Consider the following 288358-nt stretch of genomic DNA (forward strand, 5'->3'; position numbering starts at 1 on the left):
TTGCTCTTTTCAAGTAAACAATGAGAGGTCAGGAAGAACTTTTCTCCCAAAATATGAAAGCACAAAGAAAAAGATAAGTTCTAAAGAAGTCTGGACTTGACTATTTTTATCTTTGATTATCATTACTAAAGATATCCTTTTAGGGAAAATACAGAGTTTATTTTGCTCATTTCACTGGGCTTCAGGAAGGAGGTTTAGTAAACATACATTCTCTTCTTTCCCAGAAACCCCAATACTTTACTTTAAAGCTAATTCTAGGGTGAGTTCCTTTGATCTCACTACTATCACTTAAAGAATTATAGTGTGGTTTTGCAATTCTGGCTAAAACGCAGGGCCTTACAAAAAAAAAAAAAGCCTTAGGTTTTATGTTAAATAATTTGAATTCAGTGATAGGAAATTTTTCTACATGTTAAAAGGACACAACAACAGCAACAACCACCACCAACCAAAATCCTTAAGATCTTTACAATAGGAAGAAAATGACCAAAATGCTGTTCAAATTACGGGGTTGGTTCCATATTTTGAAAGTTGCCGTCTCAGTTGATCCCTTAATGAGATGTCTGAGCACACAGGGGGAAGGTTGGTAAAGACCAAGGGTTTCTTGTCCATCCCTTCTTGGTTAACCAAACAGCAGATTCAGAAGACAAATGTAGGGCCCTTGTGTTCAAGCGCTGAGCAAAGAGCTCGTCATCATCCCAAGGCTGTGCTGAAAACTTCCTCAAGGTCTGCCTGTCTTTTGGGGAGTGGTAAAACATAGATTCACCTTATCTTTGTTTCCTAATCACTATCTGTAACATTTTTGACTTCTTTCTCTCTGGCTTCCACTTTCAAATAGAGAATTGCCTCTACTTGTCTGAATATCATTGTATTGGCAACTTATAATCCTCTAATTACTAATACTGAAGGATGCATTTTTGTAAATAAAGATGGGATAATTAGGACTTTTATTATATATGTACATTCCGTTTTTGTTTACACGAACTTTTATTTATTTTTTTAGCTTTATTGAGATATAATTGACATACAACATTGCATAAGTTTAAGGTGTACATTGTGATAATTTGATTCTCATATAATTGCAAAATGATTTCTTCAATAAAGTTAGTTAACACTTCCATCCCCTCACATAATTACCAGTCTTTCTTTTTGTGTGTCGTCATAACACTGAAGATATACTCATTTAGTAACTTTCAAGCATATAGACATTACTGTTAACTGTAGTCACCATTCTCCACATTAGGTCCCCAAAACTCATCTTATAGCTGGAAGCTGGTACGCTTTGACCATCTCTTCATTGCCCCCACCCCTTAGACCCTGGAAACCAGCATTCTACTTCTATTTCTAAGTCTGGCTTTTTTTAGATTCCACATATAAGTTGGAATATAGAGTGTTTGTCTTTCTTTGTCTGATTTATTTTACTTAGCACAATTCTCTCAAGGTCCATCCATGGTGTCCAAAAGGCAGAATTTCCTTCTTTTTGTCATGGCTAAATAATATTTGTGTGTGTATGTGTGTGTGTGTGTGTGTGTGTGTGTGTGAGAGAGAGAGAGAGAGAGAGAGAGAGAGAGAGAGAGATTTTGTTTTTCAATTCATCTGTTGTATGCTTAGGTTGTTTCCATGTCTCAGCGACTGCGAGCAATGCTACAATGAACATGGGATGGCAGGTATCTCGGATACCTCTTCAAGATAGTGATTTCATTTCCTTTGGGTAGGTACCCAGAGGCGAAGTAGCTGGATCATATAGTAGTTCCATTTTCAATTTTTTGAGGAATTTTCATAAACTTTCAATAGTGGCTATACCAACTTACATTCCCAGCAACAGTGTACAAATGTTCACTTTTCTCCACGTCCTCACCAACAATTGTTATCTCCTGTCTTGTTGATAATAGCCATTTTAACAGGCGTTAAAGGGGTAACCCATCGTGGTTTTGGTCTGCATTTCCTCGATGATGGGGAATGTAGAGCACCTTTTCATGTACTGTTGACCACAATTAATCCATTTCAGGTTAAATTTAGTGAGTAGTGTAAAATAGAGGTCCGATTTCATTCTTTTGCATGTGAATACCCAGTTTTCCCAACACCATTAATTGAATAAGCTGTCCTTTCCCAGTGACCATTCTTGGCTTCCTTTTCAAATATTAGTTGACTATATATGTTTGGATTTGTTTCTGGGTTCTGGATTCTGTCCCATTGGTCTAAGATTCTGTTTTTATTCTAGTACTATACTCTTTTGTTTATTATAGCTTTGCACTAAAGTTTATAATTAGGAAGTTGATGCCTTCACCTTTGTTATTTCTCAAGATTGCTTTGTCTATTCAGGGTCTTTGTGGTTCCATATAAACTCTAGGATTGTATGCTTTATTTCTGTGAAAAATGCCATTTGACAGAGATTGTGTTGAATCTGTAGATCTCTGGGTAATATGGACATTTTTAATGGTATTTTTCCAATCCACAAACATGTTTTTTAAAAAAAATTATTAGTGTCTTCTTCAATTTCTTTCTTCAGTGTCTTAGAGTTTTCATTGTATATGTCTTTTACCTCGGTTAAATTTATTCGTAAGTATTTTACTTTGTTGGTGCTATTATAAAAAGGATTTTTTAAAAATCTCATTTTAATATAATTGTTAGTGTACGGAAATGCAACTGATTTTCGTATGTTGACTTTGTATCCTGCGACTTTGCTAAATTCTGCTTTAGTTCTAAGTTTTTTTGTGAAATCTTTAGAATTTTCTCTACATAAGCTCATATCATCTGCAAACCAAGATAATTTTCATTATATTTAATGTATGTTTTCATCTACCTTCTGGAGTCATCCTTCCTCTTAAGAAAGGTGTTACAGAAGCATGAGAAATAAACATGCAATCCAGATGTTGACTATCTTTGAACTCATAAGGGCTGACACTTTTATGAAACATGAGCAACCACAGTGAAAAATTCTTCCATTAGAAGAATTCCCATTGACCTGTCTCTTCTTGCAGCTCTTTTCAGCCACCAGCTTCCTTCTTTCCTACCATCTTTGGACCACGCATCATTCAGCCCAGTTCACTCTGCTCCTTCCTTCTTTAGGGTACAGAATAGCCCTTCCGTCCCCCTCTCCACCCCGGTTCAAGTTAGCTCCTCTCCACTGTACTTCGTCCACTTGCTTCAAGAAACTTCAGCCCGAATCACACTTCTACTATACCAAAGCATTAACTAACAAAGCCAGTCTCTCCCTGTAGAGCAGTGGTTATTAAACTGAGTGTGATTTGCCACCCCACCCCCGCCCCCCGTCAGCAGGGGACAGGTCTGGGGACATTTTTGTTTGTCACATCTATAGGAGTGCTACTAGCATCTAGTGGGTGGAGGTCAGGGCTGCTGCTAACCATCCTACAGTGCACAAGACAACCCTCTATAACAAAGAATTGTCTGGCTCAAATTGACAATCGTTTCTCAGCTTCTGTTAAGAAACTCAGCTTAAAAAAATTCTTGTACTAGCTCTAGTAATCAGTGATATTTCCTATTCTGGTACTATCAATGTTTTCTTACTGATGTTCATTAAGAGTTATAAGTTCTCCACCCGCGCCCCCCACCCCCCCGCCCCGCTGCCGCCCAGTCCATAAACAATTGCTGAGCACCAGGCTTGTGTCAGGCACTGAACCAGGCACACATGCCTGGTGCTCATGGTTCCAGGAGGAGGAAGACAGAAATCCCTCATGAAAGGGGCTGTGACTGCATAAAAGAGAGACACCTAACCTAGCCCAGGACAATATGTGAAGATTTTTTTTCTTTGGAGGACTCTGTGAAGAGGCTTTATTGAGCCTGGAAGAATATATATGTGAAAGCCAGGTAAAGAGAGGAAGGGAAGCACATTTCTTACAAAAGGGAGAAGCATGGGTCAAGATACATGGTTAGGGAAGGGCACTGCGGGCAGCCATCAGAGGGTCCTTAAAGGCGGGGGTGGGGGCGTCCTTGAAGGAGGAGTTAACTGGGGGGATGGGTTGGTGGCATGATTAGATTTACATTTGAGAAAGGTCATGTGATTTCTGAAATCTAGCTGAGAGCTAATGAGAGCTCAAACTAAGGTAGTGAAAATAGGGATGGAAAAGAAGGGCCAATTGGAAAAATATTTAGGAAATAAAAATGGACAGAGCTAGGACCAGGGTGCACATGGGAATGAGAGATGAGGAAGTCCAGCGTGACTCCTGGGCTTCAGGGGTGGTACCATTCACCAAGTCGGGAAGGCAGGAAGAGGTTGAAGTTTGTAGGACAGGACTGAAAGTCAAATTTGGACATATCTTTGTGTCATACAAATTTTTTCATTTATAAAATTAATACGCATGTCTCTTGCAAAAAGCAAACAAACAAAAAAAAAAACCCAACTTGTTGCTCTGGTTGGTGTGGCTTAGTGGATTGAGTGACAGCCTTTGAATGAAAGGGTCGCCGGTTTGATTCCCAGTCAGAGCACATGCCTGTGTTGCAGGCCAGGTCTCCAGTAGGGGGTGCATGAGAGGCAACCACCCATTGATGTTTCTCTCCTCTATCTCCCTTCCCCTTTATCTAAAAATAAATAAAGTCTTAAAAAAAAACTTTGTTAAAGAAAGGGAAGTACAAAATCTCCTTTAAGAAATAGCCAGTACTAAAAATTTATGTGACTTTTTTTCCCCAATTTGTTCTGTGTGAAAAAATTACGCATTTTAAAAATACAATCAGAAATTAGGGTGCTTTATACATTGCTTTTTTTCATTTTGCAATATATTTGAAACATGTCCCTGTGTCATCGAATATTGTTCTACACTTTTAACGGCTACACATTATTTTTTGCTTTATGGAAAAACCACAGTTTACTCGCCCATCCCTATTGTTGGAGGTTTAGATTGCTTTGGGAGTCTTACTTTTAACACATCATGCTGATGCCATCACAGGCGAGTCCTCCAGAAAAAGACAGATGGTGTATGAAGTATTAGATATATATTCAGGATCACCCCCAGTGAATCGGAGAGGGAGGAAGCAGGAAGAGGCAAGGGGAAAGATGAGCTGTGATACAGGCCTGCAGCCTTTCACAGAAGTCATGTCTACGGAAGGGGCCCATCACAGCTGTCCGTATTGAGTGGAGAGGACGGGGCTCTTATAACCGCATGCCACTCGGTCACCAGAGGAGGGCAGCTCTGGGGCTCTGCTGCTGTGGGGCTGACCTCAGCCGCTGAGGCCGACCTCCAAGGTGCTGACAGATGGAGCTGCCTGCTGACCACAGTTCTCCTCTAAAGTGAGGTATGACTCATTGAGTTTTGCTTTAAATCCGAACCCTAGAAATGATGAATCTCTCTCTCTTCCCCCTTCACACCTCCCTCAGAGGCCTAGCCTTTTCCTGATAATCAGCAGCCCTCCAGGCAGCAGGAGACTGGCTGCACCTGAATAGTGGTCACACAGTCTGGACCTTTGCCAGGCTGAAGATAACATCTTGACCTAAGTTATGTTTCAGTTCCTCAGGTGGAATGACCCCCGCCCCTTACTGTTTTCTACAACAGAGGGACACCAGAAGACCTCAGAGGTGTCCTCCAGACTTGAAGAAATGATTCCTTACCCTTGCTTTACCTCACTCCAATCAGCTCCCAGCCAGCTAGAACCCCTAACCCACGGTGCGTTGTGATTTCTCCCTATAAAACCTGTGATCTACGCTCCATACAGGGGTTCGGCCTTTTGAGCATTAGTTTCCCTTTCTTGGGGATAGCGCCCTTCATAATAAAATAGCAGCCAACATTTCTCGACTGCAATTCTTGGTGTTCAGCATTTGGTTCTGCTAGCACGGATGGACAAATACTCTGTTTTGAAACAGTTGATATTAGCTAATCATTTTCAGTTTTAGTTAACCGTGAAAATGGTAATATGTTTGTGTAGAGATTGTCCTTTTAAAAATGTCATGTAGCTCTGCCAGGTGGCTCATTCAGTTGGGAGCGTCGCCCTGTGCACCACAGGGCTGTGGATTGGATCCTCTGTCACGGCACATACCTAGGTTGCGGGTTCAGGTTCCATCACCGGTAGGGCACCTACTGGAGGTGACAGCAACTGATGGATTTCTCTCTCTCTAATATCAATGAAAAAAAATCCTCAGATGATGATTTTTTAAAAAATGAGATGTATATTGTCATATTTAGGAAATATCACACTATCTTTAAAACTTTAGCAGAAAAGGTGATGAATAAGATAAAATGTAAACAATTATTAAATATTTGATGCTTTTTTTTTTATCATAAAGAGTACACAATCAACTAAGAAAATAAAAGAAAAAGGATTGTTTCCCTTAAAGGAGTAAGAATCCATTCTCATATTCCTCCGAAGTTGCTGCCATTAACATGTGGGCCGGATAGGGTTTCGGTAGCACTGAGTGAGGTCCCAAGGGAGTCAAGACAGGGGAGCAGGTTCTTTTCGGTCTGATTTGTGTGTGAAAAGAACCCAAGGTAGCCAGCCCCGTAACTCACTCCGTCCAGCACTGTGAAGCTACTTAGGGACGCTCCGGATACGGTCCCCTCCGCTGGTGAGTGTACGCAAACCGTAGCGGGGGCCCCGTTGGACGGTCAGGGCGAGGACGGTCCAGTGGCCTCACCTGGGAGGAGTGGGCGAGGGGCGGGAGAAAAGCAAGGTTCTCCTCCCCTCGAACCCTTTGCAGACGGGCATGTACCTTCATCTCACCCACCTGGAAGCAGGGAGGAGCAGGGCTGGCCCAGGCTGGGGGAAGTGGGCGGCCTGTGCCCAGGCCACTACCCTCACCTGCCGCCAGGAGGGCCCGGGCGGCTGCAGGGGGCGGAGAGCTTGGGCTGGGGACCGCCGCACACCTGGCGGTGGGGCCCGTAGGCGGCGGCAGCAGCGGCGGCAGCAGCAGCAGCGGGCTCGGCACGGGGAGAGCAGCAGCTGCGCACCGAGGGTCGGGCCGCAGGTGAGGGCGGCGAGCCGGGCTGCGCCGCGTGGCCCCGCAGAAGTTTCTTGGCCGGGAAAGGGGCAATTGTGTGCAGCTATTCCTGGTATGTCAGGCGGGCCCTGAGGCCTCGAGCCGCGGGGGGCGCCCCTTCCAGCGGCCGCGGGAGGTGGAAGGCGGCCTGGCGGGCGGAGGATGCGGACGCTGGGAAGCGTCCCCTCGGGGCGGAGCTGCGGTCCGCCTGGGCAGCGCGCGAGCGGGAGCGTGGCCCGGGACCCGGCCTCGGGCGGACCGTGGCATCCCCCGGCCCAGACAGTCTGACCACAAAGGCGGCGGCGGCCCGGGAGCCCGGGGGAGTCGCAGGGGGGCGGACGGAAGCGGTGACTGGGCGGCCCGGGGTGGGCTGGGGCGGGGCCATTCCGGGGAGGGCGGTGGCAGCAGCACAGCGACTTTTGAAGTCCGAACAGCAGTCGGTGCCGCGCACCGCTACCGATTCCCCGCTCCGCTGCCAGTGTCTTCGCGGAACTGGGGTCTTTTCAAGAGTTTAGAGACAGCCACGTCTTCAAGTTCTTGTGGGTTCGAAACCTTACTGAGCTGCAGAGAGCAACAAAGGGCGGGAGAACCTGGGCGACCCACAGCCCGAGCAGAGGCCGGGGCGGCGGCCGAGGCGCGCGTGGGACCCCCTGCCACTCCCCGCGCCCGACGCGTCTCTCTCCCCGACTCTTCCCCTAGTCCTGGAAGCGATGCAGGAGATCGAGGCCGACTGCGCCGTAGCGTTCGCCGAAGCCCAACGATGGGTGGAGGTGAGTGCCTTTCCTCTCCATTTTGCACGGCTTTGAGGGAGTCGCGAGGTGAGGGCGACCCCGCCACTCTGCGCCTTAGCCTCGTCCCGGGACCTTTGCGGGCGCGTGGCGGCCGGCTAGTTTGCGCGTGCACGTGGGTATACTTTGCAACCTCTGCTTCTTCTCTCTTTTAACGTCCCGCTAAGCTTTGCGCTGCCCTACCCGCGACGGCCTCGTCGGCATCCCCAGAGCTCCTCTGCCAGGGCAGAGTCGAGCGCTGGCCCTCCGGGTTCGAGGATCGCGCATCCCTGTGGACGAGCCCGCGAAGGCACCGGGACGTCCCGACGTCTCTCTGCGGGGCAGGGCCGGGCCAGGGTCCTCGGGTGGGTTTCTTTGGGTGGCTGGAAGTGGAGATGCCCAACACATACCTGCACGGGCAGTGTATATTAAGTGTGTGTTGGGTGGGAGGGCAGGATGGGGGGTGGGTGGTTACAAACCTATGGCTCTCCCGCAGAGATGTGTCCTCCGAAGAAGCCTCCGGAGCCCGGGGTGGAAGTCAGGGCTTGTACTTCTCCGGAGTAGGCATTGATGAGATCAGATATCCTGGGGTCACTCACTGAAAGGGTGTTACTTTCCCAGCTATGCCTCAGAGACAAGCTCCCCTTAAAAAAAAAAAAGAAAGAAAGAAAAGAAAAGAAAGGAGATGGTCTTTTAAAGCCTTCTTCATCAACATCTTAGGGTTAACATCTGTTGAAAGTTAACAGCAGGACCTCTAGCCGTTACTCTACTGGATGAAAAAGATGACTTTTATTTTATTTCATTTTTTAAATTTTTTATTGTATTTTTTCGATTACCATTAAGCCCCCATATACCCCCCCCACCCCCACTTTTTAAATGCCGCGGAAGACGTCTTCCCAGGCTATGTGAATCGGGAACACTTGCTTGTTGGAGAAGTGTTGCCTGCCCCGGCCTTGCAGTCACTGAGGGGTTATCGATGCCAGGTGTTGGCTTAGTCGTATTTAGTTCAAATTTAATAATGCATATTCCATTAATTCACATTTAAATATGGCTTAAAGTATTTAAAAATTAAATTTAGGTTTAAAGGTTGTTCTGTGGAAAAACATGTTTCAAGAATCCCAAAGCAAACTCTTTAAAATGATTCATTTATCCTTAAAGAACGATATGTGTATAGGTTGAAAAAATAAATAAACTTTCAACGTTACAGTTTCTACTCTCAATAAGGGAAGGTGAAATGTGAGTAGCATTGCCCACAAGGCAGTAGGGGGCGTCTAAAAAGTTCACTTTTGGTGTCTCTTTTGGACTGAGACTTTGAGCTAGTCTGAAGGTGACTTAGAAAGGTGTGAGGGAAGGGCATGGGAGACTGGGAGAATAAACGCTGTATTTTGAATTGAAATGAGAGTGGAAAAATTCCAGCAATGTAGTTAAGAGAAATAACTTCCCTCATTCATAAACTTTGAAAAGCCAGGGCTTCCAAAGGTAATTTTCCATTCGTTGTGTTTGTTCTGCATCATTTTAGGAAAGAAATTAAAATGTCCTTTTGTGTTTGAGTGTTGGGGATGGAAGGGGGGAGAAGCACAGAAATATGGGGACTTTTTTGATCATATGTGGCTCCTGTGTGGAGTGTGTACCTGCATGTCCTGTGTTTGCTTCAGAAAAATCTGTGCATATGGATGATTTCACACCCTTTTCTTTTTTAGTATGCACACTTTTAAAACCTGAAAATTCCTTGTTTACTGTAGCTTGCTCATAATTGTGTAGGATTTCTGTGAGAAGTTTGTATCTAATAAAGTTGGGGAAGTGTTTTGTGATAAAAGCTATAATAGTGCATGGTAAACATGCTCCTCTTCCCACTCCCATCCCACTCCATCTAAAAGTGTTTTATAGTAATTAGCGTGTTTTGTTTATCATTAGCAGAGAGCTAAATCTTTCTAAAGGTTTTGATATATGATTTTAATATAATTAATGAAACTATAATTAAGTGATTTTTTTTTTTTTAGTGCCCCACGGAGCAAGGCAGTATGTTCCTTGCAGACATGTGACTAAATGGACTTATATATGTACATACACTTCAGTATACTCTGGGGACTCTAACAGCAGTGTGTTCCCTCTTAGGTTGGTTTATTTATTTCCATTTAGTGTCCATACTTACTTGTCTCCTTAGCTTTGCCTTTACAACCAAAGCACATACTTTAAAGCATTGTTTTTGCCAAAAGAGGCAGGAGGAATGACTCTCTGGTTGCCACAGTCTCTTTAACTCTGAGAACCCCTAATCTGACTATAAAATATTGGTTTCAAAGTGTGTTTTATTAAGTATTTTGGAAAGTAAGGAAGACTATAGTGTAAATCTTTCTCCTGCCTGTTAATATTCTTGCTCCATTTTTCCTTTCTGATATACTTTCCTTTATATAAAGTAAAGCATGTGGGCCATTCATGCATGTGTGTGTGTGCAGGTACATATATACATGCATTATAATAGTGTATCATATAACATGTATATTATGTATAATGTAATCTGCTATCTTTATTCTCATCTGCAGCATTGAATAGCCCGAGGTCAAGAAACTCCAGTCACCTTGTAAAACTTTGAGTGATGACCAGAGTCCATGTCATTATGTCCTTGCCATTGCCACTCTCCATCTGTGACTTTGAATAGCTAATGTATTATTGCCACAATCAAAGTTAAAGTTTTGTTTATTTTATTGTGGAAGGGGGAGGAGAAAGGGTGAGATGAGGGCTAGTGGTTGTTATTCTGCCAATTACTATCATTTTATGACTCTTTATTTATTTCAAATTATACTTAGATTCTTTGGAGTATAACTATACTTAACTTCTGGTTAGTTTAATTTTCCAATTTAAACAAATGCAGGAATGCCACTCTTTAAGGTAATTCAACATAATGATCTTGGATATTATCTGGTTAGAAATGCTGTTTGGAATATTAATAATGTAGCAGAGCTGGTTTATGATTAAACACTGGTTTAAAACCAAATAATATAATGGTTTGAAGGCAAAGGCAGAGGGGAAGCTTGATTCTAAATCATGGAGTGGGTGATAAAGTGGTAGAAAATGCAGCCTGGACCCTCTAATTTTAGTCATTTTCTGCAGCACCTTTGAATTTTCTATAACTAATAGTTTCCTCGGTCTCTCTGTTTTGGGACATTAAAATGTCTTGGAGTAATCAGTCAAAATACCAGTGAGATTGGAAACTGGGTATGTGGCTCACTGTGTTGGTTGGTCAGCAATTTCCAGTCTGTGAGTTAACATACCTCTCTAGGTTGAGGTTTAAGTACAGTAATAATATTCATGACTGGAGCAGAAGAGGCTAACTTAATTCACCACCTCCCAGCTCACCTGCTCTTCCTCTTATCTCTGAGTTTGATGCTTTAGTATCACTGTCACCTTGTAGAAGGGCCGAAGAGATGCCAACAGAGCTCATTGCCATGCCTGGCACCAGAATATGAGTCCTTCCCTAGTTGCTTCCAGCTGCTCTGTTTCTCCACCTGCCCCCAGTTTTGTCCTTTCAAGGTGTGCTGGTCACCACCTATGCTTACCTTTGATGCTGAACTGTTAAAGAACTGTGTACTTAGCGGGTACCCCGTTGTTCTAGGCAAAATCCTTCCAAGTGGTTTCTCTCTTTCTCCAAACTGCATCCCTTCTACTAGTGATCTAGTCTGAAAGGGTTTGCATGGTGCACATGGATCCTCAGTGCATGCCAGTGTTGTGTGTAGATGAAGCTCTCGTGGATTTATACCGTTGCTTTCCAGGTGTATATAGAGCAGCAATTTTCAACTGGTGTGCTGCAAGAATTTTTAAGAATTTTTATTTTTGTCAAATAAAAAAATGACAGCAGGCAACACAATAGCTGTCAGGTGTGAATGAATCAAAATTACACTTATTTTTTTTTCAGAGCTGCAAGAAATACATTTTTTGGTGTGCTGCAGAATTTAATAATTAGTTTATGTGTGCCATTAGATGAGAAAGGTTGGTGTAGAGTAATGGAAACATTCATTTGAAAATGTTACTGAATTCATAGGAGCTTTTTTGGTAATTATATCTAAATTTCAATTAACAGTAAATCTGAAAATTCTAAGATGGTAAAAATTTGTTAAATGTTTTATATGTTAGAAAGCAATTCCTGTACTAGCCGTAGCAGTCAAAATGTTTTTGAAATACAAATCTGATCTTGTTGTTCTTGTTTTCTGGGAACTTGTGAGATTTTAAAGTCTACAGTCCTTACATACTGCTGTGAAGTATAGCATTCACAATCCTTTATAATCTGGTCTCTGCCTATATATCTCTCTATATTTTGGGGTTATTTTCTCCATAACTGTTTGTGTAGTTGCCAAATATCATGGAGCTTTAAGAGCACAGTTTTGTACGTTACATACCCCCTACTAATTTATGTTTTAACTGGAAATTTGTACCTTTTGACCTCCTTCAGCCTACTGAGGGTGACCACAGTTAACAGTGCTGTATGGTGTATTTGAACAGTACTAGGAGAGTAGATTCGAAAAGTTTTCATCATAAGGAAAATAAGTTTTTTTGGTAACTACAGGAGGAGATGATGGGCATTAACGAAACTTATTGTGGTGAATCATTGCACGATATATGTATGTCAACTCATTATGCTGAACACCTCAACCTCACACAGAGCTGTATGTCAATTATATCTCAACAAAACTGAAGAAGAAAAGAGGGAGGAAGCACAGTTTTGGAGTCAAGTCCTTGTTTAAGTCCTGGTTCTGCTATGTAACCGCTGTGGGCCCCAGTTTTCTTCTTTCAACCCCCCATGGTGGTTGTGCCGGTTAAACGAGATGCCGGCGGCAGGCCATTAGCGCGCCCCGGTCATCGCGTTGTTCCCTCATGCGCAGCGTGCCGTTGTCTCCCCTCCATGCTGCTGGGCATCAGCCATTCCTTCTGCCTCGTTCACTTGGTACCCATTACTGCTCTTCGTTCCTCCACACCTGGGCTAAAGTCAACCCTTACGTGAAGCGTTTTCTGAACCACCAAACCTTCCCTGCCACCCATTCCTTCCCCTTCTTCATTGCTCGTGTAAACCTCTCTTTTTGTGCTCTGTGGTGTCCTTCTGTCTATTTTTTTTTTTTCCGTATTAGACTGTGGACTAACTGAAGGCAGGACCAGTACCTTATCTTTTGCTGGAGGTTTTGGCATGGTGCCTGATCAAAAGACTGTAGCTTTAACAACATTTAAAAATACAGCTTTGAAGTCAGTACTTGGCATAATGGGAGTTCGCACAGCACGTGGTGATGGGGTCTAGGGCAGCCTGAGTCGGCCGGGTGCGTCAGGCAGGCGCCCAGAGGCGCCGCGCTGGAAGGGAGGCTGGAGTGGAGGCTGGAGTGGGGCTCACACTTCTGCCCAATGGGCTCTGACGTGGTGCCTTGATAACTAGTTGGGAGACTTGAAGTTGCATTCAGCACAACTTTCAGGAATTTTCAGAGTAGTTTATTTTTGCTTAGGTAATGTTTCTATGCAGTGAAATGCATAGGTTTTAAGTGCACATTTGCAGGAGTTTTGTCAAATGTACATACTCGGGTAACCAGTACCCCAATCGAGACACAAAACACTCTTATTACGCAGGAAGGTTTCCTTCCAGATGGACAATCAGGCTTCACCTCTCATAGGCAACCGCTCTTCTGATTCCTAGCATCATAGACTTCTCAGGGTACTTTTGAACAGCCATAAAATGTTCATTTGTTCCTTTTTTTAATACAACATTTTACTATTTCTTGAACATATCTTTAGTTGGTAACTAAGAAAGGATCCTAGGACAGGAGGGGAGGGAGTTTATAAAATCCTCGTGGAGAGGAACTGATCCAGACAAATAGAAACCAGGGCAGGGATGCCGTTAGAACAGTCTGACTCTGGGAAGTGTAAACAGATCGTCAAGGTATTTCCTGAGGAACAGGGAGGTTTCCAGTACACTGTCAGTCATTCTGGATCCTTCCGTGTATGGGTACATTGAAAACTGAAAATGGACCTCTTTTAAAGTATAGGACAGTACAAAGAACTGGCACTTTTAATAAAACAGAGTGTCCTTGAACCAGTTAGAGAAGTGGACTAGCTGGGCCAAAGGGGATGAACGGTGTTCTGGTTCTTCATACATATTACCAAGTTACCTTCTGAGAGCTTTGTACTACTTTGCAACCATGAACAGGGGTAGAGGGCCCCAGCTTCTCCAGATACTGGATCAAATTGAAAAATTGTCATTTGCATTTTCCCTCCAGATAAATAGATGAAAGATTCATAATGTCCTACTGTTTGTCAGATCGCTAATGATACTAAGCATTTATTAACAGATGACTTATTTGGGTTTCCCCCATTGAGGAAGGATGAAGCTTATACAGTGAATATCCTGTCCCCTCTAAATGTGGTCTCAAAAGGATCAGGAGGACCCTGGCCTGCTTAGGGGAGTCTCCAAGGTCATGGATATGTAGGGGCCTTAAGGAGTGCCCCCTGGGTTGTCTTGTTTTTTGTTATGGCTTGTTTGGAGATAAACCTTTGGAATTCTCAACAAAATGATGAGCTAGAGAATGGATCAGTTGGCCATTTTGAGGAAGCAGAGCACCTTGATGTTTCTTCATCTATTTGTAAAGCCTAGACATTCTTTTTAAAAACTTTAATCATTTATTTACTGCTATCCTATTACACTTGTCCCAATTTTCCCCTGTTGCCCGCCGGCACCCACCCCGCCCCCCACTCCCACAGTCAGTCCCCACACGTCAATGGGGCATTCCTTCGTACATGTTCCTTAACCAGTCCCTTCCCCTTCTTTCCACCATTATCCCCTTCTGCCCTTCCCTCTGTTCGCTGTCATGTCTGTTCCATGTTTCTGCACCTGCTTCTCCTAGGCTGAGAGGAATAGTGCCCTGAGGGTGTGGCAGGTTGCGTGCTGACTTACTCAGTTCGTTTGGCTCCTGTTCCTCTGTGCAGAGCTCTAGCGCTGTCCCTCTCGCTGCCGAGAGAGCTTTTGACTCGTGAGGAACTGCAGTTGGGACTAGCTGGTTCCTTTTACTTCCCCCTTCCTTTTTCATCTTCATTGTTTAAATATTTTATTGTTTATGCTATTACAGTTGTCCCAACTTTTCCCCCGTGCCTCCCTCCACCCAGCTCCACTGCCAGCTCCCTCAGGCAGTCCCCACACATTGTCCATGTCCATGGGTCCTTCATACGTGCTCCTTGCTAATCCCTTCACCTTATTCCACCAGTTCCCACGGCACACTCCTCCCCTCTGACAGCTGCCATTCTGTTCCATGTTGCTCTACCTCTGGTTCTATTTTGCTTGTTTGTTTGTTTTGTTTCCCTTTTTAAACTCCTTCTCACTGTAACAGCATTTGAGTTCTAGAAAAGCAGGTGTTATGAGAGTGTTAAGAAATGCAAAGCAACGTCAACAACTTTGCCTGATTTTTCTAGTTTAGAGAAAGTAGACTTTGTGGGGTGAACTGTTTTACCCATTACCACCTGCGATTGAGCCGCCTGTGCCGTTCCAGTGTCCTGCAGTCCCTGACAGAGTTCTCAGTGCCCGTGGAAGGAATCAGTGTTTTGTGTCCAGTCAAAAAGGTTGGCTTATTTACTGGGTTGGCCAAAAAGTCTCTTACATTTTTTCCATGTGATGGCTTTAGTAGTGTTTAGTTGCCTTGAACTTCATTTGAAATAATTCTGTTAAATTGTATTGTGATAGCAGTCATCAGTGTGCATTGAAAAAGAAACTTACCAAAATTGGTGAATTTTTGTGCAGCCATGTTAATATTGAAAATGGAAGAAAATACACATTTTTGGCGTATTATACTTTATTATTTCAAGAAAGGTAAAAACACAACGAATGCAAAAAAAAAAAAAGGATTTGTGTGGTGTATGGGGAAGGAGCTGTGACTGATTGAACATGTTGAAAGTGGTTTCCGAAGTTTCCTGATACTATTGACATTTTGGCCAAATAATTCTTTGCTGTGGGGCTGTCTTATGCCTTGGAAGATGTTTAGCAGCACCCCTGGCCGCTACCTTCTAGAAGCCCCAATAGCAGGAGAGAGCCGGCATACTCAAAATACCCAAATCAATAAGGTTATTGGTGAAAATGAAAAAATGTGCCTTTTATTGTATGGAAGAAACTAAATGGACTTTTTGGCAAACCTAATGATTGATGTTTGCATATTTCCCTAAGACTGTTAACTGTCACACCTATATTTGAGCCCGAGGAAATGAAAAATTATGCATACCTGTGCTTATGCTTTAGTTTCTGAAGATAATTATTGGGTGTGTTTCTTTAAAAATGCTTTTGCTATACTCAGAGCTCATAATGATAACGACTGTCACATATGCACAACTTTGAGAACAGACTTAATGCACTCAGTCTGCCACTTGGCTCTAAGGAGACGGACATTAGCAAATTCTATAAATGAATCCCAACTTAGTCCCTAAAGAGCCTTTCCAGATTGTAAAATCCTCCCTGATGTGTTGCTTGATAACTGCTAATTTCTGTATATAGGATGCTCAATTGGTGCTTGAGTAAGTTTAGATGAAGTTCTATAGCACCAGACATTATATCTTGTCTTCAAGTACAGTGGGAATTTTCGTAAGGAGAGAGGTTAGAGAAATTTTGTGTGGGCCCAGTGGGCAGAACTAGTAATCACTGGTTGGTTATAGTGAGGCTTTCTATTTGGAAAACCTTCTATAAATAAAGAGCTATCCTATACCAGCTGACTCGAATAGTGAGATACCTACCAGGAAAGGTTTTACAAAAGAAGGTAACTGACAATTGAAGCAACTAGCATTTTTTCTCTCTGCCATGTGCCAGACATGTGGCAAGCGCATTATACACACATACTCTTGCAACGAAGGAATATGAGAGGTAAAATAATTTGTTCAAGGAAGCACTGGAACTAGTAAGTGGTAATTGGGGATTTGAACCCAGACAGTTTGACTCCATAGCCTTACCTCTTAATCAGTGTCCTCTCCTGCCTGGCTGAGTGGCACTGGTCAGTAAATCGTGGTAGAGGATTTATAAGTCAAGAAAAGAATAGACGATTAGTCCTCATTCCATCCAAAGCTGTAAGATTAGCTCTTTTCCATTTTTGACTAGTCCTGCACACTGCAACAGGTTTCCTCTCGTGATGCTAGTGCCCGGAGGGCACATGATGATCAATTATTATATAAGCTACAGAACTGCCGATACTCTTAAGCAATTGCAAACTTCAGATTTATGGGTTATGTGTATCTAAATGAATGGATGAGTGCTCAATAAACCATTTAAAGCATTATAAAAGGGAAGTATTTTTATATGGTGACACTGAGTTATATTTTGAGCTGGAGTAGGAGATAAATTTAATTTAACCAGTTTCTCCTATATTGATACAATTTATAAAACTATCAGTTTCTTTCCTTTTTTAAGATTTTATTTATTTATTTAGAGGGAGGGGAAGGGAAGGAAAAAGAGAGGGATAGAAACATCCATTGGTTGAGTCTCACACATCCCCAACCAGGGACCAGGTCCAAGACCCAGGTATGTGCTCTGACCGGGAATCGAACTGGTGACCCTTCCCTTGTAGTACCCAACCATCTGACACCCAACCATCTGAGCCATGCTGGCAGGGCTCAGTTTCTTTTCTTATATGGCCTAGTAGTCCATGGCTTAGCAAAAATTCTACAGACTATTATTGTACAGTGTTCTCAAAATATATGTCAAGCTTTTGATGAGGATACTTTCTTGTTAGAATTTCAGACATGTATGTACTGAGGCAAAGAGCATAATCAAATATTTTGCCTTCTTGATTAGATTGAAATTTGACCTACGTGTCTGAGCTGGGAAGAAAATATCTGAACTATTTTCTTACACTACCATTTTCTAATATCCAAAGGAAGTGCAGTCATTGTGAACCTCATGATAAACTTTGATTCTAGAATTCTTTCTCATTAGGCTTTTTAAAAAAATTAATTTTTTAGTGTTGCTCGATTACAGTTATCCCAATTTTCCCGTTGCTCTCCCCCAGCACCCCTCCCCCGCTCCCGCAGTCAGTCCCCACCCTGTTGTCCATGTCCATGGGTCCTTTATACAAGTTTCTTGACTAGACCCTTCCCCTTCTCTCCCTCGTTCTCTCTCCTCCCCCTGCCCTCTGGTCACTGTCAGATTGTTCCTTATTTCCACGTCTCTGGTTCTATTTTTCTTGTTTGTCTTTCATTCTACCTGAGGAAGAAAAAAAACATAAGCAAATATTTTGCCTTTACTTCTTAAGTGGCACATGATTAATTTGGAACTTTTGTCCAGGGAAGATATTGTCAGTCCATCAGCAGCCGCAGATGCAGTTGGTCCCACTTTCCTTCTTGAAATATTTCCTTCAGTTGCCCTCTGGATTTTTCTTCCATTTTACTTGATGTTTCTGATTTTACTTTGCTGAATCCTTCTAATTATTGTGATCAGTAAATATTAGAGTATGCCTGGGCTCATCTTCCCGTGTCTTCTCTTCTCTATCCACAAGCTCCATTTAGCAGGTATTATCAGATCCATAGCTTTATGCGCCTTCTGTTTGCTGATGACTTCCATATTTGTATTCCTGGCCTCTAGACTCATAAATTTTCTACTAAATCAGTCATTTTCATCCCTTTAGTTTATGAGTGCCATGAGGTGGCATGAGGTGCCATAAGATGAAAATCCCATGGTGCACACAAACTGATTACTAAAATTCTCTGGCACACAAAAAAATGTATTCGTTGCTGATCTGACAAAAAATAGGTATAATTTTGATTCATTCACACCAGATGGCTATTATTATGTTGGCTGTTGTCATTTTTATATTTGACAATCTAAGGGAAAAGAGGTCAGTGCCCCTGACTAAATAGTCAGGTGTTGCATGTTTTAAAAATTCTCGCAGCACACTGGCTGAAAATTGCTGCACTAGAGATTTCCAATCATAGGTTAAATAGGCACGTCACACTTTGTGTAAAATTACTCTTAGTTCCTTCCCCTCCCTGCTGTCTACCTGCTCATACCCCCAGTGTTTCCCATCTTAGTACATGGCACCACCGTTCAGCCTCTTGCTCAGGTCCCCAACTTTGAAGTCATTATTGTCTTTTTTCTGTCATATGCCCCATCCAGTCTGTCAAGAAATCCAGTAGGCTCTATCTTCAAATATGTCCAGAGTCTGACCACTTCTTGTGATATCCACTATGGCTTCCCTGCTTCCGAAGTAACAGCCAGATTCCTCTTTGGAAATGCAAACCAGAGATTATGCATCCAGCTTTTTTCTCCCCCGACCCCCACAATGGCTGCCAGTTACATTGAGAATAAAATCTGAATGGTTAAACCAGGAGCCATCCCCTGCTTCTGTGTATCATCTCTGCCCGCACTCTTCACCTTGCTTACCTTGCGCAGGTCATACTGACTTCCTGCTGGTCCTCAAATGTACGAAGAAGATTTTTAGTTTAGAGCCTTCTTGCTGAATACATTTTTTTCTCACTTATGCAGACCTCAGCTTAAATGATACCTCCTCCTCTTCTGCCCCCTCCCTGTAAAATAACCACCCTTGTCATTCTATACTCTTATATTTCATAGCACTTGTCATTACTTGGCTTTTGTATTTTATACACACACACACACACACATGCACATACACATACACACACACACACACACATATATTCATTTTTTAAAAATTTGGTTGTTATTCACGCTAGAAAATACGTGCTTATGAGCAAGGACTTAATTAGCTTTCAAGCCTTCCATAGCGCCAGCTGTTTAGTAACACTCGATTTATGTTCGTTGGATAAACAAATGAGTGAACGAACAAATGTCTTTTAATTCTTTATACTTGAAATCTTTTTATCCATGTGACATGGCTGTCTTTCTGGCTGTGCTTCATGCACCCAGAGAAGTTGGTTTTGTTATATTAGGGTTTTTCTTCTCCCTCAAATTCAGTTCTAGATTATGTTTAAAGCACATTTTTAAAAAAAGCAAGCTTAAACCATGAGAAATGGACTTTGTTCATCTCATTATAAAGATGCCCAAGGGTAAACAAGTATCATAAGATAATAAACATCCCAGAAAATTTGAAGGTGAGTCTCCTTAGCTGAATATTCTGCACTGGGGACATACACTGGGAATTAGTCTTATAGCTCTCTGATTGTGAGCTCTGGCTTGAGCAGGGATGATGCCTAGCTGCTAATCAGAGACAGAGAAGCAAGAAATGACTTTACCCTGATTAGAAATAAAAGGAAATGATTGGAAATGTGAGAACAGGAACGTGCCTTCCCTCTGCCCCAACTCAAACATCACGGACCTACCTCAGACTTCCAAGCGCTGCTGCTTAGACCTCTTTTCCAGGAATCACGCTGAAATGGCTCAAAAAACTGAGGAGTGGAGGCTGTCGAAGAGCTTTGTTCACAATTGAGGGAAAAAGGGAAGATGAAACTCCTTCTCTGTTCTGATGAAAACTAACATTCTCTTAATTTGTTTTTTGAAAAGCTATTCTTCCTAGCTGTCATATGAATGGAGTGATACTGTTCTTTTCATAAATATGTATGTTTTTTACAGGTGAGAAAAGAGTGGCCCAGAAAAGCTGTGGCTTTCCCAGCCCCACACAGCCGGCACTGACAGGACTGGCATTTGAAGTTAGATTTTTCTAACGGAAAAACTCAAGCTCACCACCCCATTTACCTTCCTCTGTTTCGCGCCCTCCTTTATGGTTGTACCTGCTGTTTTGGCACACAGACCCCGTTGTGCGATTAGCTCTTCTGTGTGTTGCTTCTGCGTCTCTCCATTTTTCTTATTTCAAGATTGGGGATAAGTTATTACAAAGCATGGGAGAGTGCTTAGACTTTATATAAAATGCAGCGTAAATTCACACGAAGGTAAGAGTAACTTCCTGCTATCGGGTGTTGATGAGCTTAGAGGCAGTGTGTGTGGTGACGAAGGGACTCGTGAGGACACTTGGTGTGGTGGTCCTTTCTGTGGCTTGTCCGGACAGGGAGCCGAGAGTCACAGGGCAGCGTGCAGTAAAAATGGAAACATTGCACAGCAAATCTGCAGGCAGTTTGAGGATGGGAAAAGCCTTTGGAAGTTACTAGAGAAGATCCTTTTTGAGCTGGGCGAGAAAGACGATAGGTGGGAAGTAATGTGGAGGGCATTTCATTGCGTAGAGGTGGTTCTAGCATGAGCGAGCATCCTTGGATTATCCTGTTGACAGGACGATGAAGCTAGAGGTCTACTTAGCGTGGAAGGTGCTTATTTGAAGGTAATGAGAATTACAGGACCAAATTGTAGACAAAGACCTTTTGATTTTTTTCCCCCTGTATTTGCCATATCAGGTGACGTTGGAACCCATGGGACAACATGGGTCAGCGAAGGGAAAAGACCATAGCAGAGAGAGAGAGGAACAAAGACTTAACCTTGGGAATGTCTTCTGTTAAGAGGACGGGAAGAGGAAAGGGAGGTCATGTCAAAGAGCTAGGCAGGAAACCAGGAATGGGTTAGAGATCCCGGAGGGACCCTTTGTTTTGTGAAAGGTGGGAAGGGGATTATCAACAGTGTCCAGGACTGGAAGAAGTGATCAAGGGGAAAGAAATGGGAACAAGGCCATTGAATTTGGAGAGAGAGCACTCTCTCATTTGTTCGAAATTCATCTTTGGAGTGTCAGTATGAGAGCCAAACCAAGCTTAAGAAAATTCTTCTGGAAAGTCTTAGTGTAGGGCAGATGCACCAGGAGAGAACAGGTAAGAGAAGTTAGCAAGAAATCAATATTCTCTTCAGCTGAGTTAACAAAGTCGTTCCCTACCTCCAGCCTGCATTATTAGATGTATTAGAAGTACAAGCCCTGGAGATGTAAGGGAAATATACTTTAGGACAGGGGTCTGGAAAAAAAAAATCATTGTGGTCTGCTATATAAAGTAGTAAAGTTGAAGCACTCAACTATGTTTTCGAAATCTGTGAGCTTGATGTGCTAAAGATTGTCTGGAAGTTACCTTAATCTTCTGAATTTACTTCCTCTCTTTTAAACAGGGAAAATGTGACTTCTGTCACCAGGGTTTTTAGCTGATAATAATTTGGTGAAGATACTTTGTTTTTAATGTTTAGAATATGTGTGTCTTAGTTTGAGTTACTGACTCTGTGAAGCTTAAAGTCATATTAATCTGGAAACAGATGCTAATAAAAAAGGATATAAAACATTATTTCTAACTTTGAAATATAGATACACATAGTCGCCGTGACGGTGCACATTTTCGGCACGTTGTATGTTTATTTCTTTCTGTGTTCTAGAGTAGTGTCCGGGCAAGAATGGCAGCGTTTGGGCTGACACTGCATAGGCACCGCTTGTACATGGCAGATCCCAGAGTAATATGTGTGACCGTGGGCAAGGCATGAAGCTTCCCCAGGCCTGAATTTCTACCACTGAACAATGAGGAGTGCAAGGTGGTTATAAGGAGCAGATAAAATGTGGAGTATATGTAGGTACTCTACAAATGGTTCTATTATTATTATTATTGTTCTTCTTCTTCTTCTTCTTCTCAACTCTTCACATAGTCAGAAAATGGATTATTAAGTGACGAGTTTCTTGCTTTTCCTAGAATGGCTAATCTTTAAGGTCATGTGTATATATGTGTGTGTGAATCCCTCCATGCACTTAGGTAATTCACTTTTTATCCTAATTTCTGATTTGTGAATGTGGGTTTTTGAAAGTCTTGCCATATTGTTCTTAAACTGTAATAAAAATCTCTTAATCTATGACAAATTAAGGTTGTTGTGAGCAAATACCTTAAAAGTAATGGTATTTCTGTCCTCTTCTCTCTAGGGATCCTCATGTTCATTTTAGCACTTGTTTGCTATTGATTCTTTTCTGTCAACGGACTGAAAAATCTGTTAGCGACTTGCCTGATGCTTTTAAATTGAAGGAACAGAATTCCATATTTATTGGAATTTGTAGAAGACACTGTCATATGTTCTTGTACTCACTGCTCCCTTCTGTTTAGCTCCTATCTACTTGAAGTTTCACACTAGAAAGTAGGGCATGAAGAGCAATATGTTACATTTCTTCTGTTTGTTAAATAGATAAATAGTTTTCTCAATTATTTTTTGTTTTTTATGCATTTTTAAAAAATCCTTTAAGTTACTTTTCACGTTTGGTGTGACTGTGAGCCATCCTTTCAATTCAGCTCTCCTGCCGTATTCCATTTGGAAGAGACAGTTGTAAGATCTCTCCGAGAACATTTTATGATGTCTTACTAAAAATTAGCCTAATGAGCTATTTTAGAAAAGAAAAGCTTTTATGGTTTCATGAAGAAAAGAAATGCATTTTTGGATAATTTGTTCAAAGGATAGTTTATACAACTGGCTGTTTTTAAGCCAATTTGCAAACATTTTTAGACTTGGAAAATGCTTGTAAGTCCTTAAAGGTATAACTTGCCAAATAGCTGATACTTTTGAAATTTGGCTTCAGTTCTGGTAAAAGAATGTGGTTGACAGCCACACTGTAATTTACAGTGATCCTTTTTTTGTGTAAGAAAATGAATCTACTTTGCTTAATAAATTCCAGATGAGTTTCTGGCTCCTTGATTATTACCATGTCATTTAAAATTCAGGTTTTATTATTCAATTTAGTTACAGAAACCCTCTTTGTACTTGTAATGACCAATGTGACATTAAAATTCTTTACAAAACTGAAACACTTAGAGGAGAATTGCATTTTGGGTGGGTCATTTCGGGGCACAAACTTATGATGTGGCCAGTGCCTCTCGGCATTTGGCATAATGTGGGACTCAAAAGTGGCGGTCATCTCCAGACTAGCTTGTGGCTAGTCCAGGCTGGAAGGAGATCAGTTTGAGGTTCTGCTAGTGCCATTGAGGAGAACTTTCTTGGAAGCCCACTTATGTATTTCTACTTACATTAGTCACCCTTATCTGCAAGAGAATCTAGAAAGTATTTTTAGCTGGACACATTAGTGCTTCCAACAATATTGGAGTTCTGTTACCAAAGAGGAAGAGGTTGACAATGTTGACAATGAAGTCTCTGCCACACTTATTTTATAATTGGTCCTTTCTCATAGCATTTTGCTTTGTGATGATTGCAATCTAATCTCTTAGCTCTCTGAGGATATTATATTATTATTGTTTTTTTCCCTTGCTCCTAGCATTCTCTTCATTTCTTCCTAGTTCCTTCCTTCCTTCCTTCCTTCCTTCCTTCCTTCCTTCCTTCCTTCCTTCCTTCCTTCCTTCCTTCCTTCCTTCCTTCTCTCTCTCTCTCCCTCTCCCCTCCCTCCCTGCCTCCCAGCTTTGGTCTCTTTGAAGTTGAAAGTTACTTTTAAACCTCTGATGATCCTTCCTTCCTTCCTTTTCTTTCTTTCTTTCTTTCTTTTTCTTTCTTTCTTTCTTTCTTTCTTTCTTTCTTTCTTTCTTTCTTTCTTTCTTTCTTTCTTTCTTTCTTTCTTTTCTTTTCTTTTCTTTTCTTTCTGTCTTTCTTTTCTTTTCTTTCTTTTCTTTCTTTCTTTCTTTCTCTCTCTCTCTCTCTCTCTCTCTCTCTCTCTCTCTCTCTCCCCCTCCCCTCCCTCCCTCCCTCCCTCCCAGTTTTGGTCTCTTTGAAGTTGAAAGTTTCTTTTAAACCTCTGATGATCCTTGTCCAACTGTTTTCTAGATTTTCTACCAGCCTCTATACATCCAGCCATCTTCCTCACTACCCCTCTCCTACCCAAAGGATCTGTTTGCTCTAGACCCTCTGAGTTTATTCTGGGGGAACCTATCTGCTTTGCTTCTAAAGTATCCCTTTGCATGTTCTGAGGTTGAAATTTTCTTCCTTTTCCCAAAATTTTGTTTTATTTTTCTTGTCTCTTTTCTGACCATCTTTGTCCTTGTGGGTTAAAGCCTTAAACTTCTGTGCTGTCATTTTTGTGGGGTTTTTGGGAGGCAATGAAGCGAGTTGCATAGCCAGTTCATTGCGTTTAACCAGAAGTCCAGTAGGTGTGTATATATTTTAGATGTGCATCACAGCACAAAAGAGTAGGGAAAACGGGGATTGAATGAGGGGTACAGTTATTGGTGCGGTGTAATGTCACACCCGACCCCAGTGTACTCCCCAGCTTCCCCTAGATCTGATTATACCCGTTTCCTGTGTCAGAGGAGGCTCCCTCTGAGGACCGCAGCATCTTGGCTATTGAGCCAATTGGCCTCCAGTTGGATTTGGCCTTCAGGATGTGTCCGATGGGGATAAGAAAGAATAACAGGAGCATCAGTGGCTTCTTCCCCATTCCCTCCCACTGCCTCTCAGAATCTTCACAACTAAAACTCCCACCTGCCTGTCCTCCTCAAGGGCCCGGATTTGTTTTTCTGGTTTTCAGCAAGAGTGTTCCCTTCTCTAACCTGCTACTCCTGAAGACGTGCTCACACTCTTGCTACCTTCTGTGCCTTGACCTCCCTTGTTGGTTCCCTTCCCTCTTCCTACACATTTGTAAGAGATTTCCTTCTTTAAAGCCTCTTCATTGAAATCATGTGAATTGTGGTTGGTTTCCTGCTAGAATCCTGATTTATATTCCACATTTTTTATTTGATGAAAGGACAGAGGATAGTGTCGTAGTGGTGATAATGAGAAAGCCAGTGACAACAGTGTGGTCATTGAGCGGGGGGAGGATGGGTGAGCGGGGAGAGGGTATAGGGGTAAGTGGGGATGGAAGGAGGCTTGACTTGGGGTGATGAACACACAACACAGTATACAGTTGATGTGTTGCACCTGAAACCTGTGAAATTTTCAGCATATTATGCATTATTATTTAAAGAAAGGTGGAAATGCAACTGAAATGCAAAAAAAAGATTTGTGCAGTATATGAAGAAGGTACTGTGACTGATCAAATGTGTCAAAAGTGGTTTATGAGGTTTCGTATTAGAGATTTCTTACTGGATGATGATGTTCCATGGTTGGGTAGACCAACTGAAGTTGATAGCAACCAAATCAAGACAATAATAAAAAATGATCAATGTTGTACCATGCAGCAAATAGCCGACATATTCAAAATATCCAAATCAAGCGCTGAAAATCATTTGCATCAGCTTGGTTATATTAATTGCTTTGATGTTTGGGTTCCACATAAGTTAAATGAAAAAAACCTTCTTGACTATATTTCTGCATGTGATTCTCTACTTAAACGTAATGAAAACATTAATTTTTAAAACAAATTGTGATGGCTTATGAAAAGTGGATACTTTATAACAATATGGAATGGAAGAGATCATGGGGCAAATGAAATGAACCACCACCAACCATTGCAAAGGTCGGTCTTCAACCAAAGAAGGTGGTGTTTTGTATTTGGTGGGATTGGAAGGGAGTCCTCTGTTATGAGCTGCTTCTGGAAAGCCAAACGATTAATTCCAACAAGTTCTGCTCCCAATTAGATCGACTGAAAGCAGCACTCAGTGAAAAGCATTCAGAATTAGTCAATGGAAAATGCGTCATCTTCCATGAGGATAATGCAAGACTGCATGGTGTTTCTTTGATGACCAGGCAAAAACTGTTACAGCTCAGCTGGGAAGTTCTCATTCATCCGCTGTATGCACCTGGTACTGCACCTTCGAGTTTCCATTTATTTCAGTCGCTACGAAATTCACTTAATGGAAAAATTTCAGTTTCCTGGAAGATTGCAAAAGGTACTTGGAACAGTTCTTTGCTCAAAAAGATAAAAAGTTTTGTGAAGATGGAATTATGAAAGATGGCAGAAAGTAGTAAAACAAAATGGTGAATACGCTGTTCAATGAAGTTATTGGTGAAAATGAAAAATGTGTCTTTTATTTTTACTTCAAACCGAACAAACTTTTTGGCCTGGCTCATCCTTGGACATGACTCAAAAGAGGGAGGGAAAAGAAAAATCTTGAAGTCTAATCTTCACAGGGCTATCCTAATGGACGCTGCCTGAGTGTCAGTCCTGAACTCAGCTGTTTCGTAGCCAACAGAATTGATGTAACGTTTCCAAGAGCCACACGTTTTACATCCAAATGAAACTTGCTGGCTAGGATTTCTCTCCACTGGCTCTAACTGTGGATGTTCTATAGTTGACTAACCAGAGGCTTAACATGGCATCTCAGAAACCATAACTATGGCAACCCCTTAGTATACAAAATGTGCCTGCATTTATTCCAAAGTCATAAATGAAAAGAAAATGTTACAGTCCAGGCTTGAAATGTAAAAACATCGTTATGCATTACAAAATGCTGAAGTTAAAGAAAAACTTTTCAACATATTTCAATGGTGAATAGCCACTCTAAAAAATTACAGGCTAGATGGTTACAAACATAATAACAATTAATAGTGCATCTCTAGAAAGCTTGAAACATTTTTATACATACATGGAGGTGGTAACATATTAAGTGCAGCCTTTTTTCCTCACCCAACTTCAAGTGCAAGTGCAGACCTTCCGTGGATCCCCGAGCAGATCTGGATCCCTAAGGGCGCAAACACCACCGCCAGTTTCCATGGCCTCCAGGAGGAGAGCAGGTAGGGGTGTGTCCCTGCACGCAGGGTAGAAGAGCGTTGACCCCCAGGAGCAGAGACGTTTCCTACTGATGTCTCAAAGACAGAACAAGGATCTACCTGCAGATCCCTGCCCACCACATGGACAGAAAGAGAGAGGGAGAGAAACATCGGTGTGAGAAGAAACATCTGTTGCCTCTGACATACGCCCCAACTGGGGATTGAACCTGCAATCTTTCTGTTTTGGACAGCGCTCCAACCAACTGCGCTACACTGTCCAGGACAAAAATAAGGACTCTTGAGGTCAAAATCCTGCAAGGAATGTTCTCAGTCCAGGCCTAAGTTGGGCTGCAGGGGAAGAGAGGGAAGGATAAGTGTATTCTGTGTTGGTTAGTTCATTTGCTTTTATCCATGCAATGGTATATACTTGGGAATGAGATTGCTGGACCATAGGGTATGCCAACAAGTTTATTGGTTTTCTCTACTGTATTGAACAATGTATTTTTTCAAATAGAGAAACATATTCTAACTAAGAAATGCATGTACAGTCTATTCCACGATGTACACACATTTATTTTAACCATTAACTACTTGCCAGATTGTCTCCCAGGAGGCTCCCACAGAAGCTAGCACTGGATGAGAGTTGTTTTAAACTTGATTTTGGGGGAAAGGGGCATGGAGGGAAGAGAGAGAGAGACAAAGAGAGAGAGAGAGAGAGAGAGAGAGAGAAACAGATAAATCAATTTGTTGTTCTACTTATTTATGCATTTATTGGTTGTTTTTTGTATGTGCCCTGACCAGAGATCAAACCCACAACATTGGCATATTGGAAGGACACTCTGACCAACTGAGATACCCAGCCAGGGCAAAGAATTTCTCCTGTCCTTACTGTTAAGGGTTATATTGTGCCCCACAGAAAAGATATGTTGAAATTTTAACCCCAACCTAAGAATGTGACCTTAGTTGGAAACAGAATCCGTATAGTAATAATCAAGTTAAAATGAGGTCATTAGGTTGAACTTTAATCCAATATGATTGGTGTCCTTAGAAGAATGGAAAATTTGGACAAACAAGAACAGACACACACACACAGGGAAGATTGCTGTGTCAAGACGGGGGACTGGAGTGATGTATCTACAAGCCAAAGATGCCAACAATTGCCAGCAAACCACCAGAAACTAAGAAGAGTCAAGGGTCTTTTCTCTACAGGTTTCAGAGGGAGCACGGTCCTGCCCACACCTTGATTTCAGAGCTTTCAAGTTCAGATTGTGACACAATAATTGTGTTGTTCTAAGCCACTCAATTTATGGTACTTGTTACAGCAGCCCTAGCAAGCTAGACACTCACCGTCATTGACATTAGCCAATTTGGTAATTTTTGCCATTCTCCTGGGTGCAAAGTGTTGCTTCATGTGTAAGTGTGTGCGCACGTGCATTCTTATATTTGTTTTGGTGACACCAGCAATCAGTTTAATGATCTGCCAATAAAACACCTGAGGTATAGGTCTCCAAGCCCCTCCAGCCTTTGAAGGAAATGAGGACTCAGATTTTCAGGATCCAGATTCCTGCTGAGTGGAAGACAGGAAGAATACCAACCCACACTGTAAATCCGATTCTCTTTCTGGGTGATGCAGCCACCCTCTAAGACTGTCTGTGTTGTTAGAATATGCGTTACTCAGATTAAAGGTAAGGTGGAGTATCTCTTCATGTACTTGTTTGCGTTTCATATATCTGCTCGAAGACCTTCACCTGCCTATTGTTTGTATTCTTTGGTATCCTTTCTTGAACAGAAATTCTTTGCTTTGGTGTCACATCCAACCATTCTTGTACTATGGTTAAGAATTTTGTGGTTCCTTGGTCATAGAGATATTCTTCTATATAGCCTTCTGATACCTCTATAATTTTATATTCACATTTGGGTAATTACTGAATTTGGATTTTATGTTTGTATGTGGTGTGAGGTAGTAGGCAGCCTTTCCTAGCACTGTTTCTTCCCATTTTCCTAGCATCACGTGCTGAATAATCTGCTCTTGGCTATTCCCTTGACTATCAAGGCCCAGATATACACAAGTCTGTTTTAGAGTTTTCTGTTATTTGTTTGTCTGTTGCTACATCAGTATCACTATTTTTTACTGACTCTGAGTGATGTCAAATATTAGGTGGTATGAATCTCTTCTTACTGCAGTGTTTTAAAATTGATTTATCTATTTGAAAACTTGTATTTTTCCATGTGAACTTCAGAATTACTTTAGAGAGTTCTTAAAATAATCCAGGTAGTATTTGATTGAAATTGCTTGACTTTCTAGATCAATTTGGGGAGAACTAACACTTCTACAATGTTTTATCCCATCTGTGAACCTGATTTTTTTTTTTATTTCCAAGTCTTCTTTAATATTCTTTTATGTTTTTAAAGTTATGGATAAAGTTCTTAATCAGGTTAAATTTAAGAACTTCATAGTTTTCCTGTTTCTCCGAATGGTACCTTATTCAATTTTATCTTCTAATTTATTACAGTAGAAAAATGCTATTGAGAAGTTTATCTTGAATTTGGGAACTCAGCTCTCTCATTATTTCTAAGGGTTGATTGATTTTTCTCTGTAAATAATCAAATCATCTCTAAACAATGGCAACTTCATCTCTTTCCTTTGGTCTCATATTTTTCTTACTACATTGATCAGGATCCACAGCATTATGCGTCATCTTTGACTTGTTTCTATCTTCACAGGAATGCACCAAAGCCTTCTCTTTCTATTATTCTACTTTATGTCATAGTTTTGGGTATATATCATTTAAAAATCAATTTATGGGCACTTTCAACTATTCCTGGCTTTGAGAAAATTTATCATTATCAGATGTTGAATTTCATTAGATAAATTTTTGGCATCTTTTTACAGTCATGTGAGAGTTTTTTGTTTTTTTTAAAAAATCCATTCATGTGGTGAAATTTACTGACAGATATCCTGATAATTAAGCTAACCTTGCTTCCTTGGAATAAACCCTGATTACATTTTTAGAAATGTATTTTTAGAGACGGGGGAAGGAAGGGAGAATGAGAGGGAGAGAAACATTGCACGCGCCCTGACTGCGGACTGCACCTGCAAACCCAGGCATGCGCCCTGACTGTGAATAGAACCAGTAACCTTTTGGTTTGTGGGGTGGTGCCCAACTATCTGAGCCCCACAGGTCAGGGTTCTCACTTATATTCTTAAGTGAATTAGCTGCATGTTTTTCTTTTGGGGCATTATTTAGATATTTGGGGTCAAGATTTTATTAACCTCATAAAAATGAATTGTGTTGCTTCCTCTTTTATTCTGTTGTGTGTGGAAACTTTTAAGGATGGGCATACTTCAGGGAAGGACTGGTTAAAGATCTATTTTTTGCCCTTCTTGGGTAGTTCAGTTGGTTAGAGCATTGTCCCGATATGCTAAGGCTGCGAGTTCAATCCCTGGTGAGGGCACAAACAAGAATCTACCAATGAATGCATAAATAAGTGGGACAACAAATCAATGTGTCTCTCTCTCTCTCACTCTCTCACTTGCTCTCCTTTCTCTTTCTCTCTAAAATCAATAAATTATAAAGATTAAAAAATAAAACAAAAACAAAAATCCATTTCTTCTTTCATTTCTTTTGGCATTTCATATGATTCTAGAAACTACCTAATCCTTTTTATATTCTCAAATTGTAGTTAATAGTTTATATCATATTCTTGTAGAAAAAGCTTTCTGCATTTTTACAGAAGAAATGCTTTATTGAGCACTTACTATACTACAAACAATATAGTTGGTGGGGACACATCAACAAACAAGTAGGTAAAAGTCCCCAGACTTACATTTTTGTGAAGGAATAAACCCTCCCCCTCAAATTGCCATTATATTAGATCTTTGTTTTTGCCACATTTCAGTTGGTATTTTGCTCATTGTAATTTATTCTTTTAAAAAAATTTTTAGTCCCACTACACTATCCAGTGGTATGTGTATCTTATTGATCACTTCAAAGAAGCGATTTTGGTTTTCTTTCCTCCTTTTTTGGTACTCATGCAGGGAATGGGATTTCCATTTCATTGTTAATGTCAATATTATATCTTGTTTCTTGGCTTCTACTCTCACTTTTTCCGGCTTCTTAAATGGCTGGCTGATGGGGTGTGTTGCCTTTAGTTACTGCACGAGGAGACTCATTGCGCCTTGCCCCTCCTCTCTCCTCCCCGGTCTTGTCTTTACTCCTTCTGCTTTCTCCAAGGTCCTCTGCTCACTGGCGGGAGGGACTCCTTGTTCTTAGGTGGCTGTAGAGTAGGCACATGCTGTGCCATGAGTAGGAGGCACCTTGCTCCTGTCTCTCCATCAATTTGTCTCTACCTTTAGAAACCCATTCTCTGGAGTTTTTTAAATTTTATTTCTGAGTTCTCCTCCCGAGTAGAAGAAGAGATGCCTTATCCCTTGTCAGGAGTTTCAGGTGGGCAGTAGGGCTGGACGGTAGCAGGTACTTTGTCAGTGGCATTTAGAAAGTTAGTCAGGGACGGTGGAGTCCCCATGAGTGATGTTAATTAATGCAAGGCCATAGACATTTTTGCAAACTTATATTTTCACATTTAGTCTTCCCTTTTTAAAAAAAACTTTATTTTTATTGTTTACACTGTTTCAGATGTCCCCGTTTTTCCCCGCCGTTGCCCACCTCCACCCCACCCTCATTCCCCTTCCCTCTGGCCATCACCACACTGTTGTCTGTGTCTACGGGTTATGCGTATGTGTTCTTTGACTACTCCCACATTTAGTCTTCTCGCTGTTCCCATTAAATCCCTTATTCTAAGAAGTTTCGATTATCTTCTCCAGCAATAATTTTTCTTCTGTGTTTTATTCTACTACTTTATTTCTACCCGTGGTGCATATATAGCCATCTTTTTTAAAATACTGATTTTTGCTTAGCTTTGTCTCCTGACTGATCCTCGTTTTTTCATCTTCGTGTTTCCTGTAGAACTGTGTATGTATAGTAGATGCCAAAAAAGGTTGACAGTTTTAGACAGAAATGGTAGCTTGCTGACATTGGACAGCCAAGAATAAAGTTCACATGTATGAAAGTGCTTTGTAAACTGCTAAATCTAATCATGAGCAAGTTACTGAGCTTCTCTGCGCTGCGGTTTTCTAGTTGCAAAATGGTAGTAAAACCTGCCTCATGGGGTTTGGAGGATAAAATGAGGCAAGGGAGAAGCTGCGGACACCAGGAGTAAGGAAAAGCGCCCGGCTCCTCAAGGGTAAGTAAGACGCTGTCGAGGGCACAAAGGAAACAGCGTGGCCGGTAACCAGACACCCCTTCCAACCACAGCCACCTGTTCCTCCTTCCTCCTCCTTCCTGGCTGGCGTGACACAGGAGGCGCGAGAAATGTCCTTGTGGCGGTGTTGCCACGTCCAAAGTGTGTCTACAGCGGAGGCAGGCATCCCTTTTCTCCTTGTAGACTTTATTTTTATTTTATCGAAGTATAATTTGCCTCCCCTAAAAGTCTTGTTCTTTTTTCAAGATTCTTATCACCTCCCCCCGCGCCTCCCCCCACCCACCCCCCAACATTGTCATAATTATGTAGAGTTACTCTTACAGTTGAACAGTCTTTATTTAAATGGGTGTGCCTTTTATTGCTTAAAATCGTCAAGGTTTTGTTCTTACTTACCTGCCATTTTAAATTTTCTTCTTTTGTTTTTCACGTTTCTTTTTTACTTGCTGTTTTAATATTAAGTGAACAGTGACACAGTTAAACTGAATGGCCACTCATGCCTGACTGTGTCTCACCCTTGATCATGTGTTAAACTAAATCTCTTAATGTTCCAAAGGTGCTTCTGTGTGGCACTCGTGGAATTTTTAGAAACTGTTCATTTCACAGAACTATAATTTTCAGCTGTCTTTTTGTTTTCTTACTTACCTTTACATTCTTGAAGTATTAGACCATTTTCATAGTTGCCCTGTGAGGGCCATGAAGAGATAATTAACCCTTTAAAGAGGACTGTGTGAGCAAAGATGTTGATTTAAGTGTCCCTGGTTCACACCTCTCATAGTGATGCTAGCGCTTTTGGGCTTTTAAGTGCTCTCTTGTGTGTTCTCTAACCAGTAGGAATATCTAATCCTACTGGAAGGTTCTCCTCTAGGAGTAGTGATAAAGTTCCCATTTCACAGATGAGGAAAGTGAAGCCCATTTAAGGGACTTTTCTATACAGCTTTCAAATGGCGGAGCTAAGGGCCTCTGATTTGAACCTAATATCCCTTTTAGATTCAGTTTTTTAATATTCTATTTTAACTCAATGAGTATGTTTTGATTTTCTGGTTTGTGCCCAGGGGAAAGAAGAATTATCCTGTGAGGAAAGCATGGGGCCTTGCGGAATTAACCACGCCCTGGCCCTGTTCTCAGAAGGGAGCCTCTTAGTAATTCCCTTTAATTACCTCCCCACCCATTTTGCCCTTTTAGAAGTTTTCTGACTTTGATGCTCATAGTTTAAAGGAGCACAATAAATAGTGGCTTTAAAATGACCGATGCATCTAATTTTTCATGTACTTTTGATGGTGATGGTAACTGAGATGAATTGTTATGTGGGTGACAAGAATACTGTAGATTACAAGTGAGCTTTTGAAATGTTCCTCATGACTGTGTATAACATACTTGATCATAGCAAATGTAATAAATTTGTTTTAATTGTTAAATATGGAAGAATTTAATTGCTTAGATATTGAAGACTTTTCTGAGATATCTATATTAAGTTCAGATAGAAAAATATGTAGTCATACATGTTTTTCAAAGTTCAAGCATAAATTCCTGTTTATATGACATACTTCTTTAGTTTGATATAATTTTCAGGATAGTTTTGATTGAAATTTTAGAGTTTTAATGTTTTAAAATATCAGTTTAAGAAATCAGAATGTAAAATAGTATACATAGTAACACTCAAGTTACTAAAATAAGGTGCAGAAACTTTTATTTACCTCCTTTTGGTAATGGTTTGGTGGGGCTAGTCCTGCCAGTCTTAGCATGGTTGGGGTCAAATGTTAATTGTAAGATAAAATGGCTGTAGACTTACCTTTAATTGTCTTTAAGCTAATCATTTATAAATTGTTATGCTGAGGGACACAGTATAAAGATATTGCATACTGGTGAAAGGTAAAAACAACAATAAAACTAAGTGCAACAACAACAAAATTCTTCTGAATTTTGAATTTCTGAAAAAAGTGACAAAATTTATTGTACTGTGAATTTAATTATTGATTACTGTGTGTGTGTGTGTGTGTGTGTGTGAGATGTGTTTTAAACAATCAAAGTAGGACTTCCGAACGTTAAATGAAAACCTTTAGCCCTGGCTGGTGTGGCTCAATGGATTGAGAGCTGGCCTGCAAGCCAAAGGGTCACAGGTTCGGTTCCCAGTCAGGGCACATGCCTGAGTTGTGGGCCAGGTCCCCAGTAGGGAGCATGTGAGAGGCACCTACACATTGATGTTTCTCGTCCTCTCTTTCTCCTTCCTTCTCCCTCTCTCTAAAAATAAATAAATCTTTTTTATTTTTTTTAAGGAAACTCTTAATGTTTCAAAATCTTGTGAGGCATCAGGACTAATGGTAATACTGGCATATTTTAATTTTAGGGGTATTTCTTGTCTTTTTATTGAATGTTTAAGACACTAAACACTTCTGTATCACTTCTCATATAATTTGAAATCTTTACGTAGATAGGATTTTTTATATATTAGAAATCAAGTAACATAATGACTAGGGAACAATTAATATTTTTGTTCCCATGTATTTGCATCTGAAACTTACTATTTGACAAATAAAAAATTGACTTTCTTTTTACTAACTCTTCATAATACATTGGAATCCAATAACAAGGATGATTTTAATTTAGGTAACTTCTGGTCCTTGAAAAGGTCTTTCTCAATATCTTTGTAAGGCAACAATATATATGTGTGTTTCTGCTTATAATTTTTGGGAAAAATTTGTTTTGTGGTTGAGGTTAATAGCTGAAAAGTATAGTTTTCAATTAGAAAAATAATTTATGTGCCTCATTTTTGTTTGGTTATTATTGTCAACCTAAAAAAGAGGTAGACTGAGGCAAATGCAAATGATCAGAAATTGGATTTACTTGGTAATAGCACAGGGTTTGCAATGTGGGAGATGCACGCTCTACAAGCTATAGGAGAGCCTGCTGAGGGTTTGGGTTGGGCTGTATTTATGGTCAACAAGTGCAAAGAGGGAAAGTCCAGCTCCAGTCCAAACTTTCATCTCATTGGCTTGAGGATGGGCTAGGATTGTTGGCTGATGTTCTTTGGCCAGGAGGCAGGTCAAGGTCTTTTGTAAATCAGACATTTCTGGGAAATCAGTCTCTGGGGTCTCAAGTTCTTTTTTTCTGACAGTGTATGCATGAGATTCTCCATTTCATATCCTCTGGTCCCATTTTACATCAAAATCCTTTCATACTATGAAAATGTAAAAGTAATTTATGACTTTTAATTCTTGTTGAATTAAACACGCTTCGAAAATGTCTCTATTGTTTAGGGTAGACTTCTTTCTGGACTTTTTTTAAAGCTAGTTTCTTTCTAGAAGTTCCCTTAATTCTCTCCCCTGTGCCAAGATTCTCTTTCTAGTGCTATGTTCTATGATATTCCCTCTTTGCGCTCCAATTTTTAAAAATTTCTATGTTCTGTAAATGGAATTTTGGGACACAGAAAGGTGAATGTAAAGAAGTCTGTTGATGAATTTTTAAATGTTATTTTTTAATCTAAAAAGTTGCCTTGATTTTAACTTTACTGTTGAAGTTGGCTAAGAGAATATAGGGAAAAAAAGAAGTTTTCTAGTCCTTTAATTCCACCTTCATATATTTGAACACTTAGACATGTGTTACATGGGTTATGTATTTATTGACCTCATAATTACTATCTTCTTCACATTCTGCATTCATAGTACAAAATCAGTGTAAGATAATGTATTTCCGTAGCCAACTTGGCAAGCCTTATTTCTATGATCATCCCTGAGGAGCCCTATGGCTAGTGAAAATGTACTTTTCATTGCTTAATTAGACTATGATATGATGGTCATTTATTTAATGATATATTAAATAAAATATTTTAGTGTTGCTGGTTTTTGAGGAAATAAAATGGCTTCTCAAGTTTTACTGAAAGCTTTAGAGTAGTTTTAAATTTGTTTTTATGATCTTATCCTTGGATGGAATACATGATGAGATTTTTTTAGTACTTTTTTTAGAAATTTAAAGCTTTCAGAAAAGTTTCAAATTTTTTGATTGAGGTAAATTTTAGAACCAATTAGTGTTCAGAAACAAATCTATTCAGATAATTTCTTTTAAAAAACTTCATTTATTTTTAGAGAGAGCAGAAGGGAAGGAGACAGAGAGCAAGAGAAACATTGATGTGCTAGACAAACATTAATCAGTTGCCTCTTGCATGTCCCCAGTTGGGGTCCTAGCCTGCAACCTAAGCATGTGACCCAACTGGGAATCGAACCAGCAACCTTTTGGTTCATGGGATGGCGCTTAACCCACTGAGCCCCACCAGTCAGGGACGATAGATTTTCTTTCTGTGGTACAGCTATTTTTATATATTTTGGATATTTGGAAGTAGTCATTTATATGTCTTATAAACTTTAAATGGGAAAAGATCAGATTTACTTTTGGATTCTTATTTTGTAAATTAATGAATTTTAGTCTGAGTGGATCAATGAACTTGACATGAGTTCTAATTTAGAGGCAATTTGTATCTATATACTTGGCCCACATTTTTTATTATTATTTTATGAACCTATTCAGTGTTGGGGTCTAGAAACCAGAAATAGATGCAGCACAGGGCCAAAGTAGGTTTACAGTTGTGAGTACACAAAACAGAATTTATTCTTATATTATCATTGATAAATTATTGTATTATTTTCCATATGAACAATTGTAATTCTACTTTTCTGCCACTCTGTATACTGGGGATTTCTCTAGGTGTTGGTAGTTATTCAGTGAAGTGTATTTTTTCTAATTAAGATCCTATTTTTGGGGCTATGAAAATTGTTAGGATATATTTAGAAGAAAAATTATAAAAGATTAGGAGTTTTTTTCTATAATGCTTGATATAAGAATATTCTAGTGTGTTAAAATGTAAATTGTATCAAAGAAAACATAAAACTTAAGTTAAAAGGTTAAAAACTTAATAACTTTGTTTTTGCCATAACTGATGCTTACACATTACACTGAAACACATTTAAAAAATTGACAGTAAACTGGCTTATATTTGGAAGTTGGATATTATTATGACTCTTTTGTAGTTGTAATATTTCTTTTGGAAAATGAGATATCCCCAATGCCTTAATTTTTTTGGTGGCAGGGTCTAGAAAATTTTAAAAAGTGGAACTCTTTCTAAAGCATTTTCAATTTTGCTGGGAATCGAACTGGTGACCCTCTGATTTACGGGCCAGCACTCTTGTCCACTGAGCCACACCAGTCAGAACCTTGCTGTTCATTCTAGAATGAGGCCTTTCATATTCTTGACAACCTAGATTGCCCTAAGGTTGTTGATGGTGCCCTGGTCCTGGCTGTGTTTTGAAGGCTCTCCCAGACTTCGGCAAAAAATGCAAAAGCCGTGGAGGAGTCCTTTCATCCTCCCCCTTCAGGTTCACCTGCTAACTAGTCCTAGGCTGCTAAGGAAGAAGCCTCAAGGTGGCATGTTGTATTTACCGTGCCTGGGGACGGTGCCCCTGCGCAGCTGTCCTCGTTGACAAACAAGCGTGTGATATTTGTCACTTCTTTGCTGTGCTGATCTTTCCCATTTTCTTCCCTGTTTATTTTTCATTATTTATTGTGTAACTTTTATGTGAAAAAACATAGCCAGTTAGGATGCTTTTTCACTTCCTTGTGAGAATCAGTCCATCTTAGTTCCACATGTATCATCTCAGAATTTTTTCCTGGTCACTCCATATTTCGAGAGCTGTTTCTTCATCAGAAATTATCCCTGGCACTGCTGGTCCCCAGATTCTTTTTCTGCACTGTATTTGAACTCTCCTCAGAGGTCTGAAAGGCTCATCCTTAGTTAGCTGACATTCTGTTATTAAGAAGAACCTCCTTATAATTTTAATGTTGGTAAATATGGTAGATAGCATGGTTGTAGCCTGACTGGGAAGGTTGTTAATTCTTTCTTATGATTTATTAAGAAGTAATAACTTTTTTAGTGTATTTTTTTCTCCATTACTATTTATCCCCCTTATACCGCACATCCTGCAACAATCACCACACTGCTGTGCGCCTTTGTGAGTCCTTTTTCCTTTTTGCTAGATCCCTCCACCCCCTCACCCCACCTCCTCCCTCACATCCCCCCATAGCTGTCATATTGCTCTCTATGAGTCTGTCTCTGTTTTGCTTGTTACTTCAGTTTATTTGATTCCACATGAGTGAAATCATATGGTATTTGTCTTTCTCCAACTGGCTTATTTCACTCAGCATAATGTCCTCTAGGTCTATCCATGCTGTTGCAAATGGTAAAATTTTCTTTTTTACTGTCGAGTTGTATTCCATTGTGTAAATGTTCCATAGTTGTTTTATCCACTCATCTGCTGATGGACACTTGGGCTGCTTCCATATCTTGGTGATTGTAAATAATGCTGCAGTGAACATAGGGGTGCTTATATTAGCATTTTTGGGTTTCTTTGGATATATTCCCAGAAGTGGGATCGCTGAGTTAAAAGGCAGATCCATTATTAATTTTTGGGGGTATCTCCATACTGCTTTCCACAGTGGCTGCACCAGTCTGCATTCCCACCAACAGGGAAAAAGGGTTCTCCTTTCTCTACATCCTCATCAAACTTGTTTGTTGATTTATGGACGACAGCCATTCTGACAGGTGTGAGGTGATACCACATTATGGTTTTAATTTGCATTTCTCTGGTGATTAATGATGTTGAGCATCTTTTCATGCACCTATTAGCCATCTATGTGTCCTCTTTGGAGGAGTATCTGTTCAGGTTCTTTGCCCATGTTTAAATGGGATTGTTTGTTTTTTTTGGTGTTGAGTTTTTACAAGTTCTTTATAAATTTTGGATGTTAACCATTTATCAGATATATCTGCAAATATGCTCTCCCATTCCATGGGTTGCCTTTTTATTTTGTTGATGTTTTCCTTTGTTGTGCAAAAACTTCTTAGTTTGATGTAGTCCGATTTGTTTATTTGTTTATTCCCTTTGTTTCCCTTGTCCAAGGAGACATATCAGATAGAATATTGCTATGAGCAGTGTCTGAGATTTTACTGCCTATGTTGTTGTTAACTTCTGTATTTAGAGTTTGGGGAATAGTTGACTTTATTTCTTCGTTAGATCAATATCCATTAAGGACCGTGGTGTGTGCTGGCTGCATGAATGAAATTCTGGGCCTTATTCCGTGTATACAGACATGAGCAGTCCATGTGATATTTCTTGGTTTAGTTGTCTGATAAATGCCAAAATGCAGATAGGCCGCGGTGGTTACGGGAGAGGAGAGACGGAACATCAGAATCAGACCACTGGGTGACAATAGGAATGCTTTTGAAGAGGCAATGCTCAGTCCAAATCTTGGGAATGAGCAGGTATTGCTGGGAATTGTGGAAAGGAAAGGCTTTTCTTCTAACAGGAAACAGGTTGTGCACACCTGAGGGAGGGAGAATGCATTCTCCGGGAACAGCCTGAACTTGAGCTGAGAGGACAGCCGGGCACCAACGTGAGTCATCTCAGCCGGCAGTTCTGGCGTGGGTTCTGAGGCCTGGCGGTCCCTTTTGTGGGGAGGTCTACAAGTTCGAAACAATACTAAGAATTTTTGTGCCTTTTCACCGTAATTATCTCAAGAGTATGCTGAGAATTTTCCAGAGGCTAGGTGTGATGACATCACTGCTCTCATGTTTAATGGCATACGGACTTGTGGAATCTTGTGTCGGAAAATGCCTCACTTTAAATTTCTAAAACAGTCAGCATTGATAAATAAGCCTACATACAAGAGAGCTCTTCGTGGCCTTCCATAATTTCTAAGAGCTTACAGGAGTGCTGAGACCCCGGAGTTCAATAATGCTGTCCTAGAGAGTTTCCATTTTATTTTGAGTCCGGTAGGGGGTCATGAGGGCCTTTTGCAAGAGGGTGATGTGATCAATGTTTTAAGAGAACCTGGACCGCGATGTAAAACATGCAGTGCTTAGGGGTCATCCTGGGGCAGAGAGACTGAACGGCTGTTGCTGTAACTCAGGAGAGATGTGAGGGCCCAGCCTACGTTTTGTTGGGATAGATGTGGTGGTGCCTAAGTAGAGAGATCCTAAGGATCTAGAATCAGCAGTCCTGGAAGTTTTGTGTGAGGAAGAAGTCTGGCTCGCTCCCAGGTTTTTCCTGTGGTGTCATAAACTGAGTGAGCAGCTTTCTTTGGCTGCACTTTAAAGGTATGTTGCACTGTTTTCCAGCTTCCTTTGTTTGTAATGAAAAAGAACTTGTAATTCAAATCAGTGCACTCCTGAGTGCAACGTGTCATTTGTCTCTGGTTGCTTTCAAGATTTCTGATTTGACTTTGTTTTTAGCACTTTCACAGTGATGTGCTGAGGTATCATTTCTTTGTATTTATTTGCTTATCTCCTTGATTTTTGTTTGGAATTTGTTTATCTTCTTGAATTACTAAATGTGTTCCTCAGTTTTTGAGAAAATTTTGGTCATTGTTTTTATGAAATATTTTTTCCTGACCCATTCTCTAGGTCCCCTTTTTCTCCTGGCAACATCAATTAAAATTGTTACCCCATTATGTTAGACATTTGAATGTTGTCCCATGGGTCCTAAAGATTCATTTTTTTTTTCAATTTTTCATCTCCCTGTTCTTCAGATTGAATCATTTGCATTGCTCTATCTTCAGTATATCTTCAGTATCTTAAAAGAGCTCACGGACTCTTTCCTCTGTCAGCTTCATCCTGTTGTTAATCTCATCCAGTGAAATTTTTATTCAAGATACTTTATTTTTCAGTTCTTGAATTTTTGTTTGGTACTTTGGCTGTCATTGTTATTCAGCGTATAGTTTACATTTCTCTGCTGAGGTTCCCTTTCAGTATTATCATGAGCATTTTTCCTTCCTGTACCTAAGTATTAGAGTGATAACTGCTTTACAATACTTGACTGCTAATTAGAACACCTGGAGTACCTTGGCGTCTTGATGATTTTTTCCCTTGGGAATGAACCCCTGTTTCCTGCTCCTTTTATATGAATTAGTTTGGATCATATCCTGGACCTTATAAATGACATGGTGTGGTAACTCTCAATTTTATTACATTTTGCAAAAAAAAAAAAAAGTATTTTTGTTTGTTTGGTTAAACTCATCTAGTATAGTTCCTTCTTCCACATGTGAACTCACCTCCGGTAACTGTTTGCTTTCACTTGCTCTCCAGTGCTTCCCGAAAAAAGATTTTTAAAAATATCTGTAAGTCCCAAATTTATAGTTTATATCTGTTGGAGAATTTATCTGATAGGAAGTACTTGGCCATTCTAGAAATGAAATCATGGTATTTTGTTGGCATTACTGTAATTAAGTGGGGGTGGGGAAGTGAGGGAGGGTGACAAATTTCGTTTTGGTCATGAGTATGTTGGTAGCCAAAGTACCTTATGTTGTACTCTGCATGTAGTCAGGACTTCATGTGGCTCCCTGGCAAAGGTTTCAGGGCACAGGATAGGTCCGTGGTCTGGTGGAAGTGGGGGTCCCAGTGCCAAGGGTATGGAGTTATCCACCCAGTGGTGGTAGTTATGGATGTATGGCTCTTAGAGGTGTGGTTTGGGCTAGAGATGCAGATTTAGGAATTCTAGGCATGCTGATAACGACTGACATGTTTGAACAAGGGCGTTGACCTGAATTTATAACCCGAGGGAGCAGCCATGTTTAAGAGGTAGGCCTAGGAAGAGGAAAAGAAGATTCGAAATATAAGTGGAGTAATTTGTAAGGGAAAGTTGTTACGGAAACCAAGCCAGTGGTCAGCAGTTGTTTTTGTTTTTTTGTTTTTTGTTTTTTCTTTCTTAATTGCAGTTCGCATTCAACATTATTTCAAAGTAGTTTCCGGTGTAGAGGACAGTGGTTAGACATTTATATAACAGTGATCAGCACTGGGGTATATTGATCTATTTGATGCAGAATTAAATTTCAGGGAGTTTTTGAACCTTCTACTGTGTGTGTGATATTTTTCTGGGATGAGGGTTCATAGCATTCATCAGATTTCCAAAAAAGGTTTGTATTCTACAAATAGTTAAAACTTGAAATAAACAGTATCAGATGGAAGTTAAAAAAAATGACTGAGAAGTCATCTGCAACTTTGGAGCTCACTGGTGTCTTAGAGCGTTTCCGAGTGAAGGTGGAAGACAAATTGGAGTTCGCCGACAAGTAAATTGGAGATGCAGAGGCAAAGAGGAGGAGGATAGGATTCCCTTTCAGGAAGTCTGGATGATAAGGGGAGAGATTGCCTGATAGAGAGGAATAAGATTAAGGAAAGCATCGCACTGCCCCGCCTGGCCTCATCTGTCGCAGGCCACTTGCCATACTATCTCCTTTGTGCTTCTGTACTGAGTTTTTCAGTCCATGAAAGCTGCCCTGTTGTTAAGACTCCTGGGACTGCTTGTGCGGGCTGGCATGCACGCATGCATTCAGAGCTTTTGATCCTAAAGTGGTTATGAGCTCCATGACAACGGGACTTATTTTTTTCTTTATTTTGGGTGTTCTTTCCCTCTACCACCTTATGTTGTACTCTGCATGCAGTAAGGACTTCATGTGGCTCCCTGGCAAAGATTTCAGGATATAGGATAGGTCCGCGGTCTGGTGGAAACAGGGGTCCGAGTGCCAAGGGTGTAGAGGACATCTCTGGTGCCAGGTTTCCCTTACGGCTGTGCCTGGGCATTCTCAGGCCCCGGGGGCATTGCCTGTTGTGTGCCCTCTAGGCTTGGCTTCCTAAGGTTTACCCCTTATAGGCCCCTAGAACAGCAAGAGGCCTAAGAATGTCCAGGAGAAGCAGGAAAGTTTAGAATGTATAATTGCCCTCCCTCTTTTGGTTCTCTCTTCTTAATAGGAGAGAAGTGTGATTCTATGGGAAGACACTTGGCTGAAATAGTATGGGAATTGGAAAGGTAGACGGAAGTAGGGAAAATGGAGATTCTGTAGCTTTCTGGGCTCATCCTGCTGTCCTTACATGAAAGGACAGTTGCAAAATAGCTATTGTGGCTTATTCCTGCTTTTATTTTCTGCCACTGAGAAGTAGAATACTTTCCTGCTTCCCAGCATGCCCTTCTCAACCAACCCAGCTAGTATGTTTTTTATTTTTATTTTTTTGAGTTATTTATTTATTTTCAGAGGGATAGGAAGAAAGAGAGGGAGAGAAACATCAGTGTGTGGATGCCTCATACGTGCCCCCTGGTGGGGACCTGGCCTGCAACCCAGGCATATGTCCTGACAGAGAATTGAAGTGGCTACCTTTGGTTTGCAGACCGGTGCTTGATCCACTGAGCCACACCAGCCAGGGCAAGCCAGCTACTTTAACACGAACTCATGTTCCCTTTAGTCTCAATGAAGCTGTCACGTGTCGCTGTGCTTCTAATACCAGATAATGGTGAAGATACTTCATCAAATACTAAATGGGAGCCAATTCTCCATCGACATTCAATTCTCATAATAGAAATTTGTTTAAAAATGTATCTATAGGTGGCTTAATATGTGTTAAAGACATTTTGGGCTCTACGCTGCTCAGCCTCTTTGCCAAGGAGTAAAATACATCAAATTGGCCGTGGAGCTGCAGTTCCGCAGCCAGCCTGCCGCCTCGCTCTCCTCTGTGAAGGCTCTGCATCCCCTTGACTTGGCGCTGCTGGCTGGGAAAGTGCCGGCTGACTGGGCATAGTCAGTGAAACAAGTCTCCAAATGGCTCCTGAGAAATCGGAGTGCCTTGGGTGGTCTGCATATTTCATTCATTGCTTAATTTTTAAAAGTGCAAATGGAAACTTAGTATACATACTATTTTATTCCTTGGTTTTGGTATTTAACTGCATAGCTGAACTGCCCTTATATATTGGCACATAAAAGGCTTTAAAAAAGTTTTTCTACATTTGCAAAATCTAATATTTGTAATTACTGTATTTCACTGAATGGTTGGACTAGAATTTACCTAACCTGACCTCTTTTGATAGACGTGTAAGTTTGTTCTGATATTTGTAGTTATAAGCAATGCTTCAGGGAATAACAGAGGACATAGGTGATTTTGCATGTGTGCAGTTAATAATTGTAGGATGATTTCCAGCTGCTGAACTGTAGGTTTTCCTCTCTAGAGGGCTATGTTCCCGCCAGCCACCTAGGAGAAGGTCTGTTACCTCTATTCTTATTCTTGGTCAATCAGAAAGATGAAGATGATATCAAGTAGTTTTGATTTTTGTATCTTGTTCTTGGCCAATTAGAAAGATGGAGATGATATCTAGCAGTTTTGATTTTGTATCTATCTGATAAGTGAGATTGCTCATCTTTTAATGTTTAAGAGCAATTGTATCTTTTCTGTTGTCTCTTCATCTCCCTACCCTCACTGCCTTGTGGGAGCTTTTTATTAATTAAGGAAGTTGGTTTAGTTTAGCAGATGAGTTGCAAATTTTTGTCGGTGTGTGTGGGTTTGTGTTTTGACTGTGTTTTGTTTTTCTACAAAGAAACTTTTTATTTGTAGGGAGTTGAGTTTGTTATTCTTTTATGGTTTCTGGGATGTGTATACAGAGGCCTTTCTCATTCCTAGAAGATAAATATTCTCCCAGTTTCTTTAGGTTATTTTGTAGATTCACCTTCACCTTGTGTGCTTTAAAATCATGGATCTACCTGGAATTAATTTCATTTAAGGTATGAACTATGGATCTAATTTTATTTCTTCTCAGATAGCTATCCAGGTGAATTCACCTTTAATTTTTTTTACATGATCTATCTACCTATGGTAGACAAGTTGTTCACCTGATACTCATTTTTCTCTCTTCACCAGCTGAACCCTGACATGTGAGAGTGTTAGTAAACATTTGTCTTCTTAGACACCCTGTGCTGAGGTGGTCATGAGTCACCGAGGACTAGGGTACAGAGCTTCCGGGGAAGCAATTCCTTGGTAGCAAAGAGGGGCAGGCTAATGGCATAACCCTTTGGTCCTGCCCTTTCTCTTTTTTCCTACTTGAAGGAGGATATATTGTGCAGATGTTCTGCTTTTGTGGGCCATCATGGAAATTACTGTGGATCACACTCTGAGAAACATTGCTATGGATGCTGTGAAATTCACACATGTAATTGTGAAAAATACAATGAAAGCACAAGCACCTGTGGGAAGAGTTCCACTGTCTGGCAGCAGAGGTCAGAGTGCGTCCGCATATGTGTATGTTGGCAAAGTCAAAGCAGAGTGAAATACAATGGAAGGATGCGACTGAATGGAAGGACTCAGTTCTCAGCTTTCATTCCCAATGTGTTGGCCTTCCTCAAATTGGACTCTAGAGTTGGGATGTATACAGAACCACACCGACATATGAGGGCATCTTAAATGTTTTTTCTTTTTTTTTTCCTTTCACAGGGTTTTAGCCTTGTTTTTGAAAGGCAGAGTAAACCTGCCCAAAGGAAATGATCCATTTGGTTTCAGCGTGTGGACTGTATTCTGATTAAGTAATGGAATAAGTAGCAGCCATCTTTTGTAAAAAATGGAAATTTAGTTGTAAGGAAAATACAAGTAATAATTTATTTATTGAAATTACTGAATTAAATCTGCCAGGAACAGCAGATAGTTTGTAGCGATTATATAGTTTCAGTCAATTTCAACTCCCTGTTCTTATTATTTTATCTTCAGGTTAAATTATAACAGAAGAATATTCAGATGTATTTGTACCCTGTATTTTCTTTTCATTATAAACCAAATTTAAGCTGGGTTCCTTGATTGTAAAACAAATATTTTTATAAAACAATATGCAAATAAACTTGTTTAGGAAATTGGACTTCATCTTTTTCCTTCCCCCATCCTAATCTTAACAATTTATTTTAGCTCCATAAATAAACATGCTCTTTGGGCAGACATTCTCTCCTCTATTGTGTTAGTAAAAGTCTGAACCAACAAGACAAATCCTAAGACATCTTTGGTGCCGGAGGCAAACTCTGAGGCAGTGGGTGAGCTTTCTGAGAGCTAGCTCTGTATCTACATGTTACCCAGCCATTCGTTGCTGGGATGCTGTTGCCTGAATAGACAAGAAGAGTGAGTTGTTAACTTAGTGGAAGAAGGTGGTCAATGAGACATGATGCTTGTAACACATAAAATTGAAGGTCATTTTTTCACGTTCATTAATTTCTCCCCCTTCTAAAATACACACAGGTGGATGATAATTACACAGTATTGCTTAGAAGTAAAGTAATAATTAAAATATGTGGGAAAATTTACAAAGTTTTCCCTAAAACTCTTTGTGAAAGATTGCAAGTACAAAATACAGTGACTAATAAATACGTATGTACTGTTAGATGCAGTCACTTTCCTGTTGAAAGTATCCTTAGCATTCTGGCTGCCTGGAGTATGGGAAATGATTAGTGAATAGTGGTAGAATGGATGAATAAAATTATGCCATCAAGTGTTGCGTATTAGTTTTTAAATATGTGACTTTCTCCAGACTGAACATCTGACTGCCTTGTTGTTCCTTATACTCCCTATGATTGCTCATGGAATTATAGTTAACCAAAAAAAATTTTTTTTAGGGCTTGCCTTGTGTCTAATTTATATACAAAGAAATGAGCCATTCCTAGCTGGCTTCTGTACATTACTAGGAAGATCTACCTTCCCCAGCGTCTCTAACTGCAGGGGGAAAAGTACCTGGAAGCAATGTAGCAGGTAATGTAACACCTGGGCGGGGGAGCAAGAATTTGCTAGGCCTTGATTCTCTTTTGAATTCTGTGAATGTCCCTCTCTTCGTATCAATCCACACCTGAAGATTAGGTTTGTTCTGCTGTGGTTAAAACATTCCTTATTTAATGCATTCCACAGCAGCTACCGAGTGAATGTGAAACTCAAGCCCTGATTCACTAGCTAACAAAGATGAGAAGGCATTGCATTATTAAAGCTTTTAGCTGCTAAGAGGGGTGCTAGGTAAATATGTTGAGGACAACCTTCCCCATTGTTTCTAAAACAAAAACGACTATTCAGGGGTGGTATTTTTTGGTAATTGGTGACACTTCTTTGATGATTGTACACAAAGCTTTCTTAAAAGGCTTTTTTTACCTATTAAATGTTTAAAACTGTAACTTGGACTTAAAACTCTAAGTTGAAGTTTTTGCTGTAGAAGCTATGAGGGTTTTTTTTTGTTGTTTTTTTTTGCATCAGATCTTGGTAGTACAACTTTTATTTTTGTGCCTGAGGCAAGAACAATTTACTTTTTTAAAAATCATGTTTATTCTATTACAGTTGTCTCAGTTTTTCCCCCTTTGCCCCCCTCCACCCATCCCACCCCGCCCCCCTCTCCCACAGTCAATTCCCACTCTGTTGTCTGTGTCCATGGGTCATTCAAACATGTTCTTTGTCTAGTCCCTTCCCCTTCTTTCCACCATTGTCTTCCTTCCCCATCCCTTCTGGTTACTTTCAGTCTATTCCATGTTTCCATGCCTGTGATTTATTTTGTTCATTAGTTTATAATGTTAAATAGATTCCACTTATGGATGAGATCATATGGTATTTGTCTTTCACCAACTGGCTTATTTCACTTGGCATAATATTCTCCAGTTCCTTCCATGTTGTCACAAGGGTAGGAGCTCCTTCTTTCTTTCTCTCCCTTCCCCTTCCTTCCTTCCTTCCTTCCTTCCTTCCTTCCTTCCTTCCTTCCATGCAGACTGATTTTCAGTGTAGTATTTCTTTAAAAATAAATGTATTACTCTGGGTTATAATGGTGTGGATGAATATTAGAAAATGGAGAAGTATTTTTCTGTTTGAAATTTTGCCTTAAACAAGGTGGTTTAGATGTTCTGTGATTAACCTTTATTGTTTTAATCTGTGCTCATCTATGAGTTTAATTTCTTTAAAGATTTTACTTATTTTTAGACAGAGGGGGAGGGAAGGAGAAAGAGAGGGAGTGAAACATCAGTGTGTGGTTGCCTCTCACGTGCCCTCCACTGGGGACCTGGCCCACAACCCAGGCATGTGCCCTAAGTGGGAATCAAACCTGCGACCCTTTGGTTCGCAGGCCAATACTCAATCCACTGAGCCACACCAGCCAGGGTTAATTTATTTCTTGTCTTTCCAGTTCAGTAAAACTGTTCAGGACACTAAATAGATGATTACTGGAAATCTGTAGCTCTGCTGTCATACAGCAGCTGGTATCTGACCATGTTTATTGTGGCCACTCCCTCTGGTGATAAAGCCCTGGTTCCCTCTGTTCATAGCTGCTTTCTGTCTTTGTAACATAGTGGGTTCTGCCCAGGGCAGTTAGGTTCCTGAGTCTTGGAAAGGAGCAAGACTTACCCAGATGAAGAAATGATGGAAGGATATTCTTGTCAGCTTTTACCATGATAATGCTGTGAAACACCCTCAAAGTGTAGTCTTTGGACCACCTGCATTAAAATAATCTAGAATGCTTGATAAAACTGCAGGTCCCCAGCTCCCACCCTGGACCCAGTGACTCATGAATGGAGGCGGAAGGGAAATCTGAAGTATTAGCTCGTGGTCCTGGTGATTCCTAATTCTCAGTACAGTTTAAGAATCACTATTTTAAACCTTTTTAAATATATAGTCATATAATGGCAACATGCCTAACTGTTTTGCATTGTTGTCTCTTATCTTTTTTATTGGAATCATATTATTTGTAATCTTTATAGAGTCTAGCTTATTTTACTTAGCATAATGCATTTGAGACCCATCTATGTTGTTTATATCAGTACTTTGTTCCTTTTTATGGCATGGTGTTCCTAGAATGGATGCACCAGGGTTTAGTGATACCCATCTGAAGGACATTTGAATTGTTTCTAGTTTTTGGCAATTTGAAGCCACTATGAACATTCATGACAGTTTTTTTAGTTCACGTGAATAAATGCTGAGGAGTGGAATTGATGGGTCTCATGGTCCGAATATGTTTAAATTTATCAGAAATTCACAAACTGTTTTCCATGTTGGCCGCATCATTTTTTCCTCAATTTCCATCAATTTGCATTCCTACCAGCAATGTAGGAGAGTTCTGGTTCTTTTCCACCCTTGGCCACAGTGTGATTTTGATTTCTTAAACTTTTAGCCATTCTAAACTGTAGTTGTGGTGTATTTGTAGGTATGCTAGTTTTAATTTTCATTTTCCTAATGACTGACTGTTTTACTTGAGTAAAACATCCTCTGCTGGACACCACGCAATATCCCTTTCCTCCCAAGGAATTTGTGCGTTTCAGAACAAAGGACACACGGGTACCAATGGCTGTGAAATCAAGTTTATTATTCACATAGTAAATAGCAATATGATTCATCAAGGAGCAAGTCTTAAGTTTTGTCTGGAGTGAAAGGAAGGGGACAGTGGGTTGGGATTTTTATTGTAGTTTAGGGATGGAGCCTGGATGGGCCTGTTTGTCAGCCACGCATGTGTGGTTTACAATTTCCATTGGTGCCAAGACCACCTGGTGCAGGTGGACTTTCTCTCCAGGCTGCCCAGATGTGGGGCAAAAAGGAGAGGGGAGGGCTGGGAACTCGAGTGCTGTCAGAGGGCTAACACCAAAGCTGGGGCCTTTCTCTCTAATCCATTAATAACGCTGAGCATCTTTTCGTGCGCTTGCTTGCCATCTGTCTATCTTTGTTGATGAAGTGTTTGTTCAGATTATTTGCCCATCTTTTAATTTGGGTTGCTTGTTTTCTAGAGTTCTCTATGCCAGATACAAGTCCTTCATCAGTTATTTTTTGAAAAAAATCATAAAAGAAAGTTTTTGCAAAGCTCTCCCTGTGGTTTGATTTTTTTTCATTCACTCAGCAGTGTTTCCCAAAGAGCAGAAGTTGTGTCCCAGCGTTGATGATTGCCGTTCTTTCATGCAATTGTACACTTCTCTTTTTCTGGACAGGTTCTGGTTTAGTTCTACCATTCGTCCCCAGTCCTTCTAAACCCAGGGGCACTCTGTTAGACACACCCACTGGAAGTATAGAGCAGTGGAAAATAATATTTCCCATCTATCCAAACCATGTCACTTTGAAATTTCTTAGGGTGTTGAATTTTTCTTTCCTTTTTTTTTTTACAATGGGAGGTAGAAAGTCTAATGGAAAGAACGTAAGATTTGGCCAACCTTCTTATGAAAATTTGGTTCAATGAAATTAAAAATAGAGGCTTAGACAGTTGTAGCAAAGCTGGAGAATGCCGGAGCCTGAGCTGGACTGCAGGTGTGCCGGACCCAAAGCTTGTGCTGGTTACTATATTCTGTCCTTTCTTTGTCTCTTTCAGAGAGCCTTAGTTTTCTCATCTTATATAGAGTGATTTACAGTTTACAAAGAGCTTCAGATATCAGCTATTAGGTAATCTTCAAGGTTTGATTTCCTATGATGTTGTAACTTATTGGATGAACTCTGGGAAATCCCACTTACTTCCAGCTATGTGTAAATTATTGTGTAAAAGTAGTGATATTAGACATTTTAAGCGTGCTTTCCATTCCTTTATCATACAGGTAATTTCCTCAGAATTTGTTAGATAAGAAGAAAAGGTTTTGCCTCTGGTGTCCTTTGGTTTAGATTCCATGGAATTTGCTATATTGCGCTTTGCATAGACTTAGTAAATGTACTGAAAAAGGCAGAAATGAGCGTGAGTGGGCAGCCTCTGTGAAGACTGCTGGCCACTGGGAATGAAGCCCCAAATTTTAGTTCCTCCCACCCCCTAGCTACAGTTGACTCATGTTTGTGTGAAGTGGAAAGAGACTAAAGCCTTATCCCACACTAGTGTCTTCTGAAAGAATACCGAGGGAAGAGACCAATTAAAAGACAGAAACTTGGGCGTGCACTTTAATCTTCTCATCTGCCTGTCCTGGGGTGGTGAGGGGTGGAGGGGGGTGCCCTCTGGGCCGGCCCAGGAGGCAGAGGAGCCTGGGGAATATTGACTTGGGTTTGTCCCATGGGAACTAATTCAGTACTGAGCTGTGCATGGCTCGGGCCAAATGGCTCCCAAAGAACACGCGGAAATAAAGCCGCACTTCCAGGCTCCCCTTTGAATGCCTGGCTGTCAGAGGCCCTGGATGGTGGTTGACAGATCCCAACGTGGATGAATGAGAGAAGTCAGAGGAAGCTTTTAATAGTTTGAATATAGAGGAAGTAGCTGTGGGCTGGGTCAAATGACAACAAACATAATGCGGTTTAGTAGAGACTTTGATACCCTTTATTCAAGGGAAAGCAAGCCATGGATTCATGGATTGGGGGCATATTGTATCAAACAAGCAGTTGTGCGCGTTCCTGAGGGATCTGGGGCAAGAGGGAGAGCGTCAGAGAGGCAGCATGCAAATGCTTCATTGAGCAGGAGCCCGCATTTCTTAGGAGGCCAGTGGGTCCTGTTCTCAGGGCGAGGTGAACAGGCTCAGGCCGAGTTGGGGGATTGTGACCGGTGTACGACGCAGTGTCTCCTTGACCCTGAGGTGTTGGCCTGTAGGTGCGGCTGACTTAGGTTTAGAGCCAGCTCCTGGGCTGGCCTCCATTTTGTGGTTCCCAGTACACAAATTCATCATCTATCATTATGTATATGAAATACGTGGTGATAAAGAGAGAGAAATGGCTACTCTGTTATCAATTTACTGGGAATCGAGGCCCCATCAAATCAAGATTTCCCCCTTACCTTATTTTTGCTCCCTGTAAAGGGATATGCCAAAATTGGCTTCGTGTGTGCGGAGGTGGGGGGCAGGAGGCGGGGTTTAGGTAGGACAGAAGAGTCTTTGCAAAATGTGTGGAAATAATGTCTGAAAAGGAATCCTTGCAGTGAAAGACGTGGAGGAACGTTTAGGAGAAAGCAGGTGCATGTGCAGTTAGTCACCTGCGGGGAAGGAGGGACACATGGCAGGTTGTGCCTGTGCGAGGACATTATTCCCCTCCTGGGTTCATTTTTAGTGACTCTTTCCAGGTTGTGCTTCTGTAAGGTGACTACCAGTTACATGGGAGGGCTACCACCTGACCATGTTAGCATCCATTTGCGCAGAAATATGTGCTTGTCATGTCAGACCAGAGAGTATCCAAGTGACTGGAATAAAGCATGGGTCAGTTTTAGAGGAAAAGGACTTGGGAAAGTTGTAGAACACAAAGTACAACTTGGGTACAGATATACCTCATTTTATTGCACTTCACATTTCACAGATATTGTGCTTTTTTACAAACTAAAGGTAAAGCCTTCCACCAACAAAATGATTGCAACTCACTGAAGGCTCAGATGGCAGTTAGCATTTTTTAGCAATAAAATATTTTTAAATTAAAGTACATTACTTTTTTAGACATAATGCTTTTGCAAACTTAATAGATTACAGCACAGTGTAAACATAATTTTTATATGCTTTGGGAAACAAAAGAATGGGTGGCTTGCTTTATCACAGTATTTGCTTTATTGCAGTGGTCTGGAACTGAACCCACAGAACTCACAGCTATGCCGGTCATTTGGGAGAAAATGGGGCATTGCACTTCCAAACCACCAGAGGGCAGTATTCAACAAATAGTTATTGAGCTCTGTATTTTAGAGTACCAATGAGAACTGTGGGAACGGAGAGCAACCCCAGGAGGGAAGACAACTTTCTTTTAATTTTATACTTCACTCTCCCTCCAGTCCCCCTCCCCCACTTTCCTGAACCTGGGTACCTCCAATAAATATCATTTTTTCTCTCAAACTTTTTCTTCCTCCCCCCACCCGAAGAGTTATTTCATGGCATTCAGTACATATTTCTATGTAGCACTTACTATATTTTCTTTAGGTATGCTTATATTTCTTGTACAACTAACAGACATCTTCATTTCATTTATTTCACTAGAAAAACACTCCTTAGAAAAAGATGGAAAAGATCTGATCATTAGCTCCCAAATTTTATGCTTATTTTTTTCTACTTCTGTCAATTACCTGATGCATTTAACACCAATAGGAATATCTTTTCAGTAAATTGAGCACTTGGAGCTCACACATCTATTGAAGAATACCAGCCAAGTTACAAACACCTCATATTGTTTTGGTTTCTTATCTATTTTTTGCTTCAAATCCCATATAAGTTTATTCTTTTCTCAAACAACCTGTGGATTTTTAGCACCCTTTTTGGCTTTTACAAAGTTGAATGTGGTTAAGAGCTTTGACAAGTGTCACACCAAGCTCTCTGGTAGGTGACTGGTTGCCACATAACTCAGCATTCTCTGTATTCCAGTGGTCCTGGTCTGTGCTCTTTGAAGGCCTAATTTATTGATTTTTTTTCTTTTTTTTTTTTAACCTATCTCTGATTCAAATATTGAATATATTCCTTCCGCTGGGTTTTATCTGAAGATTATTTCCTACGAGATGCCCCTTCATTCTTCAATTTATCTTTTCTGGAGAATTTCTCTTCCCTTCTCTCCCCTCCACCCCCAGTCTTGAAGTTGGGGTTTTATGTTTGGAATGCTTCTTATGTAATTCTTGCAATTTATTCCACATATTTAAGAAATTCCAGAAGGACATGCTTCATATGTATTTATATTTGCCTTTAAGTTTTTGGTTCATCTGTAGAGAAATCTGAGATGTGTTTTTCTAATTATCTGATCTTTCTTTTCCTGTGAGTTCAGGCTTCATCTTCAGAGTTCAAGGCAACATCACTTAGGCCAGGAGGAAACAGCTCACTCCATATTTTTTCTTAAAATTCAAGTCTTCATGAGGGTAGCTCTAGAAACGTACACTTTCTCCTGCCTGGCTGCACACCCAGAAGTCTGTAGGCTCTGGGAGTAGAGCTTCACTCCGAGTCCAGTGTGGCAAAAATTCCCTTCTGAGTACAGCACTGTATGCTTAGAAACCAGGTAGGATTTCTAATCTGTTGACATTTCCATGAACTGTGGGCGTTTTCCAGAATACAGAGATTGTAAGCACGGTCCATTTTCCCAGGAGAGAGTGTCCTCACCCCTCTCAGTTTGGTTGGTGTGGGACAGAGAAAGCCTTTTTCACCAAAAAACTGGGAAGGTGCTGGGCTGTCCCTCCTGAGGAAAGCATAGGCCGGCCTGGGTCTTCTCGGACCGAATTCCCCTGTGCTGGCTCTCCCGATAGGCTCTCCGGAACCGTCACCAAGAGCCCAAGCCCATATTTACTTTCTGTTTTGCCCTGTATTTTTGAGTTCCTCCAGGCCATGATGTGTTTTGTGTCCATTCATATCTATCCCACCATTTGGCATTAATGTATTTGAATGAATAGATGAAAGAGCTTGATAATTGGTCAGTGTCAACAGCTGGCAAACTTTGTAAGGGGCAAGATAATAAATATTTGAGGCTTTATGGGCTGTGAGATCTCTGTTAGGACTACTCAACTCTCTCTGCCCATTGTTGTGAGAAATCTCATTGCAATTGATTAGAGTCTGTGTTTCAGTGAAACTTAATTTATAAAAACAGATGTTAGGCCTAGGTTTGTTCCATAGACTCTAGTCTGCCCATGCCTGGTTTAAGATGTGGTTTTCCCATAAATTAGGTTTGTAAGTTATTTTGTCTTCCATATTGCTTTAAAATAGCACTAAGAGCATGCATAAAATTCATGTGTTTTATGTAGAATGGACGGATGAATACTCATTTCCAAAGGCTGAACAATAGTTTTAACTACTTTTTTCTGATAATGGTTCAAGGAAGTTTTCAGGGAATATGTAAGAATATTTATGTTTTATGTGTAAATATTTATTTTAAATTATAGTTAAAACTGGAGATTTGATTTCAGTAAATGAAGTTTTGATAAGTCCATTTGGAATGTGCTCTTCAGGCAAAACTGGCAGGTTTTTCTAACCAAACTGTGGCCAAGAAGAGTGTTTTTAAAAAGCTTAAAAAAATTTTGTTCTGCTTCAGGTAATGTGAATATAGCCAAAATATCTCACTGTTTATAGACCAATGACCTAATATTTGAAATATTATTCATCCCTTCAATCTCCTGGGTGTGTATAGAGTAGAGGATGTTTGTTCAGTTTAGTTTCAAAATGAAGAAAAGTGTTTATAGTAAGAAAAAAGTGCAGGATTTGGATGGTCTTCTCCTGACTTAATGTCACAAGTTACTTTCTGTTACTTACTAAATGTAACACAGAAAGTTTAATATCATTTCAAGGTCATGCTTGCAACCAGCAACCTCACACACCCTTCCCGTCAGCCCCCGCTACTACCCAAGACGGAGAAGTTCTGGTCCTGGGGCTCAGCCCTGGCTTTCTGGCCCAGGGCCCACGCTCCCTTCCAAAGCTTTCCACTCTGCCCTCTGGCACGATTCTATGGTGAACCCCCTGACCTTTACCCATTTCTTAAACCTTCTCTTTACCTCTTGGCTGTTAGAAAAACCCAGACCTCTTTTTCTTTTGAAGTTTTCCCAGTGGAGTTGCTGTCTTTCTCATACCCTACATAGCTCAGGGCTGGAAGGAGTATCCACTTCCAGACACTTAACCTGAAATGTTCACGTAAGAACATCTGTGCCTTCTACCACTTGGAGAGACTATCCAAGGTCTTTTCTCCCCTTTGTTCTGCTGACCTCTCGTTTCTCCTCTTTATTCAGTGCAGACACGAGCACCTGCCACCCTGCTTTCTCCCACCCTCGCTCTGACATTGTGCTGGGAGAATACAGGGGAGACCAGGGGGACCCATCAAGTGCTCTCATTCCCAATCCTTGGCTTCCACTTCTCCTCCGGTCGTTTGCTTTGACATCCTACTCCTGGATACAGTTATTTCCTGGGAGGGCTTCACTTTTGCACCATGAAATCCCAACACCTTACTCCGTTGCTTGCCCAACATCTTACTTTGCAGCTTCTACTAACCTGGCTTAGTCAAAACCTCTTTACTTTCTTCCTTCTCACCAGTTTCCTGCCATCGCCTCCTTCCCCTGTATAATGTCATGTGCGCAGTCTATTGCCATGCCATGCCACTTTCTTGACCAACTCGCTCTGTTGCTCTCACACATCTGCCTGGGAACACCCAGACGTTGACAGACTGCTCAGGTGTTCTTGATTGCACTAGCTCCAGGCTGCCCAGACTTGAGTTCTGTGGGATGGGTCGCAAGTCACCAGACCCAGGCCAGTTTCGGTCTTGTTTTAGTCCTCTCAGTGTCTCTTACTTAAGAGGTTATCTACCCAAGACCTGCACGTGTGCTGCTGTTTCATAAATTCTTTTCCAGCGACCCTTGGATCCGGCATGTATCCATACAGCTACTCATGTTCCTCCCAGGTTATCCAGCCAAGTTTTAGCTCTTTCCACCAGTCATCAAATGGCTACATTTTTTCAAACAATGTTTTCCTGGAGGATAATCCCTCTCTCCCAGCAGTAACTCATTTCCTCAAGGCTTTTATAGAAGGCAGGTAACACCAGTGACCTTCAGTCTTATTTTGAGTTTAGGCTTCAAGTGGGTAGCTAACGATGACCTTTAAGCAAATGCAAAGCAATTCAGAAGCGTCTTGCCTTGATTAGACAAACTAGAGTGAATAAAGCACTGTGCACACTCTTGTATGAATTGGTCTGCTTATTTTGAGGATTAAGAGTTTGTTGTTAAAGAACAACTATATGTCAACAAATTGGACAATCTGGACAAAACTGATAAATTCCTAGAAAGGTACAGTCTTCCAAAACTGAGTCAGGAAGAATCAGAAACTCTGAATAGACAGATTATGGCTAATGAAATTGAAGCAGTGCTCACAAAACTCCCAATAAACCTGGACCAGATGGCTTGACAGGCGAACTTTACCAAACATTCAGAGAAAAACAAACACCCACCCTTCTCAAATTATTCCAAAAAACTCAAGAGAAGGAAACACTCTCAAGCTCATTTCACAAGGCCAGCATTATCTTTATTCCAAAACCAGATAAAGACACTATGGATGGACCTGGAGAACATTATGCTAAGCGAAATAAGCCAGTCAGAGAGACAAACACCATGTGATTCCACTCATATGTGGAATCTAATGAACAAAGTGAACTAACAGACAAAATAGAGACAGACTCATAGAGAGCAGGATGACAGCTAAGGGAGGGGGAGGTTAGGGAGTGGGGGGATTGAGCAAGCAGGAAAAAGGGCTCGTAAATATTGACAACAGTGTGGTGATTGTGAGGGGGAGGGGGTAAATGGTAATGGAAAAATGCAATAAAAAAATTAAAAGACATTACAAAGAATGAAACTGATAGGCCAACATCCCTGATGAACATAGGTGCTAAAGTCCTCAACAAAATATTAGCAAACTGGATTTAGCAATACATTAAAAAATCATACATCATGATAAAGTGGGATTTATTCTGGGGATGCAAGTTGGTACAGTATCTTCAAATCCATAAACATGATATATTACAAAAAAATGAAGTAAAAAAACCACATGATTATATCAATAGATGCAGAAAAATCATTTAACAAAATCCAGTACCCACTTATGTTAAAAACTCTCAGCAAAGTGAGAATAGAGAGAACATACTTTGACATAATAAGGCCATATGTGACAGACCCACAGCCAACATCATACTCAATGAGCAAAAACTAAAAGTGCTTTCCTTAAGATCAGGAACAACACAGGGATGTTTGCTTTTATCACTCTTATTCAACATGGTACTGGAAGTCCTAGCCACAGCAATCAAACAAGAAGGAAAAATGAAAGATATCCAAATTGGAAAGAAAGAAGTAAAACTGTCATTATTTGCAGATGACATGATATTGTATATAGAGAAACCTAAAGATTCCACCAAAAAGCTACTAGAACTGATAAATGAATTCAGTAAAGGAGCAGGATACAAAATAAATATCCAGAAATCAGTTGCATTTTTATATACCAATAAAGAACTATCACAAATAAAAACTAGAAAAAATCCAATTTACAAATGCACCAAAAAAATACTTTGGAATAAATTTAACCAAGGATGTAAAAGATCTGTACTCAGAAAATTTTAAGTCACTGAAGAAAGAAATTGAAGAAGATACAAATAAATAGAAGTATATACCATGTTCATGGATAGGAAGAATTAACATCATTAAAATGTCTATATTACCTGAAGCAATCTATAGATTCAGTGCAATTCCTATCAAGATACCAATGGTGTATTTCATAGAACTAGAACAAATATTCTAAAAATTTATATGAAACCACAAAAGACCCCAAGTAATAACAGCAGTCTTGAGAAAGAAGAACAAAGTTAGAGGAATAATGCTACCTGGTATCAAACTATACTACAAGATTATAGCAATCAAAACGTAATGGTATTGGCATAAAAAGAGACATGTGGATAATGGGACAGAATAGAGATCCCAGAAATAAATCCATGCCTTTATGGTCAATTAATATTTGACAAAGGAGGCGAGAACATACAGTGGTATAAAAACAGTCTATTCAATAAATGGTGTTGGAAAAATTGGACTGATACATGCAAACATATGAAACTTGACCACCTTCTTGCAGCATACACAAGAATCAAGTAAAAATGGATTAAAGACTTAAATGTTAGAATTGGAACCATAAAAATCCTAGAGAAAAACACAGGCAGTAAATCTTGGGCATTTCTCTTAGCAATACTATTTCTGACATATTGCCTTGGGCAAGGGAAACTAAAGAAAAAATAAGCAAATGGGAATACATCAAACCAAAATGTTCTTGCATAGCAAAAAAAATAATCAACAAAACGAAAGACAAACTACACAATGGGAGACAATATTCACCAGTGATACACCCAATAAGGGCCTAACATCCAAAGTTTATAAAGAACTTACACAACTCAACACCAAGAAAACAAACGATCCCATTAAAAATGGACAAAGGACCTGAATAGACATTTCTCTAAAGAGGATATATGGATGACCAATAGATGTATGAAAAGATGCTCAACGTCACTAATCATCAGAGAATGTAAATTAAAACCACAATGAGATATCACCTCACACCTGTCAGAATAGCTATCAATAAATCAACAAACAGCAAGTCCTGGCGAGGGTGTGGAGAAAAGGGAACACTTGTGCACTGTTGGTAGGAAGGCAGATTGGTGCAGCCACTGTGGAAAGCAGTATGGAGATACCTCAAAAAATTAAAAATGGATCTGCCTTATTACCCAATGTTTTCACTTCTAGGAATATATCCAAATAAACCCAAAACACCAGTCTAAAAAAATACATGCACTCCTATGTTTATAGTAGTGCTATTTACAATCACCAAGATTTGGAAGCAGCCCAAGTACCCATCAATAGATGAGTGGATACAAGAGTGATAGTACATTCACACAATGAAATACTACTCAGCTATAAAAAAGAAGGACATCTTATGATTTGTGATAGTGAGGGTAGGTGGGCCTGGAGAGTATTATGCTAATGAAATATGGTAATAGAAAGACAAGTACCATATGATTTCACTTATATGTGGACTCTAATGAACAAAATAATAAACAAAATAGAAACAGACTCATAGATACAGAGAACAGACTCACTGGTGTCAGAGGGGAGGGAGGCTGGGGGTCTGGGTGAAAAGGTGAAGGGGATTAAGCACAATAATGAAAACCAAAAACCAAAAACCAAACTTGTAGACACAGATACCAGTGTGGTGATTGCCAGAAGGAAAGGGAGGATAGAAGAGGGTAAAAGGGGGACAGATAAATGATGAGGCAAGGAGACTTGACTTGCGGGGGGAGGGTGGTGAACACACAATACAATATACAGGTGACGTATTACAGAACTGTACACCTGAAACCTATGTACTTCTATTCACCAATGTTACCCTAATAAATTCAATAAAAAATTAGAAATACTAAGAACTTAATCTCAGTTAAGAAAAAAAAAAGCTTCATTGTTCTAGAAGCTGCATGATTTCTTATGTTGAGATGCTGGGATGTGCATGTACGATTCTCCCTAATCCAGGACTGTAGCTATCATTTTGGGTCAAGTGTGTGGATGGCTGTATTACCAGGTCACTTGTGGTAATTCGTTTAGTACAGCGGCTGGAACATCAGCTTAGGGTTCAGAAAAATAACATTAGCACTCAGGACATGAACTAATCATCATTCTCATCAGTGAAAGCCCTTATTAAACAAACACATTCTGAAAAATGTCCAAATATAGATGAGTAAATAAAGAAGTCAATTTTAAGTCTTTTTGTGGAGCAGTGACATTTGTCCTGGTATTAGCTGTTTCTGGAATCCGGGCTTTCATTGTGTGGCCATTAAGGAATTCATCAAAATTTCATATCGCCCGTGTGGGGCCCATTGTCCGAGGCGGCCACCTGGCCCTGCCTCAGGCCGAGTGTGATTATTTCCTGTGGCGCTCCCCCATCCTCCTCCCTGCCTCTGCAGGGTTTATCCTTTTCTGTCTTCTGACTCTATTCTCTATTCCAGGTTGTGTGATAACCGACATTATTCGCTGTGAGGGGAGGGACATATTCATCAGCGCTGGCTTTCGGGTTTTCCTTTTCCCTGAAGACATTAGTTAAGTCTCTCGTGGGTGGCCAGAGGCTCCCAGAGGCTCCCAGAGTGTCTTCCCATAGCCTAATGTCTACCATTGAGCTGATCTGGGACCCCCGTTTCTGAATCGCAGCTGCAGAGGCAGGGAGGCTGGCCGGCTTTCTCTGCTCAGCCTCCTTTCCACGACTGTCGTCTTGTGGACACCGGGCAGCTTCCTAGTCTGATTCCATCACCTCACACCTACTTTTTATGTGTATTTTGCAGGAGGTCAAAATCTTTCTTCTGAGCTGTGTGCTTTGAGTCTCTGAATCTAAATGAAAACTTTCTCTGAATACCTCAAGCCAGCCTCTCTTTTCTTTTGATCCCTTTGCCTTTAGTTGGACTGAAATAGTTTTTTTTTTTCTCTTACTCACAAATACTGGTTGTTGTGCATGGTACACAGTGGGGGTGGGCGGGGGAAGATGGGTAAACCCTTGGTGGAGGTTCCTGACCAACCTAGGCCAGAAGAGAAGGTGAGCATGATGGTGTAACTGCTGAATTAGTGGCTCAGATAGTCGGTGTCAGAGAACACGGCGGGGGCGGGGGGCAGGGGAAGAGGAATTTTGTGGGGGCAGTGGTATTTGGGGAACACAGTGGAGACACACAGTTTGAGTTAAGATAGAAGGTGTTGGAGGATGGATTTCTTGTGTTTAGGTAGGATCAAGGATTTGCGTGTGAAAATCCAGGGCGGGAAGGCCCGAAGGTCGGTAGGAAGCCCTTACTCTGCAGGCCAAATGGGCCTTGGCAAGATTTGGAGCAGTTTTGTTTTTTTTTTAAAGAAATGATAGGCAGGCATTGAAATGCAGATCAGGAGGAAATTAAGGCAGAGCAATTAATAGGAGATTACTGAAGCGTAACATCTGCTGCAAGAGAGGTCTAGAACTGGGGTGGAGAGAATTATGTGGGATTTAGAGGGACAAGGAAGGTTCACCCCGACGCGTTGAGTGTGGACAGCAGGGAGAATGCTAGTATCATGATTTCAATGGAGAAGTGAGGTGTGGCGGTTCAGCCTTGGGTGAGAGGGTGAGGCGGTTTTACGGGCTGGCTTTGTGGCGATGGGAGGGTGCGCAGGCGGAACTGGCCAGCTGGGCGCTGAAAGGTGAGACTTGAGGCTGGAGGGACACTTCAGGGGAAGGACTAGAGGTGTGAATTTAGAACTACCTGCCTGGAGTTTGTACTTAAATGGACAAAGTTAAGGTAGAGAAGGAGCATGGGGTCAGTGAGCTGAGGGAGAGTTTGAGGAAGGGAGTGGTTGGCAGGTCAAGCTTCACAGTTTCGGGGAGGGTGAAGTAATCACCTTTCTCCCGCCGCCCACATAGTCTGTCCCACCCAACTGCTCTTTCCCGGGATGATTCTTGGTTTTGCCTAAACATTCAGGCCAAGATTTCTAGCGTGTTGTGATTGGCCATCTGCCCATATCATCTCCCCCTGAACTGCAGCTCTCGGGTTGGAGGGCAGAATCCATGTGTAACCTCAACTCTGAGCCTCATAGAGCCCAGGCTCAGGAGCAGCCTGGTGCTCGCCCTGCTGCATGAGAGAAGTCGTCCGAAATGTGGAGGCGAATCTTATGAAGCTCACCCGGTGGAGGGGAGTTACATATGTCTGGCCTCTGACCATTTCCTATATCAGGAGTTGACTTTCTCCAAAAATGCAGATTATTCCATTTTGGAACATTTGTTGTATTATGGTAAAAAGCTATGCATATGGTGAGTCCCAAATCTACGATTAAAGAGACTGAGTACTTTACTCTGAAAATTTTTGCACAGAAAGCCTCAGCATCTATTCATGTGGTCTAGTTAGGAAAACGAGTTTTGTAGGAACACATCAGAAGCTCTTGCAGCATTAATAAGGTGGCAGACTGATGGTATTCCTTTTTAACATTCAGCTTTATTGGGGTAGAGTTCACAGATAAAATTGTAAGATATTTCCGTTTTTTCCTTCTCACCAAATGTAGCATGATTTTGTGTTTTTAAGCTGTTCTGCTCTACTCTTTGATGTACCTGGTTCTAGCCATTAAAAGCAGAGGGCGGCCGCCCCAGGCTGTAGCTCCTACCTCTGCAATAGCAAGAACATGACAGCAGGTGGGAGCAGCATAGGAACTGATTTCTGCTTGGTTCCTAGACCTCCAAGAAAGAACCATAGCATTTGGTGCTGTGAGGAGATGGGTAATTATTTAGTTCAAATTCTTTTTTTTTTTTTAAGATTTTATTTGTTTAGAGAGAGAAGGGAAGGGAGAAAGAGAGGGAGAAAAACATCAATGTGTGGTTGCCTCTCATGCACCCCTCACTGGGGACCTGGCCTGCAACCCAGGCATGTACCCTGACTGGGAATCGAACCGGTGACCCTTTGGTTCGCAGGCCAGCACTCAGTCCACTGAGCCACACCAGCCAAGGCCAAATTCTTTGTTGTTGTTGTTTTTTTTTAAAGAAATCAAGACTCATAAGAACACCATTCTTAGCAAGACTCAATGAAGGCACTTGTGGAAAATGTGGGCGTCCAGGTGCCAGCCTAGGCTTTTGAATCAGCGTTGCTTAGAGACAGGCCTGGGACTTCTATTGTTTACAAGCACTGCAGGTGATTCTTCCTCACACTAAATTCTGAGTCTACAGACTATAGTCCTTCCTCAGGGCAGGAGCTGTGCTAGGCCTTGAGGGTACAAGGAACAAACTCCCATAGTTTCAAGCTGAGGCCAGCCAGGTGGGTGTGAAGGGTCTGTCACTAGGTGGAGAGGCTGTCCCCTCCAGAGCAGTCATTTACTCAAGGGCGGCCAGCTGTGGCTCTGAGGTAATGCACACCCAGTGTGGCCAGAGCGTATCTTTTTTAAAGAGAAGCTAGCAATCCAGATCTTTGTTTTATATTAAATATTTCCCAACTTCAACATGCCGTGTTGACCAAACAAAACACACGCCTATGGGATGAAGTCAGCCTGTGGACCATGATATCTCCTTTAGGAACTTAGGCCAGTAGGGCAGTCAGGAGCGAGAGTACACATTTGCCATCCAGTGATGTGAACATCGTGGGTAGACCCGAGTAGAGGGCGCAGTTGGGGGCAGAGGGAGCCATCCGTGCTGCATGAGTGAGGTCAGGCAGGCTTTCTGAAGGTGACTTCGCAAGGTGATCACAGTTTATCCGGGGAACATAAACGCATTCATTCAGTGGGCAGGGGCCTCCCTCTGTTATTCTGAGAAGATGCCTATCTATGTTTTTATGTCTTAGAATGTCAGAAGAGTGTTAAAAAAATTACTCTCTGTTCTTCAACTTTTTTTTAATACCTCTACATCCTACTATACTGTTTTATTTTATTTATTTATTTTTAGAGAGAGGGAAAGGGAGGGAGAAAGAGAGGAAGAGAAACATCAATGTGTGGTTGCCTCTTGCACGCCCCCCTCACCGCCACCCCCCCCCCCCCCCCCCCCCCCCCCCCCCCCCCCCCAGGGACCCTGCCTGCAACCCAGGCATGTGCCCTGACTGGGAATTGAACCAATAACCCTTGGGTGCATAGGCTGGCACTTATTCCACTGAGCCACACCAGCTGGGGCTGTTCTTCAACTTTTATTTGAAACAAACAATTCCAGTAAAGAGAAGTAGAATTATTACTCAGTCAAGGATGTTTTAAACTGATAATTAGATGCATTGTGGAGCTATCAGCATATCTACTTTTGAAATAAATGAACTGGAGGCTTTGTTGAAATCTATTAAGGCACTAGAAAGAATCGAGGAGAAACTTTCTTACTATAAGTTGTTTTAGCAGAACTGATTCTTAACCATTTTGTTGTTGGGACTGTAATTAATTTAGAGCAGGAGTTAATGTGGGGGAGCTATAAGCCATATCCAAAGGCCCACTTGGTTACGCCGTAAGAGTTTTCTACTGTTAAAACATAGAAGGAAAGTGAATTTTGAAAAAAAAAAAGCCATAAATGCACTTCAGAAAACTTCGTGTTGATTATTTAGATATGATGCAAAGATGACACATTTAAAACAAAAACAGATGCAAATATATAAAATGAAGTATTATAATTTAATATTAAAACATTTCTGTGTGTGATGTAGAGGGGCTGGAAATTTCACTTTCCAAATTTAGATCTATCCCTATAAAATGATATATAATTTTTTAAGGGAGGTACATTGAATATGGAAATTAATTACTTATATTGAATTTCTTTTGTGTAGGTGGTATGAGATGCTATTTGCAGGCCTTTTGCAGCTATCTTTTTAAAAGTCATTTTTATTGAATTTGAATAAAATGCAAATTTCTAAGTTTGCAATCCACTGAGTTATTTTAGAATGTTTATTGAGATATAATTTACATACCACACTATTCACTCTTTTACCGTGTGCAGTTCATTGGTTCTTAGTGTATTCACAGAGTTGTGTAACCATCACCGCTGTCTAATTTCAAAACATTTTTATCACCTCGAAAGAATCTCTATACCCATTAGCGGTCACTCCCCATTCTTGCCTCTCTTTAACTCCTGCAAACTACAAATCTACTTTCTCTTTCTATGGACTTGTCTGTTCTGGACATTTCACATAAATAGAATTACATTGTACAATATATGGTCTTTTATGTCTGGCTTCTTTCACTTAGCCTCAAGCTTTCAAGTTTCATCTATGTTGTAACATGTATCATTACTTCATTTTATGGCTGAATGATGTTCCAATGTATGATTGTACCATATCCTAGTTATTCATCAGTGAACGAACATTTGAGTTATTTTTATTTTTTTGGCCTGTATGAGTACTGCTGCTAGGAACATGCATGTACAATTCTTTGGATGGGCATATGTTTTTATTTCTTTTGGGTATATACCTAGGATTAGAATTGTAACTCTCTTCACTACCTAGATTCATTGTTGAATGGAAGGAAGGTAGATGGGTGCGTACCAGAAGTACTACATTGTTAGTTTGCAGTAGGAATCTATCAAGAATCATTTAGGGATCCGCTTTGTTACAGGTCACCTCAACTCCATTCCTTAATACCAAACTTACACTGGAAAGTGAAACACATCTGACGTACCGGGGGTGTAACTATCAATTTGAAGTTCATATAAAATAAATAGTGACTCTCACCTGTAATACAGGCATACTGTTTCCCAAAATGAATGTTTCCCACAGTGATGACTCTCATAATAATTCACAGAGAGATAAGCAGGTAATTGTTGAGACTTGCTAATGTGTGTGAGACAATTCTGCAAAAAACAATGACGTCTCTTGACTCTTGAGAACCCATGATTATGTTAAGCATTTGAAGTATACTTAAAATAGCCTGATAATGGGTGTTCACATCTACCTGTGCCTTGTGTGCTAGTTATTAAAAAACTTCTTCATCTAGAAAAAAACAATAATTTATGACTAGACTAGGCCCTCTGTTAGACTCTTTTCCCTTGGAATATTTTCCCTGTTGTCTGCAACAGCATAAACTGGACTATGAACCTGTATTTATAGGCAAAATGTGCTTTATATTTCACCCTCTAAAAGCAGTTTTTGTGATTGTTATTCAAACAAAGTACAGCTTAAGACTTGAGCATATTTTTGTGGACGATGTTTTCAGTGAACTTAATTGGCTGCTAATAGGGTTCAGGTTTGGATTCGGTATCCAAATGAAACCTGGCACCTACATTGTAACCTTGTAGCAAATCTTCCTTTCTTCCTTTGTTTTTAGTTCTTTCCTGTTGTTTTTCATTTCTGGCTTATTAATAACTGTGGTTTAGCAAACATCATTTGAGGCTGTGAACTAAAAGTTGGTAATGGCATAGGAACGTGACCACTTCTCTTGGACCAGAAGTTAAAAATCTGGTTCCCTCCCCGCGGCCCCCGCCCCCTGCCTCAAATCTTAGGGCCGCTGGCATTTGAGCGAATGATGATTGAGTGAGAATATTGAATGTTTATGAAAACAGTTGGCGTTTAATTCTCCAGATGCACAGCTGGGAGCTGCGCTTTTTGCTGTTTCTGTTTTTCCTTCCTGACTGTAAAGACTTGTGGGCCTTTTCCGAGAGGAGGTGAAGTGGGAGATGTAATTTGCACGAGGCACTGAGATGACGGGCTCGAGGGGACAGCGGTGCAGGGAAAGCGTGTCGAGTTCTGACCACTCCGAGGCCTTTTGGACTCCGTTTAGAATTCGGCGATCTGTGCAATTCTGATTACCACTGTCTTGGAAGGCTGTGAGTTGGCCTCGGTTTGGGTATCAAGTGGTATTAGTATTGGCAAAGACAGCCCTGGCGTACCCCGGGACATTATGCAGTGCCATGCCGGATTTTAAGAGAGGCCAGGGACTTGAGAAAAACGGTGCCGCTTAAAGCGATGTTATTTACTAAATATACAGTATCAGTTAACAAAGAACATGCTGTTATGCGGAGGGGTAACCACATTTTTGAGAGATGCTTGGGCTAAAAATGCCGTTTTGACCACACATTTCATAACAAGGTTAGACTTTTAAAGAGGAATTTCCAAGGATTGCTACATCTTTTTATATTGCTAGTACCAAACACCATGCCAGGTATGTGCATAACAGTTCTTTTTTTATTACGTTATTTTGGAATGAATGACTAAATGACTACTTTCTTAGTATCTTCTGTAAAATTAAGATAGATTATTTAAAAGAAAAGTGAAGTTTTAATATATTCTTTAGTCTGGAAAATTTTTCATGTAGCACATCAATAGTAGTGACAGACAACTTCTCTTTCAAGGTTTCTACCAGACTATTTATTTCCTTTTGAAAAGGTGTGTAACTAGAGGGACATGTTTCCATGGCCTTTTGTGTGTGGTTGTTGTTGAGCTATGGACAAAACTAGGACGAGTCCCTCCTGTGCAGTAGAAGGCTACTTTAATAAAGCGCACTCAGGAACGGAGGCAGGTTCTTTCCCCGGAACACAACAGCTGAAATTTAACCATCCGTTTTGTCTTTTTTTCTTTCCCACTTGGTTAAATATTTGTAGTGCAATATTCATAGGAAGACTAATTAGCTTCATCAAAAGCGGTCAGTGGGTGTGCACCATCTTTCAGCCAGTTAGAAGTTGGGTAGGACGTCCTGCCCTCGAGAATATGCAGTGTAGCCGGGGAACGCGAGGAGTGCAGGGAGCTGGTCGCTAATGTCACTGTCAAGTTCACTTGGCGCTTTCACAGACACTTCCATTTGATTGTCAGTGCTTGTTCTGTGGGGAGCTGCTTACTGACTCAGGTCTGAGCTCAAACTGCTCTATTGCAACGCAGTCTCCCCATGGGTAAGTGGGTAAGAGCTCCTACCACACAGGGTTGCTGTGGGGGTGAAAGGAAACGGAGCACAAGCGATGAGTGTTGGTTGTCATAATCTGGGTCTCTTTATCGCTGAAGAAGCTGAGGCCTGCAGGAGTTAGGAGACTTTGTCTGTTACACAAGGAAGGGGTCCGAAGCTTGCTTTTTAGCCTCTCTGACTCCAAGTTCCTTTTTTATTTTTAATTTTGAGCCCATTCTCATGGGAAGAACTGGCTTCTCGAACATCATGAATAGCTTTGTCAGTTATTTTACTCTAGGAGAGGAAAGAGCTGGAAGGTAGACACTTGTTCTATTTAAATTATGTTTACTTTTTATCTAGTGTTTTTGACTCTGTGCCATAGTGCATGCATTTGTGTACGTTTTGGCATGTGTGACCAGGGAGATCTGTCAGAGATATTGCCTCCTAAATAGGGATATAGATGTCTCATGGAATTCCTTGTGAAAATTGGTCCTGTTCTGTGAGTCATAGGGACCATAGAATGGTTGCTCCAAAAGTGAGGTTTCATGGAATAAAGGAGAAAGGGGTGTTTTAGTTCATTGACAGTTTCAGAGACTGACTGAAAGGCAAGGCATGTCCTTCATGTGTACTGGCCTGGGGCTTCTCACTGTAGAAACAATGCCTCTTTCATTCAAAGGTAGCACTCAGTTATCTCCTTGGATGGAAAATTAAGGCAGATCCATCATTTGTGAATTGTTTCATGACAAGGTGCCTGTGTTCCATAGTGGCTTCTGACGGTAAATGTTCTTTGTTTTTTGTTTGTTTGTTTTGCATTACTTACATCAAAGTGATTGGCAGGATAATGATGGTATGTGTGTATCTTAAATATCATGGTCTAGTAGCCGATCAATCAATTAATAGAGATGTTAATTTGGAATGAACTGTGACCAGAGCAAGCTCACAGTCTAGGTTTTGTCAGCAAACATCTCTTTTAAAACAAGCTCAGATGGGCACTGGAGTTTTGCACTGTGATTCACACAAAAATATGGTACAGAGTACTTTTAGGATGCTAGATGTCTTTAAAATGACTGCTTAACAGGGATTCAAAAATTTAAACAAGACAAGAGCGTGCTGACTTGCATTAGTGGGCATTTTGCTGATAACTCGTCTGGTATGAAGTGGTCTTTGAGATGTTCCCAGAATGTTTGGGATTTAAATCATTATGTGGTCAGAACTGGAACTGAGAGAGGCAGCTTTAGAGAAACTTGGGGCTTATACTGGTGGGAAATCTTGTGGAGCGAGAGGATTAAAATAAAACCATAAACAGAAGAGTAAAGGGCGTGAAGATAATTCCCATTTGTTTGTTAAATTAATACACCTCATAGGAAAAGAAATGGCTCTTTTGAAACTTGTGGACTTGGCATTTATTGCCTATATGTTTAGCTGACAGATATTTTCTTCCACAAAATATGCCCTTTGAAAGCTTCATATCAAGGGCTTCTCTGGAGGCCGCAGGTGGAAGGACAGGTTTGGCAGCCGTGTTTGTGTAGAGTGTGTTTCCAGCACGCGGCCCCACCCTTAATACGCTTGGGAGAGTAATTATAACTTCACAGGAAGAGTCCTTGGCCCTGTGGCTTCTTAGCTTTCTTTCCAACAGGATGACCCAGCAGCCCCCAAGAACACATGGCTAGAAGCAGCACTAGCCTCGGCTACAGTGTGTCTTTTTTTTCCTTTTTTTTAAAAGAGGGATCACATATTTTCATGTATCATTTGTGTACTGTGAAGTAGGTAGGGCACATATTCCTTTCCCTTTAAAAATTAGGGGAAGGAGCAGCAGCTCACCGGAAGTGTAGAGTGGGATGGGTCCAGTGTTGAATTGCAGGTCTTCTCATCTGATGTACATCTCGGGTTATTGCAGGTGGTATTGATATTTAACTGTATTAAAAAATAGGGAAAGGGACAAGGAAGAGGAAAAAGTTCAAGTGTTTATAGAAGGCAAGGTGTGGCTCTTGACTACATAATGATTACTCCTGTTTGTTTTGAATTTTCATAACTCAGGTGGGAAACATGTGACCTCGAGTTCCTGTGACTCACAGCCTCATTGCGTAAAAGGTGTCACACCTCAAATAACTCTCTTATGAGTAAGGTTTAGAATGATTGAAAAATGCAGTGAGTAGTTGTTAGATTACAACGACTAGACGAACACTTGTTCTTTCAAAATTCTGGAAGTTCATTCAGCACATTGAATTCTTTAAAATAAGGATAGGTTCATATCTGAAAGCATGATTTAATTTTTTTGGAACAAACTGTCTTCACTATATTTTGAGGTCCTTTATAGATTGTTATAATTTTTACAGTTTCCAGGATATAGAAGATAGTCTAGTGGAGTTTTTTATAATTGGGGAACTCAATTTCTTTTTTTAAGTAAAGGATGTTACACTGAGCAACACGGACTTTGCAAAGATAAAACTTTTTATCTTTCTTCTACAGACAGAGAGTAACGGCTAGTTCTCTAGCTAACCTTTGTGAATGCTCCTCCTGAGTCTGGCGAGTGCTGGCTATTTCATACGCATTATCTCGCTTAATTCTCAGAGTAACCCTGGGAGATAGGTACTTGGTGTCGCCATTGCACAGATGGGAGAAGGAAGTGGTTAAGCATCTTGTTCAGAGTTACAGGCAGGACATTGCACAGTGAGGATTCACAGGCTGCAGACCCCGCACCTGGCCTCGCCCCGCAATGGTCCATCCCACATGGCGTGTTTCTTAAGGAACGTGGTCCAGGTAGCCACTATAGATTGAAAAGTCCTGCTGTAAATTTATGCTTTCTTTTTTGGTTTAAAACTTATGGAAAACTATTTTTGTCTCTGTTCCTTAGGAGGGGTCTTAGATGAGTTTACATTTATATGGCTCTCTAAATTGCTAATTAGAAATTTTATTTACAATTAGATGTTTTGACTTCCTGAGGTTGAGGTCGCTAGTGTATATGGTATGAACATTTTTTAATGTTCATGATAATGTCCAGAGAAACCCTTAAAACATTTTAGGAGAATTTTTCATTTTATTGAAGTTTAGAGCACCATATCCTGTCTCTCCCTCTCTTTCACGTGTGCATGCACTAAAACTCAGATCTCTCTATGCAGGAAAATGGAAAAACGTAATGGAACATTTTTATTTACTAAGTTACCATTTTATACCCTTAACAGTGAAGGATTATTTTTGAAGGCATATAGCATGGAAAAATACACTAATTTAGGTTTAAACCTCCCCCGCCCCCCGCCACCTAAATACAGATTGGAGACAGTTTGTTTGCTTGTTTGTTTGTTTATTTTAGTTTTGAGACAGTTGATGCTGCTGAGACAATCTTACTGAGTGCTTGTAAAATACTTGAGGTTTTGCCTGGCTTTTGCATGTGGGTGGTTCTGTAACTTCCTAGAAAGTTAAACTTTCTGAGCCTCAATCTTCTTACTGGTGACAGGAGAATAATAAAGATTATTAAATTTAAGGATTGTGTGGATTTTTACAGATAATGAGAAAAATTACCTAACATAAGAATGGTGGCTCCCTACTCTTTTATCCTTTAGCTGTGGGAGATAACAGGAAATTGACCTAAATCTGGGGGATCCTAATCTCTTTTGAATGTTATTTAAAAAAAAAATTAATTTGTATATCTATGACACAAGAAACACCTGTGGTTGTTACAGAAAATAACAGTAAAAATATGGCTGGTATGGCTCAGTGGATTGAGCGCTAACCTATGAACCAAGAGGTCGCCGGTTTGATTCCCAGTGCAGGGCACATGCTTGGGTTGCAAGCCAGGCCCCCCATGGGGGATGCATGAGATGCAACCACACATTGATGTTTTTCTCCCTCTCTTTCTGCCTCCCTTTCTCTCTCTAATAATAAATAAAATGTTTTTTAAAAATCTTTAAAAAAGAAAATTAACTCTAATTCTATCACTTAGAAATAGTTACTAATATATTTCATATTTATATAATGCATACTTGTAGAGTTATAGTAATTGAGATCATACTCATGTATTATTTCATAAATTGCTTTATAATTAATATATTAAGAGTTCTTTATAAGTAAACCTTTCATGACAGTTTAATTTCATGTAGGTTTCTGGTTATATCATAACATAATCAACTTTTTTTAAAAAAGATTTTATTTTTAGAGAGAAGGGAAGGGAGAAAGAGGAGAGAAACATCAATGTGTGGTTGCCTCTCGTGCGCCCCCAACCTGGCCTGCAACCCAAGCATGTGCCCTGCACTGGGAATCAAACCGGCGACCTCTTGGCCGGCACTCAATCCACTGAGCCATGCCAGCCAGGGCTATAACATAATCAGCTTCTTATTGTTGGGCATTCAGAGTGTTTGTAATTGTTGCTATTATACATAATGCTGTGAAGCAATATTTCTACTTATATCTTTGTGTTCTCGTCTTGTTTTCTTAGTATAAATTCCTAGATCTGTACATAGTGGGTCTGAAAGGATGCATATTTAATCCTTCAGATACATATCACAAATTGCCTTCTAAAATTGTGGTATCATTTTGTATAACCTTCGGTATGACACAGAGCATGCCAGATCCCCATGTTCTCAAAATATAGGCTATATTTAAAAATCTTTGCTTACTTTTTACAGTCTTCTTTATAAACACAGTATAAATAGGGCCTGGTGTTATATCATAATTATTTAGATTTGGGCAGTTATATAGGTACAAGAATAGATTAATATTTTTATATCTGAAGGAGGGTAGCCTGAAATCTACTGTGACTTTGCCTTTTTATAGTTTTTCGTGATTGGGGGGGAATGAAACTTTCTGGATAGGTGGGTTTTCTGAATAGCTCTGTATATCCATTATTTCGATTTTATTAATATTTTAATATAGCTCAGCTTTGTCCTTTGAGGGTTAATTATTAGAGTGTGTTGTCAGAATGTTCACCTGAAGGTCAGTGAATGTAATGCAGTCAGGCATATACTGCTGTTCGCTACCTTTGGGTATTTGGTTGCACAGCATCTTGGCCATTATAAGTAGGTGTTATTTTCTCTGCTTCAGATGAGTAGATGAGTTTAGAGAGGTTATTTAATTTGCCTAAGATCACACAGCTGTTAGGTACAGCTGTTAGGTAATGAATGTGGAAGTTCAATATAGTTTTGCCTGAGTTGAACCCTTTGTTTTCATTTTGTCACTGGCCATGCTCTGCCCTCTTGTTGGCCGGTCCAGGGCTGTTGACTGTTACTCTTTGCTGCTCTCCACCTGTTTGCAGGGCATAGCCCTTTTTTCTTCTAAACCACTGCTTCTAATCTACATTGATTTGGAAATGTGATTTCTGGATTGTTTCACAGGAGGACAATTAAGGGTTGGTGGCTCTGAGCAGCTTTCCTGGTGACTAGAGAAAATGGACTTCGATATGAGCTTTGATGTCCCTGGGACTTTTTATGTTTTTTGGCTTTGGATAGGAGTTCCCAGATAAATGAGATATTACTGTGTTTTCTCTGGTTGGGATCAGTACTCATCTTGAGTTTGCATTGGATCTGTTTGGGGAAAATGGAAGAGTTTGTGCTGCACAGGTTACCCGGGATGATCCGTGGGCCACTCAAGGTCATCTCCCCCAACCCCCCAAAAAGAAGGTGCCATTCTGTTTGGTTTTATTCTGCTTTTAAACTTTGTGTTTTACTTCTTGAGGGAAGAACGGCTTTCTTTTTCTTTCTTTCTCTTCTTTTCTTTTTTTTTTTTTTTAATATTTCTACCCAGTATCTTGGTTAAGTGCCTGTAACAGAGACACTCCGCGAAGGCCGAATTCATGCAGCAGTGTTGCCGTTCTGCAGACTGCCGCTGTGCGCCGGAGAGGGTCTTCCATTACACTTGTTCCTGCCTTTCTGTGTTGCCTCCTGGCCTTGGCTCCTGTCCATATTTATAGAGCCAGCTTATGAGAAACTAACTTTAATTCTAAAATTAACCATTGTTTTGTCAGTTAACAGATAGCAGGTCTAGCTGTAGTTATGTTGGACATTGTGGGAAAGATGCAGAGACATCCTCTCCTGTAGGGATTCCAGGCAGATGGTAGCACTAGTGTGATGAGTAAGGGCGGGGCGGGGGCAGGGGAGAGGCCCTGTGGCTCACCCAGGATTTAAGGTGAATGATTTCCCACATCAGGCTTCCAAGATTGTATTTTCTTGAGAAGTGACAGGTGGACCAAGGACTCCTGCCCCCACCCTTAGCTGGGGACCCAGTCCCAAGGGTTGTTCTTGGAGCTGTTTTTCCCCCAGTGTTTTCTCTGCTAGTATTTCCCCTGCAGAACCCCCTTTCCTCCCCTCTACTGTACCCTCAAGAGACAGAATCTCATAGAGATTTTTCCAGTTCATAGGTAATAGCCTTAAGTAGGGAATTGTCTGCTTAAAATGTTTACCATTTACCCTCTCTGCCTTTTTTCTGTTTGTGTCAGGATTTAAGTCTTCTCCCTATGATGTTCTGTAAATAGCTCTTTACAGAAATCAGGACCATTTCATGAATACATTTAAGGAGAGTCATGCCCCCTGCTATTTAGCTTTGTAAAGAAACTGAAGGAATTTAAGGATGGAATTAAAATTAATTCTGTGCATATACAGTTGGTATTTTAAGTTTAGGTCTTAATCTGTTTTTATTTACTCTTAGCATAGATCGCTAAGGAGGAGACGGCAGAGGAGAGTAATGGGGGAAAAATGGGGACAACTATAATTGATCAACAATTTAAAAAAAGAGAAAATATGTTTGAAATTTACCTTCTTTTATTATCCACAAAATGGTTACATTATAGAAAATGCTCATTGTGTTTTTTTCTGTTTATGTTTTTTCATACTACAATGGTTAACCTCTTTGTAACATAGGACTAACTGTGTGTAATTTTTAATATGGAACAAGTTTTGATATATGTGCATTCTTTAATTATAACATTAGATGCATATTAATCTGATACTGAATTTTACCTGTGTATTATCCCTGTTTAAAAAAATTAATATCCAAATTTGTCTTTCAGGCAGTAACCGAGAAGAATTTTGAAACAAAGGATTTTCGAGCCTCTCTAGAGAATGGTGTTCTGTTGTGTGAGTAAGTATTTAAAGCAATTGAAAAATATTTTAAAAGCAAAAGGGGAGTGTGTGTGCGTGTGTGTGTGTGTGTGTGTGTGTGTGTGTGTGTGTGAGATGAAGTATTTCTGCTCCCTTCTCCATGGCTACCATGGTCACAGATAAGTTTTCTGGGTAATAAGTGAGATTTGATCCCTGCAAATTGACACCCCATAGTACGAGACAGTAGGAAGAAGTTATCAGTCTCTGTATCTAAAGATAGCATTGGTGAAATTATATATTATTTTAAATTAGTAAACAAGAAAGATTCTGTTATTGCTTGATGGGCCAGTAGGGGCGAGTGGTTGAGGAGAAAACCTTATTACATTGCACCAGCTATCACTTACTTTGATTATTCCAATGTGTGGAATTGCCAGGATTAGAAGTTCATAGAGAACTTTTTCCCTTCATCAGTAAATCGTGGTGATCGCAGGACAAATGTAGGCAGTAACAAAATTTTCTTTTAAGCTGTAAGTGAAGCCATTACATTATCAGTTTGAGTCATGGGCCATTCATTAAATTAACATAGTATTAAGAATCACATCCCAGGCTTTGGTTATCTTTAAATAGTCTTGTGCCATGACTGATGGTATGAGGCCTACATTGTATGTTTAGTGTAATGGTTTGCTTCTCAATGGATGTGTAGAGCAGTTAGCCAGGTATATGCCCTTTTGGAGTGAGGGGCAGGCCGGCCTGTGGGATGTAAGGAGGAAGGTGTGAGGGTACAGGTTGCAGAAGTAGAGGATAAATTATAAGAATGTGCTTGAGTGTGCACTCACATTTTTTAAAGCGCTTAAGTATTCCAGTCTAGATACTTACTACATAGGTATTGTATTTGTGGAATCTGACCACAAGTAAGCACTGGGAATGCATGTGCTTATACTTAGATGATTTTGATTATCCTCCTCAGGGAAGGCTGTTTGCGCAAAGATAGAGTCAAAAGGTCTAGGTTTGATACCTTGCTCCATTACTTTTGGGTATTTGAGCAAGTGATTTAACATCTGAGCCTTAATTTCTTACCTGTAAAGTGGAGGTCAGGGTATCTGGTCTGCCTACTTCACAGGGTTGCAAAGTTCCATGAGACATGTGGAACTTTATGGGTTTATATAAATTATCAACGTTTGTAGAAATATAGGTTGTTGCTAGGAAGAGGACCGTGTAGATAATAATCTCTATCTTATCAGCTCTGTTGATAGGTGTTTGTTTAACCTTCTTTGTTTTAGAGAAATATTATTAAGTCGAGCCATATTAAGTTGTCCATTGACTCAACCCTTTATGACCTACAGAAATGTCAATTTCATGTGGTTCCACTTAATGTGTTGTAGGACAGGCGTATGAAGAGGAGCGACAAGTAAATTTAAGGGATGTGTCTTACCCTCTGCTGATGTCACCTTCAGAATTCTTGTTGCCAAATAGTGTTTAAACTAATTTTAGTAGTGATTTGAAAACTATATGATTTAAATGTGTTCTGTTGTGTTCAGAAGATGGAGGGACAGAAATGACTATTAGAGAGATGCATGTGATCTGAAAACTACCTTTGCTATGAGTATGGACTGGTGATTTTCACCATTTTCACTCATGGCACACCAAAAAAATATATTATACTTTTTGCTTATCTGACCCAAAAAATAGGTATAATTTTGATTCATTCATAACAGATGTCTATTTTTGTGTTGGCTGTTGTCTTTTTCTTTTTAAATTTGACAATCTAAGGGAAAAGAGGTCAGTGCCCCTGACTGAATAGGGTATTGATCTCATGTTTTAAAAATTCCTACAGCACACTTGTGCATGTCCTTGGCATACCAGTGTGCTGCGGCATGCTAGCCAAAGATCGCTGGTATAGACTAGTCCGTGCTTTATAGTCAAGTAACTTTGATGTCAATTGTAAGTCACACAGGTCAGAATAGGAATTAGATGGGTTTATGTAGGAAGTGTGCCTATGAGGCATGGCATTGTTTTCAGACATAAGAGTACATTTAACCCAATTAGGTGATCTATTCAAAGAAGTCACTTTGTGGTTGTATACTTCCAGTGATGAACTATTACTTGAAACATTTTTAGGGACTCTCCCCTTTAGGAATGTTGCTTCTATAACCAGGGCATTATACACACCTGAGAGTGACACTTAGTTTTTGATTTCAAATACAATTTATGCACCAGCCTGGGGGCTGAGTGACTTGAGGTGATTTCTGAAAACTATTTCCAGCCCATTACCAGTAAGAATATTCAGAGTTGATGAAAAACTGTTTTAACCACAAGCAGCACTGTTAGAATAACTATATAAGTTCTACCTTAATGGTCACAGCAAACATTCAGATGAATGTTTAGAGATACAATGATTTTTTTAAAAACCACTTTAATTCACAACTTCCAAAAGCTCATTTTTAGATTGTTTCCTAATTCAAAGAACACCAGTTTGGGATATGGTGCATTCCTGAATGAGTCTAATCAATCTGTTGGGTACCCAGTATTCTTTAAATCAATCTTTCCCAAAAGTAGTGTAAGTAAACATTAGGCTGGGGTAATCAGCAATTGTAGTTTCTTTGGGACAGCAAAGTATGGCATGATGTTTGTGTTAAAATAATCCTTCTCTTCATTGTGACTCACATTTATAGCCATTGGTTAATGAAGGCATATTAATATAAAAGGTATAATGTTGGGAAAAACGTCCAGGCAACTATGGTCCATATAACTCTGTAACTGAAGAAAGCTTACATGGCTGGTCTATTAGCAGGCATCCCTGTTGGATTATACACACCTGAGTTACAATGCCTACAAGAAAAGCAAAATCAGTTGTTTAGAAGCCTGGTATTAAAGTCTAGACTTTTAAATTAATGGTAGATAATGTCAGCTGTATGTCTTTGAGATTATTTTACCTCTAAGAGATCTCAAGTTTTAGCTGAAATATGATTAGATATTTTTAAAATATGAATTCATTCTCTTATAGCCCAAGGCTGACTTCTGTTGGGTTTACTGCCAGAAAAGTTACCAAATCTTGTGCACTATAGGGTTTGCTTGGTGCCTATTAAAAAATCATTAGGCATCTTAGTCCATTATCACCATTGGCAGGTTTTATTATTATTGTATTCAGTAATTTCAGCAGTCTTTTATCCTTTAATTTACCCTTTGTGAACTGGTATTCTGAAATATCAAAGTGAAGTGTTGGCACAAGGGAACTTACAGCTTACACGCAACTGGCCGTGTGCTGACATTCCCGATTGCCTACGCTGAGCATGCATGAGCCCTGCGCTGAGCTTTCAGACGAGACACGCTCTGAATAATGAGGGTATTATGTACATTTATTGCCTTTTAATCTGATTGACTATTGAAATTAGTATCTTCCATTGACATTTCAGTATCGTTTTGTTTGATTGACTGTGGGATATAATGAGTTGAGGGCTAATGAATACCCACCTGCTTAAAGTCTGCTGTAGTAATTCTTTTACTGTATACCTTAGACATGCAAGCTCTCTTGGCTTTACTAAACAGTGCGATGGGAACAAAATCTAATTTGGCAGTTTTTCTAATTAGTAAAAGAATTGAGAGTCTGGAAGTTGACTTTAGCTGCTCATTATAATTTCCCAAGAATTTTATTAATAGCATTCATTAGCATGTCTCCTAACTTCATTGCTTGTTAGTTTTCATGCGTTCTGCCTTACTATGTATTTTTAAAATTTGCAATTTGTCCCTGTGTAAATATCCACAGTCCCCTTTTGTTCTAAGTGGTTCTAGCAGAATTATATCTCTTCGCTAAATATATTTAGTGGCATATTCAGCTAGTGAGATGAGTTAGTAATTTCACAGGTACTTATGATAGCAATCTTGAAAATATTCAGATGAAAACATTCTCTATTTTCCTTGTGAAGTAAGAAGGTTTATTTCAAGGCAATCTTATTGGGTGTGCCTCTGGTTACTCAGTCTGCATGTCCCGTCCTGGGAGTAATGCCATATCTTTGCTCTTTCCCAAGTCAGCGGTGCATCAAAGCTTTATGCCTTTCAAACTCATGTTCACATTAATGAGAAAACTCTTCTCCCACTGTCACCAGGCCTCCTTTTCCATGGCTGGCAGCTTGGAAAGAGTGGAGCAAGGCCTTCCCCTGTTGGTCTGAGAAATCCTGTTTCTACTCATACCTGCCATGTTATGACTTCGCTATCTGCCTAAAAGTGCCATAATATTTTGTTGAAGATACATTCAGTAGAAGAAGAAAAATGTTAAAACATACTCTTACGAATTGGCTATGGGACACTCAGGTGATTGTTGTTAGACATCAGATAAGATAGAGAACTTTGTCACTTCTGTTTATGCCAGGAGCAGTCTGTCCTTGGTTAGGGTTGGAGTGACCGGGGCGTTGGTGGGCCAGCCGGCCTCTAAGCAGTCTCCCTGGGAAGCCCAGAGGCCGTTGTGTGATGGTGAAGGCTTTTTCTTCGAGCTTTTTCTGGTTTTGAATTGCCTGAGGGCAGCTGCTTCCATACAGCTCTCCAGCATAATATTCACCCTGCTCCATAAGCCAGCCATTGAAATTTAAGTAATAAAAACTATTTTTTCTTCTCTTAAAGTAATATAAACTTACCTCAGCAGTAGACAAAGATACAAGTGTTCAAGTTCATATAGATAGTTGTAAAAATTTAAACTGCCTTATTTTGTCCATGGCCTTATTTTATGGTGATGGTCTGCATGCTTTCTTTTTCAGCTTTGTGGTCAATTTTTCCCTCTATAATTTTATGTCTATATATAGCAAGAACATCATTCAAAAAAGACTAGTATTCCAACCTGAAAATGAGCTTGGAAAACGTTAATTTAAAAATTCACTTCTGTTAAGGTAGTCACATTATACAGACTCACTGTAAATTTTGTAGAAGTCTTTTAAGTTGTGGCCTTAAACTTGAAGGTAGAAAGGTTATGTATGTTTTAGGAACCCGGCATGTCCCATCTACAGGGCTTTCTCACCCTAACTGTAAATTACTAAGAGGAAAACTTGCAAGGTTTTAGTGATGGGGGTCTCTGAGAAATAGATAAGAATGATGGTGTACTAAAAATCAAAGATAGTAACGTATGTGCTAAGTTTATGTGATATAAACAATTTATATTAAAGTTGATCCACAGGAGGTTATTGAAGTAGGTTTCTGATGCAATGAAGGCTTTCATGTGGACACGTGGAGAACCATGTGTTGGCCATGAAATGATGAAAGCATGAGGATTCTGGTCAGTGCAATGAGATGTGAATAAAATAAGGAGAATGAGTATTGTAAAAAGCACAGAAGTATAATGCATCACATAAAGTAAAAGCACAGTAATCGCCTTATATGAGAGACTTAGTCTCTAGAATTTTTATATGCGAATAGTCATCAATCGGAAAATTAGCTGGAATAAAGCCATAGCGACAAAGTTTAGAGCATTGTTCACTCTAGAGAAACATGTGGGACTTGTTTTTTTAGAAAAAGATGTTGTTTATTTTTAGAGAGAGGGGAAGGAGGGAGAACGAGAGGGAGCGAAACATTGATGCGAGAGAGAAACATCGATTGGTTTCCTCTCATACGCTCCCTGTCTGGGGACCCAACCCACAACCCAGCATGTGCCTTGACTGGGAATGGAACAGGCAACCTTTTGCTTTGCAGGACAACACCCAAGTAACTGAGTCACACTGGTCAGGGAGAAACTTTTATTTTTATGTGTAGAAAATAAAATGGTAAGGTATAAGATTTAAGAAATAGAATAATAAACTACATTTCTGTATAAGGTAATAGATATCAAAATTAATTTATAGGTTTAATCTAATTCCCATGTAAAATCTAGTCAGATTTTCTTAGAAAAAGAATTAACATTTATATAGAATAAGAGACAAGTGAGAATAAGAAACATTTTAAAAATAACAATTTTTGTGGAATGAGTCTAATCTAATATTAGAATACATGATAAAACATGACAAAGCACAATATTTAATAATCATAGGTTGCTTTATAAATGTACAAATGAATATGATAGCGAGGTCCAGAAATACATTTTTACACAAAAGAATTTGTGATAAAAGATATGAGAAAATGGAGGAGAGATGAAACATTCTGTTCTTTGTATTAGGATAAATAAATAGGTAACAATTAATTTAAAAACTCATATATCAGAATACAATATAGATTAAAATAGTAAGCTGGAAAAATATAATTGAAGAGTTCACAAATCTTTGGAGGCAGTTTAAAATTCTAAGTTTTGAAGAAATAGGAAAAATAGATTTTAATATATATAAATAGATATTCTGGAAAATATTCTGAAGAACCATTTTAAGCAGAAATGACCTAAAACTCATCCAGAGTTCAAATAAATTGGTAAGATATACATTTGACAGCTTCAAAAAACAAGTGAGCAAAGAATATGACCAAATAATTCACAAATAAAGAAATGCTACTGGAAATAAATGATAAATTCTTCACCTTTGTTAGTAAAAAATAATTATGCTAAAACCAGTTTATTTTATTTTAATTTTTCAACTGCAGTTTACATTCAATGCCATTTCACCCCAGTTTCAGATGTACAGCAGCAAAGTGGCCGGAAAACTGTGCGCTCCAGCCTCGCGGCCGCCCCCGCACCCACCTGGCCCCGTGCCATGTTGTCTTGACCTTATTCACTGTATTCTCCATGTTGCAACCTGCATCTCTGGGGCTATTCTGCAAATACCAATTTAGACTACTTAATCCCTTCACATTTTTTTACCCAGCCCCCTGACCCCTCTCCCCTCTGGCAGCTGTCAGTCTATTCTCTGCAGATACTGTTGTAAAATTGAAACTAGTAAATAATTTAAAATCTGTTATAAACCACCTTCAGTCACCATATATTTGACTTTGGGTGGTGGGCACACAGTACACTATGAGGTTCTAGTATCATGGAAGTGTACACTTAAGATCTATATGATCCTATTAGCTAGTGCCACCCAAAACATTTAATTAAAAAAAAAAATCTGTTACAAAATGTTGGCTATATCAAGACAAAATAATCTGTAATATTTGCAAATTGACCAACAGAATATAAGGTGGTACAGCTATAAAAAGCAAATTTGGCAATACCTAGTAAGTAATTAATGCTATCTTATTTATTAATACAAACATATATTTATCTCCTTATTATAAAAATTATAAGACTTGCCAGTAATCTTTCTTTTGGGAATCTAAGACAAGACTACAAAATGGGGAAAAAGATATGCACAAAGCACTTTCATAGAGGAAAATATTAAGAACAACCCAAGTATCTAAAACGTGATATATAGAATCGGTGAACATTTTACATCCCCTTGAGTGGGGGCTGCGAAAGCGGCAGCACCGCGGCCGACCCTGCCGTCGGCAGTGACAGGTAGCTGGGAACAGCGTCGACGTGCCGTGTGCGGTTGTTGAGAGCGTGAAGAGTCGCCGCTGCCTCCTGCCAGGAGGCAGGCAGAGCAATGCTGGCTGTGGTGCCAGAGCAAGTAGATTCACGTTGCCAAATTCCTTTCCAAACATGTATTAAGGGCTTAACACTGATGATTTTATCACTAGAAATATAGCCAATAATATTGCGGTAAGTTTGTACGATGAGAGATGATTACTAGAATTACTGGGATGATCATATTTAAGGTATAAAAATGTCGAATCACTAAATGGTACACTTGAAACTAATCTAACTACTATAATATTGTATGTCAATGATACTTAAGTAAAAAAATAAAGAAAGAAACTGTAAGGCGCATGGATAAAGACATACAAACATGCACTGAAGCCTTTTGACAGTGGCAAAAATTGGAAGGAACCTAAGTCCAACTATAAAAGAATGACACGGTCACTCTCATTTACATGGAAGGATGGAGAGGAATTTGGGATGTTACTTAATAGTAAAAAGTGGAACCAGTCGGGAACCCTGAGCCCCTCTGCTGGACACCCTTTGTTATTGGTAGGGTATTGGGAAATTTCCAGCTACTCAGCAAGATCCTTTAGCGCTCTAACTATTGAGGTTGCTTGGAGTAAGAAAGCTGCTGTCAGGCCCCTTAAGCTTTGCTAGACTCACTGCAGGATGGATGCTTCAGGCAGAACAGTGAGGCTAAATAAGGAAGTCCTATCATGATAGAACGACTATAAATTTTATTGGTACTGACTTGTAGCTGTTCCATATATTTTCACATTTTAGAATGCGTTGTTAACTATTTATTTGTGTGGTAGGTAACTCAGCAGTACTCAGAATTACTACGACAGGAGTCACACAAATTAAACTTAGATTAATTTTAATACTCATCTTTAAAATTATCATAAATATTTATACTGAATGCTTTTCACTTTGAAATTTAAAATTAACCTTCTTACTACTTTATCCAAGAAAATGTGATCACTAACTACTCAATGTTATTTAAAGACTATTAGAGCTTATGAATTTAGATGGAAGTAATTAATATCTTAGTAAGGAATTTATTTAAGATAATCAGTTCCCACCCTCAACACTAGCTGCCATCTGTTCTCCATCTATGTGCTTGTCCCCCTTTTCCTTGTTAGTTCAGTTTGTTCATTAGATTCCACATATGAGTGAAATCATATGGTATTTTTCTTTCTCTGACTGGTTTATTTCTTTCAGTGTAATGTTCTCTTGGTCTGTCCTTACTGTTGCAAATGTTAAAATTTTCATCTTTTTTACTGCTGAGTAGTATTTTATTGTGTTAATGTCCCATAGTTGTTTTTTCTACTCACCTACTAATGGACACTTGGGCTGCTTACAAATCTTGGCGACTGTAAATAATGCTGCAATGAATGTAGGGGTGCATATGTTCTTTCAAATTAGTGTTTTGGGTTCCTTTGGATATAGTCCCCGAAGTGGGATCGCTGAGTTAAAAGGCAGATCCATTATTAATTTTTTGGGGTATCTCCATACTGCTTTCCACAGTGGCTGCTCCAATCTGCATTCCCACCAACAGTGAACAGGGATTCCCCTTTGTCCACATCCTGGCCAGCACTTGTTTGTTGATTTATTGATGGTGGTCTTACAGCCAAGTGTAAGGTGGTATCTCATTGGGGTTTTAATTTGCATCTCTCTGGTGATTAGTGATGTTGAGCATCTTTTCATATGTCTATTGGCATCTGTATGTCCTCTTAGAAGAAGTGTCTATTCTCGTCCTTTGCTCATTTTTAAATTTGGTTGTTTGGGTTTTTTTGGTGTCGAATTTTTTAAATTCTTTATAAATTTTGGGTATTAACCCCTTATCAGACGTATAAGTGAATATGTTCTCCCATTCTGTGGGTTGTGTTTTTATTTTGTTGATGATTTTCTTTGCTGTGCAAAAACTTTTTAGTTTGATGTAGTCCCACTTGTTCCTTTTTTTTCCTTTTGTTTCCCTTACCTGTGGATATACATGAGCTAAAATATTGCTATGACAATGTCCAAGATTTTGCTGCCTATGTTTTCTTCTATGACTTTTATGATTTCAGGTCTAAAATTTAAGTCTTTTATCCATTTTGCATTTCCTCTTGTGTGTGGTGTAAGAAGGTGGTCTAGTTTCATTTTTCTGTATGTACCTGTCCAATTTTCCCAACACCATTTATTGAATAAACTATCTTTTGCCCATTGTATGTGTTTGCTTCCTCTGTTGAATATTAATTGACTATAAAGGTGTGGGTTTATTTCTGGTCTCTCTATTCTGTTTCATTGATCTATGTGTCTGTTTTTATGTCAATACTATGCTTTTTTGATTATTATGGCCCCATAGATTAGTTTTATATTAAGTAGAGTAATTCCTCCAGCTTTGTTCTTCTTTCTCAGGATCTCTGTTGCTATGTGGAGCCTTTTGTGGTTCCATATAAATTTTTGAAATACTTGTTCTAGTTCTATGAAGTACACCATTGGTATCTTGATAGGAATTGTGTTGAATCTATAGATTGCTTTGGGTAGTATGGACATTTTAATTATGTTAATTCTTCCTATCCATGAATATAGTATGTGCTTCTACTTATTTGTATCTTCTTCAATTTCTTTCTTCAGTGTCTTATAATTTTCTGACAGGCGTTTTACATTCTTCATTAGGTTTATTCCTAGCTATTTTATTCACTTGTAGCAATTGTGAATGGGATTGTTTTCTTTAGAGTGTTTTAATGTACATTCTGTTTCATCCACAGATGTTACTGTACTCAGTCAGTAAAATTCATGCTATAGATAGATGTATGTTATTTCTATGGAAAGTATAATAAAGTAAAAAACAGCTTATGTGTTAAAAATGATAACCAGTCCAATTAATATATCTAATAGAGAGTTTACTCTCTTGATCAACATTTGATGATTAGGAGAGAACATTGAAGTTTGACTACCTGCCAACAGAAAAATAAGAGGTGTCCTTGTTGGCAGAAGCAAAAAAAAAAAAAAAAAAAAAAAAGAAAGAAAGAAAGAAAAAAAAATCCAAACATATCTAGTATTTCAGTGAAACTAAACATAAAGTCTGTCTAAATCTATTTCTTTAAAGAATGTGGAGGTTTTGAATTATTAACAGAAAAATTTCTGTGTTAAAAATGAGACAGTAGATATTAACCAGTATTTTTAAAACACATGATGAATGCCAGGTACCTTGCTAAGGGCAAGGAGATGCTGTTTGGATTGAAAGGATATGCTTGTGTGTGTGCTGAGCAGCTTCACTGTCTACTCTGCGACCGATCATAGCACAGTGCTCTGCCTTTTGTAAGAATTCAAATGTTTGTTGCGTAAAGTTTGCTTCTAGAAGAAAGCTAGACAAATGAGTAAATGTCAAAACACAGATAAAACATATATTGTTGCTCTTTAATCTGTAAGGAAATGTGTAATATCATTATTATATTTTTAAAAAATTTTGAGTTACTAATAGGAAATGTTTGCCTACTGTAGGATATATATTTGCGGTTGACAGGAAGAAATTAGAGATGTATGTGTGAATGACTAACCAAATAATTTGTAGCTTAGAAAGTTCACTCTCAGTGGATTGATGTGCTTGTTGATGTCATTTTCTCTGGTGCATTTGGAATATCTTTGGAAACAGGAAGTCAAAAGATGTCCCTACATTTTGTACCTCTGCTGAAGAGCTTCCTACTAAAGGGGAAAATAAGGTTTGACATTTGGAACTAGTTTCTGGAAAATAACAGACGAAACATCAAATTCTAATTAAAACCTTCTGTAACCAAGCCGGACATCTTATTGAGTCTCATGGACAATTTTCTGAGTCTCACTTCTGAGTTTTAGTCATGTCACGTTCACCGGTGACAAGGTTTTGGAACACAGCCAACTTTCTAGCTCTGTTGCTGTGCAACTCCACTCCCCTTGGAAGGAGTGTTTGGGGGAGAAGAGGAAAAGGAAGAAGACAGCCCTGGAGAGATGAGCCAAAGGAGCGGGGGTGCAGGCAGCGCTGTGAGAGCACCTGCTAGGGGGGATACCAAATGACTGGGTGTTTTCTGTTCTAGTTTTAAACTTACCAAAAAAAGCTAACTCCTGAGGGCCATCACAGCATAGCACCAAGTTTATGCCATGGCCTGAGAGAAGCTGTGTAGAGTGTGGTGGAACAGCTATATAACGCTACATGGAGTTAGAGGGACGGGCCATGGGGAGGTGGCAGATGAGATGGTCCCTTGACTGCCTTTAGTTCCGTGTGCACACAAGCAACGAGAAGGTTATCATGTTATCTCAGTTTTGACTACAGCCAGTCACCTGAAATCAATGTTGCCTTTAGGAACATGTATAATTGAAGGCTCAATATGCAAAGTAGTTTTATTTGCAAAAGAGAGTAGTACTTCTCTCACATGACACTTGTATATTATTTACATAACACTTTGTGCCTATTCCTTTAGATGTACTTAAATGTCACAGAAATTGAAATTTTATGAAACCTTTTTTCCTCCCTATTAAGATTATTCTAAAAGTTCTTTCTTTAATTGTACATGAAAATAATTATTCATGACTCATAATTTGATGGAATGTTCAGTATTTGCCAAAACTGTATGTGCATTTTCTCCATATTCTAGTCTTAGAACTGATGCCATTTGAACAGCTGACAAATTGAAACAGCATTTTTCTCAAGTGATTCGACTTTTTAGAGGGTAGTTTATGTGTTATATCCAGAGTGTTGGGTTGTCCCTGTGGTTATTTCCATGTTTGTACATGTCCTAGGAGGCTCAGGAGTGGAGAAGGACTCCAGTCTGCCATGTATATGTTGCTTCTAAGTCACGGTTCTGGAACCTTCTGATGAAGAAGAAGTCAACTAAGTATTGGGAGACAACATTTATCTGGCGGTTTCCTTTACCTCTATCCCTTACTTCCTTTGGCTAACTTAATTAAGAGTAGGCTGTGTTATTATCCATCCCAGAAACTATATTAAAGAATGCTCTCGATATTACTAACACTGTAATGACAAAAATAATAAGTGAAGTAAACAGGTAAATTGAATGATCTGGACAAAGCCCGCAGGGACTCAAATGGGTGGAGAAGGAATGTATGACACTCTTTCTCTAACAAGGACAACTAATGTGGAACTTTTCCCAACATTTTGTAAGTTGCCGCAGCTCATTGGTCTTTAATATTTACCTGTATTTTGCTGTATATAATGCACACTTTTTTTGCCCAAATTTTTTAGGGAAGAATAAGAATGCTCATCATACATGGGTATAATGATTACATACCACATGTATAATAATACAATCCCAAGTGTAATGCACACAAAAATGTGGGTACGCATTATACACGGGAACACATTAAACGCAACAATATGTGGTAATATCAATTAAAGGTTCTATTTAAGATCCAAGTTACTATAGGAAAGTGACTGCCAACCTAGTGGTCAAAAGCCACAAATCTGTTTCTTGATTGATGCTGTGCCAGATTACGTTCCTGTTACGTAATGTTTCAGTTACAAGATTTATGCATTGCAGGAATGCTGCTTTTAACAGAATTTTAGAAATGCCTCGTACATTTCATAGGGAACAGCTAGAATTAATTCGAAACCCTCATTTCTTTATAAACCTGCTCACTTCTTTTCTAGCTACTTAGCTAGTCATTAAAGAAAAATGAACCATTTGTGAAGGGAGAAATCCTTCCCACATGGCTTTTTGTGCACAAATAAGACATTGGGAATTAAGGAGTTAACAGTTCCAGTTCCAGGAAATGCTTCAAGTCAAGGAGACAAGGAGACGGTTTTGTTAAATTGTCTAAAGATCGTTGTGTAAAGAAACTATGAAAACAGAAAAACACCTCTTGTTCACCCGACTAAGTCTTCATAAGCCACTGTTTTGTCATTTTGAATCCTGCTAAACGGCATTCTGAAGGTTATTAAATTGAGACTTTTGTCTTTTTTATTTTTAACACACTCAATTGTGTATATAAATCTCTGGAATGTTGAAGGAGTGACATTCCACAAGTGTTAGAATTTTTTTTTTCTGTCGCCCACTGTGAAGAGGAGACCGGTAAATTAAGAATGTTTGATTTTTTTCTCCTTTATCTGCTTTCCTAGTGAAGTTCTGTTAGAATTTTTAAAAAATGTACTTTTTTTGGTGGATGAATTATTGAATAAGAAAGTAAAAATTGAGACAACTATAACAGAATAAATATGATTTTAAAAAAAGAAAGTCACTGTTTCAAGTTATTGTTTTCTGGCAATGATTAATGATTAATTCACCAAGCTAGCATCAATAAAAACACATTATTATAGTATTAAATTTCTCTGTGCCCTGGCATGGAATTAGTAATCAACAACAACAACAAAAAAATAGAATTCACAATAATCTAGATTTAGAACCAAAAAGTGTACTCCAAGTTGTAGTTGTTAAAGCTATGTAGCTATGTTCTTTTTTTGTGTTCTGGAGTCTGGAGACATATATCTCTATAGATTGTCATAGCAACATAAATTTGTTCAATATTAGATTCTGAGGTAACCGTTAGCCTATTTTGGGGAGTTCTGGTACATTTAATTTAATTTTTCATTCCGTTGTTTGCTGTGGTGACAAAGCAATCAGTCATGGACTTGAGTGTGTTACCGATGAGAACTAGTTGGCTGTTAGGATGAGGTCCACTGCACCCTTTCAATATGGCAAAATGGCATATACAGAGTTTTGAAACTACCTTTTAAAAAGGATCAGTTTACACTCAGACATTAAAATGTCTACATAAATACACATATAGCCATATATGCATGTTGTACTTTGAACCCTGAGAAAAGCCTATGAACATTATTGATTACTAGAGCTATATTAGTCATTTTTGTTTCTTATTCATGTAAAAGGGTAAATATGAATAAATAGTACTATCAATCTTCAAATAAATAAAATAAAACAATGATGTATTTGAGAAAAAAATCAGTAAAAATGATTACTAGAAAAAAAGATTCTTAGGGCCAAATGAACTAGAGTATAATAAAGAGATTCTTAAGCAGGCTATAGGCAACAATCAAACATTACCTTTCTTTAATAAATGGGGAAGTAGCTATTTTTAAAGACATGGCTTCGGGTATAGAAGTGTGTCTCTATGGTCTAAGAGGACTGTTTGCCACTGTTTACAGTGCTGTTCTTACTCTGTTTCTTGAGTTGTTTTCTTGGTTGCTTGCTTTCTCCTGGGCTCATGGCTCTGAATAACATTGGGGATGGACCGGAGATGTAGGATTTTTGAGAATGTTAAAAAGAACACTAAGTTGACATTGACATTCTTGTAATTACATATCTTATTTCTTTTTTTACTTTCAGTTTGATTAATAAGCTTAAACCTGGTGTCATTAAGAAGATCAATAGGCTGTCCACACCAATAGCAGGTTTGGTAAGTAAATTATTTTCAATACTAGACCTCTTCACTTTTGAAATATAAACAGACAGGCATAGACAGGTTCTCTTATCTGGAATTATTTTATAAATTAGGTTTGAGGGTTTTTGCTCAAGAAAAGCATGTTTCGTGCTGTCCTTACACCTCCAGTGCCTCTCTCTGTTTCCCTTCTGCTGGTGGTTTTTATTTTATCTATTTTTTGTTTGTTTTGATTTTTGTGCCCTCAAACTTCGTATATCCCATTTCTTGGCTTATTTCTTCCACATATTGCATTTGTTCAGGATCATGGTCCTTTGAAGCTCCTCTTGCATATGTTGTTTGCTAGTTGACCACAGTCTAGGGAGATGGTCCGATGTTTATCAGTTGTTATGTTTCTGGTGCTTCCTGCTTAGGGAGTACCCTCACTCAGTGCGCAGACCTTAGAGTGTATTTGCAAAAACACTTAAGCCCTGATAACTCTTTTACTTTAGGTAATAGTATTCCTACCAACATCCTATGTGATGTTAGACATGTCACTGTCTTTTTGTCTCAGTAACATTATCCATTAAATGACAATGTGTGGATGGTTCTGTAGAGTTTTAGCTTTAAATTTGGTATTTTGCATATGAAAAATGCCCCACATTGTCATTATATAAATATTCTGGTGAGTCAAGATACGGAAGAGCCCCGGCTGGTGTGGCTCAGTTGGTTTGAGCATTGTCCTGTAAACCAAAAGTTCTCTGGTTTGATTCCTGGTCAGGGCAAATGCCTGGGTTGTGAATTTGGTCCTTGAATGGGGCGCATGTAAGAGGCAACTGATCAATTTTTCTCTCCCTCTCTCTCTCTCTCCCTTTCTCTCTCTCTGAACTCAATGAGCCTGTCCTCAGATGAGGATAAATAACAATAATAATAGTAATGTAAATTCAGTGACACAGATGAAGTAATAAATGCATTTTAAAAAAACAGAAAAAAAAAAGACACTTGAAGAGACCGATGATGAGGTGAAGCCATGTCTTTGGAAGTAATTTATAATTATAATGCATATGGTAACTCATTTTCAACATGTTAGCAAATACCTAAAACTCAAGGTTGATGATAGAATTCAGTGAAATTTAATTTCAGAAAACACTGGAGTTTTAGAGCTAATAATTAGAATGTAAGAGAAAAAACCATATTCTCTTTGGAATAGTCAAGCTGTGCTTGTAGTACATTAAGGAACCTTCTGTTTGGCCACCATGTGTATGCAGATGTTAAAAGAATGAAGAATTAAACATAGCAATGCCAAAATGTCGGTATGCAGCTTTCATAAAAATCTCATTGGGGGTAGGGGGTGGTAGAGGGTCGGGGGGCTAAGTATGTGGTGATGGAAGACGTGACTTTGGGTGGTGGGCACGCAACGCAGTACACAGGTGATGTATTGTAGGAGTGTACACTTGAAACCTATATGATTTTATTAGCCAGTGTCACCCCAATAAATTGAAATCTAAAAGAAAATCTCAGCAAAATTTTGGCAGAAATGAATTATTTGCAGAGTATCTGTTATTCGAAAATATCTGTCTAGCAATATATGAATATATCGCAATATATAAATATGTATATTAATTCTAGTGATAGAGTGCATTAGAAGATATTAAGGAATAACTGAGAGAAATTTGGGTTTTGAAGTCTTTCTAGGAAGAATATTCCATTTAATAAACTAATAAGCTTTAAGTGAAAGCAACTAATGAAATAACTTCTGTGAAAACTAAAAGTTTGAGTTGTATGGAAAGTACTCTGTCTTTTCAAATGGCTTCAGTTATTCTTAGATATTTTAATGCTTAGATTTTAAATTATCATTTCTTGGATCAGTTACATGCATTTTAAATGAAATTAGCTTTTGATCTCAAACACGCTGCATATTTGGAATATTTGAATTGTGGTAGTTTGTTGTTTGCCACTAGAGGTTTTATTCAATCTTCGGATTCTATAATGAGATGAAATCACAAATGTAATTCCAAATCCAAAGATCTCTGCAAATATTTCTATTTCAAGAATCAGAAATTCTATCCGGTTTGGATTTTATCTCCAGCTAGAAACCCAAATGAAATGCACTTCTGGCATATTAAATAGGGTGGTTTCCCCAATACAGGGCCGTGAGTATTTTCGATGGCATGCAGGGGCATACGTGCGACCACAGCCCAGCTGATTCGCCCTCGTTACCATGCCTCATTTGATTCCTTCCTCTGACGCTTGTGTATTGGGATGGCTACAGCAAAACTCAAAGCCATAATTTCAAGTGTGAATAAGAGCTCCAGCATCTATCTAGTGGACTGTTATGAGGATGGAAATGGATGATATTGTATATAGAGGGTCTGACACAGAGATATTAAACGTATGTTCTTTTGTAGTACATTTATCCTTTTAACAAAAAATGGAATGTCTACTGGGCCAAAAATGTTTCTAGTTTATAGGGGTATATTGGAGGAACAAAGATAACTGCTTACATTCTGGTAGGGAAACAGGGATTAGGCAAGTTAGTTAACAAATGAGCAAGAAAGCATCAGATAATAAATGTGCTGCAGAGAATTACAGTAGACTGTGACTTTGATGCCCATGAGCAGTTATAAGGGACTGTGAGGATTGACCTCTAAGAATGCCTCAAGAAGGAGTATGTCAGAGGCTTAGATTTTGACTTTTATAGAGGAAAGATGAAGAAGCTGAGCCAGCCTCTTCATATTGTAACTGAGCAAACCTGGAGCCTCAGCCTTGTAGAGCCTTGACACATGACCCAACAATTAGTGTTGAAGGAAACAAGTTTTTATTTACAGGACTCCACCCTTGGTCAGGGGCTGAGAACACTCCTGCTTAGAGCCCTCCTCTCCCACAGACCCAGCGCTTCTCTTGCTCCCTAAAAGGCGATAAGCCAAAACTATGCCCAGAAGTTCCCCATATCCTTATCTGTCTTTAAGCTGGCTATGTAAACAGGCCTCTATCCCCCCTGAAGGTGCTCTTATGGGTTTCAGAGTCACCATCCTCTCGCAGTAGCTCTCTCCTTCAGGATCTGGGGCACGTTGTTCTCAGCCTTCATGTAGTGGTTCAGGGAAACATGTGCCAGGTTACACTGGATCACACTAGACTCCAGGGAGGCACATGTCCCAAGAGAGTGGCTTCTCCGTACATCCTCTTCAGAGAAGCGAAGTCTGTAGCTCCTCTCCCAGTCACAGTTAAGCTCCAAGCATCTCCTACGAATCTGTGCTTGGTTAGGCAGGTCCCTGCACAGCTCCATCAGCTCTCCTGCCACCTTCTCCAGGCTGGCTTCCCAGCAGGCCTCCTCCTTCTTCCTCCAGACCTCATGGCACACTCCTCCTTTCCAAACTGCATGGCATCTCCTTACACACCAGACCTCATGGCAGACCAGACCCCTTTCAGACTCTTTCAGCCCGCCCTTATTTTAAATGCTCAGCCTGGAGCTTCCTATGTGACCTCATATCCGGCTTCTCCTATGCTGTGCTACTTTTGCCAGTTTCCCTGTATGTTTCACCTTCTTTCAGCTGCCATCTTTAGTCAGGGCAAGAGTTCCTGTGATGCATGGACACCCGGGATGGGCATCCACCTCCCCTGGCTATGTCACGAGTCACTATATGCTCTTAAAGTCATGTACACCTTTTACCCTGGATGGCAGCCCTCATCCTATTGCTATTAACTTGCCATTGTTGTGCACAGTATCTTAAACACCTTATCATCCACTTCCTCCTTCCCCCCAACCAAAGGTTTGGGAATTTTCTCCTGTTTTCATGTGATTCCCGCTCTGTACCCTATTGCAATATGAGTACTTTTTGTGCTCACAGCACATAATATAATGACGGATACTTACAGGAGACTACAGATTTTTAAATGAATGAATAAATAAGATTTCTATTGTGAAAAAACGATAGGTTCTAAAAGTAGGTCTTTGATGGGATAATGTTACAGATTGAATTGTGCCCCTTGGACTCCCCCAACCATGATATGATATATTGAAGTTCTAAACTCCCACTGCTTTAGAATGTGACCTTATTTGGGAATAAGCTTGTTGCAGATGATCTAACTAGTTACAACGAGGTCCTTCTGGAATAGGTGGGTGCCTGATCTAACATGACTGGTGCACTTATAAGAAGATGGCCATGTGAAAACAGACACACAGAGCAACTGAGGAGTAATGTATCTGTAGGCCAAGGGACATCAAAGATTGCCACCAAAACACCAGAAACAAGGAAGACTTCCTCTTCAGTTTTCGTAGGGAGCCTGGCTTTGTGGACCCCTTGATTTTGGACTTGCTCCAGAATTGTGAGACAATAAATCTATTGTTTTACGCTACCAACTTTGTGGTACTTTAGCATGGCAGCTCTAGAAAACTAATACAGACAGATGAATGTTTCAGTTACCACATGCTTTTTAAAAACTTTTTATTTTGAAAAAAGGGGAGAGTCATAGAAAGTTGCAAAAAACAAAAACAGGATGGTAGAGGGAGGTTCTCTGCTCTGTGCCTCTCACCCGTTTCCCCCAGATGGTAACATCTCACATAACTGGAACACTATTAAAACCAAGAAATCGATACTGATACATCCAGAGACAGTCATCAAAATTCAACAATTTTACATGCAGTTAATGTCTTTGTAGTGACAAAAAGTGGAAAAGATTTTAAGGTAAGTGAGATGTAGAATGTTTTATTTTAAGGATTTTTTTTTCCAGAGATTTCATCCGTTAATCCCGTGCTCAGCATAAGCATGGCAGCTGCATTCCATACAGTTACTTTTTCCTGTTGGAAACGGTGGCTCCTAGTTGAGGTTCTCAAGAGCAGAGTCTGAATAGACCAGGTTACCGCATGGCCAGCCTGTGCGTGATTCCTGGCGGAGAAGATCGTCTTGGCCAAATGCTCTGTGGTCGGGAGTGTTGGTTCCCTTTGGGTCACTCAATTCATGTGTGTAGATTCAAGTGGGTTCTGTGAATGAGGTTCATGTGGAGTAGATACATCTCATTAAGTTAAATACAGGAAGAATTACACAATTTCTGTGTAATAGTTTGTTAACCTGAGTGACTATAGCACTCCAAGACCTCTCTTCCATTCCTCCTTTCTGTCTTTCCTTCAGCTACAACCTTTCTGTTTTGTATCAGTTTCCATGTATATTTAGCTTGGAAGTCAGGGCAGTGTGAAAGGCATGAGCAATGACAATGCAGAAAGAAATGTCTAGATAATTTAGAAGTATATTGAAAGCTTTGCTTGGAGCATTCATGATTATTTTTTTTTTAATTTGGGAAGGCAGTAATTACGTTCCCAAAGGGATGTGCCATTTCTTACTTGACTGAGTTTTATATTATAAAGAAATTGTTTTCCCTTATCTTTTCTTTACAAAGCCATGTTAGGGGAAAAAAAAAAAATCTAACACAAGAGTTTGAGTCTTCCCCAAAATTAGCTGGTGTTGATTATGGGTCTGTTTAAATCATTAAAACTCAAAACCAAAACTTTATTTGGAAATAAAAGGATTCAACCTCAATACAAAACCCTGAGAAGCAGGCAAGATAATTCTTTTTAATTTAAAAATTAAAAAACTTTTTTTCAATACACTTTACATTTAATATTATTTTGTTCAAGCAAGATATTCCAGTGGTGAAAACTGTTGAACCAAAATAATCTTTTCCATCCGATGTATTAGTGTGCGTGAAATACAATATGTGCAAAAAATATCACATAAGTTATTAACCCTAAGACTTAGTCACTTTGGACCCATAATGATTTTTTTGTATTTAGCTAAAGCAGGGTCTCTCAACCTTGGCCCTAATGACTATTGACATTTTGGACTGGATAATTCTTTGTGGCGGGTGTCTGCCTTGTGCATTATAGAGGGTTTAGCAGCATCCCAGGCCTTACTCACTAGATGCCAACAGCATCATGCCCCCACTTCTGACAGCTAAAAATATCTCCTAATGTTGCCAATGACCCCTATGGGGTAAAATCATCTCTGATTGAGAACCACTGAGCTAGAGAATCAAGAAAGTAAACACTACTCCTTTACATGGGCTACTTTGCCAAATGACTATAGATTTGATTGATCTGCTCACACTTGCCACTTCACCTGCAGTTCCCTTTGAAAAGCAAAGGTATTTCAGAAAATTCGTTTTGAACCATTCACTGGTGTGAATGTGTGTGCCTATCAGGGAGCTTGTTAGAAAAATTCTCAGTATATCCACACTTGCATCAAAAACACGGGCTGAATCTGAACATCTCTGCCCTGAAAGGTCACTCTTCCAGATTACTTTGAAGAGTGGAATGTGGAAGGTTTGGCTGTAGAGGCAGGGCAGGTAGCCTCCTCACTCAGGAATGCTGGAGAACAGAGGAAATGCAGATGCCAGCCAGCCTCAGCAGCTGCCGGAGTCCGCTCCCCTTGCTTCCATAATGGCTACTTCAAGAAAGAAGGCACGCTCATGGGTCTCTTCTAGCTACCATTTCTCACAAGGTTATTATTAAGGTTCTTGTACCTGTGTAAAATTATTTCTGAGTCATCTTCACACTCCTTTACACTTGGGTGTGAGCAAAGTAGTGCAAGCTATTCTGGGTCAAAGTCACTGTGGAAACATCTAGAGTTTCCTTTCCCACAGTAATAGAAAATTCACCTGATGGATCAGCTATATAATTGAAATATTCTTACCCAGGTTTTCATCACATGCTTTTCTAGAAACTGTCTTCAGGAAGTGACTATACTTATCCCATTCTTTTCCCCAGAAGTGGAGGAGTCAAGGTGGTGGAAAGAGGAGAGGTTCACGGAACACTGAGTTTGTGTTGTGTTTCTATAAATAAAACCAAATAAACACAAACAAACAAAGGACAGAGTGTTTTCAGGAAGAAAGCCCGCTTTTTTTCTCTCTCTCTTTAAAATCCAAGTTGAAATAATATAAGAAGTACAAATATAATTACTACTGTCATTGAAGGGTAGCACTTTTCTGGTTAGGAGGCTGTATATTTTGTATGGTTGAAGGGAAAATACACACAGAGTAATAGAATGGGATATAAAGTTGGAGAAGCAGTCAATAAATGCCTTGCTTGCAATGGTGGTGACTGAGGGTTGTTCTGTGCTGGGTCAAACCCAGTGTATGTCTCAGAGGACTTGTCTGTCTCGTTGATAATAAGTGAGATCATATATTTTGTGAATATATGTGGATGTTGATGTATATAGAAAACACCGATAACAAGCAACAGCATGTGAAGATGATATTATAGAGCAAGTTTAAAATAGTCTCTCTGGTAGATAATAAGTGAGATACTTTTGTGAATATATTTGGATGTTGATGTATACAAAACACCGCTAACAAGTGATGGCATGTCAAGATGGCATTGTAGAGCTAGTTTAAAATAACTGTGGTAAGATCAATAGTGGGGTTTTTTTTTCTTCTTTCTGTTCTTCAATTTGATTGCTGATTTTATAGATTTGCTTGAGGAGATCTTCCACCTGGCAAATTTGGGAGAGGCTTTCCCCAAGCAAATTCTTTTTTGATCTCCTCACCCTTGCCTGTTGGATTGCTTAGCCAGTAAGAGCAGCATTCGTACAGCGCTGCTCTGGCTCTCCCTGATCCCAGTCTCTGAGTGGGAGGGGAATGGCCTCGAGGGCCCCCGCGCCTAACGCTGTTCCGCCTCAGCTCTGATTCCCTTTTCATGGCTTAGATCTCCTCACAATTGATCAAAAATGGAAGGTAGATGTTTCTATACATCACCATGCTCTTTAATGTTTGTTCATTTCTCACTCTTCACTGTATTTGCACGATTTCATATGTTGGATCAGACCTTGGTATTTTATTAAAATATAGTTTTCATTTCTTCTACTTACTAATGAAGACAATGACAGTTAAATGATATCAATAGACTTGGTCTCATGAGTACAACTACACTAAAGAAATGTTTTTCTTTCAAAGGAAAGGCGAACCATTGTGACACGTTGTGTAATTATGCCTCAAACGCTAAAATTTAAACTACTCTTATATTACTAGTTTGTCAGTCTCATTTTTTTAATAAAGAAAACAAAAATAACAAAAACATGGAGTACTTTTGTTTTTTAAGGTGTAGAGGAGTACTCTATTATTGCCATTTATTAAGATATTGTTTATACTTGTGTAAGAGATTATAACATAAATGTTAGGCATTTACTAAAAATAAGGCCACTTTACACATTACAAATGACATTTTTTCATGGTTGTATTTTAAAATAATTTTTTTCAAACGTACATATATTTTACTGGAATTTCTGTGGATCGCCATCACTGTCTTGAAGTAGTTTGGGGTTATCCAATAATCAAGCCTGAGGACAATGGAGATTGTGCATTGGCTGTCTTCAAAGGAACAAATATTAGATGTTAACTATCCAAATGCACAACACCTCCATGTGAATGACATATAAATAAGTCAATAATGGTTAAGTTATTTATAACATACTTTTAGAAGATTTCTTCAAGAGTCTCCTTGTCTCTCCACTTCTCTCCAACTACCAATTAAGGGCAAGTATCACCAAGAGTGTAAACTTAAGCACTTAATGTCAACTTTGAAGTTGTTTCCAATAGCCTCATAATCATGCGGCACTGCAAATCAGGAAACTCCTGTTTTGTTTCTGGCCATGATCTCTTAGTCATGGCATGAACGAAAGTTTAGGAGCACTTCCCGGGAGTTCCAAAACTTGCTTGTTTTCCAATCTAAGATGAACATTTATATGCCAACTTTCAGCCTTGAGAGCAATCTCCTTTTAAAAAACATTAATGAATTAGAATTCTTACAGCAACACTATAATTAATTTGTAGAATTTTTAAAAATGATTCAGTGTAGGATTGTATCATACATGACAGTTTTATTCAGATACAGAAACATTTGGAACATCTCTCTTTAGGCACCTTTTGTTATATAAGAATTGGAAAGGGAAAAGCAAATGAAGTAATAAGAAATAGAAACCAGTGTGAGGCTGGTATGAGGGCCTTGGTTATTTGATGGGTTTTAGGCTCATGATTATCCCTCCCTTCCTAAAAGTGTTTACTGAACATCTACTATGTGCTAGATACTGTTCTAGAAATTTGGGACATACCCACAAATAAGGCAGAGAAAGTTCCTTTCCAATGGACCATAGTCAATAGGCTAATAATAACCTGTCAGGTGACAGTAATTACAGTGAACAATATATAATAACTTCTCAGTTACCAGTAATTACACTAAAAAAAATAAAGTCAATGGGAAGAGATTGATGGAGTGCACGTATGAAAAGGTGCTCAGGGACATCTTATTTCTGGAGCTGACCTTTTATCAGGGGCGTGAATGAAGTGAGGGAGTGGGAATACATGGGGACGGGGGAGAGTTGTCAGGTGAGAAGGAAAAGAGAAGGGATCAAGGCAGGACCAAGCTGAACCAGGAGGGAGGACTGTGAGTCCGGAGCTGAGTGAGGTGGGGAAGTAGGCCCCAGGGTTTTACAAGGCTTCATGGACTTGAAGCCCTTGTACATGTACTCATGTACATGAGTAGATTGCATTTACTTCTAAGTGTGATTAGAAGCCATTGGGGGCTTTTAAAAGCAATTAAATTTGTTGTTAGTGATCATTGGTTACCTGTGGTAAAGGATATACATATCTGTGAATATACTAAAAACCACTGATCATATACACTAAAATGGGTGAATTGTGTGGTATGTGAATTATATCTAAAAAAGAAATCACCGGTTGGTGTGTGAAGACTAAACTAAAGGAAATCAAGAAGAGAAGCAGGAAAGCCAGTTAAAGAACAGTTTCAGGAGCTGTGATGATTAATTTCATGTGTCATGCTGACTGGGCCATGGGGTGTCCAGATATTTTGTCAAACATCATCTACCAGTTCAAATGTTAATCTCCATTTGAATAAAGATTTTTCTCCTCAATGCAGGTGGGCCTTAACTAACTAGTTGAAGGCCAGGCCAGGCCAAAAAGGCCGGCCCTCCTATGAGAAAGAGGAAACTACTGGAAGAGCTGGAACACTAATCTTTTTGTCCCTTCAGACCTGAATGGAAACATCAGCTCTTCTTGCGTTTTGAGCCTATGGGCTTTTGAACTGAAACTTACACCATCCCATTGACTCTCTGGGTTCTCAGGCCTCTGGCCGTGGACGGGAGCTACGGCAGCAGCCCTCCTGGGGGTCCAGCTTGTAGATGGGCAGACTGCGGGGCTTCTCAGGCTCCGTAATCACAGAGGCTTGGGAACAGTGGTTTACATTTACAGGGAGGGAATTTTGGGACTTTCTTGACATAGAAAGGATGAAAAGTGAGTCAGCCTCATAAAGTAGGGAGTCCCTGGGGCTGGGAAGGCTTAAGCCAGATCTGATGATCCAGATGCGTCAACCTGTAAAAGTGAGTCTCTGAAGGCGGGTGGGAGCAGCTGTGCCGAAGGAAGATGAATTCTCAGCTCTGGGTTACCACGCAGTTTTTCTTCATCAAACCTGCTTTTTTGCTTCATAAAATATGCCTTTTAGTGTCATTATGACATGTTTCTTTAAGCAATTATTTATTTATTTTACTTTGGAAAATAAAATATGAATAATTTGAGAACAGAGTTTTTTCCCCTTTAATTCCCATTTTGTCTCTGCTCCCCACCCCCCATCACCCACCTCTGGAGTCACCAATCTGTTCTCAGTCAGAACTTCTTAAACATCAGTTTCAGCATTTTTTAAAAGGAGCAGGTACGTTTTAGTATTCACTTTTGGTCTAAAGTTTAATTTGAATAATATGCTAGACTGTACTTTGTTTCATGCTGCAGTTTGACAAAGGCACTTACTGTGTCTGTGTAGTTAATTGTCACCCCGGTTGATTAAGGGGTAACTAGCACTTTACCAGCGCACTCAGCCCTCGTGCCTCTGACCTTCTGCTGCCCTGTCTTGCCAACTCTCAGTTCTGTCTCTCTCGGCCTGGGTTTTACTCCTGTTCTGCCAAGCACTGCTGGAGAAAAATCAAATCACCAGCTTCTGGCATAATTATCATGTACAATATAATCTCCTGGGCCCTCAGTGTCGCTCAGGAATTCCTTTCAAGCATTCTTAGTTGGTCCCTATTCTGTTTTCACAGGTGACAAAAGCTTACTGCTCTCCTTGTCTTTAGTTCCTCTGCTACTAGCCAGCAAATGACTGAGCCTTTTTCTTTGTAGACAAATAAGGACCCAAGGGAAACTCTAAAAAATAAACAACCCCCCAGAAAAATACTACCTGCTTATTTTTCTCACAAATAACTATTGAAGTAGGATCTCTGAGTGTTTACCTACATAACACAGCCATAAAATATAGGTGTTAATTCACACCTTACATTTATTAGCTAAGCCATAAAACAGAGGATGAACTCTCCAAAATAATAAAAAAAAGTGTCTAATCTGCTTTCTTACTTGAACCTACATAATTAAAATGCAAATTTGAGTATATTGTAATTACTATGCTGCTTGGGAGTTAAGATAATTTTGAATGATCACAACTAGTGCATCAGAAGTCAAGTACGTTTGATGGTGGCCTAATGGTGAGCTCCGAAATTCCTGGGTGACTTGTGTTCGCACTAACGAGGAATACTGCTCCAAGTCATATTGGGAAATACTTTCTTACGCTGTTTGTTGCCAGAAAACTTATGTCTACATAGATTCAAATCACCTAGAGGATCTCTTAGAATTTGGGTTCTGATTCCGCAGGTCTGGGGGGGAAGCTGGGGAGTCTGCATTTTCAAAAATTTGACCTTTTCCCCATTTTCATTCTTCTGCTTATTTCCTGTTCAAAAAAGAGCTTATTGCACAACCTCATGTATTTTCAAAACTCAAAATAACATTATTTGCATCCTAAGAATCTATAGTTGTTATAGCAGGACCTGCCTTTTTAGCTCATGTCAGCTCTTACCCTAAAAATAAAAATACTTTCCCCATCAATTGTTTCTCATATATGCACCAATGTCAAGACATCATAGGCTGTGCACAATAATTTAACACAGATGTAACAGTTTTCCTTCCTGCATTCCCCATGCCCTGCTCCCAGTTGATCAGTCACGATGTGGTTTGCATGGATTTTTGTTCATTGTTTAAACCATTTACACAAAAGGGAATAAAAGTGTATTCTTTAAAATTCTACACATAAACACAATGCTGAGAAAGCCACTGCCATCTCTGACAGAGAAGCAGGGAACTCTGTTTCACAAATCACAGCACAATTAAAGGTAAAATAAAAATCTGAAAAAAAATCCCTTTCACTGTACACTTGCAAATAAAGCAAGAGAGATAAGCAACAGTTTCTTTTTCTGCTGGCCAGAAAATGTGTTTCTATTTGTTTGGGCTTTGAAGTTCAGTGTACTGCACATCTGTGTGTGTACATGTGTGGTTATACGTGTATAATCTATGCAATGTAGCAGCCCCCAGTCTTTTCAACTAGTTTGTCTAATTGTTAAATTACTTAACCAGTTAGAGTACTAATATAATATATTGAACAACTCTACATAATTACTTCTTTGTAATACTAGGAATGTTTACACATTTATTGGGCTTGTAAAAGACACAAAACTCTGTTAAAAAATTTCTGAAGCTGACTTGAAGCAGGAAAAATGTCTTCTGATTTGGCCAAAAATATGGTGTATTTTTTATATCATTTGAAATTTTAAGGACAAGCCTATAGGGTGCATTTTTTGGTCAACTGTTCCAAACTTCCCACGAAGTTTTTGTTAAGTATCTCCACTTGACCAGCAGAGGGCACTTTACACACCTCTCTCTACACAGTTTAGGGAGAGAATGTGGATGATGCAGAGACAGTGCTCACCCACCATCAGAAAAAGCCCTGCAGATTTATTTTTGAAAGTCACAAAAACATAGAAAATATGGACAATACCACAGAGTTTCATGTAGAAAGTATCAGTATGTGTGAAGTGAAATAGGGAGGGGTACACATTGTCTTGATCTTCCCCTCACTTCTCCCCCTGTCTTTTTCCTTTTCCCAGTCCAAGAATCAGATTGGGTTGAACCTTTTTACTTGCAGTACAGAATCCATTTTCAAGTCATTTGGTTGAGTTTCGTCTTTTCTATTCTGTGTTTACTCTCCTGTTCAAAAGCCAGAACCAAGGCTATCTCATTTAAGAACAGAGATTAAGGTTAAACCATCAGGAGTGCCCTGAGGTAGCACTGCCCTTGTCTGGACGGAGCTGCATTGTTTCCATCCTTCTAGGAAGAACCTGGGAAAAATACTCTGTCCTGCTCGGTTTTGCAAACTCACTAGCCTGAGGCGTGTTGTGAAGGGACATCCACCAGTCCTTCTTTGTTGAAATATAGTTGTTTACATCCATTTTCACCAGAGGTGATTAAGACATTTTTTCCCATGGGGGCTACAACTAGTAACCTTTCTTAAAAAGGCTTCAGTTTTTTCCAAAAGCATTGAAGTCCTAGATATACGCCCCCTTGTCTCTTTCACTTTAATCTGTTCTCTTGGCTCCAGTTTAGTTTCTGAAACATTAGAGACTGTGTGTGCATGTGTTCACACAGTTTTTCAAGTAAATGTCTTTCATCCTTAGAGAAATGTAACACTTGTAAGTACTTTTCATACAGTATTAATAGCCTTTGTTTTCTATTTCTCTCTCTGCTTCTGGTTCACATTTGCTCTCGTTTGTCCTAAGTTGCCAAATAAAGAGGGAATGGGGACTTCTAGCAGCAGTCTTTTGAGATAGAGGTGCACTGAGGGAGTCCTCACCCAAAAAGGATCATAAACTTACTGGGTTACATTAACCTAATTATCCCTAAGCTGCCTGGGTTTTGTGATTGCTTGTGTGTTTTGTTTTGTTTTAGCTGCACCATATGAGCGATTCCCTGTGCCATTTTCTTCTGTCTATAATTTTCTTGATGACCCTGAACTAGAGTTCCCGCCTCAGTTCTATCATGGTTTTCCTCATCTTGCCGAGGTAGGGGCTCAAAGAAGCGGAAGGAGAACACAAGGTAGCTGACGTACATGAGTGAGGACCAGAAGGTGTTCTGAAATTGAGAGTGACACTGGTCATGCTGCGTCCAGTGGAACACCAGGTAGTCAGTGACACAGCATCTGAGTGATCTGGGACAAGGCGATGAACATGGGAAGCTCCCTGAGACTCAGAAACCTGTGCAGGGGCACAGCAGTGGCGTGGTGCTAGCGCTAGACGATCACCTTCTGCTTCCTCAGAGCAATGCATGTTGTGTCTCCTAATTAGGGAGCTTTGCTGAGCACAACTGTGTAAGCCAAGAATTTGCTGACATGTTCTTTGTAAAAACTGGTCAAAAACTTCTTCAGGCTTCTGGTTATCAATATCCATACCATATAAGCACCTGTTCCTAGAACCCCAAATATACCCAGGACTGCGAGGGTCAGAGACCAGAGCACCAATGGCCTCCTCCTCAGTTCAAACTCGGTTCAGTTGCTCATGAGGTGCCGATGACCCAGCTACCAAAGGTAAAGGCAGCATACGGAGCAGAAAGCAGGAAAGAGTTCTTTCAGTTTTCCAACATCTCTTGGATGGCTTCATTCTTGTTGAACTGCTCTTTGGATTCATACTCTTGTAAAGTCAACACTGACATGTTCATTGGGGCTGATCTTAGGCGCTTTTTTGTGTTCTCTGCGTTCTGCCCCCAGCTCTGCGCTCCGGGGCTCTCCTCCTCCCAGCGCCCGCACCCACCGAAGGAGGAAACGGATCCAGAGAGCCTGCCTTTCTGACAGCTCCCATGTGATGCCAGTGATGATGGTGCATGGACCACTCGTGGAACAGCAAGAGGCTAGGGCAGCTGTTCTCTGATTTGACGGTGCATCAGCGTCACCTCCGTGGTGACTGTGCATGCTCTGTCCCCTCCTTCATCTCCGGCAGTGATTCTGAGGTGGCTGACCCGGGACTGTTACACTAAAGCTTGGACTTATTTCAATTTCTGTGCCTCAAACAATGGTTACGTCTTGATGCTGGCATATACTGGCTAACTCTGGCACCTCTGTTGATTTCAGTCGCAGAGCGGGTACGGGCTTTGGTGTCCTCTCATAAACAGAAAAGAAATTGAGGTCTGCAGGTGTCTTTGCCTCAGGATAAATAGATCTGCACCATCATGTGCTCAGATTCAGAGGAACTGGATAATGCACTCTCTTTTTTAATTGGAAAAAAAAAAATCTTTAAGTAGCCATAGAACATAGAACCTTAGTGAGACTCACAGGCCAAAGTGAGCACAGGAAAAACGTCTGATTCATTGATGGGAAGCACTTCCAGGTGATGTTCTGGGAGCTCTGGTTTAAGGAACGGCCTGCGTGGCCTTCAGATCACAGCGCTGAGCACAACTCCGCTGTTTCTGAGAATTAATTAGGATTTGATCTCAAAGAACCCATTTTTGTTTATAATAGCTCTTCACCTGTGCACGCAGGAGACTTTTGCACAGCTGGGTCTGACTGGTTGGAAGTAGACACGAGTTGACAGCTTGTCATATGTTGGAAGTCACCACACTTGAAATTTTGTCATTAAATATACTTCTTTTTAGGTCTTCCTAGTGAAAATAAAAGCGACTTTATTTAGGGTCAGAGCCTAGGGTGGTATGGTATATACTTGAATGAGACTTTAATTTTTGGGGTACCGAAATGATTCAATGTGGAAGAGAATAATGTAAATTAGACCACATAAATAGACACTTTGACTGACATTTACATTTTAAGCATATTAGAGAAGACATCTTTTAGAAAATAATTAATAGAGGTGAAATTTATATAACATAAAGTTAGACATTTTAAGGTGAATGACTCAGCAGCATTTAGAACATTCACAATGTTCAACTGCCAAACATTTCCATTGCTCCCAAGTAAAACTTTTCACCTGTCAAGTAGTTTCTCCCCATTTTATCCCACCCTTCCCCCAACAACTGGCAACCACCCATCTGCATTCTGTCTGTATGGATTTGTCTATTCTGAATATCCCGTATAAATGGAGTATGTGACCTGCGTGTGTTTCATTTCTTTTAGTTAATATAATGTTTTGGAGGTTCATCCGTGCAGCAGCTTGTATCATTACTTCATTCTTTTCAATGGCTAAATATTATGTCATTGTATGGATATATTGCAGCTTGTTTATCTGTTTATATGTTCATGAACATCTTAGCTGTTTCCTTCACCTTTTGACTTTTGTGAATAGTGCTGTCGTTATGCATGCATAGGCATACCTCAGATATGGGTTCAGTTTGAGACCACTGCCATAAAGAGAGTATCACAATAAAATGAGTTGTAGTTTTTTTGCTGCTGGAGGGTCTTGTCTTCAATTTGTAAAAAATGCAACATCTGTGAAATGCAACGAAGCAAAATGCAATAAGACAATGTGATATGCCTGTGCATGTTCTTGCTTGAACATCTCTTTTGGATTCTACAGGGTATATACTTAGGGAGGAGGCTTCTTTTCATGGAGAGGAGTGAGAGTAGGGTGTGGGACGAGGAAGAGAATAGTAGAATAAAAAAAAATGAGAGCCCTCATATTGGCTGATAAGAGCTTGTCAAAACATGATTAATTCAACTCTGGGCCCCTGACATTCCCCAACTACTTTTATTTACCATAAAAGAGCAAGGAAACCCACCTAAATGACATGAGAATATACTCATATTACTGCAGAAGTGCTTTTGGAAGGAATATGGGATGAAAGGCTCTCATAGGGGAAGTGTTACCGAAGACCAGTGTTACTGATGAGTCGTGTTAGAATATTCATGTTGGTCTCATGTTCTCCTCCTCATAACTCTCTTTTCAAGACTTATAATGGAGAGAGAGAGGCGTTAAGATGCCATAGGAATATATCATTTCATTCATGTTTAAAACTGGAAGATGCTGGGAGGAAGTCGAACATGGTCCTCCAATTGGGGCCAGGAAGTTGAGTGAGAACTGCTCTCCCACCTCCTCTCCTTCCAGGAAAGGAGCACCCTGCCCTCAGATGTGGTAGCTTTGGGAGAAGTGATGGGAAACATGAGTGGGAGGCCGTATGAGAGTGGCATTGAGAAGGACAGCTGTTGCACTTTGAGAGATCCTTGCGCTGTAGTAAACGGCTAATCTCCAGTGTCACTTAGCCCCCTGAAGTCTATGTTCACTAAGGATTTTCCATGAGATTGTCAATTCTTCAGGCTGTTTTTATTCTTGCCTTGTTGGAGCTCTTTGTAGCTTCGGACTCTCCCATCTTGAAACTTTTTCTCCCTTTGCTTTTCGTGACACTCTTCATTTCTGCTTTTCCCCTGATTTCTCTGGTTGCTGAATGTTTTTATTTTCTTTCTTGACTCCTCTTTTTTTTAACTGCCTCTTAAATATTGGCATCTGATTGTGAACCCTTCTCTAGCTTTGCTTTTCCTAAGAGGGCTCATCCACATCCTTAATTTCAACTACTACCAATGTGTTTTTTTGATTCCCCAAACCATATTTTAAGATCAGATACTTTTCATGGGCTCTAAACCCAATTTACTATTAGCTAGATATCTTGATGTGGATATCTGAAACTTAACATCTCTAAAACAGTTTATTTTTCTACTCCAAATAATGACCATTCTCTATTCTTTATTGTGTAAGTATTGTAGCCAGCTTTAAAGTTGTCCCAATGATTCTCACCTGGTATTTATTCCCTTTTAACTATAAATTGTACCTGGTAAACTAGGTGACCAGAGAAGTATTCCAGGTGGGAAGTTAAAGTGCTGCCTGGCTTCCTCCTGCTGATTCCAGTAAAGTGGGAGAGAGGGAAAGATAGACTGATAAACGCAAGGGCACAGGAATTGCTGGTTTTGAAAATCATCAGCCTCCTTGGTCAGGTGATGCTAGTGTTGAGACACGGCCTTCTGGCAAAGATCAGGTTCAGAGCGCAGGCAGGAAAACAAGGTCTAAAGATGAAGCCGAGGGCGTGGCTGTAAAATTCTTTTAAGATTTTAGGAAGATCCAAAGTGGTGCCTTGGATATTTTTCTAGTCCAGCAATAGGACTTCTAAGAAGCTTACGGGTGGTGTCCCTTGGTCATCCCTGCAGATCAAGGCAGAGAATTTTGAAGGGATTTGTAGGTGTGGCTTTTTTGATCTAATGGAATAAAGTCCAGTAAGATTCACAGAAGACTTAGAGTAATTTTGAAAGAATTCTATTTGCAGAAATCCTGTAAACTTAGACTGAAAGGCACAGAGGATTATAAAACTAAGACTTTTAGTTCCGCAAATTTTAATGGGGAGGAAGCAGATTGAGAAAGCTAATACAGCTGCAAACAGAGGCCACTTTTCGAAGAAATGGAAAAATGATTTTAAGGTGAACCAAAGGTCCAGAGAGTAAATCAAACAGACCATGAGGAAGTATTTCCTGGCCTGGATTCTTAATGAATGGCCCATTAAGCTATGTTTTGCAGGACTTCAGAATTTCTGTGAACAAGTGACTCCTGTGTGGCATTCATTTCTCAACACTTTAAACCAGAGCATCTCTATCGGTCACCCGACACTGGTCCCACTATTACATGTTGGGTTGGGTGGGGTGGGGGCAGGTAACTTGCTTTTTAGTTCACTGGCATTCAAGTTGAGAGGAACTGTGCTCAAGGGTGGTACTTAAGGAACTATCCCTGAGGCACCTGGACCTGATTTAGATGATGAGATTCCTACTGTGAACTCAAGTATAAAGGAATGAGACTTTTCCTCGCCCCGGGGAGGGTTAGTTTACTTTACGTGTGGGAGGGAGGTGAATCATTGGGGCCAGAAAGTAAACTGTGCTCCCCAGCCCCCAAGATGGTCCCCAACAATTCTTGCCTCCTACTTATGTTCTTGTGTAGCCCTCCCTAGGTTGAATAGGGCTGACCTACGCAACCGGCAGGATAGGAGGAAATGCCGGATTGTGACTTGAAAAGCTAGGTTCCGAGACACGGTAGCTTCCGTCTTGCCTTCTCTTGGATCACTCATTCTGTCAAGCAGCCCTGTGGAGATGTCCATCTTGTAAGGATCGGAGGCTTCCCACCAACGACCAGCCCTGATTTGCTGGCCATCAAGCGAGCCACCTTCGAAGCAGCATCTTGAAGCCTCCAGAAAGCCTTCCTAGATCTGCAGCCCTGCCTGACCTCTCATCTACATCTGTCCAGTTTAGGCCACTCCCAAATTCCTGACCTTCAGGGACTGTGTGAAGTCATAAATGTTTATTGTTTTCAGCTGTTGAGTTTTGGGGTCATTTTCCACGCAGCAGTAGATAATCTGCAGAGGCATGACAGCGGACTAATATAACTTTGGGAATCTTTGGGAATTTTCGTGGCTTCCTCATCTCACCTCAGTTGTTATAGCAAGTACTGTCCCTGCCTCATTCAGTTCTCTCTCCAATTCGCCCTGGACCGTCCCCCCCCCACACCTGTTAATGACGGCCCTCCTAATTGATTCCAGTCGTAGGCATGGAGAGGGGATTTGAGAGAATGTGAAAATCTCCAGCCATCCTGCTTTTTGTGTTTGTATAGTATTTGTTGTTATCATTAGTCATGGAAACACTTAAATCTTAAAGGAGCTATTGCAGATTTTCGGGGATTGTCTTTTTGGGGACTTTATTTTTGAAAAGCCATTTTTGGTCCTCAAAGTGTAGGAATTACAGATGTTTAGAGCAGGCTCTTGACATGAAGTATTTTTTGTAAGCTGGGCTATAAAATATTTGTGGGAAGGGCTGGGCTTGCCTGCCCTTGCAGATACAAGTGTGTGCCCTTGGTAATGGGATACAGGTCCACAGATAATCACAGCTGAGGAAAATGGGGCCAAAAAGGTTAATATTTCCAAGCCATCCTGTTGGTTTCTGGCAGAGCTAACTTGGAGTCCTGGCTACCTGTCCAATGAGATAAGAGTTGTTTCAGGTTTGTCCTTTGTTTTTTTATTCATCTTTACTAGTTCAAGTGAAAATGATTCCATTAAGTGAGGACTAAATGCTTCTCTTTTAATATGTTGAGCTGGGTGTGGTTTCTTCACCAGACATGAAAATTTTATAATTTTGTATCTTCCCTAAGGCAACTCTGAAATTGCATAAAATAAATTGCCAATGGGCTCAAGTCCAGTAGGAATGGTTTAGGTTACAATTCTGATTCCAGTACAACCTGTTCCTGCTGCCTAGACCATGTATGACTTGGTCTATTAAGTTTGTGTTTTAAACGGAGCATCATTAAAATATTTAAAAGGTTCTGCTTTTTAATATAAAGCCTTTATTTAAAATTAGGATTTATTCCTATTAATTGTATTTTTCTTCGTTCTCAATGAAGTTTAGTCACTGTATAATTTAAGTGGTTTCTTTCTAAATACTTTGGATGAGTTTTGAGGAATGTGTGGCTTTATCCTTATCAACCTGTACATATTTGTCAACTGAATGAATTCTGTTACGTGTTTATAAAATACATGAAGAATTATTTTGTCAGTTCAATAGGTTTACTTTTAGTTTAACTTTGTTTGAATGTTTTATGCTTTTTAAACATTCAGAACAAAATAGAATTTGTGGGAAGATTTTTTAATGAAATATTTTATTGTTGTTCTTGTACAGTTGTCCCAGTTTTTCCCCATTTGCTCTCCTTTGCCAGCCCACCCCCTCGCCACCTCCCCCGCTCCCATAGTCAGTCCCTGCCCTGCTGTCCTTGTCCATGGGTCATTCATACATGTTCCCTGACTGGGCTCCTCCCCTTCTTTCCACCCCTAACCCCCTCCCCCTCCCCCTCTGGTCACTGTCAGTCTGTTCCTTGTTTCCATGCCTCTGGTTCTATTTTGCTTGTTTGTTTGTTTTGTTCATTAGGTTCCTCTTACAGGTGGGATCATATGGTATTTCTCTTTCACCATTTGGCTTATTTCCCTTAGCATAATATTCTCCAGTTCCATCCATGCTGTAGCAAAGGATAGGAGTTTTTTCCTTCTGTTGTGCAGTATTCCATTGTGTAAATGTACCACGTTTTCTTGATCCACTCATTTACTGATGGGCACTTAGGCTGTTTCCAGCACTTGGCTATTGTAAATAATGTTGCTATGAATACAGGAGCCATATAATTGTTGTTTCAGGATTCTTAGGGTATAATCCCAGCACTGGAATCACTGGCAAAAGGCAGTTCCATTTTTAGTTTTTTGAGGAAACTCCGTACTGTTTTTCCACAGTGGCTGCACCAGTCAGCCTGCATTCTCACCAACAGTGCAGACTCGCTAGCACTTTGTTGATTTATTAATGATAGCCATTCTGACAGATGTGAGGAGGTATCTCATTGTGGTTTTAATTTGCATCTTTCTGATGGCTAGTGATGCTGAACATCCTTTCATATGTCTATGGACCATCTGTATGTCCTCCTTGGAGAATTGTCTGTTCAGGTCCTTTGCCCATTTTTAAATTGGATTGATTGTTTTCCTGGTGTTGAGTCATATGAGTTCTTTATATATTTTGGAGATCATACCCTTGTCTGAGGTATCATTGCCTATTTATGTTTTCCCATTTGGTTGGTTTCCTTTTCATTTTGATGATGGTTTCTTCAGCCGTGCAAAAGCTTTCTAATTTGATGTAGTCCCATTCATTTATTTTTTCCTTTATTTCCCTTGTCCTAGGAGATATATTAGCAAAAATATTGTTGTATGGGAAATCTGAAATTTTACTGTGTATGTTTTCCTCTAGGACTTTTAAGGTGTCACAGCTTATATTTAAGTCTTTTATCCATCTTGAGTTTATTTCAGTGTACGGTGCTAAGTTGGTAGATCTTCCTCCTGTTTTTTCTTCAGTGTTCTATAGTTTTCTAAATACAGGTCTTTTACCTCTTTCATTAAGTTTATTCCTAGGTACTTCATTTTTTTTGTATGAATCTCTCCAGATCTCCCAACCATTTACTGAAGTGGCTATTTTTACTCCAGTTTATGCTCCTGCCTCCTTTGTCAAATATCAATTGACCATAGAGACGTGGGTTTACTTCTGGGATCTCTATTTTGTTTCATTGATCTATGTGTCTGTTCTTATGCCAGTATGAGACTGTTTTGATTACAGTGGTCTTGTAGTATAGTTTGATGTCAGGTATTTTGATACCTCTTACTTTGTTCTTCTTTGTCAAGAGTGCTGAGGCTATTTGGTGGTGTTTTTGGTTCCATATACATTTTTGGAATATTTGTTCTAGATCTGTGAAATAATGCCATTGGTATTTAAATAGGGATTGCGTTGAAACTATAGATTGCTTTGAGTAGTGTGCACATTTTAATGATGTTTATTCTTCCAATCCATGGACATGGTATATGCTTCTCTTTTTCCTTTCCTTTCCTTTCCTCCCCTCCCCTCCCCCTTTTTCCTTTCCTTTCCTTTCCTTTCTTTTTTTCTTTCTTCAGTGCTCTATAGTTTTCCGAGTACAGGTCTTTTACCTTCTTGGTTAAATTTATTCCTAGGTACACTATTTTTCTTCTTGCTATATAGTAAATGGAATTTTTTTCCCCTAGTTTCTGTTTCTGATATTTGATTGCTGGCATACAAAAATGCCTTGGATTTCTAAATATTGACTTTGTATCTGTGGGAAGACTTCTTATGGATTATTTTTCCTTTTTTGGTTTGTGATTTGCTTCTTATAGGATTTGGGGTACTGGTATACCAAACCATTTACTCTTGTCTGCATGTCTAAGGGCAAGTTATAGAACCACTAACTTGAATCATTTGACAATCACAAATAATAGAGTTTTTAAAAATTATGTGAGCACACCAGCAAAATGATCACTTTTTTAATACCCTTGGAATTTTGCCAAAACATTATTTTCCTTTTTTCCATATAAGGTCAGATAAAATGCCTTTCCTTGAGTTGTTCAACTTTTGACTTGTGCCTTTAACCTTTGACCTCTTATTTAAAATGAATCATGGATTTCAGCTTTCAGCTAGGTACTTTGCACTGCCTTCTACTGATAGTACACTAGAATAACCTCCCACCTCTACAAAGCTTTTATTATTTTTTTGAGCAAATGTTCCTGAGTTTCCTAGCAATCAGTGTTGCTTTTCTCTTGCCACACATTTGCTTGCCCTTTCCCTAAATCCCCTCACTCTTGAAGAATCCAACCCATTAAATTTAGCCCCTTCATCTTTCTCCTGTTATCATTCCCTCCCACTTTGCCATCCCAGCCTGCCTTTTCTCCGTGAAGATGAGCTTCTCAACATGGGAAAAGAGTAGTGGCCCTTCTTCAAGGGGTAGGTTGTCTCCTGGCCCCTGCTTGCCTCGGCCAGCTGTTAGAGATGGAGGCAAGGTTTCACGGAGGCTCTAAGGCTCACCCACAGATGTGGTGTTGCCAGCGGGAGCAAATGGACAAACGTGTGTAGGCAAAGTAGGAGGCTGATCTCTTGCCTGAGAACCCTAACAAAGCTAAGGTTAAGAGCCTGCATGGAATCATCACAAGCTCAACCCTGTAAAGGGCTTTCTGAAGCGGGGTAGAGGTGGAAGCTCAAGCTAATTCTGTTCACCAAATGTGTGTCCCTGAAATGCAGCCGGCTGTAACATAGACTATATTGTAGTCAATGTCTGTGCAGCAGTTTCCGTACATGAAAAGCATTGGTCCTTTTGAATGGATGATTTTGATTTTGAAATTAGAGATGAGGACAACCTAGATTTTTATTTCTTGGAGGCAGTTCCTGAGGCATGTTGCAGGGCGTTGAGAAATGTACCACACCTAAACTATGTGATTTAGCCAATGAGCACTAGGCTCCTCCTGGGTCCTATAGTTTGGTTTCCCTGTCTGTCAAGAGCCGGCTCAGCAACCAAACCCAGATTCCAGGTGTGGTATTCCAGTCTTTCTGTAATTTGTAATCATAGAAACAGAATGTTCCTCCTCTTATTTCCTCCCTGCCAACAGTTTCTGGGTGGGTGAATGTCAGTAGCTGGAGTTATTTTTAAAGAGGAGAGGTGAGGCTTGTCGTGCAAAGCTGGGAAGAGGGCGTTTGTTTGCAGAGCAGAGCTGACATCAAAGTGTAGATTACTGCTCAGTGGCTAGGCACTTGTCCTGTAACAGGTAATGTTTAACGTGCTAGTCACAGAGATTGCAGAAACAGCCTATGGCAGGGCATAAGAGAGCACCACATTTATGCTCTTAAACTCTGAAAGGCTATACATGCCCATGTTTGTTTTTTTTTTTTTAAATACATGTATTCGTCAGTCGTGCTGCCTCATTTTTTGCCGGCTGTTCGGACTTTGAAGCCTGGAAGTTATATCATAAAAATTTTGTAACCTTTGTCTGGGAGAGAGCTCGGCTAAGCAATCACTTTCCACTTCTTTTCACAGGATAATATAAATGTTTTTTTGAAAGCTTGTGAACAGATTGGATTGAAAGAAGCCCAGCTTTTCCATCCTGGGGATCTACAGGATTTATCGAATCGAGTCACTGTCAAGTAAGTTTCACTGGCTTGTTATGTATTTTTTAAACGTGGGGCTTGGAGCTGAGGTGAAAAGAAGTCCTGAGAGTTCACGATGACTGAAACCTCGTTTCTCTCTGCCTTTCTCTGTTCTCATTCCAGAACAGACTACTTAAAAAAATAGCTTAGGAACTGTGACTATGAAGCTGTCTGTAATCAATAGCGTGTCACGGTCTTATTTTAAATCTCTATACCAACCGAAATGGCAGTTGATAGTTTAATGCGTGCCCAACATGTTCGGTTGCTAATGGTGAGGATACTCCTTATACTTACAAAGCTAACTTAAAAGTTATGTCAGAATTTACAGAGTGAAAATAATTATTTAAAGGTAGTTTTAAGATGTTTGGAATTGAGACATAATTGCTAACATAAAAATGAGAGTGGGATGGTGATAAAGCAGAAGCAGAAGTGCCTAGGACCAACAAGGACGCTACTGGCCTTGTTAATTGTGGCTGTTTTAAAAAATGAACTGGTTTTTACTATTTTAATAGTATGGATGAGAAAGTGAAAGTGAGGGGTGGTGGAAATGTGCGCAGGTGATGCTGTTGGGGTTTAGATGGATAAATGGTGTTCAGGGGTAACTGTATGATTTTGGGAAATCTGGTTTTGAGCTCCTGTGAGATTTCTTCCCCTATAAATCTAATTGGCTTTCAGAGAATAAAGTCACGTTATCAGATAAATATGACAGGAAAATGATTTAATTTTGTAGTAATGGCTACCTGTTTGTACCATGGCTCCCAAACCTGATGAACAGTTTTCCAAGAAAGAAAATAGAGGATTTAACTCTAGAGATAATAGGCATGGAAAAAAATTACGATTTCAGTTTCTACGATTTCAAACAAAGATTTAGTTTATACGGTTAATATCCCTGTTGTAGTGGCTTTCATAGTTACTAAAAAATTGATCGTAAAACCTTAAATATAGACAATATTTTTTCCTAAAGAAAACCTTGTATATACGTATCTTTATATTACACGTTGTCTTTTAACAGTATAACCTGGAATCCTAGGTAGGATTAATCTTTTCAGAACCTAGCAATACGTATTTTTTTTAAACGAACAAGCTATTTTGAACCTATATGCTTTTAGCTGTGTTGAATGAACATTCCTAAGCCACAGAGCAATGATATGTGCATGGCAGGGTTGTGTCTGCCTGTGTTTCTGATTAATTGAGACCCTAAGTTTCAGCGTCAGAATGACATGTTTACTTCCGCAGTATGGGTCATGTTTAATTTCCTTGAAAAGTAACTATGGAAAAAGTTATTTTACTTTTCCTAATCGTCATGCTCTCATAAGACCTATCTGATGGGCAAAGAAATTTTTGACTTGGAAAATCTTCTTAAGTTGTCGCTGTCTTTTAAGAATGTCTTTTCCCCTTAAAATCACACTGTTTTGAAACTCGATAGACCATGTTTGAGTAGGCTGCAGACTAGGCAAAACATGTTTGTTGGCTCCTAGTCCCAAGGGTGCTCTGAGCAAAGCTTGCCCTGGAGCCTGTTTCATGGAATGTTGGGTCCAAAGTGTTTAGGAAAAAATCCTATCTGGGCCCAGCTATCAGTGAGATTACTGACGGACTGAAACCAGGAGGTCACATAGCTACTGCTGCAGGAAGTATGCAGAACAACTTGTTTCAGTTGAAACCACAAGGCCATAAAAGTAAGGTGTGCCTAAGTAGTATGAGCAAGGGCTCCTGAGACAACCTGGATTCTGCCTAAGAACATTTCCCCTGACAATTCCATCTTGTCAGACTGATCAGCGCAGCGGTCAAGTGAGACAGGAGGAGGCCGGCAAGTGGCTTCTTAAAAATGTGGGCTGCAGCTCTTATGTTCTGAGATAGCATTCTTATAAAAAGGAAGCAGGTTGTTAGGAAAGCAAATGCTCCTTTACTAAATAGTGTTAGGGCAAGCTGTGAAAGAATTCATAAAGAGAAGACAGTGTAGAGAATAAAGTTTTTATTCACTCTCCAAGAAAGGAGAAGGGCATGGTGTGGGGAGATACACCAGCCTTGTGAGGTGGGAGCTTTGAGCTTTTATTGGATTGTAATTGGAATAAAAAAGAGTAGGCGGGGTTGCTGTTGGGGCAGTGCAACAGGAGGTTGTAGTTGGTTCCAGTGTTATCTCCTTCCTGTGGCTGTAGGGAGCACTAGTTCTGTTTTTGCTTCCAATAATTTCTAGTCCTGGGGACAAACTCAGAAGAGTAAAATGGCAGTCATGTTTAACACGGCCATAGGCCTGCTAGGCAAATGGCACCACAACAGCAAATGGGGCTGACCTTAGCCTTTCACTCCCCACTCTGGTTTTAAAATGGATTTATTCTTAATAACCTGGCCTGGTTCTGGTTTTGGGGAGTAGGGATGAAGATTTCTTCTGTAACTACTTCAGGTGGGCCAGGGGTGTAGAGCTGTCCTCGCCTATGGCTCTGGGTATGGGTCATTAACGAGGAGAGGGTGGAATTGGACAGCTCAGAAAGCAAGAGCTGTGGCTGGAGGCCATTTGGGGAGAGACTCTTTCAGAGTTTGGATGCTCCATTGAATGAAGGATATGAGATATCTGAGGAGACATGGCCTAAAAACAAGAATAAAGAGAAAGGCTTCTATAGGTCCTAAGAAGGGAATTAGGAAAACACAGACCAGATGTTGAACTTAAAATCCCAAAAAGGGAGGGGCAGAGCAGAGGGTGTTCTGTGTGGCTGACTCTGCATCAGGAGTCCTCAGTAATTCCAAGTCAAAGGAGGAAAGAAAACAATGAAATATTAGCTTGGAAGAAAACTAGGAAAACTAGGATTCAATCAGTTTGTGGGTAACAGTTGGACGGTGTGATTTCCATCGAAACACAGTCTCTCTCCCTAAAGTTACCCTCATTTTACCAGAGACTGCATTAAGTCCAGCTTCAATTTGGCCTGATTATTTGCATGAACACAACAAGAATAGTAATTGATTGTATAGGCTCTTTCAAATTTGCTTTGCTGGAATTTCCACAAGTGTTACCGAATAATAGACCCGTCGAGGGGGGCAGATACTATTACTGAAACAATGCTCCCCTTCCCCAGCGTCCCTTGGTTCTAAGTTCATTTGCCCGCCACCCTTCAAAATTGTGGCTCTCAATGGCAGAGTCTGGTGAAAAAGAAAGGAACTATTTATTCAAAAGTTATACAAGTTTTGAATAATGGCTAAATGTCGTCATTAAATCTCAAAATCCTTTAAAACACCCACCAGTTCACACAGTCCTGCCTTCCCCTGCTTTGCCCAGTCAGGCCAGTCTGAAATACTGTCCTTCAGAAGAAAAAGAGCAGAAGTCCGGGGCCCAGCTTGGCAGGCCTCTCGTGGTTCCCAGCACCATCCGCTGCAGTGCCTCGATCTCCAGTTCTTAATCCAAAACCACGTGGCACCTTCCCCTGGCCCACTAGTCAGAGTCCTTTCTCCCCTTTCCTTCCTACATGGCCTTCACATTGTCCCATTGTCTATCTCGAAGGCCCTGTTTCCCCTTCCCAGTTACATCCTGCTTCCTAAACCGAGCGGTCAGAAAGTCTCTAGCATGGCCTCTTCACCTGGGTTTTAAACCCCTGCGCGAATCCTCCCCAGCAACCCCACCTCCGCCTCCTTCAGCAGGCGCTATAACCAGGGGAGCTGCTTCCCAGTTCCCTCCTGGGTTAAAGTTATACAAACCTTCCTAGTTAGTCTTGTTGATATGCAAAATAACCGTATTTGCATATAAAGTATGAAGCCATCCTCCTGTTACTGACATGCAAAATGACTCTCAATGGCCTTGCTCCCTGTCTCCCATCCCCCATGGCAGCCTGCTTGGTTTGGGAGGAGGTGAGAATATTCTGTTTTTCTTGGACACCCCAATTTTCTGGACCCTGTCACAAATCCCCTTTGGGGGGGCCCTGGCTGTGTCCTGTTACACGAGGAACCTTCAGATTGAGCTTTAGTCAGCTCTTCAGGGTACAGAAGCCAAGTCACACAGTTACCATCTGGCTTTGTCTGAAGTACCTATCAGTCTGAGTGGATTTCTCAAGTTTTTGAGGTCCCAAAATGTCTCGAGATTCCTTCCTTGCCATCTTTCAGGAAAACAACCGTTGTTCCTTACCTGGAAAGACTGCCATAAACCACGTGACAAAGCAAGGCGTCGGGCTGTTTCTCCAAGGAGCTCTCATTGGCTTCAAAAGTCAATCTTAATTTCTTAAGGCTTTCTGGTGACATCCTGAGTCCAGGCATGACTCTTTCGATCATGATGTTCCAGACAAAGACTTGGTTAATAAAGCCACATTTGGAAACTGGTGCTGTTATAAAGAGAACAGATTCTTATTGGGTTTATGCAAACACACAAATTGCCATGAAAATAATACTCATTAAGCGTTGCCAAATTCTGGAGGGATTTGGTAGGGAGAAAAATATTGATGTTTCAATATTGCTTATGAGGATATAAGACTTATAAGTTGTTCTAGAAGAAAACAAGTTGCCTTATATCTGGAAAATGACACAATTTAAAATTAGCAATATTTTGAACAAAGTCATAAGAGGAACAATTATCTTCAGTTCATTTAGTCCCATATAACCAATATTGTTTGTCTTGATTATTTGCCAGTATTTCTATGAACTACTTCGATACCTGTAGTTTAGAGTAAGTCAGAGTGTTTTTCATGAACCTATTCAAAGAAACATTTGAATGCATTGGAGTAAAATTGACTGTTTATAAATGACCAAATTTAAATGACATGGTTATAGATTTGGTTAAAATGCAACTGATAAAGAACTTTGCTTCTTTGTAAAGTATAGTATTTCAAAATAACAATTTCTTGATAAGTAATCATTGTTTCAAGATAACTTCTTGATTAAGTAATAATTACTTAATAATAAGTAATAATTACTATAAGTAATAGATGACATAACAATACAAAGCCCATATTTTTAGATTTAACACACAATCTTAATATATGTAGAGACCTAATAGTATGCAAGGTTTTAAAATGCTGTACAGGACGTATTGGAAGTGTGCACTGAGCACTGGAAACAATTAACACATTTCCAATGTATGGGTTACAAATACCTAGGGTGCCACTGCTTGATGTCCCTACAGGGAATCGTCACTCTAGGCCTGGCCAGTGTCACTGACAGCACGCCTGTTACCCCTGAGAGCTTCCTGTTTGAACCTGACTTTAAACCTTTGCAAGTTCCTCCTGAGGGCCGGTTGAAACGTCTATAAAATCTATTTTGATAAAAAATATACATATACTAATAAAATAGTTGTTCTTGTTTGGCAAAGCTTCCCACATAATTTTGAGCATATTAAATTAGTTTAAAAACTTTTATAAGGAGAGCGAATAAATCCTTGAGCTATTCAGGGGCCCATTGGAATAACTCAAAGTCATTTCTCAGTTTTTAAAATTTAACCTTTGTGAAGGCTGTCTAATATACTTAACCAAAAGAGTATAATATAAACCGTAAAGCAACATATATTTGGTAATAACCCTAAAAGACATTAATCAGACTTAAAACCAGTTTTAATATCAAATATTTTGTCCAAACCACAGGATCCTGTTAACTTTATATAAGTACTTAATATCTTTAGGCCAGTAAAATATTACACCCTAGTCATGCCATCCAGAGGAAGAAAACACACCACAGGTAACACATAGACGAACACATATCATTGAAAGACTGCACACACAAAGACCATACACGTAATTTGAATTACTAAATTTGATAGAGAAAGGATAACATTTCTCTTATTTGCTCTTAACAACTTTTAAGAAAACTGGAAAGGGGATGGAAAATCCTGAAAACCAAGCAAAAAGACCTGTTGAGACTCTCAGTCAAAGCTTTAAGGACCATCAACGAGTGGTGGAAATAGTCCAGTTCCAAGGAGTCTAGCAGCAGGGAAGAGGTGGGTGGGGCTGCTTTGGCCCCTGAAAGTTCAGAAACCTGGTAACAGATGATGTATCTGCAGATAGAAGACGAGGAGTTAAGAGTTCCCACCAGCAGAGAAATGCAAAGAGATGGATGTGTCTACTCCTGTGCCTGAGGGTGACCTTACCAATGACCAGGGTACCAAACAGGGGAAGGAATATGTCCCTTAGAACATCAGGGATGATTGGTTCCTGATTCACTGGACCCCAGGTGCCACCTGGGGATGTTCATGTAGGGTGACTCCGTGTCCTTACCTTGTATTCCATCATTGACAAAACGCATTTTTATGAAGGATTTATTCTACAGCTGACAGGTAAGTTTCCACATCGATGAGGGCAAGAGAAAGTGTAATGGAAACAACTCCAGGTTCCACCAGAGTCATCAAAGAATGTCACAGAGGGAAATTAGATGGCGGAATGGGTGCTGGAGCCTGAGCTTTCTTTTTTCACAAAGTTAAAACTTTCACAACCTTCATAAACCTTTCTGCAACTTTCGCAAACTTTCTTATCCCTGTAGAAATAACCTTTTTTAGAATAACTCACTTTCAATCCCTGTCCTTCAAAATTACACCTGCATGCCTTATGCCTGCTATTATTAAAACCACCCAAGTTCTTTCCAAATTCATTTGAGCTTAACTTTTAGAAACCTTAATTTCCCATAATGATTAAGCAACCGGCATTCCCTCGACTGATTTATGAACACATCTCAAGACCGTTAGAAACAGGTTCCTCTACTGGCAAACAAACTCTCACTTTCAAGAAACACACCTCCAATAAAGCTCAAGACATTTATCTGCAATTCTGAATCTACTCCACAGCCTCTTTGTAATAAAAAGCCGAAAGCAGGTCTAGCAATCTATGTTTCGGCATTTCATGTTATTTCAAAAAACCTAGACATTCAATAACTTTTATCAGAAATTACTAATTCAGAAAGAAATAACTGAAATAAATTAAATTGATTTGTTCAGATATAGCTAAGGTTTTCCCCCCTTTTAATAAGATTATTTTCCCAAAATTTTTATTTAAAAGATGACCTAGACAAGAGTTCTTGAAGAGGACCAGGTGTTTGCATTTTAAATGCAGGGAAAGAAAAGCAAGCTTCTCCTAGAAGGACTTTGGTTCCATCAGGTGAAGGGTTAGCATTCCCCCCGAGACAGCATTCTTATAAAAAGGAAGCAAGTTTAAAGGAAAGAAAATGATCATTTACTAAATAGTGTTAGGGTGGGCTGTGAAAGAATTCACAAAGAGAAGAAAGTGGAGAGCGTAAAGTTTTGACTCACCAAGAAAGGAGAGGGGCAGGGTGTGGGGAGACACACCAGCCTTGAGGGGTGGGGGCTTTGAACTTCTGTTGGGTTGTAATTGGATTAAAAAAGGGTGTGGGGGGCGCGGTTTGCTGTTGTGTGGCCTCTTGGCGGTTGAGGTATTGTTACTTGAGGTAGTTTGTTCCAATGTTGCCCATGAGTATTGCCCATGGGGAGAACCAAGAAAAATAATAGGGAAGAGTATCTCAGGGACAACAACTGACGGGGTGGGGGTGTGCGGGGTGGAGAGGGTTTGAGAAGGGCGTCCCCAACTCAAAGGACCTAGAGCTGGAAGATACTATTATAGTGGTTTCTGCCTGTGGCTGTAGGGAGCAGTAGTTCTGTTCTGGCTTCCAGTAATTTCCAGTCCTGGGAACACACTCAGAAGAGTAAAATGGCAGTCACGTTTAACACGGTCATAGGCCTGCTAGGCACATGGCGCCACAACAGCAAATGGGGCCGACTTTATCCTTTCAAATAGTTATGTATTTATTTTTAGTTTTTGTTCATATATAACATGGAGACTCCTGTTGGTCAAATCCTGTCCTGGTCTTATTCGAGACTGAAGGACTTGGTGTTGGTTGGACTGAGGGTTCTTAGCTGGGGACAGTTCTGTCCCCCATGGGATATCTGGCAATGCCTGGAGATACTTTTGGTTGATCTATTGGGGGGGGGGGGCGGGGCGGGGGCGATGCTACTAATCTTTATGTATCAATAATGCTGCTAAATGTGTTACCGGAACCCGTCGGCCCCAGGGGTCTTGCTAGTCCAAGGTTCTTTTTGCATCCCCCCTCCACCCCCACCAATTAAGAACTGTGGCTTTCAATGCCGCAGTTTGGTAAAAAGGAAAGCAACTATTTATTCAAAAGTTGTACAGGTTTAGAGTAATGGCGGAATGTCACTGTTAAATCCCGAAGTCCCTTTAAAACACCCACAAACGCACACACACAGTCCTGCCTCCCCTTGCCAAGCCAGGCCAGTCAGGGGTACCGTATCTCGGGAAAAGAAAACAGAAGTCCATAGCTCGGCTGGATTCCCGGTCTTAATCCAGAACCGCGTGGCACTTCCTCCTGGCAGGCCAGCGGGCGTCCTTCTGCATTCTCTCCAACTGCGTGGCTGAGACAGAGAGCCCCCCATGGCTGCCGCATCCGGCTCTCCCGCTTCCTAAGCCACTTGGTCCAGAGAACCCCTCTCTGCTCCCACAGGACATGGCTAAGCCCCAGCATGGCGGCCCCGCCCAGCGCGGATCTTCCTCCCTGACCCCATTTCCGACTCCTCCCACACTGGGTTACACCGGCCAGTAGTCTGGTTTCTTCTGCCTCTCTCAGCTGCCATCCTTAGTCCGGGCGGGCGAGCGTGGCCCCGTGACTGAGGAGCCGCCTCCAAGCCACTTGGCAGGCTCAGGAAGGCCCTCCGGCTACATCACATCACGGGTTTGAGTCCTGCCCATCTCCCTGACTCCCAGCGCAGGCACAGCCTTGAACGTTAAAACACTGGCCAAGTTGTACTTCAGACATGCAGAGTAGCTCTCAGTGGCCCTGTTCTGCTTCCCTCATCCCCAAAACAATACCTGCGGGGGGTTTCTCCGTTTGGGGGGACCTTCAGCTCAGCACCCCATTACAAATGCGTTTCAATGAACAGAGCAGTCCCCAGAGCAGAATTTCTGATTCCAAATTCAGTAGTGCTAAGGGCGAGAAACCCTGACTTAGAGGTCCTTACTTCTTTATAGTTGGCCAACAAGATAATCATGTGGACAGGAAGGATACTGACTGGCAGACTTTTATATTCTGCTAAAATGTCACTTTTTACTAACATATAATAATTCATATATTTCTGCATTAGTATGTTTGTCCATTTAAAAGGGAAGGCTCACTATAATTTGTGTAGTGGCATTATTTTGCTCATCTGTACATTAAAATCAGCAAATATGTGGGAAAATACTTTATTATTTTAAATGCTCTATTAAAACTCAATGTCAATTTATAGACCTGTTGTTGGGCTTGGTGCTAGTACAGCCTAAGATAAGATACGTGTTTACATGATATACTGAGAGCAAATAGGAAAGGACAGTTTGTACCCTCTATGTTGGCAAGGGGAGGCATTTTTGTTAATGGACAGGAATGTGAAAAACATGAATAGTATATGGAGCCTCGGAGAGTTGTGCGTGGTGAGAATGAAAGGCAGGAGCAATCAATTTAAATCAATTTTTAATAAAGCAATCAATTTAATAGCCTTTGCTATTGAATAATGTCAATAATCCAGACCCTAGCTACAAACCCTTCTGTTCTGGCAATTTGAGATTTACAATTTAACCTGCAAAAATAATTTTTACCAGTCACATAGAACTAGAGTACTCCTTATATTTATGTAATTATACATATTAATATGTTATATAATTTTCTGTAAATATACATATTAATATGGGATCTCATTTTCCAACTGAATTATTTCCTTCAGGATGTAGTTTGAATTTTTCTAAGTATGCTTGAATTATTGCATTTATTTTGGGACTGTGTATATTCAAAAGTCAGTTGGTACTGTTAATTTTGACATTTCTTACTTACATGGGTAAGATCCATCTTTACTACTTTTCTTCCCAAAAGCCTACGTAAATTAGTGACTTAAACTCCATGAATGGTAGATGCAAGTTAAACTTATCCTAGTGGTTTACAGAAATGTTTACCTCCAGAGGCTTATTAAGGCCATGGAATTTATCTTCCGTAGTAATAAAATCTGCATCATTGTTAATAACCCTATTATATATTCACACTAAATTGAGACACCCACACAGAGAAGAGGTGGTGCGACTCCTCCAGAACTGTGTCTGCACAGGTTCTCTAAAAGGACTGTATGAAAGCACACACAGGGGCCACGGCGCCATGCCAAGGCGCCCCGAGAGCTCCTGGAGGGAATGTCATGCTCCTTGTGGTGGCTGCTAATGATCAAAAGACACACAGCTATTGCTCATTGTAGAATGCAACTCAACAGAGTAGCCCTGAAGTCCTGTATTGGAGGAAGGGAGTAGGCAGAAAGGTAGGGATGAACATGAAAGGTTTTGATTTCGTATATCCAGCAAATTAACTCCTAAACTAAGTCCTGGATTTAAACCATTGCTCTAACCACTTATATATTGAAATTTTTAAGCTTAGAATTTGAACAGATGTTCAACATGGTTTTTTCTTTCCATTTAACATTCCAATCCAAATTTTAGCACTTCCTTAGATGCAGTCTGTTCATAATACAATTACAGGATGGCAATCCTTTTGAACACAATATTTTAGTCATGCAAAAAAAATTGTTTTTTCTAGTGTATACTCTTTCATTTTTTAAGGGCATTAATATGTAGGTTTAAAATGTAACTTTAAATGTTGATGTTGACTGAGTTTTTAAAAAAGATCTGTTTATCAAATGGAGGGTTTGGAAATGGAGACTTTTTTTTTTTTTTAACACGTGCTAGTTGCCAAAAGAATAGTGGTTAGAAACAAAATTAATGTTAACATATTTCCCATGTGAAAATCAAGGAGGCTCAAAATAGTATTTTAAGGATTTAACTGTTTGCTAAAGCTTCAGAAAGGGTGCTTGATTCTGTGGCGATACTGTACAGTTATTTCTGAGGAGTCAAGTTCCCAGATGGCATGCTCTTTACAGTCTGCCAAATTGGCCTGAGACATGATTGTGTATTTGTGTATTAACTAAGATTTTTATTCATGTAAGTAAAAATCTACCTACTTTGAATGATGCAATTTCTACCCTTTTCTGACTTAAACCTGGTTTTATGATACATTTTTTTTACGTCTTTCAAAGGAATTTCTCCACATCTTAATCTGTTTAAAAAAATAAAGGAAACGCCCCCCCCCCTTAATAGTATGCAAAGTTGGATCTGTAACTTGAGCACAGTGACTTCCACCTGTCAATCTGTGTTACTATTTTAGAATGTTCTCTTCCTACCAAGTAACTGGAAGAGAATAAAACAGAAAAGAAGTTTGCTGCGCCGCGCACATCTCTCTCCCACCCAGTCGCTCTCTGGTGTTAGGTAGGTGCTGAAAGGGGGAATGTTAACTCTTTTGCGTTGCCAAAAGCTCTGTTTAAGGCTGGCAGTGAATATGTAAAGCCATGTTTTCAAATGCTCTTTAATTGCAAAGTGTGAGCACTAACCAGAATCTGCTTCGCTGCAGAGAAAAGGTGGTGGGAGTGAGGCAGGTCACGTGCTGGGACAAACTGTAGGATGACTCAAGTGTTATCTGGTGTTTGTTTCTCTCCATTTCTAGTTCTTAATTTATTTCTTGGATACACAACTTTCTGGATGCCAACTCTCCTTCCTCAGCTCTCCACTTTCTCCAACCCAAAGAGCCGCAGGGCCCGATTCTGTCCTGGTGGGCCGGGGGCGACGCTGTATTACGGACTTTTCTGGCAGGAGTCTTTACTTTCACAAGGGACCGACCTATATTTGTTATTCCAAAGAGTCTCACTTGTGGCTCATCTGATTAGCGATTGCTATGAGTCAGTGACAGCTGATGATTAGAATTTCTTGTCCTGACCAGATAGTGTTGCTTTTATAACAGCATCCTTCAAAGGGTTAAACCAGAGAGAGATTTTTGTTTTGAAGAGATTCTTCTGTCTTTCAAATTATCTGTAGGCATTCTTGTCTGTCCAGTTATCACTTGCAGGGCTGCCTATGTTGAATTAATCAAACATTTTTTTTTTTCTCTTACCCTGAGGACATGTTTATAGAGGGGAAGGGAGAGAAGCATCGATGTGAGAGAGAGATATTGGTTGGTTGCCTCTCCATATGTGCCCCAACTGGGGACTGAATCCGCAACCTAGGCATGTGCCCCAACAGGGAATCGAACGCGCGACCTTACAGTTTGCGGGACCAACTGAGTCACACTGGCCTGGGTGAATTAACCAAACTTTTAATATTACATGTACTGTAATATCTGTAAGTCTAGTCAGTCATTTTTGAAAGTGACAACTTCATGAGTAACTGGAGGCGTTAAGCATTGTTTTTCTGAGTTTCATGCTCTATTCTGGTCTGATGTAACTGATTACGTGTCTGGGGGTATACGTGTGAGGTGTGTGTGCTCACATCTATTAAGTGGTGGCACTTAATGCAGCAAGGGGAAATTGGTGTTTCGGAGAAGCCATTCACTGTTGCTCATACCACCATCATTGACTCAGCATCTTCTCTGAGGCACGTACTTACACACACATAAATAGACCTTGGTGGGCTTCCCATTTTAATTGAGGAAATGTCCCCAGAAGTGTACAGTTAGAGTACACTGTGTTAACGTAAATGCACAGGTTCTCTGGGAATATAGAGTTGAACAATCATTTTGACTTTTTAGTTAGGGAACACTTCTAATTGAAAGTGACATTGGTTTCATATCTGGACTTTCAAAGCACTTAATGTTTTCATCAACATCTAATTTTTCCCTAGACTTGAAACTATTTGAGGACAAGGACACCTCATCATTCCCTTTATCTCCTGAGTTCCTGATACTTTGTGTTAAATATGTATTTGAAAATTAGATTTTAATCATGAAGATTTCCTGGAAATTCTAAAACATGCTTTGGACGTGGGAACTGACTTTTCTTTGCCCAGTCTTCCTCTGTTTAGTCTCATCTTTCAAAATTGCAAAGCAGATCTGGCAAAGCAGTCACTGAGCCTTTGGTTTCAGTTGCCTTTCATGTATTTCAGAATAATGATATGGCATACTACAATATAATCTAGAATTTATACAATTTAAAAGAATGTATGTTTCCTCTCCATGTGTAGGTAATAAACTAAAACTGGAACTTTGGTCCATGTGCCTCTCATGGTTTACATTTTAATCTTTATGCTGATGTGCAAATGATAAATACTAATAGGTTTTGACATTTGAGGGATGTTTCGTGCATATGTGAAGGTTTTAATGTTTTCATATCATCACCAATCACTTTTGTTTTGTGAAATAAATCTAAATGTATGTTTGGGACTTTTGGGTGGAAAAATATAGTGGTTATATGGGTAGTTGAAGCACCTTGTAGAAACTCATGGGCAAGGAATAGAAAATCTTAAAAGCAAGAATGTGCATCAGAGGTGACTTCTTATGAGGAAACATTAAAATTTAATGAAATTTACCAACAATTTTACAGTATGCCTTGTTCCTTCCAAAGTCAAGATACCTGCCTTGGTACCTTTTACTTTAGCCTAACACTAAACAGCAAAGCCAAAAAAAAAAAAAAAAAGCCACAAATGACCTCTGACTTTGGCATGATAAAAACGATTTGAAGAACATGTATGAGCACACAGAAACTTGAAGATTTCTTAAGCATTAATCCAAACTGTTTCTATACCCCAAGCTGAGTTTCTCAGTCGCTTTCCCCGCAGATGGCACAAGGAGTTCAGTTGACGGGCTCCAGCTGGCGTAAACAGATACGCATCTTGGACGAGAGCAAGGGCTTGGTGACCCTGGACATGGCTTCACAACTCCCATCCCATTCAGTCACTTGGTGGCTGAATGACCTAAGCAGGTTATTTTCCTCCCTGTGATCACTTTGCTTCTCAGTGAGCAAAGATGTAATTACTGCTCTTTTGGAGCTTAGCAAATAATACCTTCTGGGGGATGGCCATACCTCACAAGGATATTGTAATGATCACAGGAAGTCAGGTATGTGAAGCATATAGTATCAGACATACAGTAGTGCTCAGTAAATGATTTGAATTGTCATTGTGATCATCTTCATAATTGGACTTTCCTAACCTTATAAAGATGTATCCCCTGGAGAAAAACATGCAGGAAAAAAGTCTGACCTCTGGCTACTTAAATGCCTATAGGCTCTTTATTTTTATGGGTGTTTAGGCCAATTAAACTTTCCTTCACTTATTTGGGAGCAGATATTAAAACAGATACATTTTTCTGACATTTACATTTAGTCAGCCTTTTGCAGTTTCTCTCTTTTGTTAGCCTAGCAGAGCAGGAAACCAGAGAAGAGACATTTAAGTTCTTTGCTCTTGCCCCTGTGTATGTAGAACCAATACAATTCTTTGCTACCTCAATTTTTTGTGTATTTTCTGAAATAGTCTAAATATTTTAATTTGACTTATATCTGTTTCTTTTAAAAAGTTGTTCTTTTCTATACTTTAAAAAGAAAGAGAAAAAAAAAACCCAAACAAACCAAGATACTTCCGTGAAACCACAGCCAGTCTACAGCACAAACCCACATCTTAAACTTTACTTTTATTTTTGACATATTCTTATTATCCCATTTTTCTCCTTCATCCCTGTGAAAAGTCTGACATTTTGGTCATGAGAAGACTATACACATCCTCTAGATAGACAAGATCAGATGCCCTTCTCCAAAAGGCTTTCGCATGGATAATGAATGATTCTTTTGGGAAGAGGTGTTCATAGTCTTGACTTTTCCGAGCTCCATCCAGTGCACATTGCAGCCACGTCTCCAGACAGAAGACTCGCCGCCCCTTTGGGCATCCGCCATCTGCTTTGTCCATCAAAAGGTTACTATACTAATAACATAAAATAAATCTTTCAAATGATAGTATCAGTATTTGTGGTTTTACCCTGGGCCGTAAAACATCGTAACTGACAGTTAGGCACTGTTCGTGAGGTCAAAGGCTTGCTTGTTATATATTTCCAGTTGTATAAAATGAAAAGAAAAGGTCAAATTAGGCAGTATATTTATATTAACATGATTTGACATGACATTAAAACTTAATTTTTTTACCTTCTAAAAAGTAGAGCCTTTCACATGTTAGATAGACTATTTAAAAGTTTATTCCCTATTTATTAATTTTAAGAATAATTTTCTATTGTATTTTTTCCATTACCATTTTGTGCCCTATATCCTACTTCCCCTGGCAATCACCACACTGTTGTCTATGTCCACGGGTCCTTTTTCCTCTTTGCTCCGTCCCTCCAACCTTAACCTTCTCCCCATAGCTGTCACCCTGTTCTCCAGCTATGAGTCTGTCTCTATTTTGCTTATAAGTTCAGTTTATTCATTAGATTCCACGTATGAGTGAAATCATATGGTATTTGTCTTTGACTGGATTGTTTCACTTAGCATAATATTCTCCAGGTCCGTCCACACTGTCACAAAGGGTAAAATTTTCTTCTTTTTTGTGGCTGAGTAATATTCTATTATCTAAATGTCCCATAGTTGTTTTATCCATTCATCTACTGATGGACACTTGGGCTGCTTCCATATCTTGGCAATTGTAAATAACACTGCAATGAACATAGGGGTGATTATGTTCTTTTGAATTAGTGTTTTAGGTTCCTTCGGATATATTCTCAGAAGTGGGATCACTGGGTCAAAAGGTAATTTTCTGAGGTATCTCCATACTGTTTTCCACAGTGGGTGCACCAGTCTGCATTCCCACCAACAGTGCAAAATGGTTCCCCTTTCTCCACATCCTGGCCAGCACTTGTTGTTTGTTGAGTTATTGATGATAGCCATTCCGGTGGTGTGAGATGATATTTCATTGTTTTAATTTGCATATTCCTCTGAGGAATAGTGACATCGAGCATCTTTTCATATATCTATTGGCCATCTGTATGTCCTCGTTGGACAAGTGTCTATTCAGGTCTTGCCCATGTTTTAATTGGGTTGTTTGCTTTTTTTGGTGTTGAGTTTTGTAAGTTCTTTATAAATTTTGGATATTAACCCCTTATCAGATTTGTCAGTGAATAGTTCTCCATTTTGTGGGTCACCTTTTTATTTTGTTGGTGTTTTCCTTTGCTGTGCAAAACCTTTTAATTGATTGTTTTTAAAAGTTTAGGATACTGGAGTAGCTGTTTTAGGGGTCATTGCCCTGGTATTAGTCCTGGCTTGTTGAGCGCTGTCCCAGATGGAGTTGGCTGGTGATCCCCTTCGTCTCCATTTCTCAGACACACGCGGCTTTCTGAGTACCCTTCTGTACTGAACTGGGAGCCAGGGCGATGTGTCATCACTTTTTTCTTCTGAAACACTTAGTGCCATTGCATTAGACACCACGGACCACATGTGCACAGGAAACCCATGGAGACATGTCCCAAAAGTGTTAGTGAAAAACCATTAATTTCAGGGACACATAAAAAAGTAAACTTGCCACATAAATAACCCACATAAATGTTATTCTTAAATGTAAATGATAGCATCATAAAATTCCATTAGAAGGGAGTAGATTAAAAACATTCTTTGAACACTTCAGGTAAGCAAGTTTTTTATAAGTTAAAATAGGAAAATGTGGGGGATTTAGTCAGCTGGGCAAAGCAGCTGCTTTGAATTAAGTTCTGTTTATGTTAACCGCTATCGGTTTAACAAGGGTTTGCTCTGGGTTTTGAGCAATTTGATGGAGAAACCCCTAAATAAATATCAAATATCACTGTTAATACATGTCACTATCCCATTACATTATAATAACATTGATGGCTGCTAGACTTCTTTTGGAAAGCCTTTTGTTCTGCATTTTTATTTCTTTTCAATTTACTGAAGTATGAAAATAGTCTTCAAAACAATCAGTGCATCTGGGTAAACAGTTTGGCTGACATGTTACTAAAACTTATTTTGGCTTAATAGTGAGAAGGAAAAGCCTTTACTGGGTAGCTGTTATCTCATGCTTTATTTTCGGTATAATAGTTTTTATTCACCTATAAAATATTGTCCAATAGAGCACACATATTAAAAAAAAGAACAAAAATTTGTATAAGGTCTCAAAGAGTTTTGTGTAAGGTACCAATCTGAAGGGTTCTTGGATCCTTTGTTATTTTGGTGATGAATTCATTTCGCCAAAGGCTCTTTGATTCATGTCTTGGAGGAAAAATAGGAATAGTATTAGAATTAAATATGGGTGTCCAGAACATGCTTTTCCCAGATTAATAAGAAATAGAACTCTCTGCCCTTTCTCACATTTTCCATTCTCTTTTTCATTCTCTTTATAAGAAAGGGGCAGAAAAAAATCTTTTTTAATTGTATTTTTCCACTACCATTTATCCTCCTTATTCCCCTCCCCCCTGCAATCACCACCCTGTTGTACGTGTTCATGAGTCCTGTTTCCTTTATGCTTGATCCTTCTACGCCCTAACCTCCCCCCGACCCCCACCATAGTTATCGTTCTGCTCTCTATGAAAAATCTTTTTTTAAAAGACTGATATCTATTGATACAAGCCTTGGACTACCGGGCCACAAATGGGTGCTTCTAGGAGAGATGGAAGGTGCACAATCCTGGCACACTGGGGGTGGGGTGGGCACGTGAGGCTTAGCTTAGGGATATTGCGTCTTCTCATCTGTAGTAGACCTTTTACCTTGTGGCCTATCAAACACATCCACTGGATATTTAATATTCACCAGGTACAGATCCTGAATTCTGGGTGGATAGAAGGGAAACAAGACCTATTCCTTTCCTGCCACCAAAAGTGGAGAAGATAAAAAGCTCTCTTGAGCTTTAATTGTTTGTTTTTATGTCTTAAAGAGCATCGCATTGATTTATAGTTTACAACTCTAAGGAAATGCTGGAGTGATAAATAGAAGCTAGGTGAGGAACTCACTGGTCTAGAGTGCCAGACTGTCTCAGAAGTGTTCCTGTCACTGCTGTTCCGTTAGGTTTAGACCAACTGGATGATAAAAGCTAGTGCACACTGTCAGGTGTTCTACATTTGTTATTTCTAACCTAGTAACAACACGGCCAGGTTATTTCCATTTTGCTGCAGATACTTGAAAAGAGAAGAGTAATTTGCCTTGTATGACCTTGGGCAAATAATGTGGCTAGGATTTTAATTTAGGGGGCATCGTAGCCAACAAAGCTTGGACTCCTTCCACTGTATTGTCAGAGAGATTAAGCAGCCTTAAAAACTGGCTGATACTCTTTCCAGTGCTATGTGACTGAAATTGTCATGAGTTGCTTTTAAACCATGGCCAGCCAAAACAGATTTGTGCATGTGATTGATAGTACCCATTTGATACATGGCAAATATCTTTGCATTATGATTTTAATTTTTTTCCTTGTTTGTGAGCTAAGTAACTTTAAATGGACATACAGTATGCCTTCAAATCTAAGATCAGTGATTATAAGGCCTCCTAATTTTAGGAATGTTAAATGAACACGTGTGCCTCAGAATAGACATGCTATGTGTGTGGTCTTTTAATACTAGTTGGTTGAGAAATAACAGGGTACAGCATTTGAATTTTTTATTGAAATGTACACATATGCCTTAATAGGCTTTATGATGGTCATGCAGATATTTGTGAATGTTCAATTATATTTGCCATGCTAACGGAACATTCCCGTTAAGGGGTGAAAATTGTAAAACCTTGCTAATCTAAACTGCTCAGGATCATACCACCATGCTTCGTACTATATATAGCATTGGCATGGAACCTATCTTTAAGAATAGAACCGGTATAGATACATTTTATGTAGAATAATTTCTTGTTTACCAGTTTTCGATTGTTAAAACCAAATTCAACTATGAGTGTTTCCTCAAAACTTCCTTGGCTGGGAATAAGTACTTATTCAAAAATATAAAATGAGATATAATTTTTGTTACAGTTAGGTCATTGAATATTATTTTTCGTACAAAGTCTTAATGATAATATGAAATCTTGTTTGAAGCCCCAAACTACAAGCAAAAGATAAATTGTGGTTATGTTACATAGTGTGTTAAAGACTTAAAATTACGTCGATAGAGAGCAGGCTGACAGCTTGGGGTAGGGGGAGATTGGAGGTGAAAGGATCAAGGAAAAATGAAAAAGAGAAAGAACTCGTGGACATGGTGGTGATTGCTGGGTGCGGGCAGGGAGGGGGGTGGGTGGAGGTAGAAGAAGATATGGGGGATCAATTGTAACGGGAAAGATACAATAAAAATAATGTAATAAAACAATCAAAATTAATTCAGTACATTGGCCACAGTTCTGCAATCAATGTAACCACTGGAGAGTTTGAAACAGGTGGTAAGCACAGAGCAGCATCAAGTGTAACAATAAATAGCGCAGTGTAATTCCAGTAAGATGAAACGCCTCTCTCATGGCAGAAAAAAAGAGTGGGGATCAGATAGTGACTCAGAAAAGCAAAGTCCAAGGAATGACTCAAGCACAGAAACACTTTAAGAATTCCTTTACCATGACGTACAGTAAATGGAGTTATCACTTCCTCTCTTACTGAGTTGTTAGAAATTATTTCTCGGTAAGGGTTAAACATAGACCATCAGGAACAGCTGCCTTGCATTACTAGGAAGACAAATTTATTAAACTTATGAATGTGTTGTTTTAGAGTATCGAAGACCTATAAAACTAATAGGAGCCCAAGATATGGACATAGCAGACTAATACAAACAAGGACAATTCTTTTTAAATAACCAGTGAGATAGATTAGATGCCGTATAGAAAACATTTAACACTATTAGATATGTAAAGGGAGGGAAAAATACTGCTTTTGAGAGTGGAAGTGGAAAAAAAAATAACATCTGAATGCTTTGCTTAATGTCTTGTGTAATATTATAACCACTTTATAAGATAGGGTGGTTACCTGAGTTTATAGATATGGAAACTGAGAAACTCAGTGGCTTATTCAAGGTCACATGCTTAGCACAAGTAGGACCCTTATTATGACTCTATACCCAGCATTCTTTTCATTATAAAATCCTGCCTCTAAGCGTATCCTAATGAACAGTAACAAGGCTGGATGAAGGAATTCTTTATGTGTTAATGTGTATCTGTCAGATATGTAGGATATAAGAATCCTCTATAGAGGATTTTCTCTTTTTCTTTTCTTCCTTTTTTAAAAAAAGATTTTATTTATTTTTAGAAAGAGGGGAAGGGAGGGAGAAAGAGAGGGAAAGAAACATCAGGGTGTGGTTTCCTCTTGAGCACCCCCTACTAGGGACCTGGCTTGCAACCCAGGCATGTGCCCTGACTGGTAATTGAACCGGTAGCCCTTTGGTTTGCAGGCCAGTGCTCAATCCACTGAGCCACACCAGCCAAGGCTGGATTTTCTAATTTTTAGAATCTATGAGTGAGAAATAACCCAAACTTTGAGAGTCAAGATACTTTAAACAAGTGTTTCTCAAGCATCTATACATGTGAAACTCCTTGGGATCTAGTTCAAATGGAGATTCTAATTCATTAGGTCTGGGCAGGGCTGGGATTCTGTGTCTCTAGCAAGCTTCCTAGGTCATGCAAATGAGGGCCACGCTAGGAGTAATGAGGACTTAGACAGTAAACAATAGGGATCACACCCTGGAGCGAGGGTTTAACAAAGCTATCAGGGATGATGTAAGGCTTCAGTGTGGATCTTAAAGATGAATAGGGTTTGAGTGAGAGGCACGACCTCTGCAAGAAGATTGGCACATCCAAAGGCACAGAGGTGAGAAGTTCTAGTCACACATTTTACAGAGCCTCCTAGATGGAAAGCAATGAGTAAAGTTAAATAAGGCATCCACTCTTGAGGACGAGAGAGAGAGAGAGAGAGAGAGAGAGAGAGAGAGAGAGAGAGAGATGTGTGTGTGTGTGTGTGTGTGTGTGTGTGTGTGTGTGTAGGAGAAGCACAAGGCCTGAGTCTCTAGTTTGGCAGCAGGATGGCAGGTAAATTGGGACCAGCATGAGGGCTGCCTTGAGTATCCTGGCTGGGAGTTTAAACTTATCTCAGAGATAGTGGGATTATTACCAAAAGCTTTTGAGCAAGAAGTGAAAATGTTAAAAGTTGAGGTTTAAAAAGATTGTAGTAATGAGTAGTATATAAAATGCATCAAGTGAGAATTAGTTTGGAGGCTGGAGAGACGTTAGGAAATTGTAGCCATTCCTGGGCATTTAGGTAAGGACGCCAACTGCCGAAAGCAGTGGAAACGTAAATGAGGAGGACAAAGGCCGAAGATGTTTGACTTAGACAAGGTGGGGGTTGATTAGAGTGAAGGAGCACGACGAATCAGCTTTCGAGCTCGGGCAACCACTAGCAGGAACAGGGAAGGCAAATGACACGGGGACAAGATGGAAAGGAGGCTTCGACATGGTGGGCTGGCCGTGACAGTAAAGCATCCCTAGGAGCTGTAAATTTGCGGCTGGGTCCTAGACTGGGGAGTCTTCTGTGAAAAGGTGATAGGGCTCTCTAGGAAAACAAAGCCCAGCTCTGAAAGAGGGAGGGCAGGGAGAGAAGCAGGGGGCTGAAGTCTGCCTGTCTCTCCTCCCCCATGCCCTCAGTTGCCCCTGCAAGTGGGCATCTGTTTCTGAAGGCTCTGTTCCAGTCTGCCAGTGCTGCTGTCTTAATCACTATGGCTTGAAACACTGACTTTTTCCCTTCTTTTAAAGTGAGATAAAATTCCCTCTTTTTGTTGCAGTTCAAATTCTGATTTCTTTAGAGCCTTATGGAAATGTTAGGACTGATTCCCTCTCCTAGGAACTGCTTTGTAGCTTTGGAATATCTGGCAGTGGAAATGTTGCTCCTTCAAGGGAAACACCAAGGACTTGTCCTCTGGACCCAGCCGGGTGTTCAAATCATGTTCGAGAGTCCATGTCACTGTATGTCCTAGCCTTGGGGTCATTAAATCATCAGTACCGCTGCGTGGTATCTACAACCCGCCCTCTCTCTGCTATGCCCAACCCCACTCTTTTACTTTGTTCATTCTCCTACACACGAGTAGGAGCTGTTGCTTGCTTTTCTTTCTTGTCATCTTTTAAGTCTAAATTCTGTGTCTTTTGTAAACAAGCATTCAGACAAGAATACCAATAGCTCTTCCATAGAACAGACAGTTTCAAGTGCATTGCTTCCAAACTGCTGCAACGAAGTGTACTTATCTCTCCATTTCCCACAACCCCTGCAACCCCTGCACAGCACAAACACCGAACACAAAGCCGTGGACTCTGCAAAATGACATATCTGATTCAGCCTGACATGATTTTTATAACCAAAACTTGCTTCCACTTCTATCCATCAGGGTGGGGCAAATGGCAATATTTTAGGGCACGTGTATCGGTCGGGATTTGATTCAATGAATGAATAAATCAATGAGTGGATGAATGAATGAGTTCAACAAATATTCCTTGAGCCCCTCTGTGCCCAGCCCTGTTCTAGGCATTGGGTATTCAGTTCTATCATGAAAAAGACAAAGTCTTAACCATTCTTGGGTTAACAAGTATATTCTAATAGGACAGTATGAAAAAAGGCATAAGATAGTGTGAGATAGTGACACAGTAAAGCAGGGGTAGAGAGAGCCTGCAAGGAAGGTTCTCTGGATATTTTTAAAGCATATATTTGGGTAAAATTCTATTTTCAGTGGATTCTGGAAGGCAGCTGTGCTCACCACTATACCACCAACACTGTTCAGTGGATTCTGAAGGCAATAATAAAACTTGGCTTTTGGGAGTATCATAAAAAAGTTTTGATAAACTATCTTTTGAAAACATTCCACTGATTTGATGCTTGAGTGTCTTCGAAGAGTCAGAGAGGAGGCACATTCCCTTCTGCAGGTTGGGCGCATTCGTGTGTGTACACGGGAGGCTCCCCGTCCTCTGCGCCTGCACCGTGCACCGGGCAGGCTGCTGGCTGGCAGGGCTTGTCTCTCCATTTAGATGTCACTCTCACAAATGAATTCAGGGTTCGGTTTCTTTTTTTATCTTCAGGTTTTGATATGGTTTGAATTCAAAGACGTTTGCTTTGGCTGGATGATTAAATGCTCATGTGTATTTTGACTCTTGATCATCATAAAGACATTAAGTATTTTGTCTGTTACTCTCCTCAGGTCTGGTGTGTATACCTGAACCCTACATTCTCATTCATGACCCCATCATGGCTCCCGCTCACCAACCATCTCAAGTCCAAGTGCACTTCAGGCTTTCCTAGAATTCTGCTGGCTAATCACTAGTTGCTTTTCTCCTTGCATTTTTATACCCCTTCTACACAAGCTTTGTCAGCCAGTGAGGCCTGCTTTTGCCTCCTCTAGATAGCCATTTTTGCAGTCCAGGCTACATCTTGCCTCATCCAGGAAGCCTTCCCGCACTAGGAGAGGAAGCCAGGTGCCTGGTTACTAGTGCCAGGTAGCCAACACTAACCATGTGGTCTTTGGCTAGTTCCCTTATTCTCTGTCCTTCCAATTCTTTGCCTGTAAAATGGAGGACAGCACTAGAACCTATTGTGTAGGAACCATTGTGAGGATTAAATGAGTTATTATAGGGAAAGAGCTTGGATTGCTGACACATAGCAAATGTTCCATATACGAGGTCTGTCTGGAAAAAGTCCAGCCATTGTTAATATAATCAGAATGGTTTGTGTGACGTTGATGCAACCTGGCAGCCAAGGAGAAGAGACTGCATGCGCATGGTGAACAATGACAACTTCACTGTACTAGTCAGTAGGGGTGGTAGTTGCCATTGAGTGAGCATGTCTACTGTGTGGCCGTCACATTCAAAATGACTGAGCGAGTAGATCAACGAAACTGCATACAATTTCGTGTTAAGCTTGAATATTCCTCCATGGAAATTATTTGGATGATTCAGAAAGCCACAACTATGGGAAACTGGTGATTGGCAGCTTCATCATGACAACACGCCCACTTATGTATCGCGTCTTGTGCAGAGGTTTTTGGTGAAACATCAAATTGCCCTGGTGACTCAGCCTCCTGACAGCCCAGATTTGGTGCCCTGCAACTTCTGACTTTTCCCTGAACTAAAATCACCCTTGAAAAGGAAGAGGTTTTAGAATGTTGATGAGATTCAGGAAAATATGAGGGGAGAGGTGATGGTGATTCGGAGAACTGTGTCAGGTCCCAAGGTACCTACTTTGAAGGGGACTAAGATGTCATTGTCCTATGTACAATGTTTCTTATATCTTGTATCTTCTTTAATAAATGTCTCTATTTTTTTCATGGAAACAAGGAACAGACTGACAGGGACCAGAGGGAAGGGGGGAGGGCAATAAGGGAGGGAAAAAGGGGAGGGCCTAGTTAAAGAACAAGGATAAATGACACATGGACATGGACCACCCGGTGAGGATGGACGGTAGGAGTGGGGGGTGGGCAGGGCAGGGGAGAGCAATGGGGGAACATTGGGACAACTGTAATAGAACAACAATAACAAAAAATCTCCTTTTTATAGCACATGGCTGGATACTTTCTGTACAGGCCTTGTATGTTAGCAATTTCATGAACTACTATTGACACTTTTTATGATAAAATTTTAGGCTGCTGTGTGTTCTCTGAACTTCATGTTATATACAATCTACATGACAACTTCTTATTTTCTACTTCATTTTGTTAATTCAGGGTATTTTGATCCTGAACAAACTTCATTTTTAATTCAGGGTATTTTGATATTTTGATTACTATAACAATTATAAACATTTGGATTTATTTTATATGCAGCAATGATGATCAACAGTGTTCTTACAATAAAAAAGATAACATTTTAGAATATAAAGAAGTTTACCAATGGCAATTTGTGTGTGCAGCCAGCATACTTTTTTCTTTATCCATGTTTTGTATCTGTTTTCAACAAGTTAATGTTTGTTAGTGGTACCTTACAACTCAATTTAGACACAACAGGTTTTATGGAAGCAATTTTGGATTATAATTTTTTTGTTTAGAATTTTCTAATACGGTGGTCTTTGATTCACGGTCATTTAATCTTTCATCACATTCAGATGAATAAGCCCAGTGTTACTTAATTCAGACTTTCTTTTTAACTCGGGCAAATAAATTAGAGATCAGGTAATTCAAAAATATGTCTATGCTTGGTTCCTTGACAATTGCCCTTCTTCAGAGACTTAAAACAGGGATGCATGATATTATAAGGAAATTAAAAGATGACTGCAACAAAATTAACGTATTTTAATCTTTTGAATAGCATCTCTTTAAAGCTGGCAGTGGTTGACTTTTCAGACAACTTACAGAAGAAATCACTCTTGTGCTTCTTGAAACATTTTGTTCTGTGGACTCCATGCATGTTTGTTTTGCTTAGGTGTTCTCTTCTGGATCCCATGGAGTGTTGGTGCTCATGCAGTGTTAGGCAATGAACTCAGGGTCCTTTCCCGTTCTTTAGATGCCTGGGCATCCTAAGAGCTAGCTTAGTGTGCAGTGGCAGCAGCAAATCGAGCGCGTCTGTGCATGGTGCTCTCTTGAGCATGCCTAAGCACAATGAAGCACATTGAGGTGTTTTAGTCAACACTTGAAAATCATTGGCACTAATTCCAGGCTTTTCACTTAACTTGGAGTTGCTTTGTGCTTTTCATTATTTGTTTTAAATTCTAGTTGGGTAAGGCTAGAGGAGTTACATTTCAGTTTAACTTCCTTTTTCAAAGAAGTAGTTAACTAGTTGAAGCTGTAGTTTCACTTAAGCTGTAGTTTTAACTTTGGTCTATTTCAGTGACGCCCAATCATTAGCATGCGTCAGAATCACCCACCGGGAGGTTTCACTGAGGCTGAATGTTATTGGACCCCTAACTCCAGAGTTGCTTATTTGGTAGGTAGGTATGGAGTAGAGCCCGAGAATTTTAATTTCTCACAAGTGCTAAGGTATTGTGGATGCTGCTGATCTGGGAACCATGGTTTGAGAACCTGTGTTCTAGGAGGGGATAAACCAATGGGAACTACTCAAAGGGAAATTTATTATCTTGAGGATTCTTATCCTAAGAATATTTTTACTTCTGCCTACATAGATATTGAACAAAACCTCCAAGCTATGAATAGTGTTTGAGAAAAGAAAATAAGTCCTCAAAGTTCCTTTGGAAGTGGTGAGACACCAGTTATGGACACATGTGGATGAATAATGAATGATATGGCTCCATATTTTGATGAGTTTTGGGTCTCTAAATTGGTGATGTTCCAGCCACATGCTGCTGTCCTATGGGAGTTTCCAAAATATTGACATTTAAGAGTTAAATATGTGACAGATTCTGGGCATTTTAGGTTCAAGAAATGGCATATTTGGCCCTGAAGTGAGAGTAGACAGGTCCTGTTTTGTTAGATTTGCTTGACTAAAGGCCGAATAGGATGCGATGCAATAGGAAATGACTGAAAGGTAAAAATGGGGATATAACTAAAGTTCAAGGTCAAAGCCTGGGGAGCCCTCTAATTTAATGGCAATGAAAGAGAGTAAATGACATGGTTAAAATGGCTCCTTAAAAATGATTCTGGCTGCTTGGTAGGATAGATATTTAGAGAGAAGAGGCTGAAGATTCACCTGTACGTTATTTCTAGTAATATTTTAGTGCAGAAGTATTAAGTACTGAGCCTGAGAGAAGCACATTCTATCTCTGATTTTGCGGAGTTCGCAGGCTAGGGGAAAGACAGGAAGAGATTTTTACCATATCTTAACATAAAGTGATGCCTTAAGGCAGTCTGTGCCGTGGCATCCACGGGTTTATCTGGGAGAAGCCTCTAGGAGGAGATAGGAAGGCTTCAGAGACTGCTGAGCTTCATTTGAAAAGATGAAGTAGTTCAAAAGAGGGGGAGAACAAGTCAAGAGCCTTCTTGGAAGAGAAAACCTCCTATTGTCTCTTATGTGGAGATGGGAGAGAGCAGGGCTGTTGATAGAGTCCTAGGGATGTCTTGTGGAAAGAGTTTTGGGCTCATGCAGGGCAGGTCAAGAAATGAGGCCGCCAGGGTGGCCAGATCATGCATGTGAATGCCAGCCACGCTGTGGGCTTGACTCAAGGGAAAAAAGTGCCATAGAAATAAGGATTTTAAGGGAGGAGATGTGGAGGGGATTCCATTTTGGGCAGGTTCTTGAAGCATCTCTGTGGAGGGAGGAGGAGTAGGTGAGGGGAAAGGAAGTGAAGTACTTTTGAGAAAGAAGTGATGAATTCAAGAGATATGGGGGAACTGGAAATGATAGGATTTGGTTGGTGGGCAAGTGAGAGTTTGAGGGAGAGGACGTTGTTTGGCCTTTATCTTTCTGGCTTTGAGACTTGGGGCCCTTCACCAAGACAGAGCATGTGGAAGGGTGAACAGGCCTGCGGATCAGATGATGCCTGCATTTAAGAACTTAATTAAATTTTAATTTTTGAGCTGAGATCGTGATAGTGGCGACATGAAGGGCATACCTGAGAAAAAGTTTTCTGGGAGCTATTGAATTTGGTTTGGAGTAAATATGGTAAAGGGGAGAGAGAGGCAAGACTCATTAGATTCATTAACCTCAGAAGTTTTAAAAAGGTATTTGCAAAGAAGGAAACATTATGCATGACCTCATTCCTTTTTTTAATGTCACTTGCTCACATATTTGTAATTCTGCTACGGGAAAGCTATTGTTTTTGTGGGTTACTGGATTTATAAAAATAGTTCTATATTACAAAATCCTAAGCCTATAATTCTGTAATATAACAATATCACACTCAAGAATACTCTATGACATTTTAGGTGCAATGTTCCAATTAAACTGTAAATTATCACACCCTTATTACTACCCTACCCACCACACTCAAGCGGGCCTTACTTCTGCTGGACCCTGTCTATAATGATAAATATATGTGTGTGTGTTTGTGTACATATATGTATAATGGTATATATAATCACACACACACACACAACATGAAACAACAAATTTATTTCCTTCCAGTTCTGAAAGCCAGAAGACTGAAAGTAGCTTCCTTGGCTGAAATCACAGTGTGATCGGGGTTACAGTCTTTCCAGAGGCTCCAGGAGACAAGCATATTTTGTTTAATAGTCACAAACTTAAAGGTGTAGATAACTGTTGTTTTTTTTTTAAGATAAGAAAATATACCATTAGGAAACTAACCCAAAGTTCTTACTACTTAATTTTGTTTGTGCTTAATTTGTAGTCTTTTTTTTTTTTTTTTTTTTATAGTTGATGGGTACTAGTCTTACAGAAACCACACTCATCACGGCTTAGCAGTGGCCAGGTACAGGAAATTCATACTTCGTAGTTCTCTCACTGTGCAAATTATTGTGATTGATTTCATTTGCTTAGATGTCTTTTAGAAACAGCTTTGGTGATTTCCAGCCGTGGAACCTCATCATGGGTTTTGTTTGCAAGATGGCAGAACACATAGAAAATTTGCTTGAGGAGGTGGTGACAGGGAGCTCATGTGCCACTGTCTTCGGGAGACAGGTTTAAGCAGGAATGATTGTTGCCATAGACAGGTTTTGAGCCAACACTTTGAAAGAATATTCAGAGACTTATTTCAGGGTATTGCCGAGATAATTATTTTTCAGGATTAAGAAGTAAATTATTAAAAAAGCATATTAGGTTCAGAAGTGTGACTGCACTAATGCTCAGTCAGGGTCTGAGCCTATGGATCTGAGTCTATGGAAAGGCTGGATCACATCAAGTCTTTTTTTTTTCAATTGTATCTTTTCCGTTACCAGTTAGTTCCATTATACTCCCTTACCTGCTGCAATCACCACACTGCTGTCCACGTCCATGAGTCCTTTTTCCTTTTTGCTAATCCCTCCACCCCTTAAGTCTCCTGTCTTAGCTGTCACCTGCGCTTCATCTATGAGTGTCCCCATTTTCTTTTTTAGTGCAGTTTGTTCATTAGATTCCACATATGAGTGAAGTCATATGGTATTTGTGTTTCTCTGACTGTTTTATTTCACTTAGAATAATGTTCTCCAGGTCCATCCAGACTGTTGCAAAGGGTAAAACTTTCTTCTTTTTTATGGCTGGGCAGAGTTCCATTGTGTAAATGTCCCATAGTTGTTTTATCCACTCATCTACAAGTCTTAATTAATAGTTTTGTGACCTTGGGAAAGTTTCTTAAGCTTTGAGAATGCCAGTTTCCTAATCTGTGCATCATTACATCATTGTGTGGATTAAAGGAGCTAATGTAGAAAGTCAATATAATGATTACTATAAAGTGCTTAATGAAGGCAATTATTTTTAATACACATTATATAATTAAGCAAAAAAGTGAACTTAAATGGAACAGAACTGGAAAATGCCTTATTAATATCTTTAGCCTTTAAAACTTTTAATAGAAGTTGTAACAAAAAATATAAAAAGTGAATTTTTTGAAGTCTAAGTAAAATAGATCTCTTGTTGTTGGATTTCTCAGAACTTTAATTTGCAATGATGTATGTATTTCCTTTAAGCAGTGGTTTTAAAAACAAATTTAACTTTAGTTTTCTATTCAAGATTACATTTTAAAAACATTGCTTCAATTAATTAATAATTCAGGCATTTAACTCAGCATTTCAATTGAAGATACTGTTAAAGAGTTGCTTAAGTTTCTATTTTAGTTTGTACATGAAGGAAAGAAGAGTTGAGTTTGAAAGATTAAGACCTTTGAAAGATGAAGATATTCATGGGACCTAGAATGAATCGTTCAGAAACATTCAGAAAAATACCATTTTTACAGGAATATTTTTTCCTGGCACAATAATACAGATCTTTTGTTCATGTTCAGTGTTATCTACAATTTTATAGATTTTGTGTTTTGATCCAAACATAAATCAACATTTTGTGGGGATTAAATTCTGGCCAAGTCTTTGGAGAAGATTCTTGGACCTCCTTACACTGGAGGTGAATGATTTCCAGCACCGTGCCTGGGCCGCACTGCAGACACCTGCCTCTATCCGCATTCTACGTTATTTTTCCAAAGTCATTTTCAGGCATATGTTTCTCCACAATTAAAAAAATGTGTATTTGTGAACAGTGACTCATAGACTTTTTCTGTCCAAGACAAGAAATAGTCCTACTTAAATAAATAGGAAATTCAGATTGACTATAAAAAAGAAAAAAAGAATAAAGGACAAAGAAGAAAGTACCTCACCTGGCATGTCATTGTTGTTCCAAAATCATGATGTTAAGGACTAAAAGATTTATTACTCATAGAACAATTTCATATTGACTTTGCTGAGCGTGCCTCAAAAGTTTGGAAGGACACGTGAGATGTCTGGTTCAGTGTTCTCCCAAATTGTGTCTTTCGGGTCGTCAGGGGTCTGGCAAGGTTTTTTAATGTTAATTTATTAGCTTTCCTCCTTTAATGAGAAATGATTAATAATCGTGTGTATGGGTGAAATATTATAAAGGTCAAGAAGATAATGCAAGAGTAGCCCCCCCGCCCGCAGCCCCCCCCCCCCCACAGCGTGGCCGGCCCCGCTTGCTCTCTCTGTCTGGCCCTCCTTCCCTCTGGCCCCGCTCGCATCGCACTGGACGCTTCTCTGCTTCTCTGGCTTCTCTCCCGTTTCCTCAGTCTTATGTGTTGGGCTCAAACCTTTGACCTCTTCTCTATCTACACTTACTTGTAAGGTGATCTCATTTTAGCCTTATGACTTAACCTTTCATCTCTGTGCCGACAAGTCGCTAGATCAGTGATTTTCAACCGATGTGCCTCAAGGATTTTTCAGACATGCAACACCTGACTGTTTGGTCAGGGGCACTAACCTCTTTTCCCTTAGACTGTCAACTAAAAAAGTGGCAACAGCCAACACAACAATAGCCATCCAGTATGAATGAATCAAAATTATACCCATTTTTTGGGGTCAGGTTAGCCAAAATATATATTTTTTGTGAGCTGCAGAATGTTAGTAATTAGTTTATGCATGCCAAGAGATAAAGAAGGTTGAAAATTGCTGCCCTAGGTTATATATTTCACCTAGATTTCTAGCTTGAACACCTTACTTGTATGTCTAACTATCAATTACTTTACCTTTCTACTTTGTCTATTAAGTGTCTCAAACTTAAAATGTCTGAAACCTAAACCTACTATTTCCATTGCTTCTGCTACCTAGCATTGTAATCTACAGAAGTAAAATTATGGGTGAGTCTGTAATGGCATCTCCCCACATATTCGATGTAAGTCAATGTCATAACTCCATTAAGTACACAGGGTATACATAGTGGACACTAAATTCTGTGTTCAGGAATTGTCTGCTCTCCTTTGCAATCTAACAGGGGATGTGCATGTGGAGTCTCAAGTGTGAAATCAGTTTTATGTAATAGCAAACATATTCATAAAGTAGAAGAGAATTACAAAAAGAGTCTGTGGCTGAGAGAGTTGGAAACAAAGCCTGCTGTTCAGCTCCGACAGCAGCGCCCTTCAGTTCATTACTTAAGTGGAACTGTGTGCCAGCATCTTGGAATGCATGTGCTTTTTTCCTTTCTCTTTAAATGAAATGCAGCTATTTTTAGTAGTATGTGGGAGGGGTGTGAAATTTAATGACAAATTATTTTTAACACGAGGATACTTACTCCTTTGTCATGTTTGGAGTAAGTATTATGTTGCTAGGGCAAAAAGTGTTGAATTTCCAAGAGTTTTTTCTCACATAGGTAGTTCCAGAAATCATCTAGTTTATCTCTGTGTGGTCACTAATTAGCTCCAGATGTGGCATTATTTTCTCATGTGTTATTTTTACAGTTTCCACAGTCAGGTAGAGCTGTGTTTTTGTAACAATGGCAGATTAAAATCTGTGAGTCACTTGTGTCTAACATGACTGGAAGGTTGTCAATTAGAAAAGAGTTTCATTTTTAGGGATGGAGGTAGGAGGAAAGGAAGAATTTCCATTGGAAAAAATTGCATCTTGCTTTTTGAGACAAAGAAAGAATAAGTGCAGTTTTCCAAGGATTCATCTTTGGCTTTTTTTATTCACACATCTCGTCTTTCTTTTATTTTAGAGCCATTAGAAAGGTGGTAGTATTTGCTCTATTTTAAATAATGCAGTAGGTGAGCTTCATTATTAGAAAAAATAGAACTTGTATTAATAGGAAAAGGAGCCATTATCTAATAATATATTCCTAATAGCCTTCTTTGATTCCTGCATGTGGAATAGAAACAGGTCCTTTTCTGAGGTAGTAAGTAGTGTTAGAAGTTTTCACACAATTTCTTAAAATTTCACGTAGAATTCTTAGGGTCGCTCAGGATTCCTCCTGTCCGGCCACTTGGAGGCAGCCTGTCCTGTTCCGTACCTGAGTGAGGCCGCTGCTGTCAGGAGGGGGCAGCTGCTTTGAATTGACTCAGGGGTCTCCCGCTGCCACCCACGCGCCTCTGCTCTCACGCCATACACACCTGACAGACTTAAAGCTGATGCTGTCCCCGTACTTTTTCTACTTGTGACTGCTTGTGAAATCATGATTCTGAACCTCATTTCTTGGCTTTTTTTTTTTTTTTTTTTTTTTTTTTTTAAGTTGTGAACAGGTGGCCAGACTTCATAGCAACAACCGGAGGGTAGAGATTGGTGGCTTGGAAAAGGACCAAGTAACTCCTGAGCCCAGTTTCTCTAACTTCAACCCTATTTCCCAGGAGGCAACATTCAGTTCAGCTGGTGCCACCAAGGGCAGGGCAGGGCAGGGCAGGGCAGGGCAGGGCAGGGCGGGGCTAGAACAGACTCCAGAAAGGTTGGGTCCCTAGGAAGAATCCACGTCTTCCTCAGGAAGTAGCCTGAGGAAGTGGATGCCTGGGAACGTAATCACCCAGTGAGTCACATTTTTTTTTTTCCTGAGGACTAAAGGTGGAGGCTTATTCTGGGTCAAGAAAAAGGACACTGTAGGTACAGTAGGATTAGAGATAGACGGAAGCCTGACTCTGTGTAGCAGGGAGGAGGCTGGGTGGCATAGGAAGCTAATCTTGGATCCCTTCTGGAATCCCAGATCCCTTGATGTCCAGAGAAGCTCGGGGCATGGGCAGGTGGAGCCAAACTTCTCATGGCACCTGGGGCAAAAATACTCCTACTTTGTCAGAAATTCCAGCTTTAGTTTTTAATCACATGCTTTCTTGATGGTTGGATAAGTATGCTTGGTCTTTACGGAAGTTGGCTTGGGCAGGTTGGGAGCTGGGATTTGCTTTGGGAGCACAGAGATTTCGGCTCTGACGGGATTCACCTATGGGGGCAGAACAGGAGGAGAGTGGACCTTGCGGACTTGCAACTGAGGAAGTTGGTACTTTGAGGAAAAAGGTGTAATAAGTATGGGAGGGGAACATAAAAAGAGAAGTGGAATCCTGTTTCCGACTCTACGAAGCTTTATCTTATTTGGGGGGAAATGCCCTCCATTTCTCTCTGTCCTTGATCTGCTTGACTACTCCGTGAGAGGCTTTAGGAAACGTGGACACTGGAATGCTTGGCTGCCCTTAACCAGGCCTGTGGTTGCGTCCCGGGATACAGCCACGAATCCGGCAGGGTTCCAGCTCTCTGCAGTCCACCAGCAGAGTCTCTGGGGAAATTGGTGGTGGGTGCATGCATGTGGGCCTGGGGTTAGCTCTTTGGTAAACAGAAGGTATTTGGAAATCTATTTGATGATGGCCTAGAACACAATTGGCTGTACCAAACTATAATGAAATTCTAATCTCATCCTTTAACACTTTGTTCCCAAACTATGCTCTCAAATAGGAGGGAGACAGATTTTGGCCATGTGAGCATACTTAAAAAATTTTTTTCCCCTCAGTATTTGAGCTTTTGGAAAATTATGGAGTCTTGGCCAGAGAACAGTCCATGGTAGGCACAAGATGGGTGAAGAGGACTGGCTTGGTCCCAGCGTGGATGTTTGGTCCATGACAGTAATATCACACCAGTTTGCCTTGCCTTTTGTTTGGTCTTATTCTAGAAATAATCTCTTATTCAAAACCTATCATGGCAAGAGGGTAAGGAAAGCATTATATGAAATTGTCTTGAGTTGTGCTTCACAGAAATGTGTCTCCTGGTAGGGGAGGCTTTGTGTTGGGAAACCCGCCTGGCCTCTCGCTACTTCCCTTCTTCCGTGCTGTTTGGTTGAGATGGATAATTGCAGGACAGTCTTGAAATGTCTCCTTTACTTGATCCACCTGTGTTAAGCAGTTTTTAAACCTCCTCATTGAAGCCCAGTGAGAGTGGTATGCTCTTCCCAGGTGAGACTATGGAGACACAGAGTTAAATAACATGACCAAGTTGTCACAGCTAATCGAAGTGGACCCAGAATTCACACCCAGGAAGTCTGACCCAGAGCCTGCCCCCTTGGCCAGCCTGTGTCCTTGGGGAAGGACCTGGCATAGGATCTCCTGCAGGGAGACACCACCTCTATGGATTCCTTTTCCCTGGTTCTTTGGTTAGTGGTGGTACTCATTCACTGATAATTTGTGCTAGTATTCTGGAATAGCTGCGAATACAGAGAACATCAGACCTAGAGCCTCAGGAGAAGATGGTTCAGATGGATGTGTTCACTGACAGGCGCACTTGAGAGCTGGCTCTTTCCTTCCAGACCTCTGACAGAAAGTTCCGAGGTCTGTGATGGGCATATATCTGCTGGCCCTTTATCAAGTAATGAAGAAGTTACCAGAGCTATTCCATGAACAGAGTGGAAGATTGTATGGATGTTATATTTGCTATTTCTTGAGTATCAAACACAATATTTAAAAATCAGTGTATGTAAAGTACAGCATAGGGACTATAGTTAATAATATTGTAATAACTATGCACAATGTCAGGTGGGTTCTTAAAATATCAGGGGGATCATTTTAGAAATTATATGGTTGTCGAACTACTATGCCGTATGTCTGAAACTAATATAAAATAATATTGAATGTCAACTGTAATTGAAAAAATAAAAAATAGAAATTAGTGCATGATATATGGAGAAGGCTAGCAACATATTCAGCATAGTCATTTTTTCAAACTATTCATGTTTCACCTCTACACCTTTTTGTGTTAAATTTGGGTTTCAAGGCAGGCTTTGATTCTTTGGCCTCTGTCTTTCAGAACTCTGCTGGGAAATGTTTTTATTGTAGAGACTAGCACTTCATCTTTGTACTCAGTGTTTTGAAGTTGGTCTTAGTTTTTGAGTCTGTGCCCTTTATTGGGTTACCGTTGTATGATTGTAAAGAATTCCCTTTTATTGTGACATTCAAGACAGTAGCTTGAAAAAGAAGCCCAATTATGAATGTCAATACAATTGGAGTCCAAATCTGGTATGTGTTAATAAGCAAACCCAATTTAACTGTTATTTGACATCATATGAATATTTATTAGGAATCTCCTGAGCTTTTTATTATTTCAGACTTTCTTTTGCTAAATTACTTTTTTGTAAGTTAAATAAATGTATTTAATCAATAGTTGAGATCATCTGCATGCCATGCACTGTGCTAGACATTTTTAATAAAATATTTTTATTTGCTGGCCAGGTGGTAGGTCCTGTTGTGAAGACACTTAGGATATGGCAGTAAACAAAACCACAAAAATTCTTTTGGTTTCTAGCGGAGGGGAGACATGAATAAAGGAAGCATGCAGTAGATGGCTGTAAATACAGAAATAAACAGTGATGAGAAATGGGAGTGTCAGGCAGGCGAGGTGCAATTTTGCATCCAGGGTCCAGCGTGGGTTTGCCAGGAAGCCTTTGCGGTAGCTCGGTGTGTACGATGGGCCCAGTCCTCACAGGGCTTAGTGACACTAACTACTTCCCGATGAGCACTTGCCACGAGGATAGGAGCTCTGCTAAGTACCTGTGTACATTTCTTCCTGATCTATTGAACTAGGGGATCTTATTGCCAGTGTATCCAGAAGGAAGCCTAAGTTTAGAGAATCAAGTAAACTGCCAAGACAAACGTAGCTAGCGGGACCCAGATCTGACCCAAAGCCCGTGCTCTTAAATGTGGTGTTTTCGCTAAGTCAACTCTTGAAATATTTGTTATGGAGGAATTAGCCAACTTTGGAGATAAGGCCGCCTTAATTTTGGTCCTGATGGGTTGGGCAGTAACTTGGCTGGCCCAAGGAGTCTTGTGTTACCACGAGCTTCCCCTCCACCCTTGGGCTTTTTTCTATTTATAAGGCCTTGGGGTTGTGCCCTGGCTACCGCAGCAAAGGCACTGCCTGGTTACTGACTCCCAGGCAGTGCATGCGTTTGCTGTGTGTCAGAGAGTGGCCTCCGACGACTCCAGCAGACCCTTGACTGCTTGAGTTCCTGGCACTGCGTTTCAGTGATAGGACACTAATTTGGCTGGCTTATGTATCATTATGTTCAAGAGCATGTTATAAACGCTCATATTTAGAAGGGAATGTAAAGTGAGTGAAAGGTTATAGTACCAAGTTCACTGATTATTGTGCCTGTTTATGACAGAATAGGCCATACGTCGTATTTATAGCAATGTGGTGGGGGGGGGGGGGGGTAGGTAGTGGAATGTTGTCTTTAGTTTCATTTCAGTTTAAGTTTGTTGTATGGAAAGAAATGGTCATAACTATCCTATTGATTCTTTGAAAGCTAAATTCAATGTGTGTGCTCCTTCTTCTCCTTTTCTTCCTGTCTTTCTATGTCATGTGTGTTTTATATATGTCTTACACTTAACATGTGTGTATGAGGGGACCCAAAAAACCTGGAATTTGGGTTTTCATTCTTAAATGTTTAAACTTTCATCATCTTCAAAGTACTCTCCATTCGATGCAATACATCTATCCAGATATTTCACTGCTCAGAAAATTTTTGAACTTGTCAATTTTGAATCCTTTTCGTGCTTCTGCTGTTTTTTGTTTTACCTCTTCCACGCGGGCAAAAAATTTACTTTTGAGGACTTTTTTCTTCTAGGGATACAAAAAAGTCTCTCAAGGCACGATCGGGTGAATAGGGAGGGTGGGGCATGGGGACCATGCCAGTTTTGGTCAAAACCTACTGAACACTCCGCGTGGTGTGGGCAGGTGCACTTGTAAATCACTCATCATGAAATGGGCAAACGCATTGAAAGAGTCTTCAAAAACAATTCACTGAAGCTGAGCACAGCCTCTCACAACGCCAGCTGGTGCACTGATACAGATGAGTTCCTGGAACACTCACCTAATGGGGGAAGCCTGAACTACAAGGGGCCCACTCTCTAGAAGATAATTTTGGTGTTTTTGGTTTTTTTTTGGATCCCCTCTCATATATTTTATCTTAACAAAAATGCTTTTAGACTCTTAGACTGAAAAGTCACCTTGGGGTCATCTTGCTCAGGCTTCTACATTGTCTCTGAATCTGTAATGATCCTGCTTTGGTGTCTCTAATGACCAAAAGCACATTATTTTAAGGCAACCTAAATCCCTTTTATTAATTAACTCATGTTGTTGCTTCTTCAACATTGGGGTAACATGTTGAAGAAGCAACAACATGAGTTAATCAGCCCATTTTTAACTTCTCCCATAAGTACTATGTCCTTTTATTGTAATAGAGCAAAATTTCTTCAGGGGGAGATGCGTGGCTATTGTTTAAAGTCTACTTCTCAACATCAGCAGTGTCTCGGTCTCCGACCAGTTTGCTCTAGGAGAGGTGGGTAAAAAACCCCACGTGGAAAATGGAAAAGGGAACTCCGTGCAAAACTGCTCTTTCACTCTCCTGTTTCCTGATTTTTTTCTGTCATGAGTGCACTTTCCTCCGTTTTTTAGGGTTCAGACATTGTTTAAAATAAATGCAAGAATGCAAATAATACATTTTAGACACCAGACTGTAATAAATAAAATAATGTGAAACATGCAACCTTTTTATAGAAACTGACCATTATATTTCATGAAATCAATGAACATAGAAAACTTTTTCTGATGGATAATGTATAGTCTGAGATTTATGAATTTCCCAGGTGGCATAATATTCATAGAACTTTAGAATAAAAATGAGCTTTTAGCTAATAATTAATAATTTAAACTTCTTAGTTATTAATAGATGTTTCCTCTTTTTTCTTTACAGGCAAGAAGAGACTGACAGAAGAGTAAAAAATGTAAGATCTGTTTAATGGAATATTCCAAATGGTTTTTCTCTTGTTCTGTAATAAGACAGTGGGATCCAAACATACCTGATATACTCTGTATCCTTTTTCTGAAGAAATTTTGCTAGAAACCAACCAGTCACAAACTCTAAATATGTTTAAACATGTTTAAAGCTTATATTTTTGTCTTCATGGTAGTAAGAGGACAGTTTAAAATTAGAAAGTAGTTCCTTATGCGTTAGTAATGTGGTAAAGGCAAGTGAACACCTTTTAGGATTTTTAGGGGAGTAAGTCAGAAACTACCAAATCAGACTTCAAGGAAAAACACTGAATGTTAAGAACTCTGGGTAAATGTTCAATGTGTTGTTATATAATATCTATAATATTCTGCATATATCAGAAGAATTTCTAATCATGTAACAGTTTATTAAAAACATAAGAGTAAAATATCCTTAAGAAAGATGAGAATTATTGGTTACATGTATCCATTTTCTAAGTTTGTTGGAAAAGAAATTGATTGCTTTAAAGTTTAACTTGTTTTCCTCTTAATGAAATTTTTCCCTCTTGATATGTATGAATACCTGTTGAGGTCTGTACTTTTGGTTTGAGAACGTTCTCAGAGACAAAAATCTAGGAAGAATAAATAACACTTTTAATGACACTTCTCTCATAATTTTAAAATATCGTATTTAAAAGATACGTACTTTTATCTAGAGGGCTTGCCTGCATTTGAGCTTGCAGTTAGTCGCTATAAATAAACTGATCTTTTTGTTTTATGGAATTTTTTTTAAAGGTTTTGATAACATTGTACTGGCTGGGACGAAAAGCACAAAGTAGCCCTTACTATAATGGTCCATATCTGAATTTGAGAGCATTCGAGAATCTTTTAGGACAAGCTCTGACAAAGGTAAGCAAACTACATGTGTGTGAGAGGCTGCTATAACTAATACTATTTTCTCCTCTTCTACCGCTCCCCTCTTACTGTTTTCCTTTCGGTTTTCTTCATTCTTCTTCTCCTCTGTAACAAATTAGGCAGCTCCGACCATCTTGCCTCTGGTCTAGTTTTGAGCTGGTCGAGAGGACAGTTACTCGTTTGCTGGCTTTGTGTGCCCCCACCAGGGAGGGAGTGTATTTCAGAGCAGTTTACCGGGTATAGGCTATGGGCATAAGTATTCATCTCTTAATTCTAGGTAACTTGATGACATAGACATTCAGTTCCTTTCTTAGACACTTTGTATAACTCTTTCTATGCTCACTATGAATTCAACCTGTAGTAGAAAGGTTCTTCAGGGCTATTAAAATGTGTGGAACCTACTCATTTTTTAAAAAACCTGAATATCATTTTGTTATGGATGATTACCTCTTAGGCCTGGATGTCAGTATCTCCACAACTGTACATACTGTTTCTATTTCCTAAGGAGTAGTGAATGCTCTTACATGAAACATGATAAGGCTTTCTAAAGTTAGAATGCTTTGTTTTAAACACATTTCTAATCCTTCATGCCTTAGAATCAATGTTGCAGCTTTTGAATGTGTAAGGACAGTTTGAGGAGACTGGAAGCCAGGTCTGACTGTAGTTCTGCCAAATCTTCATCTAAAAGATCCAAGTGGGAAAATTAACTTCTCTTAAGGGACATTATCTAGGGGAATTTGCAATGCTCAGAAGGAAATATGTAGTCAAAATAATATATTAATTGTAGTTGCTCTATGGGTTTTCATGGTGATTAAATGATATGTACCAGTAAGGCATTAGTCTCTGGCACATTGTAAGGATGCAATAAATGTTAGTTATCATGAATGGAAGATAGAAATTTTAGACCAGAGTGAACATGATCACTGGCTTTACATCTACCCTGATCTTCAGTTTTGCCTGAGTTCAGCCACATACATTATAGAAAGATTATATAGCCTAGAATGTTCAGGTCTTCCTTTTTGATATTTTGATATTTATTATTTTTGAATTGTAATGAGTTTAGAACACTCTATTCAAATTCCTTGAAACAGTTATTTCAGGTAATAATTGAGATATTATTACATACAAGCCTTGTACTGGGTGTTGGGAAAACACTCACAAAGGCAAATGACCCATCCCCATAGAGCACTGTTGTCGTTGGAGACAGATGAGCAGATAAGCCACTGCAAGGGAGGAGGGTGAGGCTGGCGGAGGAATGCGCTGGTGGCTTTGGGCACCGACCAGAGCTTTGCCTCCGTTATTCCAGCTAAGAAAACATTCAGTTAGAAACAACATGGGCCCTGGCCTGGGGGCCCAGCCTGGAGCCTTGTGCACCAAAAGGGTTGTGGGTTTGATCCCCTGTCAGCGCACATACCTGGGTTGTGGGTTCAATCCCTAGTTGGGGAGTGTATGAGAAGCAAATGATTGATGTTTCTCTCTCACATTGATGTTTCTCTTTCCAATCCTCCCTTTCTCTCTAAAATCAATAAAAACATATCCTCAGGTGAGGATTTACAAAAATGTTAAAAAAAAAACCAAACCCAGCAACACGGAACTTTGGCTCCTATATTACTCTTAACAGCCCTTGGTCATTTTTATGGCAGTTTGAATGAGACTGAATAATCCTGGTACAGACTTTTTGCTGGAAACGCTTTATTTATTAAAGGCTGTTTCTGTCACCAGTGTCAAACTGGTTACAGAAGGTAAAAATTTTTTGATAGCTAAAAACTATCGTGGTTTCATTCCATCCTCCTGGAGTGGAGAGAGCTGTAAGAGGTGTGTGGATACTTGACTTGATTTGCATCTGTTCTGTTAAAATTGAAACCATTGTGTTCATCATACTTTCTAGCTTCAGTAGATAATGAATGCTTAAGACCAATCCAAGATGTCAGTTAAAAAAATACTGGGGTACGGCTGTTGCAACTGACTCACCCTGTGAGTTGGAGGTGACTCATTTAGGTGACTTGTCAGAGTGAAGTCCTATATAACGAGGCACTGAGTACAGACTCAGGTTCTTATGTAACTGTGGTGGCCTGTTATAAAAACTAACATTTATGAGGTCAAAAGTCATCTCGCTGGTGTCAAGGACTCTAAGGCTGTAACAGGCATGTCTAAGAAGCTTAATGGAGCAAAAGATTCACTTAAATTTTTTAATCTTTTTGTATTTTGAGACATGTCTAGATGGTACCAGTATTAGGCCCACCTTCCCATCTGCTTGGAGATAGGGTACAAGGTAGCTGCTTGCATTGTCGTGACAGGATGTCAGCTGTAACATCCAAAGCACATAAAAATCTCACATAAATCTACTAGACGTTCTTGGCTTTTCAAACACTTGACAAATCCTGCCTGAGCCAAAAGTATGCCTGAGACAGCTGCTGCTTATTCAGTGTAAACATTCCTCTGTCAACTCTTTCATATGTTGAGAATGTTCATAATTAAAGATTGAAAGAACATGACAAGTGTGTACCATCTGATTCAATTATTAAAAATTTCCCATATTGACTTTCTCTCTTTATGTATCTAGTCATTCATATGTTTTATTTCCTTAATCATTTTGAAGTAAAGGGCAGAGCACTCACCCCTAAATACTCAGTATTCATTCTTAAAAGTAAGATTTTTTTGTGTGTATGGAGATTCCTCCATATAGCCATGATGTCTAGTGTACTTAAGAATATTCATAAATAGTCCCCATTATGTAATATCCAGTTCATATTAATAAATCCTCAATTATCTCCCAACTCCATTTCATAGCTTTTCTATGTGAATTGTGATCATGATTTAATCAAGGTTCACATTACATTTAGTTGTTGGGAATCCCAGGTCTTTTAAACAGTCCCTTTTTCAGTGATGTCATCTGAAGATAACATTGCTAATTTTTTCTATAATAACAGAGTTACAGTCACCATATTAAAGTATTAGAGTTATAGCTAATCATTGATTATTACTCAGTATCATGGCTATGCTCAGGGCCTTTTAAATTTTACTTAAATCCCGATTTTAAAAAGTTTAGTTGTATTTTGCTATTTACTTTCATCGGGGAGTTTTAGTTAAAAACACTTATTTGAGTGAGTTCTAATTTATAACCCAATGACTAATGACATTTGCCATATTCCTATATATCATTTTTAAATTATAATGTATTGTTTATGCTATTAGAGTTGTCCCAGTTTTTGCCCTGTTGCCCTTCTCTACCCAGCCCGCTCCGCTCCCTCAGCAATCCTCACATGTTGTCCATGTCCCTGATCATACATACATGTTCTTTGGCTACTCTGCTTCCTGTGCTGTGCTTTACATCCCCTTCACTTTTCGGTAACGACCAGTTTGTACTTCTTAGTCCCCTCATCTTTTTCACTCATCTTCCAGACCCCCTCCCATCTGGCAACCGTCAACACATTCTCTGTATCTATGATTCTGTTTCTGTTCTGCTTGTTTGCTGTTCTGTTTTCTAGAATGTTTTAGTAGATATGTATTTATTGCCATTTTATTGTTCATATTTTTGATCTTCTTCTTAAAGAAGATGCTTTACCATTTCACATAATACTGGTTTGGTGGTAATGAACTCCTTTAGCTTTTTCTTGTCTGGGAAGCTCTTTATCTGCCTTTAGATTCTAAATAATAGCTTTGCTGGGTAGAGTAATCTTGGTTGTAGGTCCTTGCTTTTCCTCATCTTGAATATGTCTTGCCAATCCCTTCTAGTCTGCAATGTTTCTTTTGAGAAATCAGCTGACAGTTATATGCTAACTGCTTTTTTCTTGCTGCCATTAAGATTCTCTCTTTGTCTTTAACCTTTGGCATTTTAATTATGATGTGTCTTGGTGTGGGCCTCTTTGGGTTCATCTTGTTTGGGATTCTCTGCTTCTTGGACTTGTGTGTCTATTTCCTTCACCAAGTTAGGGAAGTTTTCTGTCATTATTTTTTCAAATAGGTTTTCAATTTCTTGCTCACTCTCTTCTTCTGGCACCCCCATGATGTGAATGTTGGTATGCTTAAAGTTGTCTTAGAGGTTCCTTACACTATCCTCATTTTCTTAGATTCTTTTTTTTTTCCCTTGCTGTTCTGATTTTTTTTTTTTTTTTTTGCTTCCTTATGTTCCAAATTGCTGATTTGATTCTTGGCTTCAACCACTCTACTGTTGATTCTCTGTAAATTGTTACTTATTTTAATTAGTGTATCCTTCATTTCCGGCTGGACTTTTTTTATGCTGTTGAGGTCCTCAACTAAGGTCCTTGAGCATCCTTATAACCAGTGTTTTAAATCTGTATCTAGTAGATTGCTTGTCTCTGTTTTGTTTATTAGTTCATTTACTGGAGTTTTGTTCTGTTCTTTCATTTGGGCCATGTTTCATTTTGCCAGCTTCCCTGTGTTTGTTTCTATGTATTAGGTAGAGATGCTATAGCTCCCAGGCTTGGTAGGGTGGTTTAATATAGTAGGTGCCCTGTAGGGTCCAGTGGCACAGCTTTCCCTATTACCCAAGCTGAGTACTCAGGGTACATCCACCCTGTCGTCTGTGTACACCCTTTGTTGTAGTTGAGCCTTGATTGCTATTGGCATGTCCAAGGTCAGCCACAGGGTGTGTTCTATCTGGGGTCATTAAGCATAAACTACAAAGCAATTTGTAGTGACTGCTACTTGTACTGGGCTTGGGGGTGCCTCTGTTACACTGCTTCCTGATGTCCGAATTGTGGTTGTTCTGTAGTTTAGTTGTAATTTTGATGTGGTTGTGTGAGGAGATGAGCCATGTTTACTATGCTGCCATCTTGACTGGAAGTCAAATGATTTCTATATATATCTCTTACATGAATCAAACAAATGTTTTATTTAGATCCTGGGAAAATATTTTGTATGTTGGCAAGCAAGCCTGTTTTTTTTTGGTTCAGATTTAGGTTTCATAATGAGTGAAAATAAATAAATTCTGTGATATATGTACTTGATGTATTTACCCCTCTCTTATTTAAATGTTTTGTTAAAGAAGTTAGTGTTTTTTTTTCTTTTTTTGCTTAATATATTATCAACTCAAATGTTTGCTGAAGGTAGGCTGAATATAATTAATTAATCTTCTTTTAAATATGAAAGCCAAGGTTGGTTTTTCTCTTTGACTTCATTCATATTTATTGCCAGATAACTGTAAATAATCATTCATTTTAGTATAGTAATTTAATTACTAGCTTTTCTTATTAAAATGTTCCCTCTTCCTTATTTTTAAATAGACTATACTACTTTATTTAAAAATATTGAATACCTCTCTATTGTTCCATGAGGACTAACTATGGTATTCATTGTGGGAAAACAGACTTGTTCTCTGATTTTCAAAAATCAGATTATTGTTGATTGATAGGGAAATCTCATTGTCTCGCCTGTCACAGGAGACACAACTTGAGCTATGCAAACAAAAAAGTAATGTCAGTTTGCAGTGTTGAAGTTTTATGCTAACTTACTACTCTTTAAAAAAATTATTTTAGGCCCTTGAAGACTCCAGCTGCCCAAAAAGAAGCGGCAGGGACAGTGGTTACGGTGATATTTGGAGCGCTGACCGGGGCGAATTTCCTGTCCCTCCAGGCAACCACAGGAGAGAGGATTCATTCGAAAGCTTGGACTCTTTGGGGTCTAGGTCATTCACCAGCTGCTCTTCTGATACCACACTGAGGGGGGCACGTGAAGGTGAGTTGTGTTTTTGACTGTCAGTTTATTTCTATTTGTTTGCATGTTAAGAGAAAACTGGGAATGGGAGCGAGTTGAAAACTGGGGTGAAAGCTATTGAGGCAACAATTTCACCAGGAAGCAGATTTTCACTGAGACTTAAGTATAATTTTTTAATATTTGTTTATTGATTTTAGAGAAAGAGAAAGAGGAAGAGGGAGACAGAGAAACATCGATTTGTTGTTCCACTGATTTATGCATCCATTGGCTGCTGCTTCTGTACCCTGACCAGGGATTAAACCTGCGACCTTGGTGCATCAGGATGACGCTCTAACTATCTGAGCAACCTGGCCAGGGCTTAGTGTAAATTTTTTTTTTTAAGTTTACCCTCTATCATTGTATCACCACTAGAGGGGTGATGGTTTCACTTTCTTTTTTCTTCCCATTTTTAGAGAAGATGAGAAGAGACAGTTAACAGTGACCTGCTTTAACAGTGATAATGTATTTTGATCCTTTTCTCTCCAGGTTCAGCTTTTAATAGCTGTGACTGTGAGGCCTATTAACTGGTATATCTAAACATTAAAAAGATTCTAAAGAGTCTGTCCTTCCTGAGTTAATTTCTTTCTTCTCTTATTTTTCCCCAAAAGATAAAAAAAATTCTCAAGAAAATAAAACAGAACAAACATCTTTTTAATTAAACACCTGTAAGGGAAGCAATGATTCCTAGCTCTCATGATATAATATTATGCTACGCCTTGGTTAAGTAACGGCACTAAGCATGATGTTAGAAAACATCTTTCTGTTCTGTCAGGGCCAGAGCTAATCCAGGACAGAGTAAGTATGAAAGGAATGTGTTAATGAAAGTCATTCTGTTTTGGGGAGGAATCTTCTTTCAAAATACCAGTATTGTGGCCAGACCAGTTATTTAAATGTGAGTCTTGCCCCTATGGCTGTTGGGTGGTATGAGAAATTTCTGACTGTATACCTCTAGCCATTCAGATTTGACTGGATTGGAACCACAAGTAAAATTGCTTTAAATGTATCTGTGCTTCCACCACTAATGTGAAAAAAATCGAGAGTTCTGGTTGTGAGTTTGTATTAGATTGTTAGGCGTTTTACTTGCTCATTTTTGTTATTTTAATGCCAAATGATTTTTCTAATGCTTTTATTTTAAAAAATTCCAAGCATCATCAAAATTTGGAAGACTTTTACAGTGAACACCCATATACCCACCACCTAACTCTATCATAACACTTTATTATACTTGCTTCATCACATACCTATCCCTCTCTCTCTATGCATTAATTTATCCATCTTATTTTTTGAGGAATTTTAGAGTACGTTATACTTGTCCTAAATACTTTAGCATGCACATCATTAACTGGAATTCAATCTTTATTTGTTGTTCTTGTGTAAATTTACACAAATGCAACGTACAATGAATTTGTCTTTCAAAAATAAAAATCAGCAAATGGTTAAGCGTGGTCACAGTAAAATGAAATTCTTTAGCTTTTATTTAAATATTAACAATGAGAAATGTGAATGGCTGTTGAAGAGTTAACCTTTATAATCCTACTGCACTTGTTGGCTGTTTGCTATTCTAGCGTGACACATTTATAGTCTAGATGACTATAATAATAGTACTAAGGAAATGAATCTGATTTATAATTTATCTATGTGATTAAAGCTGTAAAAACAGGCTGAAATTCTGAACACCTTGTATTACTTTGTCTTGACTGAAAAAGCTAAACCATTTAAAGTTTAAATTTATATCGGGCCAACAAACAAGAAAAGGGAGGAAGACTGAGGCGCTGTGGGCGCAGGCAGACCCCCCGAGGGTGCAGACGCAGGGGCGCTGTCACCGGCGCCGGCTGGGGGTCTTCTCAGCTACTCTTTGGACTGGGTGCTGGCCACATGGGACAGAAAGCAGAGGGCCACCGTCACTCTGCTTCCTGACATTGGGAAAGGAATTATTCTCCTTGTTTAAAGGGTGTGGAAGGGGAGACTTGATAATTATAACTGAGGGGTAATAAAAAACCCTTGGGCCACCAGCATGATAAACCTTTTTTGGTGTGTGATTAGTGTGTTAAAATTCTGCTCCCTTCTTAGGTTCCAGTCCAAAATTGATGGTCACCACAACTTAGGATCTTAGCATAATGTTTTTAGGGTAACAGGATTACAAAGCCAACTTCCTTAGGTTTGTATGAGACCTTCATATCAAGGATATTTGCCTACTCCATAGGCACTGTACTAGGCTCCAAAATAAAAAAAATTAACTTCAGAAATTCACAATATGTACAACATGGTGACTATAGTTAACACTGTTCTGTGGTATATATGAAAGTTGTTAAGAAAATAGATCCTAAGAGTTCTCATAACAAGAAAAGAATTTTTCTTTTGTATCTAAACAAGAATGACAGATTACTAAACTTGTGGTAATCATTTCACAATATGTGTAAGTCAAGACATACTATGTACCTTAAACATGCACACTGTTGTGTGTCAATTATATCTCAATGAAAGCCAGGAAAAAATTCCAGAGTCTCTTTGTGTATTTAAGATTTGACATGTAGAGGCCCTGATTGGATAGCTCAGTTGGTTAGAACATTTGTACCAATATACCAAGGTCTCTGGTTTGGTCTCTGGACAGGGCACATACAGGAAGCAACTAATGGATGCATAAGTAAGTGGAACAACAAATCAATGTGTCTGTCTGTCTCTCTCTCTCCTATCCTCTCTCTTTTTTTACATATACAAATTTTGGCAAGATTTAAGACATTTCTCTCATTTCCAAAAAAGTGTACTGTTTATTTGGGAGGTGGTAAAAACAAATCAAGTACCAGATTATTGGCTATAAATCCTCCTGATCAGAGCTACTTAAATTTCTCCCGTTTCTCCATGCCCTCCTTTACCCTGTTCAGGTCGCACGGTCACGTAGTTGTGTAGTTGTACGTTACACCACTTCCTGTATGCCATTCTCAGTGTTATTTACTGTAGAGTCCTGCCAGGGAAGAGGCAGGGGACAAGACCCGCCTTTAGCTCAGGGTAACCCCGCCGGCTCCAGGTGCTGAGAACTTGCAGTTCAAAGGTGCTCAGCCTCGGAGAGCCCTGGTGGGGAGCAAGCCACAGGAGCAAACTTTCTTCACAAGTACGCAGAGGCAGGGAGGAAAAAAGGGCAGGGAAGGGAGACAGCTTAGCTTGGATCTGTAGCAGTGTTCTGTCCCTCTTTTCTTCCCATCTTTAAAAGAACACATTTATTTACTTATTTTTGAGAGGGGATTGTATTTGTATCAGTTTGGCCTTGAGGTGTATCACAAAGTATTCTTTTGAATTTGTGTTTAAATAACTTTGTATCAAAAATATTTCAATGGCCACCTTAGAAAAAAAAGCCTTGACTTCTGTGTTCTCATTTAGGTATGACCTTGACATTCCTTTGGGACTTTAGAAGTCATTTGGTCCAACTTCATATCTAATGTGTGATTCTTGCTTATTGGCATCTCAGGAGGATCTACTAAGCCCTTTTGAGATCTCTTGTGCTTTTTGCTTCTTTTTCTATATCCTCCCTTATCTCTTGCCTCACAGAAATTTTAGATGGCTGCATGCCTTATTTTAAATCAAAATAGAATCACTTATATATCTCATTTTATCTTTTATTGGTTTGTATTATTAGGTTTTATTGACATATATGACATCAGCAAATTTTATGAAAAATTATGGGAGCAAAGAAGGTTAAGGAGAAAAGGGTTCAGCTATAAATTGGAACTTTTTCTGCTTTGAATGTGCAACAGTGAAAGAATGTACCACATGCACCTCCAGTATGCAAAGCAAGTTCCTCCTAATGGATCTTATCACAACTTCATGACAAATTTCTAAAAATATTCCCTGCAGTTAGCAGTAGAGCACTGGGTTTCCAAGGAAAGGACAAAGCAGGCATGCTGTGTGGGTTTCAGTTAGAATAAAGCCAATTCTTGTGGTTTTTTTCCCCATAGGTTGCGAAAGCGACACAGATTCTGAATTTACATTCAAAATGCAGGATTTTAATAAAGATGATATGTCCTATCGAAGGATTTCGGCTATTGAACCAAAGTCTGCTTTACCATTCAATCGTTTCCTACCTAACAAAAGTAGACAGCCGTCCTACATGCCGGCACCCCTGAGGAAGAAGAAGCCGGACAAAAATGAGGATAACAGAAGAAGCTGGGCAAACCCTGTCTATACAGAAGCTGATGGAACATTTCCAAGGTACTGGGATGCGATCTGATGGTTGAGTTTCAAAATTTCCTATGCTTGCAAATTTGCTGGGATATTTAAATGTGGTAAAAGGAATGGCTCCTCAACTATATTTCATAGACAATATTTTGAACTTCATTAATGAAAATGTTTTTTTCCTCCTATATTTTTAGTCATACATAGCTTGAAGGTATTTCTTCCATTTTAAAATACCAGCATAAGGTTTGCCAGTTTGTTTTTTAGATGGCCTGCCTTTAGCCTCAGCGGTGTCTTTCGGCTTCCTGGATGACATTGTTATTCCTTGTGAGCTCTGCTGTGTTACTGTTTTCCCCCTTTACCCCACTGTGTTGCTTGATCTCAGTGGACACAAAAAGAATCCTTTAATGTCTCATCAAATTAGCAGAGCAGGGTGTGACTTACCAAATCCAGCTTCCTATCAGAAGGAGGCATACAGCTCTGGAAGTGGATCGGACTTCGTGGATTAGTGAAGGTTGCCTGATGTCGTTTTGGATGACTTAGCCAACCTTAGATTCCAAGTGAAAAAGAGGCCGCAGAGTTTTATCTCAAAAACTCCCTTTCCTCGCTCCTGTTCACAAATATTTTCTCCTCCTGACCCCGTAGCTACTGGGTATACGAACTGACAAAGTTAGAAAAATTTCTCCTGGATCCACATGTTTATCCTGTTGATTTTAATACATAAAGTAACGTGCTAAATTGCATGCAATTTGTCTCTTTTAACACATATTATCATCTTTGGGCCTCTCATATCAAGCTATGCTCTAATTAAAACGAGGTGCTGTGATAATGCCTTAACTTTGTTCTAGGAGCTGTAATGATGAGAATGGAAATTAATTTGCCTCATTCACAGTAATATAAACTTTGTGAACCAGAAAGCATGTCTTGTGTGTTCTATGTCACAAATTGCTCACTCGATATCTTAACTGGTTGGATGTTTTGAACAGTAACGACAGGAGAACTTGGGGCACAAACGTGGAGCACTGGCCAACAGTACAAGAGACTTCAAACTCCTCTTGTTACTTGGAGGAGGAGGAAGAAAAGACAAGCATACCCAACATTATAAAGGATGATCTTTATGTGCGAAAGCTCAGCCCCATCATGCCAAACCCAGGGAATGCTTTTGATCAGTTTCTTCCCAAATGTTGGATCCCAGAAGATGTGAACTGGAAAAGAATAAAAAGGGAAACTTATAAGCCATGGTATAAAGAATTTCAGGGATTCAGGTTTGTTTTTATGCATGTTTCTGTCCAGTGTTCATTCAGTACCCTGACTGGGTGCATTCTATGTGTGCTTTTTACAAAAGAGGCAGGTTAATTTCCTTCCAACATCTATAGAAGCACTGTAACTGAAAAAAAAAAAAAAAGCCATTTAAATTTCAACTTTGGGATCTGGATCATCACAAGCCCTTTTCTCTACCTAGTTACCGCTTGACATTCTTTTCAGTTATATTTTTCTCCAATTCTTTGTCTTCTTCCCTCTCCCCTCCTTTTCTCCGCCTCATTCCATGGTAGGAAGAATTCAGACTCTGAGGATGAGGACTCAGGCTGTGACAGAAGCTCTGCCATCTTTAGTAGGGTACGGAAAGCAGAGTGTAGGCTAGACAGCAGCTGCCCAAGACGCTCACTCTTGACGGAACTAGCTTCCAGACGGGCCAGGAACACAGGGGACACCCATGCAGCCGGGAGAACCAGCGGTGCCTTGGATGAGCCCAGGTGTCCCTGCCTGCACGCACCTTCCTGCATTGAGTCTGGCTTGCAACACCTGTGCCAGCTTCTGCTGCTCCCTTAACCTCTGACCATGACGTGTTGAATCGCGAAACCGTACTCACTCACTACTTAGAATAGAAGCATAATGTAGAGCATATTGCTTTCTGTGCAGGCATGTAAGCTTGGAAGTCTAGAGAATTAAATATCCTTCTTTAACAGAATTACATATAAGATAATATTGAGTTACATGTGGCATAGTCAGCTCTTTGTGAAGACCATTTCTAAAAGGCTCTTGGGAAAGTGGATGTACTTTTATCGTTGTGCTATGTGTGGCGATGTAGAAAAAGAAAATAACTTTTAGATGAGTGCTAGGACAGGCAGGTCTCATGGAAAATGCAAAGGAAGAGCCATCGGGGTCTTTTAGATAGCGTCAGAGCATTTTAGTTTTAAATTTCTGCTGACTATCGGTGTGTACTGCAGACCATGCTTCATGACCAACTCAAACCTTTCCAAGGTCATGGCTGCTTTTCTGGGGTGAGGAGGCGGTCACTGTGGCTCATGGAGTGAGGAAGAGGTGAAAGCGAGTGTTGTGTTGTTTCTCAGGGAGGTGTGTGTCCTCTATCTCGTTCTAGCCCCATCCCCTGGCCTTTTTGGTGTCCACCTTTCCTGAGAAGTACACTATGCTCGTGTTTCTTTAAGTCATGTCCAGGAAAGTCACAGGGGATGGCATTAAATGCTAGTCTGTCTTCCACGCAAGTCCCTTCCATGCCTCCTACAATAAAGCAATAATGCCTAGTCGGCCTGCTATCTAATGACCTGTTCTCCTTCATAAACTTAATAAGATTCTCCCTTCCTTTTTCTTTTCTATGCTTCAGTCAGTTTTTATTACTTCAGGCCCTCCAAACGTATTCTGATGACATCTTATCTGAAACAAATATCAAAATCGATCCCACTGCCGGCCCAAGGCTCATAACACGCAGGAGGAATGTCTCTTATGCACCAGGGTCTAGAAGAGGGGACTCGGAGATGTCAGTCCTCGATCCTGACTTGGAGAATGACGATTTCTTTGTCAGAAAGACTGGGGCTTTTCATGCCAATCCGTGTGTTCTCCGGGCTTTCGAAGACTTAAGAAGGTTTTCTGAGCAAGATGATCCTGTAGAGCGAGATATAATTCTGCAATGTAGGGAAGGTGAACTTGTATTTCCAGATCTAGAAAAAGATGACATGATCGTTCGCCGAATTCCAGCACAGAAGAAAGAGGTGCCTCTGTCGGGGGCCCCGGATAGGTACCAACCAGTCCCTTTCCCTGAACCCTGGACTCTTCCTCCGGAAATTCAAGCAAAATTTCTCTGTGTACTTGAAAGGACACGCCCATCCAAGGAAAAGAGTCATAGCTGTAGAGTATTAGTTCCGTCCTGTCGGCAGAAGAAAGATGATATGCTCACCCGTAAGATCCAGTCTTGGCAGCTGGGGACTCCTCTCCCCCCCATCCGTTTCACCCCTGGGCCCTGCAGTGAGGCGGACTTGCGGAAGTGGGAGGCCATCCGGGAGGCCAGCAGGCTTAGGCACAAGAAACGGCTGATGGTTGAGAGGTCAGAGTGTGTTTCTGCAAGGATTTTGCTTGTAATGGGTGGTCTTGTGTAACTTTTCTTGTGTGAGAAAGTGTCATTGTCCGAGTATTGCCCAACTGCATGTCACGAGCCATTGGAAGCATTCTCTAAAAACTTATTTCGCTTTGAGGAACCTTTGCACATTTTATGGAAAAAGTGCAATTCCATATTTGCACAGTTCTGAATCACCTCTTTGAGGCCAATTTAAGAAGGTGTGTACACAGTCCTCGCCTTTGGCGTTAAGGGAGACTGTGGTACTATTCCGCAACATGGTGTTTCATGAAAATGTTTTCCATTTCCATTTATAGACTTTTATTCTCATGTCCAGGCATTTCTGAAAGAGTCTGGTTGTCGTGTGGTTTTATGTGCTTCTCATTTTGGAGTGTATGATTTTGTGTAAAAATTTCCCTTAAAATGTGGCATTGCAAATTCAGTTTAATGTGATATTGGTTTTTCTTTTTGACCTAGGTTTCTTGGACTATCAGTGTGTGACTTTGTAAATTTATAGTTTAAAGTTCAATGCAAACTTTATTAAAATGCATGAATATTATTTGCTGTCTGCTAAATTTTACATGTATGTAATTATAGCCATTTTTATAACAATGAACACATTTACGCTCGTATGTGTTATGCAACTTGATGTTTGATGAATGTTCAGTTGGTTGAACTTTGGGGTGGACAAATATGATTAGGTTGAATAAAATTTGTAGATGCAAATCTAACCTTTTATTAGTTCCTGGCTTCAGAAAGCTTTTTGTTTTGGATTTTTTAGTTCAAGCTTAGTCAGGAAACTATATCTTGCTTAATGTGAATTCCTTGAGATATGAGATCAATGAGGCTTTGAGACATAATCAAGAATGTGACTGAAGAAGCAACCTTTTGAGATTTGTCCATCTCTTGTTAGACTCAAGTTAAAAATGTTGACTATTTAAAAAAGTAACACGCTGGCAAAAATGACTTTTAATTTTTGGTTTTCTGATTTCTCAGACTCTTTCAAAAGATTTATGGTGCGAATGGGTAAGTTTTGTGGTTTGCAGTGAAAAAGAAACCCTGCATATTGTTTGTCCTTTGTGTAACGTGTCGTCGCACTTGTCTCCTGGCATGCCACTAAATGCGGATGCTGTGTGCTATGCATGAGATTTTAAAATGGGATATTTTTCTTAATTTAGCCACCTAGTGGTCACGTGTCTGAGGGCTCAGTGCATGAATTGCTATATCACAACACTAGAATTGTTTTATTAGAACTTCACAATTCGAGTCTTGTTTTCTTTCTTTTTCTCTTAAGAAGCTGATTAAAAGTAATGAAAACACTCACCTCTAAGGTTAGGTATATTTATTATGGTATTTGAATACCATATAGACATAAATTTCTGTTTCTGGATGTTGAAAATCACGTAACTGCATTTTAGAAATATCTATGATGGAAAGATAAGACTAGCGCTTCCTTTGAGGTTGGAATACACAGTCGGCATTTTCTATACACTCCTACCTCATGGGGAGCTTTCTTCATTTGGATGGTGAATGCCCTTAGTCTTCCTTAGTAGGATTTCAAAACACTTTCAAGATTGCTGTGTTATAGAGTCAAACTGGTCCGCCAAAATGGCAAAAAATTAAAATCCTAGTAGTTTCCAGTATTACTGTAAGGACTATATTTATAACTAATTCTTAATTTTTGTCTACTTTAAAAAAATATTTTAGTTACCTGGTAGACATAAAATATTATAAAGTTAACTTTCTGGAAATAGTTTTCATTTCCAGAATGACAGCGTTAAAAGTAAATACTACTTTTACTACATACTAACCATGTAGAACAATTTATTCTTAGTGAAAAATAACCAGGCTGTGACACGTAACATTGTGAATCTAACTGCTAATATTTTTAAGCAAGAAGTAAACTCAAGTGTGTTAATAGTTTAGTCTTGATCTTTAATTGAGTATTTTAATTTTAAGGCCTAAGACTTGGTAGCTAAGTATCTTTCTCTACCAGGACTTATTTCCTCTCTAAGATTCTCTAGTTTTGATAGCTTTGGATCATTCGATAGTGTAGAGATCTTAAGTTACTAAAATTGCTACTTAAAGCCATATAACCATTCTGGATGTCAAAGATGTAACTGAACCATGGGCAACTAATCGCAAGTACTTCTCAGTCACTGATTTAAAAAATCCGACTCCCAGCATCCTTCACTGCGCCATGCAAGGGCATGTTACTGCTCTCCAGCCCCTCGAGTGCTTAAGACTTTCGTTCTCATCCCTGAGGAGGAAATGGCAGCTTCAGGGGGATGCTTAAGCATCTGCTAATCTTGATTCATCATGGGAAAGCTGTTTTAACTTGATGAAAAATCTCTTTGCAGCTTCAAACATTTTGAATGATAACTTGCAGAAGAATTTTCATTGGTAAATAAGACTGTAGAATGTAAACAGGCTGTTTTTTCTTAAAGGGGATGCAAGTACCCTAAGTGTAAGTCCCTTGACAGGAATGTGAACATGCACAGCTTTTTCAATGGCTGTACATGTTCCTCTTTAGGGACACATTATATAACTGGGTTAAGAAAAGATAGAAACTGAACACCAGGGCTCAGAAGGCTAAGGGTTTTTCTGGGCTATTGCTCACGGCAGCAAATGCCTCCTGTAGACTATTTCAGGATTGTTGCTTGTCTGGTACAGTACTTGTTTTAAAGATGATTTGGTGCCAAGGTAACAATACAAATAAAGACAGATTGTCTGTAAATTGAGGCTGATGAATAATGCTTGCCCTGTCAAATAACGGAAAGAAACACAAAGAGAAGTACCTTCGCAGAACTCAAGTATGTTTTAGACCACTGCAGTCAGAATCATTATATGATAGCTTTTCTATATTCTGTCAGTTACCAATACTTTCCTTAAATTGATTTGCAATGAAAGAAAATTTGGATTGAATACGGGCTTCTAATGTGGAACTTGTTTCATGTTTATAAAGATGTTCATAAGTGTTTACAAACAGAAAAGAACTGATATTTCTGGGTGACATTACATTGGACGTAATGTATCTTGTCAAGCTTGGACTACTTACTCGGAAAATCATTATTGTTCAACATCCTGTGGTTGAAAAATAATGAATACTTCCTTTCTGGTAAGGACCTGGCTAAAGATAAATGCGCATTATCTTTTGAAGTCTTGGACTATTAACTTCTGGCTGGCTTTTTAGTTGGCGTTTAACACCTGTCACTTTGTTTATTTTTGATAAGATGCTTTGTGTATGGCAGTCTTTTCTCACATGTGTGCTTTTGTGTTGCATGGACTCACGTCTCTATGGTTTCGTGACATTTGAAAATTTGGTCATGATGCTTCTTGGCGGGAGCTCTCATGACAGAAATTTGTAAGCGTATACAGATGTAATTTTGTACTACGATTAAGCCATTGAGTCTGCTGCCCAGTATCACCAGGAAATGAATATGGATTCAACGTGAAGTTGTAATCAAAGGCAACTTAGATCCCTATATCTCGCCTGTGGGTTTTGGCGAAAACTTTCTGCAGAACTCTAAGGACACGTAAGACAACAAAAAGAAAAGGGAAATGCAGTTGATGTGAGTGACTTTCTGGGGATTTTGCCCCCAGGAGACATTTGGCAGCGTGTGCAGACATTTTCTACTGTCACACTGGGTAGGCCATGGAGAGGGCAGATGTTGCCACTGGCACCCAGTGCCTTTATGGCCCGGGATGCTGCTAAATGTCATTCAATATGCAGGATCACCCCCAACCACACATAATTTTCTGGCCCCAGAATGTCGATAGGACTGCTGTAGAGAAACCCTGATTTAGACGATAAGCCTGTAAATGGAAAATCTCTTTTCCATTGTTTATCATTCTCATGTATGGTAGTTCTAAAGCCTCTTACCCAACTTCTAGTACTGATTGCTCGTTAGAGAATTCCTACAACACCTGAGGGAGGAACACAGGGTGGGTCAAAAGTAAATTTACAGTTGTTCATATGGAAACTAATATAATAATTAATAATACCAGAATAAACTCTGTTTTGCATACTTACAACTGTAAACCTATTTCTGCCCCACCCTGTGTTTGGAGGTGTATTAATAAGTATATGTAGATCTTCCTCTGGATGTTGGGGCCCCTAACTTAGCATCATGGTGTTTCTATTTGCCCCATAAGGTTATCAGTGGTTTTTATACTAAGGAAGTTTTGTTATGTGTTGGCCCTTTTTGATCCTTTTACTCCTTAGATATTTATCTATAAATGTTCTAAAATTGAGCACCATAAAACCAGTCCGAAAGTTCCAGGAAAGTAGCAGTTGATTAGCACTGTGGGAGAAGAGAGTAAGATTTTAGTGATACTGCTTCATAATCCATTCCTTCTTTCCCCTTCTTTCTTTCTTTACACTAAGCACTAATTCAAAACTTCTATTCAGCTGAAAATGCAACACATTAGACCTGTTTTTTCTTTTTTTTAATCCACATGTAGTTCTAAATTGAAGCCTTTCCAAGCACAAAGGTGGCAAGTAAATGAATTGCAGGAATTGTGATTGGCCAGTGCATCGTAATTCATTCTACAAGACATATTAAAGCTGTGTTGTCTTTTTATAGTTTTCCCAAGCAAATTTCCTGGGACTGTCTCTGGTGCTCATCTCATTTCTGTGAGGCAGACGGGGGGTGGGGGGGGGGGGAATTATATGCATTTGAGAAACACAGAACGAGAAGCAGATGTGGCAGCTTTCCCAAGGACTCCCCGCTCTCAGGGGTAGGACCGGACTGAGGGTGCTGTGTAATGAGATAACCCAGTAGGCTGCTTGGCACACAGTGAGCCCTCAGAAGTTTATTATGCTGTTAACTCTGATAAGGAAAGAAAGAATTCTTCATCCGGCTGAAACACTCCTGCACTCCAAAAGTTCTAGATTTTATCGGTGTGGCCTGGGGTGACCTCTCTCATTTGAAACTGCTTTGGGAGTTGGTTTTCAGAAGATCCCACACAGTTATATTTGCCTTAGTAAGAATAATCGGTGCGCAGCACTGGGTGATTATTGAAATGCGGTCGACATAACCTTACCCACGTCTCCTAGCAATCCCTTCCTTGCTTAGCAGGAAAGGGCTTGAGGCTCAGAGAAGCGAAGTGATGTTAGGTGGGGGTGAAACCCAGCGCCCCGGCCAGGCTGGAGCCCTCGCCTCCTGCCTCCTTCCAGGGCCTGGCTCAGCCTGGCTGGGAAGCACTCAGGCTTGTGGAGGGAACTTGGTGCAGCCCAGGCAACCCAAAGAGCTCACGTTCCTGCCTCCTGCAGGGACTTGTCTGCTCCGGACAGTGCGCGCCTCACTTTGTCCGTGTTGGGCACTGCCTGTGTACCGGGCTCTCGAGGACCGCGCCGCCTCTGCCCATGGCGGGCCTGTTTTCTGAAAAGACCCAAGTTCAGGCTTTACGGGCAGGAGCAGGGGGGCTCAAACAGCACCGATGCACACGCCCAGGCCAGTGGAGACCACACAGCCTCCCCCACTGGAAGATTACTATGACATTTGCATTTCCATTTTTGTTCTGGAATGGATGTAACCGCATGTTTTAACTATCCAGATTCCCCTCCAGCCCTGCTCCTGAAATTTTTCCTTGCCTCTTTTTTAGTGAGTCTGTTACTGTATTAGCTGAAATAGCTTATTCTTTGAGTTAAGTGACTTTATCTTGTCAAGTTCACCTAAATCAGTTTTATATAGTCATACCTAGTTAAGTAATATTACATTAATAGATCGATATATAATTTCATATCCAAATTCATGTATTTCCTATATGTAATTCTTTAGTATTCTTTAAAAAATCCTATAAAATTTTCTTTATAAAACTTTGAGGAGGAGTCATAAATTCTCACAAAAAACTAGAAACATTTCAGGTTTATTTTGTTCGATTAAATGTGATAAAATATTCTTCATTCTTACGGCGGATGTTAAATGAGTGTATCCTCCAAGCAATGTGGGAACCTGAGAGGGAACTAAGTCAACATGCCTGCCTGTGTATACACTGTATGCACCTACACTGAGCGTTAAATACCACGAGAAAGGTAGGGCTAAAGCGCTACAGGAACTGGCGGGAGGGACAGACTACTTTTGTCATGGAACAGCTGGGAAGACTGTAGCAAAGTGGCAGAATATGATCTAGATCATTAATACATCGACAAACACCACAGGCTGGGCGCCCTTTGAGGCATAGGTCATAGCAGCAAACAACCCAGACAGAACTCCGGCTTTGTAATGTTATAGGACAAGGCAGCTGATGTCAACATAAACATACATTTCAGGTGGCAATATATGCTGTGAAGAAGGAGGGTAGGAGAAAGGTGAGCCAGGGGTGAGGGGCATTTGCTATTTTTTGTAGGGTGGTTGGGGAAGGAAGCACTGAGGTAACATCTAAGCAGGTGACTGGGAGTGAGAGATAAGCCATGTGGATATTTGGGAGGAGAGCTCCTATTCGAGAATGTACAAGGAAGCCAGTTGGCTATAGCTGAGTGAGCGGAGGAGAGCATTCCAGGAGCTGAGTGCCAAGAGGGAGGCAGAAGCCAGGTCATGGTTGGACCTTGTAAGTCTCAGCAGGACCTGTTTTTAACTCCAGTGAGATGGGAAGGAACTGGTGGGTGTTGAGTAGATGCAGACCATGATCTGATTGCAATTTTGAAAAGAATATACTGTTGGGCAGGAAGAGGTGGAAGACCCATTATTGTAATAATAATAATAATACATACATACATACATACATACAAGAGATAGGGTGGCTTGGATCAGGGTGGTAAGGGTTGAGGTGATGAGAAGTGGTTGTATCCTAGATATACTTAGATGGTAGAGTGATGGGCGTTGCTGATGGGATCACTTGCCATGTATGTGTGAGAGAGAGGAGTCTGGGATGACTCCAGGATTTCTGGCCGGCAGTCGGGAACGTTGGAGTTGACTTTTACTGAGATGAGGAAGACGGGAGATGAGGAGGTTGAAGGATGAACTATCATGTTTTTGGTCTGTGATGAATTATCTTTGAATTGCCTGTTAGACTTCCAAGTGGAAGTTGCACATGCGCATCCGGAGGTTAGTCTAGCATGATTCCTGAGGATAGAGGGGGCCTCACAAAGGCCAGTGTGCTGGTGAAGGGCTTTTGAGAGGAGGGAACAGTTCAGGAAAGGCCTGCACTGCACCTGGAGGCTGGGTGATAATTTAAGAAGCTTTTTAAAAAGTCTAAGTTAAGAGTTGACTGTGCTCTGATCTAGGGTGTTGGCAGTAGAAGTGGAAAAAAAAAAGACACTGAGTAAGAGGACTTGATAACTAATTGAAAGTCGGAAGAAGGGAGAGGCAAAGGTGAAAAATGGTTTTCAGTTTCAAATATGGATGAGTGGAGGGCAGGTAACACCATTCACGGCTATCAGAGGAAAAGCAGGTTTGGGGACAGCATTCAGTTTGGCTACATCAACAATAACCATGTGTTTCATGAGTTACTGTTTACAAACCCTTTTTGATATTATTTCAATTGGTCCTTTTACAATTTAGGTGCTAAGGGAGATTCATACAAAGATGTTGATCTAATGAGCAATTGTAATTGAGTTAAAGGAGGGGACTGGTCCTAGTCCATGGATTTGGCAAGTCATTTGCACAGAAGTCATAACTGACTTGTGGGCTAGCCAAGGGCAGCATGTTATAGAAGAAATGTAGTGATGGCAAAATCTTGGGGAAGGCACAGTGCAAGGGCCCAAGAAGGAGGTGTAGAGTTACTTACAATGAAATAAAATCAGAAGCGCATTATGAAAGATTTGTAGGAAAGAGCATTTTGGGCATCCCAGCTTTAAAAGCTGTCTCTCTCTCCTCACTCATTCCTACCTGCTCTTCGGTGTTCAGACCTGTCTCCTCTCTGTCTGCCCTCAGCCTCAGCTTCTCTGGGGCAGCTTGCCCCATCTCTTCTTGGTGCACGTACACGGCACCCATGGCCTCATGTCCGGCACCCAACTCTGCTGCCTGGTTTCTGCTCTAGATTGAGCTCTGTGAGAGCTGATCCTCATGGCGGGGGTCACCCCCGCAAGATGTGAAGTCCCCCTCAATAAAAAAGAGAACTACAGAGATTATATTGCAATGGGTCTTAGAAGCTACCTGTGGGGTGGTGCTTTAAGAACAAGTCCAGTGCAGTGGTGGGCAGATCTTATAAAATCCTTGAGAAAAAGCAGCACATTTACTCATGGTATTGAACTTGAGGAGAAAATATCAGGTAATCATTAAATTATTTAATAAGTGCCCAGAAGAGGAAGCCAAACCTTAAAAGATTATCTTGGGGAGAGATAGAAAAATAAAGATAAAATGCTTCTAGGGACTAATAATTATTATTATTTTCTGAAATAATTCTTTTATGCATAGACCACTCTAGATGTACGCATTGGCTTCTTTTTTCAGACTCGTGTAGGTTTCATTTAACCATTTTGTGAAAGAATTCACACTCGAGTTGATGCAAGGCTCTTATTTCTGCGTTTTGGAAAAACCCCATTTATCTCTGTAGTGCTATTTCTGTGATATCACTAAAGCATCTAGGTAGTACGGCAGAAATTTAGATGGAATTTCCAACTATAAGCCCAACCTTCCAGTTTTGACCCTAAATCCGGTCATGTGAACCTTGCTTACCATGGGCCTTTCTGTTATAGGAGTAAGTCCATGAGTGATGTCAGCGCAGAGGATGTTCAGCAGTGGCGTCAGCTGCGTTACGAGGAGATGCAGAAAATCAAATCACAGCTAAAAGAACAAGATCAGAAATGGCAGGATGTGAGTATGCTTTATAATGGGAGATGGAAAGACGGGGAAAGTGTGTTTGTTGGACTCTCCTTTGCTTCCCTGAAAAGAAAATCAGTATATTCAAGAAAGAATTCTCCTTGCTATAAAACTCAGTTTTGCAGAACATGTGATCAGCTTCCTTTAAAAAAGATTTGAAAACTTTTTGGTTTATTATTGTTGTGTATTTTAAAATCCATTGTGAAAAATACAGTTAAGATGTTTGCCTTCTAATATTCTCGGGTACATGAATATGAGAAGCTGCTTCCTTACAGAATTGCTAACTTGTAGCCTTGTTTTGGTGGCTGAATTTGGGCAGGCCTGTCACTGCTGCTTGTGAAAAGGAGGGACATTGCCCCGGGCCTGGGAGGGCAGAGGAGTCTTGGCTTCAGCGTGGAGAGAGGAACAGGTCCTTGGAGTTAATAGAGGAGATTTACAAGACATATGCACTATAGCTCAGGGTGATATTTTGGTTGAAAGAGTAATTATATAATATGAATCAAAATTAGGTATTTTTACAGAGCTGTCATTTATCCAGACGTCTCTATGGATAGTGACTTAATCTGTAGTTCTGTCCCTGCAGAGAAAAAGCTTGACCTATTTTGGAAGGGGTAATTGTTATAAACCAAAGGTCTATAAAAAAATACAATAAACTGTACAGAGTAAACCCAAAGACATTTGAGGATATCTTTATGGTAATAACATTAAGTGGTAGCATGAACAGAAGGGCCAGAGAGACTAAATCTTAATTTTCAAAGGAATTAAAGTCTAAGTAATGAAGGAGAAACCCCTGCTGTGGCTACATTTCAAAATTCAAGTGCTTCTTTTAGTTGGGAACTCAATTTAATTGTCGGGAAACAGTAATTCAATGTCACTTTGCCAATATACATGGTTAACAGTTTGAGTGTGAAAATAATACGTGTTGAGGAGTTATCCATTAGGTTAAGTCAGATAAAAATTCATGCTTGTTATCCTGTAGGACAAAATGCACACTGCTTTTGTTCTTTCTAGAAATTGTGCATATTGGTTTCAGGCTGTTTTAAAAGCAGAATGGCTTAGTCTGACCCCAAAGGGTAGACACCGAACTTAACTTCATACGCCCTTCGGGTGAGATTCCCTTCAGTCTGAGTGAGAACTTGGATCGGCTTCTACTTGCCCTGGAACGGCACTAGCAGTTCTTGGGAGGGGATTTCTCTGTTTTGGAGACACCGAAAAACGTTGTACCATTCAAAATGCCTTAATGCCCCGGTGTTAGAACCAGCACCGGTGTTAGAACCAGCCCCGGTGTTAGGACTGCTCTGGCTAACATGAAGCTGCATTAGGTTGAGTGTTCCCGCTTCCCCCTGCTTGGTGAGACTTCACGTTCCTAGAAATACGGGAAACAGATGTCCACGTGTTCCTCTGTAATCTTCCTTATTGCCCCTTCCTTATGCCAAGTTTACCCACTTTGAAGGCACAAAATTGAGTCTGGCCTCCCCAGGGAGCCATTCCATACCCCTGCCTGAGGTGGAATTGACCATCCTCTCCTTTGGATCCCTACCCTCTCAGCCCTCTTACTGCCCTCATGGTCGAACTTCCAGTTACAGGTCTGTCTTTTCCTTCTAGACTGAGAGTTCCCGGGGGGGAAGCGCATCTGATTATCTGCGTGTTGAGAGTCCCCTTGCCTCAAAGCAGGGCCTGAGCTCAGGGCTTGTCCGGTGGAAGACCCAGTGTGCGCCCACGCTTCACCATTTTGCAATCATGCTTCTTTTCCGGTTTTACCAGTGAAGAAGTGTCATTTCATATAACAGCCAGATTGTTGGAGTGAGATGAAAGCGAACTTGGAACAGCTCCTGATCTTTCTGACCTGGCACCTAATTACAAGCATTTAGCTTTCTTTGTGAAATGGGCAGTGAGGCAGGAAAACAAAAATGGGGTCTATCTTATTAGGTCAGGTTTTTTAGGCAGACACATGAGATAAAGGCTCGGTACAGAAACGCTGGCTATAAAAAGCAAAATTAGGGCACCTTGGCATCAAGTGGGAGTGAATAGTTTCAGCTATGTAATGGGATACTCTGGTGTGCCCTCGCTGCCCGAAAGGGTGTGTAGAAATTCAGGTATGCCTGTGTGATGTGATTTTCTTCTGTCAGGACCTCGCAAGATGGAAGGATCGTCGAAAAAGCTACACTTCAGACTTGCAGAAGAAAAAAGAAGAAAGGGAAGAAATTGAAAAGCAGGCACTTGAGACATCTGAGAGAAGCTCCAAGACATTTAAGGAAATGCTGCAGGACAGGTAATAAGGCTGAATGGACCTCCTGGTTGCAGTGAGCAGTGTGAGAAATAGACATTTGTGTATGGGTAGGGTGATTTAAGTGTGCCCCGGTACTGAACTGGAATCAAATATGCAATGAAACTTGCAGTGTTTTGCTCTGCAGTGAAGCAACAGAGTATCACTACGATAAATAGTGACTTGGACTAGCAAAAGAAATGAGTGCTAAATAGGTATGCATTATTTCTTCATTTTACGTTGAATAGTCACAGGCAGAATTGGGTGGTGTTGGCTATATTTGGTGCAGAAGATAAACTATTTTCTCTCCTTTTAAAGTGGATTTAGGAATGGAATCGTTAAATAAAACCAGCTCCCACTCTTAAATAAATTGCGTAAAATATGACAAAGTCCTTTTTCATGTTTTAGTGGTACAAGTAAAATTGTATTTTAAAGGAAGACCATATAAAAATAAATTGCGAGGGTTTATTTTCTGCAATGCAACATAACAGGATAAAGATCAAATTAAAATTTCCTGTGGAGCTGTTATTCTGTACAGTTTAGGGAGATGGCAAATATGTGTTAAGGAAAATGTCAAAAAGGAAATGTGCTGTCAGATGAAAAGCAACAAAGCTCCTTTGTGTCCTAGATGCCAATGGTCAACACAGCTTCATTCACTTAAGTGCAGCACAGTTAGCTTGAGAGTTCCTTATTACAAAATGCTAGAGAAGAGGCTGTTTCCTCAGTTTCTCCATGAGTATGAATGGTGACTTTTAATCTGTAGTAATTGTCCATGCAAATTCTACGGAGCTGTATGGAACCGTAAAATAACTTGATCTTAATGGAAGTCTGTGTCTTTTACTAAATTATTATAAATCATAATAATTTTATGGAATTACAATGCTGTCAAGGAACCTACATCTTTGGAGAGTTCAAATTGGTTGCCAGGCAATTAGTTATAGGTCAGTTTTGGAAGAGTTATAAACTTGTAGACAAACTTGATGAATAATTCCTTATTAAAATTTCTTAGTTTTTTAATTAAAATATCTTTACAACTTAAAAAATATCCCCGTGAAGTATTTGAGAGCCTCCATAAAAAAGAAAAAAAATTCTAACTCATAATGTTTCTTAGTGTGGCATAAGAAATTGCATATATTTATCCTTATATTCTATTACTATTGTATTGCTTATTGTGTGAAGTTGGCAGTCGTTTTATTCCCAGTCCATTTTATGTCTGGGAATAAATAAGATCTGTCTCTCCACCTTTGCGTGATAAATGTATAACTTTGCGGTTATGGTGTGTTTCTGCTAAGGGAGTCACGAAATCAAATGTCTACAATTACATCGAGGAGTAGAATATATTCTGATGATGATGAATTGAATGAAAACAAGCTTCCCCTGACACTGACAACGTCAGAATCAAGTCACCAGAGTGAGAGGGTAGAAGAGAAGGGAACAACTTTTCCTACAGAAATTCCTAAACCAGATTCTGCAACACCGGTGGAAAGAGAGGACACTGTAACAGCTGAAATTCAGCGTCCTCCTAAAGGCCCCACGGAAGACCAACGCCCAGCCCCTTTGTCTGCTCAGCGCTCCCTGAGTACACAAATGGAGTCGACTCGCATTTCAGCTTCTCTCCCCAGAAGTTACCAGAAAACTGATACAGCCAGGTTGACATCTGTGGTCACACCGAGACCTTTTGGCTCTCAGTCAAGGGGAATCTCATCGCTCCCGAGATCCTACACGGTAAAAAAGTGTTCTCAGTTCATTGACTCTGTTCTCAAGAGCAAACTGCTGGTGTACTTGGGAGGAAGTTTGAGTTATGTGTACTTGAGGCATAAAATGTGCATACCATATATAATGTGATTTTTATTTTAGCCAATACAGTTTCAATAGACATTGAATGCTTAAAATATAGCAACGATGCAGAACTAATTAAGTTTTAAATTCAATGAAAGTAGAGCTAATATATTTTGAAGAATGAATAAGCTACAGTCCAAGGCAGAACATTTATTTTTTAGCATAAGCTTTTCTCAAATAAATCTTTTGTGAAGTATTAGGTTGAACTATATGAATTCATCAGTTGTCAGTTCTCTTAGATTTATAAAACAGCAATTTCATATGGTTTAAACATTTTTAGGTTCATATGTACAAATTTCTATTTTTTTTTCCCATTTCTCACCTCATTAGAACTTGGTATGTTTGAATGAAGTTATTAAAAATGTATCTCATGTTCAGAAATTACATATATATTTCTATTTATATATGTCCTGAGAATGAAGCAGTACCAAAAACCTGAAAGTGGGTGTATTCATTTTAATTATATTAAAGGAATAAACACAGTCTTCAGATCAATGTTCAAATAAATCTAAAAAGGAAAAAAATTGATGAAAAAAATTGAGTGAGCCTTGTCTAAACTAGCCAGGAAAGTTCTGACCATTATCCTAAGTAAAATACAGGCATATCTGAGAGCATAAAAATTAAATTTATATGACAGACACTTTTAACATAGTCAAAAAATGATTTATAGAGTCAGAAAAATATTAGTAGACGGTATTATAGATATAAGGTCAATATTCCAAAGATGTAAAATGGTCCTACAAATTGTTAAGGGAAAGATAAACAGTAGAAAAATGGACATGGAAATGAACAGCCAGTTCAAGGGAGAGGGAATTTAAATGGTTGATAACATAAAGCACCCAGGTGCATTTTGAATCTCATTAGAACAAGAACAAGGTGTACAATTTTTCACCCATCAGATTCAAAATGTCTAGTGTTGACAAGGATGCAGAGAAACAGACATTCTTGTACAGGGTCTGGCAGAAGTAATGCTTGCTTGGGTGTGGTTGGTAGGGTATGTGAATGTCTTGCATGAGATGGACAGCAATTTGAACATTTCATCTAAAATGTCATCTAGTGTGTTTGCGTGTTTATTGTTATGTTTCAGAATTACATGCTTACGATTTTGTAATAGAAGATTTTGTAGTAAAAAAGGGGCGTTACTTGTGCCAGACACTGTATATTACTTTGGGAGTGTATTGCTATAATTTAAAAAGGACACACACACACACACACACACACACATACACATACACATATATGTGTATATATATAAAAAAGATATATATATATATCTCCTCATATCCCTTTTGTTCCAGCAAACCTACTTTTGAAAATCTGTGCTATAAAAGTAAACATTCTGATTATAAAGATATGTATTTGTTGCAATATTTTTAAAAGTTACAGAAAACTTTAAACAACATTCAATGCATATCACATGAATAAATTGTAGATATCCACACTATAGAGTACCCAAGAGTTAAGAAGAGTAGAGTTGTATCTATTGATCTGGACTAATGAAGTGAGCAAAGCAGGTTTCTGAGGTCTGTTTATAATATAAATACTTTTGTGTTTATGCATAGGAAGGAACTGTTTATATGCATGTATAAACATATATAGGAAGTATATATATATAAAGTATATATATTTTTAAGTATATTTTAAAGTATATTTATATATTTAAGTAGATTTTAAAGTATATATATTTATATATACATATATAAGTGTGTATATATAAACATACATAGGAAGTAGATATACATACATAGGAAGGAACTTCCCTTCCTATGTATGTGCCGGTCTGTTGGTGTGAAAGAATGTACGCCAGGTTTTTAGTAATCTTTACTTTCCTGTGGGAGGTATATGCTGCTTTTATAGTTTTAAAATATTAATGTATATATTTTAAAGCAGAAATCTAACAATACCAAGTTTAAAATGATGTTTCCTATTTAGATGGATGACGTTTGGAAGTATAACGGGGACGTAGAAGGTGCTAAGAGAACTCAGCACAGTTTGGTCAGCACCTCTGTGCAAAAGCCTGACCCAAGCCAGCTTGCTTCCAGCTCCTTCAGCGAAAGAGCGACCGCGACATCCGGCGAGGGTGCGATGAGGTTGCCCTCTCCTACTCCCCCCTTCTCCTCTCTTTCCCAGGACCAGGCTGCCACTTCTAACGCCACATTGTCTTCAACATCTGGCCCCGACTTAATGTCTGAGCTTGGAGAAGGGAGAAGCTCATCACAGACCGAGGTCTCCAGATCAAAGGTGAGTTTGGGAAGGCATTTAACCCCCCATGCTCAGAAACACAAGTATTTAAACTGGACTCCATACTTCTAACCCATGTTTGTAGGCGGTATAGTCAGTGATGTGGGCTGATAATGTGGACTATGAGGACTGCATTTTATTTTGAACAGATCTTGGAGGATGTAGGTGTCTTTCAGTCTCTTTCAACTCTGAGTTTATGGACCCAGATGACCCTGGGAGATGGGTGTGTTGAGACGGTGGGCCAGTCCCCTTGGGGTTTAGCTGGGTTTTCCTCCCCCTGCCCATTTCCGCAGCAGTAGCCTTTGCGCTACCAGTGCACAGCAGCGCCGGATTCAGGTAAGGTGCCGCTCGGGAGGCAGTGGATGCAGGTCTAATGGGTAAATGGGTAATGAAGGCCCCTTCTCAGGTAGTGCCCACAGGAGAAATCAGTACACAGGCGAGGTGCAGGCCTCTAGGGGCATGGCATTCATCTCTAGCATATTAACCTTTTAGTGACTTTCAACAGTAATTTGTACTTTAGAAAGTCTAGAGTTTTGTACCACTCCTTGTCTCTTAATGGGAATATTGAGGGTTAGTTACAGCATAACAATTGTGTTCTTTAGTATTTGGAGTGTAAACAAAGTATACCATCAGATGAAGAATGAATGGAAGTATTTGTAGTTTTTCCTACTTAAAATCCCCAACGATGACTTAACAGAATTAATAGGTAATGAATGTTCTTTTAGTATGTTTTACATGTAGGCTACAGAGCTGTTGATTGTCTAGAATCTAGATCAAGCTTTTCTCTTCTAGGAAAAAATCCTTGTAAAACAATATGATATAGGGGCCCCCTAGCATGGGGGTGCTTTTGTGGTTCTTTAGCTTAGTCTTGATTTCTCTGGTTCCTTCCTGTTTGTTTTCCAAGGTACAATGAAGTGTAGAACTTGGACTAAGTCATATTAATGAAGTAACTTTATATGAAATAATTTGAGATACCACATTTAATTGGTATTACTAGATTTTTATTAGCACTGTAAAACTTTACAACTTTAAGCCTTTTTTCTGATTATAAAGTACTATGTACTTAAGAAAATTTGGAACCTCAGGAAAGTACACATAAAAATTACTGGTGATTTCATCATTTATGGATAATCTTTGTTAACATTTAGGCATAATTCTTTCACTTTTTTCCCATGATAAACAAAAAAAAAAATTATTTGTAGCTTGCTGAAATAATTATTTGTAAATTACTTTCTTTATTTTTGTTTTTAATTTAATTTTATTGTTTTTTAATTTTATTTTTCAATTACAGTTTACATTTAGTATTATTTTGTATTAGTTTGTATTAGTAGGTGTTTAACTTCATTTTTAAAGAATTGGAAGTATATAATTAGCATTATAAGTTTCAGTGGATGGAAGCAGCCCATGTTATACGTGGGGAACATAAAGTACTGGTGGATGAATACCAGAAACAGCAGCAAGGTGTCTTTTGTTTTATGGACTTGCATGTGTGCCTTCGCCTTTTCAAACAGCAAATCCAATGGAGCAGCCTGCGTAGCGCGCTGGCGCCAGGTGCAGGGAACTCCCTCGGGGGACAGCCCACTGGCTGCACCCACGGAGTAAGAAGAAGAGGCTAAATGTGGTGCGTGGGTGTGTGCCAGGTTAGTGCAGGTCGCAGGAGCCCGAATTAACATGGCATGGTTTCGGGTTTCACCCGTGATGGTTTTAAGGCTTCTTTGTCACCAAACCTGAAATGATATTCTACTAAGCAAAACAGGCATTATTTAACACGTGGACCTGCTGGCAATCTTGAACATAGGCGTGTGTTGTAGGATGCCTTGCTTATCCCTGAGGTGCTTGGTGATCACCTCTGCCCTCTGAGGAATGTGGCCTATGTAGCACCCCCCTGCCCTTGTCCCTGAGAAGGACCTCACCGACTTGGGAAAAGGGCTGTGAAGGCACAAAACAGTCAATGACTAATATGCCAAGGGCATATGCAACACTCCTCCAAACTCTTGTCCAAACTATAACTCAAGGAGTTCCAAGAATGGACAAAGAACTGGAATGTGGCTGAATGAGGTGTCTTGGTAGTTTTGTAAGTGTTCTTCAGGCCTTCTCTCTCGTTCTTTTCTTGCACTTCTGCTAGTCATGTCCTTTTATTTCTTCCTCCAGAGTCTTCCTTGACATTACCCTTTTCTCTTCCTGCTTCAGTGGAAATTCAGGCCCTTTCCCCATCAATGCAAACGCTTCGTAAATAGTCACATGTTGGTGCGTTCCACAAAGGCTGGCCTCCGAGTGCCCGGTGTGATGCCAGGGTGGGCCCCGTGGCCTGGCTGTTGCAAAGCCTCTGGCGGTCTGTCCGCTGAAGCTCAGGGCATTCCAGGGAGCACCAAGGTCCCTCATCATTGACCCCAGTGTCCCTTTGTAGTGCTGTTAACAGCTGTTTCCTGAGTGATTGCCATGTGCCAACTGCAGGCATCTCAGGGCTTTATCTCGGTCCGCAGGGACCCTAACCTCGCTGTTTCATAGTGTGGAAGCTGAGGCGTGGAGTGGTCTTGTTACTTGTCCAAGGCAGTGCAAGTTACTGAGAGGTGGGGTCGGGATTTGAACCCAGGCAGTCTGACTCAAGCTACCTATACCACACTGCGTTGTGAGAGAAAGTAGGTGTTCTAGCCACAGGAGACTGCTTGTTTTTCCTTGAACATGTCATAAATATTTGTTTTTTATTGTTGCCCCATTTGAAAATGGTTATTTCACCCACCTCTGTCTGTTGAAGAATTCCTCCTGTTCTTTCCAAGCCCAGGAAGCTTACTTTCTTTGTGAATCAAAGTATCTCCTTCCCCTATTTAGAAGTGAGTTTTTCACCCTCAAAAGTTTTGCTTGCTGACTTCATCCCTGTTCCATTTGTTCATTGTGTCTCCTTCACTGGTATTCTCTGTACTGTCCACAGCCTTTGCACATAGTTATATTTATTGACTTGATTTGCATTTAAAACCTTGATGACTAGACTGAGGTCTAACCTTGGTCCAGTGGGTAATTTAGTCCTTATAGGATCTTTAATGTGGGAATTGTAAGATGAATGGGTGTTTTAGGAATGGGCGCACTGTGGTGTCAGGTAGAACTACTTTAGGGAATGAAGTCTGGGGGCAGAGGCTGGTGAGCAGCCTATTGCAGAATAGTGGTAATGAGATGGTTTATGCCATAAAACAGGAAAGTGTAATGAAGGGAGGAAACTACTATGACCTCATTTTCTGCCTGCAGGAATTTCTCTCCCATCTCCGCTGCCAACCTCTGCGGGTTTTATTTTTTTCTATCCCTTTTTCTCTTTTTCGTGTTGCTTCTTTGCCTGTCTCCCTTGCCAGTCCAGGCTCCTCGGACGATTCTGGCATGAACCCTAGCAAGGGGAGAAAGTCCTTCATCCTATTCTAACTGCCCACAGGTGTAGCTTTCTTGGTTTTTCCCCAAATTGGTGTTACCTACAGGTTTTCATTTTATTTTGTTCAGTCAGGATTCTCTATCCTCAAATCCCATCCAAACTCACATTTTGGAATATCTGCCCCAGATTTTTTAAAGCAGAACCCAGATGCAGGGTGATAAATATGGAAGGAAGGAAGCTTTTTACATGTCTGTTTCCTGATCCCTGAGCCTATCATAAGGGCCCCTTTCAATAATGCCCAGGGCTTTTCTCACCACAGTTTTATAGCATGCATTCTATTTGCTTGTCGTTGTCACTAGACCTGACTTGATATGAAGGCAGGAAACAAGCCTCTCTCGCTCGCTCTTAGCACAGTGCCTGGATCTGTATTTGTTGAATGCTGACTGAGTTCTACTGGCTTTAGAGCTATGTACGTGAGCATTAAATAGGATTTTCTTGAGTTGATCTGGAAACTGCTCAACCAGCATATATATAATGGGTAACATTGTTTCCATGGGAAAAAAGAAGGTAATTACTAGGCATCAACTATGTGCCTTGGTACCTTTTAAATGTTTGGGTTATTCCTCTCAACAACCTTATAAATTATCCCCATTATTAGCCATAAAATACTTGAGATTTGAATGTTATATAATATGCTCCAGGCCAGTTAAATGATTAGGCCACAACTGTAATTTCTCTGACCTTATTTTTTTTGAAATATCACATGCTCAAGTTTGAGAACTCCCCTAAGGATAAACACCAAATATTGACTTATTTTAACTTTGCCATGTTTTTAGAATTTTGGAACCAACAGGGGGCCAACAGGGACTGAACTATCTTTTGATTCATAAAGATAAAATCATTCTAAAGATTGTTTTGAGAAAGGTATATGTTTATTGAACCTTATCAGAACTGAATTACTTCTGAAATGCAGCATTTGAAATCTACCCAGTAGGTGGTAAGGAGTACTAGCAATTTCATAGCAGGGTGTGATACCATAATTGTTATGTTTGGATACCGAAGTTCCCACAACCCTGTGGAAGATGGGGGAAAAGAAGATAGGAGGCCTGAGCTATTTGGGAGGTGACCACGGTAGTTCAGAGGGGACACTGTGGCCAAACTGAAATGATAACCTGAAGGAGGATGGAAGGATGGGCTGGTTCCACATGGATTTATGGATTATGGAGTTGATAACACTTGTGTGTGGCAGAGAGTTGGGGTGGGACCATTGTGCGGAGTTGGGGTGGGAAGCAGTTAGAAGAAGAAAGGAGGAAGAGCCCCGGAAAGAACCTGGTATTTCTAACTTAGGCATTTGGCTGGAAAGCCATGTAATTAACCTGCATATGAAAAACAAGAGGTGGAAGAGCAGGTTTGGGGAGGAAGATAATGAATTTAGTTCTGGATATGTTGGGTTTAGACAGTAGTTGAAGACAGAAGTCAAAGAGGTTACGCAGGAAAGCTAGTAGTCAAAAAGATGGGAGACCAAGGAGGGAACAACAAAATGAAAATGGGAGGAACATACCCATGAAACTGGGAGGCGTCCAGAGAGTTGGAGGAAAAAGGCAAGAAAGTGAGATAATGGGTGACTTAGAAGACCATTTCCTGAAAGCAAGGATGGGTTAGGCAGGTAAGCGATAAGCTTGAAATGGGCTGAGCGAAGTGGTAGAGCTGGAAACGCTCCGCCTCCTTGGAACGGGGTCAGGGGAAAGGAGGTCACGCCTCTTCCGTGAGGAGCAGCTCCAGCGCCGGAGCAGCACTATGAGCTGAAATTCCCCTTTAGACCCTGGAGAAGAGACACAAAAGTGCCATGTATACAGAAATCAATGATTACTTATTTCCTGTTATTTATGACTTGAGAGCCTGAATCTACTTTAGTGTTTAATTGTATCCACTTAAGTAGGCGTCCCTTAAGTAAACACATTTATCTAATGAGAAAAGTTTGAGGAGGATAGCTTTCTCTTGTTGTTTAGTGAGACTGACCCTGTTTTTCATTAATTCCCACGTGTGGTTGATACATGAGGATCTTAATTCTCATAAAAATAAATCTTACTGGTACTCCAGATCATTGTGTTTTTGTTTAAAAATCACAGTTTTCAATGTGTATTTCTGTTTAAATTATAGCTAATCTGAGGGATATTATTTTTATTTGAAATGCCAACATGTTAGTAACTATGTTTTATCATTCCTGGCAGAAGGTACTTAAACTACTTGGGATAGTTCTTTGTCAGGTGTCAAGAACCTAGATTTCCCCCAAGAATTTATGTTCATGTTTCCTTCCAGTTAAAAAAGGTAACTTCCCATGATCTTCCGGAGCACGGATCCTTTCTAGAACACTCATGTGGCATGTATCTTGCAGAGGAAATTATGGAAGCAGAAATCCTAAGTAAAATTATTGTTGAATAGTTTCTGCTTGACTATAATGATGACTCTGTCCCCTGTAAGGAGCTTCAGGGATAACCCTGATTTAATGACCCTGAGTTCTTCAGAGGTGCCTGAGGGGACTCTGCCACAGCAGCGGGCCAAGCAGGTGGGGCCATTCAGGGCCCTGGCCTGAGACTGTGCCACCTACTTTAGTCTTTTCTATGTATTGCTTTGGGAGGGACATGGTATACATAAGGCTTTCATGCGACAACAGGGTTTTGACAAACAAAACCTTGAGAATCACTGTACTTGTGAGAGAGAAGTCTCTGCCAGGCTCAGCGACATCCCTGAGGTCACCTGGATATTGACAGAAGTGGACTGTAGTTGTCCATGAGGCTCTCTGTTCTTCCTGTGTACAGTCCCAAGGAGCCACACAACAGTCTGCCAGGCTGCGGCCACAGCGAGGCTCCTCTGTGAACTTTTGCAGGCAGGTGGCTATTGGCCCTTCTCTCTGACATGGTCAGGTAGAGGTTTATTTCCAAGAAAAGAGCAGCCCTTCATGGGACAATTCTTCCGGTCTAAGAGAATTGTGAGTCTCTTCCATTTATTCCTTAAACACATTCTCTTTTATCCTATATTTGCTAGAAAAGGATATTATTCATTTGCTGTCTCCCACAAAGTATTCTTTATATAGTTTGAGACTATTTATTAAATCTCCATCCGGTCTTCTATTCTTCGAGATAAAAAACCTCAATTAGAGTCTTGGATATCTAACCTATCATTTGCCTCTCTGCCCTTATATTGCAATAGATTCTGCACTTTAATTGGGCTTAAGTTGGAATCCTTTTTCCGGGAGGGGGGTGAGAGTGGTGAAGATGACCATTTATTTTCATTGAGTCATCTCTAAGTGTACAGTAGTTTTGGTTAAGGAGTAGAACTAACCAGTAATTTTTTCTATTCACAGCAGAGTTTTATTCTGGGGATTAGTGTTTAGGCTGATTATTAATGAGTGTTCTCACTAACTACATCTAGGTTCCCATATTTAAACTTCTTTACAAGCTTTCTGATGAAATATTTTCTATATTAATAGCTACCATTTTTTTTTCATAAAAAAATCCCATACCCACTGTTGAAGAGTCAGTAATTATTTTTTGAGAGCAAGGGCCACATCTCATTCATCTTTATTTCCCAAGGTACTAAGCACTGTGTCATATACAGAGTAAGATACACAATAAATGAATGTTGAACAAATGAAAAGTGAGTATTGTTATTGTACTTACCTTTTGTGTCCATACGACATAGAAAGTCCTCAATCCTTTATTTAATGCCTGCCTTCTAATTCTTAGTGAGAAATTTTCCTTAGAATATTGTCACTTGGATTTTAAGCCTGTTTTAGAGGTGCAAAAATCTAAGTATAAGGCTTTGGGAATTGCCCAGCTGGGCCTAGTTTCAGTTTAACCGCTAAATTAAAATGGAGAGTTGTAGTCCTTTTTCTGAAAAATGAAGTGGCTTTAAGAATATATATATTTAAACTCTGAAGTCAAAGTTCTTTACAATTATGAATCAAAGAACTAAAACACTGGTCTGGGAAACTCATTATGTTAAACTTCATATCTGCTGCTTACCCAAAATATGCAAATGACAAAAGATAGTAACGTTTTTCACAGGCATAATAGTATCCTGTAAAACTTAACACATTTGTCATGGAAAATGGCTTAAGAACATCTGTAAAACTTAGAATTTGTTTCTGTGTGGTGTAGTCAAGGGTGCGCAAATAAAATTCCCTCTACTGTCCAAGTGGCTATTGTTCTGGAGCTTATGGGCTGATGTCACTTCAAGGAAGCTGTGGCCTACGGCTCAGGGTGTCTCAGCTGGGGCATTCTTGGCATCTTACTGGTGGCTCCTCAGGGAGAGCATAGTTCTGCGTCCTGCAGCTTGTATAGCAGCTCTGCCTTTACCACTAGATGTTCATGTGGCCGTGGGGCACGCAAAAGTGCCTTGTTAGGGGATGGTACCAGTTCTAGATAAACATGCTGCTGGCTGCATTGTGTGTCTATGAACCCCTTGAAATTATTCTGCTGAGTAAGTTCAATGATGGAAGTTGGTGTTTTTTTTTTTAATAAGCGTAGTGAAATTTTTAAAATAGGTGATTTAAACATTGCTTGCATTTTCAAACATGCCATTTTATTGAAATATATTTGACATAGAGCACTGTAAATTTAAGGTGTATAGCATGTTAATTTGATACATGTGTATATTGTATAACTGTAGTGATAATTAGCACCTCTATCACGTTACGTAATTGTCCTTTCTTTTCAGTGGTTAGAATCGTTAAGTTTTAGCCTCTAACGAGTGTGATGAATATAACACAATATTGTTGTCTATATTCACTTTACTGTGCTTTACATCTCTAGGGCTTTTTAACTATTTGCAAGTTGCACCCTTAACAACATCTGTTCTAATTCCCCAACTCCATCACTGGTAACCACCACTTTACTCTGTTTGCACAAGTTTGGCTTTTTCACATTTCACGTCTCTGTGATATCATACAGTACTTTCTCAGTCTGACTTAGCTCACGTAGCATCATATGCTCAGGCTCATCCATGTCGTTGCAAATAGCAGAGTGTTCTTTTTCTCATGGCTTAAGAATATGTCATTACACACACACACACACACACACACTCTCTCTCTCTCTCTCTCTCTCTCACTCAACTTCATTCCTGAGTGATAACGAATGGTCTGTAAATTAGACCCAGTTATACAGCGGGCAAAAGCCTAAGCTTTATTAATGACCAACTGATATACTGTATTAATGTGAAGAAAAATGTGTGTTGATATAAATTTCTCTTATTTTGGAAGAAAAATAATAAATGTGGTAATAGTTATATAAATGAAGGTTTTGCCAAATTCAAGGAAAACAGAATGAAGCTTCTGGTTGGTCCTGAAATAATTCGTGTGCCCTGCCTGGAGCCTCCCTTCTTTCATGGATAGGCTTTCCGCCGGGGGGTGCCAGGGACACATGATACCACGTTTCGTGTTTGTTTTCAGGATCAGTTCAGTGATATGAGAATCAGCATAAACCAGACGCCTGGGAACGGTCTTGACTTTGGATTTACAGTAAAATGGGATATTTCCGGGATCTTCGTAGCATCAGTTGAAGCAGGTAATTCATAGATTTTGCTCTACTGGAACTTGTTATCCTTTGCTGTTCAACCCCTCCACCTGCCAGGAATTAATTTATTTGATATCGGAGAACACATGTGGAAAATGCAGCAGCAAAGCGAGGAGATGCATCCTCTTTCCTGAGGCTAATAGATGGGGTTACCGACTGCATGGCTGTTCTCCTTGTCTGAGTAATTTTAGTTTTGAAGAGTCTTAATTTTGTGACTTTTACAGAATTCATTTGTCAGAATTATAGGATGAGCATTTGAAAATGCCAATAAGAAACCCCTGATCAGCTGTGTGTGTGGTAGATCTCTCTCTGCTGTATAGTAAAGTGATGTTTTCTGAGCACGTTGGTACAGCTGTCGTCTTTGAAGTCCTCAGGATCCTCTGGGACCTCAACAAACGGCTTGCCCTCCCCCACCCAGGGCTATACCACATCAGGCCCAGAACTCTTAGCAAATATTACCATAAGGCCTATTATTAAAAAGAAAGCTGTGGTATTTAAGAGTAGTTCCTCATTTGCATATTGTAGCTATATGGAATTGCATGCTAACTGGCTATATCTTTGACATTTTAAGACTTCTGTAATGAGATAACTGTAAGTAGTAATTTTAAGCAGTTGTAAGTGGCCCTGTTTTCTTCCCCATTCCGGAGTGCATTTGAATTTGGAAGCTCAACTAAAATGCAATTTATGTCACATTTTTAATTGAAAAATGATTAAAATTTATCTTTGTTTTAAGAGGTTAGTAAAAAATTTTTTTGAACAGATGAACTTATTCTTTAAATGTTAATGATGATATATATTATGGAATTAAAAAATGCCTCTGGTGCTTTGTGTATTGTTGATACTCAAATATTTGATAACTAAGAAATTTTGTGACTCTCTTACCTGAGAAATGATGAGAAATGGTTAGTTAGGAGTAAAAATCATTTTTTCCTTCAATTTAAATAGGTCAGGACTGCAGAACCTATTTATTTCTAAATTGGTTTTTTTTGCTTTATTTAGGTAGCCCAGCAGAATTTTCTCAGCTACAGGTAGATGATGAAATTATTGCCATCAACAACACCAAGTTTTCATATAAGGACAAAAAAGAGTGGGAAGAAGCCATGGCTAATGCTCAAGAAACTGGAAACCTAGTAATGGATATCCGGCGCTATGGGAAGTCTGGTGAGTTGGTGTTACCACTCTGTCTGGCTTTTTAAGTTGGGAGCTGGTCTTTGGCAAGTGGTTATAACAGCTTGCTTCAATAACATTTTTCTCTTCTCTTTTCACTGTTTTTCATTTTTTGCTCAAAGATATTTTCTGGCTATGTCAAGACAAATCATCAGTGACACTTCCTTGAATATTCTGTCTGAAACTTTTCATTAGCAAATTTACTGAATTCTACAGCATTTATTAACTGATTTGTATGCTGGACTGACTTGGAATGCATATATCAGCTGAAGACTATTGTTTTTTTATTTATTCAGATGTATCTCTCACTTTTTTTTGAAGGCTCTTGTAAGCGTGTCTGCATTAGGGAGTCATACAATAGTGCTGTGTATTAAGAACTACACTACGATTGGACTTTCTCCACAGCGCAATGACTGTAATGCGTGTAGGTCATATTCCTTATTGCTCGTTCTCAAGAAGCTTTCAAAATACATTCCGTTATTGTGTTTCTTAGTTATAGAAGGTAGGTGGGGATAGGCATTAAGCCTCCCCAGACCTACCAATTTCTGATATCAAAAAATAACATTCAGTCCTGGTTTACAGAAAGATTCAGCAAATTTGCCAGTCTTTTCATTATTAACATGATCTAACCCTTGCGTTTTTGGAAGGTGATCTCTTGGTAAAAGCCTTAGACTTTTCATTTCTTTTGTGTACTACCAGATTTGTTTGTCTGTCTTGTGTATGTGTATTTTGTATATGTGCATTCAGTAACTTTGTTCTTTTCACTTCAACATTTATGTGTACACATTTCTTGATCTTCATGTACCAATCAGATTGGGGCAAAGACCAGCCTTCCCTGCCATTTACACGGCATAAAACCCTCAATCTCACCAGTATGGCTACCAAAATTATAGGTTCACCTGAAACAAAGTGGATTGATGCAACCTCTGGAATTTACAACTCAGACAGATCTTCAAATCTATCAGTAACAACTGACTTCTCAGAAAGCCTTCAGAATTCTGTAAGTATTTTGAGAAGTGGGAATATCTGTTTAGAGCAAAGCAACCGTAGGAAGTGTGTCTCGAAGAAGAAGAACTTATTTTGTTGGAACAATTTTGATGCTACTTTAAAAACAAGTAATTAAATAAAGTAATTTTTAGTAATGAAAATAAAATGTATTTTTTGAAATCATAAGCATTACTCATTAGTAATTAGAGTAATAATGAGCTATATAATGGTGAAATCAAAAGATTCCATACTGGTGCTTTGCAGTGTTTCTTACCAATCTCTCATCATTATGCCCATCTCTCAGATCTTTGTGAATTTGAAGTAGTAATTACGTAAAATTACACACTATGACATTTCTATGCTTTCTTTTGTTTTTACTGGTAAAATAAGTGTAGTAATTGTGTGCAATTTAAAACTGCATAAAGCTGTTTTAGTCCTGTGTAGGAGAATTTGGTGGGTAAGCTGATATGTGGTTAAAAGATACTTAGTTACATTAAGTGATTAAAATAATGTAGTTTTTCTAAATATCAAAGCAATATGTAAATTAAAATTTTCAAGTATATGTTTATATTGACTCCATAGATATATTTTGTTATTATCCTAAGATACCCCTTTTATCTAATAGGGAGATCCTGCTACATTAGATAAGACAAGTATAAATGTTAGAGAATCCTATGAAACTATGTTGCTTACTCATAAATATAAGCCAAATGGAGTAATCATTATTTGACCCATCATGTTTCTTAGCATAATAGTGCGTGATTGAACTTAAAGCCAACCATGCTTGCAGCTGGTCATTAATCCTTCCACAAATTTTAAAGAGTAATGAAAAAAAGTACCTATCATAGGTAAAAGGCTATAAGAACTACATTAATATCCTCGGTGACTCATCTTACTAAAAGATATTTTCATTAATGGGAAATGCATTATTTAAGCCCAAAGTTCAAATGGAGAGAATGTTGTTAACTAGCATTTTTATTCTTTCCAGAATACTGAGTCCAAGGAAATCAATGGAATTCGTGATGAAAGCAATACTTTTGAACTAAAAGGTAAGTATCGCCATCCTAGCTTATATTTATAGTATAAGAAAAACCATAACTTCCAAGTTCTGTTAATATAAAAATTAATATCTGTGAGTGAAAGAAAAACTGATCCACTGCAAGTTGAAACTAAATGGTTAGCATGCAGATCCAATTGCAGCCAGGTGGAAGGGCGCTCAGTTCCAACGCTGAATAGTTCAAGCTCTGCAAACAAAGCTTTGGCAGCATGTCCAGGAGCTTTGAGTGCCTGTGTGTCTAAGCTAATTAAGAAAGACTGGTTTTCCCAAGGCCACCAGCCTTCTTGGTATGGTATGCTGCCAAAGGGAATCTTAGTTAAATACAAGATGATGAATGAAGTTTCCTTTCTCCCTTTATTATTGGGAACGGGACAAGCTTGGAGGTAGCTAGTAAAAATAGGGAGGTGCCAACGGCAATAACAGTTGTTAGCAAAAGTACCCATTTATAATTAAAAAAAAGCAGGCATAATATCTGGGATAATCTTGCTATAGGGAGTTATCATTCTCTTCCTCCTTCTGTTGGTCTATAAATAATTTAGCTACCATGTGCTGTGTGCTATTCCTTAGGCATACAAAATAAATAGAGATCTGGTCCCCATAGGCAGGGAAAGAGACCCAAAGAAAATTAAACTTCTTTTGCTATGAAACTAGGCTGTGAGGAATGGGGCTGGGTTTTCACAGTATTTTGGTGGCTTTGAACCTGCATTTGTGAGTCGATAATACATTATGTCAAAGCCAAAGTAAGGTGATAAATTTCCCTCTCTTTATTGAATATTTATCTTTGTATTTAATTTCTGATCATTAGAAGTGACTATATTTTGTTGGATATTGCATTCTTTATCAAAGGAGATTTTTAAAACGGGAGGTATTTTTCTTTATGATGTTACATCTAAGATATCTGGGACCTGCTCAGCTGGTAACTCAGCAAAGCAAACTGATAGGACACTTAACTCATTAGCGACTATGGGGCTACACAGGTTCTGTCATTTGAGGGTTTTCTTTAGATGAGTAAACAACGACCAGTATCAAGTAATAACTGCATTTACATTTTCTGAATAAACTGAAGTATGGCAATCTTTGCCATAATCTTATAACAGATCTGTAGAAGTCAGAATGGTTTCTTTTTCTTTCTTATCTGACAGGACTCCATTTGTTTAAGTTAAAATTAGTGGCTGTAACATCTTGAAAACAAGGGCAAAATATTCTAGTTAGAAGAATATTTTAATTTTAGCATTTGTTTTTATTTTCTTTTTCTCTGGGTAGGATTTATTTTCTTTTCGTCCTCCCCATTATTTTTCAGTTTGGTTTTTTACTCCTCTGTGTTGTGAAAACTCTTAGTTATAAACAATTTTTCTTGTACTAGAAGAGATTTTTGATTGACCTAAGCAAAAAAAATTTAATTTCCATTTTCCAAAAGCTGTGTGATCTAGCATGGAACATAGTACTTTGGCTTTTGTGGAGTTAGACTGCTTATATGCTAAAGCTTATTAATCAAAATATTAGTTCCTTGCTAATTTGAACATAGTATAGACTACTAAAAATGTGTGTCTTCTTGCATTGAAATAATACATGTAGTCTATGGTTATCAGTTTTGTCATTTTTATTATCAAAAAATAACATAGCTACAGATTAGAAAGATATATCAAGTATGATTTAATGTTCCGGTGGTAAGAAATTAAAATGCATGACATTTTAAATTGATTTTTTTTTTTTTATTTTTCAACTAGCATCTGAACCTATTTCTTTGAAAAACTTAAAAAGGCGATCACAATTTTTTGAACAAGGTAAACCACCAAGTAACAATTCATGCATTTTCATGGAATTGTTCCCACCCTCCACTCCTTCCTGACAGTCTGCGGTGCTGGGCGCTGAGCCACTGTGCTGTCATTATGACAAGCAACATAACCCGTTTCCATTCTTTCCCTAGGGTCACCAGGCTTTTCTTACAGTTCATGGGTCTACCTCTGTGGTAATGGGTCTTTGCGTGTACCTCTGAAGTTTCTTTTTCTTTTTTAATTAAAAAATTGAGATGCTATTAAACACACACTTCTTTCCACTGGGTGACAGTAAGAAATGAGGCGATTCATTTAAGCCTTACTTCTTCCTACAAGTTGCATAATATTAGATTACACCAACATATCATTGGCTAACTTTTTAAAGACCTCTCCTTTTGGTTCTGGAAAATGCTCCTAATTAAACAAGCGAAGTTGTTTATTGCTATTGGGATGGCAGCTTTTGAGTAATAAAAGGACTGCTCTGTTGACTTTGAAGTATATGAGAAGTAAATAAATTTTGGTGACATCTGCGCACAAGTGACTCTCGAGATGCTCTGTGTTGGTGTAGTTGGCAGTGCTCCCTCGCAATGTGCTCTGCATGCGGCTGGTGTTTCTTTCCCTTGCACGGTTGCCTAATGCTCTCTCTCGTGAATGCAGTTTGAGCTCTGTGTTTCACTGTCCGAAACTTAAAAGTAATATCCAAACATTTGAGATGCAATGGCATGGGGAGTGTGCTGTTGGTATCTAAAATGTTCTTGTTTCTGACTTTTAAGACTATCAAACATTTATTTACCAAGTTGCCTTCTAATATGGTGTTTACTGGACTTTTATATTTTGTGTTAATTTCCTAATGGTCTTCCTTTAGTGAATTACAGTCTCTTGACCATAAATAGAAATAGCTCACCAGCTATGCATATGCAAGGTCTATTTGTGTCAGTATCCTTAGTGTTTTTGATATTTTTTTTGTTAAATGTCTGTTTATCCATGGTAATTTAATTGCTACAGTATGATTCTTCTAGCTCAAATTGACCAAAAGGAAACAGTTCCTTTTCTTCCTCTGTTCTCATTTTTACTCACTTTTCTTCAACAGGCTATTTTAGGGAAGAATATTTTCCTAAGTCTTAAAGCAGTTTTTGTAAAAATATAATTGTGTAAGTGAATAATTTATTTGACAGCTGAGAGTTCAGGAAAATTTAAAAATGCTATTTGATAGTATACTTTATGGAATTTGCTTACCTGTTTGTATTCACTGTCCTACAGACAGACTCATGTAGCTCCCCTACGACTCAAAAGAATAACACTGCTCTGTGCCCATGAGAATGACACTGAAAAAAAAAAAAGTATAACACTATGTCATACATAGGAAGTTGGAATATTTATGTTTCAAAAAATAGGAGAGGAAAAAGAAACATTTCTTGGACATGTTTGATGTGGTGGCTTATTTAAGAAAAGTAGCTCATTGATGAGAAGACCTGAAAAATTTAAGTTACAGTTCTCACACTGTAATTTAATAGGGGCAAGTAAAAAATTGGATTTGGTAGATGTTGTAACATTTGAAATTTTTTTTTTTAAGTAGGCCAACCTATGAGATACTATGCAGTCTATTAATAAAAGAACTCTCTACCTATTCAGAAATACACCACTGATCCAGCGCTAGTGCCTAGAACCTCCTGGGTGTACTCTTTGGCATCCGTATTGACTTTTTTCTTTTCTTTAACTCACTTTGAATTTGGAAGAGAAATAATGAACAGATGGAATTAAAGAGGAAAAATGGATTTACTCCTGTTGTTTAAAAAAATGATGTCACTTAGTATACTGGCATAGAAACAGCTAGTGATATAACTTTGTGAAAGGAATTATTTTATAGAAATGAAAAGACTTACACCGTATTTTTTTCTTCCTTGCCCACATGCTGCCCATACAGGAAGCTCTGATTCTGTGGTTCCTGATGTAAGTAGCATTCACTTGTTCTTGGAATAAATAAAGGTGATCCTGTCTTTTCAAGTTGAAAAGACCTATTTTGAAATATAAAGCCAGCTGTCTTTTGATGCAGTTTAGGCAAAGGGTGATATGAAAAATTTATGTATGCAAATGTGCTTCCATAGGTGCTTTAATAAATTAATATGTTCTTTGTTTGCCCTTCTTCTTTCATAACTGATTAGCTTCCAGTCCCAACCATCACTGCACCCAGCCGCTGGGCTTGGGATCAAGAGGAGGAGCGGAAGCGACAGGAGAGGTGGCAGAAGGAGCAGGACCGCCTGCTGCAGGTAGCGCAGAACGGGTGGAGCGGCAGGGGGCGGGCTCGTTCTAACTGCCTTTCCCTGGTCTGTGTCAACCCGTGTTGAGAAGCAAATTTAAAAAGAAATTTAAAAAGCCAACAACCTCATACTTAACAAGTCCTTTGATAGGTAGTGTGCTTTGTATTAACATACAAAATTATTATGTTCTGTATTAAAAATAATTTTCTCTTAAAATGCAAAGACGATTTCCTTTTTATTTTGAAGCTTTCCAGAATCCTCCTTTTAAAATCTTTTATTAGTCTTTGTGTATACTTTTAGAGCATATGTCCTATGTTTTCAATTAAATATTTGGGGGCGACATTGGTTAATAACATTTTGTAAGTGTCATGTGTCCAATTCTATGATACATCATCTGTATGTTGCATTGTGTGCTCACCACCCAAAGTCTGGTCTTCTCAGTCTCCATATATTTGACCGCTTTTACTCTCTTCGTCCTCTCCCCTCCTTCGGTAACCACCGTACTGTTGTCTGTTTCTGTGAGCTTGCTTGTTTTTTTTGTTTGTTGTTTTCTGTTCTATGTCCCACATATGAGTGCAAATCATATGTTTCTTGTCCTTTTGACTTATTTCACTTAACACAATACTCTCAGGAATGGTCCATATTGTTGCAAATAGCAGTATTTTATCCTTTCTTAGGACTGACTAGTATTTCATCCTATGTATGTCCAACATCATCTTGACCCAGTCAACTATCAAAGGACATTTAGGATGTTTCCATGTCTTGGCCATCATGTGTAATGCTGCAATGAACACAGGATTTTCTTGTGAGTGAGGGATGTTGCATAGGCTTTGTGAGAACTCACCACCCCGTGAACTCTGTGCTCAGTCTATGGCAGAGAAATTCAGTCCCCCTTACTGTAGCTACAGTAAGCTACAGTTACAGCCATGGTAGAGGGTGCATTTGGGTTCAATTCCAAGTGTCTACTGTTCCCAGTGCCTGAATTTTAATTAAACATAAGCCGTTTTCTACTTTGGGGACTGAAATCTGATTGGTTAAAATACCTCTGTCTTTAAAGTTTGAGGTGAAAGGTAGGGCTAGCAAAAATGATCATGGAAAAAGATTAACAAAGTAATTAATTAATTAATATGCTGTCATTTCTTCTAGGAAAAATATCAGCGTGAGCAGGAGAAACTAAGGGAAGAGTGGCAAAGGGCTAAGCAGGAGGCTGAGCGAGAGAATTACAAGTTCTTGAATGAGGTAGGGTTGCAACATGTTCTTCCTTCTCTGTCTCCTTGGGGAAATCAGCTGAGAAATGGAAGGTGATACATTTCACTCGACTTTTGTCACAGGCTCACCTGTGTAGCTCTTTGAAAAACACAATGAGCTCTGATTTGTTAGAATTTTGCTTTGATGTTTCAATATGTCTCCTAGTTTCTCTACTGCGTAATTAAATTATTGTATCAACAGACCTAAATGCATCTTCTAAGTTACATCTCCATCACCCACATGTGTCTTTGTTAGTGACAAAACTTAACATCATTTCAAACAGAATCCTCTACAGTATCTTCTAAAACTGCATGTAGACACATCTTTATGAAATTATAGAAATGCACATTTTTTTTTTCTTCTTTTCCTGCTCATGTAGGAGCTGATGGTCCTGAACTCAAACAGCATATTTCTGACCTCACGGGAGCCCGCTGTGTCGGCCTTGGGAGCCACCTGGGGCGAAGGGTCCAAGTCTCCGGACCGGGAAGGATCCCGAGCAGGAGAAGAGGAGAGGAGACCGTGGCAAGAGGAAAGTGTGCTTGAGGACCAAAGGAAGAAGCTGCAGGAACACCTGAGTCTGGAGAAAGAGAGAGAACTGAAGGAGCAGCAGGATCGGGAAGAGCAGGAGAAGCAGCGGCGCCAGGCGGAGGCCGAGGAGCAGAAGCGCCGCGCGGAGGAACAGATGCGGCAGGCGGAGAGGGAGCGGGAAACGTCGGTCAAAATATACCAGTACAAAAGGTCCGCGCCTGGCTTGGCTGTATCCATTCCCCAGTTCAAAGATCCCTACTCGCTTTTCCTGCTCCCCAGCCTCCACTCTCTGCCCCGATGGACGCCAGCAGCCACAGTGAACCCTTCGCATTGTAAAGAGGATTCTGTCGCCTACCTTTCGGGCTCCGGTTCTCCCGGCTTCCCCTCACATTAGAATACCTTCGAAAGTGCTCCCCGGGGCCTTCCAGGGCTTGTGCGAATGGTCTTGGCCCCTGGGTCTACCTGGCTTCCTCTGACGTCCCCTCGCTTGGTTTATTAAGGCTGCACTGTTCTGCTTTTCCTTTCTTGAAAAGGCACAATATAGTCTGCCCCTGGGTTTTTGCATTTTCTAGGTCTTGGACCTGGAGAAATGTTCCCTCACGTATTTGTTGTCTTACTCATTATAAGTCTCTGATTACATGTCACCTTCTGAGACGGCCCAGAGCACCACATCTAAAAGACCCGCTCTTCCCTGCCCCTTCCCTCCGTGCGCCCTTCCTTGTTTTACATTATGCATTTATTTGCTTGTCCGTTGGCCTGCATGCCCCTCTACAACGTAAGTATTATGAGGCCAATAAGTTTGTTTTGTTTCGCTAGGACACTCCTGGATCATAGCAGACATAAGAGCATATACTTGTGGGATGGATTGCAAATGTCTGGTAGCAGTAGTAGGTCTGTCTTCTGCAGTGGCTGATTGAAATGTTTCTGGGTGTTTAGTTTTCAACCAAGAGACCATTCTCATAAAGATGCTAGAATAACATCATTTTAAAAATCTATTTCCTAAGCAGAGGGAAAGCATCAAAGTCTTTAATTTGATACAAACTTTTTCCATCTTTTAGGCCCGTTGATTCCTATGATGTACCAAAGGGAGAGGAAGAATCATCAGGTTTGCTTCCTAGTGACAGGTGTGTGCAACATTTAATTGTGATTTGGTTGGAGTAATTGGCTTCAAATGAATTTTTGAGGGCTTGCCTAGGTGTTTTTTAGAACTGTTATGGCTCTTGATCTTTTCATATGATGAAAAGAGATCTTGCTGTTTTATATTTAAAACTATCCCTCAACTTAGTAACAATTTATGATTTTATGGGTCAGCACTTTGGGCTGAATTCAGTTGGCCTTTCTTTTAGTTGACTGGGCTTATCATGTGTCTACAATCAGTTTATTAGGAAAATTTTGGGGAGCAGGTTGGCTGTCAGTTGGGGCATGAGAGCTACTGGTTTGTGTATCTTCAACGTGAAGCAAACCAGTGCAGTCTTACCTACGTGGTGGAGGGGGAGAGAAAAGAGAGAGAATAAAAGAGAGGAAGCATTTACCTTAACATTTATTTTAGAGAGGTTATAAGCCATGGCGTAAGCTTACCTGAAATGAAGTGATATGTGGACATCTGAAATGAGAATTGTGGCCTTTCTCTTAGTTTGATTAGAACCACTGGTTAGTTTTAGGGAATGCAGAAAGTATTTCAGATAACAGAAAAGTTCTATATACCTCTTAAAATTTCCTGAAACATTAAATTTAATGCTTTTAAGTAATTTAAAAAATTCCTTGCGCTTTTGAAATTACTAAGGACTTCTAGACAGAGTAAAAATATCTAGTGTATGACCATTAATTTGTGTGTTCAGAGCTGAAATTTCTTCTTTAGGAAGCCTGCCTTCCCGATAAGGAAAGACTCACCTACGTAAGCCTTCAGGGTGACTGAGCAGAGCTCAGAGTAGGCAGGGGAAAGGAAAGGAGTGTACAGGTAATGGTGGGCGCTGGTAGTCAAGCTAGAGAAAACCTCCAGTGATGAATGACCTCATTTATAATGAGTGTTTCTGGGTATCTGTAGATTATTAAAACGTATATCTCTCCCTTTTTAAGTTATAGATTTATTTATATATTTAAATAAGCTTTAATTATATAGCTCATTACCTTGGGAAAATAATTTGCAGAGAAAGGAAACTTAAGGAATGTTGGAAAATATGAAATACTTCCAGGCATTTGTGATACTGCATGCCCTGGAGGGATTAAGGAGTGTGGCTGAACATCTAGTCCTAAGAGCATTTTCTTCTATGTTAATGCGAATGAAACCATTCATGAATGTTGCTAACAGTTGTTACATTATTATTAGGTATTATGCAGTGTTAAATATTGTATACATGCACATATAGGTTACAGTGCATATACATATGTGATACATACATATGTACAGAAATGTGTATCATTATTCATTTTTGTTACTGTTATTTGAAGTTCCTGTGCCTAGTAGAATGAGAATGAGGTCAGCGTGTGTTGCTGTACAGATCTAAATTTTACCGTTACAAAGTCAGGGATTTTCAGGAGTTGTCTGTGCCCATGCGCTCCAGGGTCTCTTTGGAAGGCTAGAGAACTCTGGGTAAGTTCTGTTTCAGACTGGAGCAGAATGTATACCTGCAAGAGAGGCAGAGGTTATAATTGGGTCAAATCATAAGCTTGCTCATCAGGCAAGATGGGGAAGATTTTCACATCGATATATTTCTAGCATCAAGCTCTTCTCTCTTCTAGAGGTGTCACTGTTTTCTGCTAGTTTGTGCAACATGAAAAAATTCCTTCGTATGAAAATAAATATGACTCTCAACAGACATAGGAAAGAAATCAGCTTCTTTAAAAAGTAATATTTTTGGTATTCTTCATAAATATGAAAAGGATGCTCTTAATGAATCATATGTAATATACTGTGTTCTGTGTTGTAGGAATAAATCCAGATCCAGTACTGAGCTAGATGGTCACCCCACAAATAAAAATGGTAAATGTGAATTTTTTTCAGACTTGCTTGTTTACACTATCACATGCTATGATCAGTATTTTTAAGGTCACGATATTTCAGATTCATTAAGATTACATAATTGAAATACTGAATATTTTTAGTATTTGTGTTTAAAAACAAAACTATCTTTTGCTTATTTTGGCTTTACTTTATAATGGATGGAGTATGGGGAGATTAAAATGGTTTTAAATAGCTAATGAAATATGTAGAAATTTTGCAAAGGGCTGCTGATATATTTTTGTATAGTAGGTTTCATCTTGCAGCCAAAGAAATGAGACAGAAGAGTTTTCTGCAGAATACTAGGGGACTTGAAAACTGTATCTAAAGTTGAAACTATACATTTAAATGACGAAATGTCAAAAAAATCCAAAATGATAATGGTTTTACTAACTTGGTAAAAACATTTTGGAACCTAATATTGTTTGTATAGAGTGTACTTCTAGAAACACATATAACTGATGTTATATAACTAAGAAAAACAAAACGAAGCAAAAAGCATCATTTTAAGCAAGGTTTGCCTACCAGGCTCTGCATTAGCTGGGTTTTAGTCAGTTACGCAAATGAATGAAGGTCCAGGTGGGGACGGAGGTGCGCTTGGTGAACGTGCCCATCCCAGCGGACGGCCGCTTCCCAGCCCCGGCTCACACATGTTACTGGCATGTGGGAGAATGCAAGCCCATGATTACCAACCGTTTCTGTTATAAAAGAGAGGTAACACAGAAAATCGGGATTTTTCATGTTATCTTTTAAGTACTGACAAAAGAATTTATAAAAGTTTAAACCCCGCCGTGAGCCACACCACATCTGCAGGTTGGAAGCTAGTTTCCCGCTTCTTGTTAAAGCTTGTTAAATTTACAGTTTTTATTAGGTCCTGTGATCAGCCCTTCCCCTTTCATTGTCTGCTCCTTGTTTAACGTTCCTATTTTGCTGTTTTTCCCATTAGGAACTCAGTGACCAAATTGCCCTCTCTCTCACTTCCCAGTTTATCAGGTGCTTTCTGGTCTGGTTCTTCTGGTCTGGTCTTACCTATTTGGTTTTCTGGTTTCTTTTCCCCTCAATTTGCCACTAACCACCATTAAAATAAAGGCTTAAGTACCTCAGTTTGCCATGAAACATTGTTAACCTACATTGGCAATATTCTCTCCTGAGCTTACACAGATGGCCAGTTAGCAAGGGCAAGTATGATTCTTCGAAATAGTCTCGTTAGTATTTGTGGCTCGTGTTATTAATCTGGTTAGAATAGCTGGCTGTGCAACTTATCAAATATCTTGTTGAAAAACTTGGTTATACCAATAAGAGACTTTTAAAATAGAAAGTGTTTCAGTTAAATCTGACCAAATGGATAAGCTGTGTGTACACACAAATACAAACACAGATGTATATAGGAAACCTTGGTGGCCTTATTTATGGCTGACTTGAAGATTAACTAAGGCAGAGACACTATAAATTCTGAAAGAATGACAATAGAAGTGAATCTGGAGAGTGAAAGAAAATAAACCCTTATATGAAATATCCTAATCCAAATTAAGGTGGGAAGGGTACTTCAAAGTTATGGATGTTTTGCCCAAGTCAGAAGTTAATCAGCAAAAAAAAAAAAAAAAAAAAAAAAAATTAGCAAATCCAATGAGACAAAGCCTTGAGGGTAAAACCTGACTTAATTTTCATTAATAAATTCAGCATCCACATTATGGCTTTGTCAGTTTCTTAGAAGAAAAATACAGTTCATAGCATTCCTTAGTTATCATTGGGATTACTTAGCTGTTTTTCAATTTCACAAAAGCCATTTCAGTGATTGAGTAGGCTTTTTTTTCTTCAACGTAGTCTTGACTGAAATTCTATGACTTACACCATGGGGACTTCGAGCCCTACCATCTGGAGATGCGTGCGTTTGTCCTCACTCTCTCCCCGGGGGAGTCTAAGTTTTTTTGGAAGAATAGAACTCCCTGTTCCCTGTGGAGCTTTCTCAGCAAGCATTCAATGAGCATGAGCTTGTTTAATTTAATTTAGGAAGAAGGGAAAAGTGGAAGAGAAAGCTTCTGCATGAGCATTGTGTGACTTAATATTGCTAGAATCAGTGCAGATTGTTTGCTCTTTAGGCAGCCTCCTTGGTTTTCCTGGGTGCGCTGCATGATAGGTGTCTGGGTGTGGAAATGGAATTTCTGGGAAGAGGAGACAGTTAACTTTAAGTTCCCAGGCAGCAGTCTCAGTGAGAATTGATGATATTAGCATATGTGTACAATGTCCCATTTTTTGCTACATCGTATTTGGAGATTTAGCCATTATCCCTTTTTAAATGTGCTAACCCTACAGCTTTTGACATGTTTTTAATTTAGGAAGCAGTAAATATTTAGACCGCGTTGGGGGCAGTAGCTCACTACAGAAGAGCTCCAAGAAGGAGCAAGTTCCATCAGAAGCAGAGTTGGAGAGACAGCAAATCCTTCAGGAAATGAGGAAGAGAACGTCCCTGCACAACGACAACAGCTGGATCCGGCAGCGCAGTTCCAGTGTCAACAAAGAGCCCATTTGTCTGCCTGGGATTATGAGAAGGTGCGAGACGTTTTAGGGATGATTTCCTCTTCTGGGCTGTGAGGCAAATATTTAATTTATAGACATGGTGGCTGCCTGGGGCACAAGTGATGTTATAATTTCTTCTCTTCATCTGAGATTAGTGGCAGAAAAGGAAGCAGAGGCAGCGCCTTTGGGTACCGATTAGGTGGCAGATACGTGTCATTTGCATCATCTACATCATCTGACTTACTCTGGGGAAAGAGTTGTGAGGCAGGGATAGACTCTGTTTTTCCAAATAAAGAAACTGTGGCTCAAGCAGAGAGCACAGGCGGACAAAACCAAATGGCTACTGGTTTGCAAAACTGGGTGTAGAATTCTGCAGTGCGATTCAGGCACTTCGACAATTCATGCCATTCTTGGTGTTTCCTTGGTTGCTGAACTTAAAAACTTAAGCCTCTTTTTGTTTGTTTATAATGAGGGAATGGTTAGACTGGAATCATAATAGTGCTTACAAAGTGTGAAAACCTAATTTTTTAACTTTCTGAAAAATATAGAGATATAAATTAATTAGTGATGAGAGGATGAACATTTTAGAAGATGTGTTGGGTAAACACCTACTGAAGCTACTTTTATGCCGTGTTTCCACAGTTGAGAAACTACGGAAAGTTATTTCCAACACATTACAAAGGGCCAATTATCTCAATGTACAACTGACTTTTGTAAATGAGTAAATAAACCCTGGCAACTTTATAGAAACAGACAATGGATATGAACAGGTAGTTCACAGAAAAATAAACAAAGTCATTAAACATATAAAAGATGAACACTACTCATAAAACAACAATGATATTGCTTGCTTATGGGATTTGTAGAGAGTTAAATGACTGATTAAATCTATTATTGACAATTGTATAAAGAAACAAGAATTTTTTTTTTCCCAATTGGGTAGATAGTTTTCCAGTACTTACAAGAAGTTTTTATCCATATTCTGTGTGCAGTTTAGTGTGTGGCACTTTGTTCTCTGGATATATTTGCTTAAGTATGCAAAACTATATCAAAGAATATATACTTAGATATTATTAAGTACACAATTTTTTAAAAAAGAACATAAACTAATAAGAGTGCCCCTAGTACTCATTAAATAAATAGGGGCACGCTGATGAGGTGGAATATGATACAACTATTAAAGAATTGAAAGTGGCATATCCCTGTCTAATACGCTGCCTCAAAAGTTTGTGGGGTGAAACACTGATCAACCAGACCGCACCGCGCTGAGGGCTGGCCAGGCAGTTCTCCCCACGGTGCTGGCCGGAGCTCGTGGGCAGCCGCAGTTACCCAGAGCCAGGTTGGCAGATTTTTTTGTATGAAGGAACAGATAGTAAGTAACTGACTTTGTAGGCCACATAAGTCTCTGTCAGATTTTCTTTGTTGTTGTTTCATGACTATTTGAAAATATAAAACACTCATTGCTCACGAATTGTACGGTACATACGCTGGCAGTGGGCTGCAGTTTGCTGACCCACGGTGTAAAAGCTGGACTGAGAGCTCAGCTGGAGCGGTTGGCCGGGAGCCTCTGTCTCCCTATGGGGGGCCTCACTGCATAGCTGCTGGGGCTGCCTCTTGACGCAGCGCCTGGGTTCGGAGAGGAAACCTTGCAGAGGCTAAGCCCTGAGGGGAGCTCTAAGATCCTGTGTGTTACGTGGAAGAAAGCAAGTTATGAAAAATATGCATTGTAGGCTAATCCTTTTTGTTTAAGAATGCTAAACACATAATGTATATTACGTATGAATAGAGACATGGCTATGCTTACATACATAAATTTGTATGTATATGTACACATATACACACATATGTGAGAAAAAGTCTAGAAGGGTACACAGTTAATAATTTTTTTTTTCTTCTGAGATTAGGGCTGGGAATTTGTGGTGAGTAAGAGAGGGGAAAACCTTAGTTCTCCTTCAGATACCCTGCTCCACTGCCTCTGTCTTCCTTATCATGATGATGTAGTATGTATATAACTTTAAAAGAAAAAAACACACATTTCAAATTTTGGAATAAGAGGCAACATTTTAAAAGTAATAACAAAATTAACCAGATAGAAAAATACCCTCATAGTTTGGAGTCATTCTTTGTGGACCAGAATTAAGGTAAGCACATAACTTCATTTAAGAGAGATTTCCCAAAAGTTGAGTTTGCATGAGTTTTTGGTGGTAAGTGAATGAGGGCTATGCAGTAGAAATGACCTGGGTTACTTTGGAAGTGAGGGACTTGGGTCTGAGAGCCGGTCCCACCACTGACTAGCTCTTTTTACCGTGGACAAGTTAACTTCTGTGAGATCTAAAAAGATAAATAAATAAATCAACCTAGTGTTGTGAAGATTAAATTCAGTATTTTTGTGATAGTGTTTAGCCTAATACCTGACACAGGTAAATGTCTAAAAGGGGGTGTGTGTGTGTGTGTGTGTGTGTGTGTGTTTTAAAAATGTAGATTGATATGTCTAAATAGTTAAAGATATAAAGGATACATGTTTGTGGTCTCTGTCTTAGTACTTTTTTTAAAAAACATTTTTCTTCGTATTTTCCTTTTCATGTCAGTGTTTGTTCTTTGACACAAACACCAAGTAAATAAAAATAAAAATACATGAAGGTTAATTGAATGTGAAACATCATGATACCTCTGATAAAAAGAAACTTTAGTTTTAAAGGCAATTTTATATGTAATTGAACTTGTTAGATAATATCTGCCTATAAAATACATAAAATTGATATTTTAATGACTGTGGTGTAAAATAGATTTCTAGTTGCACGTGTTAGATAATTGTGATTCATTCTTTCTATGTTTCAGAGGTGAATCTCTAGATAACCTGGAGTCCCCAAGATCCAGTTCATGGAGACAGTCCCCTTGGCTCAGTCAGTCCACAGGAGTCCACGCGTCTTCCTCCGTTCAAGACTTCAGTCGCCCACCGCCCCAGCTGCTGTCCACCGCGAACCGCGCCTACGTGCGGAATCCGTCCTCCAGCATGCCCCCTCCGTCAGCGGGTCCCGTGAAGACCACCGCGGCGCCTTCCCCCACACCACGCAGCCAGGTCCCTTCAGCTGCACCATCGGGCTCCCAGCTACGCAACAGGTGAGGTCCTTGGGGGTCTCCTTTTCTTAGTTTCAGGGGTATTTTTTCACTAAAAATTTTCTCCAAATCTTGTCCAGGCTTTCGAAAGAAAGCCAAGACTTTTTGAGTGTGTCAAATTTGGTGTTCTTTCCTCAGATCAGTTCAGAGGGCTTTTTAATAGCTTTCTAAGAGCATTTATGGACGTCTTGTGAAGCCATTGGGGACCTTTAAAACACCCGCCTTGGGGCCACTGTCTCGTTCGCCGGAGCTGCGGTCCGTGTCTTAGAGACAGAGGCACCTGAATGGTTCTCAACATGGAACCATCAAGATACATGGTAGCTTGTAAATGCATTTGAAATGTATGAGCAAAAACAGTATTATAAAATGGTCGGCTGTTTTAATAAGGCCATACAAACTCATTTCATAGAAACTAAGTGTAAAAGGAAAGCATTATGATTAAGTTCCATTGTCTGTGGAACTTTAACAAGCGGGATAAAAACACAAAGTGAAGTAGTTAGATATTGCCTTTTGGGTTTTTCATTTCCAAAGGCATTGCTTATCTCTTACCTGCTTTGCCAACATTTTGCTCAGACCACATCAGCTGATTCTGTAGGTCGTATGCCGTGGGAACTGGGTAAGTGATAGAGTGGTCGGTCTTGATTTCAGACTTGTCGTCTTTAAAATTTAATCTTCATTGCATTTCTTCCATTACCTTTTAGTCCCCTCATCCCTCTCCACCCCCAGCAGTCCCCCACTGTTGTCTGCGTCCGTGGAGGATTGCTCGGAGAGAAACGCGTGTTGCGTGTTTAGGTCTGGGTGGCTTCTCCACAGGTCAGTGACGCTGCGTGAAGCCACACGCAGCCGCGCTTCTGCTGTTACCTGAAGGGAGTCTTACCAGCATATACTGCTTCTCATGCAAATGAAATACTGAAAAAATAGAAACGCAAAGATTGATAATGGGATTTTTTAAATTTTATACACCAAATGAGGGATTTTGTTAAGAGAGTATATTTTATATCCACCTAAAATGTTATTTGTACTGGGATCTATACAGTGTGTGTCAAGAGTTTGAATTAAGAGAAGACAGGGTGAGGCTTCATGGTATATTTTGGAGGAAGATGAAGGCCGAAGTGGGGGGAGCCAAGCAGAGGAGAGAGAACCTATTTCCTGGGAGCCCCGCCCTCAAGGAACGCGTGGGAAACAGGCCTTGGCCTTTTCTGCTCCGGAAAGGTCTCCTACAGGGGTGTCCAACCTTTTGGTGTCTCTGGGCCACGCTGGAAGAAGGGTTGTGTTGGGCCGCAGGTGAAATATGTTGTGACATGTAATCACGAAAAAAATCTCACAACGTTTTCAGTACATTCACGGTTTTGCTTTGGGCTGCGTACGCAGGCCCCCTGGGCTGCATGCGGCCTGCGGGCCCCAGGTTGGCCGCCCCTCGGAGGGGCGCTGTAGCAGGAGGCCCTCCGTGGCCGGCGCTTTTCAGTGCCGCTGAAGGGCTCTGCTAATTCTGTGGGGTGCAAAGGTACGAAGTGGCTTAGTCCTTCCCATCTGGGAGAGAAGGTGAGACTTGTACCCAAAGGGAAGAAGGAACCCTCCTTATCTTTCCCAGTGGCAGCTGTCAGGCAGTTTCCATTGCGTCCTCAGCCGAGGCAGGCCTGCACACCAGGGGCACAGGCAGGAAAGTGCCGCTCGCTCTGCTTAATTCGAGTGTCGGCTGAATAAGAGGATGGGAAAATAAGGTTGCGAGGGCAGCTTACAAGGCCTCTCAGAGAAGCTGGGCCGCTCTTTTGGGGTTCTGGTGGGTGAGATGACAGGCGTAGAGCTGCGCCTTGGAAGCGGGGGAGACCGCTGCTGAGTACAGAGGGGCTCTAAGGAGGATGGCGTCCGGAAGCGCGGGGTGGACTAACGGCACCGAAATTTGTTCGTTTAGCGAATAGGCATCAAGGGTTTCAGAACCACCAGGGAGACCCTTCAAGGTACAGTATAATCAAAGCATCTCTTGATTGGCTGGTGAAACTTCTCCTCCCACAGATACAGAGACCTTCTTAAATGATTAATGTTAACCCCAGAGTGTGATTTTAAATACTAACCTTGAGCAGCGCAGATGAAAGCCTCCATTCCATTCTTGTTCCACATCTAGGTCAGTCAGTGGGAAGCGCGTGTGCTCCTACTGTAATAACATTCTGGGCAAAGGAGCTGCCATGATCATCGAGTCCCTGGGTCTTTGTTATCATTTGTATTGTTTTAAGGTGAGACCAAGATTAACCGCCTCTGCAGGCCCGCAAAGCTTCGCTTGGAGCGCGCATGGCTTCTGTGGGCGCTGGGTGTGGACGTGCCATTAACGCGCTAGGTGCTGCTCTATTTGTCGGTCTGGGCTGCATTTTGAATTTCAAATTGCTCGCTACTACTTCGTTCTCAAATCTTGAACCTAGTTTCAAAAATTAAATGTAGGAATGCTGGGCACTTCCTATCTCCACTCTGTTAAGATTCTATTAGTAAAATGTACAGTGCATAAATGCTTTCTCCATCACGTGGTCAGAGGCATATTGGAAATGTAATTTGCTAATGTCATTAACAGCATGGGAATGGGATGTGCAATTATGAAAGTGTCCAAAAGCCTAGCTTGGAATAGGGACGCCATGTAAGGAAAAACATTGTAAATATTTTTGCAGTTGCAAGCCTGCTTACACTTGATGGGTTCTTGCACATACAAAAGAACTAAAGCTGTAACTATTTTGTTATAACTGTCTTTAGAGACACATCTAATTGCTTTGTGAACTTGTGTTGGACCAAAGAGTGACTCCAGTTGTTGATGCTGGAGTCCCACTGACCACAGCTTGTTTAAGTTTGCGTATTGCTGGCTTGGGCCGTTCCTATGTATAGCAGAATAAGTCAAAATGATTAGTGTTTGAGCACAGGGAACGAAAATACCTAGCCTTGGGAAAAGCACCATGTGAGAAGACTTGCCACGCTGGCGCAGTGGGGAGCCGGGCGCGTCCCACCCCCGAGCGCAGTGCCAGAACCCCAGTGTTCGCCAGCTTCGCCAGTTCTTTCACGTGGTGCTTTATCCCCTCCCATTCCCCCAAGAGAAGTGAAGACTAGATTTCTTTAAGCCAGTCAGCAAATCATTTTTGCTCTTTGACATATTTAGAATGATCGTCTTGGCTCTTAAAACTGGCTTTATGATTTCTTTAATGTCTCATCTGGCAGGCTTGATTTTAATCCAGTAATTATCTTTTGGCTTTTTTTTTTTTTTTTTTTTTTGCTGAAACATATCTAAGAGCTTAGAAGCTGCACTTTGATCATTTTGTTTTTCCAGGAGTACCCCAAGTTTTCTCAAGCTCACTGATTGTGGATTTTTTTTTTTTCCCTCCAGTGTTCCGCCTGTGAGTGTGACCTCGGAGGCTCTTCCTCAGGAGCCGAAGTCAGAATCAGAAACAACCAACTGTACTGCAACAACTGCTATCTCAGATTCAAATGTAAGAGAGCAAATCAGGGAGAAAATTTCTTGTCTTTTAAGGAAGCCACGTGTGCCCATGCATTTCCCTGAACCTGCAGCCATGCCCCCTTCAAGCTCCCTGCCTTAAAACGCCAGGTTTTAGGATTCTTAGTGTGTCCCGGTTGGAGGTACAGTGACTGGGTCACGGCCTGGGGTTCTAGCCGCCCAAGGGGGTGTTGCGGGGCTGAGGAATTGGAGCGGCACGTGTGCCCTAGAGTCAGGATGGTGTCCTGTGCAGTCTACTCAGAGTCTGGACAAACTGCTAATGACTTGAGGATGTGAACAAACCTAAACAGACAGTTAACATAAATTTTTGGTATAGACTGTAATCTGTTACTTGGCTAAGGATCGTTCCCTCATCATTAGCTGATTTCTATTATTTAACAATGGGCTCTGATTGTGTGATTTAGAATATGATCAACTTCAGAAACTGGTTTTAAAAGGTCATAAAGAATAGTCAGTTTATGCTTTGTTACTATGTAATCATATATCAATATATGCGATATTTTAAAACGGAGAACATTCATTCTGATTATATGGTATTTCCATGTCATTTTTGGGAAAATTGAGTTTTTAAAAAACTTCACATGCTATTTTGTGTCTAATCATGTTTCTGTTTGTGTGTTATGCACCATAGGACAGCATAATTAGCTTGCATATTGTTTATAGCTACATAAAGACAACCATTACTGCTGTTTATATTTTGAACCTCGATGCTGGTAACATGTGTTTCTTCCTTATTGTGAAAGGGTATTACAAGTGGTATCAGCAAAACCTTTTGCTTTTGAACCCAGAGGTATTTATATGGCCCTTTATGTGAAGAGTGCTTTGGAAATGGTTTAAGCCCAGTCAACTCTCTTTTTTTTGTCAGCGGGGTCTGAGCCTTCTTGCCTCAGCGGTCCAGGCCTTCCTGGCCGCTGCCCCTGAAGCCGGAGAGTGTCAAGGCTGGGAGTGTCATGGGGGGAGTGTGTATATGTGTGTGTGCTTTTCTCTCTTCAATCAAACTCCAAAGCCAAATAGAGCTGATTTTTGGAATCGTCATGGAAAAATTGCCCCTGCCTTTTCTCTTCTCCAATACAAATAAAAGAGAGTTGAGTGTAACCTGCTTCTATAGCAGCCGTTAATTTTTACTCCATATTTGCAGACAAAGACTGTTAGTACCCAGAGGCTTGATTTGCCTAGCTTTATCCTAAGTGAGTGACAGGGTGACTCTCTCTACCTCACGGGGCCATTCTCTGAGTGATTGCTTCTATGCATCCCAAGTGGCGTTATTCCAGTGTCTCTGAATCTAAGCACTTTTCTTTCTTCTCTCCTTGCCTGATCAGCTGGACGGCCCACCGCCATGTGATGTAAGCCTCCATACGAAAGCACTGTTGCAGATAGAAGAAGAGTTGGTTGCTGCTGATGTAGATCTATAAATATATGTTGTATGTCTTTTTTCCCCCCTCTCTTTTTAAAAAAAGCATATCTTCCCCCCGACCCTTTTTTTTTTTTTTTTGGCCTCTGTAGATTACATCAGAGCACTACAGTCTTGGTAGAACCTGTATTTTTGTTGTTGTTTATTTATAAGAAGGTAATTATGTGTGGGAGAAAAAGTGCAGTATTTACTTTTCTGAGTTCAGCATCTTAAAAGCACAAGGAAAAAAAAGAGGCTGATGATAATGATCTTGTTTGACTTTCTAGTGGTGTTTGGAAGAGGGTTATTTTATTGTTTTTTTTAAAGGTTCTGAAACATTATTTGAAATTGTTAATATAAATATATAATTGCATTTTCTCTGTTTATTATAATGTATGGTAAATTAATACAGAACCATATAGAAAATTTCACTAGAAAGCACCCCCAAATTCACTTTCTCTGTCTTTCTTTTCAACTATATATTAGGATTTGAAAAAATTAGCTTATGTAAAATTTTATTTGCTTGATGAGAGGAGCTCTATTTTCTTCAAAATTGTCACTGAGCAGTTCCCATTAGAAAGGTGCTGCTTTTCATGAATGAAAAATCCTTATAGTTTGTATACAGGAATTTTCTCCAGAAACTAGCAAGCCTTTCTGTTCCACTGTATTTGTAAATAAAACTGCTGATGCATTTAAGGAGTGAGTGGTTCTTTTGTTTTTTTCTCTGTGTGTTTTTGTGTGTGTTTGCCTTGCAGCCATTTTGGTCATATTTTGGTATGTGGCTTTTCTTGGAACTGTGTTTTATTTAGCATCTTCACTGAGGTATAAATTGACATCACAAACTGCACATATTGAAACTGTGTAACATGACAAGTTTTGACATACGTGTACTCCTCTGAAACAATTGCCACATTCTTGATATTGTTTTTATTGAAAAATTTTAACAAGGAACTTTCTTTTTGTCACAAAGTTGTTTTTGAATGCAGTATGTTTTTCCAGTAAGAGGTAAAGTGAATGGTGAATCGGTGGATCATTTGCATAAAATCTTTTATTCTTTTGCTTCCTCGATGATAAAAGGAAAATATAACAGTAAGTCTACAAAATATATACAGTAAAAATATTTTATCTCTAATGTTTTAGAAGCCTAGAGTGGGACTACAAGAATAAAAACTTAAGTGGGCTTTGAGAAAAACTATAAACTTGCTTGAACCCATTACAATAGCGAACATAGAGTAGATATCTCTAGGGCATGAGAACCATATGGGAATAGGTAGGAATAGATACATGGAGCACTAATGTGGGGCAAAATGAACATTTCAGTTCACTTTTATTTTTGTTTAGCATTCATTATTTCTGATTATTAAAGTTATATGTGTTTGTTGACAAAAATCATCAAATGCCCTAAAGCATAGAGAATATAATTCTGAATTCTACACTCCAAAGACGAGAGCTCTGTGTTTGAACTCATCCCGCATAATTGATCCTGTGTTCTTAGTTCACACTCAATTGTGATTTTTCCATGTTCTTAAAATTATTTCTATTTATCAGCGATTGCATAGTGCTCCATTGTTTGGTGCTATTAATATTTAGTTGATAATTCCTTTACTGTATACACCTCACTTGTTTCTAATATTTAACATTTTATTGTTTTATCAGTTTTTTAAATCCTCACCTGAGGATATATTTATTTTAGAGAGGGAGGAAGGGAAAGAGAGAGAAAGAAACATCGATTGGTTGTCTCCTGTATGCACCCTGACCAAGGATTGAACCCACAACCTAGGTATGTGCCCTGACTGGAAGTTGAAGCTGCACCCTTCTGGTTCATGGGAAGATGCCTCCTGGCATCAATTGAGCCCCCTGGCCAGGGCTATTTAACATTTCAATATATAGAATATAGTTACATACATTATATAGAAACATTTCCAATATAAATTTTATAATGGACTTTTGATCATATCTATTCCTTTGTATTATTGTAATAGATAAGAGATTACTGGTTTGGAAACTATGCATTTTAAGGCTATCATGATACATATTGCCAGCGTGGCTGCCCAGAACTCGCTACCAGTTTAGACGCCCACAGCAGCACGTGGGCTGGCCCACCTCACTCACTCCATGGTCACCGCACTGCGTTTCCCTTGCCTGTCCCTGCCTGACATGTACGAGGCCTAGATATGCTGAAGCTGAATAAATTAATAAACTGCTGCCTCCACATTTGTCTTGTTAATTGTGCTTGTTCCTACCCATGGTGCAAGCTTTCATTCTTCAGTTGTTGTTTTTTTTAAATCTAGTATCTTTTTTGATCACTAATTTTTTGGTCTGTCTTTTGTCTTTAAATTTTTTCTTGTTGATTTTTCTTTTTTATATGTTGACTTTTTCCTCTTGTTTCCCACATTATCTTGCTTAGTGGTCATAATTTCGTTAGTACAAATTGTTGGGACAACTTTCAGAGGTTCTCTTCTAGGGGGCTGGTTCTGCAGCATCTGTGGAGGAGCCCGTGAGTATTCGTCACTTCATCTAGGAACAAAGGAAGAGTCAGGCGTGTGACGTGTTTTGTTTGAACATTACCTGCCAGGCACAATTTTAGGCACTGCGGATACAGCAATGAGTGAATACAAGGTCTGGACTCTGGTTGGGCTTAGATTTCTACTTTTGAAAAGACGCTGATTAAAAAAATATGGGAAAGTGTAACATGCATGTTGTGATTAGAGCATTGAGGAGCCAACGGTCCGGGTACGAGGGGCTGTGAGGGCTGGAAGTGGAAGCTGGGCTCTGCTTATTCAGAGACAGCCTCTCCCATATTTGAGCCAAAGCCTGAAGGAATGAAGGAGCAAACCTTCCAGATGTTTGAAGGGGAAGCATTTGAGTCATAGGGAACAGTAGCTGCAGAAGTCTTGAGGGAGGAGAGTATTTGGTATGTCCAAGAAGCAGTCATGTGGCCGGAATGGAATGAGCGAGAGGGTGGCAGGAGATATGGGGAGGGGAGGACACAGGCTGGCAGGCCGTTAGAAGACTTAGCTCTTACTCTGGGTGGGACAGGGACACCTTGGAGGGTTGAGCAGAGGAGATGAACTGACTCACGTTTTAAAAGGGCTACATGGTTAGTGTATACATAGAAAGGCGACTGACTTGTGTGTATTGAGTTTATATCCTGCAATTTTGGTCCTTAAATTGATTCTCAGTTCAGCCTCTTGGTAGTTGATGGACATCCCCCTTCCCATTTCTACCATTGTTTTGCTGCGTTAGATATCAGGGTTAAGAATTTTCATCGTTTTCCGTGTCTTCATTTATATCTTATGGAAAGCAGGAGAGGCTAAGTCAGAAATTGTTGTCTATGTGCTATGTTAAGTATAAGGAAGTTCTACGTTTTACATTTTCATAAATATTCTGAAAAATTACCTCTTTATATCCTTAAAGAGGTGGTAGATACAAATGTATATTCTCTAGCTATTCCTTTCTTCAATTTACACACTTGAGAGTTACCTGTGTGCGTGTAGGATTACCCAGGCCCCGCTTTCCTCCGAGTGCTGGGTTCACTGGGAACAGTTGTAAGAGGCTGGTATCAAAAAAAGCAGCCTCATTTCTGCTGGGAAACGCCTACTTTCTCCTGCTTGAATTGAGTGTAACACGTGAGTAGGGAAGAGGAGAGTGCTTCGTCCTCCATGTTTGTGGGCTGACCGTGTGGAGGCGAGAAGGCAGCTTGGGGTCTGCTGTCACGCAGCTTTAGAAGACGGATCACGGAAGAATTGAGGAGCCAGGCCATATGTGAGGGCAAATCCTACCCTTCGGTCTGTTCCGAGGAGGGCAGTGCTTGTACCTCCCCACTTGGGGAGGAGCAATGAGCACAGTAGGGAGGAGGGGTGATTTCTTGAATATTTTTGAGAAAGAAAATGTTTTTATTTTGTGGGTAGGCATGACCGTAGAGAAGGGGAGGAGATGATTTTACCGCCTACATACACAAAGACCTGGAACCCCTGCTCTGCCCGGCGGAATTCAGGAAGGAAGGTAGTGAACGTTAAAATAATTAAAATTAGGAAGGCAGTGGGAAAATTCCATTTGTTCTGTTCCAGGATCTAATCTTTGTATTTTACTTGAAATTTTCATTTATGTCATGGACTGAGAAGTAGGGAAGAAAAAAAGGAAAGTATCTGGATCCCAATGAATCAGCACAAATAATAACTACTATCTACTTGTTAGAGCTGAGAAACATGTCTAACAGTGTATATCAGGGTTGGGATTTACTCATTTTATTTAATACTTTAACATCCATTTTTGCAACCTGGAAGAGGGATTAAGGGCATGCTAATTAATGCAAGTTTCAGTTCTAGGCCATAAAAATGACACTTTAAAAAATAACCTAATTTGTGTTTAAAATCCATGTGGGACAGGAGGAAATCAGCTTCTAGATCCTTGTCATCAAACCTGTGGTGCTGGGAGCACATCTGATGAATACAAAGCAATCCCTGTTCTCATATGGAGGAGGGGGCACACAGTTAAAGGGTTCTAGTGCGAGGTAGCAGAAACCAAAGCTATGCGAGAAACACAGCATCTGAGAGTCCAGCAGTTATTTGCACTAAGGGAGTAAAAGCAACTTTACAGTAGAATTGATATCTGATCTGCATCTTTAAGAACAGATGCCATCTTAGCAGAAGGAACAAAATACCATTTCTGTGTTGTGAGCAACCCCCCAGAGATGCTTCCATTACTTAGCATTACAATAAAAACCGAACACAGTGAGGCCTGTTTTGCAGAGGAATGAGAAGACCGATATCCTGGATACGCTGTGTGTGATAATGTAGCCATGAAGTGATGAATATCTGACCTAGGAGGCCCAGGCTGCAAAAGTGGAGTAAGGAGATGGATGGGGGGGATCCCAACTCGAAAACTCGGCAGGACCGGCACAGAAGTGAAAGTAACTCTGGAACCTGAAGCCTGGGAAGTTTAGAGACGGGTGCTGTTCGGGAAGGAGATGAGTTTTGTTTTGGATGTGCTGCAGGGTTGACAGGTGAGCAGAAGTGACTAACACTAGCTGGAGATCAGGGTTTGGGTGTCCGTAGAACGAAAGGGCACCCATTAATGTTTGCTTGCATGTTCAAATTGACTTAAATAGAAAGTTTATTTCCTCCCCTGAGAGGAAGAAGTTCGATTCATCTAGCCATTCAGTAATGGGACTGAAGACCTTTGTCATCATCTCAGGCAGTTTGGCCACCCACAGGGTGGCCTGATCCAAAGGCCAGTCATTACCATGGTTGACAGGCTTCGCGCTTCCTTGCTCGTGTTCGCTGGAAGAGAGGCTGACTCCTCATTGCTCGAAAGGGTGTAGTGGAACTTTCCCAGAAGCTACTGCCAAAACCTCTCTTCTCATTGGCTAGACTTGGGTTCTTTTCCCATTTTTAAACCAAACGTAATCTCATCTCTTGGCTATCAGAACCCCCTTAACTGAGATCAGCTTCCGCATTACGCTTCTTCCAATTAATGGGAGTCTGATGGAGTAACTGTTGGGGAGTCAACCGCAAAGCTGACCATAAGCCTTTATGAATTCTCAAAAATTGAGTGTTTGCTTCCTGCAAGACCCTGCCTTGCTTTCATAATTAAAACCTAGTGAGTCAGTGAGGTTCTTAAGGAACAAGATAGAATGAACAGGGGAGGGGACAAAAATATTTCCTTTGATTTTACCCAAGAAGCATCACATGAGGGAACTGCTCAAGCAAATATAAAGTGCAACCCACGGTGGTGATGAGGTTAAAAAACTGGGAACCTGGATAACTTGTGAATACTTGTGAGTACTTTGTGAATATAAAGTATGAAAAATAGTCTCATACCTTTTCAGGTTTCTTGTTAAAAATACATGAAAGGGAATCATGGGTTAAATACTTACATTTTTATAATTAACTTTTAAACTTCTTAAGATGATGGATTTTATATACTGCGATCCCAAGATATTATTTAACACATTTAGGTGACTCAGTAACTCACTTCTCTTGATGATATTGTTTGACAGCTCTTTAAAGCTTACACTATAAATATCCTCAAAGCTCTTCATGGATGGTATTTTTCAATTTTATGACACAATCCTGCGGGACATTATCAAAACTCCTTGCTCTTAAAATTAGACTGGAGAAAAAATAGTACTTCCATAGAAGGGGCCTATTAGAATCAGAAAAATGATGCAGCAGTGTTTTCTAGGTTACAGTTGGGTTTTTAACTTACATTTTTTTTCATATGCTACTTCCCGTTACTTTTTTTTTTTTTATAGCTAAAATGCTTTATAAGATCTACAATGAATTCAGTGTCACAGACCTGCATGTGAGGCATGGCTCTGTCTGTTGCTATTTCAGGCTAAACAGAGAGTCCCTTTACATTTGTCAGAAGCTCATTCTCCCTTTCAACCTGTTCTTGGGCAGCGGGAACACATCCATCAAATTGGTCAGGACTCCCAGGTCAAGCTTTCAAGTCACGTGTGCTCTTAAATTCATTTCTACTTCCAGATGAGACTCGCTTCCTAGGATTCCTTGGTCATACATTCAAGTTCAGATGTATAATGAGGTTTGGGATGTGCATGATGTCTCCATTCTGAGTATGATTAAGTTCTAGTCTCAGGAATGTAGCTCATAGCTGAAGAGGAGGCCAGATGAAAGTGGATGGGGAAGGGAAGATAGGAGGAGACTCTCCCATACTTGTTCACATTAACAAGTGTTGATCGATTACTGGCTGTGCGCCAGGTTTATTAGGGACACAATACCAAGTGTGGCTTTTTCATACTATGAAATTCAGGGATGAAAATTAACATTTTTATCATTGAAATAAAACACAGCCATATCAGAATTTTCCCCCCACCTTCTGTCCTTTGCCGTGTTTGTCACTTGACCTTTGGCTCCGTGTTTGCACAGGGACAGAGGCGTGGCCCCGTGGTGGCCCCGTGGTGGCCCCGGGGAGCCCTTTGTTCTTGCTGGTTTCTGTGCCAGTGTTCGCTGCTGCACCTGCTGTCGGCTCCGGCCTTTCTGCTGGTCGGCCCTTTGTGGCGGCATCCGCCAGGGTCCCCTTTCCATCGGATCACCGCCAGGAAGGGCTGCGCAGAGCAGCCAACCCCTGTTCAGCGTCCCCACATCTCAAACGTGGGACTCCTTCGGGTCATCAGGCCTGCTCCGTCAGCCAAGGGTCGCCTCTGCCCCGGGTCCTTAACTTAATCACACCTGCAAAGCCCCCTTTTCATGTGAGGTAACATAGTCACAAGTGTGAGGGATTCGGATGGGGACATTCGTCAGCACACCACGATACTTAGCAACTGGAAACAGGAGTTAGTAGCCTGCCCTTGTGCCTGTATTTAGTTAAAGGGGGTACGTTTGGATACTTCTGATTTTAACTATTATTTTTCTCAAATCGTATTTATAAACATGTGCTCATCGCTAAAAGATGTAGCAGAATGACAGTCTCAAGTCAACCTAATTTTCAGGGGGACATGGTTGTCCCAATGACCTCTGCCTTCCGGTTTGCCGGTATGTAACTCCTGCCTTATGACAGTGGTCCCCAATATGAGGTGCAAGATGATCCACTGTGTTGTAGGGAGAACATAGTTGAACGATTATGTTTTCGTGTTTGAAAAAAGATTAAGCTGTTCTAATATTTCACTGAAGGCTTGACAACACACATGTCTGTCTTTATGGCCATGTTAGTCACATGTAGCAGAGAGACCACAAGATTCCCTGAGGGCTGAGTGGGAGTCCCATACTGTGGGGGGGCTGACGGTGGTGCCCTCGTTTTGCACATTGAGATGTATCACAATCTACTTGCAGAGGCACCCTACAAGCAAGACTTTAAAAAACTAAGTGTGAAGAGCCTGAAGAACCACTACAATTTTTTTTGCCAGTGTTTAAAGTCAAGTAAGATTTAGCCATCCTTTACACACCATATACAATGCAAATTTTTACAAGTGTCTTTGGCAGAGGGTTGAAAGTCAAATATCTTTGTTCTTCCTACTGAGGTTAAAATGGCTGAAATACTGTACTGGAAATTACATGGAAACTGACACAAATATATTCCATTGTCAGCAACTACTGCTGGAAGAGGCACAAATAACATGACGAAAGTCAAGAAGAAAAAAGTGTGAGAACAAGTAATTTAGGGTGGAGGGTTTGCTACGTGGTATAGGTACCCCGTCACACACCAGCTGATAGTGTTTGCCAAATTGTTTTCATGGTGAACTACAACAACTATTTGTTTATGAGTTATCAGAAAAGAACATTTCAGAAGACAGATACCCAATAGTAAATTACTTTTTTGATTAAAAATAGTAATTCACGGTAAAGCTGTGTATATTTACCCATTGACAGAACAGCTGTTTTGGGATAAAAAACATTCTGGAATATGGTTACAAAGAGTCTCATTATCATTATTAAACTGTTTTTACTGTATCATTTATTGTAAGTTTTAGCCTCAGAGAGATTATAACCAGACATTCACATATGTGTTTACTTTTATAAAAAGATCTTTTTTCAGCTTAAAAATTATAAAATATTTAAAGTATAAAATGTGATGATTTGATTCACATGGACATCATGAAAGGCTATCCCCAACAAATCCGTCACCCCGGATATTTTTCCCTTTTCTGAATGAGAACATTTAAGTTCTATTCTCTTAGCAAATTTCAATTGTACAATACAGTATAACCAACTGTAGTCACCATGTTATATGTTAGGTTCTCAAATGTGACTCATTATAACTGAAAATGTATAATCATTACCAACCTCTTCCCATTTCCCACACTCCCCAGCCCCTGGCAAACACTTTCTACTCCACAAAAACAAGATGTTGACTAGAGTAGAATAATTGGGTAATGAGATAGGGAACAACCATAAAAATCTTGTGTTTTTTTTTTTTTGTTACACTTGATGGCAACAAGGTTTGATGGTTTTGTTTTCATTATTTTGTTTGTCGGTAATTGAAGATTTTATGCATTTTTTTCCTTTGCAAAAAAAAAAAAAAGTTCCAAATTTGTTGACCTTTTCCTCTGAGAAGTAATTGGCTGTAGTTTTCCTAGTAGCTATTTAAAATACAAAAACATAAACCTAAATCATGTACAATAAAGGTGATAGTTTTAAAATGAAAAAGAAAACTTTTTTGAAAGAAAGATGCTATAGGGAGAATATTTTGAAAATTCATGATTAAAAAGTTTTTATTGTTATATGGTTTTGTTACAAAAAACTGTCCAGGGGTGTCCAAACTTTTGGGTATCAGGGCCACAGTGGAAGAAGAGTTGTCTTGGGTGACATGTTAAATACACAAACACCAATGAAAACTGATGAGCAAAAAAAAGTTTTAAGTAATTTTACGATTTTTTTGTTGGGCCGCATTCATAGCCATCCTGAGCCACATGCGGTTTTCCATGAAGAGTTTTATTTGTCCCCCAGTTCCTTGATGGCTGGATTCAAATTTTCTAATTATTTTGTATCACCTTCATGGCAGTTAGCACTTAGAATTAAGTGCAGTTTGGTTTGAAGGTGTTGAGAGTCACGTGGTCTGTGGCTGGCTGTGTACCGTACGTGTAACCTTGACTGCCTGTCCTTCTGCCAACCTCACTTTTCTTATGTCTAAGACAAAAGTAGTATGGGGATTACTATTAGTCTTTATTTCATAAACTTCTTGTGATCAGAACAGAGTCAATTCATGCAAAGCTTTTAGAGAGTGGCTGGCAAACGGGAAAACCAACAACAAACAAAAACCCCCCACACCTTAGCTCATTGCTGAATGACAAATGTGGAGTTTTAAAAGAATAAATAAGATATCTTCTAAAAACTTCATTTCATCTTTTGAGATTATACAGGATTGGCACAATTTTAGAGAATCGACAATAAACAGTGTGAGGAGCAACTGTGTTCCTGATTCTGCGTTTCTTTGTAAGGATTTACTCACAGCGTTCCTTTTATGTGTGTCTAACACTAGGTGGCAGTGTTGGCACAAAATGAAAAAAAACTCCACCAGTTCGGTTCTTTGTTTTCCCCTTCCTGTTTTTTAACTTTCTAGACAACTTTTGAATCACGATCGGTCCACTATTAGTAGTCTGGGCACACCCCGGCGCTGAGTCCTCCAGGAGACTGGCTGAAGGATTCACGGGAAATTTCAATGATCGATGCGTCCACCGAGTGAATCCGGCCTGCCGCTGCGGGAGAAGCGACGGTCTTATTTCTCCAGGTGGTCGCACCGGGCTTGGGGCTGCTTTCTCACTGCAGTCGACGGCAGACAGCGCTCTGCCAGCTTTGACAAGGGGCCATCAAGTTTCAGGAATCCCCAGGTTTCCCCAACCAACGAGCCAGCTACACTTTGCGGTGGGGATTTTGCTGCAGCTGTTTCTAAATGACCCTGAGGGAGAGGCAAATATTTGCCATGATATTTAAAAACAGCCAGGTTAAAAAAAATAATTTATTTTAATTGTTTTAAGAATTTTTTTTTTTTAACCAGGGGCTTCTCTGAGAAAGATAAGAGTGGATTGCTGCAATTATCGCCTGTTAAAGTGGGGGGTGGGAGGAGCAACTGACCCAATAGGGCCAAGTCAGAGGGCCTACAGGAATAAGACTGCTCCTGTTCTCCTGTTCCCCCCCCCCCCCCCCCCCGGAACTGGATTTTCACAGTGTTAAGTGAGCCCGAAGAGTTCCCATTAGGCAGAGCAACTCTTCTATGAGTTTGAGACATGTATCTCTCTCTCTCTCTCCACACACACATTGGATCCACACATATTTTTTTAATGCCTACTATAAGCCAGGCATTGATCTCAATAATGCAGACAAAGCAGTGAATAAAACAGATGATATCGCCCGTCTTATGGAGCTAATGTATAGCAAGAGATGCGCCAAATATGGCAGGTGGACGGCGCTGTGAAGTAAGGTGCTGTAAAGTGATAGTGGTGGGAGATGAAGGGGATTCTGTTGTAGATTTGGTGGCCAGGAAAGGCTTCTTGAATGTAATGATGTGTGAGCAGACCTCTGAATTGCTACAGATTAAATGTTCGTGTCTCCCCCAAATGCCTATGTTAAATCCTAATGCCCAATGTGGTGGTGTTTGGAGGTGGAGCCTTTAGGAGGTGATGAGGTCATGAGGGTGGAGCCATCATGAATGAGATTAGTGCCTTTATAAAAGAGACTCCAGGGAGACCCCTTGTCTGTTCTACCATGTGAGGACACAGTGAGAAGAGGCCTCCTAGGAACCCGGAAGGGGGCTCCCCCAACCAGACACCAAATCTCCTGGTGCTTTGATGACCTTAGACTTCTCAGCCTCCACAGCTATGCACAATAAATGTTTGTTGTTTATAAGCCCCCCCCCCCCAGTCAATGCGTTTCTGTTATAGCAGCCCAAGCAGACTAAGATGCAAATAAAGTTGGGGAGGGAAACGTGCAACTTTCTAGGGTAACACTGTTGCAGAGGGGGTAAGGCACGGTGCCAATCAGGAGCAGGTACAAAGTGCTGGGGTCTGAAGCTCATGAAAACTGGTCACCCTCTTTAAGAGACAATACAAAATCAGATACAAAGGTGAATATTTAATGTAAGAAAACACCAGGAACTTACAAAATTGTAAAAGCTTACAAATTGTGTAAGGATCAAAGTCCAATAAAGACAGTTATACTTATCAACTGCATGAAACATGTATAGAACAGTATTTTCCTACAGTTGTGGCTGCTTACTCTTTGCTTCTTTGTATGACTCTGATAGTGTAATACATTTTTACAGAGATAAAAGAAAGATAATTTAGTCATTTCTTCAGCATGCCCAAGCAAAATATTGACGGTTTATAAACTTGTCAGCTTCACACTTCTTTTTGGGTATGCCATGTAAATTTCTAAGAATTTCAAAATTGGAAAATCTGAAAAATTTCAAATATGAGCTGTAAGATTCAGAAGAATTTTCCGCCGAAAACATTCTGGTTTTTTTCATTGCTAACCCTGTTTTTTTCCTACTACTGAACACTTCTAAAGCCGAGTGCTGTAGGACCATGTTCCTATCTCGTTTGACTTTTGCCCTCCGAGCCTCACATCATGAAATTGTAGGGTGGGTCCTTGTGGAGCGGGACAGGTGTTTCCTGAAAGCTCTTCCTGTGCCAAGATAGCTAGCAACACACAGAAGTGGCTGCAGGCCACAAGGGTATCTCTCACACAAGTGACATGTCCTTGAATCAGCTTCCTCTTAGGCAGATCCCCAAAATGTGCAGTCTACTCCACCGACTGCTGACAAGAGGAGAGATGCAATAGAGAAAAAAGAGGAATGGAGACAGATAGAGGTCTTAAATAATTGTGGTTAACATATAGCATTTTTTCAAACTACAAAAATCTTATTATGACTATGTCAACACATTACCTGAACCTCAGCCTTCATGAAGTCCATGGTTAATACAGCTCCCAGATTTGGAAGATACAAGGTCTGTCCAGGAAAAGTCTAGCCATTGTTTATATAATGAGAACTGTTTGTGAGACATTCATGTAATCTGGCAGCCAAGGAGAGTGGATTGGGATGCACACACGCCAACAGTGATCACTTCTCTCTACTAGTTAGCGAGGGTGGTAGACGCTGTTGAGCGAGCACGTGTACTGTGTGGCTGCCGCATTCAACATGACTGAATGTGTAGAGCAATGAATCTGTATTAAATTGTGCATTAAGCTTGAACATTCCTTTACAGAAACTGTTTGGATGATTCAGAAGGCTGCAGCTATGGGCAACTGGTGATTGGCAGCTTCATCGTGACCATGTGCTCACTCATGCATCACATCTCATGCAGAGTTTTTTGGCAAAACATCAAATCACCCTGGTGGCTCAGTCCCCCTACAGCCCAGATTTGGCGCCTTGTGACTTCTGGCTTTTCCCACAACTAAAATCACCTTTGAACAGGAAGATATTTCAGACTGTCAATGACATTCAGGAAAATACCATGGGGCATTTGATGGCAGTTGGGAGAACTGTGTGAGGTCCCAAGGTGCCTACTCTGGAGGGGGTGGAGGCATCATTGTCTTATGTACCATGTTTCTTGTGCCTTCTTCAATAAATGTCTCTATTTCTCATATTACATGGCTGGTCCTTTCTGGACAGACGTTGTATTCCTGTCTTGCTCTTAGGTCATGAAAGGAAAGGAGGTCGGGGAGTGTTTGAGAGAATCATTTAATACCAAGTATAACTGAATTTCAAAACGTACTCAGCAGGCCGTGTCAGACAGTTCTTGTCTCATGCAGCTGTGCTTCACCAACAGGGTGACGCGGGACCACGGGGTGACCACAGCTGCTTTGGGGACGCTGATTTTACCAGATGCATGGTGGATGGTGAAGGGAAAGTGGGGAGAGGTGATTTTACTAGGTTACGAGTCATTTTAATTTTAAAATATTTAAAAAATATGTAAACTCCATTCATAAAGTATCTGATTGCATGTGAATCCAGAAGATTTCCTCCCTTGCCTACTTTAGGGGCATCGCCATAGCTTTGTTGCTGTTCAGGGTTTCCCCAGTAGGAAATTTAGAGAAATGTATTTAGACGAAAAGTTTCATCTTATAATATCCTGTGATCTCTTGTGTGACACTGCTGACACGGGAGATGATTGTTTTTCTCGTAGTTAGTCCCACGCCCCATCCGTGTGGATGAGCATTGTCGCACAGAGCTTAAGGGTGCAGGTTCTGGTGCCGAACTGCACCTTTTACCTGGACTCTACCACTCACTTTTTGGATCTGTTAATCATTCTGTTTCCTCCTGTCTAAGACGGGGATCATGAAAGCATATAAATCACTTTGGGCTGATAATTAGACCAAAATGATACAGATTAACAAGAGAAAATAAACAACCAAATTTAATTACATGTGTACAGCTGGAAAGCCCACGTAGCTGAGAGGTTCAGAGACAGAAGGTAAAAATGAGGTAGGTTTGGCCTTCTGAGCTAAGGACAGGTCAGGTGCCGCGGGGCTTTGCGGGGAGGAAAGTCACTGCAGGGTGCTCAGAAGAGCAGATGTTCAGTAATTAGATGTTTGCCCTGCCCTATAGATAGGTCGTACCACATTATCTCTGGTAATTACTCTTATTATGGGCGAGGTCCCCAGTTTAAGAGCGGTATTAAGGTGGTTGGTGACGCGGGCTGTGAAGGAATTCACGAAGAGAAGAAAGTGGAGAGCGTAAAGTTTTGACTCACTCTCCAAGAAAGGAGAGGGGCAGGGTGTGGGGAGACCCGCCAGCCTTGAGGGGTGGGGGCTTTGAGCTTCTGTTGGGTTGTAATTGGATAAAAAAGCGTGGGCGGGTCGCTGTGGAGCGGCCTCTGGGCTGTGGGGGGCGCTGTAACAGAGGCTGCAGTCCGGTCCAATGTTCTCTCCTGCCTGTGGCTGTAGGGAGCACTAGTTCTGTTCTTGCTTCCAGTAATTTCCAGTCCTGGGGACAAGCTCAGAAGAGCAAGATGGCAGTCATGTTTAACACGGTCACAGGCCTGCTAGGCAAGTGGTGCCACAACAGCAAATGGGGCTGGCTTTGTCCTTTTAAGAGTGGAAGTGTCTCAAGAGTCTGCAGGGTCTTGATTGCCTTCAACACAAAAAATTTCACATGCCAAAGTGGCTCATCTTGGGAAGGCCTGTTCTGAACGCCTTCAAAATAATCAAATGTATTTCTTTTTAAAACAATTTCATAATCATCGGTTCTCGGGCTAGGCTTTTAGAGATGACAAACTCTAGTCTCAGAAGATTAGTTTAAGAGGAAAGAGCAAATAAGAGACATAAACAGGATTTTGTGGATGAAAAAGGGGCCTCATAATAAACCTGACAAGCCAGAGGAGGCCTACATGGTGGCTTTACACTCAGAGACCTAAAGTAACCACACAGGAAGGTCTGAAATTAAAACTGAAACTCACTAAAAGCAGCTCTTGGTGAGTAGTCAAGCCTTAGGCCAGCATCTTCCTGGACAAAGGTCAGTCTTTACCTTCACTGAGCCCATTGTCTTTTTGCATCTAAGATAAGATACCTTTGGAATGTCTGAATAATTCCTTTTTCCAGGCCCCTTAGGGCACAATCTCCCAGCAGAGCATAGACCTTGGAACCCCCGCTGTTATCTTGTTCCCCCATATACCATCGCTACAAGCTGTAAATGTTCATTGGTGACTACCCTGTATCCACCCACGTAAAAGAAGTATTTGTCGCTTCATTTTAACTCTGTCCAGTCGAAGAGATTTCCCCACTGTGCTTTCTCCCGCCTCCCTAGTATCACCCGTGAATTTCACAGGATCTTCCTTCTGCCTCCTCCTTTGAGTCTAAAGTATAAAATAAGATGTGAGGCTGCCATTCCCTGGAGTTCTTTCTCAATCCATTGTGATTTTGCTTCCCTGCAATTGTCGTCAGTTTAGCTCCAATAAACTCATAAAAATTCTTACAGGTTTGGATGTTTCTTAAGTTGACAATTCCAAGCCTGCCTTTTAAAACACTGTGACCTTGGGGAGGTCACTTCACCTTTCCAGGCTCTGGTTTCTTATCAGTAAAATGGTTTTGCCTCAGGCCTGAAGTGGGCTTGTGTTATCACTAGGGGGCAGGCAAATACAACCCCTGAGTTACTTACATGTTGGTCACACAGGAGTAAAACAATAAAAAGTTTTAATACAAATGCATATAAAAAACTTAAATAAAATAAAATATAGGGTTTCTGCCAGGGCCTTGGAGAACTTTCAACTCTGGGTTACACCCTTCATGTTATTTTGGTTCAGGTGCCTGTGTGTTATGCTGCAGTGTTAGCATTTACTGAGCGCTTACTTTGTGCAAGACACTGTGATGAACGTGTTACCTTTAATCTGCACACCAGACTCTTTAAGGTGAGCATCACAAACCCTATCCCCTGAAGGACTCTGAAACGCAGAGAGGTTAGGTTATTTGTCCAAGGTCACCCAGCCGGCACCTGACAAAGCTAGGATTCAATAAAGATCTGTTTGCCAGACCCTGCTTTTGTTTCACGCGGGATCGCATAGCTCCCGCCTCTCCCGCCTCTGAGTGCACGTGCTCAGGGCCCACTCTGTCACTGCGCGCACCCAGAGGCATTAAGTCCTGGAAACACTTTTCTCTCTGAACCGGGTGATCCCAATGTCATAATACCATGGAAATTGCTAGTATACAAGAGATTAAGTCACGTCAGTATTTCTGGAACGTTACTGGATTCACCTGTTCTGTCTCCCCTCATCCTGCCTGGCTCTGAGGCCCACGCCACGTTCCCACCCAGGCGGCCGCTCCTCCAGCTCCTGTCCTGTTCTCTCTCCATGTGGTGCCCAAGGGACAGGTAAGCCTCGCTGCAAATGCCCATAGGATTCATCACAAATTCTCCCACCCAGCCTTCGCTGCTCTAGATCTACCCACCCCCACCCCCATCCCATAGCACCTTAGCGAGGGTTTTGCATGGATTTGCTATTTCCAACCATGAAAATCAATATGTTTCCTAACACTACCCAACATTTGAAATACCCTTCTCTCTTACTCACCATGTATAGGTTACTTCTCATTTTTAATGTCAAGTTCAAAATATCTCCTCCAAAATGCATTCCTTAAATATCACTACTCAACTCTGAGCATGCCTTTGCTTAGCTTTTATGTTCTATTTTATGAACAAGCCTCCTTCCCAAAATGACCCCAAGCTCCTTACTTGGTTAGTACTGGTATCGATATTGAAAACATTGAACAACTGGACTGGCCCACATAATGGCCATCAGAACAGTAGAAAATTATAAACAACTCACGTAGAGGGTATCAATTAAATACTGGATACGGTTAGTCCGAGCACGTCCTTTACTCTTCCTCTGCCAGCAGACAAGAAAGACGTGGTCAAGTAGCTTGTGCTGTGCTTCAGGTGGCAGAAAAGACTGGGACTGTCACATGAGCCGTCGGTGGGTGTTCAGGACAGTCCTGGGGGGTGGTGAAATCAGATGGGGCAGCCCAAGAACATAAGGTCAGGAAAGTGGTACCCAGACCTGGATGATTATTGGAGTTACCTTGTGGGTTAAAGAAATACAGATGCTAGGCTCTGCCTCAGGCCTATTCACTTTTAACCATAGGGGATGAGAAGCAGCATTCAAAAAATAAAAATGGCCCAGGCGACTTTAATAATCAGTTTGAGAATTTACTTATTCGAGGGAACATTCCATTACTGTTCTTTACTTTTTATTATATTTTTAAATCCTCACCTGAGGACATACTCACTGGTGAGAGAGAGACAGAGAGACTTCAATGTGAGAGAGAAACATTGGCCGGTTGCCTCTTGTACTGGAGACTGAATTGGCAGCCTAGGTACGTGCCCGACTGTGGCCTTTCCGTGTGTGGGACGACACTCCAGTCAACTGAGCCACAGAGGCCAGGGCATGCTCTTTACTTTTCCTTGAGACGTCTCCTTCATCTTCTGGCTGGGATCCGGACTGCTTCCCTGGTTACAAAGGTCAATTATCTAAGCAAAGGGACAAGTAGAGAAGGAATTCAGTAGGATTTATAGTGTGTGTGTGTAATGCCTTTGAAATATGACTTTAAAAACATGACCTTAAGCTTGGTTGCGTTACATGTACAATGGTCATGATTATAATAAAAATGATGATACATGTAAACCACGCCAACAGTGTCAGCTGTGCATCACTGCCCAGTCCACGGCTGGTGTAGGTGGGCATTTCCCTAATCCCACAGTTGGCCTCAGATTAATTTTTCTTCTAGTTTGAGATAGTTATGATTTTTTTCTTTTCTAAACTTTTACTCTTTCACAGGCTTCCCAATAATAGAAAAAGACCATACAATTCCCTTAATGCAATTTTCCTTTTTCCAGGTTTTCTGTTGTAAGACAGCAGTTTTTCATTTTTTATTTTTTTTAAAGAGTACTGTGTTGTTTTTTTTTTTAAAGATTTTATTTATTTGTAGAGAGAGGGGAAGGGAGGGAGAAAGAGAAGGAGAGAAACGTCAGTGTGTGGTTGCTTCTCACATGCCGCCTACTGGGGACCCGGCCCACAACCCAGGCGTGTGCACTGACCAGGAATCTAACCAGCAGCTCTTTGGTTCACGACTGGCGCTCAATCCCCTGAGCCACACCAGCCAGGGTTAGTAGTAAGGCAGCAGTTTCTTATTCAATAGATGGGCAAGTCTGTACTGAGTCGACATTGCCTGTAAGTTTGCTGGGACATCACCTCGATAACTCTGGGAAATAAAAGTCTTTCTGCAGAAGGATCAATCATACTTATCTGTCTTGGGACCAGTTCCAAAATAAAGGACTACGTCACTGGTTATAGTATTATTACTAAACTAAGTGATGCAGAATGTTCTTAGTTGTAGAAAGTGATAAAAATAAATATGGTGACTAGATACCCATTGTGTTTATCAAGACTAGAGAAACCACTGCTGGAATTCTGTGATTGCTATAAAAATAAACTAAAAATAAAACAAAATTTCAAAGCTGTAATTCCTAATCGGGAATCTCTAAACTGAGTAATGAATGGGAAAAAGAGAATCAACTTAAAAAACTCAAAATCCTAATGTGAAAAGCATATATTCTGCTATGAAAATATCAAATAAGAAATTATTTAATAGATGTTCTTGGGAAACAAAACTTTTCAAGAATGGGCCCATGAAGGTATGAATGGAAATAATAAAATGTAGAAAGAATAAAAAGGATGAAAGTATTGCTTCAAGGTATCCATTACAGAAGAAGTAGCTAGGTTCCCTGCATTCAAATGTTTTGTAACAGAGACTCGAGTGTGTCCTTTAGGTAGTGGATCCCAACACTTCAATGCACCAAAATTCCTTTTTTTCCTAATACACTCCACATAATAGTATTTGTATTTTTATCATATAATAATTGTGGTGCTGAATAATTATACAAGACCACCATAAAATTAATAGCACTTTGAATAATTGGTGTTTCATAAATCAGAGCAGCACATATAAACTATGTAAGATTTAACATAGTTGAGGCTATAGGTACAAAATATTTATGCCATCTACAGACAATGTTTGAGGATATATGCTTTGAAAATATAGATTCTTCCACCCCTCTTTCTATTAGCTCTTTAAATCTCCAGGTGATCAATGTCCTGCATATTTGGGATTACTACTTTATAGAGTAAAAACGAAAATAACAGATGATTTATTAACCTCTCCCTGAAATGCACTGTCAGAAGTCTCCTGTCTGAAATTTATTCTTTCCTACTGATGTCCATGTTGACTGCTATTTACATCTGATGAAGCCAAACCTGCCTCCTGAGGTCCTAGGCAATTCTAGCGTGTGCCCCAGTAATAGGATGTGAGACTAGAGAAAGAGAACCAGGGGACAGAGTCCAGTTTCTAGTGGTGGATTGGGACCTGGGGTTAATCATTTTATCTCCCTTTTTATGTGCAACATAAAGACTTCAGTGCTCCCATTATTAACCCAGCTCATAGGGGACTGAGAGGAATAAAGTTAATAAGAAGGAACAATCTGAAAGCTTTGGTTGAAAGGTATTATTTAAGACACTAGGGAAAACTTTCCAATTATGGCTAGGAAGGAGAACTGATATAAACTTATGGGGTTTTTCCATTTATGTAAATTAATCGTAAGAGGCTAGTACATACAATTTTCTTACATATATTTCATTCTTTTCTTAGTAGACAGAAGTAAAGGCACGCAGCCTGCAAGAGAAAGTGGGGAATAGCGGGACTGAAATAGCTATTCTTTTTGTTTTCTTTTTCCTGTAGGTGGCATGACCTTAATTCATGCTTCAGGCTTTGGCTAAGCCCCCACCCCGCCCCCCAAGTTCCCCACGATACCCAAGACTCAGTGGAGTGTAAAGATTCTTTGGAAGTTGTTTAGAGGAATACATAATAACTTTTCATACATTCAAAATACAGTTTATTCCTTGAAATCGCAAGAGAAAACTCTAATCATAGCAATATTAAGTACTGTAATGAAGCACAGGGTAGCAGACAGGCCCTGGGGTAAACAATTTCTGTACTATTGATTTACTTATTTGATTTCCTTGTAAAGTGTCCATGACCTGAACCATTGCAGCAGAATACAAATACACATTTCAATCCCAACCAAACATTAAGATTCTTTCTTTAAAATAATCTGAGTGTTCTCCGGAAAGCAAAAAGAAGGCTGCTTAGTGTCTTGGGCCTTTGAAATCAGTGTTTGCAGTTTGATTAGGTTTGTGAAGATGAATCCTCTGCAGAGAGTGCCACAACTTCTATCAAGATACCACCAGTATGATTTCATTTCCAGAAACTTCTGTTTAGAGGTCAGTATCTGCCTGGTATTCTGTTGTATGTTATCATGACATGAAGGTATTGAGATATAATTTTTTTCCTCAGAGAAATACATAATATTTACAAAATTTACATAATTCTTTACACATCACAGGGGACATATAAATAAATCAGATCTAAACTTAAAAATCTCAGGGGTCGGGCAGAAGTGTCAATGTGTGGTGCTGCCTGGTATAAGACAGTAGGGTATGGTAGGAACTGTGGTTGACTTGGTTGGGCATGCATTACCTTCTAAGTTCAAACTCATACTTTAAAAAAAAAACCCTGCTCTTCCATTCGAATGAAATATACACGTGGGCTAAATTTACCCTGTTGACCCCTTTCCAGACATATACAGTCTCATTTGAGCTTCTAGCAACTATTTAACTATTTGAAGTTGGCTTCACTGACACCATTTTGAAAATGAGAAGACAGAGGCTGTGTGAGGTGAAAGTTTCAGGCAAGGCAGCTTGGCTAGCAGTTGGGAGGGCAAGGATAAGAAATTGCAGTTCTATGGGCCCAAGCCCAGCGATTTTTCTTAAGACACTAGTGCGATAGGAAGGCACAGGATATTGTTCATTATTTTGGTATTTATTCACTGTTCTCATATCTCATCATCCAAGGGATCCGCCAATTATTTTGATTGCCGCTTTCCTCATATTAAACAAACATTAAAGGACACGGTTCGTGTGCGTAATGCCCAATAGTCAAAATGCTTGTGATATGTCAGAGGTCTCTGGGTTGCTATCAATACATTGATTTGCTCTCCAAAGCAAAGACGTCGCTGAGGAAAGTAACTCGATGCAGAAGGGCGCCGCAGCCTCCTTAGCCGGCTGGTCTGCCCAGAGCGCGCTCGCACAGAGCTGCGGGCTGCACTAGGGCTGGCCGCGCAGGGTGCTTCAGAGCATGGGAGCAAGTCCGAGACTTGCGGTGTCATTTTTAGACATTCAAGTGGCAAACGATGGCCTTCGGACTAAGAAAGAGTTGGATATAAAACATTTTGCCCTGGGTGACCGTGAGCAATCTAATGAAACCATTGGTATTAATTTTGTTGTTCGAAAATGGAGAAAAAATTAGCATGGGGGACCAAATCAATAAATGTATTTGAACCAGGTGGCGAGGGCAGCTGTTGGTGAATGGTAGGTGCTCAATAAATGCTGGTTCTCCTCTCTCCCTCTTTCTATTCCCCTGGCTTGATGCCCAGTGGAGGCTTGTGGCCGTGCTGGTCAAATGAGAAGGTGGGAGAGGATGTCTTTTGAGAGCTGGAATACCACAGTCCTCATTGTCAGAACCTATCCAGTGTTGACAGGGGCAAATTCTGCCTTGGGAAGCTCCAAATACTTTGTCCCTCTTAAGCAACAGTGAATAGAAAATGAGTTGTGAAAAGCAAAGTGAAATTTCTGGAAGCTGCTACCATAAAAGCTCTGAGGGGGTCATGTGTAGATTAGCATAATTTTTATTACATGTTCTATTTTTGTTCTATGAGATATTTATTTGGGTTTCATTGTGCCCATTGTGCGGCTTTTGTTTTGAGGCTGTGAGTCTGATGATTTAGTTGTTTCGGAGTGCATCTGGGCGTAAGTGCCGCAGTTACATTTTGGTGAGAAATTTATGGTCAGTGAATTTTAGTAATTAATGATTAAATTATTTTTCCTGCATAAAAGTCTCTGCAATTTGTGATTTCCATAACAATTTACAGTACCTAAGAAAGGTTCTTTATTAGTTGAAAAAGCCAGTGCTAATGGAATCGTAAAAGATAGATTTTAAATTGCTTTAATTAACTTTGTTAATTAATATGCTGTGTGTCTAAGATATTGAATTGGCCTTGGTTGGCTCAATGAGAATTTAGTTGCCTAAAATCTGTCTAATATATGAATGTACTTTGTAAAGGAAATGCTAATTCTTTTGTCAAGTAAATGGCAAGAATAAAAGGATTTCCTCTTTTGTAATATTTGATTCTTGGTACATCCTTGAATCCCTGAAATTTGCCAAAAAAAAAAAAAAAAGAAGAAGAAGAAGAAATTAGCACATGCAAATAAATGCACATGTTGGTTTTTCAAAAAAGAAAGCCTTAAAGCCACTTCGTGATGTGATTTCAAGGAATTAGAGCAGCTTATGACAGTTTATATGTTTCAAATATTTTTCAAACAAAATCAACACGGGAAAAGAATTTTCAATAAACTCTATTCTTCACAAATCACTGCACTGGGTCAAAGAAGGTTGAATAAGAATAATCTAATAATAATCCCCGCTTCTGTGGAGCTCACGGTTGAGTGAAGATGGAAGACACGATTATTCAAATGAGGAGCTGGGAAGAGTTTGGGCCGGGAAGAGTGCTGAATATGGACTATGTGATACTATTTCCTTGGGGATAATGAATGCCTTATTTTTGGATTCTCTGAGGCTTAGCATATGGTTTCTTAATGGAAAACACCAAGAATCATTATTAATATCTCTTTTTACTCACACCCACACTCATTTCATCTACCATTCCTATAGTGCTGCTTGCAAAATACGTACTGAATTTGGACTCAGCACTTTTACCAACACCACATAGTCCAAGCCCCAGCCCAGTCTTTCTGTTTCTAACTCGCTCTCTCCAGTCAATTTCCACCCAGTAGCCAGAGTGCTTCTGTAAGCAGCAGTGTTAGAGCTCACTTCCTGAGTTCAGCTAAGAAAGAATGCAGAGCCAAGAACCCTAATGCAACAAGTTTATTTAGAAAGTCACAGAGGTGGAAGAAGTGAGCCAGCTGGGCTGCATGGGCTCAGGAAACAAGTTACAGAAGCAGAAGAAGGGACCTGGAGCTTAGAAGAAGGAAAGCAAAGATAATGTGCCTGAGGGAAGAAGGGGGAAGGTGCAAGTTTGCTAACAAGTAAGAGCGCTTGCAAGCGCACAGGGTCCCTTGCCTTAAGGGTTTTTATCTGTTTTCTAAAGGTGGGAGTTTTAGGGGAGGATCTCAGTAGAATATTCATCAGCTTTCCACGTGTGTCTTTTCAGGGTCATGGTCCCTACTGATTGGTTGGTGCTAGGCTAGGTGGTCATTATTCATTGCATCTGATCCTGATGCCAGCCATGACATCACTTTGTCTGATTTTACTGCTTTTCTGGGTCTGGAGTTGAAACTCAACTGAGGCTTAGATGTCATCTCTAATTTGATCAAAACTCTGTCTCTGTGGTCAACAGACCTGAGGCTTTGCTCCTAAGAGTATATGATGCTGATCATAACCTCATTGTCCTGAGGACTTAATGCATAAGAAAGTGGTCTTGCAAGAGCTTGTGTGGGAGTTATAAGAGGCTATTCCCCAGCCCCTTTGTCCCTCTTCTAAGAGGGTTTAAATTGCATGACTAACAACATGCTAGGTGTGGAAAGGCCACCCTGGGGATTAGGTCACAGCCTACAGTAGTTGTTTTTTTCAGTTTTGCCTGTTGCTAGGCACCTAGGACTTTCTGCCCTGGTGACATTCCATACCTGGCCTATTGTCCCTCATCTGTTCATGTCTGTCTAATGGCCTAGTCTATCATTTCCTCCTCTGATCCAGTGACATGGACCTTCCTGTTTCTCCAACACACTGACGCTTATTTCTGATGCAGAGCCGTTGTACTTGCTATTCCCTCTGCTAGAATAGTTTCTCTCCAGATATTCTCAGGCCTCATTTATGAGGTCTCTGCCCAAATGCTACCTCCTTGGAAAAAAACAACCATATCCCTAAAAAAAAAGTCCACCTGACCTAACTTTTGAAATCACATAAGACAAAAAAATTTATATATATATATATATATATATATAAAAAATATATAATTTTTGGATTCTCTGAGGCTTACCATATGGTTTCTTAATGGAAAATACAAAGAATCATTATTAACATCTCTTTTTACTCACACCCACACTCAACAGAAAGTCTGGGCTGGGGCTTGGACTATGTGGTGTTGGTAAAAGTGCTGAGTCCAAATTCAGTACGTATTTTGCAAGCAGCACTATAGGAATGGTAGACGAAATATATATATATATTTCATCTACCATTCTTATATATATATATAAAACTTAGAAAGTAGATGTTAATGTCTCCATTTTACAGGCAAAGAAACTGAAACGTAGGGAGGTCAATACCCAGTGAGGTGATGTAGTACCAGAGCCCTACAGGATTTGAGAGCAGTTCTCCCTGAGGCCAAAGCTTGTTCTATTAAACTTTCTATGTGGATAGGTATGGTATCAATGCTATACTAATTGGAATCTTTGTTACTTTTTGGAGAAGCATGAGTCAGCCACCAGGACCTAGGTATGGTCTTCTACAGTGTGAGGCAGGTGAGAGCAGAGTGGAACCTGGTAGTCACAGTATTCAGCTAAAGCCAAAGTAATCAGAACCAGACAAAGGTGGCAAAACCCAGAAGATGCAACAATGTAATGCATGTGATCAAGTAAAAGGAATAAAAATAAAAATGATTCAATTGATTGGCTCCTTTGCAGGAATTAGCAATTCCAGCTGGGAGAGAGTAAATATGGATTTGAGGACAAATGGAAGACTAGGTTCCAGGCAGCCAGAAAAGAGTAGAAACTTGGAAAGGGGTAGAAAGTGTACATCTTCAATAATATCTATGCTTTTCTTCCTCTTCTGGGCATATAGCTGAACTCCACTATCCAGATACTTTGCAGTTAATGTGGGCCGTTTGACCAAGGTCTGTCTAATAGAATATGGGTGGAAGCAATGTCTGCCTCTTCCAGGCCTGGCCCAGAAAAAGCTCTTGTGCATAACTGTCTTTCTGTATTGCAGCCTAGGAAGTCTGTGGCACTTTAAGACTAAAGGAGTCTGGGTGCCTGGGTCCCCCATTTTCCATTGCTCTTGCTTCCTACTCCTCCCCCTGCCTATGACTCACGTTGGACTGTAGCATGAGAGAGAAATAAACCCTTGCTGTGTTAAGTTACTGAGAGTGCAGGCTTTAGGATACGTAAGCCATAGTTACTTATCCTCTGAGGAAAGTGTGCACGATGCCTCAAGTTTAATTCTGCTCAAAGCGTCAGCACTGCTGCCGCCATTCCCCTGCTTCTCTCCTATTTTACTCACAATGCCAGACCTCAAATGTGTTCAAGCGGTTCATGGCGATCGATATTTGGACACCAGAACCAAGAGCTGAAGTACAAGCTCCCTGAGTGGAGGTCAAAGCACAGCTCACGCACCGTGTTTGAGTCTGGATCCTTGAAAAACTAGCACATCTTGGATGAAGAGAGAGAATTGTAAATTCTGAGAGGCTGGGTATTGACTAGGTAAGAGACGAGAGAACTGAGGTGGCAAATCACATGACATAAGATGGCATATCTGTGTCAACTATTCTGGTGGGTGAAGAGTTGATGAGACAGAAAACAGGAACTTCGTGGTTTTGGAAAAGAGCGGCCACAGTAAGTGCAGTGTATCGAAACGAGGGGGTCCTGAGGGACGCGCACGGATGGTGGAAGAGTTAAATTGTGAGATGAAAACTGAAAGGAAGCAGCGGATGTAGGGAAAGGGATAGATCAAGAGATGCTTTGAGGGAACTAGAACGACTCAAGTTGGTGACAATGAACACTAAGGAAGGGATGGACATGACTCAAAGATAGAAGTTTCAAGGCGCGATGATCTGGGAGAAGGAAGGGCAGCACGGTTGGCAGTGACAGCAAGTGGCGTGGGGAAACGGGGGCTCCTTGATGGAAATGTGACGCGTTTTGTTTTGGGGGGCTTGAGCTGCAGTGACTTGAGACATCCAGGAAGGTCCAGTGAGCAGTTGATAAAATACTTTCGAATCAGGCTGACTTTCCTTTTCCTTTCATGTACAGTAAAAATTAGGCTTTTGATTATTGGAGTCTTTTTTTTTTTTTTTTTTTTTTTTTTTTTACTTTGAAACTGAAATCAAACTAATAACTTCCAAGCACTTGGTAGACATCCTGTGATGGTGGAGATGCCTAATACCATCACCATTTTGCCACTATCTCCGGTTCTATTTCCCTCCTGGCCACAATAATTAAGGAGACTACAGTTTGTTCTCACTGCTAATGTATTTATAAAGCATGGCCCTGCTGCTCTTCCGGGCCTTTGCTAGTTGCAATTTATTTTCTGACTTGGCCTTTCTGACTTGGCCTCCACATGAGTCAAATTGCCTTATACACGTCCTTGATCTTTTGCCCTGCTAACATTTTGCATATGATTACATTTCAGAGTTTGGAATTTTCAATCATGCAATAAACAGTGATGCTGCATTAATTTTAAATTCAAGAAATTGAAAAGGAAGTCAACTGGGAGCTGGAGACTGAGTGAATTTCTGTAGGAGGCAGAACACCTTACAAGCCTGCATTTCAGCCAGGTGATTCGTCAGTGACCCTAGTAGCTGATATTTGGGGAAAGAAATTACTGCTTTAGAGGTGACAGCTAAGTTAGTGCATCACTCCTGGTCAGTCTCCCATCCCCTTTTGAGACCTAAAGACAGAGAAGAACAAGGACTGTTTGGATGAGAAAACCCTGGAGGGTTATGTCCCCAATGGATGAACTCTGTGCCAGGAGAACTCTGCCCTGAGCAGCCAGTTAGTTCTTCCTCACGTAGCAGAAATACCTGGAAGCAGCTTCCTCCTCTCTCTGAGCCCATCATACAGCCAACCTTACTGGCCTTCGTGCTCAGTGTTTACTTTTCTTCAATGTAAACCCATCTGTAGCATCTGTCCCTGAGTGTGGTGACTGTCAGGGAGGTGGGGAAATCTGTCTTTGATGTGTCCATTTGATGTGCTCCTTCCAATACGCCCCCAGTCCACTGGTGCTTGTGGAATGGCCTCTCGCTGTCTCTAAGCCCGGGCTGTCTGCTTCTGCATGGGAGGCAGGTTTATATTCTTCCTCCCTCCATGTCCCCATTTCAAATCTTGTCAAATAAAACATAAAGATGAAGGTTTTTCCTTTTCTCATGTCTCAGGTCAACTCTGCAGAGTGGTAATATTATTGCCCTGGATTGCATGCATTAAAAATAAAGAGATAAAATGGTGATTAGTACTGAAGAGCATGGGGTGGAATGATATATGTCTGCAATGTGAGCTGAGCTGTGCACAAGCTGCACACCAAGCTCTTCTGGTTATTTTTGTGGACAGAGGGCATATCAGAATAAGTAGGGGGACTCTCCTTCAAATATATCTACCTAAGGTACATTCCTCCCACCTCCGTGACAAGCAGTGACCGTTGATACAGCTGGAAATGCACTGTGCATAAGACCTGTGTAGAGGAGAAAAAAGTTGACAACCAAATCCTGTGTGATTGATTAAAGTGAGATAAGAGCATCATTGTTCAGTCTGAAGTTTTCGTATTCAGATCAGAAGCAGAATATGAAAACCAGGCTAAATATGCTCCTCAAATTCAACATTTCCAAGTTATATGGACTTAGAATTAGATTAGGTTTCTTTATGCCTGAGGTTTAATAAGATTAGAAAATCGTGTTGCGATTGTGCATGTTTAGATGAGAAGAGACTGTAATACTTACCAACTGCCTCAACATTCTCATTTCACGCAGGAGAGCTCTGAGGCCTAGAGAAAAGATGCTTGTCCATGGTCAGGGCGGCATAATGGCAAAAGCCTAGGCCTCATAGACATGAGAGTTGAAGTTTGAGTTCTTGGTTTGCCATTTGACCTTTAGCAAGATTTAACTTTGCTTTGCCTTGGTTCCCTGATTTGCAAAATCACAGTGTTAATACTTGTCATTCACTTTTATTGTAGAGAGTAGATAGGCTAAAATCTCCAAAACAGTGTCAGGCATGCAGTAGGTACCAAAACAATAGGGGCTGCTCGGCTTATTATACATGCTTAGAGAAGACGGAGTTAGAAATAGTTCTCTATATCCACACTCTAGGATGCAGATTTTGTTTTTCTACCTCTTATAGCTCCTAAATCAAGGTGATATTAATAAAAATGAGCACTTTTAGAGAGTTGGCAAACACTTTCACATACGCTAGTCATGACAAAAAGGAGGAGGGCCAGTATTATAATCCAGCTGTAATGGTAGTGCGCATGGATTTGAGAGGTGAAATGACTTGCTCAGTAATGTTAGTAAGGAACGGAACTGGGGCTGAATCCAAATTCAGGGCTCTCCCTGTCCCAAACCACGCCAGCTTTCTTTCTTTTAATCGATGTTCTATGTGTCACCATTTCCTCCATTACCTAATTAAAGGGTAGTATTTATGCTCTCTAAACATACTCTTTCTCTTATTTCATATACAGACATATATGTATATATGTGTGTGCATATATATGTGTATATATGTGTATACATACATATATATGTAAATTTCTGGAATGGTAATGTAACAGTTACGTTGAATTAGTTGAACTCTAGAGGATGCAAGTATTTAGAGAACCGCTTTATTATTGGTTTCAAACATTATGGATGTTTTATTCCTGTAACTGGGATGAAATCTCAGTCAGCTTCTGATGTCTCTAGGAAATCTTATCTAATTAAATGTCAACTGATCTTCTAGCCATGATAGCAACTGGTACTTGATTAGCTCTTCCAACATAAATAACTATAAAACTAGACAAATGTATACGGAGCAACTGCTTTCAGATAACAGACAACAGGCAGCCATGGACTATAATTCCTGAGAGGAGGAAAACATATGAGCACCATGATTACCCCAGATTTCTCACTTCCAGACTGTGGGCCAGGAATTCAAAACCCAAGCAAGGCACAATAGTTTTGCTGAGCTGAGGAAGCAGAGTGTGGGGCTGCTGAGGCTGGAACTTTCAGGGATGGATACCTGAAAAGAGACAGCTAGAGGGAAAAGGAGTTTCAGGAATTTACATAAGGATCCTCTTGAATCTTTGGCCACATACTAAGCTACACGCAGAGGGAGAGACTCTGTAAGGCTGGATAGCAAAAAGGTGCTTAGGGAAGTGTGAGCTGCCTGAGGTTTTGGAGATCACAGCTCTCAGGTGGCAGGAGAATTCTGACCAATGGGAGTAGAGACCTTGCTGAAACTGAAGGCATTCAATTAAAATCTCAGAGAGGCCACAACTCAGAGGATGGGCTGTCCTGGTCTCAGAGAAAGAAGTCAGGAATTGTGCCCTATAATCAGCAGAAAAAAAAAATCGATGGAAACAGACACAGAGAGATGTCAGATATTTTAGAATTAGCAGGAAAGTACTTAAACAGCTCTAATAAATATATTCAATCATCTAAAGAAAAAGATTGTCATGCTTAGCAAACAGATAGGTAACCTCAGTACAGAAATTATAATTATAAAACAAGAACTAAATGAAAACACTAGAATATGTATGTATGGAAAATTGTCTGGATAAGTTTAACAGAAGGTTGAACACTACAGAAGCAAAGAAAAGATCGTTAAACTACCCAAACTAAATCAGATAAAAAGAGCCAGAAAGAGAAATAGCCTTAGAGATCTGTGGGGCAACATCACTCATCCTAACTTATGAGTAATTGGGGAGCCCGAAAGAAGGAAGAGGGAGACTGAAACAGAAACACAAGAGAGAAATATTTACCAAAAATGCAAATTTGATCTTTAAATTTTTTGAGCAAGACAAGGATGTTTACTCTTAAAACTTCAGCATTGTACAGGAGGTATACAGTATAATAAGATATAATAAGTGAATTTAGCAAGCCTGCAGGATTCAATGTTGATATAATAAAAAAATTGCATGTCTAGTTACATGGAAGAGCCAACTGGAAAATGAAATTAAAAGTCAGTTGCATTGTCAATAGCATAAAAAATATAAAACATATAGGAATAAGTTTGATGAAAGGTGTGCAAGGTCTCTACGTGAAGCACCACAAGACATTGCTGAAAAGAATAAAAGAAGACCTAAGAACAGGACAAGGTATGCCATTTTATGGATGGGTATTTTAATATTATTAAGAAAAATCAACTTTTCCCAAATTGTTCTGTAGACTCAATGCAGTGGCAATTGAAAGTCAAGCAGGTTTTTTTGTTTTTGTTTTTTTTTGTAAAAACTGACAAGCTAATTTATATGAACATGTGAAGAACTTAGAATAGGCAAATCAATTTTAAAAAGTATAAAGAATTTATACTACTTGATTTCAAGACTTTAAGTTATTATAATCAAGATATTATTATTGATGTGAGGCTGAACAAACAGATCAACAGAAAAAAGTGCCCATAAATAGACCCGCACCCACATAGTGTTTGGTTTAAAGATGACTGTAAATCCTTAGCTGCATCAGTCACCAGAATGTGGGGTTCTCTTGAATCTGGATGGGCCTATGGCTGCTGTGACAAAAAGGCGATGATGGAGGTGACCCTGTAATTTCTGAAAGTAGGTCATGAAAGGCTATGCACCTTCTCCCAGGTTCTCTAGGGACATTCCTTTTGGGAGAAGCCAGCCACTGGGTAAGACTACCCTGTGACTGCCACTGGAAGGGTCTTGCGGAGATACTTTGGTTGATAGTCTCAGCTGAGCTACCGGCAGACAGCCAGTGTGCGGGTCACGTGGATGAGTTGGAGTCGACATCCAGCCTAAGTGAGCCTTCAGATTACAGCAGTCCCAGGCAACGAGTGTATCCGCACGAGAAATTCCAAGTTCAGAGCTGCCCAGTGGAGCCTTTCCTAAATTCTTGATCTGCAAAATAAAAGACTTGTTCTAAGTCTTCTACCACTAATTTTTGTGGTAGTTTGTTATACAGCAAAAGGAATTTGATAATTTAATGGGAAAAATGAATCATCTTAAAAAATGGTGCAGGAACAACTGGGTAGCTGTATGAAAAAAAAAATTCGTACTTTGCACCATTATAAAACATTAGTTCAAAGTGGAAGATAGGCTTAAATATAAAAACAAAATATATAAGGCTTCTAGATAAACACATTGAAATTTTATATTTATGCTATGGAATATGGTCATAATTAAGAGGAAAAATTAAGATACTGATACATGCAATATCATGGATATAACTCAGAAACATTATTCTGAGCAAAATAAGCCAGAAATAAAAGGGTACATGTCTGAATTTATTTATATAAATGTCTAGAACAGGTAAAAGTAATCCATGGGGACATTCAACCTGCTCAGGGATGAAATTCTTGAGCTGATGCCCCCTTCCATGGCTCCCATTGCTGATTAATTTTCTATGGCTTCCACAGAAATATTGGGCTGGCCAAAAATTTCATACAGTTTTTTTTCTGTAAAATAAAAGACATGTTTTTCATTTTCACCAATAACTTTATTGATTTGGATATTTTGAGCATGTCGGCCATCTCCTGTGTGGTATAATGTTGCTTGTTCTCAATTAACGTCTCAGTTGGATCGCAATCAGCTTCAACTCGTCTATCTGACCATGGAGCATTGTCCAGCGAGAAATCTCCAGCACGAAACTTCGCAACCACTTTTGACACGTTCCATCAGTTACAGCACCTTCTCCATATACTGCACAAATCTTTATTTGTGTTTCAGCTGTGTTTTCCCCTTCCCTGAAGTAATAAAGCATAGGATGCTGAAAATGTTATGTATTTTCTTCCATCTTCAATATTAAAATGGCTGCACAAAAATTCACCAATTTTGATAATTTAAAAAAAATGCACGATGATATGACAGCTGTCACAATACAATCTAACAGAACTGTTTTGAATGAAGTTAAGGACAAGTAAGTACTACTAACGCCATCTTACGGATAAAACCTTACTAACTTTTTGGCCAACCCGACACGCCCTCTAACTGGAATTCTAACGGTTTGAGCCTCAGCCTCTGCACACCCAGTGGCCCGCCCCTGCTCCTTCTCCCCTTTGAGGCTCCATTGCACAGACAGGAGGGGCTTTGCCCATTTCAAGGCAGCAAGAAGTCAGCTCTCTTCCCCATGTGGCACACATGTCACCACAAAAAGACACAAATTCTTGTCCCGTGAAGACCTGTTCCCCGGGTACACTTTACTCTGTAGCCATGGGCTTTAGCACGTCGCTTCAGGCTTTTCTCCAGGCGTGATTCCGATGTCTGTCTTGGGCCCCGCATATGCCAGGTGATCATGGTCATGCTCTCTTAGCCATTCACTAGAAACTTCTTATACTTGCCCTCTTCTGCTCCTTTATGAGGGGAAGAGAAAATCGAGCCCCCCAGAGCTTGCTGCAGTGATTTTTCTCTTGAATCCCTTCAACTCTAATTCTTTTTGGATGATGAGCAAATTGTGGCAAAACTGATTTCTTACCATTTCCTTTGAAAATTCTCCAGAGGTGGTCTTGCCCTGTACTTTGTGACGTAGGCGTGTTTAGTACCTTTTGTTTGCCTTCTCCAGTGTTCAACTAAGGCAGGAATAGTCCAATTTTAACATCTTGTTACAGAAAGGGGACATTTCAATGCCCCAGGAGCTTATCTTTAGCTGACATTCTTGACTTTCCAAAGCAGAGTGCTTTTACTAAATTATTGGCTGCAGAAAAATCTGTCAGAAGATTCAGTTTGTCCACAATTAACATGTCAAGTGTGACAGCTAATTTTGTGATGCTTTCGGCAGTGAAAATTCTCTTGTCTCACCAGTCTCTCTGCCACCTACAAATAATAAAAAAACAACAACTGTCAATTGGTGTAAGCTAAGCCCCTCTGCCCTGTTAAATAATTCTGTGCTCACTTTATAATTTAATTTTTAAATAAAAAATCATATTTAATACTATGATAGGAAAAGCCATGGTCTCATTGTTGTTTTTTAGAAAGCTTTTTTTGTTTTATTTTTTTCCTTAGGTTTATTGAGGTATAATTGAAATAACTAAAAATACACTCATTTAACCTATCCATCTTGATGAATTTGGTGACTGCCATGATGAAGTAACCGCTTGAGCTAAAGCCGACCCCATCTTGATGAATTTGGACATATGTATATACCTTTGATACCATAACCACAACCAAGATAAATAAACATATCCTCTAAAATTGTTCTCATTTGAGTGTGTGTGTTTTATAGTAAGAACACTTAACATGCACTCTATCCTCATACATTATAATGCACAATGCTGTGTTAACTACAGTCACTATATCATACAACAGATCTCTGGAAATTACTCATTTTGCATAAGTGAAACTTTGTGACCATCAATCAAGAATTGCTCATTTCCCCTACTAAGGGCTCCTGGCCACCACTACTCTATTCTCTGCTTCTATGAGTTAAAACCTCACATGACAATGGCTATTGGATCTGCAGCATCTGTTACAATGACAAGTGTCTGGGACTGAAGTAAAATGACCTTTTTGTTAGCTAGTTATGGCAAACAAGATGATTTGGCCATGGATTTCTGATAGAAGTATTAATCAGTGTGAAAAGCAAGCCAGAGCCTGAGAGTGTGGAGTTACTAGGGCTTTCTTTGTGAAGAACAGATTTTCTACTGGGAAGCTGAATATTCTTCTCTCTTTTTGTTGTTCTCTAAAAGCCATTTTTAGTTGCAAACTTGGTGGACTCATGAGAAGATCCTGTGATTTCCATGTTGTAGATAATGATAATGAAGCTGGCATTTCCTTTTTCTTCTTTTGGCTTATTCAAAAGCAACAGAAAAAAAGAATGAGGAATGGAAGTATAAACATTTGTCTTCAATAAAGTGGGAGGTAGCATTCCTTTTGAACAATAGAGTAGGTAATAACGGTATAGTAGGTAATTAACTGTTGGCGTTAATAACGGTGGTGATCAGACAGAGGGATGAGAGGATCTAGCAGGAGGGCGTCCATGCGGGTAGGTCCCACAGGTAGTGTGCTTTTCTAAGGCAGAGCCTCACCTGGAGGTGTAAGGCCAAAGCCCTTGTTAGAAAACTGGGAACAAGGCTCACTGGCTGGCATGGTAAGTTTTCCTCTGCTTGGTTTTGTTCGGAGAACAAAACAAATAGTTGGTCAACTGATGAACTCCACAATTGGGGAAAAGTAAATTCTCAAAGGGCTCACAGACACTACTATGAGGACACGAGGAATCCCTGCCATTTAGGAACCATGGCCTGGCTCTCTTTCCTCATATGACACTCATACATATCATTACCTCATTCAAAGGTAAAAAAATAAAAAAAATTAGCATAGGTGTATAATTACTAGATGTGTTATTGCTAGTAGTCATTACTAGAAAAAGATGAAAAGGAAAAAGAGAGATACAGTGAAAATAAGGAGAACTCAGATAAAATTGTAACCAGATACCTCACCATTCATTAAAAAAATTAGCAAAGTAATTGCTCTAATACAGAAAAGAGACAAAGCTGGTAGGTATATGTAAGAACCCAGGGAGAGGTAGTTAGAGGAGATGGACTGTGAGCTGACAGAGTTCAGGAAATACTCAAAGCAAAATTAAATTAAAAAGATACTATAGGATTAAAGGCAAAACTATTCACAGCAAAGCAGAAACTAGACATTCATGAAAACAGAGTAAAGGGCATGATAAAAATGAACATATTGAAATGTTAGCTAAGAGTTAAAAGATTAGAGAAAAAAATAATAGACAAACAAAGGTGGGATGCATAATTGATGTCCTAAAGAGGAAAAATGGAGATATTCACAAAAATATTTAGGGTATTTTATGGATAAAAGAAGAATCTACAGTTTGAAAGCATGCGCAATTTCTGGGGAAAATATGACCTAAAATGATGAATACCAACTTCAAGTAAAAGAAAAATTCCAGTAAAAAAGAACAGTCTAGATTCAGGCTTCTTCACAGAAAATAGTGGGCAGCACTTAAGTATTCTGTACCCAGCCAAAATACTATCCCTGTGTTAACACAGCAGATACATGTTTGAACATGTTAGAATGCAGAGGGTTTTGATCCCATGCTTTCTTTTTAAAAAGTCTACTTAAAAGACTTATTGTGGTGAACATTTCTCAAGATATACCAATATTGAATCATTATTTTGTATACCTGACACTAATATGAAGTTACATGTCAATTATGCTTCAATTAAAAAAAAAAACTACTTAAGGATAAACTTCAACTAATCAAGAGGTAGTAAAGTACAGAAAAATGGTCATATGTAGTAAATCTCTATAGTTGTACCCACAAAAAATATAAGGACTGACAAATATTGGGAAGAAGTAAAGGAAGAGAAGAATGGTTTATATTATTTTGCTGCTTTTCTCATCTTTTACGCTGAAATGTTAAAATATATTTTGTAAAGCTGATGAAACAGCTAAGAATGGCATCCAAAGGGTATACTGGTGGCAGTGGCCTCCCCTTAAAATGAAGAGTATTTTATCACTGATATTGTATTCCTGGTGCACGGTGGTAATAATGGTCGGGCTGAGTTGTAGTTGGTTTTATTATTGCCTTGAAATTTTCTAAAGAGCAGTGCCCATCCTTATTGCTAGCACCCTCAGGGACTGCTCCCAGAGCCTTGCCCTTGGCATTGAGCATTACAAAAGTAAACACTAAAAAGATAATATCATCAGCTAAATAGGCAGCAGGGGAGAGGGAGGTGAAGGGAAAGGAAAAATATGGGTGCTAATTTCAATTCCATCTTTGGTCAAAGCACAGAGGTTATTGGTACTGCAGAAAACACACCTCTGTGGCTTCATAAGGACCCCACAGGCCGACCCTAAAGGAATTACCTATTGTTCTGAAAAACTCTTGTTCCTTAAAAGAAACAGAGTGTTAAATATAATATATAAAGTCATAGATCGTACATAACTAGGAAAAACTCTTTCAAAGTTTCTGAAAAAATTCAGATACAAAACTAAATGGACAAAAAAAGACCTCCTAGAAAAAGATATTTAAAAACTATAAGACAGTTTTCCTCTTAAGAAAATGAGAAGTTTTCTTCTCTACAAGATGTCTTTTTCCTTCCTAACTCACTTTTATTACTTTGTTCTTTTTTTTCCCCTCCATGTTTTGTATGCAGAAGCCGTGAGAAACTACGCCTTCCTCTTTCGGAAGGGCTTGTGGTAGAGAGGTGTGCTGTCGTTAGCGCAGAGAAACACAGGCTTTTATAACCGTAATCATTATCTTCAACTGTTGCTGGTACTTTGTCTACCTTTAATTATGCCCAACAGCTGATCGAGGCTTAGAACAAGTGCCTGGCTTGGAGCGTCCCTGACGGGGAGTGGTGTGGCAGGAGCTTACGCGCTGGGGGAGATTTTTGATTTTGAAAGGCAGCTTTAACATTTACCCTGTGTGTGCGCATCCCTTCCCCAGGTGCAGCTTCCTCGTTTAGGACATGGGAATAACACAGCCCTTGCAAAGTTCTCAGGTGAGTAATAAAAGGTAACATTTATTGAACACTTACTATGGGCGTAAGTGTTCAATATGGGCTAAAATGCTTTTCTAAGCATTTTATATTGTGTTACCTCATTGAATTTCCACAAAATTGGATGATATAGGTACTGCTATTATTCTCATTTTATAGATAAAGAAACTGAGGCACAGACATAGGAAGTTACCACCGTATTTTGCCATGTATAATGTGCCCCTTTGTGCCCAAATTTTCCAGGGAAAAATACGGATGCACATTGTACTAAGTCCATATTTATATAAATATTTTAAATTCTTTTATTTATGCTTTTGCATTAAAAGTATAACTCTAGAAAGCAATAATGATATCCGTATGCAAAATAATACCCTGGTATATGATAATTGGTTTTGTTTCTAAATATAAATAAATTAAAAAATTAAAATGAAATATTTTTTTTTTCCTGAAAGTTTGGGCCAAAAATGTGGGTGTGCATTATACACGGCAAAATATGGGTAATTCAAATCCATACAATGAGTTTTTGGAAAAACTGAAATTCTGAATCCAGGCAAATGGATGCTAAGGCCTGTGTTCTTAACCTCTTGCTCTATTGTCTTTTTAATTCAGAGGGTTAGAGTTAAACACACCTTGTGTCTCACAGCAACTAGTAGGTGTCAAAGAATAATGCTGTTCTGGAGAAGAACCAGCCCCATCTGTGTTTCAAGCCAAGGCGTGGAGAGGTCAGGTAAACCGTTGATTTTTCAATCCACCGTGAAAGGAAGGTGAAATTTCAGGAAAAAATAAAGAGACAAGAGGGTAATGGACGTTCCAGATAATAGCTCACTTTTGCAAACTGGAAAATTGAGCAGAAGGTTTGGAGCAGATGTCTTGGCAACAGCAGTATCATTTCCAAGGAAGAGAAGTGGTCAGTCTCGGAAAAGAGACTTCCCGGGAGGGAGCCAGGGATGTCCTGGGGAATGGCTTTGAAGTCGTTTGGTGGGGCACTGAACTGATTGAAGCCTTCTGTAATGGAGGGCTTCTGTAACCATTCTGAAATTCAAACGATGCAGTTTCATCTATAATATATGGCGGAAGCAGTCATTGCTCTCAGCAAGAAAGTTTCAATACTTCATCAGTAATCTGAATGTATGTTTCTCTTTTGCCTCAGTAAGAACAGTAGGATTATACACACAAACTCACACTCGTTCACACATATACACTTGCACATAAACACATTCACATACCTAGGCACATGCTCACATACCTACACACACACGCATCCCATGATCTTTTCAGGTTGTGGGTCCCAAACTCCACTGATCTATTTAATTGGCTTCTGTCTGAGATGAAAATTCCCTTCATCTGCCCAGGGTTGAATTCTGCTCTCCGAGGAGAGAGTATGAAGCTCTGCAGGGATCATGGAAGCTGACTTGAAATGAAAAGCAAATGTTTGGAAGAAACAAAGTTGCTAAATGTATTGCATCTTGAAAGCAAAGGCTGATTTTTGGGTTTGAAGAGGGGGGCCCCCTCCCTCTGCCTCATCCTGGAGCCCAGGCACCTGTTGGGAGCATATCCCCTCCGGCTGTGGGCCCAGAGCCAAGCCCTTGGCTTTCCTGTGGCTCCACGTCTTGAAAGCCTCCCGGGAGGAAAATAACCTTACCGTGTCCTGCGACAGATAAGCCATCCCCCTCACATCACTCGCTGCCGCCATCATCACAGGACCAGCCACTTTGCTAAGTTCTGAATCTTAACTTTCAAAGTCCACGTAATTTATTTGTGTTGCTCGAACCTACGGTAGTCCCCCCTTACCGTTGGTCTCGCTTTCTGAGGTTTCAGTTACCCATGGGCAACTGCAGTCAAACATATTAAATGGAAATTCAAGAAATAAACCACTCATTAAGTTTTAAATTGCACATCATTCTGAGTACTGTGATGAAATCTCAAGACATTCAGCTCCTGCAGCTGGGGGACGTGACTCATCCCTTTGTTGAGTGTCTCCTTGCTACTCGTCCCACCTGATAATCACTTAGTAGCCACGCGGATTCCAGATTGTTGTGGCATCACAGCGCTTGTGCGCAAGCGCCCCTTATTTTACTTAATATGGTCCCAGAACGCGAGAGCAGTGATGCTGACAATTCAGGCATGCCACAGAGAGGGCAGAAACTGCTTTCTTTAGGTGAAAAGGTGAATTTTTGACTTAATTAGTAATGAAAAATATGGTATGCTGAGGTTGCTAAGATCTGCAGAAAAAAAATTGTGAAATTGTGAAATTGTGAAAAAAAACCCCAACTTCTTATAGTTTTGCTGTCGCACCTCAGCCTACAAAACTATGACCACAGGGTGTGATAAGTGCTTAGTTAAGATGGAAAAGGCATTAAACTGTTGTACGTATACATGTAGGAAAGCACCATGGTATATGAGCATATTGGGTTTTGCACTATCCGTGGTTTCAGACATCCACTGGGGATTTTGAAGCATATCCCCCGTGGATAAGGGGGAACTACTGTACTGTGTCCATATGTGGGAGCAGCCGTTTTCATCCTGTTTGCCAGGTATATTTATCTCCAGTCAGGCTGCCGTGCTGAGCTGGTGAAACAGACGCATTCACAGCGCCTGCTTGGTGCCAGGGCTCTCCGCGCGCTGTGGTTCCCACAGACGTAACCTGGCAGGGGTGCAAGGCCAGAGCAGCTGAAGGAGAAGCCTCGGGGTCCTCTCCCCAGCTGGCCTCCCAAATGGTGCAGGCGGCAGCTGCGCAGGGGAAAGGGAGGGCTCACGACCACCCCTACTGGCGCCTGCTCCTCCGTTCCTCCCAGGACAATGGGTGGGAGGTGAGTTGTTAAAAATTGTCCTGCCTTCCGGGGCCCAAGGAGCGCTGCTGCCTTTCACCTCAATTATCCTTCACACCTTTGCACCAGTTAGCAGGGCCAATTGACTCTTTGGATAAAATTAGATTTTCAATTTAAACCCACATGGGCATGAAATTATGGTCTAACTGGGCCAAGAGATTGCGCATAACTCTGCCATTTGTACCTAAAGCCCCCCAGGAAGATACTGTCGATTTCCCGATGTTCCCTCTGGAGCCCGAGTTAGAACAGGCTCTGAGGCTTAATGCGCGTGCGTGAAACAGAGCGCCTTGCTAAGACGCGGCCAATGGAGGCCTGCAGGGCTTGGGCGCTTCCTAATGTTCCTCTGAAGTTGGCAACATTTCTTCCTGAGATGACACTGGATGCATTGTAGCCCTGGGTGAGGCAGATGTGTCCTCTTTTTTTAATAGTCATGTTTTTTAAAAACTAGAAATAGAAGCAGAAATGAATTAAATTAAATAAAATAATAATAAGATGAGAGCGGCCATGTTCAGGGTGGTATACATTGCATGATTCCACTTATATGAGGCATCTGAAATAGTCAGATTCATGGAATCAAAGAGCAGAACGGTTGTTGCCCGAAGGTAAGGGGAAAGGAGAGAGGGGGTGTTTAATCAAGGGGCATAAAATTTCAAATCGGGCAAGACAAATAAGCTCTGGAGATCTGGATGGCATTGTGCTCGCAGTCAGCAATGCTGTGTTGTACACTTCATGATTTAAGAGAGCACATCAGTCTGTTCTTACCAAAATATAAAATAAAAAATTAAAATAACAAAATCTAGGACAACTGTCAGAGGAGCATTAGGAGAGAGGACATGAGATCAAAGCCTTTTCCCTGGCACTGTTGGCTCCGCTGCTCTTTGGTGACTGAGGCCTGGATGTCGGTGCTGCCTGAGGATACTCTGCTCATCCTCAGTGTTGGTGCCAGGAAGGTGGGGATGGGGCTATGTCTCCCTTCCCTAGAGGCACTCAGTGAATACTTGCTGAAAGAACGTGCCAGTGGAATTGCCCTCCACTGAAGATACATGGCAGTGGATTATCTTCCCTCAAAGATGCACATGGCCCCCAGGGATACCTGAAGCAGCAGGGGGCCAGAACTCCCTTTCTGTCAGGCGGAGGCTGTGGAGTAGCCCATTCGTTTTCTTGCTCTCTGCATTCGAGTGCAGAGGTTGGACTGAACTCTTACCTCTCAACCACCCTGAGTTCCTAGTCTACTCAAGAGGAGGGGAGAACCCCAAGAAAATACCGCTTCCCTGATTAGAAGAGGCTTGAGCCAGCTTTCATATGAGCCAGTCAGAGTTGCCCTCGTATTTATAACCAAGTCACAGCGACAGTTCACTATATTCACATGTTGAAATTGATTCATGAGCTCAGTGCTTTGAGTCAAGACTTATACAATGAGGCTCACTTAGTAGTAAGGGTGTGGGATTAAGAAACAGAGTTTCCACATCAATAGCATGGGGCAAGAACCATAGGAGACATGGGTTAGAATTTAGAATAACGGAGATTAAAAATGGTTTTTTGAAAATTATCTTTAAGTTCATAGTAAAGAGAAATTAACTAATATAAATATCTACTCCATGCCTTGTGAAATTCATGTTATGCACACAGCAAAGATGTGGACTCAGCTATTCTCAAGCCAGCTTGTAGAACACCTGAGTTAAAGAAGCCCTTCTAGGTTTTGTTATAAATACAGGCACCTGAGTCTCATGAGCATCTGCAAGATAACGCAGGCTAAACTCGGTAAGCCGGTGTCCTTACAGAAGTCTATCTCTAGACAGCTTCTTTTTGGATTGGCCTGGTGCTCATTAGTTTAAAACTGGGTCAGGGATAGATAGTAAACGTGTCCACATGGTATTTACCTGTAATTCTTTAAGACTGATAAGAAGGGTAGGAATCCTTCAGGGTGTTTGGCTAAGATCTTGACTGTTATTTATGGGAGGAGATGGAGGCATTAGGTTGGGGTGGAGAACCACTGCTGTCACTCAGGGGAAATGGTTCAATCTGGTGGAACAGTTCTCCCAGGGCCTCTTTTATTCTGTAATTTGATCTGGGAAGAGTTGAGAGATAGCAATAGCAGCACTACTTGGTGTTTATTGAGTATCCATTATGTTTTTGAGGGTCTGTGTTAAGTATTTATTTTACATATATCCTCGCATTTTAAATCTTTAGTACAATCAATAGTAGTCTATCTATTAGGTGAGTGGGAAAATTGAGGCGATTAAGAGACTGGACCATTAGCTCATCAGAGAGAGGCTGTGCTGTGGAGGTGTGGCTGGGAGGGGGTGCCGGGGCCCCCGCTGCAGAGGTGAAGAACAGCAGACACACTCTGTGGGGCTCATTGGCCCTGAGCCTGCCATGACTGTGTACCGTAGGCTGGTTTCCCCAGGTACCGTGTGTGTGTGTGTTATGCCTGCTTATAGTTTTCAGTACATTTGAGTGGGCTGAGAATTCATTATGAAGGCTAAGTGGAGTGAGGCACAAGTGGAAATAAAGGGCTTGTGGGTAATTTCCCATCTAGTTTGATAGCCATCAAACAGAAGTGATTTGGGCTGCTTGCTGGAATGCGAGGATAAGAGTGTGATAATATCCTGCACTTGCTTCACTGAGAAGCACTCTTCCCAAATGGTTCCCTGAAACCAACATTCTGGCCATCTCCCTTTAAGCCCACATGGGGAAAGCACGTCCTGAAGGCTCTTTTGTAATCAAGGACTAGGAGCGGGAGTGGCTTCCAGCTTCACTTGCTCTTTAATCAAACTGTGCGGGTTTATTCCATAGTGGTTCTTTTGACACGTCTTTGCAATTTCAATGATTGGGAATGGAAGAAGGGAGAATAGCAAGGGATGTGTAAAGCAGAAATAAACCCTGTTTTTGAAATATTAATACTAAAGTGGTTCAACTTATTTTCAGCCTCACTAAAACAAATCAACGTATACCCAAGATGCCCAGGTTAAAAATAAAGTGAAACAAGATAAAGTTTATTTGCAAGCATTTCTCTTGGGGAGCACATTGTTGTAGGGGGTATGGGGGAAACTCCAATAAATTGTTGGGCTGAAGAGTGAGACTCAAAGGGCATGCGCAGGTGGGGAAAGATAGTCCCTTAACCACGTAATCTAAGATGAGAAAGGAAAGTTGTGTGCAAAATTAGGGTGGGGAGGGGGAGGATCCAGGGCCAAAGTGCCAGTGTTAGCCCAGCTGTAGGAGTTTGGGGGTGAAGAAAAATGTGTTTCATGAATTTTTAACTTAGTTTTCATCTGTGCTCTGGCAACTCCCTCTTCTCAATTTCTGTCCATGCATTCTCAACAATAGTCTTCAGTGAAATGGAAATTTCTTTTTTTTTTAAAAAATATATTTATTGATTTTAGAGAGAGAGAGAAACATCAATTGGTTGTCTTCCATCTGTGCCCAACTGGGGATCAAACTAACAACCGAGGTATGTGCCCTGACCGGGAATCAAACCCACAGCATTTTGGTGTATAGATGCCACTCCAACCAACTAGACCACATTGGTCAGGGCAAAATAGACATTTCTTACTCCTCTTCTTAAAAGGGTATGAATGGTTTCTTTTGGGAAAATTAGAAGAGATGCCTTTCTGTGTTTGAGTCAAGGGTGTGCAAACCAGCAATAACAAGTGAAAACATGGGGAGCAGCTAACATCTGTGTTATGTAGTGACAGGAGTGACAATAACTTACATTAAATAGCAACCTTTATTGTTCTGGGAACTTACAATGCTGCATTTTATATTCTGAGCATTTAATTTTGCCTTGCTATGATTCCCTCTCTTCCTTTTTGTGAGGCATCTCATAAGGCGCCCTCTAGGAAGGTGAAGGTGGTCGATTACCTGTTGGCAGATAATGCCAACTGTGGGTAATCTCTTCCTTTGTCTAATGAATTACATGTCTTATGCATTTTTTCAAAGCACAGTCCATGGCTTGGCAAATGGTCAAAACCGTCCCCCATGGTATGAAGGTACCATACACTCTCCCAGAGAATTAGTTCTGGATGGGATTGGTTCTCAGTTGCAAAACTGAGAAAATAAGATTATAAGGGAGAATAAATTGTTCATGGTGACAAAAATAAACACAAAGGCCGGTGAGAATGAACAGCTGTTTGCACTGCTTGTAAGAAAGCAATAGAGAGACTTTTGAAGGTAATATCCTTAATATTTATATAACTCTTTGTATTTCAAAAGTACTTCCTGGTAATTAAGAGTCATTAATCAGATATTAGCTGGAGGTCATTCAGTGAATTAGCTGTTGATTTAGACTGAGAGCTGTGCATAATTCTAGAGATGGGGAACAAACATGACTCATTTTATACTTCTTAAAAATTTTGACTTTCTTGTGCTCATTGAGGGTTACTGTGTGTGAATTCTCATTATAGATGCCAATATGGATTTATGATTGTATGAGTTCCTAGTTATAGAGAATACTAAATTATAATTTATTAGGTTGATATTTACACGTGTAACACTGACAGAGACAAAGACTAGGTAGGGAGCTCCAAGCTGTTGGAACGGCCACAGTGAAAGCCATCGCTGAGTGCCCTCCCCCAACACAGGGGTAGCTGTTGGCACTGAGCATTCAATAGAAACACACAACAGAGGCTCCTTCCTCCTCTAGGCTGAGTGTTGTCACCTTGGACACACCAAACAAACCGTAAGGGAATCCGGCGTCAATACCACTTTTACTGCAAGTGGCTGCCTTATCTCTTTGGCTATTTCAATGAATCGTAACTCAGTTTATCTTCAGTCTAAGCTTACATGTATGAAAGTATATCATACATGTAAGACTGCAGTTTGTTTGACATGTTCATGTCTAAATATCAAGACATGCTTATTTCCCACTGACATTTCTGCATACCTGCTCTTCAACCAATAATCACAAGGTCTGGGGGAAGCCATAGCTCTTGAAAGTTGAATTTTTCAGAAGTTAATGAGGCTCCTTTGGCTTTCCTTGCATATATTAATATCACTATGATTCTCAGTGGTTTTCCTGCAAATGCTTTGAAACTGGCTATCTTTCCCAGCGGCGCCTCCCTATTTTCCTCCTTCAGATAATCATGCAGTCACTGCTGCCGGTGGCCTGGGTTTGAATCCTGACTCTCTGGCTCACCAGCTGTGTGACCGTGGGCAAGCTACTTTGCCTCTCTGACACCCAGTGTGCTCGTCTGTAAAACAGAGAATAATTTATCTCCTGCCTTCGTTTGCCAAGAGGATTAATGAGTAAATGTTTGCAAAGCGCTTAGAATAGTATTTGGTGCACTTGTGATACACATAAATCTCTGTTAAACCTATTAAAAGTTTCACTTTTGAAAATACTTTGCTGAGTTGAATACAGAACTCCATAAATATTTCTAAGTCTTTCTAAAATTCACACAATATAAGATGATATATTAGGGAATTATACACTTGAAACCTATTAGTTTTATTAACCAACGCCATCCCAATAAATTAAATAAGTAAAAAATTAAAAAAAATTTAACTTCAAAAAAAATTCACCTCTTAAAATACTTTGCAAAAAATAAGTTTGGATTTCCTCACTTAGCAATAAATATATACAGGGTCCAGCAGAAGTAAGGCCTGCTGGAGTGTGGTTGGTAGGGTAATAATTTGGGTGTAATAATTTATAGTTTTAATTTGAAAATTTCACCTAAAATTTCCTCTGGTGTGCTTGAGTGTGATATTGTTATGTTCCAGAATTACATACTTATGATTTGGTAACAAAAGAGTTTGTAATAAAAAAGGGGCGTTATTTGTGCCAGACCCTGTATCTACTGTTACCGATAAACTTCGAGAAACAAAACTTGGCTAAATTGGCACTGCTAAAAACCTGCTTTCTTTGAAAACAGCAGGGGCACGAGGGTTGGGCGAAGGCTATTTGGTGATGGCTCCGCACATTGTGAACGAGAAGGCAAGAAACTGAGCGGCTGGAGCAGCTTTGGCTTCTCTGGGCCCCTGGCCCTGGGGGCGCGACTGGAGAGTCTGCCGCAGGCGGCGTGGGAGGCCTCGGCAGGGGGCGCTCTTCACCTTCACTCACACGGAGCCAGCAGCCAGGAAACAAAAGTTTGAAAAGGGGAGTGGTTTGTTCCAGGAACGTTTTAAAATGCCAAAAATTATTAAATGGAACAAACCTTCCTTAATCACAAATATTTTGCTGTTAAACAATAACCTTTAAGATGGTGAGTTTTGTCCACAACAAAACCAACAAAATTATAGGCTATTAAAATCCCTAAAAGATGGCATTCTATTTAGAGCATTTTTTCTTGGAAGTCAAAATACCAAATCAGTGATAGGATCATAAATTGAGGTCAGAAGACTGCAATGTGCACCACTGATGTGCCAGCCCCAAATCCATTCTAGAAACAGCCTCTCTTATCTATATTTCATAAGCTAATACACAGCTGATATTTCTTCCCAAAATTGGCTCCACATTCCGCTTTTATTTGTAATGTTGATTCGGGTAGGAGGATGATTAGGTTAGGGAGGGTTAAATCACAGTTTAATAGCAGATGACCCCAAACCTTACCTTGTATCTGAGGTGGGGAGGGGGCATTGGCCAGGAGATTGTTCCTCCTTCACCTCCCACTGGTGACAGACCTCTGTTTTGCATCAGGTTTCCTGGTGCCAAGTATCCTACTCTCCCTACAAGGCAAAAGGTTTGTGCTTCCTTTACTCCTCACCGTGCCCTGCTTCGCCTCCAGCTGGAGGCACCTGTTGCTTGTTACCCAGGGCAAGGCTCATTGTGGGGACAGAAAGAGCCTGCCCTCCCTCAGGGACAGATGACTTTTGACTCTACCTCTCCCTTAGAAACAGCAGCTTTTGCCTGGGCCCCAAGGGTGGGAACATTGCCTTTCCCTCCCCTTGGCACTTCAGGCTCTTGTTTCTTTTGACAGAAAGTCAGGTGAAGTATTGCAAGAGGTGGATTTTTATGCCTGTAGACAAGGACAGGGGCTCCTGGTCTCCCACCAGCACCCAGTCTTTCTTAGTGCACAGTAGAAGCCTTTGGCAAAGGGCTTGTGAGTGAGTGCAGATTCCCCTTGTGTCTGGCGCTCCCAGAGATTCTAAACTGCTCCCTGCTAGCCTACATTTGGCTTTTCATAATTCATTAAACTTTGATTGTATTTTTTTTCCTTACCTGCTTTTTTGGTGGCTAACTCTTCCTCCCAGGCTCTGCAAAAGGTGAGAGACTCATGTCTCCCTTCCTTTGTGGTAGAGCTTGCCACCCTTTATATTTCACTTGGTGCCTTGAAGCTTCAGCTCTCAAATGGCCTCAAGAAAATTAAGATTTGTAGTCAAAATGGTGGCGTAGGTAAATACGGTACTTGCATTCTCCTGCAACCACATCAAAATTACAACTAAAGAACAGCCATCATTGAGAACTGCCTGAAATCTAGCTGAACAGAAGCCCTACAACTAAGGCTATAAAAAAACAGCCACATCAAGACTGATGTTATTGGGTAGGCGCTGGGTATAACAAGATATCAAGAGCCCACAAGGCAAAACAAGATGGCCTGATGAAGCTGATGTCCCTTCCACCTCCACCTTCCCAAGGACAAACTAATGCTTACTAATGCTTACTGAAGATGACCCTAGAGGAGAGACACAAAGAATACATAAGGTACTGTGTTCCCCTGAACACTATACTGCCATGGAAGGAGGAGGGGAAGGGCAAGAGCCAAAATGATGAAGAAAATACTCAGGTAACATCACAGGTGAAGAAAAGTGTGAATGAAAAGGTTTCTCTCTATAGAGGTGATATCACATTGTTAGGGCCAGATGCTATGCTCAATGCGGCCAATGCCAGTTTCCCTGGAGGAGATGGTGCTTTTCCTGAAGAGAAAAATAAAAGCTATCATTGTCCTGCACCAGAGAAGGGAAGTGGGAGCTGTATCTCCTTCCACCCTCTTTCCCTGAAGAGCCCTTTGAGGCCTTGCTAACACATGGCTTGCTTTTCCCTGCAGTTACCTGTAGGCACAGGGAGCAGGATGATATAACTGTATTCTCCACACCAAGGGGAACAGGGAATATGTACAATTCCTTCTTGGCAAACCCAGTTCCTTTAAGTACAGTTGATCTTGGGGACAGATTTTCTACTGTTCTACAAGGGGAGTTATCATTTGCTATTCCACTTATTAAAAAACTTCCATAAATTTTTGGGTCATTTGCATTTTCAAAGAGCAGTAAATGAATTTCTCAAATGAAACATACATTCATGTTAACTTGAAGTTGCCTGTTATGTTCTTCTTCTCCTCTTGCTGCTTTTCCATTCTATGGAGCCAAAAGATATTGGATCTGTGCTGACGAGCAGGCTAAATGTACCCATTTTAAGATCACGCTTGTTGAGGTGTGATTTACCACAAGACTGATTTGTAAGGGCAGGGTAGTGAGTGGGTAAGGCTGATTGATGTCAAAATGCTGAGAAATAAAAAGGAAGAAAACCCACTTTCTACTCTCATTATGTCTGTGATCAAATATCTTGCATAACTTAGAGTATAATCAAGGTGCAATGAAAGTCACAAAAAAAGTTAAGATTTTTGTAGAATATCTGACTTTTTCTAGTTAATAAGGTGGGAGTGATATTCTTTTTCAGCTTTATGCATTTTTAAACAGAAGCCAAATTAACATTTGAGCCCTTATCACGCTGTTATTCTATGCTCCTATAGCCCTGACAGGACATGGGAAAAGACTAGAGTTCAAGAAATTCAGGGAAGAAGCTGTGCTTGACCCAGCCAAAGGAGCATATTCTTGTGCATCTTACTAATGCTGTAGAGAGCTGGCGACTCAATATATCCTATGATCTACCACATGTTAATCCTATGACTTACCGCAAGTTGAAAATTTTCTTGTTAGCTAGTCCTTTGGTGTGGAATTAATCACCATCCTTCTTATTATCAGGGGTGCTTCCATTTGGTCCCAAATGCTTTTCTCAAAATAGCCTACCACCCTGAGCTGCACCGTGTGCTTTAGCCACATGAGTTGACTGATCTCCAGGTGGGGTAAGACTTGCTTCATTGGAATCCAGAGTAGGCTATTTATTGTTAGTTCTGAGGCCTGAGGTGAGCTGCTTAACTTCGCCACGTGTCAAGCTTTTTCATTTTAAAATGGAGAAAGTAATAATACTTGCATCATTGGCTTGTTACGAGGTACCCAGCCTAACCAGACTGACATTCCTATTCACCTCAGGACCCCATTTGCAAAAGCAGACTATATAAAATACTAGTGTTCCGCTCATGTATATTAGGTGGATAAAAAAACTGGTATCATGTTTCTCCTTTGCGTTTCTTAAGATTGGCTTTTTGAATTTTTGTTTTATTTTATTTTGTTTTTATTTATTGATTTTAGAGAGAAAGAAGAAAGAGAGAGAAACATCAATTTGTTGTTCTACTTATTTATACACTTATTGGTTGATTCTTATATGTGTCCTAACTAGGGATTGAACTCACAATCTTGGTGTACTGGGACAATGCTCTAACCAACTGAGCTACCCAGCCAGGGCAAGATTGGCTTTTGTGAGTATGTAAGAAGTGAACAACACCATTTGGGAAGAACGTAAATGTACTTAGTTTGATAAATTCTAAAATCTCATCTCTCTCAAGTCTTTTCTCATTTAATTAAAAATTAGCTTGTAATCTTGTTAACCCCATTAAAGGAGTCTGTCAAGAATAAACAATTGACTTGAGGTTCTAGGTACCTACAGAGTTTTGAAAAACGTGTTAGTTCTCTGGCTAGTATATGCTCTGAGAGCCATTCATTTATCCAAAGCATTTATTATGTACTATGTGTCAGGAATTATTCTAGTCAGATATTAGCATGGGCATCTAAAGCCTTTGCATTATAAATGACTCAAAAGGGAGAAGAAAGTCAAAAGCCTACAAAATTCACTGGAAAGTAGAGAAAGGTATCAGTGTCCAATCACATTATTATCCCATTCTAGGATACTTCCAGTTGCAACATTGATGGTTTTGGTACTTTTCATATTAGCATTGGAGTTGATGGAAAAATAAAAAAGCCTCCCAAGATGACTTACAAAGCTTACATTACTTATTCCTGCTTAATGTCAGTTATAATCATTTTTTTTTTACTTTACTGCTTATAGATAGTAAGTCTATATTTCTAAAGAATTGCAAGCTACACAATTACAACAAAATCTTTATTGTCAGAACTCTCGATTAGTTAAGTGTTCTGGTTAAGTGAGTTTTCTTGTTATGATAAAAGATTAAATTGAGCCCTGGCTGGTGTGGCTCAGTGGATTGAGCACCAGCCTGTGAACCAAAGGATCGCTGGTTTGATCCCCAGTCAGGGTACATGCCTGGGTTGTGGGCCTAGTCCCCAGTGGGGGGTGCATGAGAGGCAACCGCACATTGCTGTTTCTCTCCCTCTCTTTCTCCCTCCTTCCCCTCTCTAAAAGTAAATAAATAAAATCTTTTAAAAAAGATTAAATTGAAAAGGCTTATTTCAAACTTTCTGCTGAAAATTGTCTTATTTTTCTTTCCTACTATAAGGAAAATTGCCAAAATAAGTTTTTTGGGGTTGTTTTATATTATATTTTTAACATTGTGGCTTGCTTAGTGTCTCATGGTCACTCAGAAATTTCAATTATCATTTTAGAGCACCAAAAATTAAGATAAAATTTGGATTAAATTTATAGTAACTTCAGGATATACTTGCAAACAGAAGAGGCAGTGTGATTTAGTGAGATAAGCATCAAATTTGGGGCCTAAGATATAGATATACATTTTTGCATTCTATTTACAATGTATGCAATTCTGGGTCCCTTACCTAATGTTCCTAAGTAGGCTCAGATTCTTCATCCTAAAATATACATGTGTTGCATCACAGATTCTTTGATCATGTGATGATCAAAAGATATTGTGTGATGGACCTGGCAGGCGACATTTATTCAGTGAGTGATTGTCAGGTTGTTATTGTTGTTGCCTCCACTTTCAGCTAGTTTATTTTATTATTAATTAATTTTATAAAAGTCATGTATAAGCTTATAGTTTAAGAAGGTATTATCACATCCATTTATCTCCTTTTGCTTTTTTTAGTTCTCACTGTTACGATATTAAGTGGATAAAAAAAAATACAAGGACAAATAGAATAGGAAGAGGGATAGCAGTGGGTATAGACTTGACAATTTTTTGGACAGAAATAAGATAGAGGAGGATAATTGACTGAAAAGGGTGGGGAAAGCCACATCCTGAAATGTATGCAGGAAAACAAACTGTTAAAAGAAATAAAATTATTGCCTCCAAAGTTAGGGAGTTTTGGGATTTGAAACTGAGGTGAGTAGAGAGTACATAGCTGAAAATCGGACTTGGCTGAAAACCAGAAAGTAAGAGTTGTCTCCTCTCACTCCTCTCCCCGCTTCTTTGGCAATTAGAACAACAGGCCCATTCGGCCCCCTGTCCCCCCGTTAAGACAAAAAGTTACTTCTCTAAGCAATTAAAATCACAGTGGTGTGGGGCCTTGTAGATTCAGCAGAGAAAAACATTGGGCATGGGACTAAAGTGGGTGAAATTATCTGCAAGTCTGTGCCTACTGCTTCTCTCTTTTCTTGGAAACCCAAAATTCAAAATACGTACCAGTAGCGAGGCTGCCATGCATGTTGACCTGGACTGCACTATTTGGTGCTGTGAGCTACCATTCCCAGTGATATATACTTTTCATGACATTTCAGCGGATGATAGTAAAATCCTTAATTAACCAAATCAGGACATTATGACAATTCCCCAACAGATAGATATAAATAGTCTCAAGAAAGGTGAGCCTTTTTCTAAATCATGAAAAATGCACTCAATGGTCTGGTGACTGTCGTCATACCACATTGCACTGACAGAAGATTAGAAATTTCTTTTCCTAATAACTGCATAGCCTCAGAGTGGAAAGCAAACAAAATCTTCATAAAATGTCACTAGAAATCCCCTTATTCAAGTAGCCAGTTCTCCACCTACTCATTCTAAAACAAAGCCCTACTCAAATGCATAGATACCCACTACTTATATGTGAACAAACAGCCTGTGATCATGACATAGTTAGAGAGGTTCAGGTATAGAGCAGAGATCTAACTAAACAAACAGAGAAACACAAGCATATCCATCAGAAATAATGCAGGGTACAGAAGGAAATGAAAACAGCAACAACAATCACAAAACTCTCAAAATAGGCATGAGAATATATTAGCACTATAAAATATGAACAGAATGAATAAAGATGATTAATATACTTGAAAGAAAGGAATATTGGAAATTTAAATAGAAATCTCAGAAGAATTAGAATGTAAGTTAACCCACCCTCCTGGGAAGGAGAGCCCAAAGGAGGAGAGGAAGAATAAAATGTCTATGAGAATGAATCCAAGAGGTTTAGCGTTCTAGGCAAGGAGTTCCAGAAAGAAAAAGAAGGGAAAATAAAGGGTATGGACATTTCAGGCTAATGAAAACAAAAACAAAAAAACAAAAGAGACCTTAAGAAGGCTCCAAAATGCTCAAATAAATATGTATAATAATAATTTAAAATAAAAGCACACCATGGAATTTAATGAAATTTTATAACACCAGAAATGAAAACACTTTAAGAAAAAAGAGGTTGATTATAAAAGACTGACAATTAGAATGCATGAGATATTTCAACTCTTACAACTATATGTTCTAGTACAACAGAATAAAGCACTCACAGTTATAAGAGAAATAATTTTCTACTTAGAATTACCTCACCAACCAAGCAATTAATAAGGTGTGAAGGAAATTAGAGATATACTTAGGGAGGCAAATATTCAAATTTAAGCTCCAACTACTCTTTCTTAGGGTATTTGGGGGTATGCTCTAGAAAAATAATAAATTAAAGCAAGAATGAGGAGGAGAAAGGACTCAGAAAAAGGATCAAACCCAGGAAGGTGATGACAAAGTCCTGGAAGAGCCACTGTGTATCAACCCTAGTGTGCCAAGGCCCTGGTTGGAACAAAAGGATAGAAAATTCCAGAATTAGATTTCTGAGGCAAAGGGATAGTCGGTAGAGGAGCAGATGTGGTTAGAATTAAAAATATGTCCTAAAATTTAGGGGGAGAGGGTAGCAAGGAGAAGAAAAAAGGTCAGGAAAAAAGGCAATTAGAAACTCCAGAAAAAATCAAACCCAGACAACTCTACAAGACATGCAAAATATTTGCCTTACCCTGCTTGAGAGTTAAGGAAAAGGATTTACATAGTTATAATGGTCACTTATTAATTTAACTAAATTTGGTAGATTGGGAACAGAAGGTAAGAGAACTAATCCCTATCAATCATAACCAGAGTCAATAATTGATGATATCTAAAATTGGCAAATCAAAAAATAGTCTATAAGTTGATTTTTTGAAAATATGGAAGTAACTTCAGAAAAAAATTGCTTTTGGCTAGGACAGTTGGTGATCAGGGAAGGATGGAACAGTAAACATTATTTTCAATTTTAAATTCAGTACTATGTAATCTTTTTTTCCTATCTGCATGAATTAGGTTGATTTTAAAAAGTTAGGACAGACCTAATTTCCATGCATGAGAGTTTCATTGTTATATGAAATTCTATAATATAATCGAGGGCATGTGTGCATGTATATATGTATACATATAATTTTAAAGTGTTTGATAAAAACAAGGAAAATATATAGTAGGTTCTCATTATGGATTATGTTGGGAAAGGAAGTGAAATATGTGAAGAGAAGGAAAAAAAGAGAATATGATATTTGTCTAACAAACTATCATTTTAAATTGCATGGCTTTTAAAGAAATAGCCACTATAATCACTTAGAGAAATCTAAAAAAGATTTTAGATTTTTTTGAAAAAATAGTGAACTTCTTTGCGTGTGCTTTGGTGAAATATTGAGCATATCGATATTTAATTTCCTTTAATTGGCATTATGCACAAACCTCGCTGCATTATTTCAGAAGTAAAGAGATTTCTTTTATTCTATACACAGAATAAAGATCAACTGTATTGTTCTACTTCTGGTTTCATTCAAACTGATTACAGTTATTTTATGCAACCAAATATCTTACTGTACTGTTTTCTGGACTGACCTGAACTTCTCATCCTTTCCCTGTGGATTTTCTCAGCCAATGTACTTGTTTCACTCTTCTTAGATTTTCTTATTAGCCAGCTCTTCCATGTTCTAAATTGTTTGTATTTTATTCAGAATGATTTTCAGTGTTTAACTTATTTATGGTTAGAAACTTTTCAGAGCCCAGTGCAGTATTTTCCAGCATTGTACAGAACAGGGATGTGGAGAAAGCCTATGTGTGCACCCTTCATTTCTTCTTCTTCTTCCTTGGGGACTATTGAAGGTAAATGTTTTCTCACAAAAAACTGTGCTGAAGTCCTAACGCTCAGAACCTGCAAATGTGACCTTATTTAGCAAGAGGGCCTTTGCAGAGGTAATTAAGTTAAGATGAAGTCATTCTAGGGTAGAATAGGCCTTTAATCCAGTATGATTGGTGTCCTGATATGTAGAGAAGAGGCACAGAGACACACACACAGGGAGAATGCCTTGTGACGATGGAGGCAGAGATCGGAGGATATGTCTACACGCTCGGGCAGCAAGGATCGCTGGCAATGCCGGAAGCTAAGACGAAGCTATGAAGCAGATTCTGCTCCTAGAGCCTTCAGCAAGAGCATGGCTGGGCTAACACCTTGGTATCATACTTCTAGACTCCATAACTGTGAGGTAATACATTTCTGTTATTTTAATCCACACAATTTGTTGTAATTTGTTATGACAGCCTATGGAACTAATACAGGGACTAAACCATTTTCTGATTTATCCTCCTCCTCACCTTAGAGGTAATAGCAGCAGAGTGCTGTGCATCAGCGTGCTCCTGGCACAAGGCTAAGTTTAGGCGTAAGGTCCTATCTGATTTAATTTTCAGAGCCACTTCAATATTTTAGCATTATTTTCCTTCATGTACAGATTAAGAGCCTGGGAACTGGTGAGGTTGAATCTACCCTAGCAAGCGCTGGGCCTTTGTATGAATCCAAATGGATCTGACTCCAAAATCAGTACTTGGGACCACTACGCTCTTCTGCCATCTGCTAAAGCAGCATAATTATTTTCTTTGTTTTCCTTCCCTTGCTGATTTCACATTTTGAGGATTGCATGCTCTGTATAGTACTCTGACTTCATTTCGGAACAGGATGAAAGTTATTGCTATTCTTTCCCCACACGCAATTGCATTTCTAATACTTCTAGCATCCTCTGCCCTTGGCAGTTCCGCTTGCTTCCCTTCATTAGATAGATTTTGGTCACTAGTAGTCACTAGTAAAGGTACAGAATCAGTTAGGAGAAACCTCACTATGATTTGTTTAATCTCTGAGAAAAGGTACCAGTCAGAACATCTTCTCTGAAGCTCGTTATCCAGAGAGCTATGTGTCCAGCCATTTGGATATAAATATGCTGTGTCTGCCTTCCCTTCAAGTTGTATCTTCACGTTATAATTTGGCTGAAAATTATTCTTGGCGGATCCAAGGAGTAGTGATCAAAGATTCCTTGGCTTCCTGCTCTGAGGCAATGTTTTAGAGAACTTCTAAAGTGACCTAAAATCTTTTGGCACAGTTGAGAGAAAAGTGCGTGGGTAAGCCTCTGTAACTGTTCTCCCTTTCATTTTGTTATTTGATTTATTTTTAAAGCCTTCATTCTTATGTTACATGTTAACAAAGATAGCTTATATTTTATCTTATTAACTATAAAGCACTTTCATATATATTATTTCATTTGATTCTTACAACACGTTTGAGATACAGGCTGGAGAGACAGGTATTATTCTCGTTTTGGAGATGAGAAAATACACTTGTGGAGATGACGTGTTTGGTCTAAGGTCATACAGACAGTAAATGAAAATGGAATTAGACTGTGTAAGTGTTGGGGTTTCTAACTCATCCAGTTTAATTTTCCCAAATCAATGCAACTTAATAATGTAAATTAACATTTATATTGTGTATTTAATCTTACAATCCTCATGAGCACATTATAAAGTAGAGTTCTAAAATTGCTATTTTACAAACCCTTGGACAGAGGCTTAAAAATGAAGCTTGAGAGGGTTGAGTAAATTGCCCATGGATTGGAATGGTTCAGAGAGATTTGAACCCACGACAGAGCACATACTCTTATCTGTTTTACCCCACATCTTTCCAAAGCACACATTTGTTAATAGAAAGGTAAGACTGTAGGATGGCTTACTAAGTGATGATACACCAGGAAGGAACTCTCACCCTGGAATCAAAACCAGGCTTTCAATTAGATGGAAGGTAGTAAACTTTGAATTAAAAGGCATGTGCTTCTTTTAAATTGCAACTTTAGTTAGGCCAAAATTCTCTTGGTTCTTAACTCACGTCATTCAAGTAATCTCTCTTCTGATCAAGCATTTAAAGAATTTGCTTAATTTTTAAAACACATACTCGTAGATTTTATACTTCTTTTTAGTATTAGTTATCTTACTGAGAATTAAAGAATTAAAATACTTCAGTGATAATGGCTCTGTGCTCTTAGGTAGCAGCTTACACAATGCAGTTGGTGTAAGTGATAAAACTTGAGAAATTAAACCTCTGTGAAATCACAATGACATATAATGGGGAAATTGGAAAAAGATTAGCCTGCAATTATTTTTTTTTATTGTGACATGTACTGACCACATTTTTTTTTCACAGTTAAAGTTTAGAGATAAATATCTTCCTTTTTCAGATAGCAAGGCTAGGCTAAGAGCTTTCTCTAAATGTTTTACATTGGGCAAATTTCTTTGGACTTATTTAAACAAATAGAAATCTCTTATTTAAGAGAGATACTTGATATACTGTAAAAAGTATTTGCACACCATCAATTATTGACCTCACTGTGTAATACTTAGATCTGAGGATGTTGGAAGATTTCCTTTAACTCATTTGTTGAATGGCTTTAAAGTAAATTTAAGCCTTAGAAATATTTAGGACCTTTACTTGGAATGAAGAAAGGCAACAAATTCACTGAGATTTGTTTGTGTTCAAATATCAAAGTATCTCAGCTATGTTTACTTTTACATATACTATCTAATGAAGTATTTAGAGTAACTTCATTCTTCAGAGACGACTAACCTTAAATAATTTATTCATCTATGGAATCAGGCATGCATTAAACCATTTCCCATAATATTGATAAAAATCTGTTTTCTTCTCAATTTCAACATATGTTACAACCCAAAATTGAATTTAACATTGGAATAAATGATTACACTAATTTGCACCATAGATAATTACCTAGTTAAAAAGCCTAATGTTGAGGAAGACTTTTTTTCTTTTTTTCTTTGAAATTTTAATGACTTACCTTTTAGGATGTTTGGTGATTTCTGTTGGTTGTCCTAGCAACCTTTTCTCCAGATGTGATAGATTGACTGCACATGCCTAATGCATTATTTGTGACAGTCAACTTCAATGTAATTAGATGCAATGTTACACTGAAGAATTTATCAACCTTTGCTGCATAGTGATGGGTTTTCTGTGTCTGTTTTGAGTCAGTCTATTTGTAGATAGAGGGCCAATTTAAATGAAAAGATATAACTTTCTCTCTTATCATATTTCACAGTTGAAGAAAAGCAAAAAACAAATCAAGATGTTGTCATTAGTTCATGATAATGTTACTGAACCATATTCTGACATTTCCTTGGGGGGGCCTTTTCTGATGTGTAATTTTCCTAGTTTTTCTTTTCTCTTAGATAAAAAATGTTTTTAGGTCTTCTTTCTTATGTAAAACTAACCCAATGCCACACTTAGGGTTTAGTTTTCTTATCTAATATGGGAATCTCTGGATTTCCAGGGTTATTCTCAGCATTCAATTGGTATGGGAACCTTAGTATTCTTGAGTAAGGATTAGGAGAAAAATAATCTGGAATTTTTCCAAGGCTCTAGATTACCTCTAGGTGGTATATGCAATACTGGGGGTGCTTTTTAGGGACAACGAGTGCTTACCCTGAACTGAAGTACTGCCATGTAAGCAGTTCTGACTAGTGATTCCAGGCATAGGCTCATTAGGAAAGCGATCGGAGTTTGTGGGTTAGTTGTGTGACCTTGGGCAGGGTGATCAAGGTGATTGCTCAACCTCTTAAGCCTCATGTATAAAATGGGGATAACAACAATAATAAAAAACATTATTTGCCTTACAGAGATGTTATACAATTAAATGATCTAGTAACATGATTTAGATATAGTAGATCTCAAGGAAAAAGTACTGTTGTTATTCTTTTATTAGCTAACTGGGCAGAGGAGATAGTAGGAAGAAATGCAAAAGTAGGAGTTTTTCTTTATTTTTTACTATTTTTCACTTAAATAAATTTGTTTAGATATTAATATCATTATTTTAAAGATAATCTAGTGTCCCTTTCAGTGTCATAAACAAAGATAATTATAAAATAAATTCAGTGCCCTGGCTGGTGTGGCTCAGGAGATTGAGTGCTGGCCTGTGAACTAAATGGTCACTGGTTTGATTTCTAGTGGGGGCACATGCCTGGGCTGCAGGTCAGGTCCTCAGTGGGGGGTGCTCGATAGGCAACCACACACTGATGTTTCTCTCCCTCTCTTTCTCCCTCCCTCTCTAAATAAATAAAATCTTTAAAAAAATAAATTCAATAACACAAAACAAGTTTATTATATTTTAGTTAGATGTTGTTACAAGCAAGTTAAATGCCAGAAAGTTAAGAGCTTGGCGGGGGAGACATTTTGAGAGACTGGAGTACTTCATGACATTAAGGAATTGGTGCTCTGGTAGTAAGAAATGAGAAAGCAGAAAGATGTTAAGTTATGGTACACAACCATGAGAGAGTAGCCTTTTGCTCTTTCGGTTTCAGAATGGGTTAGAATGGGTCAGAATGGGTGATGGTAATGTGTTACAAAGATTCGTTGTAGGGTGAGTGCTTAACCAGAGTAGTATACTGTTCCTGTTTCTGAAAGGTCTGAAACCATCATATTCCATCAGATTTCCTTACAGGATCTTACTTATTTAAGAACCTGCCTAGTTTATTCTAAATGATTCTTCATGTTTCTCACTTTCTGACTTGTTTTATATCAGCTGTTGCTGTTACCCTTATGCTAACGCATTGAACATGAGTTTTGTAGCAATGAGGCAATCCATTTTCAGTGACAGGTTGTAATGAACTGAGAGGGTTACACTATCAATGCACTTCTGGTGAGAGTGATAAGAATGCAACGTATACATTAGTCAAACAGCCAAAAAGCGCACTTCTGCATGCTGGTTAGGGATGTCGGTAACGTGCCCACATGCAGAACAGATGGCGTAAGACATGTTGGAAAGAAACCTCTCACGAGAGGTTAAGCCTCTAGAGTTTTCTTCAGCAATGTGTGAGTAATTGCTGTCTGTCTCAGTCAATGTTTTAGGATAGTAATTAGTGAAGTACACACATAAGAACAGCACTATATTTTCTAAATATGAAAAAGAAATAAAGGGAATAATTCATACTACTAAGATTCTAGCAAGGAAACCTCTCTCCTTCATTTAAAAAATCTTTTCTAACCCTTTCACTTCAATTCTTTTTCTCATTTTTCTTTATTTATTTATATTTTCTCTCTGACAGATCATCATTTAATTTTGCAAGTACCTTAGGTCTGGCTCCTAATTTCATCTTATTTTTGTCTGAGAAAGGCCTATAAAGCAGAAATTTCCAGTTTGAAAACATAAAGGATTAAAGAAATTGTAATCAAAGCTCATGACATATATGAAGAGGGTAAAGATAAAGAAGGTCATCCTCAAGTTCTAAAATACCAAGAATAAGGTTTTTCTGTGAAGCTTAGAAATGGTAGATAAAGATGAAGGAAAAAAAGCAACAACTCCGCTTAGTTGACATTTAAGGGAACTCTGCTGAGATTTTTTTTCGAGTCTCTCAAATTATAAATATCAATGAAGTATAAGGTTTCTCACAGAATATGCAAAAAAATACACCAAACTATATGTGTGTACTTGTTTTAGAGGCCCTACATTATAAACTGTTGCCAAACTCTGTGAAAGTGGAAAGTTGATTAACTGATCATGTGAGGATTAGTAGTTGGGTAGATATGAATGTAGGAGAGGGGAATCGAGAAAATGGTATAAACATTTCTGTGAAGTACATGGTGGTAAATGCATTGGATAAGCTATTCAATCAATCTGTGGTTTTATCTTACTTGTTGGGTAATTTTTCCACTGGTTAGAACACTAACCAAAACATTAACATGAATATCTTTCTGCCCATTGCTCTATAAGAAATGTTATGGATTTATTCACCTTATAGCTCTGAACTCTACTGAGCTAGACATTATCTAATTTATCCCAGAATTCAATATTGAGCTATACTGAGTTTAGAAGCCGTCACTGTCTTAATATTAAAATTCTATTACTAGCACTATTATATGCATTTCTTGTCAGAACTACTTTTTCTGAAGGAAATAAGTGTCTGTGTCTATGTGTATGTGTGTGCGAGTTTTAAATAGTACCCAGAATTACTGCTCTGTTGCTTCTTGTAAATTTTCCAAACCAAACATGTTTGTGTCTTCTGGGCTTGGAAGATATTGGTGGCCAGAAAATCTTATATATATCCTTTATTTGCAGATGACATAATAGTACACTTAAAAAATCCTAGAGAATAAAAGTAAATCTAACCTAAACAATAAAAGAATTCAGCATAGCACCAAGACATAAAATTAATATGCAAAAATCAATAGCAGACATATACACAAATAATTAGAAAAGTCTATTTATAATAATGACAAAGGTAATATATGTGAGAATAAATTTAACAGATATTCACACCTTCTATGAAACACTCGTGAAAAAGTCAAAATTAGCCATGAATAATGAAAAAACATCCTTTATTCTTGGTTAGTATATCTCCACATCATTAAGATGCCAGTTCTCTTTAAGGTGACATAAACTTAATGTGATACCAAAAGATTATTTTTGGAATTAGATATGTTAATACGAAATTTCATTTGAAAATTAACCTGCAAGAATATCTAGAAAGATGAAAATCAAGATATGTAATTAAATGTATGTGGCACTGTTACATAAATAAAGAATTAGAATGCCATTTCCAGAAACAGACCCACTTCATGTGAAAATTAACTGTCTGAAAAAGGTGGTATATCAAATCAGTGGTGCTAAGCTGAGCTTTAAAAATAGATGGTGTTAAGACAGATGAAAAACCATTTAAAAAAGTATAAGCTTAGATCTGTTCTCATACCATACACAAGGATAAAATAAAAATGTGGAGGAAGTGATGAAGTTGAAAAATCATTATTTTGATACCATTATATGAAACAATTGATTTGAATAAAACTTATCAATGCATTCAAGGCTAAGGAGGAAAGTTCGTGAAGAAGCTGGATATTTCCATTGTCTCAATTGTTTCCTCACAGGCTGCTTATGTTACAGCTATACTATACAGGAACTAAACTACACGTTGCCTCAATGATCAAAATGAACAACACTAATTAATGACAAGTGGAAGGACATCTTGTGCCTCCAGCTGTGTGACTGGGAGAACAACACAGTATCACCTAGGTGGTGTTCAAACCAGCAACGCTAAAATTATTCAGATGGAAATAGCAGGGAAACCCTATCTGAGGAACCTTAAATACTCTTCAAAAACATTCAGGTCACAAGAGACAAAAGCAAAAAAAAAAAAAAAAAAAAAAAAAAAATGTTCTGGGTAATAAGAGAATAAAGAGACAGGAAAACTGACTGAATATGTCATCAGGGACTGGATCCTGGGTTGAAGGGTCAGTACACTACCAGGTCAATGGATAAAACTGGAATAAAGGGTTAATGTAAGATAAAACTATTATGTAAGACTAAATCCCCTGAACTTGATAACTATACTCTGATTATATAATTTCTTTGTTTTTAAGAAATACAATTTAAGTATGAAGGGTAAAGGGGCCTTGTGAATGGACTGCTTTCACATGGTTTAGGAAAAGAAAATTACACATATATCTTTATTTATACCTCTTTATTTATACTTCTTTATCTATCTATTAATCTATTTATGTATCTAGAATGTTAAAGAAGATAAGGCAAATGTTAGAATTTGGTGACCCTGGATAATAGGTAAACAGGAGTTATTTTTACAATTCTTATCACTTTTATGTAAGTTTGAAATTATTTCAAAACATAAGGTTAAAACACACACATATTCAATCAAAAAAGTTTATTCCATTGCTATGCTATTGTACTCTATGCAAGGAGAAGATAAGAAGATAAAGGGAAAAACCCCTCTGTCCTCTCTGTATATGCTGTGGTTCCAGAAGGGAACTGAAGTAAATGTGTGTCCTGGCTGTCCTTTGAAATATCAACCCTGAAAAATCAAATTCAATGAAAATGACATAACATGGATTAAAAAGTAACAATGATAATATACAAAGACAAAGAAGAAAGAGGAAAATCAGGATTAGGATTCTGGAAGATAGAAAGCATCGGATGGAGTGGTAGTGGGTTCAGCAACTAGAAAAAGTTGCCAGTGAGGAAAACTAAGATTCAAGGCGATTCATGTAGCAGAACCCTGGAACTTGCCGGGGATCAGAGGTACAGGCACCACTGAAGGGTCATGGGGGTCACGGAGGGACTGAATATAGGAAGATTGATTCCAAGTCTGTACAAGAAGCACTTTAGAGCCCAGAAGCCCTGCTCCCCTCTGGAGTCTGGCTCACTGCTTGTCCCTTACCTAAGCAGGAGACTGGGTGTCTGCTGCCTGAGGAGTGGCGGCTGAGGGACTCAGGGTCGGGGGCTCCAGGCACAGATGGCTCTGGGCAGCCACATGAACGGCACAGGAAGCATCGGAAGACTGCACACTGAATCGTAATAACTTCATCCAACTTACTCCGCTTGCCTCTGAGGAATCAGGCAGCCCAATTTCCGTAGTTCAGGCTGGACATTGGGGTTTTCTTCTGGGGAAACTGACCAACCAAAGAAGGAATTGTAGGTTCTAAGCATTAAGTGTGCCCAGGAAATGGTTCAGCCCAGTCATTCTGAAATGGAGGATGCCAGTTGACTCTACACATACATTTGAGGGCTTTGTGGAGAGTTTCTAACACAAAAGATAGGACAAAACAAGCAAAGTTAAGGAGTTCGAAGTTAAAAGATCATTAGTATTTTCAGACAGAGAAAACAGGATATTGTTTCCATGGAATAAGAACTAGGTATAATAAAAAAAGAACAGTTAGAAAAAGAGCTCTCAGAAACTAAAAATATCATAGCAATTAAAAATTTGGATGATAAAGTTGATAAAATTTTCCCCAAAGTAGAATAAGAAGATAAAGTGAAGAAAATAAGAGATAAAAAAAGAAGATTAAAAGGTCAGTAGAAAGGGTCCAGTTTTCAGATAAGGAGAGGTTCAAATATTGAAACTAAATTTAAAGAGATTATATTCAAAGTTATTGGATTTCTGAATATCATTGCTGGGGAGAAGGCAAGAAAGCCAGACTTAAGTTCTGTATTATAAAAATGGACATAAAATTATGTTTCAAGAATCAAATGAGAAAAACATGTGAAACATTAGTATACCTGGTATTATATTGGTTATTATTAGTAGATGGTGAGCAACTTAAAGACAACAATCCTGCCTTACTTAACTCCGTGTCTTCCATTGGTCCAACCAACATCCAAGACTAAGCATTAGTATGTGTTTGTTCGCTATGTGTTTGTTCCATCCAGTGGAAAGCATGCAGTTGCAATGATTCAACTGATGGTTAGAGGCAATTCCCATAGAAGAGGTAAAATTGCTGCTTCCTGGTTTCATAGGGCTCTGTTTATTGTGTGCACGGTCCTTGCAGAAAAGTTCCATCAGAGTCTTTGGTCAAAAAAGTAGTGGAACCTGGATAGAAAACTCTGTATTTATGGAGCTTTGCGCGCCTGTGTGCTGATGTACACAAAGCCTGCCACGTTTGTCCTTTAGGGCTCCTGGAAGGAAAGTGTATGTACATTCACAAAACAAATAGACTTTAGCAGCACAATGTTTATATGAATAATTTAATATGACCCTTCCTTCCACTCTGTACACACATAGGATGATTAGTATTCAGTATCTTTCTGTCACTTCTACTCAACATGAAAAGGGAGGAAAAGCAATAAGCTATATACAAGGTCCAGCAGAAGTAACACCTGCTTGAGTGTGGTTTTTCGGCTAATAATATGGGTGTAATAATTTATAGTTTTAATTTGAACATTTCACCTAAAATGTCACATGGTATGCTTCAGTGTGATATTGTTAACTTCCACAATTACATGCTTATGATTTTGGAGCAAAAGATTTTGTAGTAAAAAGGGGCGTTATTTGTGCTGAACTCTGTATATTAGAAAAGAAGAAACAAGTTTATTTATTACATATGACATGAAAATTAAGTACTTTTAATGAGTTAATAAAATAACTATTTTATTACAGATTACATGTAAAACACTAGAAAACATTTATTACAGATGACATGTAAACATAAAATTAATATATAAAAACCAACAGTCTGATATTCTTTATATCAGACATACTCCATTAGAAAATACTAAAAGAAATCCTAGCCCACAATAGAAAATAGCTGGGAATAATATATAAATGATAATAAGCAAACCCAGGAGGCTTTCAATTTGCTAAATCAGCTTCTTCCTTTACTTTTAATCCAGAGAGGCCCCTTTCTGTGGCTCTGTGGGTTTTTTTTTTTTTTTTTTTTTTTTGCTAATGTAATAATCTTGTTTAAAACACTGATTGGAAGACTAAATGCACCTGAAGAGCCCCAACTTTTTAAAAATAAAAAAGAATAATGATGGTGTTTGTTTCGCTATAAATCAAATCAAACACCAAACTCTAGAGATGGAAGCGGTCTAGTGCCAGTAGAGAGCTAGATAGTCTGTAGCCAATACGGCAGCCACTAGCTCCATGTGGCTTTTTACATTTAAATTAATTAAAACTAAATAAGATGACTTATTTCACTTAGCATGATATTCTCAAGATCCATGCATGTTGTCGCAAATGGCAGTATTTCATGTTTTCTTATGGCTGAGTAATATCCCATTGTACATATGTACCAGATCTTCTTCATCCAATCACCTGTTGAAGGACACTTCTGTTGTTTCCATGCCTTGGCCACCGTGAATAATGCTGCAGTGAACATAAGGATGCATATATCTTTACAAATAAACATGATTTCACTCATATGTGGAATATAAAACTGAATGCAACAAACAAGTGAAAAAAACAAACAAAAACTCACGGACACAGACAACAGTTAGGTGGTTACAGAGGGAAATGAGGGTGAGAGAGGAGGATGAAGAAGGTTAAAGGTGGTCAAGCATATGGTGATGAAAGGAGACTTGACTTTGGGTGGTGAACGCAATGCAAAATACAGATGATGTATTATAAAATCATACAATTGAAACCTATATAATTTTATTAACCAATGTCACCCCAATAGATTCAATACAATTTAAAAAACTAAAGATAAAAATTTAGTTTTTAGTTACATACTACATTTCCAGTGTTCAGTAGCTTCATGTGGCTACTACTTTGGACAGCATAGATGGGGAACATTTCTTGTCATTGCAGAGACTTCTATTGGGCAGGGCAAATCTACGAACAGATATATGAAAACATGGTATAGGATAAAGGTGGCAATTCAAATAAATGGATAAAAATGTATGTTTTAATAATTTGGGGAGACAATTATTGATAGTTTTGGAAAAATATTTACATGATATCACCACTACACAGTATAAACATAAATTTCAAATAAGTTAATACTTTATCCATAAAGATCTAAAAATAAATATTAAAAAAACAGGAGAGCATTAAAAATTTTTTATGGTTGGAAAAGTCCTAAAGAAGAACAAAATATTCTAAAGCTATGAAGAAAAATAAAACAAGTAAGACTACCTTAAGAAGAACTTTTATGTAAACATTAATTAATTAGTGAGATGCTCCTCCTAAAGTATCCAGATTCTTTTTTAGACAGAAAGATAAATATCTAGTATAGAGTATAAATACAACTTTAGTTCACCATAATTGTAAAGGATACGAGACAGTTTACCTAATGGTTTAGGGCAGGTTTAAAGTAGCTTGAAAAGATATTCATTGCTGTTCAACTCAGACATTTAATCACTGTTGTTTTTTCCATTTTAAATAAAGAAAACAAGACTGCAAACAAGGGCCCAGAGGGGTAGGAGTCTGACCAGTTCCTTCCAGGCAGTGTTGCTCCAATCATTGTAAGGGTGTAGATTTCTTTTCCTCTAAATTTTATGTGTTATTTTGCTAACTTTTTTGCTAAGAAATCTGGCCAGGATGTTTGTATCTGAAAATGAACGTAAATGAGAAGAGAAATGGAAGGACTGCTTATGTGTTGGGTCATTTTCACCTCTGGGAATGACCAGATCTTTAGTCGGTGAACAGGATACCAGCATGGTGGTCGTTCTCACTGTAACGACACTGTTTCCCACAGTTACCACGTTTATAGAGAGGTAACTGTGCATTCTGAGCAAGGAGCCATGTGAGGGAAGCCAAGAGACCGGAGTCCCAGCCTGGGCCCTCAAGGAGCCTGCACTAGACTATGAGACGAGACAAACAAAGGGGGAACAGTTAACTCAACGCGAAATTCAGAGGAGTGGCCCTCCACATCTTTCTCAGCACTAACCATGTAAGGCTATATAAGAGGTAACATAGCCTTCAGCCGATATTCACTTACTGGGCTACCTGAAACCCCCATCTTCTCACAGTGGATTCCTCAGCCAGTGTGTCATTGACCCTGAGTTGGAACCTCTGAATGAGAGAACAACTTGCATGGTCCAAAGTTGCATTAATCTTAAGGCATTCAGAAGATGGAAACATTGATACAGCCTGAGAAGCCTTCCATGTGGAGATGGCATTGAAGCATAGATGTGCCTGAATTGGTAGGATCTGAGGAACTTTAAATCCTCTTCTCTTCCAGGCCCAGGAATACAAATGCTGATGCGATGCTTATTCACATCCTTTAAAAAAAAGCAAAATTTTCATTGGATGAGAACACTTCAGTAATATTCCTCAACAAAACGTACAAGCTGGGGTGAAAGTAGGTTTATAGTTGTGAGTACGCAAAACACAGTTTACTTTTGTATTATTTATTAATTCTATTATTTTTCATACAAACAACTGTAAACCTAATTTTGCCCTACCCTGTACATTGAGAAACTGCTCTGTGGCAGCTGCCGAGCCACACAGAGGGGAAATGGAGAGGAGAGAGATGATTTACACCCTGGGAAAGCTTCTCCATGGAGGGTGGAGAAAGATCGGACATCTTCGTATTTCCTGCACCTATCGAAAGATAACAACATCCTGTACATCGGGCCAAAAATCAGTCTCTAGCGGGCTGTTTTCTCTCTCCAGGCCACACTGGGGCGAAACACATGGAATCTCGGGTACCCAGTCATGCAAGCTAGTTAGTCAGTCCATGCTCATGTTACCTCTCTGCATCTCCTTGAAAGGTCTTGACTTGGGCAAATGGCAGTCAGGCTGCTTATTGCGCTGACTTCAGTGACACTGGGCTTGATACCCTAGATTCTGAAAATGCTCATTTTTTTTTTTTCCAAAACCTTATCGTCCCACTATCCTTTAAAGAACTGGAACATTGTTTTATTTGTTTTTTTAAAATAATTTTTATTTATTAGTTTCAGGTATACATAGCTTAAAAAATGATCACTCCAGTAAATCTAGTATCTATCTGGCACCATACATAGTTATTTATAATATTATTTTTTAAAATTTTACTTTTAATTACAGTTGATATTCAGTGTTTTATATTAGTTTCAGGGGTACAGCATAGTGCTTAGACAACCATACACTTTACAAAGTGCTCCCGTGATATTCCAAGTACCCACCTGGCACCATACGCGGTTATTACAGTGTTTTTGACTATTCCCTCTGCTGTAATTTATTGTTGACTATATTCCCCGTGCTACACTTTACATCCCCATTACTGCATTTTAGTAATTAGTTAACTTCAATTGCAGTAATCATTAAGCCTGAAGAATAATGCTTGTAATATTCATTGATACTTTGAATGACTTACATTGTTTTATGAGCTCCAGTAGAAAAAAATACTTAAATTCAATTGAATGCTTAATATTTATATACTTTAAAGGAATTCAGAATTGCTATTGTATTTCTATAGTTGCATATGTCATATGTATATGATATATATTTCTAGTTACAGTGAGAAAAAAACATCGTTATAGTGATTTGTTTAATTTTCATTTATAATTCAACCATATGATAATTCTAATGTCACCATCTTCCCTACATGCTCTTTCCCCAGTCTGTTTATTATTTATTTATTTTTAATTAATTAGTTAATTATTTCAAATACATTTGTCTCTGTCTTCCCCCACCTCTTTCCCCTCCCCCATTCCCCCTCCCTCCCTCAATCTTTCCCCATTTTAGCTTTGTCCATGAGTCTTGCTATATGTTCCTTGACTTGCCCCTTTCCTTCCTTTTCCTCCACCCACCCCTCCCTTGGTCCCTCTTGTCTCTGTTGGTTTCTTTTTTTTTTTCAGTGTCCCCAGTCTGTTTATCCTCAAGTTTTCTACCCCATCTCTGCCACAGGCATTAAATACCTTCCCTTTAATCAGCAGGAATTGGAACACTTGGGGCCTCTTTGGATCCTCATCTTTTACTTCTATGTCTGGTCATTGGTTAAATCAGATCTTACTATCTTGCTTCCCCCAAATCTGTTCTTGTCTGTACCTTAGTAACAAAACCCAATTTTTAATTGCTTATATGGCTGTGCAGAATAAAAGCTACTTATCCCAGTATCTCCTAATAGCCAGGTATATTTCTGGGTCTTAGTTCTGACCAATGAGGTATAAGTGGAAGTACTATGTAGTCACTCCTAGAATGCTACTTTAAAGACAATGTACATGCCATTTGCCATATTTTTTTTTCTGTCCTTTCCTACTGTGCTCCCTGACTGGAGCACCAGCAGCCATTTTGAAACATGAGGCAACATATTAAAGATATTGGAGCAGCAAGATAGGAACCGAGTGCGGAACAATGTGGAGCTGCCACAGACTACTTAACTGAATTTCTTTCACATGAGGGAAAAATAAATTTTTTTAAATACACTTTTGGGTTCTCTTCTACATTAATTAAATATAATTCTGATTAAAACACTTCCTTATCCTTTGGACCCATTCTTGCCATTCTCACTATTGTTACCAATCTCACAGGGGTCCAGAAAGCAATACAATGTAGGAAGTCTTAGCCGCACTGGCTTTGAAATCATTCTTGTTTTATTCTTTGCTCTATATCTAACTTCACCTTTCTGTGCCTTGCTTTCCTCATTGCTAACTGGTGACCTCATAAGATTATTGCCAGGAAATAATGAGGTAATGAAGATGAAAAACTCATATAAATAGTGTCTAGTGGTAAGTGCTCCATAAAAGCATTGCTTTTTGTGTTGATGTTATCCTGTTCAGTTTAACCGAAGGAGAGATCATAGAACAAATGCCATTGGACATAATCTACTGATTCATTGATTTACTGAATGGTAACTTGTCATTGATGCTCAGCTCCATTACTTTTATATTTATACTGACATTTTATATTTGACATGTTTATATTTACATTACACTCAAGGTGCCCAAACTTATAGGCCATATGAAATCATGGGCTTAAAGTGACTATGCTGAACATTCCTTTGTGGCATATTTCTCAAAATATTTTTCCAGCATATTCTTCTGTTCCATCTTCTTTGGCAGTGGAGCCTCTTGTGCCCAGACCTTCTATTATCTTCTCTATTTACCACCCTTGGAGGTTTATTCTACTTTTTGTCCCAGGTTTTCTTATGCAAATATCATCCTGTGAAACAGGATGTTTTTCAGCCAATTTCAGCAACTGCCTTATTTCCAGATTAAAGCTCAGACATTCAGTCAAGCACTTACCAACCCTCATTCTCCATTTTTTTTAAAGGATACTTAAAAGAATATATTTAGTATATCTATACCAATAAGGTTCATGGCCTGGCAGAAATCTGCAACATTGTTTACTATTCTTATTCTAAAGAGCAAAATGTTTTTCATTTTGAGATCAGTTGGCACTCAGTACTGTGACTATTGATGCCGAATCTGTAAGGGTGGCCCCTGAGCAGGAGTAGATTCCCGCCCCACCACCCCCGCCGTTATTGTATCTGTCCTCGTCTTTTCTGCTTTTCTCATGTCACTTCTCAAATCTGCCTGCACATCACTGCACAGAATTAGATGAAGTCATTCTCTTGCTCAAAGGCTTTGGTTCACATAGTTCTTTTCTCCTTGGCTGTCTCTTTTAATATTCTCTATTTTTTCAGATCAATGCCGTCAACTGCATAAAATCTGATACCTGCAGCCAAAAATAATATTTCACTCTTCTGTTTTCCCTGAGTAAAAGAGAAAATGAAAATTTCTATGTTTTAAAGAATTATTATATTTGCCTCAGACTGTTTAATGTTCTTATTCATGATTTTCCAAAATGGAATAGGAGTCGACCAGGCTTTCCTTGACCTCTTGCATGTTGAATGCTTTTTTCCCTCAAGGTTGTAAGGAGGGTGGTGAGGCAGGAGATTAGAAAGCCAGGCCCTGAAGATGTGAGCAGAGGCAAAATTTATGAACAGCAATTGGAGAAGTCAGAGAAAGAAATTGAAATTGGAGTTGACCCAAAGTTTAAATCTTGTTGGATTAATGACCAAGTGAGTCAGAAATACCTGCAGGAAGTTGATAGCGGGTCTTGGGAAATCACTTTGATTTCTAGTCAAAGTTCATGGCATTCTGTTATGGGCTGGCAGAACCAGTGGAAGGTGGATGGTGAAATTGCTGGATGGGAGAAGGAGATGTAGATACACTATAAGACCCATGAGCTCTGTGTTTTTAAATGGCCTTAGAAAGTATTTTTCCATTAAAAAAAGACAGTGGGTGGTATGACATTATTAGGAGGCAGATTGTGTCCCTAATTTGGATTGTCTCCTGAATGGTGCACCTTGGATTCCATATCACCTTCTGTATGTCTTATGTGGCTATCAGTTTCTTCAGGTAATGACAAAGTAGAAGTAGACTCAGCAGTGAGCTAGAAGTAGAAGCCCTTGTTGCTATGGGTTGGGGAAATATACAGAATTAGTATCTAGATGTTGGGATTTGAGCCAAGCTAATTATCAGTACTTCTGAAAACTGCAAGTTCTGGATGTCTCTGCAGAGTTATTCTGTGTATCAGAGACCAAGCATGGGTTTCTACTGAAAACTTTGTGTGATTTTTTTTACAGTGAACACTTTACCCCTGGGATCTTGTGTTTCCTCCACCAGAGATGCAGTCTCCTGGAGCTCCTTGTAGTGGGTGTGTGTGAGTGTGTGTGAGTGTGTGTGTGTGTGTGTGTGTGTGTGTGTGTGTGTGTGTGTGTGTAACTCTTTGAACAGAAGATATAAAGCAATTTGAATTCCCTCCTCAAGTTCTTCTTCATCCCTCATGGAGACTTTTGTAACAGTCTTCTAATTGATATGGTTCTAGCTCCGGACTTTAATCCCTGCAATGCTTCATCTGTTCTGCTGGGAAAAGTTTGTGAAACACAAAGCTAATGGTTTTCATTGACTAATGTAATTTGGTCATATATCTAAAGCTGACATTCCCGGTGACATTCACTTACTTGCCCTGTGAAAAGTAGTCCTCGTTTGTGGAGGGCTGTGTAGGAGAGTGTGCCAGTTCAGGATAGGGCCAACATTTCTTAGTGAAAGATATGTCCCTCCACACCCTGGTTCCTCACTACATTGCTGGACTTGTACCCCTGTAATCTTTGCTGAACTTGTGTTCCTCTGCACAAGGGCTGCTCACACTCCAGAATTTTTCTTGCTCACATTACCACTTCTGTCTGAAAAGTCCTTCTCAATCTACCTTATTTAAAAATGATTCCTTCTAGACTCAGTCAAATGTTGTGATGTTTTTCCAAGTTCTTTTAAATGAGTGAACTAACTACTCTATGCTGTCTGCTTTAGTATTCCATGCATATAATATTTATTTACATCATAGCACTTATTTTTAATGTAAATGTTTTAAGTATATTTTGTTATGTTTATTAAGTAAATCCAAAAACCCATCATGATTATTGTTTTATGCAGACAATACTCAGTGGAGTTAAGATGAGTAGGGCAATGGCTGGACAATGGAGAGGAACACAGATGGTTTTAGTGAAGAGGGAGGAGCTATCGAGCCAACATCAGGGACTTGCATTCCCTGTGGGGCACTGCTTTTCTCACCTGTTAAGGACTGTTATGGAGTGTTTGTGTTGTTCAAGACCTAAAAGTTGAAGACTTACCCCCTAATCTGATGGTGTTAGGAGGTGGGAGTCATTGGGAAGTAACCAGCATTAGATGGGGTTATGAGGATGGAGCCCTCACAGATAAGATTAGTGTCCTTATGAGAGTTCTTGGAAGAGGGTCTTACCAGAACCCAACCATCCTGGCATTCTGATCTTGAACTTCCAGCCTCCAGAACTGTGAGAAACAATTGTTTTTTTGTTTATCAGCCATCTGCCTATGGTAGTCAGTAATAGGAGCCAAACTGACAAAACAGGGATTTAGGATGACGTAGAAAAGAAAGAGGAAACAGAAGTTCTGTTACATAAAAGTGAGAGTCCTGTATTCAGGTTTGAAGACAATATTAAGGACCTTTAGGTAGTACCTGGGATGGGCAGAGCAAGAAGCATATTTGTGTTTCATAGGTAAGTAGCCCTGAGGTCGTTCAAATCTGGAGGAGAGTAATCCTAGGAAAAGTCCAGATGTCTTGAAAATCAAGTGTGATTCATAATATCTCTAAATGCTGGGCAAAGAAACCAGAACTCTTTGTAGTATAGGAGAGCATTAAAAATATATTTATTTCCTTGTAAAACACTAAGCTTTAGCTCCAGCAAATGCATTGAATGAACACAATTTATCATGAGTTTTGATCTGTTTTCTAAAACCAGCTATTTTAATTTCCATGAGCTCCTGTTTACTAGAGGTTATAATTGGCATTTAGAATTTTCTCAAAGATAAGTAGATATTTTTCACTACTTAATTTTATTTCTTCTGAGTAAATGTATATTGTTAAAAATTGTTTTATGAAATGAGAAATTTATATAGTCCTTTTGGTAACAAATTACACAGGTGTTCATATGTTTATTTCATTTTTCCAGAGGATGTGAAGTCACAGCAATTGAACAAAAGCCACTAGAATGGCTTATCTTAAGAATCATATTCTTTCTGGGATATAGTAAAAAAAAAAAAACCAAAAACAAAAACAAATTGGTTTTCTTTAGGTCTATTCTGTCTCTTCTCAAATCTTGCTTTCATTATCAGTGATGGACAGAAAAATGTTCATATAGGGCACTACATAATTATAATCAACCTTCAGGTAAAACTGGAAATTTTTCATTTTTTAACCTTGGAAAAGAGGTATATTAGGACTGAATATATATATATATATATATATATATATATATATATATATATGTTCAGAGTGATTAAAAAAGTGCTTAAAATTTACAGTGTCTCTACCTTAGAGACAGAGAAGTCAGATAATCATATTAATCATGGCAGGTTTAGCATGTAGAACTGAAGACTTCACCAAGATAATGACAGCAGCCTCCTGGAGCCATGATACCCAAGGTACCAGCAACAACAGGACAAGAAGGTGACAGGAAAAGGGCTAAAGAAGAGTTGTGTGGTGACTTAGGAGGCTCTGGAGTAAGGCATATTTGGTCCATAACCACCCTGCTTCTTCTTACTAGTTCTGTTATCTTTGGAAAGCATTTCAATCTGTAAGTCTTAGTTCTTTCCTCGTGTTATATTAAATTACATATACAAAATGCTTTGTTTATGGTCTGGCACATATTAAACATTCATATAATAATAAAAAACAACCATAATAGTAGTAATTACTATTATTAACATAAAGACTTAAAATTTGATTTTCTGAGAGGGAAAGAGGAATGTCAATCATCCTTGTTCAAGTACTGCAGGATAAGAAATAGGGAGAAGGAAGGAATTGTATGCAGGGAACCATTTGGGTGATGAGAACAATGCTTTGATATTTACTAGATAACCCATGAGAAAGAGTATGTTAGAATACTTTGGTGGGATCTTGAGTCAGAGACAAAATCTGTGAACTTTAGCTTCTTGCAGATTATTAGTGTCCTGGGAGGAATATTATTGTGATGAAGATAAAAAACTGAGTGGTTATTGCCAAGAAGCACCTAGGGATGTGCAATACTATTTTACTGTTCCAAATCAAAAATGCTGGATGTAAGAAATGACCCCTGGCCAAGGAGAAGGTCTGAAAATACATTTTGAAAAGGACAAGATTTCCCAAAAGAAGCTAAGAAGTAATATTCTTGAAGATATGTTTTTTCCTTGATGAAACTATATTTGTAAACATAGTAGTTTCTTATTTGTACATATGGAGCAAAAATGTACCTAACAATGAGCCTTTGCACTAGGGATGCTGGGGCTTAGACACTCGATGTGGGACAGACATAGCATCAGCTCTGAAGGACTGCATAGAACATAAGTCATTTACACCCAACAGTGCATTGCAGTGGAGCTGTATTTATCTAATAAAACTAAAAATGTAACCATACTAGAAATGTCATTTTCATGCTTGGAAACACAATCTAACTTCATACTAATTTGAAAGTTTATGTTATCTGTTCTCTGATTTGGAAGTTTGCCACAAAGCAATGCAATTCTGATCTGATCATATATTAAAGCATGACAACATCCATCTTTAATCGTTTCTATTATTTTCATCATATGACATGAAATAAAAATGATAACAGAAGACATCATATAGATATGTGGTCATTTTGCTATGAAAGACCATCTGCCTACCTTTGTACAACATGGTTGGAGAAGCACAAAATGAAGACCCAAATCTCTTTATACTCTCAAAGACCAGATGCCTTCTGACATGACTGATGGTGGGGAAACCCACCCAGTGCCTTTCCTGTAGGTAGACATTAGGTCATAGGCAAAACAACCAGCTGTCAGGAATCTGAAGCACTGTAGTGTCCTAAAATTTTATCATTAAAAATTCAGCATGAAGCTGCAATTTTTGGATCAGTAATTTCATGAGCAACCTTACAAAGACAATGACACTGTAGAACAGGTTTGGTATATTACACTAGCTATGGCCAGCTCTTTAAAAATGCTATATTCTTGAATTTTGAAATAAGCTTGATGCTTCTTTTCCTGGAAGTCATGAACTTGGGGTATTAAACATAATATGGTGGACCAGGAACTCAAGTGTGAGCCATTTTAATCCGGCACCTGGATAGCAACGGCTGTGTAAACCTGGAAAAAGAGAAAGTGTTTCAAAGCACTTTCTCCCAAGGCAGAAGAATTTTATAACGCTTGACAGGGCACTGGGTGCAATGAAAATTACTAACAATGAGTCTTTTTCAGAGATGAGCCTTTCACTTTTGCCAAAGGATTTTAATATGCCATTTGATTAGGCGGAATATGAGAAATGAGTCTCTCTGATTCTCATTTTTGGCTAAGAGTCTTGGCCGGCTATTGCGACAATCTGTTATTGCCTGGCTATTGCTCTGGGGATGTGTTACTGCCAGCCATTTAGATGCTCACTGAATCTATTTGTGTGGAATGGTGGTTTTCTCCTTTCAGAGATCAGCTTGCCATTTTTTTTGCAACACAAGCAAAAATGACTCCCTTTTGCCCTTTGGCTGTACTGGAGTTTGGGGTTTGCACCTCGTTTTCTCCGTACTTCCTCAAGCTCCTTAGTCAGTGTGCAGCCATCTGTCTTTCTACTCTTAACTCACTCAATTGAATGCCATACAGTTGTTTTCTGTGTCTGTTCTGGTAAATGATGTGCGTCCCGAGGTGTTCTAATGACATGCTGTTCTAATGACAGCTCCCTCAGAAGGGATCTGGGCAGAGAATGCCTTTGTGAGAATCTCAAGCTGTGGCAGATCTGGGCCATCCGGAGCAGAATTGGGGAGCAGGTAAGGACCAGCCTTGATTCTGCTATAGGAACACCGAGACAGTGGAAAACTATCATTCTTTCCTAGAAGGATAAGACTAAATAGAATACAGTGACACTTAAGAGAAAATAAAAATGGAGACTGAAGCAATTTTCTGGCCTTGGTGGAAAAATGATATCAGAAAAGAGAACGACAACATGTGAACGGTCAGCAGAAGCAGTGTAGGGTTAGTCCTCTCCTTTTCTCTAATTGGTGCACCCATGACACTTCGTGAATGGCCTCCCTCGATTTTGCTCATGCTGCTTGGATGGGACAGAAGCAAACAGATCAAGCCAGTTCGTGGCTCCATGAAGATCTTTTGCAACTGGGGAGCAGAGGTAGCACCCATCGTAAGGAGAGCAAGCAGGACACTGAGAGCAGAGCTAAATGGATTTTTCCCTGCTGGTTTTCCAGAATTCTATGGGAGAATTTTAAGTAATGCTGGGCGGTACCTTAGATACTGCATGTTACCTCAGTAAAAAAAAGCGACAGCAGTTGTATGTGAAGCCAAGGAAGGGATGCATTCTCTTTTCCATTGATTGATTTATTCATTTTTAAATATAAGTATGGATTTAT

At 39.7% G+C, this 288358-nt stretch overlaps 1 protein-coding gene and 1 pseudogene across 4 annotated transcripts; one reads left to right on the forward strand and one right to left on the reverse strand.

Moving 5' to 3' along the window:
• The first annotated feature begins 7500 nt into the window (after positions 1–7500).
• On the forward strand, positions 7501–213216 carry LMO7 (LIM domain 7). 4 transcript variants are annotated; one of them, XM_054586443.1, is made up of 32 exons: positions 7501–7692; positions 74897–74967; positions 89670–89739; positions 113937–114043; positions 151806–151836; positions 152618–152731; positions 158236–158434; positions 162403–162655; positions 163606–163884; positions 164173–164373; positions 165243–165959; positions 166965–166994; positions 174610–174727; positions 176863–177005; positions 178292–178724; positions 180771–181079; positions 189884–189998; positions 191007–191168; positions 191987–192174; positions 193150–193210; positions 194946–195002; positions 196918–196943; positions 197156–197260; positions 198398–198490; positions 198879–199237; positions 200086–200151; positions 201955–202007; positions 204362–204575; positions 207381–207662; positions 209782–209890; positions 211018–211120; positions 212466–213216. In XM_054586443.1, the coding sequence occupies exons 1-32, from the start codon at positions 7633–7635 to the stop codon at positions 212486–212488; spliced, it is 5151 nt and encodes a 1716-aa protein (XP_054442418.1). In that variant the 5' UTR covers positions 7501–7632; the 3' UTR covers positions 212489–213216. The 4 variants fall into 4 exon arrangements, with proteins under 4 accessions (XP_054442418.1, XP_054442419.1, XP_054442420.1 ...); XM_054586444.1 differs by lacking the exons at positions 163606–163884; positions 164173–164373; positions 165243–165959 and having other exon boundaries at positions 7542–7692; XM_054586445.1 differs by lacking the exons at positions 163606–163884; positions 164173–164373; positions 165243–165959 and having other exon boundaries at positions 7543–7692; positions 192068–192174.
• Positions 103587–104286, reverse strand: LOC129081002 (elongation of very long chain fatty acids protein 6-like; annotated as a pseudogene).
• Positions 213217–288358: the final 75142 nt, after the last annotated feature.

Source organism: Pteronotus mesoamericanus, unplaced genomic scaffold (assembly GCF_021234165.1).
Source record: "Pteronotus mesoamericanus isolate MK-2021 breed Mesoamerican mustached bat unplaced genomic scaffold, CSHL_Meso_final contig_94, whole genome shotgun sequence".
NCBI classification, from domain to species: domain Eukaryota; kingdom Metazoa; phylum Chordata; class Mammalia; order Chiroptera; family Mormoopidae; genus Pteronotus; species Pteronotus mesoamericanus.

Bases quoted from the DNA above. Each gene is read 5' to 3' on its own strand.
- LMO7 (XM_054586443.1), top strand. From the start codon at position 7,633: ATGCAGGAGATCGAGGCCGACTGCGCCGTAGCGTTCGCCGAAGCCCAA. The intron at 74,968-89,669 runs GTAAGTATTTAA...TTTTACTTTCAG, and splicing joins AATGGTGTTCTGTTGTGTGA to TTTGATTAATAAGCTTAAAC. The intron at 114,044-151,805 runs GTAAGTTTCACT...TTTTCTTTACAG, and splicing joins TCGAATCGAGTCACTGTCAA to GCAAGAAGAGACTGACAGAA.